This window comes from Lingula anatina, chromosome 3 (genome assembly GCF_051362555.1).
Source record: "Lingula anatina isolate TDL-2025a chromosome 3, LinAna3.0, whole genome shotgun sequence".
In the NCBI taxonomy this organism is placed as follows: domain Eukaryota; kingdom Metazoa; phylum Brachiopoda; class Lingulata; order Lingulida; family Lingulidae; genus Lingula; species Lingula anatina.
Genome location: NC_141769.1, coordinates 8,248,923 through 8,519,052, shown reverse-complemented (window position 1 = coordinate 8,519,052; position 270,130 = coordinate 8,248,923). Strand labels below are relative to the sequence as shown.

At 37.9% G+C, this 270,130-nt stretch overlaps 22 protein-coding genes and 2 non-coding genes across 32 annotated transcripts; 12 read left to right on the top strand and 12 right to left on the bottom strand.

Annotated features, from left to right (window-relative positions):
• Positions 1-757: 757 nt before the first annotated feature.
• On the top strand, positions 758-3,746 carry LOC106173432 (uncharacterized). Its single transcript, XM_013554572.2, has one exon. It carries the CDS (start codon positions 1,275-1,277, stop codon positions 2,517-2,519), a length of 1,245 nt encoding a protein of 414 aa, XP_013410026.2. The 5' UTR covers positions 758-1,274; the 3' UTR covers positions 2,520-3,746.
• A 243-nt stretch (positions 3,747-3,989) lies between these two features.
• LOC106173415 (uncharacterized) lies at positions 3,990-21,701 on the top strand. The gene is made up of 26 exons (XM_087008669.1): positions 3,990-4,223; positions 5,574-5,742; positions 6,262-6,536; positions 7,005-7,187; positions 7,756-7,884; positions 8,172-8,463; positions 8,885-9,345; positions 9,463-9,570; positions 9,956-10,236; positions 11,041-11,195; positions 11,725-11,879; positions 13,781-14,200; positions 14,411-14,542; positions 15,089-15,220; positions 15,528-15,641; positions 16,038-17,353; positions 17,737-17,824; positions 18,211-18,260; positions 18,444-18,468; positions 18,732-18,937; positions 19,344-19,498; positions 19,647-19,801; positions 20,070-20,157; positions 20,504-20,678; positions 20,919-21,117; positions 21,344-21,701. The coding sequence occupies exons 1-26, from the start codon at positions 4,139-4,141 to the stop codon at positions 21,580-21,582; spliced, it is 5,787 nt and encodes a 1,928-aa protein (XP_086864795.1). The 5' UTR covers positions 3,990-4,138; the 3' UTR covers positions 21,583-21,701.
• Positions 21,702-24,572: 2,871 nt separating this feature from the next.
• On the top strand, positions 24,573-42,494 carry LOC106166787 (uncharacterized). The gene is made up of 23 exons (XM_087008670.1): positions 24,573-24,842; positions 27,742-27,910; positions 28,452-28,726; positions 29,194-29,376; positions 29,923-30,051; positions 30,339-30,615; positions 31,013-31,485; positions 32,503-32,610; positions 33,192-33,472; positions 34,426-34,580; positions 35,034-35,188; positions 35,591-36,007; positions 36,232-36,366; positions 36,887-37,018; positions 37,325-37,438; positions 37,840-39,155; positions 39,529-39,616; positions 40,005-40,054; positions 40,238-40,262; positions 40,512-40,717; positions 41,150-41,304; positions 41,454-41,975; positions 42,322-42,494. Exons 1-22 carry the CDS (start codon positions 24,758-24,760, stop codon positions 41,617-41,619), a joined length of 5,094 nt encoding a protein of 1,697 aa, XP_086864796.1. The 5' UTR covers positions 24,573-24,757; the 3' UTR covers positions 41,620-41,975; positions 42,322-42,494.
• A 3,418-nt stretch (positions 42,495-45,912) lies between these two features.
• LOC106173433 (uncharacterized) lies at positions 45,913-63,717 on the top strand. Its single transcript, XM_087009292.1, has 26 exons — positions 45,913-46,167; positions 47,601-47,769; positions 48,522-48,796; positions 49,247-49,429; positions 49,920-50,048; positions 50,336-50,612; positions 50,990-51,462; positions 52,458-52,565; positions 53,147-53,427; positions 54,386-54,540; positions 54,994-55,148; positions 55,551-55,967; positions 56,192-56,326; positions 56,878-57,009; positions 57,320-57,433; positions 57,785-59,100; positions 59,474-59,561; positions 59,951-60,000; positions 60,182-60,206; positions 60,467-60,672; positions 61,111-61,265; positions 61,413-61,567; positions 61,853-61,940; positions 62,289-62,463; positions 62,770-62,968; positions 63,183-63,717. Exons 1-26 carry the CDS (start codon positions 46,083-46,085, stop codon positions 63,422-63,424), a joined length of 5,787 nt encoding a protein of 1,928 aa, XP_086865418.1. The 5' UTR covers positions 45,913-46,082; the 3' UTR covers positions 63,425-63,717.
• A 5,590-nt stretch (positions 63,718-69,307) lies between these two features.
• On the bottom strand, positions 69,308-85,950 carry LOC106173434 (uncharacterized). Its single transcript, XM_087009109.1, has 28 exons — positions 85,736-85,950; positions 84,549-84,714; positions 84,241-84,347; positions 83,738-83,825; positions 83,114-83,184; positions 82,727-82,924; positions 82,298-82,417; positions 81,803-82,036; positions 80,845-81,483; positions 80,418-80,630; positions 79,888-80,198; positions 79,188-79,342; positions 78,797-78,951; positions 77,997-78,410; positions 77,595-77,726; positions 77,084-77,215; positions 76,177-76,287; positions 74,443-75,779; positions 74,033-74,120; positions 73,363-73,412; positions 73,085-73,106; positions 72,666-72,868; positions 72,245-72,399; positions 71,625-71,791; positions 70,947-71,037; positions 70,645-70,819; positions 70,265-70,424; positions 69,308-69,971 (listed from the first exon to the last, which is right to left on the bottom strand). The coding sequence occupies exons 1-28, from the start codon at positions 85,833-85,835 to the stop codon at positions 69,700-69,702; spliced, it is 6,066 nt and encodes a 2,021-aa protein (XP_086865235.1). The 5' UTR covers positions 85,836-85,950; the 3' UTR covers positions 69,308-69,699.
• A 1,175-nt stretch (positions 85,951-87,125) lies between these two features.
• LOC147762867 (uncharacterized) lies at positions 87,126-88,902 on the bottom strand. Its single transcript, XM_087010127.1, has 2 exons — positions 87,592-88,902; positions 87,126-87,263 (listed from the first exon to the last, which is right to left on the bottom strand). Exon 1 carries the CDS (start codon positions 88,875-88,877, stop codon positions 87,606-87,608), a length of 1,272 nt encoding a protein of 423 aa, XP_086866253.1. The 5' UTR covers positions 88,878-88,902; the 3' UTR covers positions 87,126-87,263; positions 87,592-87,605.
• A 7,948-nt stretch (positions 88,903-96,850) lies between these two features.
• On the bottom strand, positions 96,851-102,527 carry LOC106173435 (multivesicular body subunit 12B). Its single transcript, XM_013554576.2, has 8 exons — positions 102,448-102,527; positions 101,690-101,875; positions 101,221-101,428; positions 100,731-100,860; positions 99,701-100,026; positions 99,110-99,171; positions 98,843-98,893; positions 96,851-98,687 (listed from the first exon to the last, which is right to left on the bottom strand). The coding sequence occupies exons 2-8, from the start codon at positions 101,792-101,794 to the stop codon at positions 98,631-98,633; spliced, it is 939 nt and encodes a 312-aa protein (XP_013410030.2). The 5' UTR covers positions 101,795-101,875; positions 102,448-102,527; the 3' UTR covers positions 96,851-98,630.
• A 1,601-nt stretch (positions 102,528-104,128) lies between these two features.
• LOC106173423 (flavin-containing monooxygenase 5-like) lies at positions 104,129-108,164 on the bottom strand. Its single transcript, XM_013554560.2, has 5 exons — positions 106,960-108,164; positions 106,183-106,602; positions 105,617-105,751; positions 105,116-105,281; positions 104,129-104,817 (listed from the first exon to the last, which is right to left on the bottom strand). Exons 1-5 carry the CDS (start codon positions 107,587-107,589, stop codon positions 104,570-104,572), a joined length of 1,599 nt encoding a protein of 532 aa, XP_013410014.2. The 5' UTR covers positions 107,590-108,164; the 3' UTR covers positions 104,129-104,569.
• Positions 108,165-108,732: 568 nt separating this feature from the next.
• On the bottom strand, positions 108,733-112,709 carry LOC106162936 (sulfotransferase 1B1). The gene is made up of 5 exons (XM_087009329.1): positions 112,409-112,709; positions 111,584-111,913; positions 110,991-111,088; positions 110,487-110,631; positions 108,733-109,869 (listed from the first exon to the last, which is right to left on the bottom strand). Exons 1-5 carry the CDS (start codon positions 112,572-112,574, stop codon positions 109,733-109,735), a joined length of 876 nt encoding a protein of 291 aa, XP_086865455.1. The 5' UTR covers positions 112,575-112,709; the 3' UTR covers positions 108,733-109,732.
• Positions 112,710-112,733: 24 nt separating this feature from the next.
• LOC106162940 (uncharacterized) lies at positions 112,734-115,762 on the top strand. Its single transcript, XR_015333531.1, has 2 exons — positions 112,734-112,889; positions 114,623-115,762. It is a non-coding gene; the product is annotated as an uncharacterized LOC106162940 (transcript).
• Positions 115,763-122,809: 7,047 nt separating this feature from the next.
• LOC147762866 (proton channel OtopLc-like) lies at positions 122,810-130,803 on the top strand. The gene is made up of 6 exons (XM_087009119.1): positions 122,810-123,081; positions 126,088-126,199; positions 126,414-126,726; positions 127,165-127,322; positions 127,593-127,734; positions 127,950-130,803. The coding sequence occupies exons 1-6, from the start codon at positions 123,050-123,052 to the stop codon at positions 128,891-128,893; spliced, it is 1,701 nt and encodes a 566-aa protein (XP_086865245.1). The 5' UTR covers positions 122,810-123,049; the 3' UTR covers positions 128,894-130,803.
• On the bottom strand, positions 130,312-148,398 carry LOC106173411 (proton channel OtopLc). The gene is made up of 6 exons (XM_013554547.2): positions 147,755-148,398; positions 137,552-137,678; positions 136,572-136,875; positions 135,513-135,670; positions 133,070-133,235; positions 130,312-132,824 (listed from the first exon to the last, which is right to left on the bottom strand). Exons 1-6 carry the CDS (start codon positions 147,790-147,792, stop codon positions 131,821-131,823), a joined length of 1,797 nt encoding a protein of 598 aa, XP_013410001.2. The 5' UTR covers positions 147,793-148,398; the 3' UTR covers positions 130,312-131,820.
• A 2,414-nt stretch (positions 148,399-150,812) lies between these two features.
• Positions 150,813-158,850, bottom strand: LOC106173413 (proton channel OtopLc). 2 transcript variants are annotated; one of them, XM_087009782.1, is made up of 6 exons: positions 158,615-158,850; positions 154,982-155,102; positions 154,429-154,684; positions 153,711-153,868; positions 153,011-153,167; positions 150,813-152,680 (listed from the first exon to the last, which is right to left on the bottom strand). In XM_087009782.1, the coding sequence occupies exons 1-6, from the start codon at positions 158,698-158,700 to the stop codon at positions 151,776-151,778; spliced, it is 1,683 nt and encodes a 560-aa protein (XP_086865908.1). In that variant the 5' UTR covers positions 158,701-158,850; the 3' UTR covers positions 150,813-151,775. The 2 variants fall into 2 exon arrangements, with proteins under 2 accessions (XP_086865908.1, XP_013410005.1); XM_013554551.2 differs by having other exon boundaries at positions 150,814-152,686.
• Positions 158,851-159,280: 430 nt separating this feature from the next.
• LOC106173417 (proton channel OtopLc-like) lies at positions 159,281-166,484 on the bottom strand. The gene is made up of 6 exons (XM_087010082.1): positions 166,370-166,484; positions 163,588-163,708; positions 163,172-163,412; positions 161,846-162,009; positions 161,376-161,523; positions 159,281-160,976 (listed from the first exon to the last, which is right to left on the bottom strand). Exons 1-6 carry the CDS (start codon positions 166,393-166,395, stop codon positions 160,042-160,044), a joined length of 1,635 nt encoding a protein of 544 aa, XP_086866208.1. The 5' UTR covers positions 166,396-166,484; the 3' UTR covers positions 159,281-160,041.
• A 527-nt stretch (positions 166,485-167,011) lies between these two features.
• Positions 167,012-173,645, top strand: LOC106173419 (proton channel OtopLc). Its single transcript, XM_013554557.2, has 6 exons — positions 167,012-167,076; positions 169,955-170,078; positions 170,454-170,730; positions 171,303-171,460; positions 171,956-172,103; positions 172,519-173,645. Exons 1-6 carry the CDS (start codon positions 167,015-167,017, stop codon positions 173,439-173,441), a joined length of 1,692 nt encoding a protein of 563 aa, XP_013410011.2. The 5' UTR covers positions 167,012-167,014; the 3' UTR covers positions 173,442-173,645.
• On the bottom strand, positions 170,972-171,044 carry Trnav-cac (transfer RNA valine (anticodon CAC)). The gene has a single exon. It is a non-coding gene; the product is annotated as a tRNA-Val (tRNA).
• A 163-nt stretch (positions 173,646-173,808) lies between the features above and the next one.
• On the bottom strand, positions 173,809-191,040 carry LOC106173410 (receptor-type tyrosine-protein phosphatase T-like). 2 transcript variants are annotated; one of them, XM_013554546.2, is made up of 21 exons: positions 190,097-191,040; positions 185,242-185,340; positions 184,439-184,559; positions 183,878-183,942; positions 183,434-183,555; positions 183,039-183,132; positions 181,553-181,635; positions 181,343-181,379; positions 180,932-181,032; positions 180,476-180,601; positions 179,380-179,540; positions 178,765-178,903; positions 178,312-178,461; positions 177,862-177,961; positions 177,455-177,531; positions 176,814-176,966; positions 176,359-176,478; positions 176,062-176,109; positions 175,693-175,898; positions 175,230-175,365; positions 173,809-174,931 (listed from the first exon to the last, which is right to left on the bottom strand). In XM_013554546.2, exons 1-21 carry the CDS (start codon positions 190,170-190,172, stop codon positions 174,791-174,793), a joined length of 2,355 nt encoding a protein of 784 aa, XP_013410000.2. In that variant the 5' UTR covers positions 190,173-191,040; the 3' UTR covers positions 173,809-174,790. The 2 variants fall into 2 exon arrangements, with proteins under 2 accessions (XP_013410000.2, XP_086865176.1); XM_087009050.1 differs by lacking the exon at positions 190,097-191,040 and adding an exon at positions 186,170-186,348.
• A 3,782-nt stretch (positions 191,041-194,822) lies between these two features.
• On the bottom strand, positions 194,823-227,904 carry LOC106173426 (uncharacterized). Of its 6 annotated transcripts, none has more exons than XM_087008272.1 (31): positions 227,761-227,904; positions 227,315-227,575; positions 224,955-225,104; positions 224,516-224,752; positions 223,828-224,092; positions 223,420-223,559; positions 223,045-223,112; positions 219,840-222,657; positions 219,428-219,556; positions 218,901-219,124; positions 213,742-218,401; positions 213,359-213,440; positions 212,579-213,078; positions 212,086-212,306; positions 211,459-211,646; positions 210,900-211,028; positions 209,683-209,754; positions 201,692-201,854; positions 201,286-201,444; positions 200,744-200,923; positions 200,358-200,511; positions 199,996-200,111; positions 199,521-199,640; positions 199,072-199,153; positions 198,676-198,775; positions 198,362-198,470; positions 198,045-198,151; positions 197,738-197,831; positions 197,258-197,440; positions 196,570-196,689; positions 194,823-196,395 (listed from the first exon to the last, which is right to left on the bottom strand). In XM_087008272.1, exons 2-31 carry the CDS (start codon positions 227,466-227,468, stop codon positions 195,424-195,426), a joined length of 12,696 nt encoding a protein of 4,231 aa, XP_086864398.1. In that variant the 5' UTR covers positions 227,469-227,575; positions 227,761-227,904; the 3' UTR covers positions 194,823-195,423. The 6 variants fall into 6 exon arrangements, with proteins under 6 accessions (XP_086864398.1, XP_086864401.1, XP_086864399.1 ...); XM_087008275.1 differs by having other exon boundaries at positions 197,738-197,819; XM_087008273.1 differs by having other exon boundaries at positions 199,072-199,150.
• Positions 202,930-210,770, top strand: LOC106173427 (NACHT, LRR and PYD domains-containing protein 12-like). Of its 2 annotated transcripts, none has more exons than XM_013554568.2 (5): positions 202,930-203,496; positions 204,242-205,045; positions 205,243-205,551; positions 206,508-206,649; positions 206,944-210,770. In XM_013554568.2, the coding sequence occupies exons 2-5, from the start codon at positions 204,277-204,279 to the stop codon at positions 209,306-209,308; spliced, it is 3,585 nt and encodes a 1,194-aa protein (XP_013410022.2). In that variant the 5' UTR covers positions 202,930-203,496; positions 204,242-204,276; the 3' UTR covers positions 209,309-210,770. The 2 variants fall into 2 exon arrangements, with proteins under 2 accessions (XP_013410022.2, XP_013410021.2); XM_013554567.2 differs by having other exon boundaries at positions 202,931-203,500; positions 206,944-210,769.
• A 3,036-nt stretch (positions 227,905-230,940) lies between the features above and the next one.
• Positions 230,941-235,404, top strand: LOC106173425 (von Willebrand factor A domain-containing protein 1). The gene is made up of 5 exons (XM_087009576.1): positions 230,941-231,071; positions 231,620-231,825; positions 233,308-233,470; positions 234,590-234,748; positions 235,092-235,404. The coding sequence occupies exons 1-5, from the start codon at positions 231,017-231,019 to the stop codon at positions 235,280-235,282; spliced, it is 774 nt and encodes a 257-aa protein (XP_086865702.1). The 5' UTR covers positions 230,941-231,016; the 3' UTR covers positions 235,283-235,404.
• A 1,639-nt stretch (positions 235,405-237,043) lies between these two features.
• On the top strand, positions 237,044-238,624 carry LOC147762865 (matrilin-2-like). Its single transcript, XM_087009845.1, has 3 exons — positions 237,044-237,185; positions 237,774-237,979; positions 238,409-238,624. Exons 1-3 carry the CDS (start codon positions 237,131-237,133, stop codon positions 238,607-238,609), a joined length of 462 nt encoding a protein of 153 aa, XP_086865971.1. The 5' UTR covers positions 237,044-237,130; the 3' UTR covers positions 238,610-238,624.
• An 8,889-nt stretch (positions 238,625-247,513) lies between these two features.
• On the top strand, positions 247,514-251,519 carry LOC106173421 (von Willebrand factor A domain-containing protein 1-like). The gene is made up of 5 exons (XM_013554558.3): positions 247,514-247,678; positions 248,496-248,698; positions 248,959-249,121; positions 250,388-250,546; positions 250,779-251,519. The coding sequence occupies exons 1-5, from the start codon at positions 247,624-247,626 to the stop codon at positions 250,973-250,975; spliced, it is 777 nt and encodes a 258-aa protein (XP_013410012.2). The 5' UTR covers positions 247,514-247,623; the 3' UTR covers positions 250,976-251,519.
• Positions 251,520-253,400: 1,881 nt separating this feature from the next.
• Positions 253,401-256,574, bottom strand: LOC106173422 (von Willebrand factor A domain-containing protein 2-like). The gene is made up of 5 exons (XM_013554559.2): positions 256,424-256,574; positions 255,981-256,183; positions 255,391-255,553; positions 254,699-254,857; positions 253,401-254,380 (listed from the first exon to the last, which is right to left on the bottom strand). The coding sequence occupies exons 1-5, from the start codon at positions 256,476-256,478 to the stop codon at positions 254,184-254,186; spliced, it is 777 nt and encodes a 258-aa protein (XP_013410013.2). The 5' UTR covers positions 256,479-256,574; the 3' UTR covers positions 253,401-254,183.
• Positions 256,575-261,949: 5,375 nt separating this feature from the next.
• LOC106151565 (uncharacterized) lies at positions 261,950-265,466 on the top strand. The gene is made up of 2 exons (XM_013524899.2): positions 261,950-262,095; positions 263,264-265,466. The coding sequence occupies exon 2, from the start codon at positions 263,264-263,266 to the stop codon at positions 264,347-264,349; it is 1,086 nt and encodes a 361-aa protein (XP_013380353.2). The 5' UTR covers positions 261,950-262,095; the 3' UTR covers positions 264,350-265,466.
• Positions 265,467-270,130: the final 4,664 nt, after the last annotated feature.

Here is a 270,130-nt window from a genome sequence, read left to right as displayed (position 1 = left end):
CTAGCAGCTGGACTTTGACTAGTAACAATTTCTTCACCGTGTTATTATTAGGGGATAAAAAACACGAGAATATCGATATATATTTATTTCGAAAACTTTTTCTTTCTCAGTTCCAAAACCTCAGATATCGCTACAATGCAGGAGTCTGGATTCCCATTAGCATGTAAATTAACTCTACTGAATGAGCGCTGGATTTCATAGTTCTTATTTGAATGGCCGTCAGATTTTGTAAAAGATTCTGCAAGATTAATTTAATTGTTTTTACGGTCCTCTGCTTGGTAAAATTAACTTCAGAGTAACTTGACAATGAGTGTCACGAGTGCGTCATGAATTCCCGTTCAGTCTGTCATTATCATCCATTTTTTGCCTTTTTTTATTTGAAAGAAGGTTTCATGCGGTCGCTTTTGATAGCTTTTCAATTCGCAAAATAAATAAAATAAATAAAAATTTTATGACAACGATATTCTCTGTAATATCTGATATTCACTACGAGCAAAATTATTCTCGATTTTATTATAAGGTTGAGATCAAGAGGTTTTTTTTCACTCGCCAATTAATTGACTTTGAACCATTTTAACAAAATTACACTGTTACAGTAAATGACATGATTCACCGCATTTGACCTTGAAACTCTTCTTTCTACAACTTCTGGTGATCATAATTAAACAACCTTTTCTTGAGAATGAAGTTGCCAAAAATTTTTATACGCCTACTTTGTCGAACATTTCAGATATCACCAAACTGAACTACAACTTGCATTTGATAAAGAGAGTGTACGTCCCGTCGGACTGATCCCGTTTTGCATATGCGCGTTAATTATAAGGGACGCCCCGGGTTTAAAGCAAGTCATCTGATATACAATTCAGGTCGAAAATAATTAACCGTTTGAGCTTTCTGCTGCGTATATCTTCGATTATGAAATTACACAGCTGTGACTTCATTTAGAAGGGCACACTGGAACACGGCTGACGTGCAGAAAAATTGCTCCAAAAAGTCACGTAGGCACGCTGGTCTGATTTTATGAAAAGTATGCTGCAGGCTTTTATTGGATATTTAAAATACGCACTGCAATGATAAACAGTACAGTTATACTGATTGATGAAGGAAAACCTAACTGGAGGATACTGTAGGACGAAGAGCATACACAAAGGGATTTGTAAACCGTATAAACGGGGAAAGCCTTGAAAACTTGTTATTGTGCGTGGCAGTAATCCGATACCTCCGGCACTTTCAAAATTGGGTCAAACTCGAAATAGACAACTAACTGTAGTGCGATGTGGAGAGCCGGTTACCTCGTCTTTGTGGCTGTCATATTTCTCGTCGTGCTGCACGTATGCGACATCCGTTGCCAGGAAGACAGCGACGTAACGCCACAAAGCGTTGGGGGTGACGTCGAGGGAGATTTCAGCTCCAATCCAAAGAAACACGTCTTGGTGTTCGGCGGAAATGGCTTCATGGGCTCAGCCACAGTTGGGAGGTTGTTACAACGATATGGCGATTTTTATGATATCACAATAGTAAACAGAGGGACATGGTATTGGGATTCCGCTGTAACGATACGGCCGTACGTAAGACATTTTGCGTGCAACAGAGAAGAACCCTTGGGTCTTTGTACGGGATTTGGGGGGTTTGTGAAAAGTGTAGAGCAGTTCGAGGCCGTGATCGACTTCAGTGCTTACGTCCCTTACGCCGTAGATCAAGCCCTGAAAATATTACAGGATAAAGTCAAATTATACATCTACATCAGCACAGACTCGGTCTATGACGTCTGCCCAAAGTTCCACAACAACCCGACAAAAGAAATGGAATGCTTTCGACCTGAAAACGTCGAGCACAAGGACTCGTACGGTTATCAAAAACTGCAGTGCGAGGAACAGCTGATAAGCGCGCGTGAGAACGGGGGATTCCCGTCTATTATTTTCCGCCTCCCTGACGTCATGGGCCCCCGGGATAACACGCACAGATGGTGGACGTATCAGATGTGGATAAGGCTGGCAGGACAATACATTAACAAGCTAGTAGCCGTTCCTGATTTTCTCCTTGCTATTCCAATAAGCATGGTGTACTCCGAGGATGTCGCAAGCCTCATCGTCGAGATAATAAACATGAAAGACCAGAGCGGTGTGACTGACCAAGTTTTCAATCTAGCATTTAAAGAAAAATTAACTCTACCAATTGTACTGAATGATATATCGATTGAATTGGGATTAGGCAATCTAACATATCTAGCAGGCTCGTCTCAATATTTATATCCGTCCGTGACAAAAGGTGCTATAAATATCTCCAAAGCATTAGATTTGTTGCGATGGAAACCGACGCCATGGAAACGCGCCGTCGCGGAGACGGTGAAATTCTACGAAGAAGCAATGGGGTGGGCCAGGTACGCCCCCCGCGAGGACCTGATTAACGGCATGCTCCAGGACATCGCCCTAGATGAAAAAGAAGGGTTCGCTAAGGGACTGAAGGAAATTTACAGATATGAATTGACTGTTTCTTCAAATGTTAAGGACGAACTTTGAAATGAATCTTTGTTCTTTTATTCGTTTTTATTTTCTAAGGCTTATCCATTATATGTTCGCATATAGTGTACCCAGAGTAGTGCAGTGTAGAGGAGGGGGGGGGGGGATTTTTTTCAAAATAATTGAGGCCCTCTTTCCATTTTAAAAGACTGTTAGGGGTGGTTGGTTCTTATTTTAGTTATTATTTAGTAGTTATGTATTTATTTATTTAAACAAACTTTCGCATCGTCAAATAGATGAACATATTAGAAATAAAGCGTGCTTTTCTCTGACACTGAACACACACACACACACACACACACACACACACGCACGCAAAAACACACACACACACACACACACACACACACACTGTTCCAACCACTTGCTGATGATTGATAGTAGAGCGGCTTTTAAAGCTATTTCCTCTTCACGGTTGTGTCAAGAAAAAAAAAAAAAACAGACCAGGCTTGCGCATGGCACGGCGCTTATTGCTTTATCAAAAAGCTTGTACATGTAGGGACTATTCTTTAGTTTATTACAGTATTGCAACAGCAGGTCGAAAAAATGTATTATATCATCTTCACATGATAAAATAGTTATCTCAGTGTATATTATCGACTTTAGGGCCATAATTTTGGGGCAGTAATGACTGCTTTTATCATGTATGCAATGTAGTGTCAACTGTCTGGGTCTTAGCATGTCTGCACCAGATTTTTGTTTTGATAAAACTTAACATCGGTCAGGAAAAATCGCCTTGGGGTATTTATCTGGCAACATTTAGACTACGTTACTCAACTGAAAAAAGAAACTTCTTTTTGTTGAATTATAATGACTACGTTACTCATCATTGGTAGCAAATCTTAACATTTGTCTGGAAAATATTGCCTAAGGGTATTTGTCTGTCAATATGTAGACAACGTTATTCAACTGAAAAAAAAAACGTCTTTTGTTGAAAATAATGACAACCCTATAATGAATAGAGGAGGCTATTAGCCCGGAAAAGGATCCGCAATTTCATGTGTCCTAGGCTCGGATAAGGTGGAATAAATGGTAAAACTTGGAATCCTTATACTTGTATACTTTCTTTATTCGATCATAGGATACAAGAGGTGATATGATGGGGAAAAGTTGAAAAAGAAAACCATAAAACGGGATACGATATTTTTGACACTAGCTTGCAGATAAATCATAAAAGGTGCCAAAATCAATGCAAACAAGAACAATAAAGATTAGATTTAAGATCAACAGATTGTTCGTCTTTGTTTTTAGAAACATTTTTTTTTCGGCATGAACTCTCTCTCTTTCTCTCTCTCTCTCTCTGAAAATTTAAGCAACAGTAAAACTTTTTATCTGGCGCTCATGAAATATATGTTTTGGAGGTCACAAAGACGTGGACTTGACCTTCTAAATTCCAAGAATTTCTGAAGGCTGTCAACCACGGAGATCTTATCATCTCTCCTTGGTACTGGTATTGGTCACATGGTCATTGTCGATCAGGTGTCACTTCAACACATGCCAGTCTTCACTGTGTGGTCGTCAAATGAGACCGTCGTGCCTTTTACCCTCAGTGAGACGAAACCCGTGCGCTGGGGAAGACAGTGGTGCTGACCAATACTGCGGAGACCGCCGGTAGGAGTATGAATATGAGGGGATTCAATATCATAACTGCAGTGGCGGCGTTTGGTGTCCTGTTGGCGACCACGTGCGCCACGGGGATGGGAGGTAACGTTAGGTTATGTACTTTCCTTCTATACTTGCCATGCGGTGAACATGAGCCCTTTTATTTCACAGCTGTGATTACCATGTCGGCTGTGGGTCACATTTTTTTTTACTGAATCAGAAATCCATTGCAGAATAAATAAAACTTTAATCTGGACAGTAGATGTATCACATATCTATTATAAGAAAGCTAGCCGACAGAATAAATAATTAAAATGCAAAATAAAAGAGTGTATTTTCATTACAAACTGCATTAAATGTTCCGTACTGTATTGTCCTGTTGGGAAAGGGATAACGCTCACGTCATTTCGTTGATCAAATTCAGCCATCTGTATAAAGAATGATAAATTAGCAAAAACACGACTATGGCATACTGTTGTGATGTTTCTACATAAAATACAAAAAAAAAATACGTATTTATACGTATTTACTGGATGGACTGATTTAAAGTGATTGATAAAGCCGGAAATTCGGAGAATGTTCAGAGAAAAGGTCAGATGAAACGTTCTAGGAGTTTTAACAAGTCTTTAACTTGACACAAATTGCATGATCATCCATTTAAATCAATATTTTGCCTTTCATTAAGTAGATGAAATTTAAAAAAAAAAGGAATTAAACGAGAAGTCTCATTTCTAGACACGTAAAAAATTAACCGCGGTTGACAAATAAAAACCTATTTATTTATTTGAAAATACATAGCGAACTATTCAACTGTGCACAAATGTATCGTGGACGACAGGACAGTTTATTCGTCAAACACTGTCCTTTTGATTATACCTTTTCGTCATCAAGTGATGTAATAATTTTCTAACAAGCTTCTAGGTAATAGATGGCTTTTAATTCAGGGATTATTTTAGAAAGGGTGCCTTAATTAAATAAAACGATAATGGTAGATTTTACAATTCATTTATTTAAAAAGTTCAATTGCAAACCAGCTTATGATATTGTTTCCAAATTCGAGTAAAATATGATGATGCAGATTATGCGATGATTATTTATATAGTACCCGTATATGTTTACACTGTACTACACACTGAACAAAAAATGTAAACGCCCCACGCAATACTTTTTAAAAATTATCAGCATTATGTGTTTTTTTATATATTAAATCTTAAAAAGGGAATTTTGTTGTTCAATGTGCTACAGATTATTGTCCGTACTGTCCGTAGCTATACAAATTACTGTCCGTACTGTCCGTAGCAATACAGATTACTGTCCGTACTGTCCGTAGCTATACAGATTACTGTCCGTACTGTCCGTAGCTATACAGATTACAGATTCCCTAGCCCATTATATGTAATATAAATAATTCACACGGGACATTTATACTTTTGCTCAGTGTCTATATTTCAGGTATCTGTCCCAACTTTGAGGTGTTGCCAGGTTACGGTGAGGTGTGTGTGTCCCGGTCTATGGCCGAAAGCTGGGACCAGGCGGTGTACCGGTGTGCCAAGATGTGCGGACGGCTGTTCATGCCTAAAAATCCAACGGATGACCACGTGTTGGGAACGATACTGAACAGGTAATGGTGATATGGATTAGTTTTCACTTTTAGAACAAGCTTGTCCGTATCGGTTGTAGTGGCGTGTTCTATTTTCAAATAAGGTCGACATCCTTTCACTGCAATCTTTCAGAGGACAGGTCATTGATGTGCGTTTACTAACGTGACTACAATGGATACAATTAAAGTCAATAAGATCTATAAGTCGTTCTTACTATGTGTGAAGTTTCAATGAAAAGTCAGTGTATGTGTTACTGGCCTTTTGGCATCTTCACGCTTCACTACTGGTACAAATTAAGTGTACTCTAATATCTATCCACGACATAGAATTTAGTAAAAAAAATATAAAGATCCTTGGGGGAAAGAGCTTTTCCTGACTCGTAAACCTATTGCATATATGAAAAACAAAAAAGTTACACACGTTTTCACGTATAGAACACAGACAATTAGTTTGTCTTGGACAGCTAAGTTAAACTATTATATATGTATTTTTTCTTAGTATATACTACCCCTGTATTTGATAACAATTGTTGATTTTAGAGAAGCTTCGACCATAGGACTTTCATCCAACAAGCGGGTATGGTTAGGCGCCTACAGTAAAAACGGCAGTGCCCCCGTCTGGTCGGATTCAACCCTGATGGAGAGACCTACCCTCGCGTTCACGTCGTCCAGGTTAGGCTGTTCGGCATTGACGGCATACGTAGAGCCCTACAGAAGAACGGAGGACTTTGTGGCCGGCAACTATTCTTGCATCGGGCCGGTAACGGGCCATAATTTTGTGTGTATGAGAAGTAGCAGCTACCCTGTACCAAAAGGTGGGAGAAACTGGGTCTCGCTCCATCAAAGTGTGATTGGAAAATAGGGCGCTGGTGGTGTTAGGTGTGTGTGCGCATACCTGCGTGCGTCCTTAATATTGTGGGCGTGCGTGTCGGGGTGGGCGTGTAAGTTTTAAGTCTGCTGTGGATACAAGGTGTTTGGTTTATTGTTATATACTGGTACCTGTGACATAAAGTTGATCATAAGGCTAGGTGTTAAAATGTTTTGTGTTATGAAAACAAGTTTATATAGTAAATAATTGGCATTATCTGTTACGATGAAAAGTAAAAATTATCTTGATAATAAAACTTTACATACTGAGCGATTTATACTATACCTGAGCAGTCGAAGGCAATCATTGCTCTAAGTTTTTGTCTATCATGTACCTCTATTATAAAATTCATTTTTTTAGATATGTAAAAATGAATTAAATTAAAGGTCGCATTTCCTTTGCATATTTCATGTAGGGTGCCTAGTCGATAGTTGCCCAATAGATGGCGTTCAAACACAAGCCTACGCGTACTACGATCCGTTCTCCAACAACGCCACAGTGGAATGCAAAAGGGGCCACATATTTCCAGATGGAACGAAAAAGAAAGTACTAATCTGTGATAAGGGCAACTTTTTGGAAACACTTCCTCCTTGCATACGTAAGTGAGAAGCATTCCCTTTCTTTGACTCTTTCACGACAAGTGGACCTTAGAGAAAATGCCATCCTGTAACCCCTAAAGAGTACCCGTATCGTATCGGGATTCTCAGCAGGGCCTCCTTAAAGATGTTTTAGAAACAAAACACATTGATCACATTACCTTACCCATAAAATTGTGATTTTATTAACTTTGTTCACACACCTTTATGTATATTTGAAAAGAAAGTCGACCTTTGTTACAAAAAATCAGTGCGTAAAGGTGGAGTAAATTTTTTCTTTCTATATATATATATATATATATATATATATATATATATATACTTTAGATTTGTGGCTGTTCTAAGACAGGCATCTTCGACTCATTTGTTTATTTTTTTGGTCAAGTTAAGTCGGCGAGTAAAGCAAATTATTTCTCTGCCAGTTCAAAACTTTAGCGCTTTCAAGTTATCAGCGATTAACTATTTTACCCACACATTGCACAGAAAGGGTCCACATTGAAATACCAACAATTTCAAATAATTTTTATTTTCTGTATTGATATATATATCTAATACACATCCACATTTCAGTAATTGATGAGTATCTGGCAAGTTTGCCACCGAACTGGTCAGAGGGGAAGCACATCACTGCGGCCACACTGGTGGAACCGAGGCCACGTTTGCCAGCCTCAGGGACACCGTACCAGCGTCCAGTTATTGGTAGGACCTCTTTTCTTGCTGTCTTCAACTGGCATATAACAAGCAAATTGCAAACCGTAACTGCATACTAAGAATGTGCTAGTTGAGTACACTGTATTGCAAGCTCCGATATATAAACGAATCATCAGAGAGAAGTGATGGGCGAGGACGCCTGAATGTGCTTTTATGTATGACGCTGCGACAGATTAAATGTTACAAAAACGTTTTATCCATCCCAATATTAGATAACAACAGGTGAAAGTAGAATTTAACTTTTGATAATCGTATAATTGTATTTACTGTGACAGATACAGGCTGTCCAGACGGATGGACCCGGAGTCCAGCGCAACCACCATTCTGTTACAAGTTGTTTGAAACTCCCAAACTGGCACACGATGTCGCTGAGGCCTTCTGTGTTGTATCTGGAGGTCATTTGGTGAGCATCCTTGACGCTGAGGAACAGGCCTTCGTCCAGTCTATTGTAGGCATCGAGAATCCGATCAAACGCGTCGGTCAGTACTTTCCAGTCACTCCCGTCAGTCCAGTATTCGAGATACCTAACTATTCTGGAGACGATATCCAGAAGCCAGATTTTCCTAGGTATATAGTATTACTAGTTTACCTTGTTTACCTTGCTTCGGTCGACAAATGTAAAACTGTATACCAACAAGGGCAATATGACTGTGGGAATAAGGGTGCAAACACTTGCTTAGTTTTGTTTTGTTTTGTTGCGTGTTATTTTTTAGAGGGAAAAGTGGGAGCAGGGGTACCTCAGGCGTGGCGTTCTGTAACCCCTGGACCCGCCATATTTCTCTCTCTCTCTCTCTCTCTCTCTCTCTCTCACACACACACACACAGACACAAACACACACAGACACAAACACACACACACACACACACACACACAGTCAAACAGTTCTGTGCCACTTTGACTTTTAGAGTGTAGCGTATTTAATACTTATGCTGACCAATCCTTTAAAAAGTCATGTCCACTAATGTGTATCTTTATCTATGTCATTAGTTCGCCAACTACTGATGAATGGTTTCACATCGGCCTTGACGGACAATCTCACTGGACTGACGGCAACAGCGTTAAATATCGGAACATGGCTTCTGAAGAAGTCGCTTACAACTGTGCCGGATTATTTTACGATTCGGAAGCACACGGGGTGTGGAAACCGCTAAATTGCAACGAGGAAGGGAGGTTTATGTGCAAGCGACCGAATGACAGGCGCCTGTGCTTTCCTGATTCCCACTTAGTAGACGACAATGTTCCAGTCTGTGTGAACAATTATCGACCTTGTCCCGTGGGTTACAACTTTCGACACAGGTCTTCCTGTTACAAGTTATATATGACTGAACTTACTTGGGATATGGCTCGAGGGATCTGTGCTAATGATGGCGGCAATCTGGTAGATTTTGAAACTCAAGCAGAGCTTTCATTCATGGACCAATATATCGGCAGTCATACGCATATTGCCAGTAAGAAATGCCCCCCCCCCCATCTCTCTCTCTCTCTCTTTCTCTCGTTGCAATTGCAGTCCAAGTGGACTTTGGTAACCGAGATCAAGTCTGACATCTGACCTACTATATTTTCAGGTATATCTCCAAAGATATGGGTGAACAGCACCAGTTGCGTGACATTATATTTGGGGCAGTTAACTGACACAAAATGCACAATGCAATTCCAATTCGTTTGCGAAATTGGTAGGCAATTATCTTATGGATATTTTTTTAAAAGTCGAGTTTTGCATGCACGCTAAATTACCAACGTGTATGAAATAGTGCACATTAATCCGAATGTGTCTAGCATGTGTTAAACAAGATCAAAAGGCCTATTTTAGCGAAACGAGCATTGTTTTAATTTAAAATTGTGCTGACTTACTTATTGAATTTCACTTTTTGTTTGCGTATTTTACGTTCACGTAAAAATATAGTATCTTACGTCACTTATCCCACGGGCTGTGTACAGAGCACGGGAGCACGTGGTTGTCGTTTTGCAAATATCACGAAATTTTGTTCAGATCACCCCTGTTTATTCGATCATTCGCAGGGTTATCGTTTCAGTCCTGCATTTATTTTTTTATTTCAGATATGAATGACGTATTTGACAAAGATGCTTACAGAACGTGCCACGATGTATTCCCGACTGGAATGAAAGCTTGGATATATCCATCACCAAACGTTCCACCCATTTACGCCAGATGTGAAAAGGCGGAAACTGGAGAATACAACGACTTCACGATTTACGGTGACAGAGATTATCAGTTTTCAAACAACAGCAATGTGTCTTTAGCTTACTCGTATAAGGAAAAAAGGCTGAATCTAAACTTTCTGTCCGCCATAACGGATGCATCATTAAATTGCGAACAGGTTAGTACGTTATTTACATAATCGTGTACGTATATATCATTATACTGCAGTAAGGTGTCTTGAATTTAGCTGTTACCGGTAGTACAGTAAATATCACTTAAATGAAACACATGAAGCAGGTCGTAATATTTTTGTGACTTTCTGGGTAATTTTATCAACATGAAGTTGCATTCGCCACCAAAGGTGCACTCTTTTAGACTTTGTACAATTATGTCTATAAAGAGAAGCGCCGCCCAGGTAACCCTGGGGCACAGAATGACAGTCAGCACAATGCACCGTGTAATTGTTTTTTTCTTTTTTTTTTTTTTTTTTTTTTTGACGCATTCAAATTTACGCATCGTACTAGATGGATCGGTCCCACTCCGCGGGGATTCTCGCTTAAAAGTGCAATCAGAAGAATCAGCTTAATAAGCAAAAATATATTTAATTACCCCCTAGCTGCTCGAGGAGGCGTGTCAGACAATTTAGCTGATATGACTGATTTCACCACAACGAGAATCCCCCGCAGAGTTGAACCGACCTGGTAACCAGTAATACGATGTCTGAATCTGAATGCTGTCGTAAAATTTGTCCGTCATTTGGAATGTAAGCTTACCGGCACAAAACATTCGGTATCTCTTTGCCAGCACTGACTAAATAATTTCAAACAGTGAACACGCGTATGGCATACTGTAGAACGCTTTCGTCACGCCACACCGGCAATATTTTGATCTATCGAATGTCAGAACTATGAGTGTATGACTTTGCATATTTTCACTCTCCTATGGTCTTATGCATTATGAGCTTAATCCTATTTCTTTTCAGCATATTGGAGTCAGCTGCATCAATGCGACCGTGTTTGGGGGCAGCACGTGGTGGACCTCGCGCCAGGGTTACCCAATCACGGGCTGGGGAGCACCAATCAATAGTTCAAACTGCGCATGTAATGCAACCTTTCAGAATACGTGTGTGGATAGCAGGTAACCCGGATGTCTTACAATTGGCATGGATCCAAAATATTTTAGCAAACCAATGTGTGCATTTTGATCCATCCAGTTGTAGATTCAAACAGTTAATTTTTTTAGATAAAACATATCTGGACACTAGTTTCTTCTATTTTCCGTCAGAACTCGTACCATCTATGCACGAGTTGTTTTAGTTAAAGTTGTAAAATTATTTTAGTTAACAATTTTGCAAGAAATGCGAAGAAAATCCCCAATATGTTTCTCAAAATTTCGATGCGCTGTGGATTACAATATATCATGCCTCTTGTCAATCCAATGTTACAATTCGTAGAAGCCAGTCAATGCTGCAATGCTGTGAAATATCTTATATTTCACAGCATTGCAGCATTGACTGTGAAATATAAGATATTTCACAGCATTGCAGCATTGACTGTGAAATATCTTATATCTACGAGTGCTGGTACATAACAAAAACGTTAAATGCCACAGAAATGAAATAAAGATGGTGTGTATAGCTCATCTGATTCCCCTAAAATTGTTTCAGATTTGCCTGCAACTGTCATTCTGGACAAGCAACGGCGGATATAGCTGTGATAGACGATAAACGGTACTTGCCGATAAGAGATCTGCATATTACGGGGTTAAACACACTTAATTCATTTGTGAATGTGTCGACGCATGTAACGATCTGCGAAACGGGTAAGAGTTGGATGATACTACACAAGCACCGACGGGTGTGTTATCATATATACACTCAAGGAAAAAAGAAACGCAACATTTTAATTTTCGAAAATTCCTAAGAAATACGAGTGTATTTAGAAAAATGGCTTAGCATCATGATTTCACTCTAAGTTAGGATGAAGGCAGGTTAACTGATTTCTTGGTTCCGCTTGACTGATTGTAAGGACAATAAACCGTGCATTTCAGGATGGTTTATGCACACAAACTCATGTTTGAAACTCAGAGTTGAGTTTTATCACTGGTTAATTGTGTTCAAGCCTTCTCTATAAAAGGGCACCAGAATGAAGCCAAAAACACACTTCTTCACAATGCCACGATTGTCGCAAGCAGAGAGAGATCTAGCTATTGACATGCTCCAAGCTGGACAGGGTTGTCTTGCTGTCACCATTACTCGTCTTGCTGAGCGATACCATGCCACTGGTTCCTCTAACGACTGCCCTCGTACTGGTCGCCCCCGTGTAACGATCGCTGCACAAGACCGCGCCAACCGGTTGGCACATCTCCGTGACAGGTTCCGGCCCGCTACCATTGGGACACACCACAGGCCAGTGTCGGCCAGAACCATCTGTAATCGCTTCCGCGCTGACAGTATCCGACCATATCGGCCATATGTTGGATCAGTACTCACCCACCAACATCGCCGAGCTCGGGTCGAATGGTGCACTGCACATCATCGTTGGACTTTGCAGAGGTGGTCCTAAGTCGTGTTCAGCGACGAGAAAAGGTTCCAGTGCTTCAGAGCAGATGACCGAGATCGGGTGTATAGGAGAGGTATGCCGAACCTTGTGTGCGCCAAGTGAACCGGTGGGGCGGTCCCAGTGTCATGGTTTGGGCAGCCATATCGGCAAAGCACCAGGCAGACCTGGTTTTCATCGAAGGAAATCTCAATGGTCTCTGTTATTGTGATGAGATCCTGAGGCCTGTGGTGCTACCTTTTCCGGACCAAGTTGGGGCGGGAACTCTATTCCAGCACGACAATGTGCGACCCCATGTGGCTCGTGTGTGCACCAACCTCTTGGAGGAGAATGACGTCCATATCCTGCCTTGGCCAGCCCTCAGTCCGGACTTAACTTCCATTGAAAATGTCTGGGATCTGCTCGGTTTGCGTGTCCGCCGTCGTGAACATCCTCCCGAAACTCGGCAGCAGCTGAGGGAGGCACTGGTGGAAGAATGGGCCGCGATTCCACAGGATCAACTCAGACACTATGCCGATCCATGAGGCGACGAATGTCCAGGATGCCAACGTGGGGTCACGTGAACTATTAACAGTATGATGCAATTTCTGCCACTTTTGCTTTTTTTTTTTTGGGGGGGGGGGGGGGGGGGGGGAGGGGGTGCTCTATTGTTTGGTTGTGTTATTGGACTCAAAAATGTGTAAATGCCAAAAAAGTTGGTCTCAGGATTAGAAATTGATGTAGGGTTCATATAAACCTGGCAGATCTCAAAATAAAATTATTCTGCCCCCCAAAAACTACCAAAACTGAGTGTTGCATTTTTTTTCCTTGAGTGTATATAGCGGGTATAAATGGACTGAATGGTTCTCACATCAGCCATGTAGATGTTGTTTGGACCAAAAAAATAGTGACGTGTCAAATTAGCAGCGGCGTGGTGTTAGTCTACAGTAAAATGTCACCTTGTAATAAGGGGCCGACGTGTTCTGCTCAGGCTGAGGACCTTGATTTAAGTCGTTGTAATAATCAGTTCCTGATTTTTGGCAGAGTTCAGCACATTTATTATATTCCTTATGCCTACACATGATAGAAGATGTAAATCATTCCCACTTTGCTGCATTACACTCCCCTTTACCGTTGTAAATAATACGTTGAAGCAAAAACCATTGTTCTTCTTTTCTTTGTCAGTTCTTGTCATGGATCTTGGAGTACTGGTTTCCAACCATACATATGACGTATACACGAAGTACAATAAGTACGCCCCAAACATACACACAGGTGGACGGAGCGTCTTATCAAAAGGGGACACTGTGTACAGTTTCACTCTACAAGACACCATCGACATTAGGATTTCGTTGGGTTATGAAGGCTGTGATGCCTTCATGGAATTATATGGCGCCATTGATCCTATGACGTCACAACCTCTGCCATCAAGCATAATTGTTAGAAACGACGACGGTGATGTAAGATTAAATTCTAAGATTCGTGCTCGCTTACAGGGACAGCATACCTATTACTTGACGGTCAGTGCTTTTGAAGGCGATGCGGAGGAGCCTGATAGAATTACAATAATTATCGAAACCAGTGGTTCAGGCGGTTATTATCAGAGTAAGTATCCTATCAGCGATTACCAAAGCAATCTCTGGTTTGTTTAGAAAAACGGGCCTGAAACTCGAAGGTACTTTGATCAGCAAAACAATTCATTGTTGCTAAAGAATTCAATTTGATTGCTATTATAACTGTCACCAATTTACCTGTAGATTGTAAGGAACACTGTCGTTGTGAAATGGAAAGCGTGTATGGTCTCTTTTTTTTCAGCATTTGATGAAGAAATCGATCCATCAAAATTTTGCATATGCTCGGGTTCTGATATCAACAGTGTGTGTAGGAGAGGGAGGTGTGAGTGTAGACCTGGGTTTGCACCGGATCATATGGGTAACTGTGAGAAAGGTAGACTCTCTTTATTATTCAATATATCTGTTAACGTTTTCAACCTTGTCAAATCTTGTACAAACACGACTGAAATACAATGAACAACTGTAGCTGTTTTTTTATATTTTCTCAAAATAAATATTGCTATATAAAATTTTTATGAATAAATTAAATGTCAATATGATATCATAATATTTATATAATATTTCAATATAAATACTTGGAATCTAACGTCAATGGTTTTATATTACTCTATAGTATCTTCTACAGTGTCATTGCCGTATGTTGATGTGTTGTTCTATATGGGGAATATAATCTCCCTTCGATACTCCCTTCGATACACTACTTTCTATGGCAGTAACTAAAATGACATTTGAGATTCATCTTTGGAAATGGTATATTTGGTATTAAGTCTTTGTCGTTTAACTGTCTAAAGGTCGGCCATCATTTTGCTTAAAATAAACCATGTTGTGTACAGCTACTAGCACGGTATTAAAAATGGTTATATTGGTTATCATTTAATTTGATTTTCTTCATGTTCAATTGTTTTGTCATCTCGTCCAGTGCTGGGAATGGATTGCAATCATGACCTGGATTGCGCAAGTTACGTATATGGCAGCCATTGTGTCCATGACGAACCTTTTGGGACAGTGTGCAAATGCAAACCTGGTTGGTATGAGAGGAATTTCGAGTGCTGTAAGTAGATCCATATTTCATAATTTTTTATGAATCTGAAAAATGATACAATTTTGTTTCTCATAATGAATGCACGCAGCATTGACCTGCATTACGAGTAAGAAGATGCAACAAAATTAGATGTACCGGTACTTGCTTTTCAGATCTAGCCAATACAAAGGTTTAAAGACAATAAATTTGGGATCATTTCTATTGCCAGTTTTCAGTGCCTTCTCGGGTACTTTTATTTTTGAATGGTTTTATTGTTGTTTTATATTTTTATATCTTAGAATGTTTTTTTTTTTGTATATTTTCTTTAATATTTCAGCACCTTGCCATTGCCTTTGTGACGGTAACGGTAACTGCACCAACAGTGGAGATGACAGGGCCTATGTGTACTGCACGTGTGAGCCAGCAAGCCGAACAGCAGCGGCCAGTGAAGGTTCGTGCATTAACGTGAAGATGTTGGTTAGATCGATTACCAGTGATATAATACAATATAATGCAGCAGTGCACATCCACACGCACGCGCGCGCACGCTAGCAGTTATAATGTGTGAGGCAGTTGTGTGAGTGGCTGTGAACGCGTGGTGCGGAAGCATCATGCGCTAGCGTAGACGTGTGTGCGTGCATGCCTTCACAAGTCTGTGTTGGCGAACATGTCTAACATGAATCGCGCGTGGTGCATTGTTTTTCTTATATCAAGTACATAAGTGAAATACTACTAGTTGCAGTGGTTACTATATTAGTTACTATTAGTTATAAAAGATATCGTAAACAATTTATGCCTCTATCATTGCAAAAGCACGATTCTTGTTACCGTTCAACCACTCTTTCAGGGAAGAGAGACAACATGGGTAAAAGCTTCGTCCTGTCATTCTTTGGAAACGCACTACTGTCGTCTTTCACTTGCACGGACGATAAAAAAGATGTGCGTTTGATGTTAAAGATGACAAGTTATAGTGACACCCCTGCTGATGTCCGAGTGTCCACCCCATTGCACCCTGACTATCCACCAGTATCAGTCAGTGTCCAGAAAGGCAAAGAGACTACGGTGAGCATGCCAAGAGCGCTTTTCAAGTCGAACGCGACCGGTTTTGCAACAGACAGCATCTTAGTTGAAAGTTCCCGTGATATTGCAGTATTTGGACTCGCAGAAGGACCCGGTTTCTCCGGCGGATACCTTGCCCTTCCAGTTGATGTATTAGGCCAAGAATACGTCGCCTTGTGCTCCATTGACTCACGGCACAATGATGATTATTCCCAGCATTCGGAAATCATCATCATTGCAGTGGAAAACGACACCAGGGTTCGAATCACCATGCCAAAGGTAGAGGGTGTTTTTGTATTATACAATGGTAGCGAGTTCACAAGGCACCGTATGCTTGAAATCAGGCTGTCCAAGTATGAAACATTTCACATCCACAGTAAGGCGTTCTCTTTAACTCAAACTTTTATCAATTCTGACAGGCCCATTGCCGTGATAAGCGGTGCCAGAGAACAGTATGGCTCCACGAAAGATATCGTCCTAGAGATGATGCCGCCGATGTCAGCATGGGGAAGAATGTACACCATATCACCAAGGCATTCAGAGGCCAGCAACAATTGGACCTTGGTGATTTTGTCCAGTCGCTCTGAACAGAATTACGTCGTTGCACAAGGGAATAATCAACCAACTTTATCAGAAACGCTCGAGAGGCATGTTACGTACGAAACGTATGCGCAGTCTCTCCTGACCATTACCGCACGGGAGCATGACCCAATTCTGGTTGGTGTCCATACGTCTTGCAGGCATCACTTCCAAGATGGAACAACAACAGGGGGGTTAGATACTGCAGTGGCAACCCCATTTGAACAGACCCCCAAAAACGTCACCTTTGTCTCGGCTGGATCGCGTTTAAACGGCGTCAGCATGATATCAATTTCCTATTGCCTCAAAACCTTAACGTTGGATGGAGGGCAAGTGCACTGGAATTCAGACCTGTCTATTAGAACGCCCATGCTACAACTGAACGCAACCACCGCAAATGTTGATAGAGGAACACATTATATAAGTAATGATCAGCCACAGGAAGGAGTTCTAGTCTCTGTGTATGGTTATGGAGATAACGTCGGGCATGCTTTCCCTGCTGGGGCGTTATATACTATAACGCATGTAAGTATACCTGTTCCCATTATTTGGGTTATAAGAAAAGTTCCTTGTTACCTTATTATAATTATAACACTTGTAGATAAATTACAACTAGCGGATGTCGAAAATATGCAGCAACCTAACGTTTTGTATCTTGCATACACGCATGCCTCATACTGCTTATGAATGGGACATTGTGTAAACGTCATACAGGTATATAACACCCCTAGCTCAGAATGATGCATGTATGTGTGGAAACACTTAGCTGAATCGCGTTGCATCTATAACATAGTTTTAGGTTTGACTGCAACATGCACTCATTTGTTTTGAGGTAGCCCCACCGAAGGTTTTGCTGTGACTGCAACGATTGGTAAAACAGAAATTCAGTTTTGTTCGCGTTATTTCAGCCATGTCACCCAAGCATCACAGTGGCTGGGGATTTAATTGACAACGACTGTGACGGGTTTGTTGACGAGGAGGTCTACAACCATATCGGTAAGTGATTCATAAGATGGTTAAAATTAAAACACGAATTTGGATTTGGCAATCGTTCCATGGAATATATGAGAGTACTCGAACTGACCTATCTGTGATAGATGAGTGGAGAAAAATTACAATATGGCAGCATATAGGCAATAAGAGTCAGGCACTTTGGATAAATTTCCATGTGACTACGATTGTAAATAATAATCCTAAAGGTGTTTATTTTTAAGAGGGAGCTCCAAGTCACGATGGATACTTTAAATTATTTGGGGAATTACTGACTGTGGGCAAATATAAATTGCCATATACACATGTATATAGAAGTAATCCATCGGAAATAAAACCATTGCTGATTAGCTATTTTATCATGTATCTGAATCCTTTTCGAATATTTTTAGACGACGATAACGATGGGGAAATCGATGAGGATCTAACAGAAGACCGTTTAGTAAGTTTTACGATATAACAGTTTATGAAAATGTGAAATCCCCTAGAGGCAGTGAATTTCGTGATAATTTGTGTTTGCTGCAGTCTTAGATTAAGATTATATCAAAACAATCCTACAGGAAAATCGTCAATACTATTGACAAATCATGTTCTTATGTAAATATTATGTATCCTTATTTAACAGGTATCACATTACCACATTGACCCATGTAAGTAAAGCACAGTTACCTAACTTACTCTGCAATTCCCTTGTCATAGTTTGGAATCCAAATTTAGAAATAAGTTAATGTTCCTTGTGTACCATTGTCAGTGATATGTGTAACATAAAATGTGCACTTTAATATTGGCTAAATTTTGTAGTAGGCTTAAGTCGAACACTTGGATATATCGGTGTATTTCTTTTATAAAATATTTTTGAATAACTCTATGACTTTAAATTGATTATTTTACCCAAGATTTGTCGATACTTTAGGGGAAATTGTTTGCAGTAAAAGCAAATTTGGTAACATAATGAGTCTGACGTATGACGCTAGAATTCTGTGGGCAAATGTGTCGGCCGTGTATAACGAGGGAGAAGATGCTGGCGCATGCGCATTTCTCCACAGTTATGCCACAGAGTATCGGAGAGACGTCATGCTCGATGACGCAGCTGAAAGGAATAGGTGTGGAATTGCAATTGTAAGTTAAATCGTTATGCATGTTATGTATTATGTATTTAAACAAGGTATTGAATATTTAACCAACTCCCCTTTCATTCATCATTATCATGCCGTTACATCCATAGTCAATAATACCTTGAATTTGGGGGAATTTACTTTCTCGTTAGTGGTATAATATCTATAATATTTATTTGCAACCAAAAGTTGGTTGGTGCATTTGAAATAATAATAATGGTTATTCTAAGAAAAACGTTGAATATGAAACCTTTTCTAAAATACACTTGGCAGCAATATCGTTTAAGCAAAACATGTATTATTATTGGTTTTAGTTTAAAAAACACCTACAGGTAGAATGAGAGAGAAGTTAAGGCACATTCATTTCTACTTTCTTTAACTTTTACTCTTCCTCTCACTTCCACGCTCAGACCAAGGAGGAAGACAGCCTGGTGCATTGTATCAATGTGGTAGCACAAGTGGAGGCCGGAGCTATAAGCATAGGAGACCACCACTACAGGGTGTGCTGTGTATTCCAGACCGAAGACCACTCAAGGGTAGTCGGCAGTAGTGTTAATGTAGAGCAGTAAGTTTTTTTGTAGTTTTTTCTCCACAGTGCAATGTATGTGTGTGATATGAATGAAAATGTAAAATGTAAAAGTGTATATAAAGAAAAATGAAAAGAAAAGAAACAATACAAGTGAGATAAACAGTTGATATCAACGGTTTTATAGTGGCCCCTCGCTAGAAAGCAGGCAAGCCGGAAGCGAAATCAACAGTGGACGTGCGCATGTAACTCTTTCCGTAAAAAATATGGCGGACGAACTGGTGCCAACAGTTCGTGTGGGCGACCAGGTTCACCTCCAGGCTTCATTACGTCGACACGCAGGCAAGTTTTAAACATTCACTGCCCTTATGAATTATTTGTCGTCACTTTTGTGTGCCCCACTATAGTTTTGATTTTTTATGTTCAGTATAGTACATGTACCGAAAGATGAATACATTGTACTTTGTTTCATTTCTAACGGACGCATCTTAATTCTTTAACTTTTGTTTTGAGAAATCACAAATAAATGTAAAAATAAATTATGAGGACGAAGGAACGGGTTTTTGAATCTTTTAGTATTTGCATGATAACGAAAGTGAAACCTTTTCAGCCTTTCAGGGCATCCGTGTAATCAACTGCACAGCATATCCCTCACTCAGAAACCCAAGCCCCTCTCGAGTACTGACTAAAGAGGATGGGTAAGTATTTAGACCATATGACCATTGGCAATGGATCTCCAGAAGAAAAAACTCCTTTGTAAGAAAGAAGGCCAAAATAGTTTAGATGAAAAGTAATCGTCATATGTGAATAGGACCTAATACAGACTAGTATTAGTACCTCACTTTCAACTTAAACTATACATATCAGAAGAGTAGTATACCTTAGAAGGTAACTATCTGGAAAAAAACTCGCTGCGGATGTAATTGTCTTTTAAGTACACGTACTGAAGTATGCTGTTTGAAATGAGTACGATTTCTAAACAGCAATTTTTAATGATTTTAACAATTTATACAATCAATACCAATTTCCATTGAACATGTTCAGATGTGGTACGGGGAGAGTTCTGGCTGAAACGGAAGGATTTACCCCGCTGGAACATTCCTCAGCGAGAGCGGTGTCTGCCCCCTTCTATGCCTTTAAATTCACTGGATATTCCGATGTTTACTTCCAATGCTTGGTGGCATTATGTGCGGATTCGGAGGAAACTTATTGCACAACGGTAATTGTCTTCTGGTTATATATATTTTTTCTTTAAATCAATCAAATAAAGACAGACCAGTTCAGTTTCTTTATTGGCCTTTGTATCTATATACAGAATGCCATCTGTAACAATGTGAATAACAGCTGTAACTTAAAGATCTTGTTAAAATAAGTAAATGTCACAATCACCCATATCATCATATTACACGCATTACATCATTACAACTAAACAATATATAATGGGTTTTCAAAATATTAGAATCACTGCCATGGCCCGGGACATGACAAGCTGCCACGTAGTCGTAAACGACGCAGTAATGGGGAACACGACGCGTTGAGTTTATCCCTACCGGAAAGACAGGCTTCACCGGATGACGATCCCGCAGCGAAGAAATTCATAGAGATGGCTGTGACCACAGTCTTGCGTGTACAGGAAGATACTGAATCAAACTTAGAACGTATGTGGAATGTTAAATACTATGTTTGTCTCATGATACTTAAGTGCCAATTGATGACTTAAGCACGTTTAAAGTGTGGTGTTAATAAACTTGAGGGGGCGACATATTATGCCTGTCTTGCAGAGTTAAGATTATCTAGATTTATAATATATTTTTGTATGTTTTGCCTGTTTTAAATTTTGACCATTTTCGCTCTTCAAATTGGATTCATTTCTTTGTATTGCAGGGAAGTCGCAAATTCTGTCCCATTATGAAGGCAACAAGGCACACTTTTCACCGGACACTGCCAAAGATAGTGGAAAATGCAAAGAACACAGTTTCAATTTAATGTTCCTTGCGGCTTGTACTGGATTAGTTTTCATTCTTTTGTTGGTTGTTTCAATATTGTTGTGCAGGACATATTCTTCTAGATCGAGGCTGGTTAATTTATCTAAAAAGAATTTGGTATTGTCAGGAAATAAATGATTAAATGTTCGAATGAGCCGATGTTTGGCAACGAATATACTACGAATCACATGTTTGTTTGTTGGATCCATCAACAGTCGTAAATTATACAACAATGTGATATAAAGATATTTATATAATTTTTTTGTTCGTTATCCTCTGTTTGAAGCAGTACCCCGCACACGGTGAGCAATTGGTGCGCGCCACTTGCGCTGCGCCGTTTTCTCGTCGTTTGCGGGGGTATTTTGGTGAGATTTTTGCCTCTCGCGCAGCTGAGCAAAAATCTCACGTGTTTGATATTTTTGGCCTCTTGAGGCAAATGGCTCAGCGTGTGCGGTGTGCAAGCGCCGATTGCTCAAGTCATGCCAACAATGTGCATGTGCCAGTAGCCGGAAACAAACAAAAATGGCAGCCCCCAGCGAAGTCAGCGGGTTGCAAAGAGTTATCTTTAGCTGCTTCATTCTTTAGGAAATAATAATAATAAATGTTTTTTTGCCAATTTGTTTCATTTCATAGGTAATATTTTATTTAAATTTGCCTTCAAACATCATTAAGGTGCCAGTACAATGTATATACCCTATCAAAAACCCGATTTGAAAGCAGTTTCGTCCATTTAAACATTTACCGCCACGGCTGATTTCTCTCACCAGTACGACTGTGAATCAAAATTGAAGTCTCTTTACCATAATATGAAAGCCAGGGGAACGAAATATCACAGTTTGCCTTGGTTTGCACAAATTTTGTTGTCCGGTTCTCCCAACAATAAGATCTTTATTTTGCCTATATTTGTTCGTTTTTTAGTATTTAAAAGTAAGCCCTTAAAATGTTGTACAATAAGGAGATGTGAAACTGTTCCAAATGGGTTAAGCACTGTGGAAGATGCAACACATAAATTCTATCCAATGTTACACATATGGGATGCATTTAAATCTCGAGGGAGATTCCAGCTCCAGACCAAAGAAACACGTCTTGGTGTTCGGCGGAAATGGCTTCATGGGCTCAGCCACAGTTGGGAGGTTGCTACAACGAAATGGCGATTTTTATGATATCACAATAGTAAACAGAGTGGCATGGTATTGGGATTCCGCTGTAACGATAGGCCGTACGTAAGATATTTTGCGTGCAACAGAGAAGATCCCCTGGGCCTTTGCACGGGATGTGGGGGGGGGGGGGGGGTAGAGCAGTTCGAGGCCGTGATCGACTTACGTCCTTAAGTGCTTACGTCCCTTACGCCGCAGATCAAGCCCTGAAAATATTACAGGATAAAGTCAAATTATACATCAACATCAGCACAGACTCGGTCTATGACGTCTGCCCAAAGTTGCACAACAACCCGACAAAAGAAATGGAATGCTTTCGACCTGAAAACGTCGGGTAATACATAACAAGCTAGTAGCTTTAATAGGGACTGAAGGAAATATACAGATATGAATTGACTTTTTCTTAAAATGCTAAGGACGAACTTTAAAATGAAGTGTTGTTCTTTATTTCGTACATATTATTCTAAGGCATGTCCATTACTGCATATAGTGTATCCAGAGTAGTACATAAGAAGTGGGGGGGGGGGGGGTAATTTTTTTCAAGATAATTGAGGTCCTCCTTCCATTTGTAAAGACGAGAATATTAAAAATACAGCGTGCTTTTCTCTGACACTGAAAACACACACACACACACACACAGCGATGATACTTCCACCTGCTTGTTTATGATTGATAGCGGGCAGTATTAAGGCCATTTCCTCTTCAAGGTTGTGTCAAGATAAAAAAAAGGATCACGATTGCGCATGGCTTTTATTGCTTTACCAAAAAGGTCGTACATGTAGGGACTATTTTTTAACTTAGTATTTAATATGATGATCATTACAGTATCTGCAACAGGTAAAAAAAATCGTTTTTTTATATCATCTTCACATGATAAAATGATAAAATAGTTATCTCAGCATATGTTATTAACTTGAGGACCATAATTTTGGGACAGTAATGACAGCTTTTAGCGTGTATGCAATGTAGTGTCAACTGTCTGGGTCGTTAGCAAGTCTGTACCAAATTTTTGTTTTGATAAATCTTAACATTGGTCAGGAAAAATCGCCTTCAGGTATTTATCTGGCGACTCTAAGACTACGTCACTCAACTGAAAAAAAGAAGTGTCTTTTTGTCGAATTATAATGACTACGTTATTCAACACTGGAAGAAAATCTTAACATTTGCCTAAAAACATCGCCTTAGGGTATTACACCCCATTTCCATAGATTTTTAGATCGATCTATCCCTGTGGGGAGTCTCACTAGATTACTGTCAGCTTGGCCGGCTTAAGCGTCTGTCCCGCCTACTAAAAGCTGTAAGGGGGTAATTAACTATGGTGCCCGCTCGGCTGACTGCAATTTAGCGTGAACCCCCAGGGAGTTAGGTCGATCTAAATCTTAATCTCTAGATCGATCTAAATCTCTGGGAAAGCACCCTAGTCTGTCAATATGTAGACTACGTCAGTCAACTGAAAAAAGAAACGTCTTTTTGTTGAAAAAAATGACCCTATAAGGAGCAGAGGAGGCTATTAGCTCGGACAAGTTTCGTGTGTTCTAGGCTCGGATAAGGTGGAATAAATGGAAAACTTGGAATCCTTATAATTGTATACTTTCTTTATTCGATCATAGGATACAAGAGGTGATATAATGGGGAAAAGGTGAAAAAGAAAACCATAAAACGGGATACGATATTTTTGACACTAGCTTGCAGATAAATCATAAAAGGTGCCAAAATCAATGCAAACAAGAACAATAAAGATTAGATTTAAGTTCAACAATTTGTTCGTCTTTGTTTTTAGAAATATATTTTTTTCGTTAAATCTTTACAGTTTCTCTCTCTCTCTAAAATTTATAAATTAAGCAAAAGAAAGCTCTTTTATCTTCTTATTATGCTCATATATTTGTTTGGAGGTCACAGTGACATGGACTTGACCTTCCAATTTCCGAGAATTTCTGAAGGCTGTCAAGCAGGGAGATCTTGTCATCTCTCCTTGGACTGGCATTGGTCACATGGTCATTGTCGATCAGGTGTCACTTCAACACATGCCAGTCTTCACTGTGTGGTCGTCAAATGTGCCTTTTACCCTCAGTGCCTTTTACCCTCAGTGAGACGAATCCCGTGCGCTGGGGAAGACAGTGGTGCTGACCAATACTGCGGAGACCGCCGGTAGGAGTATGAATATGAGCAGATTCAATATCATAACTGCAGTGGCGGCTTTTGGTGTCCTGCTGGCGACCACGTGCGTCACGGGGATGGGAGGTAACGTTAGGTTTTGTACTTTACTTTCCACACTTGCCATGAAAACAACCACACACCGTTACAGCGGTGAAAATGAGGCTATTTATCTCACAGCTGTGATTACCATGTCGGTCGTGGGTCACGTTTTTTACTGAATCAGAAATCCATCGTTAATATACAAAATGTCAAAATGGATCAAACTTTAATCTTGGCAGTACCTATTATAAGAAAGTTAGACGACAAAATAAATAGTTAAAACGCTCACGTCATTCCGTTGATCAAATTCAGCCATCTATATAAAGAATGATAAATTAGCCAAACATGACTATGAGATACTGTTGTGATGTTTTTACATAAAATTAAAAAAAAAAAAAAAAAAAAAAAACTGGTACGTATTTACTGGATGGACTGATTTAAAGTGATTAATAAAGCCTGAAATTCGGAGAATGTTCAGAGAAAAGGTCAGATGAAACGTTCGAGGAGTTTTAACAAGTCTTTTACTTGAAACAAATTGCATGATCATCCATTTAAATCAATATTTTGCCTTTCATTTAAGTAGATGAAATTTAAAAAAAGGGATTAAACGAGTAGTCTCATTTCTAGGCACGGAAAAAATTAACCGCGGTTGACAAATAAAAACCTATTTGTTTATTTGAAAATACATAGCGAACTATTCAACTGTGCACAAATGTATCGTGGACGACAGGACAGTTTATTTGTCAAACACTGTACTTTTGATTATACTTTTTTGTCATCAAGTGATGTAATTATTTTCTAACTAGCTTCTGGGTAATAGATGGCTTTTAATTCAGGGATTATTTTAGAAGGGGTGCCATAATTCCCATCCCAACAACACTGCTGACCCAGATTCTACCAACTGTCATAAATCTTATCACAGAACTGGTGAACTTATGCTTTAAAGAGGGAATATTTCCAGACTCATTCAAAAGTGCAGTAATCAAACCTCTTCTGAAAAAGAATAATTTGGATCATAATGTCTTTAATCACTATAGACCTGTGAGTAATCTTTATTTCTTGTCAAAGGTGGTTGAAAGAGTCATGGCAACGAGGCTATTTGACCATCTAAAACAGAATAACTTGGTGGAACAAATGCAATCGGCTTATAAAGCAAAACATAACACTGAGCTTGCTCTTCTGAGAATAAAAAATGACCTTCTGACTGGTGTTGACAATCATTCGGCAGTCTTACTGGTGCTATTAGATCTTTCAGCAGCATTTGATACAGTTGACCATGACACTCTTCTATCATTCTTCGAGAAATCAGCTGGAATTAAGGACAAGGCGTTGTCTCTCCTACGGTCTTATCTTACTGGTAGAACACAGCAGATATCCATCAACGGTGTACTTTCAGATCTTGAGCAGATGATTTTTGGTGTTCCACAGGGCAGCGTTCTTGGACCGATTAAATTTTGCATGTACACACTACCCTTGGGTGCTATACTACGACATCATCAAGTTGGCTATCACATATATGCAGACGACACCCAGTTGTACCTTAACTGTGATATTCTTAAGCCTGGAGATGCAATAACTAGAATGACCTATGCCATTTCAGATTTGCGAGAATGGATGATCAAAAGTAAACTAAAATTAAATGATGAAAAAACCGAATTCATGGTCATCACTCAACCACACTCAAAACACTTAGCTGAAGGACTATCTCTACAAATTGGATCTGCAATAGTTGGGGTTTCTCCTCATGCAAAAAATCTGGGGGTGTATTTTGATACTACTTTAAACATGGACAAGCAGATAGCCAACGTGAAAAAATCTTGTTTGTATCACATAAGAAACATCAGTTCCCTACGAAATAATTTAACAGGTTCTGCCACTGCCACGGTCATTCATGCCCTAGTAACATCAAGGCTTGATTACTGTAACTCCTTGCTTTATGGATGCGGCATAGAAAGAACAAAGAAAGTCCAACGCATTCAAAATATATCAGCACGTCTTCTTACCCGAACTTCTATGGAGAATCACATGACACCGATATTAAAACAACTTCACTGGCTACCTGTAAACGCCCGGATCTTATTCAAACTTTTAACTCATGCTCATGCGGCTTTTTACGGACTTGCACCAGATTTTATTTGTGATCTTGTATCCCATTACACACCAAACCGTACCTTAAGATCTAAGGATCAATTATTACTAAAACCACAGAACGCAAGACTAAAATCTTTTGGCGAAAAATCATTCCAGTACGCAGCACCACATGAGTGGAATAAATTACCTCTAGACTTGAGAAGCATTAGCTCAGTGAAGGATTTTAAAAAAGCTTTAAAAACATACCTTTTTCACAAATTTTATTAAAGAACATTTTATAACTCGGAAATATTAACTGGACATCATTATCTTAACTCAGACTATTAAGTCATAATTTTATTAATTCAATTCATCTTACTGTGTTTTAAGTTTTTAGTTTGTAAAGTCTACAGAACATATTTTATGGATTTTAGACTTTAAATAAATATATTATTATTATTATTATTATTATAATTAAATAAAATGATAAAGGTAGTTTTTACAATTCATTTATTTAAAAAGTTCAATTGCAAACCAGCTTATGATATTGTTTCCAAATTCGAGAAAAATATGATGATGCCGATCATGCGATGATTATTTATATAGTACCCGTATAGCACTGTAATACACTCTGAACAAAAAATGTAAACGCCCCACGCAATACTTTTTTAAATTATCAGCATTATGAGTTATTTATATATTAAATCTTAAAAAGGGAATTTTGTTGTTCAATGTGCTACAGATTATTGTCCGTACTGTCCGTAGCTATACAGATTACTGTCCGTACTGTCCGAAGCTATACAGATAAGAGATTCCGTAGCCCATTATAATCCACACGTGACATTTATACTTTTGCTCAGTGTCTATATTTTAGGTATCTGTCCCAACTTTGAGGTGTTGCCAGGCTACGGTGAGGTGTGTGTGTCCCGGTCTATGGCCGAAAGCTGGGACCAGGCGGTGTACCGTTGTGCCAAGATGTGCGGACGGCTGTTCATGCCTAAAAATCCAACGGATGACCACGTGTTGGGAACTATATTGAACAGGTAATGGTTATATGGATTAGTTTTCACTTTTAGAACAAGCTTGTCTGTATCTGTTGTAATGACGTGTTTTATTTTCACATAAGGTCGACATCCTTTCACTGCAATCTTTCAGAGGACAGGTCATTGATGTGCGTTTACTAACGTGACTACAATGGATACAATTAAAGTGAATAAGATCTATAAGTCGTTCTTACTATGTGTGAAGTTGCAATGAAAAGTCGGTGTATGTGTTACTGGCCTTTTGGCATTTTCACGCTTCACTACTGGTACAAGTAAAGTGTACTCTAATATCTATCCACGACATAGAATTTAGAAAAAATATAAAGATCCTTGATGAAAGGAGCTTTTCCTGACTCGTAAACTTATTGCATAATAATGAAAAACAAAAAAGTTACACTCATTTTCGGTGTGTCGTTTTTCCATTTTCACGTATAGAACACAGACAATCAGTTTGCCTTGTACAGATAAGTAACACTAATGCATATATATTTTTTTCTTAGTATCTATTACCTCTCTATTCGTTAAGAATTATTGATTTCAGAGAAGCTTCGACCATAAAACTTTCATCCCACAAGCGGGTATGGTTAGGCGTTCACAGCAAAAACGGCAGTGCCCCCGTCTGGTCGGATTCAACCCTGATGGAGAGACCTACCCTCGCGTTCACGTCGTCCAGGTTAGGCTGTTCGGCACTGACGGCATACGTAGAGCCCTACAGAAGAACGGAGGACTTTGTTGCCGGCAACTATTCTTGCATCGGGCCGGAAACGGGCCATAATTTTGTGTGTATGAGAAGTAGCAGCTACTCTGTACCAAAAGGTGGGAGAAACTGGGTCTCGCTCCATCAAAGTGTGATTGGAAAATAGGGCGCTGCTGGTGTTAGGTGTGTTTGCGCATACCTGCGTGCGTCCCTCATTGTGGGTGTGCGTGTCGGGGTGGGCGTGTAAGTCTTAAGTCTGCTGTGGATACAAGATGTTTACTTTATTGTTTTATACAGGTACCTGTGACATTGGGTAGATCATAAGGCTAGGTGTTTAAATATTTTGTGTTGTGAAAACAAGTTTATATAGTAAATAATTGGCATTATCAGTAACGATGAAAAGTAAAAATTATCATGATAATAAAACTTTATATACTGAGCGATTTTTACTATACCTGAGCAGTCGAAGGCAATCATTGCTCTAAGGTTTTGTCTATCATGTACCTCTATTATAAAATTCATTTTTTTTAGATATGTAAAAATGAATTAAATTAAAGGTCACATTTCCTTTGCATATTTCATGTAGAGTGCCTAGTCAATAGTTGCCCAATAGATGGCGTTCAAACACAAGCTTACGCGTACTACGATCCGTTCTCCAACAACGCCACAGTAGAATGCAAAAGGGGCCACATATTTCCAGATGGAACGAAAAAGAAAGTACTAACCTGTGATAAGGGCAACTTTTTGGAAACACTTCCTCCTTGCGTACGTAAGTGAGAAGCATTCCCTTTCTTTGACTCTTTCACGACAAGCGGACCTTCGAGAAAATGCCATCCTGTGACCCCCAAAGAGTACCGCTATCGTATCGGGATTCTCAGCAGGGCCTCTATGAAGATGTTTTACAAACAAAACACATAAATTATATTACCTTACCCATAAAATTGTGATTTTATTAACATTGTTCACACACCTTTGTGTATATTTAAAAAGAAAGTCGACCTTTGTTAAAAAAAATCAGTGCGTAAAGGTGGAGTAAACTTTGTTATATATATATATATATATATATATATATATATATATATATATATATACTTTAGATTTGTGGCTGTTCTAAGACAGGCAAACTAACTTTTACGCTTTCAAGTTATCAGCGATTAACTATTTTACCCACACATTGCACAGAAAGGGTCCACATTGAAATACCAATAATTTCAAATAATTTATATTCTTTGTTTTGATATATATATATATATATATATATATATATATATATATATATATATATATATATATAAAATACTGATCCACATTTCAGTAATTGATGAGTATCTGGCAAGTTTGCCACCGAACTGGTCAGAGGGGAAGCACATCACGGCGGCCACACTGGTGGAACCGAGGCCACGTGTGCCAGCCTCAGGGACACCGTACCAGCGTCCAGTTATTGGTAGGTCCTCTAGTCTTACTGTCTTCAACTGGCATATAACAAGCAAATAGCAAACCCTAACTGCATACTAAGAATGTGCTAGTTGAGTATACTGTATTGCAAGCTCCGATATATAAACGATTCATCAGAAAGAAGTGATGGTCGAGGACGCCTGTATGTGCTTTTATGTATGACGCTGCAACAGATTAAATGTTACAAAAACGTTTTATCCATCCCAATATTAAAATAACAACAGTTGTAAGTATATTAAACTTTTGATAATCGTATAATTGTATTTACCGTGACAGATACAGGCTGTCCAGACGGATGGGTTCGGAGTCCGGCGCAACCACCATTCTGTTACAAGTTGGTTGAAACACCCAAACTGCCACACGATCTTGCTGAGGCCTCCTGTGTTGTATCAGGAGGTCATCTGGTGAGCATCCTTGACGCTGAGGAACAGGCCTTCGTCCAGTCTATTGTAGGCATCGAAAATGCGGTCAATTCAAGCTTCACGGGCCACGAACAGTCTGACTTTTCTGGAGATGGAGAGACGGGCGTTTCCCAGAAGCCAGTGTCGCCTAGGTATATCATATTATTTTGCCTTGCTTCGGTCGACAAATATAAAACGGTATACTAACGAGGGCAATATAACTGTAGGAATGAGGGTGCAAACTCTTGCTTATTTTTTCTCGTTACGCTTGTTATTTTGTTTTTAGAGGGAAAAGTGGGAGGAGGGATACCTCAGGACTATGGGGGGAGGCGTGGCGTTCTGTGACCCCTAGACCCGCCATCTCTCTCTCTCTCTCTCTCTCTCCCTCTCTCTCTCTCTCTCTCACACACACACACACACACACACACACACACAGTCATACAGTTCTGTGCCACTTTGACTTTTAGAGTGTAGCGTATTTAATACTTATGCTGACCAATCCTTTAAAAAGTCATGTCCACTAATGTGTATCTTTATCTATGTCATTAGTTCGCCAACTACTGATGAATGGTTTCACATCGGCCTTGACGGACTATTTCACTGGACTGACGGCAACAGCGCTAAATATGAGAACATGAATCCTGGAGATGTCGCTGACAACTGTGCCGGGTTGTTTTACGATTCACTCGATCCACCGGATAAACACGGGATGTGGAAATCGCTAAATTGCAATGAGGAAGGGAAGTTTATGTGCAAGCGACCGAATAACAGGCGCCTGTGCTTCCCCGAGTCCCACTTAGTAGACGACAATGTTCCAGTCTGTGTGAACAACTATCGACCTTGTCCCGCGGGTTACAACTTTCGACACAGGTCTTCCTGTTACAAGTTATATATGACTGAACTTACTTGGGATATGGCGCGAGGGATCTGTGCTAATGATGGCGGCAATCTGGTAGATTTTGAAACCCAAGCAGAGCTATTATTCATGGGCCAGTATCTCGGCAATCATATGCATATTACTAGTAAGAAATGGTTCCTCTCTCCCTCTCTCTCTCTCGTTGCAATTACCAAATGAGTGGTTAGAAATTAAGATGAGGGTTCTTTTCACGATTTGTACTAAGTTCCTAGATATACCGCGGGTATAATCTAGACGCTAGGGGCTCTAATCCTACGCTGGAAGATTCTAGGTACGGTACGCGAACCCCAACTTGGATTATGCCCGGAGAGAAGAGTAATGCAACACCACCGTTTAGTTACGAAAATCAAAACTCCTTTATTGTCAGGTCGTAGCCTGGTTTTATACCTACCTTGGCGTGACAGACTTATCTTTATTGTGACTTTACTATAATTAAAGAAGATAAGATAAGAAAAAGATTGACGTTAGATAAGAGATATAAACTTCTATTGACACTTGTTACGAGTCGCGCGCCCAAGCCCGCGACTCAGATCGAATAAATTTTCATTTTTATTAATGTTAAATTTTACTGGTCTGAACACACCTTCACTTCGTGAGGATTGTGAGAGGATTGCTTTTTTTTTTTTTTTTTTTTTTTTGGGGGGGGGGGGGGTAAGAATGGCTACCAATGTTTTTAAAATCATTTTCTTTTATAAAGCCCGATTTATTTTTCTTGTGTATTTAGATTTTTTATGATATCATTTTCTTTGTTTTTGAAAATCCTTTATTGTCTAGCTGTTTTGATTTTCAGTCGAGTCTCATTTTAAAGGTAATAGTGCACTTGCACTGAATTTGGTTACAGTGCATTATTGGGTTGTTTCAAAAACAAAGAAAATGATGTCATAAAAATTTAAATACACAAGAAGAAATAAATAAGGCTTTAAAAAAGAAAATTTAAAACAAGCATTGGTAGCCATAGTTACCCCCCTCCCAAAAGATGTTGTAAACAAACAAACAAACAAACAAGTAAACACTCCTCACACAATCCTCACATGAAAAAGAACCCTCAGCCCGATTTCTTACTACTCAAATGTACTTTGGTAACTGAGATTGAATCTGACCTTTGACCTCGCTATATTTTCAGATCAGTTGATTTGGGTGAACAGCACCAGTTGTATGACATTATACTGGGATAATGGGGCGCTGTCTAATACGCCGTGCGAAGATAAGTACCAGTTCGTTTGCGAAATTGGTAGGTAATTAGCTTATGGATGTTCTTATAAAATGTCAAGTTTTGCATGCACGCTTATTTACCACAATCAGAATATGTCTAACATGTGTTAAATAGATTAAGTTAAGACTATATTCCCACAGATTTTAGATCGATCTATCCCCGTGGGGAGTCTCAGTAGATTACTGTCAGCTTAGCCGGCTTAAATGTCTGTCCCGCCTACTGAAAGCTGTAAGGGTGTAATTAACTTCCGTGCGCGCTCGGCTGACAGCAATTTAGCTTGAACCCCCAGGGAGTTGGGTCGATCCAGATGGATCTATCTAAATCTGTGGGAATGCAGTCTTATTTTCACGAACAAGTGTTGTTACGTTTAATTTAAAATTGTGCTGATTTATCAATTGAATTTCTCTTTTTGTTTGTATATTTAAAGTTCACGTAAAAATATAATATCTTACGTCACTTACCCAACACTGGCTGTGTATTGGGCATGGGAGCACGTGCTTGCCGTTTTGCAAATATCACGTTTGTTCAGATCACCCCTGTTTATTCGATCATTCGCAGAGTTATCGTTTCAGTCCTGTATTTATTTGTTTTTATTTCAGATATGAACGATGTATTTGATAAAGATGCTTACAGAACGTGCCACGATGTATTCCCGACTGGTATGAAAGCATGGATATATCCATCACCAAACATTCCCCCCATTTACGCCAGATGTGAAGAGGCAGAAATTGGAGGATACAACGATTTCACGATTTACGGTGACAGAGATTATCAGTTTCAAAGCAACAGCAATGTGTCTTTAGCGTACTCGTATAAGGAAAAAAGGCTGAATTTAAACTTTCTGTCCGCCATTACGGATGTATCATTAAATTGTGAACAGGTTAGTACGTTATTTATACATTTGTGTATGTATATATCTTAATACTGCAATAAGTAAGGTGTCTTGAATTAAACTGATACCGATAGTACGGTAAATGTCACTTGAATGCCACTTGAATGAAACACAAAGTAGGTCGTGATATTTTTGTTACTTTCTGGGTAATTTTTTCAACATGAAGTCACATTCGCCACCAAAGGTGCGCTCAGACTTTGTACCATTATGCCCAGGTAACCCTAGGGCACAGACTGACAGCCAGCACAATGCACCGTGTTATTTTTTTTTTTTTTTTGTAGGATGCATTCAAATTCACGCATCGTACTAGCTGGGTCGGCCCAACTGTGCAGGGAGTTTCGCCCAAGTGCAATCAGAAGAATCGGCTTAAAAGGAGCTGCTCGAGGAGTCGTGTCAGACAATTAAGTTGATATGACTGATTTCACCACAACGAGAATCCCCCGCAGAGTTGTACCGACCTGGTAACCAGTAATACGATGTCTGAATCTGAATGCTGTCGTAAAATTTGTCCGTCATTTGGCATGTAAGCTTACCGGCACAAAACATTCGGTATCTTTTTGCCAGCACTGACTAAATAATTTCAAACAGTGAACACGCGTATGGCCTACTGTAGAACGCTTTCGTCACGCCACACCAGCAATATTTTGATCTATCGAATGGCAGAACTGTGAGTTTATGCTGTCACCGAGTTATACTAGGGCCAAGGGCGGATTTAGGCCGTTTTTCTGGGTCTTCCGGAACACGGTCAGATTTTTAAGTTTACATTGACAGGTATCTATTTTTTCTGTCGGAAGACGGTCAAAAATGGAGGATGGATCAACAAAGATAATTTGGAAGACTCTCAGAAAATATCTCTGTATCCGCCCCCAAGGGTATGACTTTGCATATTTTCACTCTGTTATTGTTTTATGCATTATGAGCTTAATCCTGTTTCTTTTCAGCATATTGGAGTCAGCTGCATCAATGCGACCGTGTTTGGAGGCAGCACGTGGTGGACCTCGCGCCAGGGTTACCCAATCACGGGCTGGGGAGCACCAATCAATAGTTCAAACTGCGCATGTAATGCAACCTTTGAGAACACGTGTGTGGATAAGAGGTAACCCGGATGTCTTACAATTGGCATGGATCCAAAATATTTTAGCAAACCAATGTGCGCATTCTGATCCATCCAGTTGTAGATTCAAACAGTTAATTTTTTTTTAGATAAAAACATGTCTGGACACTAGTTTCGTCTATTTCCGTCAGAACTTGTACCATCTATGCGTGAGTTGCTTTAATTAAAGTTATAAAATTTTTTTAGTCAACAATTTTGCAAGAAATGTGCAGAAAATTCCCAATATGTTTCTCAATATTTCAGTGCGCTGTGTATTAAAATATATCGTGTCTCTTGACAATCCTGTGTTACAATTTGTAGAAGTCAGTCAATGCTGCAGCGCTTTGAAATATCTTATATCTACGAGTGCTGGTACATAACAAAAGCGTTAACTGCCACAGAAATGAAATAAAGATGGTGTGTATAAATCATCTGATTCCACTAAAATTGTTTCAGATTTGCCTGCAACTGTCATTCTAGACAAGAAACGGCCGATATAGCTGTGATAGACGATAAACGGTACTTGCCGATAAGAGATCTGCATATTACGGGGTTAAACGCAATTAATTCAGTTGTGAATGTGTCGACGCATATAACGATCTGCGAAACAGGTAGGATTTGGATGATACTACACAAGCACAGACCGGTATGTTATAGTATATATGACGGGTATAAGTGGACTAAATGGTTCTCAAATCAGTCCTGTAGATGTTGTTTGGACCAAAAAGCTTTTAGCGCAATAACGTGTCAAATTGACAGCAACGTGGTCTCACAGTAAAATGTCAACTTGTAAAAAGGAGCCAAGGTGTTCTGCTCAGGCTGAGGACCTTGATTTTAGTCGTTGTCACAATCAGTTCCTGATTTTTGGCAGCGTTCAGCACATTTATTATATCCCTTAGGCCTACGCATGATAGAAGATGTAAATCATTTCCCACTTTGCTGCATAACACTCCCCTTTTCCGTTGTCAATAACACGTCGAAGCAAAAACCAGTGTTCTTCTTTTCTTTGTCAGTTCTTGTCATGGATCTTGGAGTACTGGTTTCCAACCAAACATATTACGTAAACACGAAGTGCAATGAAAACGCCCCAAACATACACACAGGTGGACGGAGCGTTTTATCAAAAGGGGACACTGTGTACAGTTTCACTCTAGAAGACACCAACGACATTTGGATTTCGTTGGATTATGAAGACTATGATGCTTTCATTGAATTATATGGCGCCATTGATCCCACGACGTCACAACCTCTGCCTTCAAGCATAATTGTTAGAAACGACGACGGAGATACAAGATTAAATCCTGAGATTCATGTTCGTCTACAGGGACAACATACCTATTACTTGACGGTCAGTACTTTAGAAAGCGACCCAAAAGGACCTGATATTATTGAAATGACGATCGTCACCAATGGTTCACACGGTTATCAGAGTAAGTATATATATATTATCAACAGTTACCAAAGCAATGTCGGGTAATTAGATTATTAGGCCTGAAACTGAGGCCTGAAACTGAGGCACTTTGATCATCAAAACAAATCATTGTTGCTAAAGAATTCAATTTGATTGCTATGATAACGGTCACCAATTTACTGTGGATTGTAAGGAACACTGACTTGTCGCAATGGGATGTGTGTATGGTCTCTCTTTTTTTAGCATTTGATGAAGAAATCGTTCCATCAAGAGTTAATTGCATGTGCTTGGATTCTGATATCAACAGTGTGTGTAGGAGAGGAAGGTGCGAGTGTAAACCTGGGTTTGCACCGGATCATATGGGTAACTGTGAGAAAGGTAGACTCTCTTTATTATTCAATATATCTGTTAACGTTTTCAACCTTGTCAAATCTTGTACAAACACGACTGAAATACAATGAACAACTGTAGCTGTATTCTATATTTTCTCAAAAAAAAAATATTTCTATACAAATTTTTTATTTTTATTCATGTAATATTTCAATATAAATACTTGGAATCGAACGTCAATGGTTTTATATTACTCTATAGTATCTTCTACAGTGTCATTGCCGTATGTTGATGTGTTGTTCTATATGGGGAATATAATCTACCTTCGATACACTACTTTCTATGGCAGTAACTAAAATGACATTTGAGATTCATCTTTGGGGATGGTATATTTGGTATTTTAATTAAAAGTCTTTGTCGTTTGAATAAAACTATCTGAAAGTCGGCCATCATTTTGCTAAAAATAAACCATGTTGTGTACAGCTACAAGCACGGTTTTAAAATGATTATATTGGTTATCATTTAATTTGATTTTCCTCATGTTCAATTGTTTTGTCATCTCGTCCAGTGCTGGGAATGGATTGCAATCATGACCTGGATTGCGCAAGTTACGTATATGGCAGCCATTGTGTCCTTGGCGAACCTTTTGGGACAGTGTGCAAATGCAAACCTGGTTGGTATGAGAGGAATTTCGAGTGCTGTAAGTAGATCCATATTTCATAATTTTTTATTAATCTGAAAAATGACACAATTTTGTTTCTCACAATGAATGCACGCAGCATTGACTTGAATTACGAGTAAGAGAAGATGCAGCAAAATTATATTTACCGGTACTTGCTTTTCAGATATAGCCAATACACCGGTTAAACGACAATAATTTTGGGATCATTTTTTATTGCCAGTTTTCAGCGCTTTCTCGGGTACTTTTATTTTTGAATGGTCCTATTGTTGTTTTATATTTTTATATCTTAGAATGTTTCTTTGTATATTTTCTTTAATATTTCAGCACCTTGCCATTGCCTTTGTGACGGTAACGGTAACTGCACCAACAGTGGAGATGACAGGGCCTATGTGTACTGCACGTGTGAGCCAGCAAGCCGAACAGCAGCGGCCAGTGAAGGTTCGTGCATTAACGTGAAGATGTTGGTTAGATCGATTACCAGTGATATAATACAATATAATGCAGCAGTGCACATTCACACGCACGCGCGCGCGCGCAAGCAGTTATAATGTGTGAGGCAGTTGTGTGAGTGGCTGTGAACGCGTGGCGCAGCGTAGACGTGCATGCGCAAGCGTAGACGTGTGTGCGTGCATGCCTTCACAAGTCCGTGTTGGCGAAGATGTCTAACATGAATCGCGCGTGGTGCATTAGTTTTTCTTATATCAAGTACATAAGTGAAATACTAGTAGTTGTAGTGGTTACAATATTAGTTACTATTAGTTATAAAAGATATCGTAAACAATTTATACCTCTATCATGGCAAAAGCACGATTCTCGTTACCGTTCAGCCACTCTTTCAGGGAAGAGAGACAACATGGGTAAACGCTTCGTCCTGTCATTCTTTGGAAACGCACTACTGTCGCCTTTCACTTGCACGGACGATAAAAAAGATGTGCGTTTGATGTTAAAGATGACAAGTTATAGTGACACCCCTGCTGATGTCCGAGTGTCCACCCCATTGCATCCTGACTATCCACCAGTATCAGTCAGTGTCCAGAAAGGCAAAGAGACTACGGTGAGCATGCCAAGAGCGCTTTTCAAGTCGAACGCGACCGGTTTTGCAACAGACAGCATCTTAGTTGAAAGTTCCCGTGATATTGCAGTATTTGGACTCGCAGAAGGACCCGGTTTCTCCGGCGGATACCTTGCCCTTCCAGTTGATGTATTAGGCCAAGAATACGTCGCCTTGTGCTCCATTGACTCACGGTACAGTGATGATTATTCCCAGCATTCGGAAATCATCATCATTGCTGTGGAAAGCGACACCAGGGTTCGAATCGCCATGCCAAAGGTAGAAGGTGTTTTCGTAATATACAATGGTAGCGAGTTCACAAGGCACCGTATGTTGGAAATCAGGCTGTCCAAGTATGAAACATTTCATATTCACAGTGAGGCGTTCTCTTTAACTCAAACTTTCATCAATTCTGACAGGCCCATTGCCGTGATAAGCGGTGCCAGAGAACAGTTTGGCTCCACAAAAGATATCGTCCTAGAGATGATGCCGCCGATGTCAGCATGGGGAAGAATGTACACCATATCACCAAGGCATTCAGAGGACAGCAACAATTGGACCTTGGTGATTTTGTCCAGTCGCTCTGAACAGAGTTACGTCGTTGCACAAGGGAATAATCAACCAACTTTATCAATAACGCGCGAGAGGCATGTAACATACGAAACGTATGCGCAGTCTCTCCTGACCATTACCGCACGGGAACATGACCCAATTCTGGTTGGTGTCCATACGTCTTGCAGGCATCACTTCCAAGATGGAACAACAACAGGGGGGCTAGATACTGCAGTGGCAACCCCATTTGAACAGACCCCCAAAAACGTCACCTTTGTCTCGGCTGGATCGCGTTTAAACGGCGTCAGCATGATATCAATTTCCTATTGCCTCAAAACTTTAACGTTGGATGGAGGGCAAGTGCATTGGAATTCAGACCTGTCTATTGGAACGCCCATGCTACAACTGAACGCAACCACCGCAAATGTTGATAGAGGAACACATTATATAAGTAATGATCAGCCACAGGAAGGAGTTCTAGCCTCTGTGTATGGTTATGGAGATAACGTCGGGCATGCTTTCCCTGCTGGGGCGTTGTATACTATAACGCATGTAAGTATACCTGTTTCCATTATTTGGGTTATAAGAAAGGTACCTTGTTACCTTATTACAATTATGACACTTGCAGATAAATTACAACAAAGTGGATGTCGAAAACGCAGCGCTCTAACGTTATGTATCTTGCATACAGGTATGCCTTTTACATCTTATGAATGAGACATTGTGTAAACGTCATACATAACGCCTCAGAATGACGCATGTACGTGTGGTACCCACTCGTGAATGCTACAAACACCTAGCTGAATCGTATTGCATCTATAATATAGTTTTTGGTTTGACTGCAACATGAACTCATTTGTTTTGAGGTTGCTGTGACTGCAACGATTGGTAAAACAGAAATTCAGTTTTGTTCGCGTTATTTCAGCCATGTCACCCAAGTATCACAGTGGCTGGGGATTTAGTTGACAACGACTGTGACGGGCTTGTTGACGAGGAGGTCTACAACCATATCGGTAAGTGATTCATAAGATGTATAAAAATTAAAACACGAATTTGGATTTGGCAAGCGTTCCATGGAACATATGAGAGTACTCGAACAGACCTATCTGGGATAGATGAGTGGAGAAAAATTACAATATGGCAGCATATAGGCAATAAGAGTCAGGCACTTTGAATATATTTCCATGTGACTACGATTGTAAATAATAATTCTAAAGGTATTTATTTCTAAGAGGGAGCTCCAAGTCACGATGGATACTTTAAATTATTAGGGGAATTACTGACTGTGGGTAAATATAAATTGCCATATACACATGTATATAGAAGTAATCTATCGGAAATAAAACCATTGCTAATTAGCTATTTTATCATGTATCTGAATCCTTTTCGAATATTTTTTAGACGACGATAACGATGGGGAAATCGATGAGGATCTAACAGAAGACCGTGTAGTAAGTTTTACGATATAACAGTTTATGAAAATGTGAAATCCCCTAGAGGCAGTGAATTTCGTGATAATTTGTGTCTGCTGCAGTCTTAGATTAAGATTATATCAAAACAATCCTACAGGAAGATCGTCAATACTATTGACAAATCATATTCTTATATATATATTGTGTATCCTTATTTAACAGGTATTGCATTACCACATTGACCCATGTAAGTAAAACACAGCTACCTAACTTACTCTGCAATTCCCTTGTCACAGTTTATAATCCAAATTTAAAAATAAGTTAATGTTCCTTGTGTACCATTGTCAGTGATATGTATGTGCACTTAAATATTGGCTAAATAGTGTAATAGGCTTAGTCGAACATTTGGATATGTCAGTGTATTTCTTTTATAAAGCATTTTTGAATAACTCTGACTTTAAATTGATAATTTTACCAAGATTTGTCGATACTTTAGGGGAAATTGTTTGCAGTAAAAGCAAATTTGGTAACATAATGAGTCTGACATATGACGCTAGAATTCTGTGGGCAAATGTGTCGGCCGTGTATAACGAGGGAGAAGATGCTGGCGCATGCACATTTCTCCACAGTTATGCCACAGAGTATCGGAGAGACGTCATGCTCGATGACGCAGCTGAAAGGAATAGGTGTGGAATTGCGATTGTAAGTTAAATCGTTATGCATGTTATGTATTATGTATTTAAACAAGGTATTGCATATTTAACCAACTCCCCTTTCATTCATCATTATCATGCCGTTACATTCGTAGTCAATAATACCTTGTATTTGGGGGAATTTACTTTCTCGTTAGTGGTATATTATACTATAATATCAATAATATTTATTTGCAACCAAAAGTTGGTTGGTGCATTTGAAATAATAATAATGGTTATCCAAGAAAGACATTGAATATTAAACCTTTTCTAAAATACACTTGGCAGCAATATCGTTTAAGCAAAACATGTATTATTATTGGTTTTAGTTTTAAAAAAACCTACAGGTAGAATGAGGTATTACATGTATCCTAAGAGAAGTTAAGGCACATTCATTTCTACTTTCTTTAACTTTTACTCTTTCTCTCACCTCCACGCTCAGAACAAGGAGGAAGACAGCCTGGTGCATTGTATCAATGTGGTAGCACAAGTGGAGGCCGGAGCTATAAGCATAGGAGACCACCACTACAAGGTGTGCTGTGTATTCCAGACCGAAGACCACTCAAGGGTAGTCGGCAGTAGTGTTAATGTAGAGCAGTAAGTTTTTTTTGTAGTTTTTTCTACACAGTGCAATGTATGTGTGTGATATGAATGAAAATGTAAAATGTAAAAGTGTATATAAAGAAAAATGAAAAGAAAAGAAACAATACAAGTGAGATAAACAGTTGATATCAACGGTTTTATAGTGGCCCCTCGCTAGAAAGCAGGCAAGCCGGAAGCGAAATCAACAGTGGACGTGCGCATGTAACTCTTTCCGTAAAAAATATGGCGGACGAAATGGTGCCAACAGTTCGTGTGGGCGACCAGGTTCACCTCCAGGCTTCATTACGTCGACACGCAGGCAAGTTTTAAACATTCAGTGCCCTTTTGAATTATTCGTCGTCACTTTTGTATGCCCCATTATAGTTTTGATTTTTTATGTTCAATATAGTACATGTACCGAAAGATGAATTTTACATTGTACTTTGTTACATTTCTAACGGACGCATCTTAATTCTTTAATTTTTGTTTTGAGAAATCACAAATAAATATAAAAATAAATTATGAGGACGAAGTAACGGGTTTTTGAATCTTTTAGTATTTGCGTGGATGCATGATAACGAAGGTGAAACCTTTTCAGCCTTTCAGGGAATCCGTGTAATCAACTGCACAGCATATCCCTCACTCAGAAACCCAAGCCCATCTCGTGTACTGACTAAAGAGGATGGGTAAGTATTTAGACCATATGACCATTGGCAATGGATCTCCAGAAGAAAAAACTCCTTTGTAAGAGATAAGGCCAAAATAGTTTAGATGAAAAGTAATCGTCATATGTGAATAGGACCTAATACAGACTAGTATTAGTACCTCACTTTCAACTTAAAATATACATATCAGAAGAGTAGTATACCTTAGAAGGTAACTATCTGGAAAAAAACTCGCTGCGGATGTAATTGTCTTTTAAGTACACGTACTGAAGTATGCTGTTTGAAATGAGTACAATTTCTAAACAGCAATTTTTAATGATTTTAACAATTTATACAATCAATACCAATTTCCATTAAACATGTTCAGATGTGGTACGGGGAGAGATCTGGCTGAAACGGAAGGATTTACCCCGCTGGAACATTCCTCAGCAAGAGCGGTGTCTGCCCCCTTCTATGCCTTCAAATTCACTGGATATTCCGATGTTTACTTCCAATGCTTGGTGGCATTATGTGCGGACTCGGAGGAAACTTATTGCACAACGGTAATTGTCTTCTGGTTATATTTTGTTTTTTTTTCTTTAAATCAATCAAATAAAGACAGACCAGTTCAGTTTCTTTATTGGCCTTGGTATCTATATACAGAATGCCATCTGTAACAATGTGAATAACAGCTGTAACTTAAAGATCTTGTTTAAATAAGTAAATGTCACAATCACCCATATCATCATATTACACGCATTACATCATTACAACTAAACAATATATAATGGGTTTTCAAAATATTAGAATCACTGCCATGGTCCGGGACATGACAAGCTGCCACGTAGTCGTAAACGACGCAGTAATGGGGAACACGACGCGTTGAGTTTATCCCTACCGGAAAGACAGGCTTCACCGGATGACGATCCCGCAGCGAAGAAATTCATAGAGATGGCTGTGAACACAGTCTTGCGTGTACAGGAAGATACTGAATCAAACTTAGAACGTATGTGGAATGTTAAATACTATGTTTGTCTCATGATACTTAAGTGCCAATTGATGACTTAAGCACGTTTAAAGTGTGGTGTTAATAAACTTGAGGGGGCGACATATTATGCCTGTCTTGCAGAGTTAAGATTATCTAGATTTATAATATATTTTTGTATGTTTTGCCTGTTTTAAAATTCGCCATTTTCGCTCTTCAAATTGGATTCATTTCTTTGTATTGCAGGGAAGTCGCAAATTCTGTCCCATTATGAAGGCAACAAGGCACACTTTTCACCGGACACTGCCAAAGATAGTGGAAAATGCAATGAACACAGTTTCAATTTAATGTTCCTTGCGGCTTGCACTGGATTAGTTTTCATTCTTTTGTTGGTTGTTTCAATATTGTTGTGCAGGACATATTCTTCTAGATCGAGGCTGGTTAATTTATCTAAAAAGAATTTGGTATTGTCAGGAAATAAATGATTAAATGTTCGAATGAGCCGATGTTTGGCAACGAATAGGCCTATACTACGAATCACATGTTTGTTTGTTGGATCCATCAACAGTCGTAAATTATACAACAATGTGATATAAAGATATTTATATAAATTTTTTGTTCGTTATCCTCTGTTTGAAGCAGTACCCCGCACACGGTGAGCAATTGGTGCGTGCCACTAGCGCTGCGCCGTTTTCTCATCGTTTGCGGGGGTATTTTGGTGAGATTTTTGCCTCTCGCGCAGCTGAGCAAAAATCTCACGTGTTTGATATTTTTGGCCTCTTGAGGCAAATGGCTCAGCGTGTGCGGTGTGCAAGCGCCGATTGCTCAAGTCATGCCAACAATGTGCATGTGCCAGTAGCCGGAAACAAACAAAAATGGCAGCCCCCAGCGAAGTCAACAAAAATGTACACAGTTTAAGATAGTCTGATTGATTAACGTGGTCACCATTTTCCATTACTTTCAGAAAAAAAAATCAATATGTAATGTTTCCTAAATCACATGATCCCACAGTTCACGGTGCGTCCGATAGGGGCAGGCTGGGAGGCACCTCTGCTGAGCAAAGAGCGCAGCGTTTGCGGGGAACTGAAGCCTGAGCATCTGGCGCAGCGCAAGTGGCGCGCGCCAATTGCTCACCGTGTGCGGGATGCTTAAGATCTTTTTAAAGCAGTTTCATTTCTCTTCCATCCCAGTGTACCACAAACTTTCATAGTCCATTTCGCAACAAGAAAGAAGGCAACAAAAATATCAATAATGTATTGTTCGAAATTAATAATAATATCCTTATCATTTTAACAGTTTTAACAATGTAACAAAATGTTGCCTTTATTATATATATATATATATATATATATATATATATATATATATATATATATATATATATATATATATATATATACCTGGCGTAAGGGCATGCTCCAGGACATCGCCCTAGATGAAAAAGAAGGGTTCGCTAAGGGACTGAAGGAAATATACAGATATGAATTGACTTTTTCTTAAAATGTTAAGGACGAACTTTAAAATTAAGTGTTGTTCTTTATTTCGTACATATTATTCTAAGGCATGTCCATTACTGCATATAGTGTATCCAGAGTAGTACATAAGAAGTGGGGGGGGGGGGGGGTAATTTTTTTCAAGATAATTGAGGTCCTCCTTCCATTTGTAAAGACGAGAATATTAAAAATACAGTGTGCTTTTCTCTGACACTGAAAACACACACACACACACAGCGATGATACTTCCACCTGCTTGTTTATGATTGATAGCGGGCAGTATTAAGGCCATTTCCTCTTCAAGGTTGTGTCAAGAGAAAAAAAGGATCACGATTGCGCATGGCTTTTATTGCTTTACCAAAAAGGTCGTACATGTAGGGACTATTTTTTAACTTAGTATTTAATATGATGATCATTACAGTATCTGCAACAGGTAAAAAAATCGTTTTTTTATATCATCTTCACATGATAAAATGATAAAATGGTTATCTCAGCATATGTTATTAACTTGAGGACCATAATTTTGGGACAGTAATGACAGCTTTTAGCGTGTATGCAATGTAGTGTCAACTGTCTGGGTCGTTAGCAAGTCTGTACCAGATTTTTGTTTTGATAAATCTTAACATTGGTCAGGAAAAATCGCCTTCAGGTATTTATCTGGCGACTCTAAGACTACGTCACTCAACTGAAAAAAAGAAGTGTCTTTTTGTCGAATTATAATGACTACGTTACTCAACACTGGAAGAAAATCTTAACATTTGCCTAAAAACATCGCCTTAGGGTATTACACCCCATTTCCATAGATTTTTAGATCGATCTATCAATGTGGGGAGTCTCACTAGATTACTGTCAGCTTGGCCGGCTTAAGCGTCTGTCCCGCCTACTAAAAGCTGTAAGGGGGTAATTAACTATGGTGCCCGCTCGGCTGACTGCAATTTAGCGGGAAACCCCAGGGAGTTAGGTCGATCTAAATCTTAATCTTTAGATCGATCTAAATCTCTGGGAAAGCACCCTTAGTCTGTCAATATGTAGACTACGTTAGTCAACTGAAAAAAGAAACGTCTTTTTGTTGAAAAAAAAAATGACCCTATAAGGAACAGAGGAGGCTATTAGCTCGGACAAGTTTCGTGTGTTCTAGGCTCGGATAAGGTGGAATAAATGGAAAACTTGGAATCCTTATAATTGTATAGTTTCTTTATTCGATCATAGGATACAAGAGGTGATATAATGGGGAAAAGGTGAAAAAGAAAACCATAAAACGGGATACGATATTTTTGACACTAGCTTGCAGATAAATCATAAAAGGTGCCAAAATCAATGCTCTCTCTCTCTCTCTCTCTCTCTAAAATTTATAAATTAAGCAAAAAAAAAAAGCTCTTTTATCTTCTTATTATGCTCATATATTTGTTTGGAGGTCACAGTGACATGGACTTGACCTTCCAATTTCCGAGAATTTCTGAAGGCTGTCAACCACGGAGATCTTGTCATCTCTCCTTGGACTGGCATTGGTCACATTGTCATTGTCGATCAGGTGTCACTTCAACACATGCCAGTCTTCACAGTGTGGTCGTCAAATGAGACCGTCGTGCCTTTTACCCTCAGTGAGACGAAACCCGTGCGCTGGGGAAGACAGTGGTGCTGACTAAGACTGCGGAGACCACCGGGAGGAGTATGAACATGAGCAGATTCAATATCATAACTGCAGTGGCGGCGTTTGCCGTCCTGTCTGCGACGACGTGTGCCACGGGGATGGGAGGTAACGTTAGGTTTTGTACTTTACTTTCCACACTTGCCATAAAAACAACCACACACCGTAACGGCTATTTATCTCACAGCTGTGATTACCATGTCGGTCGTGGGTCACGTTTTTTACTGAATCAGAAATCCATCGTTAATATGCAAAATGGATCAAACTTTAATCTTGGCAGTACCTATTATAAGAAAGTTAGACGACAAAATAAATAGTTAAAATGAAAAAAAAAAAAGACGAGTATATTACTAACTGAGTTGTAATGTTCCGTACTGTATTGTTCTGTTGGGAAAGGGATAACGCTCACGTCATTCCGTTGATCAAATTCAGCCATCTATATAAAGAATGATAAATTAGCCAAACATGACTATGGGATACTGTTGTGATGTTTTTACATAAAAAAAAAAAAAAAAAAAAAAAAAAAAAAAAAAAAAAAAAAAACTGGTACGTATTTACTGGATGGACTGATTTAAAGTGATTAATAAAGCCTGAAAAAATATCGCCTTAGGGTACTGATTTAAAGTGATTAATAAAGCCTGAAATTCGGAGAATGTTCAGAGAAAACGTCAAATGAAACGTTCGAGGAGTTTTAACAAGTCTTTTACTTGACAGAAATTGCATGATCATCCATTTAAATCAATATTTTGCCTTTCATTTAAGTAGATGAAATTTAAAAAAAGGGATTAAACGAGTAGTCTCATTTCTAGGCACGGAAAAAATTAACCGCGGTTGACAAATAAAAACCTATTTGTTTATTTGAAAATACATAGCGAACTATTCAACTGTGCACAAATGTATCGTGGACGACAGGACAGTTTATTTGTCAAACACTGTACTTTTGATTATACTTTTTTGTCATCAAGTGATGTAATTATTTTCTAACTAGCTTCTGGATAATAGATGGCTTTTAATTCAGGGATTATTTTAGAAAGGGTGTCATAATTAAATAAAATGATAAAGGTAGTTTTTACAATTCATTTATTTAAAAAGTTCAATTGCAAACCAGCTTATGATATTGTTTCCAAATTCGAGTAAAATATGATGATGCAGATTATGCGATGAATATTTATATAGTACCCCTATATGTTTACACTGTACTACACACTGAACAAAAAATGTAAACGCAATACTTTTTAAAAATTATCAGCATTATGAGTTATTTATATATTAAATCTTAAAAAGGGAATTTTGTTGTTCAATGTGCTACAGATTATTGTCCGTACTGTCCGTAGCTATACAGATTACTGTCCGTATTGTCCGTAGCTATACAGATTACTGTCCGTACTGTCCGTAGCTATACAGATTAGCCTACTGTCCGTACTGTCCGTAACTATACAGATTACTGTCCGTACTGTCCGTAGCTATACAGATAAGAGATTCCGTAGCCCATTATAATTCACACGTGACATTTAGACTTTTGCTCAGTGTCTATATTTCAGGTATCTGTCCCAACTTTGAGGTGTTGCCAGGCTACGGTGAGGTGTGTGTGTCCCGGTCTATGGCCGAAAGCTGGGACCAGGCGGTGTACCGGTGTGCCAAGATGTGCGGACGGCTGTTCATGCCTAAAAATCCAACGGATGACCACGTGTTGGGAACGATACTGAACAGGTAATGGTTATATGGATTAGTTTTCACTTTTAGAACAAGCTTGTCTGTATCTGTTGTAATGACGTGTTTTATTTTCAAATAAGGTTGACATCCTTTCACTGCAATCTTTCAGAGGACAGGTAATTGATGTGCGTTTACTAACGTGACTACAATGGACACATTTAAAGTCAATAAGATCTACAAGTCGTTCTTACTCTGTATGAAGTTTCAATGAAAAGTCGGTGAATGTGTTACTGGCCTTTTGGTATTTTCACGCTTCACTACTGGTACAAATTAAGTGTACTCTAATATCTATCCACGACATAGAATTTAGAAAAAAAATATAAAGATCCTTGAGGGAAAGAGCTTTTCCTGACTCTTAGGCTCTATTCCCATAGATTTTAGATCGATCTATCCCCGCGGGGAGTCTCACTAGATTACTTTCAGATAATCCGACTTAAATGTCCGTCCCGCCTACTACAAGCTGTAAGGGGGTAATTAACTTTCGTGTCCAGCTATTTAGCGTGAACCCCCAGGGAGTTATGTCGATCTAAAGTAGGTCGATCTAATCTTTGGAAATGGGGTGTTAAACTTATTGCATAATAATGAAAAACAAAAAAGTTACACTCATTTTCGGTGTGTGTGGTCTTTCCATTTTCACGTATAGAACACAGACAATCAGTTTGCCTTGTATAGATAAGTAACACTAATACATATATATTTTTTTCTTAGTATCTACTACCTCTCTATTTGTTAAGAATTATTGATTTCAGAGAAGCTTCGACCATAAAACTTTCATACCACAAGCGGGTATGGTTAGGCGCCTACAGTAAAAACGGCAGTGCCCCCGTCTGGTCGGATTCAACCCTGATGGAGAGACCTACCCTCGCGTTCACTTCGTCCAGGTTAGGCTGTTCGGCACTGACGGCATACGTAGAGCCCTACAGAAGAACGGAGGACTTTGTTGCCGGCAACTATTCTTGCATCGGGCCGGAAACGGGCCATAATTTTGTGTGTATGAGAAGTAGCAGCTACTCTGAACCAAAAGGTGGGAGAAACTGGGTCTCGCTCCATCAAAGTGTGATTGGAAAATAGGGCGCTGCTGGTGTTAGGTGTGTTTGCGCATACCTGCGTGCGTCCCTCATTGTGGGTGTGCGTGTCGGGGTGGGCGTGTAAGTCTTAAGTCTGCTGTGGATACAAGATGTTTACTTTATTGTTATATACAGGTACCTGTGACATTGGGTAGATCATAAGGCTAGGTGTTTAAATATTTTGTGTTGTGAAAACAAGTTTATATAGTAAATAATTGGCATTATCAGTAACGATGAAAAGTAAAAATTATCATGATAATAAAACTTTATATACTGAGCGATTTTTACTATACCTGAGCAGTCGAAGGCAATCATTGCTCTAAGGTTTTGTCTATCATGTACCTTTTTTTAGATATGTAAAAATGAATTAAATTAAAGGTCACATTTCCTTTGCATATTTCATGTAGAGTGCCTAGTCAATAGTTGCCCAATAGATGGCGTTCAAACACAAGCTTACGCGTACTACGATCCGTTCTCCAACAACGCCACAGTAGAATGCAAAAGGGGCCACATATTTCCAGATGGAACGAAAAAGAAAGTACTAACCTGTGATAAGGGCAACTTTTTGGAAACACTTCCTCCTTGCATACGTAAGTGAGAAGCATTCCCTTTCTTTGACTCTTTCACGACAAGCGGACCTTTGAGAAAATGCCATCCTGTGACCCCCAAGAAGTACCGCTATCGGGATTCTCAGCAGGGCCTCTTTGAAGATGTTTTACAAACAAAACACATAAATTATATTACCTTACCCATAAAATTGTGATTTTATTAACATTGTTCACACACCTTTGTGTATATTTAAAAAGAAAGTCGACCTTTGTTAAAAAAAAATCAGTGCGTAAAGGTGGAGTAAACTTTGTTATATATATATATACTTTAGATTTGTGGCTGTTCTCAGACAGGCAAACTAACTTTTACGCTTTCAAGTTATCAGCGATTAACTATTTTACCCACACATTGCACAAAATAATTTATATTCTTTGTTTTGATATATATATATATATATATATATATATATATATATATATATATATATATATATATATATATATATATATAAAATACTGATCCACATTTCAGTAATTGATGAGTATCTGGCAGGTTTGCCACCGAACTGGTCAGAGGGGAAGCACATCACGGCGGCCACACTGGTGGAACCGAGGCCACGTGTGCCAGCCTCAGGGACACCGTACCAGCGTCCAGTTATTGGTAGGTCCTCTAGTCTTACTGTCTTCAACTGGCATATAACAAGCAAATAGCAAACCCTAACTGCATACTAAGAATGTGCTAGTTGAGTATACTGTATTGCAAGCTCCGATATATAAACGAATCATCAGAAAGAAGTGATGGTCGAGGACGCCTGTATGTGCTTTTATGTATGACGCTGCAACAGATTAAATGTTACAAAAACGTTTTATCCATCCCAATATTAAAATAACAACAGTTGTAAGTATATTAAACTTTTGATAATCGTATAATTGTATTTACCGTGACAGATACAGGCTGTCCAGACGGATGGGTTCGGAGTCTGGCGCAACCACCATTCTGTTACAAGTTGGTTGAAACACCCAAACTGCCACACGATCTTGCTGAGGCCTCCTGTGTTGTATCAGGAGGTCATCTGGTGAGCATCCTTGACGCTGAGGAACAGGCCTTCGTCCAGTCTATTGTAGGCATCGAAAATGCGGTCAATTCAAGCTTCACGGGCCACGAACAGTCTGACTTTTCTGGAGATGGAGAGACGGGCGTTTCCCAGAAGCCAGTGTCGCCTAGGTATATCATATTATTTTGCCTTGCTTCGGTCGACAAATATAAAACGGTATACTAACGAGGGCAATATAACTGTAGGAATGAGGGTGCAAACTCTTGCTTATTTTTTCTCGTTACGCTTGTTATTTTGTTTTTAGAGGGAAAAGTGGGAGGAGGGATACCTCAGGACTATGGGGGGAGGCGTGGCGTTCTGTGACCCCTAGACCCGCCATCTCTCTCTCTCTCTCTCTCTCACACACACACACACACACACACACACACACACAGTCATACAGTTCTGTGCCACTTTGACTTTTAGAGTGTAGCGTATTTAATACTTATGCTGACCAATCCTTTAAAAAGTCATGTCCACTAATGTGTATCTTTATCTATGTCATTAGTTCGCCAACTACTGATGAATGGTTTCACATCGGCCTTGACGGACAATCTCACTGGACTGACGGCAACAGCGCTAAATATGAGAACATGAATCCTGGAGATGTCGCTGACAACTGTGCCGGGTTGTTTTACGATTCACTCGATCCACCGGATAAACACGGGATGTGGAAATCGCTAAATTGCAATGAGGAAGGGAAGTTTATGTGCAAGCGACCGAATGACAGGCGCCTGTGCTTCCCCGAGTCCCACTTAGTAGACGACAATGTTCCAGTCTGTGTGAACAACTATCGACCTTGTCCCGCGGGTTACAACTTTCGACACAGGTCTTCCTGTTACAAGTTATATATGACTGAACTTACTTGGGATATGGCGCGAGGGATCTGTGCTAATGATGGCGGCAATCTGGTAGATTTTGAAACCCAAGCAGAGCTATTATTCATGGGCCAGTATCTCGGCAATCATACGCATATTACTAGTAAGAAATGGTTCCTCTCTCCCTCTCTCTCTATCGTTGCAATTACCAAATGAGTGGTTAGAAATTAAGCTGAGTGTTCTTTTCACGATTTGTACTAAGTTCCTAGATATACCGCGGGTATAATCTAGACGCTAGGGGCTCTAATCCTACGCTGGAAGATTCTAGGTACGGTACGCGAACCCCGACTTGGATTATGCCCGGAGAGAAGAGTAATGCAACACCACCGTTTAGTTACGAAAATCAAAACTCCTTTATTGTCAGGTCGCAGCCTGGTTTTATACCTACCTTGGCGTGACAGACTTATATCTTTATTGTGACTTTACTATAATTAAAGCAGATAAGATAAGAAAAAGATTGACGTTAGATAAGAGATATAAACTTCTATTGACACTTGTTACGAGTCGCGCGCCCAAGCCCGCGACTCAGATCGAATAAATTTTCATTTTTATTAATGTTAAATTTTACTGGTCTGAACACACCTTCATTTCGTGAGGATTGTGAGAGGATTGCTTTTTTTTTTTTTGGGGGGGGGGGGGGGGGGAGGGGGGTAAGAATGGCAACCAATGTTTTTAAAATCATTTTCTTTTATAAAGCCCGATTTATTTTTCTTGTGTATTTAGATTTTTTATGATATCATTTTCTTTGTTTTTGAAAATCCTTTCTTGTCTAGCTGTTTTGATTTTCAGTCGAGTCTTATTTTATAGGTAATAGTACACTTGCACTGAATTTGGTTACAGTGCATTATTGGGTTGTTTCAAAAACAAAGAAAATGATGTCATAAAAATTTAAATACACAAGAAAAAATAAATAAGGCTTTAAAATTGGCCATAGTTACCCCCTCCCAAAAGATGTTGTAAACAAACAAACAAACAAACAAGCAAACACTCCTCACACAATCCTCACATGAAAAAGAACCCTCAGCCCGATTTCTTACTACTCAAATGTGCTTTGGTAACTGAGATTGAATCTGACCTTTGACCTCGCTATATTTTCAGATCAGTTGATTTGGGTGAACAGCACCAGTTGTATGACATTATACTGGGATAATGGGGCGCTGTCTAATACGCCGTGCGAAGATAAGTACCAGTTCGTTTGCGAAATTGGTAGGTAATTAGCTTATGGATGTTCTTATAAAATGTCAAGTTTTGCATGCACGCTTATTTACCACAATCAGAATATGTCTAACATGTGTTAAATAGATTAAGTTAAGACTACATTCCCACAGATTTTAGATCGATCTATCCCCGTGGGGAGTCTCAGTAGATTACTGTCAGCTTAGCCGGCTTAAATGTCTGTCCCGCCTACATAAAGCTGTAAGGGTGTAATTAACTTCCGTGCGCGCTCGGCTGACAGCAATTTAGCTTGAACCCCCAGGGAGTTGGGTCGATCCAGATGGATCTATCTAAATCTGTGGGAATGCAGTCTTATATTCACGAACAAGTGTTGTTACGTTTAATTTAAAATTGTGCTGATTTATCAATTGAATTTCTCTTTTTGTTTGTATATTTAAAGTTCACGTAAAAATATAATATCTTACGTCACTTACCCAACACTGGCTGTGTATTGGGCATGGGAGCACGTGCTTGCCGTTTTGCAAATATCACGTTCGTTCAGATCACCCCTGTTTATTCGATCATTCGCAGAGTTATCGTTTCAGTCCTGTATTTATTTGTTTTTATTTCAGATATGAACGATGTATTTGATAAAGATGCTTACAGATCGTGCCACGATGTATTCCCGACTGGTATGAAAGCATGGATATATCCATCACCAAACATTCCCCCCATTTACGCCAGATGTGAAGAGGCAGAAATTGGAGGATACAACGATTTCACGATTTACGGTGACAGAGATTATCAGTTTCAAAGCAACAGCAATGTGTCTTTAGCTTACTCGTATAAGGAAAAAAGGCTGAATTTAAACTTTCTGTCCGCCATTACGGATGTATCATTAAATTGTGAACAGGTTAGTACGTTATTTATACATTTGTGTATGTATATATCTTAATACTGCAATAAGTAAGGTGTCTTGAATTAAACTGATACCGATAGTACGGTAAATGTCACTTGAATGCCACTTGAATGAAACACAAAGTAGGTCGTGATATTTTTGTTACTTTCTGGGTAATTTTTTCAACATGAAGTCACATTCGCCACCAAAGGTGCGCTCAGACTTTGTACCATTATGCCCAGGTAACCCTAGGGCACAGAATGACAGCCAGCACAATGCACCGTGTTATTTTTTTTTTTTTTGTAGGATGCATTCAATTTCACGCATCGTACTAGCTGGGTCGGCCCAACTGTGCAGGGAGTTTCGCCCAAGTGCAATCAGAAGAATCGGCTTAAAAGGAGCTGCTCGAGGAGTCGTGTCAGACAATTAAGTTGATATGACTGATTTCACCACAACGAGAATCCCCCGCAGAGTTGTACGGACCTGGTAACCAGTAATACGATGTCTGAATCTGAATGCTGTCGTAAAATTTGTCCGTCATTTGGCATGTAAGCTTACCGGCACAAAACATTCGGTATCTTTTTGCCAGCACTGATTACATAATTTCAAACAGTGAACACGCGTATGGTATAGGCCTACTGTAGAACGCTTTCGTCACGCCACACCAGCAATATTTTGATCTATCGAATGGCAGAACTGTGAGTTTATGCTGTCACCGAGTTATACTAGGGCCAAGGGCGGATTTAGGCCGTTTTTCTGGGTCTTCCGGAACACGGTCAGATTTTTAAGTTTACATTGACAGGTATCTTTTTTTTTCTGTCGGAAGACGGTCAAAAATGGAGGATGGATCAACAAAGATAATTTGGAAGACTCTCAGAAAATATCTCTGTATCCACCCCCAAGGGTATGACTTTGCATATTTTCACTCTGTTATTGTTTTATGCATTATGAGCTTAATCCTGTTTCTTTTCAGCATATTGGAGTCAGCTGCATCAATGCGACCGTGTTTGGAGGCAGCACGTGGTGGACCTCGCGCCAGGGTTACCCAATCACGGGCTGGGGAGCACCAATCAATAGTTCAAACTGCGCATGTAATGCAACCTTTGAGAACACGTGTGTGGATAGCAGGTAACCCGGATGTCTTACAATTGGCATGGATCCAAAATATTTTAGCAAACCAATGTGCGCATTCTGATCCATCCAGTTGTAGATTCAAACAGTTAATTTTTTTTTAGATAAAAACATGTCTGGACACTAGTTTCGTCTATTTCCGTCAGAACTTGTACCATCTATGCGTGAGTTGCTTTAAATAAAGTTATAAAATTTTTTTAGTCAACAATTTTGCATGAAATGTGCAGAAAATTCCCAATATGTTTCTCAATATTTCAGTGCGCTGTGTATTAAAATATATCGTGTCTCTTGACAATCCTGTGTTACAATTTGTAGAAGCCAGTCAATGCTGCAGCGCTTTGAAATATCTTATATCTACGAGTGCTGGTACATAACAAAAGCGTTAACTGCCACAGAAATGAAATAAAGATGGTGTGTATAAATCATCTGATTCCACTAAAATTGTTTCAGATTTGCCTGCAACTGTCATTCTAGACAAGAAACGGCCGATATAGCTGTGATAGACGATAAACGGTACTTGCCGATAAGAGATCTGCATATTACGGGGTTAAACGCAATTAATTCAGTTGTGAATGTGTCGACGCATATAACGATCTGCGAAACAGGTAGGATTTGGATGATACTACACAAGCACAGACCGGTATGTTATAGTATATATGACGGGTATAAGTGGACTAAATGGTTCTCAAATCAGTCCTGTAGATGTTGTTTGGACCAAAAAGCTTTTAGCGCAAAAACGTGTCAAATTGACAGCAACGTGGTCTCACAGTAAAATGTCAACTTGTAAAAAGGAGCCAAGGTGTTCTGCTCAGGCTGAGGACCTTGATTTTAGTCGTTGTCACAATCAGTTCCTGATTTTTGGCAGCGTTCAGCACATTTATTATATTCCTTAGGCCTACGCATGATAGAAGATGTAAATCATTTCCCACTTTGCTGCATAACACTCCCCTTTTCCGTTGTCAATAACACGTCGAAGCAAAAACCAGTGTTCTTCTTTTCTTTGTCAGTTCTTGTCATGGATCTTGGAGTACTGGTTTCCAACCAAACATATTACGTAAACACGAAGTGCAATGAAAACGCCCCAAACATACACACAGGTGGACGGAGCGTCTTATCAAAAGGGGACACTGTGTACAGTTTCACTCTAGAAGACACCAACGACATTTGGATTTCGTTGGATTATGAAGACTATGATGCTTTCATTGAATTATATGGCGCCATTGATCCCATGACGTCACAACCTCTGCCTTCAAGCATAATTGTTAGAAACGACGACGGAGATACAAGATTAAATCCTGAGATTCATGTTCGTCTACAGGGACAACATACCTATTACTTGACGGTCAGTACTTTAGAAAGCGACCCAAAAGGACCTGATATTATTGAAATGACGATCGTCACCAATGGTTCACACGGTTATCAGAGTAAGTATATATATATTATCAACAGTTACCAAAGCAATGTCGGGTAATTAGATTATTAGGCCTGAAACTGAGGCCTGAAACTGAGGCACTTTGATCATCAAAACAAATCATTGTTGCTAAAGAATTCAATTTGATTGCTATGATAACGGTCACCAATTTACTGTGGATTGTAAGGAACACTGACTTGTCGCAATGGGATGTGTGTATGGTCTCTCTTTTTTTAGCATTTGATGAAGAAATCGTTCCATCAAGAGTTAATTGCATGTGCTTGGATTCTGATATCAACAGTGTGTGTACGAGAGGAAGGTGTGAGTGTAGACCTGGGTTTGCACCGGATCATAGGGGTAACTGTGAGAAAGGTAGACTCTCTTTATTATTCAATATATCTGTTAACGTTCTCAACCTTGCAAAATCTTGTACAAACACGACTGAAATACAATGAACAACTGTAGCTGTTTTTTTATATTTTCTCAAAAAAATATTTATATACAATTTTTTTATAAATAAATTAAATATTAATTTGATATTATAATATTTATATAATATTTCAATATAAATACTTGGAATCTAACGTCAATGGTTTTATATTACTCTATAGTATCTTCTACAGTGTCATTGCCGTATGTTGATGTGTTGTTCTATATGGGGAATATAAACTCCCTTCGATACTCCCTTCGATACACTACTTTCTATGGCAGTAACTAAAATGACATTTGAGATTCATCTTTGGAAATGGTATATTTGGTATTAAGTCTTTGTCGTTTGAATAAAACTATCTAAACGTCGGCCATCATTTTGCTAAAAATAAACCATGTTGTGTACAGCTACAAGCACGGTATTAAAAATGATTATATTGGTTATCATTTAATTTGATTTTCCTCATGTTCAATTGTCTTGTCATCTCGTCCAGTGCTGGGAATGGATTGCAATCATGACCTGGATTGCGCAAGTTACGTATATGGCAGCCATTGTGTCCTTGACGAACCTTTTGGGACAGTGTGCAAATGCAAACCTGGTTGGTATGAGAGGAATTTCGAGTGCTGTAAGTAGATCCATATTTCATAATTTTGTATGAATCTGAAAAATGATACAATTTTGTTTCTCACAATGAATGCACGCAACATTGACATGCATTATGAGTAAGAAGATGCAGCAAAATTAGATGTACCGGTACTTGCTTTTCAGATGCAGCCAATACAAATGTTTAACGACAATAATTTTGGGATCATTTTTTATTGTCAGTTTTCAGTGCTTTGTCGGTTACTTTTATTTTTGAATGCATGGTTCTATTGTTGTTTTTTATTTTTATATCTTAGAATGTTTTTTTTTGTATATTTTCTTTAATATTTCAGCACCTTGCCATTGCTTTTGTGACGGTAACGGTAACTGCACCAACAGTGGAGATGACAGGGCCTATGTGTACTGCACGTGTGAGCCAGCAAGCCGAACAGCAGCGGCCAGTGAAGGTTCGTGCATTAACGTGAAGATGTTGGTTAGATCGATTACCAGTGATACAATACAATATAATGCAGCAGTGCACATCCACACGCACGCGCTCGAGCGCTAGCAGTTATAATGTGTGAGGCAGTTGTGTGAGTGGCTGTGAACGCGTGGTGCGGAAGCCGTTTTGGCGAAGATGTCTAACATGAATCGCGCGTGGTGCATTGGTTTTTCTTATATCAAGTACATAAGTGAAATACTACTAGTTGTAGTGGTTACTATATTAGTTACTATTAGTTATAAAAGAGATCGTAAACAATTTATGACTCCATCATGGCAAAAGCACGATTCTCGTTACCGTTCAACCACTCTTTCAGGGAAGAGAGACAACATGGGTAAACGCTTCGTCCTGTCATTCTTTGGAAACGCACTACTGTCGTCTTTCACTTGCACGGACGATAAAAAAGATGTGCGTTTGATGTTAAAGATGACAGGTTATAGTGACACCCCTGCTGATGTCCGAGTGTCCACCCCATTGCACCCTGACTATCCACCAGTATCAGTCAGTGTCCAGAAAGGCAAAGAGACTACGGTGAGCATGCCAAGAGCGCTTTTCAAGTCGAACGCGACCGGTTTTGCAACAGACAGCATCTTAGTTGAAAGTTCCCGTGATATTGCAGTATTTGGACTCGCAGAAGGTCCCGGTTTCTCCGGCGGATACCTTGCCCTTCCAGTTGATGTATTAGGCCAAGAATACGTCGCCTTGTGCTCCATTGACTCACGGCACAGTGATGATTATTCCCAGCATTCGGAAATCATCATCATTGCAGTGGAAAGCGACACCAGGGTTCGAATCACCATGCCAAAGGTAGAGGGTGTTTTCGTAATATACAATGGTAGCGAGTTCACAAGGCACCGTATGTTGGAAATCAGGCTGTCCAAGTATGAAACATTTCATATTCACAGTGAGGCGTTCTCTTTAACTCAAACCTTCATCAATTCTGACAGGCCCATTGCCGTGATAAGCGGTGCCAGAGAACAGTTTGGCTCCACGAAAGATATCGTCCTAGAGATGATGCCGCCGATGTCGGCATGGGGAAGAATGTACACCATGTCACCAAGGCATTCAGAGGCCAGCAACAATTGGACCTTGGTGATTTTGTCCAGTCGCTCTGAACAGAGTTACGTCGTTGCACAAGGGAATAATCAACCAACTTTATCAATAACGCGCGAGAGGCATGTAACGTACGAAACGTATGCGCAGTCTCTCCTGACCATTACCGCACTGGAACATGACCCAATTCTGGTTGGTGTCCATACGTCTTGCAGGCATCACTTCCAAGATGGAACAACAGTAGGGGGGCTAGATACTGCAGTGGCAACCCCATTTGAACAGACCCCCAAAAACGTCACCTTTGTCTCGGCTGGATCGCGTTTAAACGGCGTCAGCATGATATCAATTTCCTATTGCCTCAAATCTCTAACGTTGGATGGAGGGCAAGTGCACTGGAATTCAGACCTGTCTATTGGAACGCCCATGCTACAACTGAACGCAACCACCGCAAATGTTGATAGAGGAACACATTATATAAGTAATGATCAGCCACAGGAAGGAGTTCTAGCCTCTGTGTATGGTTATGGAGATAACGTCGGGCATGCTTTCCCTGCTGGGGCGTTGTATACTATAACGCATGTAAGTATACCTGTTTCCATTATTTGGGTTATAAGAAAAGTTCCTTGTTACCCTATTATAATTATAACACTTGTAGATAAATTACAACAAAGTGGATGTCGAAAACGCAGCGCTCTAACGTTATGTATCTTGCATACAGGTATGCCTTTTACATCTTATGAATGAGACATTGTGTAAACGTCATACATAACGCCTCAGAATGACGCATGTACGTGTGATACCCACTCGTGAATGCTACAAACACCTAGCTGGATCGTATTGCATCTATAATATAGTTTTTGGTTTGACTGCAACATGAACTCATTTGTTTTGAGGTTGCTGTGACTGCAACGATTGGTAAAAAAGAAATTCAGTTTTGTTCGCGTTATTTCAGCCATGTCACCCAAGTATCACAGTGGCTGGGGATTTAGTTGACAACGACTGTGACGGGTTTGTTGACGAGGAGGTCTACAACCATATCGGTAAGTGATTCATAAGATGGATAAAAATTAAAACACGAATTTGGATTTGGCAAGCGTTCCATGGAATAAATGAGAGTACTCGAACAGACCTATCTGGGATAGATGAGTGGAGAAAAATTACAATATGGCAGCATATAGGCAATAAGAGACCGGCACTTTGGATATATTTCCATGTGACTACGATTGTAAATAATAATTCTAAAGGTGTTTATTTCTAAGAGGGAACTCCAAGTCACGATGGATACTTTAAATTATTAGGGGAATTACTGACTGTGGGAAAATATATATATTGCTATATACACATGTATGTATAAGTGTTCCATCGGCAATAAAGCCATTCCTGATTAGCCATTATATCATGTATCTGAATCCTTTTCAATAATTTTTAGACGACGATAACGATGGGGAAATCGATGAGGATCTAACAGAAGACCGTTTAGTAAGTTTTACGATATAACAGTTTATGAAAATGTGAAATCCCCTAGAGGCAGTGAATTTCGTGATAATTTGTCTGCTGCAGTCTTAGATTAAGATTATATCAAAACAATCCTACAGGAAGATCGTCAATACTATTGACAAATCATATTCTTATATAAATATTGTGTATCCTTATTTAACAGGTATTGCATTACCACATTGACCCATGTAAGTAAAGCACAGCTACCTAACTTACTCTGCAATTCCCTTGTCACAGTTTATAATCCAAATTTAAAAATAAGTTAATGTTCCTTGTGTACTATTGTCAGTGATATGTATAGCATAAAATGTGCACTTAAATATTGGCTAAATGTTGTAATAGGCTTAAGTCGAACATTTGGATATGTCAGTGTATTTCTTTTATAAAGCATTTTTGAATAACTCTGACTTTAAATTGATAATTTTACCAAGATTTGTCGATACTTTAGGGGAAATTGTTTGCAGTAAAAGCAAATTTGGTAACATAATGAGTCTGACATATGACGCTAGAATTCTGTGGGCAAATGTGTCGGCCGTGTATAACGAGGGAGAAGATGCTGGCGCATGCGCATTTCTCCACAGTTATGCCACAGAGTATCGGAGAGACGTCATGCTCGATGACGCAGCTGAAAGGAATAGGTGTGGAATTGCGATTGTAAGTTAAATCGTTATGCATGTTATGTATTATGTATTTAAACAAGGTATTGCATATTTAACCAACTCCCCTTTCATTCATCATTATCATGCCGTTATATTCGTAGTCAATAAAAAAATACCTTGTATTTGGGGGAATTTACTTTCTCGTTAGTGGTATTATATATTATCTCGTTAGTGGTATATATTATACTATAATATCAATAATATTTATTTGCAACCAAAAGTTGGTTGGTGCTTTGAAATAATAATAATGGTTATCCAAGACATTGAATATTAAACCTTTTCTAAAATACACTTGGCAGCAATATCGTTTAAGCAAAACATGTATTATTATTGGTTTTAGTTTTAAAAAAACCTACAAGTAGAATGAGAGAGAAGTTAAGGCACATTCACTTCTTTCTTTAACTTTTACTCTTCCTCTCACTTCCACGCTCAGAACAAGGAGGAAGACAGCCTGGTGCATTGTATCAATGTGGTAGCACAAGTGGAGGCCGGAGCTATAAGCATAGGAGACCACCACTACAGGGTGTGCTGTGTATTCCAGACCGATGACCACTCAAGGGTAGTCGGCAGTAGTGTTAATGTAGAGCAGTAAGTTTTTTTTAGTGTCTTCTACACAGTGCAATGTATGTGTGTGATATGAATGAAAATGTAAAATGTAAAAGTGTATATAAAGAAAAATGAAAAGAAAAGAAACAATACAAGTGAGATAAACAGTTGATATCAACGGTTTTATAGTGGCCCCTCGCTAGAAAGCAGGCAAGCCGGAAGCGAAATCAACAGTGGACGTGCGCATGTAACTCTTTCCGTAAAAAATATGGCGGACGAACTGGTGCCAACAGTTCGTGTGGGCGACCAGGTTCACCTCCAGGCTTCATTACGTCGACACGCAGGCAAGTTTTAAACATTCACTGCCCTTTTGAATTATTCGTCGTCACTTTTGTGTGCCCCACTATAGTTTTGATTTTTTATGTTCAATATAGTACATATAGGCCTACCGAAAGATGAATTTTACATTGTACTTTGTTACATTTCTAACGGACGCATCTTAATTCTTTAACTTTTGTTTTGAGAAATCACAAATAAACATAAAAATAAATTATGAGGACAAAGGAACGGGTTTTTGAATCTTTAAGTATTTGCATGGATGCATGATAACGAAAGTGAAACCTTTTCAGCCTTTCAGGGCATCCGTGTAATCAACTGCACAGCATATCCCTCACTCAGAAACCCAAGCCCATCTCGTGTGCTGACTAAAGAGGATGGGTAAGTATTTAGACCATATGACCATTGGCAATGGATCTCCAGAAGAAAAAAAACTCCTTTGTAAGAGATAAGGCCAAAATAGTTTAGATGAAAAGTAATCGTCATATATGAATAGTACCTAATACAGACTAGTATTAGTACCTCACTTTCAACTTAAAGTATACATATCAGAAGAGTAGTATACCTTAGAAGGTAACTATCTGGAAAAAATCTCGCTGCGGATGTAAATGTCTTTTAAGTACACGTACTGAAGTATGCTGTTTGAAATGAGTACAATTTCTAAACAGCAATTTTTAATGATTTTAACAATTTATACAATCAATACCAATTTCCATTAAACATGTTCAGATGTGGTACGGGGAGAGTTCTGGCTGAAACGGAAGGATTTACCCCGCTGGAACATTCCTCAGCAAGAGCGGTGTCTGCCCCCTTCTATGCCTTCAAATTCACTGGATATTCCGATGTTTACTTCCGATGCTTGGTGGCATTATGTGCGGACTCGGAGGAAACTTACTGCACAACGGTAATTGTCTTCTGGTTATATTTTGTTTTTTTTTCTTTAAATCAATCAAATAAAGACAGACCAGTTCAGTTTCTTTTTGTAAATAGTTGAGTCAATCGTAAAAAAATGAGTTCATTCAGCGGTTTTGTGGAGTTCATTGGCCTTTGTATCTATATACAGAATGCCATCTGTAACAATGTGAATAACAGCTGTAACTTAAAGATCGTTTTAAAATAATAAGTAAATGTCACCATCACCCATATCTTCATATTACACGTATTACATCATTACAACTGAGCAATGTATAATGGGTTTTCAAAATATTAGAATCACTGCCATGGTCCGGGACATGACAAGCTGCCACGCAGTCGTAAACGACGCAGTAATGGGGAACACGACGCGTGGAGTTTATCCCTTCCGGAAAGACAGGCTTCACTGGATGACGATCCCGCAGCGAAGAAATTCATAGAGATGGCTGTGACCACAGTCTTGCGTGTACAGGAAGATACTGAATCAAACTTAGAACGTATGTTAAATAATATGTTTGTCTAATGATACTAAAGTGCCAATGACTTAAGCACGTTTAAAGTGTGGTGTTAATAAACTTGAGGGGGCGAAATATTATCCCTATCTTGCAGATTTTGGATTATCTAGATTAATAATGTATTTTTGTACGTTTTGAAATTTTAAATTTGGACCATTTTCGCTCTTAAAATTGGATTCATTTCCTTATATTGCAGGAGAGTCGCAAATCCTGTCCCATTATGAAGGCAACAAGGCACATTTTTCCCCGGACACTGCCAAAGATAGTGGAAAATGCAATGAACACAGTTTCAATTTGATGTTCCTTGTAGCTTGTACTGGATTAGTTTTCGTTCTTTTGTTGGTTGTTTCAATATTGTTGTGCAGGACATATTCTTCTAAATCGAGGCTGGTTAATTTATCTAAAAAGAATTTGGTATTGTCAGGAAATAATGATTAAATGTTCGAATGAGCCGATAATTGGCAACGAATATACTACGAATCATATGTTTGTTTGTTGGATCCATCAACAGTCGTAAATTATACAACAATGTGATATAAAGATATTTATAAAACTTGTTTTTGTTCGTTATCCTCTGTTTAAAGCCGTATCAGTTAGATTTAGATCTTTCTAAAGCCGTTTCATTTCTCCTCCATCCCAATGTACCACAAACTTTCATAGTCCTTTTCACAACAATAAAGAAGGCAATAAAGAATATCAATAATAAATTATTTGTTCGAGATTTATAACAATTTTAACAATGTAACAAATTGTTGCCCTATTAAATGTCATGGCTTTAGGATATATATATATATATATATATATATATATATATATATATATATATATATATATTAAAAGAAAAAGAAGAACAGCAACTTTCTTGCCCCGACCGGTTTCTTTCTTTCTTCAGGGTTTTTTTGTTTATTTGTTACTAGGTGATGTCATAAAGGCTTAAATGTGACGTCTTTAACAATGAGTGACAATCTTGACAAACAATTCTTTCCACTTCAACGGCAAACATTACCGCCAAAAAATAGGAACTGCAATGGGTACAAAAGTAGCCCCCACTTACACTACACTTGTCTACTTAGGATACATCGAAAAAGGCCTTTACAAAAGATGCGAAGAACGGTTTGGAGTCGAATTTAGGAATCAATTAGAAAACACATGGAAACGTTTCCTTGATGACTGTTTTATAATTTGGGACAAAACAGAAAATGAATTGGAAGATTTCAACCTGATCCTCAACAACCTACATCCCTCTTTACATTTTACGATGGATTCAAGTTCAACACAACTCCCATTCCTCGATGTTATGGTAATGAGTGTAAAAGGAAAAATTGAGACAGATGTGTATTACAAAACAACAGACACAAAACAATATCTCCCTTTTAACTCGTGTCATCCCAGGCACATTAAGCACAACATACCATACAATCTAGCTCGAAGACTATGCACAATTGTCTCAAATGAAACCACATTAAAACAAAGGCTCAAAGAGCTGGAAGGATTCCTATTAAGGAGACAATACCCAAGACAACTGATACAAACTGGGATTAAAAAGGCAAAACAGATACCGAAGAACGACCTGAGGACCACCAAAGACAAAATTAAAATTAAAAAGGAAGCCATACCGTACATATCAACATATAATCCAAAAAATCCGGAAATACATAAGGTCATAACTGGAAACTTACCTTTGGTAAAACAAGATGACAAAATGAATGAGATACTAACCGAAATGCAGATTATAAAGAGTAAGAGACAAAGTCCATCACTAAAGCAAATTTTAACAAAAGCAAAATTTGAAAACAATTCCAGGACATATGTGGAAACCTCAACAATACGAGTACAGAAATGTGAGGTACCCAGGTGTGGCACCTGTCCACTAATTAAAGAGAGGAGCCATATAACATTTAAAAATGGACTTACATTCAGAATCAAACACCCATTCACCTGCACCAGCTCAAATTTAATCTATGTATTAACTTGCAGTGGATGCGGTGAGAACTATATAGGACAAACTGGAGACACTCTCCGACATAGAATGACCGTTCACAGACAACAAATAAAGGCTGGGTCACACTGCGCTTGCAACCTTTTGGCAACCTCTTTGCAACCTCAGTCGCAAGGAGGTTGCCCTAGGTTTTAAAGTGGTCGCATTAGGTTGCAAACAGGTCGCCTGCGATCGTTGACACACGAAGGCCATTTTTTTGGCACCGACAACCAGTGCGACTGATAATGAAAACGATTGGTAACTGAGAGGTTGCCTATAGGTCTCCTCTTGGTTGCCAGTAGGTCGCTGTAACCAGACTAAAACCAGTCGCATACCATCTGTAACTGCACGGTCGATTGACGGTCTTTAGTCGCTTAGTTGCAAACAGGTTACTAACCGGTTGCAAGCGGTGGGCAGCAGGTCGCAAGGAGGTTGCAGTTGAAACTTCATGGTCGATTAACGGTCTTTAGTCGCTTGGTCTCTAACAGGTTTCTTACAGCTCGCATGCACTCGAAAACATGTCGCGAGAAGGTCGCAAGCAACCGTGATAAAATAAGCGTAGGATGGTGGCCACTAAATATATAAATATATTTTTCATTTATATCATGCCATTAAGGCTTTCTAAATACCTTGACAAAAATCGTTATTTCTCAATTAAAACGTAGATTGTATTTGTTGTCATCCTTTTAAATTTATTTACAAGGTTTTCATAAGTATTTTTTTTCAATAAAATAAATAAATGTATGAGTCCCTATCAGCCACCATACTTGACTAAAAGTGTTGTAAATAGAAGCCGCTGAGCCCGTGTCTTCAGTCCCCAGTATGTCATCCAACAGCGTGGGAAGGGTGGCCAGAATGTATTTTGAGAAAGCAAATGCCCGTGAAGAAAGTTCTTCACAAAGTTCCAACACAGACTCTGCTTCCCACGAAGAGGATCAACCGAAAGATGATGAACGCGGAGGAGACAGGGAGCCTAAATTTACTATTAAAGAGGAAGAAGAATTAGTTGATTTTTTTTAAGGAAAACGAGTTTTTCTATAACCAACAATTGAAAGACTTTAAAAACAAATCAAATAAAGTGCCAAAACAATCAATAATGATTATCACAATGTAAACGATAAACTGTTATCTTTTTATCCATTCCTATATCATGGCTAATTTTTGACAACTATTGTTGTCAAATCTACTGGAAACATTTTTAATGACTAAAGCAGCCGGAAATATCTTACTTTTTAATTTGCCAAGTCATAATTTGCCAAGTCACAATGGAAGAAAAATTAAGCAAATAGGCGGGCGCAGAGAAAAAAAGTAAATAGCAAAGTTTGATTCATACTTTTTACAATAAATTTAATTGTCAGGCATTTTTATAACAGTAAAACAGTGTCACCAATATAAAGAAGGTCAAATAAATACAAATTAACTTCCTCCCAGTACTTAGAATTCGTACCACAAGGACGGAAACAAATTGATGACGCGCAGGATCCTTCACTATTTAAAGATGTTGTATTGTAAGTGTAACGCTTGGGGCTACAAAGACAAAGGGAAAACCACACAATCGGTCGCAAATCAGTTGCTAAGCAGTCGGCGACCTTTTAGCAACCGGTTGGATACCACAAATAGGCTTTTCGGTCGCCAGGAGGTTTTCGGTGCTGCACCGAAAACCGGCGCGACCGGATAGTAACCCAGCGTTCATTTGGAGACCACTTTGCGAGTTGTTGCAACTTGTCGCCCACCTTTCTGCAACCGGTGACAGTTGCAAGTCGCAAGGAGGTTTTATGTTCAGTGTGACCGTAACTGCACAGGCCTTGCGACCTCAAAGATACCAAGTATTGAAAAAAGAAACTATGCATGCCTATTATTACATTAATAAGGCTGAAAAAACATCCAAATATGTGTTTTATTACACCACTGGTTTGATATAAATGCCAATATATAGTACAAATATATTTCTTATTTATTATTGTAAGTTTGACAATATTGGTAGTACAGAAATCGACTGTGACGTTATAACAGAATCTCATAGCAGAATCATACTTTAATATTCAAAATATTAAATCATTTGAAGCTGCTACGGAACGGATCCAATCGTTGTATAATGTTTAAAATATTCCCTCTGTTGTCATCCGAGAGGGAAATTTACGAGAAGGCAGCTATCGTCACAACTTATAAAATATATATAGTCTGTGCAACCTTGCTGCTACCAGTTGGCAAGCGATCGCTACAGTCCTGCAACCGGTTTTCAGTCTCCAAGTGGTTGCTGACAGGTTGTTTATCGCTCGCCTAACGGTGTGCGACTGGTAACCTCTGACTTGAAGATTGTCTGTAAGAGGTTGCAGATACCATACTGTAACCTTGTTGCAACCGGTTAGCAACTGCTTGCCGATCAAAATATGCAAATTAGGTCGCAAAGTGATCGCAAGCGACCACCAGATTTTGTGGTTGCAAAGAGGTTGCCAAAAGGTTGCAAGCGCAGTGTGACCCAGCCTTAAGACAACCTAAATATCAGTGCACGTCTGTGAGTGGGCACATTAGGGAATGCTCTATGAACAAAAACAAGGATTTTACGGTATTCCCATTTTATAAATTCACCAGGGAAACAACCCAAACAGAAAGGGAAATAAAAGAAAATCTATTCATTAATAAGTATAAACCTACATTGAATAGATAAAAGCATTGGTAAAAGTAACAATTAAACACTCATTGTTAAAGACGTCACATTTAAGCCTTTATGACATCACCTAGTAACAAATAAACAAAAAACCCCTGAAGAAAGAAAGAAACCGGTCGGGGCAAGAAAGTTGCTGTTCTTCTTTTTCTTTTATTATATATAATATTACTCGTACAGGAAAAACGTTTTCATTTTTAATATATATATATATATATATATATATATATATATATATATATATATATATATATATATATACGAGTCCTCATCCTAAAATTTATGATGTGACGAGTCAATAAAGGTTAATATTTATTACAAACAATTTGGCACAAATTTCGTTTGTGGGGTTGCAAAGAGTTATCTTTAGCTGCTTCATTCTTTAGGAAATGATAATAATAAAGATGTTTTTTGGCCAATTTATTTCATTTCATAAGTAATATCATATTTAAATTTGCCTTCAAACATCATAAAGGTGCCAGTACAATGTATATACGCTATCAAAAACCCGATTTGAAAGCAGTTTCGTCCATTTAAACATTTACTGCCACGGGTGATTTTTCTCACCAGTACGACTGTGAATCAAAATTGAAGTCTCATAATATGAAAACCACGTGGACGAAATATAACAGTTTGCCTTGGTTTGTACATACTTTGTTGTCCGGTTCTCCCAACAATAAGATCTTTAGTTTGCTTATTTCTGTTCGTTTTTTAGTATTTAAAAATAAGCCCTTAAAATGTACAATAAGGAGAAGTGAAGCTGTTCCAAATGGGGTAAGCACTGTGGAAGATGCAACACACATAAATTCTGTCCAATGTTGCGTATATGGGATGCATTTAAATGCAATGTTTGTAAATTAAATTATTGTATTTAACGCATTAAATCAATACGTGTTATATAACCGTTCACGAAAAAATTGGCAAAAAATCTTTAGCCGTATAATCTTAAGATTCTAAATGGATTGCTGTTGTAAAGATACAAATTCTAAGTGGTGAATTGATCCCTTAATCTTTTCATTCATTTAATTATTTTATGGCTCTTTGAATCGATTATAAGTGCCGTACGTGAGACAGGCTTGCTTGAGTGGCTTGCATAAAAAGAAGAGAATAGTTTGTGGTTATAAATCACCTTAACGAAGCATACTTTTTGGCCAATCGAACACTGGTTTAACAGTTTCTCACTTTATATTGTCGCCGTATTATTAAGTTCGGCAGTGCCGGAGGAGCCATGGTTTAAAAAACGAGAAGAGTGATAAAAAAGATTAGTATATTGAACGAAGGGCTTGAAAAATTATATCGTTTCACAGATGTATCTCAGTATAGTGACAGGCATACTGTCGTTTTTGAGGAGGCGGTGGAAGGATTAACTCCAAAGTTTAATGAGCAATACGTGGACAGGTGCATGCTGTCTCCTCCCTGAATCTGCCATTGTTATTAGGTTTATCACAAAGTTGGTAAACCTTCAACTTTATTGAAAGGTAATTTTTTGTAACATGTACGTTTGGATACCAAAAGTGTGAGACCTAGATCAAGAATACATGCAGTATGTACCGGTACTATATGTGGGTCTCCACCGAGTCATTAAAACATACAGGTCTGGAAATACTCGTGGTCCATCTTGAAAATAAAATCTTCAGATATAGCCCATTGAACTGTGGCTTCTAAACAAACTAAATAATAAGTGTGAAATATTAATATTTATTTAAATTGTACGTGGCATTTGTGTATAATTCAGTTTTTCTGCCAAAAATATGTTTATAATACAAATAACTTTTTATGAAAAAAAATATATATGTATGGAATTTGGCCTTTGTGCAATTTCATAGAATCCCTGCAGTCTTGATAGATATAATATCACAAATTGCATCAAACTTTAAAATTAAGCTTCAAAATCGGCGAAGTGTGCTTTAAACAACAGGGACACAAGATATATTTGTAAATCTATATAAATATGTGGATCATTTCAAATACCTTTTTTTAATCAAAAATCAATTTTCATGGTTTGAAGGGCGAATTCAGATAACACATGTTTAACAAACGGAATGATCTCTTTTCCCAATTATGTCATGGCTACCTTACACAACGGATACGGTCTCGAGAACTGCGATCCCACCTAAAACTCTCTACATATCGTCTCCCTCTCATTTCATATTTCCGTATTCGCACAATAAGAGACGACACCGTTAGGGCAAACACCAAGACTACAAATAATATTACCACAACGGTGGAAAAGAAGTTGATACTGTATACGCTGCACTCTTTAAATAGGCGTCCAGCATTCAGGTTTGGACCCTCTGACAAAGACCCGTTGTCGCTCTTAGAAGGAAGGGCGTGCGGTTTATCTGAAAAAGAAAAAGACATGTGCATACAGGTTAAACTGAATTATGAAAAACAGGATAAATGCCAATAACAAAACAGCTATCAGAGATGAAATTTTCCTAAAGCCACTCAAAGCAATAACATCTAACCCCTGCTTTCTGTGATAAACCATCACACATGTAAACCAACAAAATGGCATCAAATATGCCATACAATGTTCAACCAGACAAAGAGAAATCTCGACCTAACCTAACGCACAAACAAACAAACAAACAAACAAACAAAAAGTAAAACTTTCTCCAGGTATACGGCTTACTTAGCTTTTCTCGAACCGTCATCCATGCAGATGCTGTAATGGAAGTGTCAAGGTCTGGCAGGACTTTTTCCGACCTCCTCTTTCGCCGATAGTCTTTATACAGCAAGTGTTGGTAGTTAGGCCATTTCTCTGGGATTTCGTTCGGGTCGTGACAATGGGGCTATATAAGAAAATGTATTCAGGTACGGACCTCATAATTTTGACCTTTGGCAAAATATATTATCATTATTAAATATGCCAAAAATATTAAAGAGAATTCGATGTTGCTAGTACTCTGCATGTGTTACATGTATGAGCTAAAAGCGCTAGATTGATAGCAAGATTGTAAAATTAACGCTTCAAATTATGAGACAGAAACTTCGGAATTCTATGGAACTTACCATTGTGCAAAAAGGGGCACCGGGGAACACACAAAGTAGGACAACACACTTGAAAAACACGACCTCGTGATCATTGAACTTGAATGCTGGGAAATACGGTGACGCTGCTCTTGTAGAACTTTGTTCTAGTGGCATGAATCCTTCGCCTTGGTCAATGACGAGGCCATCTCCACACCTACAACAATAGAAAATACACCACCATATACTGAAATTGAACACTTATCTGCCACTGAACTTCAATACAACAACGACATAACACGCCAAATAATGTGGAAATCTATATGTATAGGCCTACGCCTTACCCATTCTGATCTGTAACTGTCCGCTTCTCCGTCTCGCTGTAAGTGTCAGTCGGATAAGCAGTGCAATTCGCTACACGTATTCCTTGAAACACTGAAACGTCGAAATTAAACAAAGTTACCCTTGACGTAGCAAATGTTGCTGAAAGGGTTAAAAACCCTTCATTTTGGCAAAAAGTACGATGAAATGGATTTTTCAGGGGTATAGAACGATTATCCCATACTTTCCAATGGTTGGTGTATCCGTTCCCACATTCAAAGTCCGTCGATCGTTTTTAATGTACGCTCATTTTATAAAAATCTCTAAGATATTATTTCTGAGGGTAGCCATCTAGGGTCACATGGACCGATGGCAACAAAGATTCAGAATAATTGCGTTAACCGCCGTTTTAGTAAGAGGGAATTTATGTTTCCATGTGTTGTAACTTGTTTGCAGTGTATTTATTTATTGTGGAATTTTGAATCTCATGAATAAGAAGAGCTGGTATACTTTTAACGTTTCAACTATTTTCTGAATAAATCTTTGCCGAATGTTGGTCAACACTTTATGACAGGGATTTTTGGTCTACTGCAGTTCACAAAAATAAAGCAACTATCTGCTATGAAACAGTAAGCATTTTGGTTCGAGCACTATAGAGATTAAAAAATAGTTTTAAAAGAGAGGAATCGGTCCGAGCTCACCTCCACTACTGACCAAAGTTACTTCCAGACGAATCCTACTACCGACACCAACATCTTCATCTGGTCTTAAACTCTCGTCGTTCTTGTCTTGTTTTCGTATATTCAAAATAATTGCAGCCTGTTCACTGCCTATACGTCCACTGGCGCCTCTCACCGATAAAGGGTTTCTAGAAGATATTTTTTATGAAACTATAAGATACCATGTAGATGAACAAACAAGGATTTAAGTTTTATCTAATATGATCTAATATTTCTGTTAGGTGTTTTAGTAAAGGTGACATGGGAATATAATAATGTAAGAATGTATCATCAAGAAAAGTCAAATTGGGGAAAAAGATCAATATTGATTGTGTTTTGACAATGTGTCCAGTGCCGACATATATCGTAAAAAAGAATGTGTTTGCATCCCGAGTTTCATTAATTTAGTGATTGCAAGAGTTCTACTAGTATGATTGCGGAAAGATGATGTACTGCAGTTTATACTGGGTACCTACTACATGTAGTATGATTTTTGACAGGCATGATGGACTGCAGTTTATACCTATTAGTGAGTGGACACACTTTAAACCACCAGGCACATTAAACTGATTGACAGTATAGAAACGTGAGGGAATACTTACATACCAACCTCTGAAGCTGTGGCTATGACCCTAGAGGAGTCGTCAGGAGGGAAAATACAGCTCACTACGTAACTATGGTCTCCAATGGCAACAACATCCGGGTCCTTCTGGGCAATCACGTTTATTAAGTAGACCAACGAATCCTCTTCTTTCTCCTATGATTTAATGAAGATTAACTCCCTAGACCAGTGAATGGAACAGTCACTTTCATGTTGCAATTATCTAGTCGCACACTCTTTTTTACGTCATCAAGAAGTCAAAGGGGGATAATAAATTAACATTTATTAGGAAACATTGTAACATATTTCCCAGTGATTTCTTTTTACGGTTTTAACATTTTGCCCTCGCCCTTCTAAATACCGAAGATTTAATCAAAGCAGTTGGCAATAGTACGGTCAATACATTGTTTTAAAAATTTTACCACAGATACTCCGCAGGCATCCCTGTCAGCCTGGTCGTCCAACAAAATATCTCTCCTAAATTCAGTTCCATAAGGAAAATGGCGATTAAAAAGGCACTGCTTTAATGACATCCCGGCCGCTTTCATGATGGACCAATTTGTTCCGGAGTCGTATAGCAGGCTCATTAACATGCCTCTGCTTGTGCGGGTGCAGGTAATTTGCCCTGTTAAAACATTGGGATTAATGAGCATACAGTACATAAATCTGGTTCTCAGCTGAGCGTTATTTATTCAGTTCCATTAAAAAGTATTTAATAAATTAATCGTAAGTATCATTAAAATGTTTCACCACACCAAACAAGGTGTGCATAATAAGGAGATTTGACACAATTTAATACCAAAACTAAGCATTAAGGATAAATAAAACTACTTTCACCTACAGGGTGGTACTTCTTGTAGTGGCTACCGGAAACATGTTTGAAAGAGAAAATGTACATTTTAAGCATCTGCCAGCATCATAATCTGTAAACTAGTGACAACATTATCATATTAGTTTACTCTAGCATAATATATTACTTCTTTTTTTACATTTCCAATAAGTACAAATGTGTTATAAAACAAGGAACCGGTATACAAGTTGATATTAGATTAAAATTAACTGGAGCAAAACCAATGGGCAGTGCACTGCCACACAATTCCACACTTGGCCTATTCACACCTGCCCGTGGTTGACCACGTCTTCGTCAATTAAACCATCGTTGTCGTCATCTGCAAAATAAATGCGGGTCTATCTGTGTGGATGCTTAAGACCAAAAGGAGAAAATGGTATACAATTATAGCACCTTCATGTTTCAATATGTATTTCTAGAATGACATGTTTGGTTGCTAACAAAACAAGTAAAAGAGTCATTGATTTAAGTCAATGACTCCGGTAATTATGTAATCTTGACGATATATAATTGATTCCAAATGTAATGCAATACAAAGGATGTTTTGAACATTTTCGCAAAACATTTGTACACAAACGATGTTGGCGCACTTGCATGTTAATTAACTCCAACAGGAAAACGGGATATATATATATGGCATTACCGCAATTATTCAAAATAAAGATAGCTAAGTAGACTTGATTTGAACGCCAGAAATAAAAGTGAAGTGGTATCATTGCTTAACATCGTTAAGTATGTCACAAAAGTAAAGCTTATTTCTGACAAAGCATTGGAAAACTAGTAGGCCTACGTCACGGGGTGTTCAACGATGTGGGTTGGGCTCCTTGTAAATTTAGCCATTGGGCAACATTCTATTACCCTTCGATGCCATCAAAGCTGCCTTTCTGACAAGCATCTCAGTCCATTGAATGCAAACTTAAGAAAAGAATGAAACCGCACCTAAACCATTAACCACCTCTTCATCCACAGAGCCGTCACAGTCGTTGTCCACCAGGTCGCCAGCCGACGACAAACTGGGAAGGCATGGCTAAAAAAATACATCACCCATAAATATATTTAAGATTAGCATTGAGAGTTTCTAAGCTGCACGTACATGTATAAACCTTATGGATGGCTTTTACAAAAAACACGCTGTATGTGATGCGAAGTATATTCGAAGTAATTGTAAATTCGAATCCAAAAAGATAACGAAATACAGCGTGATCTAATTTTGTGTAGGGAAGTATATTTTGATATAATACAGTGCATCACGTAACAATCTCGCTGTTGGTCATTAATTACTGAATTCTATACATCAAAAGAGAATCTAATTTCAAATAGGATATTTATCTTACGAAAACATATCTTACATGGGTTTCTTGATAGAGTGCTCCAACAGCAAATGCATATTCAATCCGCTTTCCCGTGCCATAAAGTGTTCCCTCCACGCTTTCTTGTGGCATTTCATTAGACAGCGTGTGGACCCCCGGGTTTATCACACACTCAGCCGGGTTCACAAGATTTTCTGGAAAACCACGCCAAACGCTGGTATCCAGTGTCATGTTATCGGTCTTCACGAAGTGCTGTGCGTATGGCGTCGACTTCAATCCCAACCGACTTTCAAGCTGTCCTGCTACGAACGTTGACCGGGAAGGGGACTGCTGGAGAGACGTAAGAACATGCAGATGACGCCCCCCTTTTTGAGATTCACGTTTGTATACACCCTGACTTCCTCCTAGAACTACAAGCCCCGGGTCATTTCCACCCGAAACCTTTATCAAAACTCCCATATCGTCAGTTACGTCAAACTCAAGTGGCAGAATAAGTATTCCTCGCTGTGGATATTCGTATACTTGTATTTCGTAAGTGGCGGTTGTATCAGACACAAGTACAGATGTTTTGGACCGAGGGGACAGTAACGCCAATTCCATGCCAGTTGCATCAGGGAGCGTGCTTGGTAGAAAGAACACGTAAGTCTGTCCCCACGTTGAAATCGGTGGCATCATTTCAATCATCATATCATGAGACAAGCCAGGACTTCTCTCCGCCAATGGAATTACCCTCGAACCGCATATAAGCCCAACGGGTTTGTCCGAGACGATATATGCACTTGTCAGTGGTCGTGTCAATTGATACACGTGGAATGTTTGATATCTCGAAAGCTCGATTTCAAATGACTCGTGGCCAGCGTAGTGTCTGCCTTCAAATTGGAATAAAGGCATCTGTGGTGTATGCTGCGGTATTTGGATGCGGACTTTCGTTTTCTCATGTATGGCTAAAACAACAAATTCGTGATGACGGTTAGGATAAATTGGATACTCGCCACACGCCGCCATATACTCTTGCCCCCAAGCATCAACCGGTATGGCCAGATACCCTCCGGCCACATCTGGGCCTTGAATGATCACAGACACAGACACATCCCGTGTGCTCAAAACTAATATGCTATCGTTCACGGCCTTCTCTAAATTCGTGCAGAACAACTCGGTTGGAAGGTGAAAGGTAAATGGCTTGCCTCTCTGTAGAACTTCCTGAGCCAAGTCCGGGAGGGATCTAGATTGCAGTAGAGGTGACGTAATTGTGACGTGAGCTGGGATTGCGCTGTCCGTGGAGATCTGTACGTATACCCCGATGTCTGGGTCGCCTGCCATCGTACACCCGTCTATTGTAGATAGTAGAAACATTTTGCCTGCGTTGTCTTTTTTACCTTCAATTGAAAAAAAAACAGGAGTTTTTATTTTGTAGTCAATTGTTCAATGAAGTGTAGAAATTAAATATTAAGTGTTTTGTTACTCTTATCTGCGAGTGTTTAATTTGTTAATCTAAATATAAAGGCTTTTTTGCGGGGGTGAGTGCAGCATAAGGACTTCACGCAACGGTAATGAAATATAACTGCTGTCTAAATGGTCTTTTCTCTCGAATATTTTTGTTTACGGAGCAAAAATATTGTAGATACATGTATAATTAAAGATTGTGGAGATGCGATAAAGGCACTTCTGTTTGTACAAATCCAATCCTGCTGAATCCGCTGAAACAGTTTTTCTGCGGAATATGCCAATATTTAATCTGAAGTATAAGGATGCATTGTGAAACATCTCCCTAACCTTGTGTAGCTGCAGAGGGCTGACTCATCGTCCCACAGTGACAAAGCTGAGCGGCATCCTCGTCTTTATTTCTACAAAACCCCGTGACATCACACGCACACATGCATGGGGCTGAAATACATAAGGAGATTAATGTATGTTCAAGGATGTTAAACTCCCGAGACAAAAGTACGTTGAGTTTATTGATAATAGACCTAATGATGTTTGTCTATTTCACGCACAGCACACGTAAAATAATATGTGAATCAATGTGTGAACCGAGTAACCACATTACTTGGTCCCAAATGTGTCCATTAAATACTGGCATGACCCGATTTGGTGAGCCTTTCGATGCACACTGCAACCGGGACATAAGTAAGCTCAGCAGCTGTGTTATATTTAATATACACTTTTGGGACGAAGAAAGTTAATATATGCAGTTACGCGCTTCACATTCTGTTTTAAGTGTACCGTGTGTGAAAAAGACAAAATGCCAGAGCCATCAGTAAACGCATCGTACTTCCGTTTGGGAGCTCAGCTCCCTTGGCGTTGTAACCAAAGCAAGCAGTAAAGCAAGCAGACAGAGGTGGCACGTTGAAAATAGAGTTTCAGAAATTATTGGGAAATAATGACTACTAGGCTGGTAGTGTGTGCTAGTTACCAGTGACCTCTAATGCCAAGTGTGGTAGTGATCTAAAATGTTACATCGATTTGGGTTGCAAATGTTGAAATAAGATCCCGGTTCTGCAGAGTTTAGTAATTTGCAGAGCAAGTTAAAACTATCGCGAAAGAGAAAATATTTGAAATTAATCATTAAAATGACCCATCAACACAGAACAGTGACAATTGCAAATGCTACAAATGCGCATGCGTGTGATCTGGGATAACATTTGCATCTGAAACCCGTGCTTGGTAAAACGGCACTTACTGCACTCATTCTCTCTCTCGTACCAATTCGTTTTGCACGTGCAGATCGGTCCTAATGTAGAGTCCGCATTACATGTACTTCCGTATACCGCACTGGTACAATCAAGATCGTTGTTACAGTCCATTCCTAGAACTAAAAAAAAAAAAATCAAATGGGTGACTTTGAAATAATATAAAATCATATTCAGTGTTTAAGGACTTATTTGGATAAGTGTACATATCAGTCACTGATGATTTTGGATGTAGAGATCAATTTAGAAAAGATACAATTGTCCATAACAATCGAGGTTATAATTTTTTAATGTTGATATTCGCTTCTTTGGTTGAAATTACTATTCTTCAGCAAATTCTAAATTATTGTACATAAAGTTTTGTGTTAAAATAGGGTACTAAAACAGTGAGAATCGCGCCTTTCGGATACAGAGAAAAACAAGCCTCCATAAAATGCGATTGCAGCAATCATAGTAAAAACACGAAACTAAAAGTTAAAGGACTAAAATGAGTAAAAATACCTTTCCGACAGTGTGAGAACTGATCCGACACAAAACCTGGGCGGCACTCACATCTGTATGTTTGTTCTGGACACCAACTGGCGGCGTCATATTTTTGACACGCCGCATCTGTTAAACAATCTTCGGATAATGCTGGAATTCAAGTCGCCTTACTTTACATACCACCGTAAATAAAGAATTTTGATACCCAAAGACAAGAACTGGCTATATAAAAATGCTCTAGCTATAAAATTACAATATGTACGAACTTTATATACCATTGGCGAAAAGACAAAATGTAATCATAATTTTCGCATACCATATGTGCATGAAACCAGTGTTCTTTGTTATATGGCAGATTAGCATGCTCAAATGCAACAAGACATGACATTAAATTCCAAAAACTGAATTATAACTGAATACCTTTAAATGTGTTAAAACCACTTGTACTTAAGTGAAGTTCAAAATACCCTCGATTGGTGAAGGTCCCCACTGTCCCGCTTACGACAATATAGTACGTGTGGTTTCCCCGTAACCTTGCCATAATTCTAGGATTCAGAGAATCTCCGTCGTCGTCACTGAGAACAATTAATCTGTCGCCAAGAGGTTGAAAAGTGAGTGGGTTCACGCCGCCGTACAGCCTCATATTCACATCAAATGAATACTCTGCATGGAGGTCTATTATGATATCCACAGGGTCAGTTGATTGGACAACAAAACTATAAATTACGTCGCCTACGCCACCGGCTCCAGCTCCAATGTCAGATGCCCGGATGTTGTTCGCCTTTGTTGTGTATATAGAATTAAGGAGCAACATGCCAAGATCAAGCAATTGGACTGAAAAATATACACCTTTGGAATTATCAGTTGCACAACAGTAGATACAATAATGGCTTAATAGCGATGTTCCTTTTTGAATCGTTTAGACTAGAGTATTATGAGAGATGCATGTAAAGGATAGGCGTAGCCTACTGTTACAATCTTGCCTTCATAAGTATACTTTCAGCGGGATTATTCCAACATAAAGAATCCTCAAACTGTAAAATGTGTCACGCTAACTACTTAGATTAGGCCTACCATTGCTTTTGAATTTCTCTGTGTGCTGAACTCTGAGCTTAAAAAGTATTCAATAATGACAAGTGCGATTCAATAATGTTTCATTCTGAATAAATTGTGTTATACTTATTCGCATTCTTTAAAACAAAAACGCACTCAGACTTTACCTCTTTTGCAGGTAAACGGGCCAACATATATTGTAGTTACTGCGTCTGCGTTGTCTGTCCCCGATATAAAAACACCTCGAAGTGGGAGATAGCGTTGGTCGCTGAGAAACCCAGAGTCGGTCGCGTTCCCCTTCCCGTCGCAGTGACAGGGAGACCTGAAATATTGACATGAGCCTCTTTTAAACTAGTTCTAAAATTTGTTTTAACTATCTAGTACGTCTCGGTCAGGATGCATAAAGAATAAAGGATCACTAAAATGTACAAGTAGACAGTCACTTCTACATGTATCTCCAAGATCATTAAAATGTAGACAGTCACTTTTATCTTCAAGATATGCCTCAGTCCTTCCCGCTTTCAATAATTCCTAACGATTGAAGTACCAGGTACTCACAATGGATTGTTGCAACCGGATTCGGATCCCGCACATGCGCAAGTAGAGCTGTTGGTTGAGGCTCCGCCCCAATCTGTCATGTGATACCCCTGGATGGACTTCCACCAATAGTCGCCTCCAAAGATAACTGCGTTGCTACAATGGGCCTGAACGTACTGCAAATGATGCCAACATTATTAGGCACAGGTTCTTCTAATTTCATTCTATAGTTATGCTTTTGATTTCGAACATATTGGGATATGATTAAGAACACATCGGCTTTTCCGTACCTCAAACTGTGACAGTAATAAGGGGGTGCAAAATCGCTCGAGGTGGTCTGAATGATTGAGGTATCACGGACGAGTGACAAGCCCTTGGGGCGTTTTAGAAAACGGGAATTTTCGCCGAAATTAAAAAGGTTATCAGTAAGTGCATCAAGCAAATCAATCTTTTTTAAGTTAATGGAGAAATGTGACATTTTATTTTGAATATCGACTATAATGAAAACGTAAACATTATTTAATACAAGCACTTAACTGATCTTCAACTTTCAGCGAAATGTTTAAAATTTCATTGTCGAATTTAAATAACTCATTATTGGTTTCCCATTCAAAAGACCCATAGAACATTTGAAAGTGATAGAATGGTTATATATTTTCCAAGTCTTAAATTATTAGTAAGTGTACATGTATACTTACCCAACCCCAGTAGTTACACTTACCTGTCGGCACTGGATAGAGCGCTGTTTATACCATGGTATCAAATGTAAATTCAACCCGAGACTTTCATTGTAGGAAAACTCAACTTCTGAGGAAAGGAATGCATTTTTGATATCTATCCATTTCTGGTCTGTTTCCAGGCTCAGGTGGAACGTCCCCGTGGTGTAGTCAAAACCACAGGTTACTGTGAACGGCGGTAGGTGGTCCACAGGCTGGACAAGCACCTGTCGCCATCTACCGTTTGAATTGGACCCTACATCTTCACAAGTCCTGAAAACCTCGCCTGCTGGACCTAGGGGATGGTCTAGGTGTTCTTCAAGTAAAAATAGTTTCTTTGAAATTGTTATACTGTCAAGTTACAAAATATTTGTCTGGTACGTGAAACCTGTAAGAGATTTATTGACAGTAATGCCATACCAATAAACGTGCGACTGAGCACATACAAGTCTGTATAAACATTATCTCATAGCTACATTTAAATCTATTGCTTAATAAGTGGAAATTTAAAACAAAAATTCTCCAAAAGATATACCTATCTCACAAATGAATTCCCTCTGTTCCTGCTGGCAGTCTACGTTGTGGAATCCAAAAGGTCTCAATAACAAACATCCGCCGTCCCCGCGTTGTGCGGTGGGACTCCATGCGGCTGCCGCGTTTGTCTCCGTGTCACTCAAGAGGGAACCGCTGGTCCACCGAAATTGACCACCGACCTCGTGGGCTCCTATCCACAGTCCTCCATCAGAAGCTAAGTATACCATATCATATCATTTAAGTCACATTATATAAAGTTAAAATTCATTTATGTTTAGATTGCTACAGTTTATATGCAAGCCATTTTACTAGTAGTACTAGGTCCCTATGTGGAGTTCCTTTTACAATGTTTTCTATTTCGCTGAATTAAAAAAAGTCTCTAGACATATAGAACATGTGATGTTGGCATCCATGCTGTTTGTACATACCGCTCGACCTGCATAATTCCCAGGTATAAAGCATATCCTCCAGTCCCAGTGCTCTGTCATATATTTGAAAGCAGTGCATCCGTGTTGTTCCCCCGTAATAACGCTCATCGTCTACAGTGAATCCATTTCCAAGGACAATACGGGTCAAACCATTTGGTGGAACGTGGTCATCTTCACGAACCTCTATTGAGGTTTTCACTGCCGGATTATTCGCCTTCCAAAGGACTAAGACCTTGGTGCTGTGGTCATATGTGAGCGCCAAGCTTGTCCACTTGGCCGCGCGGACACCGGGCAGGAGAATCGGGGCGCCATCTTTGATAACAAAGTGCACACTTCCATTGAGATAATACACATCAAGGATGTCGCCGAAGAGTAATATCTGATGCCGCCTCACGCGACCATCGTCAACGGGTTTGATTTGAAACATCAGTGTTATTGCCGACTTCATGCTGAAGATATCTGGACTCATTATCTCTACGAAAGACGTTGTATTCTCAAGAAATTCGATTGCCCCTTCCGGTTCACCATTGACTCCAATTGAGTACGTGGTGTTGTTCATCCGTCCGTGGAAACCTTGGCCGCTGAGATCGCTAGCGCCATGTTCCAGACCAAGCTTCCATAAACCACGCAAGCCTGGAACTGTATGATATACCACTGAATTAGCAGAGATGTTTCTTTTTAATATTCAATATCTAAAGCACTGAAATTTCGGGACAAAATGGACATGTGTTTAAAAATAGCCCTTCCACTACCATCAACGCATTACAAAATAGGTATATAACAGTAACGGCTTTAGCCTTTTGCTAACTTGCAAAGGACGGGTGGAATGATCAAGCTTATTGTTTATAAACCATTACAGAGGATAGGTATAACTGGCACATATATCAAAATCTAATTTGTCTTTTCATTTTCATGTGTTTAAGAATTTTTCAGTCGCGTCAAGCACTGTATCACCTACTTGGGAACATAGTCGAATGTCTTCGAAATTGGTCCAAAACGTGGTTCAATTCAGACATTGATTCCAGGGAAACAAGATGGCCGCCATCTTGACTGCATACATTTTGTGCGTCCGACCACGGCCTCATTCCGACAAAAGCCTTGTAGCAGGAGTTGGCCCGTCGGTAGGTGTAGCCTGGCGGACATTTTATTTGGTCGACGTGGCATGTTCCAGAGCTGTCACATTTTGTAGGTTCTAAAAGTCAGCCAAAAAAGAACAATTGGTATAGTAAGAATCATTAAATAATAAGTTCGGGTCATTTTTGTCTTAAAATGACGTTGATTTTACGCTCAACTATTCTTGTTACATGTAGGCCTACGTGTATTCCCATGTCCAAAATGTATGGTGAGGCTCAAAGGGACAGTAGACACTTTTTAAGCCTGAAATAATAATATCGCTTATGTGTGTGTTTGTGTGTGAGAGAGAGAGAGAGAGAGATAAGAGCGAGAGACCAACCATATGGTGTCCAAGGCGTTCCATCTTGAGGGACACTAGGCTCACGTAACAATAAGGTCGCCGCGTTGATCTGCCGAGAGGCGTTACATTCACGGATTCCGTTCAGATACTGGTCTATAGCTGCAACAAAAAACAGTTTTCGCCACTACGTGTAGCACCATATGAAATTGACTTCAGTTTAAGTGTCGTGATGATATAAGTAACAGTGGAAATATGCCACCTGAAATCGTTAAACTATAACCTAATGACGTACTTTTACACATGATAAAAACAATGTTAATAAAAATAACAATAATTATTACAATGATATAATATAACATTTAAATGAACCATTGAAGACAGATAAAAAATGATATATTATAAAAAACTGTCAAATTTGATCTTATATATTAAACCCATTAAGTTCTCTAAATGACTTGCAGACCTTACCTATACAAGGCGGAAATGAACGAGACCACCCCTCGCTATTGTAAGATACCGTTTTTATTCTTGAACCATCGGGAAATATATGTCCACGTTTGCACACTGTGGTCATCGTCATATCATTCTGGTTTACGTACACGTAGGCGGGCGTGTCAATGACCTCGAGTGCACAGGCAAGCGACGGTCCTCCGGAATGGGTACAATCTGAATAAATAAATAGGTCATAACAAATAAGACAATGAATGCCGCCACTTATGATAATATCATTCTCTTTTCAGTATAATATCAAACAACGACTTGATGAAGTAGTAATCAACATTGTTAATCTATGCCCCCTTTACAAATATTATTGTTTTAATTGCACATATATTTAAGCTAGGCGTGATCTCCTACCGTGAGCGGAGTGGTTGTTTCTAGCGCATATGAATGGGTGTTTGCTTATATAGCAGTCTCTTAAACTGGCCCTGAAAATATAGATATTGGTGTATGTTAAAGAAGGCTCTAGATCAGAGACACCTTTGCCATTCTGTATTACCTATAGCATGCTTGTATATTGAGAATGCGACGTTTGTTCGCAATATTTTTAATCAAATGAACTGTGTCAAACTTAGGTTAACTGCGTCTTGGGCCCTATTCAGAATGGATGATCCGAGTACTTACTGATCCGCCGTCTAAATATGGCCGACCACAGTTCAAAATCGATGCCGCTGATTCCTGATGGTCTTCCCGCCTCCACACGCGCCGTCGCTGCAGAGGCCTAGCAATTAAACCTCGGAGCAGAGATTTAATCCGTTTAAAGGCGCGTAAGGAGTTTGGGAGACCGTCAAGAATCAGTGGCATCGCTTTTGAACTGTGGTCAGCCATTTTAGTCGGCAGATCAGTAAGTACTCGGTTCATCCATTCTAAATGGGGCCTTACATCTCGTGGTTACACGATTTCTTCATAATGTGTCTACGTTTCGTGTATTCTATGAATCCTTACATTTTATATATTATAGAAAGATGTATGCTATCAAACCTAAAGTGCTCTTGAAACTGATCGAGTTTGTGGAGCAGAAGCGCTTGGCAAACGGATTCTGTATGATTAATATTGTCAAAGGCAGCGTCTGGAAGCACGAATGAACAAATAAATAAGAACAAAAGAAAAGAAAAGATAGACGTCTGAAATAATAAAAAGCACGAATCAAAAGTAACATAACAAAAATAAAACAGAAAAGAGCGAAAATGACAAGTTTTTTAGGAAAGTTACTACTTTGACGTTCCAGGGCGTTTCCTTAACCCATACACACACAAATGTGTTACGTGTAAAAACAACTGTTTCTATCCACATTTTGAGAATCCCCAAACATCCTCACCTTCCCTTTTAGGATACTCTAACTCTCCTTACCAGCATTTTCTCTTCAAGTTATTTTCTGTTTACAACGACTATACTATGCTTCCCCTGCTGTTGAAATTTACTGTTGAATGAAAAATGAAATAACGGCTATAACGAACAACTGAAAATACTAATCGGATCCTCACCATCAACTACAGTTCCGTCCACCCACCGGAGTGGTGCCGTCTTGTTGTTCCGATACCCTCCGATCCACAAACCAACCTGCGGGCTCAAATTAAGGGGGACTTCGTCCCTGAAATTAATATTTTTCTGCGTTACCATATAGCATATTGTGAGTACACAATTTTACGCCCAGCACTTGAGAAAATCTCGCTATCAAAATCAGACGAAATAGCGCGCACGCAGGGGAAGTAATGGTCAGAGACAATAGCAAACAATAACAATAATATTGCCACATTCTCCTAATTGACCAACTTAAATATCTACAATTCACCTCCTTAACATCATGTCCAGGACTTGCTTGTCGCGGTCAGTCTTAACCATCAGAAGATGACCACACAGTTTTTCACATTCCAGTTTCGCGGTCCAGAAATCTGATGGGGACCCTGATAAGCAGACTTGGCCATAGCCGGGAAGAACTTCGAACCAGGGGCAGAATCCTGAAAGAATTAACATAATGTTTATTTCGAATTGTATTTAGAGGCTCCTTTTTAGAGCCCATTTAAGTGTGAAGATGCCATTTTATCTACGAGAAAGTGGGGGTTTCAACCCTTTGTTAGACCACAAATCTGGCAGTCATATTAACCTTAAGAACATTAATTTATTCTGTCACTCAGAAGATATAAACACAACAAACACTTTCATTTCCTTTCAAATGATGCTTAACTGATAAAAATCGCTTCCATTATTAAGTTAACAGTTAAATGTACTTATATTTTTCTGAAAAAAACATCACACTTTTTCATTCTATTCCTTTTTGCAATTATTTGCATTACAGTGAAATGACGTATAAAATTGTTGATAAACAAAAATACTTATAAAAGATAATACTTAATAACACATCACCTACATAAAATTTCAATATACTGTATAGAATGTACAACTATTCAAATCTTGATTAAGATCTAGTGGTAGCTATTCAACATTTTGATTCTGATCTTCGGGCGGTGTTGTATAATTCGCAATTATTTATAATGTATGCCCGAGGTATATTACTGAAAAGTGCACGCTTGATGGCATGACACATTTAAAAGGGTGTAACGGCATTAATTTATCTCATTTTAAAAGATCTTGGTCAAAGTAAGGCAATGAGTAATGCTGTGCGCGAAGGGGATAAAGGATTTTATAGCCAGTTCCAAGTGCAGATCTACACTTTGCATTTATACATAAAATCTAAACAGTATTATCTATCAAAGCATTTCTGTTTATCAAAGACATTGAAGATAGTAATGTTGCTGTTGCGGACATACATTACTTACAGGGTAAAAGTACATTGTACCTGTACCTACATGGTAGCATGTGAGGCCAAAAAACTGAGGCAAAGATCAATGTGCCGAAAGGACAGTTAAATTCTCAGTAAATAGGCAGGCTCTCTGTAGAAAGAAGAGGTGCTCCTTCTGGGCACATGGGTATAAAGGTCGCCTGTACACGTTCATTCACTATATTCGCCACGAGACTTACCAGGAACATGGCTTGAGGGGACCTCACCCAATAGGCCTAGAACAATCACTGCCGTGATGGGGAACCACCTGGATATGCTATCGAAGTTGCCGATCTTCATTTTCTTCCCTTCTGGGCACCCGTTCAGGTCGCCAGCGGCCGTGCAACTCCCAGCGACGGAGACCTCACGAATGGCAATCTTCGCAGGACCGAGTGGTTCTCGCGTGCTCGTGAGGGCGTGACCATAATGTCAAGGTTACAAGGTCCTGATCAGAATTCCGGTCAAATTTTCCTGGTCAGTTTGTTAGTATTTGATAGTATATGTAGATAGTATATAACACAATGCTGCAAGGACGGGAGAAATAAGCGCACTTAAAAATTCAATCGTTTCGATGAAAATTCAGTTATAGAATGAATGCATGGTTATTACATATGTGGGTTTTGTGAATTGTATATATTTTGGGTATTTATTCTCGGGTATTGGACACGTTTTTAATTTACATGCCAAAAAGATGTTTCAGAGGATATATTCGCAACTTATGTGCCTGACCAAAGATGCACAATGCTTCACATGGTACTTCAACGAGAGACGAGTAGACGAAAACATTCGTTTTTTTTTTTTAATCTCATTTAATGTTATTTTGTATATCATAGTACATCATATTTTTTACAAATAAGATTTATAAAATTTCCTTTCATGGAACATCTAGCAAACTTGAGTTTTATTGAAGGCCCTTTAACACAAAGTGGTGCGTCTTTCTATTAACGAGGGCGAGATTCCTATAGATAACACTTATTGCAATGTTTGTCTTGTTCATCGCAGGTTTTAACTTAAAAGTCGTGAAAATTACTGAGTCAAAAGTCTGACAATGATAATACAAATAAATGGATAGAATGAAAATGTGACTGATTGCCAGAGGTAATATAATTCATGTTGCATTATATCAAATTAAATCTTCTTAAATGTTAGTTGAATTTTCCCGATTTGAAGTTTGATGAGTCTTAGTTCTATTCATCCGATTTGGTATTTTCATTACTATTTGTGCATGCTCTGCCCTTATCTACACCAGTTTCTCTCTTTGACGCTGTGCAGTTTGGCATTCTAGTTCAATATTATTTGTCATAAGTCAGACGTTTTGAACACTTCTTGAATAAACTGCCTTTTTTTAATTAGCATTAAACCTAGAATCTTATTTTCCGAAATATATTTTGCATAAGATGAGCAATTACGACAAATAATCAAGAGTATTTTTTTCAACATTTATTCAATGGTGAAGGGTGTATGGTGTACAGGTATAATAAAACGTATATTTAATGCAGAAGTAGAAAGGAATTAAATAACCAACTACATCAAATAGTGTCTATAAAATTGAAATATCCTGTTCATTCTAGAAATTTGCTATGCACATCGATGCGAGGTAAAAAACGATCGTTTGACGTAAATCATAATAGTCATCATAAAAGTGTCGGAAGTGAAAGCCGCATACTTCACGTAGAAATGACGGCTGTCTCGGAGATATGACGACGGCCGCTGCAGTTTGATCAAGCCCTGAAATAAGAGAAAAAAGAAATATGAAATGTTTCGAACTTTATAAGTCATAAGGATCTCTTTGATTAATTTGGTTTCAAAATGTTAATTATTTTCTTTCATTTTTGATTGGAACTATTGACATTTCTTGTTCATAAAAGTCATTATGCACGTTTGTCTCTTAATATTCTGTTTTAAAACAGTTACCACAGAACACAATAAAATTTTTTTACAACTAGTTCAACTTTTACATCCTGTCTGTTTGTTTGAAAGCCTGCCTTCCTCTCTCTCACTCTCTCCCCCCTCTCTCTCTCTCTCTCCCTCTTTCTCCTCTCTCTCTCTCCCTTACCTTTCTCAGCACATTTAGTATGGGTAATATGAGCTGCTGGATTTAGTGCCGTAACTACTCGAAGATTTGCCGTAGCTGCTTCCTGAGCTGCTCTTGCCGTAGGAGTCACTGCCGTAACTATCGCCCTTGCCATAGCCTGAGCTGCTCTTGCCGTAGGAGTCACTGCCGTAACTATCGCCCTTGCCATAGCCTGAGCTGCTCTTGCCGTAGGAGTCACTGCCGTAACTATCGCCATAGCCTGAGCTGCTCTTGCCGTAGGAGTCACTGCCATAACTACTGCCTTGACTATAGCCTGAGCTGCTCTTGCCGTAGGAGTCACTACCGTAGCTATCGCCCTTGCCATAGCCTGAGCTGCTCTTGCCGTAGGAGTCACTGCCGTAACTATCGCCATAGCCTGAGCTGCTCTTGCCGTAGGAGTCACTGCCATAACTACTGCCTTGACTATAGCCTGAGCTGCTCTTGCCGTAGGAGTCACTACCGTAGCTATCGCCCTTGCCATAGCCTGAGCTGCTCTTGCCATAGGAGTCACTGCCGTAACTATCGCCATAGCCTGAGCTGCTCTTGCCGTAGGAGTCACTGCCATAACTACTGCCTTGACCATAGCCTGAGCTGCTCTTGCCGTAGGAGTCACTGCCATAACTACTGCCTTGACCATAGCCTGAGCTGCTCTTGCCGTAAGAGTCACTGCCGTAACTATCGCCATAGCCTGAGCTGCTCTTGCCGTAGGAGTCACTGCCATAACTACTGCTTTGACCATAGCCTGAGCTGCTCTTGCCGTAGGAGTCACTGCCGTAACTATCGCCATAGCCTGAGCTGCTCTTGCCGTAGGAGTCACTGCCATAACTACTGCCTTGACCATAGCCTGAGCTGCTCTTGCCGTAGGAGTCACTACCATAACTACCGCCTTGACCATAGCCTGAGCTGCTTTTGCCGTAGGAGTCACTACCATAACTACTGCCTTGACCATAGCCTGAGCTGCTTTTGCCGTAGGAGTCACTGCCATAACTACTGCCTTGACCATAGCCTGAGCTGCTTTTGCCGTAGGAGTCACTACCGTAACTACCGCCATGGCTATAACCTGAGCTGCTTTTGCCGTGAGTGGTGCCATAACCCCCACTGTACCCACCACTGTAGGCCTTGCCACTCTGTCCGTAGCCATAGTGGGTTCCGGAGCGTCTTCTTCCCAGTAGGGAATACCCGCGTCCGGGGAAAGGGTAGTAAGGTTTTCCTTTATAAGCAGTGGCCGCAGCCAGAACAGCAAGGAGCACCAGCACGGACAGCTTCATTGTTTACGGTGACACGACAAAATAGTTTGGGATGTGCGATACGTGTTCATAATCCGAGTATATTTATATACCAACGAGTTGCATGTTATAAAGGTATTCCTTCTTTTTCTAAAGAAGCTAAAGATATTTAAATTGATCTTATCACAGGTTGAGCGTTTTTGGTGAGAGAAATCACAACTTCTTTTCACTTATATTAATGAGATTACGTACTGGCACGAAACAAGAACAAACGACAACTGCAATAAATTGCATTTCAGTGTGAAATTTGTTACCGCATAAGCTATTTACTTAAGTATGAATCTGTCTTGATCGCCTGAAACAACATATCAAAAGCATTTGTAGGTTCTTATCTCCATTTTTCATTAACAACAAGCGCCAGGAGTCTGTAGACTGCAGTCTGCCTTATGATAAAATAAGGATAATTTCCTGAAAAAGAAACACTCTTACGGTGCACTTTTACGATGGGGTAAAAGAAGTCTGATTTTTATGATAAATAAAACATTTATTTTGTTGATTTTTATCCAATTTCTCTATTGTGTCTTCTAAAACTGTCTAACTGTTTTAACAGTTTAAAAAATCGAGCTCCAATTGTTCAGTTTTGTCAAATACACTCAGTTAATGACACGTAGTCATTTAACAGATATAACCTAATGATTTCTTTAACAAATATGCCCAATTAAAACAAAAGGCTTTTAAGACATTTAAATCATTTAAAGGGATGACAACTCTTTATTTTGGTGCCACAAAAATGGGGTAAACGACAAAATTTCCCTAATTTCCAGTGGTTAACGAATCCTTTCCGACATTCAAAGTTAGTCAATTGTTATTTAAAGTGTGATTTTTGTAATAATCTCTTTAGAGATGATTACGGAGGGAAGCGATCTATGAAGGTCCACGTGGTTCGAAGGCAAGCACAGATTTAATAATAATTGCGATAATAATAATCATAATAATCATAATAATCATAATAATAATAATAATACGGGACCACATTTTCAAAAGAATTTTCTCCAAATGTTTTTAACCTTGTACATTGAGGTTTTAATAATAATTGGTCCTTAGATCTTATCGAGCGATTTGATGTGTCACAGAGATAATCCGGTGCAAGTCTATAGCAGAATGAGCGTATATTAATTTTTTGAAAAAAATAACCGCCATTTTGGTGGTAAAATTGAAATTATTATATTTCTATGTACTGACTACAGTTGTGGAAATTTTGACTCTCATGTGAAGGGTTGTTATCCCTTTACGTTTTAGCGAAATAAAGCTTTATGGCATTTGATGTTGATAATACTTGAAATCAGTCACATTTTTTATTCGTAAAAGGCACACGAGTTCTTTGGAGAATACAGTTCAAGTCATACTGAACAAAAGATAAACAGAAAACGCCCGGGAAATCAACCGAGCATGCTAAAGCGTAAAACACGTATTGTGTATGCTACTCTTTCCTTTATAACTTTAAAATGGCAATTTTACCGTTACCTCAGAAAATTAAGCTTGACATTTGTCGTGTGAAGAGTTCTGATGAGAAGAAATGACTTTTTGTCTTTGTTTTTCCCTTTTTCAAAAAGTACTTAAATATTTAAAAAGGATTATGGAGAGGAATGTAGAGCACGTAGATCTTTTATCTTCAAGTGCCTTTTCATGCAGTACTGAGTGTCTGATGTTTCAGGTAAATCACTTGAAATCTTCAAAAGTGTTTAATGATGTATCAGTACTTCCTTAAAATGTGAAGCTTGTGGTGTAACCCGCACGAATATGAACAAAATTTAAGACAGGGCTAACCATTCAGAAAAAATGAGGGTGTACAGACTTGAAATTTAATGTGGAATATTTTTTCCAAATCATTTTTCATCGTTTTTCCCTACTTTTCTGACTGATAAATGAAATTAAAGATTAAAATCGTTTTAATAGCTTTAAATAATCTCTTCCAGGCGAATACAGAACGTTTTATAACGTTACCATAACGGGAGCATAACGTTTTTTGGGTAAAACATATAATAATATTATGTGTTTGCTGGGTTTAATGTCATTGTTTCATCAGTTTTTTAATTGAATGTACATAATAAAAGAACCAAAAATGATACTAAGTCATACAACAACCATAAAAAGCAATATTTTGAATCTCCATATTTTCCAAATTATCATCTGTAAAAGAGTTTCATGCCCCACAAAGCTCTGTGTGAACCGGAGTTTTCATCGTGCAACCTACAATTGTTCCTAAGATACCCCCTATATTATAAAATGGTAGTCAAGCGGTTTCCAGGTTATCCCCGTGTTTGATGTGGTTCAGGTTACCATTTGTGTTTTAGCACCATTGTGATATCCACATGATGCTGTCAATGACCCAAGTCATTCTAGACGAGGCACACGCTTCGTCGTAGGCCTCTTCAGAATATCTGTTACACATGTAAGTCTACTTTGACTACCTAAGCAGTGCAGGTGAAACCTGCCCCAATAAAAGAAACCACTCGGTTTCAGAGTTCTCCCCGGAAACGGTCATGGTCACCAATTCATTAGAGAAACAGTTTCACTATTTACAGGGGCTTCATCAGAGGCCGTCTGGTGTTCTAACGAGGTATAACCAGTCTGGTGTTCTAACGGGGTATAACCAGTCTGGTGTTCTAACGAGGTATAACCAGTCTGGTGTTCTAACGGGGTATAACCAGTCTGGTGTTCTAACGGGGTATAACCAGTCTGGTGTTCTAACGAGGTATAACCAGTCTGGTGTTCTAACGGGGTATAACCAGTCTGGTGTTCTAACGAGGTATAACCAGTCTGGTGTTCTAACGAGGTATAACGGGCATAAATCTATAAAACTGTACGGACAGTTCCGTGTGACACAGTTATCTGTCTGTCAAATCTGTCTTTTTCGCGCCATTTTGGCACAGGTTAATAATGCGGTGAAACTTTACTTATTTCATTTCACGCTCTGCAAAACCGACCGCTTTCATGCAAAATTTCAAATTCTATGCAGTAGTTGCCGACATATGGATACTTTTTGCCAAATCCAAGCTCTGACCAGCCCAATGGAGCATTAACCAATTTAATCACTGCATATTACATAATGCAGCAGTGCTACAGACATGGTAATCACTTACAGGTACTTAGTAGCGACACACCTGGATACACACTTCTCCATTTACATATCTTATATTATGAGATTTGAGATTTTTGAAAAAAAAAACCATTTTCACTAGGTAGGCATACCTTTGAAACTGAAATATTCCATATTAAATGTCAAGTCTGTATGTTTCCTTAGTTCAGCGCTTCCTGCGCTTATGACGTTGTTATAAAGTGCAGGGGTGGGTTGGGGGACCAAGCCCTCCTCCCCGCCCCCGATAGTCGTCCAAAAAAAAAAAAAAACCCAGTTAGTCATCATTTTCCTGATCTCACCTTAATAGATTTTAAGATATCAAAATATGCCAGATTACAAAATGAATAAATAAAAAATAAATAAAAAATAACGATCATAATATAAACAAAATGTTGAAACAAAAGATGCTTATAGGTTGAATTCGTCTGAGATGCGTGCGTGTCAGCAGTCGGTGTTTGAAAACACTTCCCTTTATAACAACTCAATTTCAACTCTGATGTTAGGGTCTTTGACCCCCCTGGCACTATAAGTGGCAAAACAATACATTAGTTCTTTTATAGCCGTTCATTATGTATTGAAATGGCATCCTAGGGCAAGCCATAACGGGGTTTATTTCACTGCAACGCTGTCACATCTGTTTAAAATTGTATTTGTCAAGTTGATAAAAAAGTTATGGACTATTATGTTGCGTGTCAAAGTGAACTTATAACTCGTGTCTCGGTAAAATAGCATGTTATATAAACCATTAACAACAGTCATAAACAACTTTATTAGATACGGCAGATGAATGCATCTTTGTTACTCTTTCCGCAACATTTTTAAAAATGATAAAAAGTGAGATCAACTGCAACCAGGTTTCAGTCTTTTAATATGTGATGTCCGTTAATTTTCTCCTGCAAACCCCCCTCTGCCCTTTGCCCCCCTCCCCCCCCCCCCCCAACAATCTTATTACAATCTTGAGAATTAGCAATATGATACTATAATTATGTATGATATAAAAATAAAGTGATTTTATCCTTCTGGCAACTTGCCATTTTAATAATGTTTCTACTCTAGGTAACATATTTATGAACTGTTATTTTTATTATTAACAAGTGATGGCTAAGTCATTCTGGTGGCCCCTTCATAAACGTTTGGTACTAACCCCCTCCCCACCTTGATGTTTATAATATTGTATGCCCAGTTGAGCAGGTAGAGGTGGAGTACACAAATAATCTCACACATTGAAATATCCTTTTTATGAACCAAATTAATTCTTTCACCATGACGCCTTTGATCACTTTGCCCAACGTTAACCACACTGATTTTTCAGGTAAGCGAGTAGAGGTGAGGTAAACAAAGTAATCGTATAGAAAATAGATCAGCGCTCGATTTTCAGGTTCAATTGCCTACTACGTGGGTTCCTTGAAATACATTATAAACTATTAAGATGCTCAGTAAGCGACCAAAGGTAGTTTATCTTAAAAATGATTTCCGGTAAGTTCTCTGCTATAGAATCATGTGCTTGTAGATGCAGTAAAATCATAAAAAATTACAAGATGAAAAAAAAAAACGCGTTGAACCTCAAGGGCGGGCAACGTCTCTCTAATTCATAAATTAAACAGAAATTGTTAAAAAGCCTAAGGAAATTAATCGACATATACAAATTGGACTTTAAATTGAATAGTCTTTTGAGGAAAGCATCCGAGGTGGTTATATAATCGCTGTACATTTGTATATAATATATATTTTGATAAAAGTTGATAGAACGCGTCATTCATTCAACAGATTGATATTGAACATGGGCTCTTTCAATTAACACGGTGGGAAACTTAGTGTCACACTTCTCTGTATTAGTCGAAATAGTATTCAGCGCGAGAAAAACGTATTTTGAGGTAAACCATGTACTAAAATACAATACAGCCAATTTTAGATTAAACTGATTTTTAAATTTGACTAATTTGTAATGCATGCTTATTAACAGCAGAAAGAAATCATTGGTTTAATAAAAAATGGCGCGTTCAAAATGAACGGGTTTTCTCGTGTCCATGTCCCCCTCTCCATCTCTCCGTCTCTCCACGCACGCGCGCACACGTGCCCATTAAGATTTAAACGGTCACAAAGAGGAGTGGAACAGCATTATCAGAAAAACAAGTCTCTTAAATTTGAGAGGTGGCAAGTCTCGTGTTGCCTCGATCTAACTACGGTTATGATAACGTAGCACGCCAATTTATAATACCGCTTATCAGCAGTCAACGTTTTAATGCCAGAAACGCCTGAAAGGAACGCCTTTTCGTAAAATGTATTTCTATATTGCAATTTCAATTGCATTTTTTTCTTTTTTTTTCTTCTCGGATCAGAACCAGCAGTATTCCACATAGGAATAAAAGAAACATCTTTGAATTTCAAAATGATTTTTTCTTCGTTAAATGTTTATGTACATCAACCGCTTTCGCATTGGAGTTCAGTAATGATGTTTTTACTTTTAAATTATTTAGTACTGCCTTACTACTTTTGTGTTCAGTCCGTGATATTTCAAACAGTTTTTCCATTGTTGTTTTTGTTAATGAAGATGTCTATGGGGTGTACACAAAATGTATAATAGTGTTGACTAGATGTAACATTTAATGATACTCAGCCTTAGACTGATACTAATGTTTCTTGATCTTATTATTTAGCTAAGCTTTCAAATTGTCTGTTGTCTGTTCATTTTCCACTCCGTATGGTTTTCCTTTTTCACTGACTGATGTGAGTAACTCTTGCAGGTCTGGATATGTGTTTAACTAAGCTGTATCATCTATATAGCCCAGATTGTTTATGCTACCTATATTCACTGTATCTTATATATGTAGTACATGTACTTGTATCTTCGGCTTCTTTGAATATTTTATCGGTGTGATTGCTTCATTCTTTCCGTTATTTTACAAAGAAAAAATGCTGTAAATAAATAACAAACAAGGCAGCAAAGCTATCAAATAAACAGATACATATAAATATACCGGTAAAGGGCAAGACTGATAGAAAAAGTCACTGGGACATTAAAACAGTCTAAAAACAACCTCTTCAAAATGAAAGTACATTAGAATACTTTTGTCGATTTTGATGCAATAACATATAATGCTTAAAATAGCACATTCGCTTTTAATTTTCATTACGTACATCTGTTTCTCTGAGCATTCTGAAAAAAATGTAGCTTGCGCAGGGCGTCAGACCCAAGGGAATGCAAAGACAACTAAAAAAATACCAATACGCAAATATTTAAAAAATCTAGAAAACACACACTGGATAACACCAACAAAGATAATCCCATCAGGCTGGTTTTCGAACTTGAACTGAATTTTGGTGCCATAAATCAGTCCAGTTAGTCTGAGATTAATAAGTCACGCCGTTATCCATCTATTTCGTTAAAATTGCACAAAACTGCTTTTGATTTTGTCAGTTTTGATGCAATATCACGAAACGCTTAAATAGCATAATAACAACCGATTTTAATTGTGTACTATTGTTACTGTGGACATTCATAAAACACAACTAGCAGAGAGCTTTAGATCCATGGGAACTCAAAGTCACACTTACAAAAAAGTCAATTTGAGAAAAAATCCAGAAATTACTTCACAAATGTATTAACTTAATAAATATAATCCCGTCAGGCTAGTTTTTAACTTGAGCGGTGTTTCAGTCCATAGAATAATTCCGTTAACTTGAATAATAGTAAGTAACGTTTTTCCTTTTAGCCCATGAGCCAAAATGGAAAAGGGTCTTATTTAAGTATTTGGCTGCACCCCCGTTAGGCAAAGGTTTTCTGATTGATTATTGTGGTTAGAACTTACTTATGGAGTTTACGAGTAAAAAGTGCACAGGAAGCTACATGTAAGTGGTGCCGACAGTTATGACAGCTGCACGTGATGGCTATTTTTAAAGATATAGAGTGTCTGCTCATAAAAAAGCAAATATTTCAGCCTAAGAAGTTGTTAAGACTTCTACCTAAAAGATTCTGATAGCATCACAGAGTGAAATAAAAAACATGCTGAGAATATAAAATTCGTAATGGTGCATTTTATGACATTATCTTCGCTTGAATCACACTGGCGCCCTCATTATTTTTTGAGCTTAATGACCAATTTGTATCAAATCATATCTCATTAGGCCATTTTTTAAGTATGATATTCACACACAGCGTGTAAATTGTTTTTAACATCTAGAAGTGAAAGGTTTAACACATGACTGGGCTTACTTTGACCAACATTTTCTCATGGGCCTTTTTGGAAGAAGAAACTCCTCTTCCATTGACATTTCATACAGAGTCACATATACAGCTAGTAGGAAGCCAGATTTATAACCCATCCACTTCAGCTTATTGATTTCTTTTGCATGTCAAAAGATAACTGGTAAAAAAATCTCCTCTCGGAGGAGAAGAAAAACTGACTCTAGTTGAAATTTCTTTTCTCAGTTGAAAATCTGTCAATTTTTTTTACCCATAATGATGTATTTGTTTACATTTAAACGGTACAGGATCTGATTCATACTAAAATAACACAGGCACTGAATTTGTGTAAGTTTGCTATATATCAGTGCCTTTTCCATACTTTTTTTTATTTTAGGGCAAGCACACCAAGGGTCCTGCAACACATAGGTAAACCTACTAGAGATTGTAAATAGTCATTAAGTTGATTGAAGAAGTCAGAACACAGGGGTTGTTGTATTGATTTTGCATTTTGTTAAGATTATAATAAAATACTGCTGTTATGAATGAGTTGCTAAATAATCATCACCAAAGCAAAATTTTTAAGACAGTTGCTTCAGATGCAGATATTCTTGGATAGCTACAATTCTGAGTCTGTTACAAAAATACTGATCAACTGTACATCCTTCCATACAATAAAATACAACACTTGGATTCAAAAATCGAAATATATTCAGATCAACTTTAGGGTACCCTGTACATGCATACTGAAACTGGAAGTACACATTGTTAACTAAAAAGTTTGATACAAAATCTGTGCAATATGTAGAATAATTTTCATAAGCACAATCACAAATATTCCCATGGGCAAATGAATAAATATATAAAAACAAAATGAATATGTTCAGAATGATTGCTCACTAAAGCAGCATTTGCTACATTTCTTTTTCACTGTACAGTTCATGGCAAGAATATTGAAAAGAAAATGGTAAAAGCCTTAATTTCAAACTAAAACATTCTGAAAATCATGCCTTGCCATATACTAGTGCAGGGGCACCCCTTTTTTCGAACAAACAAAAGCAGAAACAGCCCCACCCTCCTTAAATTGGAGAAAATACACCCCGGGACTAACAGGGGCATGTCGCATACATTTCCTATTGCTCAAAGCGTACCTCTACCAGAGGGAGACTGTCACAACCCAACCAGCAATGACAATACCTTCAGCTTTAAGCGAGATTGTGGAATTAAAGACCCCTATCAAGACTTATAGAAATTTCTTCAATATACACTTATGGGTGCTGGAAAATTGCTCCATTTTTTTTTTAAAAGGATGCCGAAACCTTTGGAAGCATAGATACTAAAGAAGTGCACATTGTTTGATCGGAGTCCCTAAAAGATAGAAGACATGCAAACACACATATACAGCTTTCTAGTGGCTGGTATTCAATTCAGGATTAGTTTTATATCAGCATTAGTTTTCAAGAAAAAGATGAATATTTTATATTTTTATAATACTTACACGACTTCCTTAAAATAAAAATTGTTTCTGAAAGTGCACTTTTTTTATCATACCAAATGTTCTCTTCTCCCACAATACCCTTAAATAACCAATGTGCACTGAACTCACTCTTACTGGAAATAGTCTTTAATTAACATTTGAAATTGTTAAAAACATATAAGTTCAAATGTCAATACTCATTGGATTGTTTCTGAAGGCTATATTTTCTTTATCTTCATTTTGATTTAGTCAATTAATGAATGAAGGTCCCTGAAAAATAATCCCCTTATTCACTAAACACCTGACACCCAATTACAACCTCAATCCTCCACATTCATTTGGGACATATTTAAAACAATAATTTACCATTGTTTTTATACCAATTTAAGCCAACACATAAATTGAATAAACCATCAAACTGTATATAAAACCTAAATGATTGCTAACTTCTCCACTTGCAGGCATACACCACCATTTCTTTATTAGTCAATAACTTGTCCGTAGGATGGGTACCCCCTACCCTTGCCCCCCTTATTACTTTTTCAACAATCCTGGAACGTTTCTTTATATCCATTTTCTACAGTTACAGATCTTGGGTATTTACAGTTTGCATTTCACCCTCATTTCAATTTTCAGCTAAATTAATCAAATAAATGAGGGAATACATTTCAAAGTACAGAATTTACAACAGTTTGGTACAAATTGGGAATTGCTCTTCAAACTTCTGTAAGCATTATGTCACAGCTGAAGTCATTTCTCACAAGTGGCTGTGTCTATCACCACCGACATAAAGCACCATCTCCATCTATTATATATATATATATGTGGCTTGTTTTTGTTATGGTTTCCATGTGCCACAAATCCCTAAGGCATTGCAGTTGCTGTGACAGCATAAAACACATTGTGTCAGGTTGGACACAATTCCATGCAATGATCACCAGACGCTCCTCTGTTGTATTGTAATTATGTCAAATGTAGCAAGAACACTGGCTTAGATCACTCAGGAGGCATTCTAGCAGCTGCTGATTTTTCTGCGTTGAAGTCATAATTGTACTGTAAAAGAAAATGCATATGCTTAGCTTTTACATTCATCATCATTCTATGAACAGGAAAAGGATGGAAATATAAAAACTGATTACATTAGTGTCAAGCATCAAAAGTGTGAATATAAACAAATATTTTAGAAAATTGAAAAGAAATTTACTTACATCGCTCATAACTTCCATCAAAGTTTTATATTTTACATCAGGGATAGTCATCTGAAAATAAAATTTATATAAACAAATATACTTTTATATGAAGTAGTTGGTCTCATAATGCATATGTTATTCAGAAATAATTATTCTTGGTTCTTAATGCAAGTAATATTAATTTTTGTTGCTTTTGCATGTTGTAAACCAAAACTGTTGTAATTATATAATAAAAATTCAATTAAGAAATTATAAAAAGCATACATTACCATAAAACATACTTACATTTTTTAAATGGGAATAATCTTCCAAATTAGGACCAAGCTCAAAGGGTATACCATAGAGAGCTAATGTTAAAAAAAGAAATTTGGACCTAAATAGTTTATTTCAAAGATGTAATTATAATAACTTATTCACTCGATAATTTTACTATAAATGTAAATGAAACTTTATTATATATCTATTACACATATTTTTTACATTGTGTGTTCCTTTGACATTATTTAAATCAGCTTTATTTTTTCTACATATTCTGATATAGAACATACAGAAATCACCCAATATCAATTAAGTACTGTAAGCAAATCAAGAAACATAAACAAATAAGAAAAGGCAAAAATATACCAGAAGAAAAAAGAATGTTAGAAATTGTTTAATTTAATTAAGTACTTTACAAGGAAATCCACTTGTTTATAGCAGCTACAGTGTATCAAATAAAATCTAAATAGAAATATCAATATAATACAGAGACACATACTGGGTGCTTAGTAAACAACCCTTACTGCATTGGTAAACTTCAGGAAGTGAAATCTGATGTCTGTAGCTTGGAGTAACAAAATTTTGAATTTGCATTGAATGAGAAATCATCATACTTACGAGAGTTCACAGTCTGTATGCTCCCCTGCCTAACCAGACCACTTGCTTCTGCACTGCTGGCGGAGTGACCTTGACCTTGACTAGACATCCAAGATGGCTGCATCACAGGGCTAGGACGCCTGTGACTTGGAGGCATATATGGAGCAAGGCTGGGGTTAGCTGTGTAAGGCAAATTTTGTCCCTGTGCCTGAGCGTCCATGGAGTAAGTTGGCGGTTTTGACATGTATGATGGCGGCATACTGTAAGGAAGTGATGTTTGTTGCCCAGTGGAGCCATCTTGTGGCACTGGGGAAATCTTTGTGCACAGTAGAAGGTTATTGATGTCTCTGAAATGATAATTATGTCACATATTGATTTTGACATGAAAAATAAACTTACATGTTAGACTGAACTTTAACTTGCAAGAAATACTGTCACATGTTAATGATCAACGACTTTTCACATGTATCCTATGTTATTGTTTAGAACTAGTGATGCTTACTAAAATCAAAGTTTCTTTTTTTCTTTTTTTTTTTTTTTTTTTTTTTTTGGAAGTGAAATGATTAAATCACAGAGCAACATAAATATATGATTTTCTCTGTTTGGCTTAATGAATCATGTTTACTCAGACATATGCTATCTAAGCTTATACATGATACAGGTTGATTATTTTTCAAACTATATACGAGGATAGCATATAGACTAGTGTATCAACCTGAGTTTCAGAACTGACTCAGGCCAGATTCTTCCTTTTCAAATTCACCAAAAATTAACCTCTTTGACATTTGATTGAATTTTTACCACATCAATCACAAAAGTTCATAAGACAGGTCTATTGGCAACATCATATTCCCTTCAATGTAACCACTATATACAGAAGAGGTAAACATCAGTAAAATAAAATGTTTAATTGAATGTCAGAGTCTGATAAATGTGCACATATGGAGCTTAAAAATGAAGAAGTTCAACTTGGTACATGTACACATGAAATCTGAAGCTCAGGTTAGCATAGCTGAGAACAACAATTGGACAAATTTGATGCCAGTCTTACCCAATAAGTGTGTAACCTGTTGGCGGCCTTTTTAGCTTACTGAGAAAAATAATTTCACTAATAGCATCATTTGCACTTGTCCTTGAGACCATCTTTACACAAAGAACCTTCTTTTTTAATGCTTTATCCCCTAAAAAACAAAAATTATGAAATTCAAACAGATAATTATTATAAATAATTTTCATGTTTACACAAAACATTAATTACCAAATATCCTTTAACTTCCTTCTCAAGATATACTTGAGCAAAAAAAAAATTTTTTTTTCAAGACTTATCATAACAATCTGGAAAAAAAAAGGATGGCATAAAAGCTATGACAGAAATTACCTTTTGGCACAATTATATTCTCTGACAACACAATGCATTTTTGAAACATAGCAACTAATATGTTCTCTTCACAGAAAAAATAAAATTAAACCTGCCACTTTCTCTTCTTAAAATAAAGGTAAAAGTATTCATATCAATGATGCCTACATCTGTACTACCTCACCTGAGTTTTGTGTATATTCAATACGAGAGAACTGAGCTGGCATATTATCATTTTCATTGATCACTGCAATATCTGCCAATATGTTATTCAGTGTTCCATTTGCCAGGGGGAAAACCCTTGTGATGCAAAGAAATCTAGTGATCTTTTTCCTCAGAAAAGAGTCCTTCCATAGGTCAGCTTCTTCATTACTGTCATGGCATCTTGCAATCTAATTAAAAGTAATTTCTCAAAGTAAACTCTTTAATATGATTTAATAATTAAGTAAAGTTCACATCTAGCACTTAGTAATCAATTCATTAGTATCTTATCCAGGTTAGGTATTTTTCAGTACTTGGAGTTGAAATGAAATCAATGTAAAAGAATACTAAGTTCTGTATTTCTGAGCATACGCGGGGCACTGAACTCTATAACCATATCTACGTGCAAATATGTTTATGTCAAGAAATTATCAAGAAGTGCACATCCTTACCACACTGTATCCTGCAGGACAGGCAGATTTATCTGAGACTATGCAGAGGCCTGTGATGGGATATGTCCCCGGTAGAGAACCAGTCAGCTCTTGCATGTTCTGCATTGTGGAGATGGTTGTGGGATAATCTGTAGCCAAGGTTGTTTCCCCTCTCAGGCTACATTGAGACCCCACCTTACTCTTATGCTGTGGAGGAAAAGTTATTATGCTAAACACATAAAACAGGTTGTTAAAAATTAAAAAGGTCTTAAAGATTCAGTGTTGTATGTGAAGGTAAGGTGAAACAAGCTATTCTCTCCCTTCTGATGAGATTGTCTTCGGGAATATAAAATCAGAATAACCATTAAGGTAGAATATCAGGTTCTGATGGGGGCCGGGTTATAATTATACACCTGTATACACTGATTTGGGTGGGTTGGTAATATACAAGTAAGTCACCATTTGGTATTTACGATCATATATCGAAAAAAAAAAAGAATTTGGCAGAATAAAGATTATGCTTACTATCAGTCATGATGTTGACTCACTGGTCAAGTTCAAATGTCAACCAGTGTCATTGTCATAATTTTTAACTTCTAAGTTCAAGTGACAAACATTTTGACAAGTGTTCTAATCGATAATAGGGATTTGGGGAAATTAGTTTTACACCCAGGAGCATAATGTAGTATCCTATTCAATAAAAATCGGATTGCTTTCTTTAAGAGATGTATGATGACAGCATTCACGGTGAATATTTCCAATAATTGATATAGACTTACCCCTAAACTATCGCTTCCGGTTAACGGACTAAAAAGAAACGCTAGCCACCGATGTAACACAATGCCAAGACGGACTTGGGGTTTTGAACAAAACTGGGCCAAGCAATGTTTATTGTACGTTTAAGACGTTAACAAGGATTGAGTTTCAAATAGTATGTTTATTAATTTTTGGTTTGTCAAAGATAATTTTCCTTCCTTCTGAATCAGCAGTAGGTCAGTAAGACTGGGTTCCCATGCGTAGATCGATCCATCTGGATCGATCTAACTCCATGGGGAGTTTCACTAAATTGCTGTCAACTTACCGGCTTAAATGGCTGTCACGCCTACCGAATCAGTTAAGGGGTAAAGGTAATTACCCCCTAACAGCTTTACTAGGCGTGACAGACATTTAAGCAGGACAAGTTGACAGCAATTTAGTGAGACTCCCCAGGGAGATAGATCGATCCAAATATCTGTGGGAATGGTCCCTAAGTCTAGCTGGAAACGGCATGGGAAGGGGGGGGGGGTGTGATAAAAAGGGCACCTGTCAGCCGTCCAGTATCCTTTGAAACAAGGGTGAAGTTGCCCCTCTTATGAAAAAATCTAACGTGTACAGGCATACAGAGTGGTGCGTAACGTCCGCTGACATGAACACTATTCAGTATTGAATAGGGTATATGCCCTATGGTCCATAAGTTCAGCCAGTTTTTTTTTTTTTTTTTTGACCGTAAAATCAAGGAAAGTCTTTAAAAAATTAACGATACACTGTCCGCTTTCATGCTCTTAAACCCTGATTATTATAAAGGGGCTACTCCAGGGGATTTACCCGCCATAATAGATTGTCCATGGGAAATAAGAAATTTTCTCGTACTCAAAAATCATTACTATCCGGTAGGCCTACCCCTCCCTGCACATGGATTCGACCTTAAATTAAATTGATAAAGGTTGATTTAGTTTAAAATGAATAACCAGTGATTTTAACCAGCGACCATGTTCCTAAGCTCCGATGGAAATATTAATATCAGGTACGCTCCAGAAAAATAAAATAAAATAAAATAAAATAAAATAAAATAAAATAAAATAAAATAAAATAAAATAAAATGGTTTCAAAAATGTTTTTTAAAGTGTACAGGGGTAGGCCCCTATATAAGGTTTTATAAGAAGCTGTGGATGGCAAAAATAAGCATTTGGGGGATTTTCAAACCCATGGAATGTACCTTTAAGTAGTGTGCTAGTAGAAAAGTCACGTTTTATCATACTGATGCATGCCCGCTACTTCATTTTCAAATCCCCATGCAGTCAAGGCACTTGTAAGGTTAACAGACTGAAATAACTGCACGGGTCGTAGTTATATATAATTCAAATTAAATGAAGCTGGCACTTGTCAGATTTGAAGCTCATGTTACGTCATTTTGTGGATTGCTGTCCAAGAATTATGTGACTGATATTATTTCGTTTCAGCAAAGATTATTCCGACCAGTAGGCCCTATGCACACTTCGAAAAACATCCGAAATAATGTCCATTTTTTTTAGCCTAAATTTTTACCCGTCGCCTTAGTTTAATTCCCACGGAGAAAAAAGTATAATAGTAAAGGGGCGACTAACCGTTCTTCCTTTTTTGGCTCAATCTATTTCGAAAAGAGAAAAAGTATGTAAAATACAGGCTTTTGAGTATCATGTTCGATAAAGATAATATTTGCGATGAGCTTTTGAGGAAATTTTTATTAATCATTGGGTGTCAGCTGTAGAGCTTAGGAAGCAAATTTTCTGCAATTGTTTTTACCAATTTCAGTATTATATTTATTTCTGAAATATTCTACTCGGTATGTTTCACATTAAATGAATAGAAAAGGAAAGACGAAATACAAGACGGATATGATGCATGTACATATACGTACTGGTTCATGTAGTATCCATTGGAAAACAGTTGATTAATAAGTATTACAGTGCAATACAACGAATGCAATTTCAACGTCCACTAAATACGGTCCTAACTAATACTAGTGATGGTACTAGAATCAAATGAAATGAAGTCTTGATTCGCATGTCTTTTTTTTTCTTTTTTTGTGCACAGTGTTTTACGGGTTTCACTTCAGAAGACGTACAATGTCCTGTTTCATCTAATATAAGTCACATAACGACGTCACATAAAACACCACGCGGCTAGTATCAGCGCCCCAGCCAATAACACAAGCATGTAGTTGGAGCCCTCCGTCTTAGGTTTCTCCACGACTCTGGTTTTTGTGGGAAACACCACGCGGTCAAAGGTGGTCATTATGGCCTCTCTTGCCCCTTCCCACTGACCAGGGCCTTGAAGGCGATATTGATACGGTGTACAAGGACCTAGAAACACCTCCAATGCTAAACGAGGGTCTTTTAGCAGGAGTTTTCCTGAAAGTGAATGAATGTTAAAAATGTTATTACACAATAGGTTAAGCTTCGAGATAAACACAACGTAGGCCTTCTGGTTAACTCCTGTCCATCAAATGAATTATTTTTTTGACCGAGTTCCGTCAGTAATTGGCAACAATAAACTGTTCAGATTTTTGGTTTGATACTTTATCAACGTTATTACTTTTATTATTTTCGTGATTTAAGACACTGACTTTACTTCATTCTTTTTTTCAAATATGAGAGGAATTTGCGCAGGGGCTTACATTATTTCTAGGAAATGATTGAAATTTCATACCTATTGATGGTTTACATCCAACAAGTGTAGCCAGTTCATCCATGAAAGGAACATAATCCACCTGAATGGTGTAATGTGCTCCTTCTGCGTAGCGCTTGCGCATCCGCATCTTCTTGTCAGCTATGTCGGCCACCATATTTTCCCGTGATGGTAGAGATAGTTCTCCCTGAAACAGAGTAAAGTGTAATCTGTTTTATTCTTTTCTTATTAACCATAGCACGCTGTCAAAAAAGTCAACACCAACTATATATTTATAAGATTTTTTTCATTCATACATACTCATATTTCTTAAAAATCAAAAGTCAATTAGGCCAAGGAATTATCTCTCTTGTTCCTTGATTAGGATGGATACAATAAATAGAGCATTTTTTATTTTACTAGTACATTCTGTATTTTATCCCCTCTATTATTTACCGGTATATGTATTTGTACAGATTGCAAGTTGTTATAAAACAACTAATTAGTTATGATAAATGCCATTAACTTTGGTCGATATCGTACTTTGAAGACTTTGGTAGCCCATCTAGCCTGCATCTCGGCTATTGGGTTAATGGCTCCTATGGGCTGAATGCAACCAATGACGGCCAACGTGGGGTGCACCAAATCCGGCGGGAAGACATACTTGTAAAGATTTACCTAGTAAATTGAATAAATAGATAAATAAATAGATATTTCGTCTACAATTAAAAGATGGAAAGAGAGATTGAATAACGGCCCTAGAATGTATAACTCTCATATATACTCGCAATCTCGAACAGCAATGAAATGTAGTCTAGATGGTACCTTTGTTTCCACAGTTATATGGTTTTAAAACACTCCAAATTTCTCCAAATAACACAAAAACCACTCTGTTGCTTATGGGAGACCGTTTCTTTTTGTTTATAATTTTAATCTTAAAAGTTTATTATAAAAACTATATGTGTCTATATAGGAGGAAGAAAGCCATGATTGGTTGGTTTCATACGAATAAATTAAACAGATCAATAAATATATATATATAAATAGAACCTAGGTATCCATAAAAGTTAAGGACAAGTTAAGCAGTGTTCATTCTTAGCACCTCTCACCTGATTATCACAAACACCAACCACACTTTGGTCTATGAAAGGAAACCCGATGGTATACCCAGTTGCTATGACTACCGCATCGACATTCTCCTCCACAGTGCCGTCATCAAATTCAACGCCTGTTTTTAGTATTCGGCTAACATTGGGTTTGACTACCACGCCCCCACTCGCAATACACCCTGGAAGCTCGTCGTTGGTCATTGGATGGACGCTACGAAAACGGTGCTTGCATTGGATGCCGTATGTCACATGGTCAAAGCGGTTGTTTAGACGTCTTTCCATCAAGGCGTTGATCAGTGATTCGGGCATCCAATCGACGATTTTCCAGACGATCCGGCGATAGTCTAAGAGGTCGTAAGGCACACCTTCATACGATAGACGGTTAAATACCCAGGCTCCGCTTCGGGTAGAAAGGAGGACCTAAATTCAAAATCAATCAATGAGAGTCAATTTTAATTTAATTATCCTTCTGTAATTTCAGTTACAATTCATCTCTATCTCCCATTTCTTGAAGGTATCCTAATCTGAATTTTCAAGCCAAATCGGCGAAAAAAAGGAAACAATTTTTATCTACTGGTACTCATTATTCATTGCTCCAGCCTGCACTAGGATTCTATATTTTTTAATCATTTTAATAAGATAACATAGTTCTGAATACTAACAGTAACCTTTGAAACGCTATTCGTCTTCCCGACATTTCACAAGGCACGTGCTGCGTGGAATCGGGAATGCCCTCGTTTGTACTTCATAACGAAGCGAGAAAAAGCGTAGTCTTACCTGTGACCTAACTCTGCTTAGTTCAACAGCAATGTCTCCCCCAGAATTTCCCGCTCCTATGACCACGACTTTCTTTCCCTCAAATCCAGCTGGAGTCCTGTAATCGTGCGCGTGCATCACCTGGCCTCGGAACTCCTCCTGGCCCGGGAACGACGGAGAATTCTTGAAAGCATGATGACCTGTACATACCAATACGCCGTCATAAATTTCGGTACTAACGGTTCCAGATGGAAGGTCTTTAATTTCAATGTCCCACTGTCCGGTCGAGACGAAATCGCGAGCGGGTTTGATGTTAAGGATTTCCTTCCTAAAACGAATATGTTTTCTGAGATCAAAATGTTCACAGTACATATCGAAGTATTTTTGAACCAGCGAGTTGTGCATGAAGTTCGGAAATTCCTTCGGCACAGGGAAATCGCTGAAGCACATCATTTCCTTGCTGGTATTCACGATGGTCGACTTCATGACGCAACCTTGGCCGTCTACGGCGTTCTCCGTGTACCGCCATAGCCCGCCAATGTCGTCAGTCCTCTCTAGGCAGACGGGGTCCAGATCCTCGTCCAGGCAGGTTTTGATTGAAACCAAACCGCTGGCGCCGGCTCCAATGATCGCAATTCTTCTGCGGGTCATGGCGCTAAGACTGGAGCATGTAAATGTAATAGTATGTATAAATGTCAGCCTTTACAATAGTTTAATATTCTGAAAATTTACTGTAGGTTCATCAATAAATTTGGTTCCTGTTCCTAAAAGTGGAACAAAAATTCGTGGCGAGCTAAACTCGCTATAAGTTATAATTTGGAAACCCCGATGTGTTGACCACATTATTGTCGTTGTCTAACATCGACACGAATTTTACAACTTCAGGATATTAACAAAACTTGTAGGTTTTCAGTGCCAAACACAAACTTCAATAACCCAAATGAAATAACTGAAATTACTTGTTCTACGTGCAAAATGATGACGGATACTGTTTTTGCAGACAGACATTAGTGTCAGGTGGATCCCGCACTGGTAAGCAAACCACCAGCAGCATCCGTATTCCGCACTTACCCTGCACAGTTCATGTATATAATGACATGTCAAACATAGCAATCTCATCATTGCTGTGCAAATTATAGATTAAAGTCGAACTGCACGTAAACCTGATATAACGGCTGTCATAGTGAAAACTGATATATCTTCTGATTGTTTTTGCTGAATCATGGAACTCATTTCATAACTCACGTACATGTACAGTTGGTCAAGGTGGGCACGTCAGAGGAAAAAGAGGCCTAAAATATGAACACTTCATCTATGTAAAAGCTCTCTTTTGTAAATTGGTTAGTTTAAAGTAGGCATTTACACACACTCAGAAAGAGAATTTAATTTAACGATGAGTTATTAGGAATACACACATTATGGGGACTAATACGTAACACGTCATTCAACAAAATACACAAATTAAAGTTTCTAAAAATAATCCTGTCATTCCAAAGGCAATTTCGTTCTCTTCATTCAAATGAAATTCAAAATGATAGGATGGTACTAGTAGTTATCGATCACCCCATTCAATGTAATCACGGCTACTGATAGTTAAAGAGATTAGCGCTCTACATGGCTGTACTGAGGCCGATCATTAGTGGCACAGCGGTGACCTGTTAAAGAAAAAAAAATCCACCTCGATTTTTTTTTCAGTTTGCCTGCATTAAAAGTATTCCCCAAGCATTAAAATTGTACCGCGTGTCTCACATTTACACAATCTGGATGGCAGTGAAAACATAATATAACGCACCATTTATGTAAAAGAATAGAATTTTATTTCATAATAATGTGTAAGTCTATCACCCGTCCTCAGTGGGACCTTTAATACCGTATTTGAAATAAATAATCAAATAAATCGGCTATAAAAGATACAAATTTTGTTGCATACATTTTTTTGCATTATACTACCAGACGTTTTACTTGTAATGCAATGCACCCATTTTATAGTTTAAAGGGGCACTCCATGCCATATTTCCGCCAACATGAATGTTTCTGTGTTAAAAAGCAATATTCTAGAATATGTATTCAAAGAATATGTATTCTGAACACACAGACAGTAGAGCATGATAACCATATATAATCTGATGGATGCGGTGCGCTGTTTTACACAAAAAGCCCAGAATAGATGGGATTTGCGTCTCCAGCAAACCGCCGGGGCCCTGAGAGGGTCAGCCAATAGGATCACTGGATACACTCGCAATAAGTTAATGTTCAATAAACCTGCAGATCTGATGTTCCCACGGAGGAATGTCAGCTTTGAAGACCAAGACAGCTGTCAGCTGACCTGAACGAAGGGGACGAGACTACTCGTAGTAATAAGCTTCAAGGGGCCGCCAAGCAGAAGTGAGAGACTACGACTTGAGGATATTAGAGCTGCCTCATTCATAGTCTGATGCAGTATACTTGCTGGAGACAGCCGGCACCAAGGGTGGGTCACAAAAGGCACTCCGATGAGGGCGGGAGGTCGTTGTCACAGACGGCAGACCAGTCACCCTAGTGCCTAGCTGGATGCGGGCAGGAAACTCTTTAGCTAGGTGCTACAGTGATTTTCAAACGAGGGGAGAGAACCTGCAACAATACATCTTGGCAGGGAAATCTCATGGAGTGGTCCTCATATAGAAAAACAAGTTGTCTGCTCAGTTTGCTGTGAAAATAACATAACAATCCCAAAACGTCACTTTATTGGACTTTACTTTTCTGCAACCTACACTTTGGTTAGGTCTTTAAAACTTGGTTCTATGGTGGAACAAGGTCAATGGGCCTGTGGTTGAAGATCAAAAATTATCCTTGCTATTAAGTCTGGTGCTTCTTTCATTTGTTCCTGGAAGAGCTTATCAAACTCTTCATTTTGCGCCACAGTAAACCAGTTTTTCCAGTCACCCACTTGACCTACCATTAAAGAAAAAAATAATAAATAAAAAACAAGTCTATGAAATTAATGCAGCAGAGTCTGCCTATCTCTTCACCTTATAACTTGAATTACCATTTACCTTAATCAAATCTTTTACACTTAAATTTTCTCATAAGCTAGAACTGATAACATTACCTAAAGTCTTTGAGAAACAATTTTCCAGTCCCAAAATATCCGAGTCATGAAGTCTACTGTATATACAGAGGTACTTCTGTGGTTCCAAAATAATTTATTTTATACCACATAGGCTACTGCTGCATTACTGTTCAGTAGTATACTGACTGCTTTATTCAAATTAAGTCCACTTTATAATATTCCTCATTAGTTTCCATTTTTAAATATTTATGGTAAGATGAATGTGGAATGATATTCATGTTTCAGTCACTTTTCAATAAACTCAGTAAAGAAAGTCAACGTAAGATTGAGACATGTCCCCCACAAACATGTTAAGCAATATAAACTTTGCAAATATATCAAATGTGTCATAAAAAGAGGTAAAGCTTATTTTGAAATTATAGTGTTTTGCAATATAAAATTGAAGGGGCTATAACTGTTGACATAGGGAAAAGAATGACATTCTTTATCAAATAAGTACCTTTCCTAAAAAAGATTTTCATGGCATCCTCTCTTGACTTTTTCATCGAGTGGAAACTGCATTTTCTTGCCACCTCCTCATAAAATTCATCAGTGTTGGTACAGTTCAAGAACTCTGCCATTTTCTTCACAACTTTTTGGTCATTCTGCAATAAAGATGTGAACAAGGTTGTCTATTAAAATTATACATGTTAATAATATATTTGGGACATGTACAGGGGTACTTATGCAACCAATAAAAATGGTCCAACTGAGCACAAAAGTAGCAGTATTTATAGGAAAAACTGAACAACTTGGTTACTATAACAACTAACAGTGAATAATATTAATAACTGCTGCATTTATTTGTAATAAATCTCATGCTCCTGGTAGCAACCTGTCTTAAGGACAACCCCTACGCACTTAACAGACAAACAAGACTGATGATGTATATGAAGATTAAATCATATTTATATTTTGTAGGACTAAAATGATGAAGTAAGAAGTTTTGCTATGTGGAACCTACTGCACTGAGTTCTTCATATGTTATAAATAAAACATTTGGGTTTTCTTTCTGGCTGTTCCACCAGTCCAACATGTATCTGAACCAAGATCCCGATGGGACTGAAATTAAAGACGGTCATTATTTATTTTTTTTTACATAATCATTTATACATGTGTGAGTGTGAAAGGTGAAAGATCATCAGATCTCCGAACGAAATTCATAAACAAGTGCCACTTTTTCTAGTTTTCATTAGTTTACAGTAAAAATGACATTTTATGCACACATCCCTACGTGTAGCTTGTTATGTAATATGCTTTTTAAATTTGAAAAGATAGACTTAAAAGTTTTATCTACTTCCCTTCAGATTTGTTCAATCAAAATGAATTCAAGAAAAAACCAAACTTGAAAATGCGCATCTCAAAGACAAAAAAAAAAAAAAAAAAAAAAACAACAACAACAACAAAAAAACAACAAACAATTTACACATTTTTCCTCATTATTTGAAACAAAATACTTATTAATTAACACTTCTCTTTTGATAGAAATAATCATCCAAAATTAAAATCACAAAATACACATTACAGCCAACCTAAGTATAGAACTTTATAAATTACCATGTCCACTATTCTGCAGTGTCAGAAAGCCATCCCAGTTACCCTCATATTCAAACACAGAGAATGCCTGGGCAAAGTTAAAAAAGGAAACTGCAACATCTTTTGGGTTCCTGATCAAATGGATGATCTTAATCTTCTGTTCCCACACACCCTTTGGTAGGTGTTTTGTGGGAAGATGTGTGAACAGGACTCTGGGCGATTTCATGCTGTTCACCAATTCTTGATCTGACATATCAATGTATTCAGGGGCCTTTCCCAAACCTTCTATATGGTGGTTCTCTGCCTTGTTGCTGACAAGCATCCTTGCAATTTCACATGCCCAATGTGTTCCTGAAACATAAACAGCAATAATTATTGAACAGATTTATCTGTAGAAGCATTACACATTCTACTGGTATATACATGAAAAAATGCATGGTAAAAGGCTTATGTGGCTTTTGTACAATTTGACATCTCAGTTAAAAATAATGGTTAACATGTTGTTACTAAATATGAATATTTTCATCAATGAAGTACTGTATTTGGCATTATTTATATGATATATGCTGATAATATGCATGTATAAACTTGGTGGACCCTATACTGCATGGTGCCTGTAAATGTAATTATGAGGGCTCATGTACCCCCTCCACTTAACTCAGTTTTCGCCCTTAAATGCCTCTGGGTACCTACTTTACTTAGATGGCATCCCGATAGCATGTACAAAGCACTGGCACATGTACATACATGTATGGGGGGTACATGTACTGTATACTCGTATCCAATGCATTGTTATTTAAGACCGAAAACTGAAGCAACGAGAGTTTACAGATATCTTTAATTTACCTGACTTGGGGTATGAACAAATCAAGACGTCGTTATCTCTCATTGGCAAATCTTTCATCTTGTCCATACGAGACCCAGTACCTGGAAAGGGTGGGAAATATTCTCCCTCCCACTTAAGCATGGTCATAGTGTGACCATTGGCATCCGGCATTTTAACCGTAGTCATCTTAAATAATTAAAATCAACGTTACTCTAGAAGATCACAAAATTCAATTTGTGTAGCACCACATGCGCACAGTATCAACTGTTCATTTGTGTGTCTAACTAGACAACCGTCTAGGAATGCAAAGGGCCATCCTTGTCTGAACACTACATACGTAATTAGGTCACACAAAGCAGGTGCTCTGCTGCACACTTAGTGTGACCTAGTTCTGTAACGAGGCACAGACATTTTTGCATTGATCAGTGACAGGAGGTGGGTTGGGCGATCACAATAATCCGATTCCTATGGCGGTTAAACAGCAGTGTTATTAAGGAAACCGTAAGTTCATGTAGTGGTCTCCTTTCATTTAATGAAATCGGTGGGCGGAAAGGCAGAATCTGTTTGGATTTTTTGAATTTTTTGTCACGATGTTATTTGACGATTTGCTGTTTCCGTGATCAGGGGTGTAAAAGCGTTACTTATATGATTACGCTTGCCTAACCGTCAGAATCGGATATTGATTTGTAACCTTTAGGTGAAGTCATAGGGCTTGGCCTTTAGCGGCACGCATGAACGGGGGCGTCTCGATAGTCCGAAGGTTCATTGGTCCGAAGGTTCATTGGTCCGAAAAGTGGTAACATTTTCATCGATTTTTTCATCAAGGGTTCATTGGTCCGAAGGTTCTATAGTGAACATTCGGACCAATGAACCTTCGGACTATTGAACCTTCGGACTATCGCTACGGCCCCGCATGAACAGTAGTCGATCTACCATACCTGGGGCTTATGTTTTTGACAAGTGTTCATTCGTCATCGAATATCTTGTTCAAGACTACATGTACAGTACATGTACGTACTGATGTCTACTAGTAGCCTACTCCAGTGGCTTCATTAGTAACGTTCCCACAATTCGTAATTTTCTGCCAGTGCGTACATACCCTAAAATAGTTAACCTATCTGACGAGAACAATGGCCGTTTCTCACCTTTCTCTAGGATCCCTGATCATTGAATTCTGTCTACGCAGCCTGTAGGCCTACGTGCGTTTGGCTGTCACTTCGAGCGATAGGTCATGATAAGTGAAGCTATCAACCATGCACGTAATACGACTCAAGAATACCGCACTGTTCTAGACACAGAAAAGTAATTTCCCCATATAAGCACTGGTAAAATAATAGTGCGATATTACATGATTACATGTACATTGTATTGGGGGGGGGGGGGGGGGCGCAATACATGTACGGGCAATACATGTAAGCCGCAATACAGCGCAACACACACACACACACACACACAAAAAAAAAAAAGCCAGTCACAAGTAAACACAGGAAACGGACAATCCCAACAGAATACGATGTTGAAACAACTTAACGAACGGCTTGTTTATCGCCGGGACTCTTCTTGACCGTATCATATTGCTTTTATATCACCCTATTTTGTTGGAAATGACCGTTTCCTGTGTTAACTTGCGACCGGATTGTTTTTTTCTAGTATATTGCGCTGTATTGCGCGTTTTATTATGACCCGGTGGAAACGCGCCAGTGACATGGTTATTGATAGTAGCTGGCCGTCACCGGACTGTCAGTAACGCCCACCGGATATCGGTTTGTTACCTTTCTGTGCAATTAGGGCTTGTCACGCATGAACAGTAGTCGATCCACCAGGTATTGATTTTAACTACCGTTCACTCGTCATCAGGGTTCTTGGTCAAGGTTTGATATATACGGACCGACATCTGCTCCTGTGACTTCATTAGTAATGTTCCGATAATTCACGTTTTTCTTTCTGTGTGACTATACCCTTATAATGGTTAGGCCTTTTGACGAGACAATGGCAGGTTGTCACCCTCTCTTTGATTACCCCAGGAATTATAATTACATGTACTTACATCAGTTACATGTATAAGCCTATATTGTCACTACCGTGTATAATATATCAGTAGACTGCAACTATGAATTTGTGCATACACAGTTATAAATAAACACTTATGTTTAATCTAAATGATAATCATATAATAATATTCAGGTATCTACACGTATAAATTATCATTTGATTTTCTCTTCGTTGTCTTGCAGAATTTTCCCTCAGATGTGATGGAGGAACAACTCACTTGCTTAATCTGCTATGAGATAGCCGACAATGCAGTGGAAACTAGCTGCTGTCACCATATTTTTTGTGAAAATTGTTTGTCTTCAGTTGGTAGTAATAACTGTCCAAATTGTAGGAAACATTTTCAGTCCGTAGTGGCCCATTTTGCACGGCGAGTCATAGGAAACATGCAGTCACAGTGCCCAATGGGATGCGGGCTCACGGTGTCCCGATCTGAAATGAATGAACACATTGCCCGCTGTCCGAGAAGAATGCTGGAATGTCCCAGTACATCATGTAAGTTCAGCGGCCCGAGAGACGCCTTTATTCACCACATTGGTGACGTTCATCGAGATATATTACTGGCCAAAGCAGAGCGTTTGTTTGAACCGGAACCAAAAGGAGCAACTAACATTCAGCAGGGCCAAGTTTGTCGGGTGGAAAGAACAAGAAATCGCAGAAATCACGAGGCGCGTCTTGGGTCTACTGGTAAATACTACTGCAGCCAACTGCTGAATGGTTATTGTCGGTGTTGTAATGGTCACTGTGGTCCGACCAATGGGTGTAACTGTGAAGCCTGTATGAAATTGGATGTGGAGGGGCGTTGTCTTCCCCGTGGATGGCTCGTGAACTCTGATGGTGCAGCAGCTAGGGTCGGCCCAGAGACGGGACACTTTTATTGTGGCCGAAGAGTGCTGGTAGGGGTGCGAGGGTGTGATGGTTACTGTGGACCCACTAACGGGCCGAATTGTGAAGCCTGCAAAAAACTAGATACCCAAGCTCGAGATAGGTATTCTTCAGTCTGGATGTAAAAATAACACACAAGATGATGTGTTTTTGTTTTGTGACGATTGTGAATTGACTTAAACCCTGCTAGGCATCAGTGATTGTGCTGTTAAGTAAGATTTGCAGAATAAGATATTTAAGAAGATTAGCGTCTTGTTTTTGACGACTTATATGACTTGTGTTGACGTATGCTAATCGTCTGTGATTGAACTATAGTATAAAATTCTAAAAAAGCTGTATGTTGTGGAGATTCCTGTTGTTTTTTTTTGCATGAAATCAGCATTACATGTATCTATTTAGGCACAGTTAAATCAGAATAAAATACACATAATCAGGATGAAGTCGGAATCAATAGTTTTATTAAACCCAGAGTGAGCGATTTGTGTATCTGTTAAAGGGATAATAAGAATAAGAGTAAACAATAATTTTCCCATACTTACCAATGGTTAATAAATCCATTTTTACATTCAAAGTTAGTCCCTGTTTTTTTTCTAAAAAGTTTTTTTTTTTTTTTTGTTATAATCTCTTAAGAGATTATAACAGAGTATAGCCATATATGGAGGTCATGTGGTCTAAAGACAAGCTCAGATATCAGAATAATGGCTGTAAATGCCTTTTTAGTGGTAAAACAGAATATATTATATTTCTGTGAGTTGCTCACAATGTTTTTATTGTGAAATATATATCTCATACAAAGAGTTATTATCCCTTTAATGTGAATAATCTGCCATCTGCCAATGATTTTGCAGGTGCATGAGTTAGTTGTTTTTATCTTCACACCATGATTAGGAACTTGTAATTCAAAGAAAAAAATATATTATATTATTAAGTAATAGTAAAAGCATTTAATTCTTGGAACTTGTTATTCAAAGAAAAAATATATAAATTATATTATTTAGTAATAGTAAAAGTATTTAATTCTTGGAACTAAAACAGATTGTCATGAACAAAATCTGAAAATGATATCGATCCTCTTTCTTGGAAAATGGAGAAACAATATCATTAATATATATTTTTATCAGGTCTTCTTCTGCGATTGTTGATTTTATATGAACTACGGGAAAGTATCAAAATGTTGGTGGGATAAGATGTGAATAGGATGGCGTCAGAAATGGTAGGCCCTATGTCTTATTAAACATCTATCATCAGATGATGTTTAAATTTTTCGCGCCAAAAATATAATTTTCCCGGTTTTTTAAATACACAATTCATTCTCTGCGCATGTACGTACTGGTGCTGTGTCATTGAGGCCGCCACATCTTCCTATCACATTAAAACTTTCACTTCAGACTTTGTTTGCAAGTCGGGTTTTGTGATTTTTGAAAAATGTCTTTATGCTTCACTTCGTTCTTCAACATTAATTACGGTATAAAGATTACACACCCTTTTTATTTATTTATTTATCTATTTTACTCAAAATTTGTTTTATCCCAAAATAAATAACACATCATAGTCTTTTCTTCTGCCACTAGCTGCTCAATTCGTTGAATTATTGAGAAATAAAAAAAGCAGTGTTTAAGTTGTAGATTATCGTCTTTGTCTTAGGAGAAATGTGAGATTCTACAATAAACGCTGTCCTGAAAGCCGCTATTTTATATGAATGGATTTTATCGATAAAAATTGTTCACGTGTGAGATACATGTACAACCAAATCGAGTCGACGAAATAATTTTAATCATTTAAAAATACAATTAATAGGCCTACACAATACGCAAATTTAATAACTACAGCTTTACATTTTCTTCTTGACAAGGGGTGGTTATTAAAATTTATATGTCATAGATGCACACCAAAGTAATACTAACCACGGACAAGAGGTAGTGATACAGTTATTTCTTCGAAAGATACATTGTATTGATACAGCGAGTCCACAAAGAAGCATGTTGCTCAGCTGCGCGAGAGGCAAAAATCTCACCAAAATACCCCCGCAAACGGTGAGAAAACGGTGCAGTGGCGCGCGCCAATTGCTTACCATGTGCGGGGGGCTTAACATGCTTCTAAAAAGTGGATGCATTCATATTACCCTTCTCTTTAAAACAAAAAGGAACCAAACTATTAGTATCACAGTTTAGGAGGTAGCAACATGTACATGTTTTGGGATTTTTATTTCCCATATTACAGTTTAGAAATTATTCAACTCATACAAATAGCTCAGACCAATTGTCATAAACTGTCGTGTGCTTTATTTAGGTCGCTGCAATGACGAAGCCTTATTAAGATCTAAGGAAGTTATCGGCTCGAACTGAGGTTATGAGGTTTATATATATATAAAGATTTACACCTTAACATTACATGTATATGATTATGTTCTCTGTTCAAACTTTTAAATTGACTGAGGATTACTACTACTACTACTACTACTACTACTACTACTACTGCTACTATAATAATACTGGATTGGCAGTAATACAAATGCCCTGTTTTCTAGTTTATGGAAATATGCCTTAATAGTGACAGTAACAATTTTTTTTATTGAAAAGCGGTCCCGAGATTTTTGGACAAAGTGAATGTCATGGCCTCGATTAGTTTAGTATAATTTCCATTGATAAAGTTGTTTCTTTACAAGACAAGATTGGATTTTTCAATGTCTATACCATACAAGTTCAAGGTGACTTTAAAAGTTCAACTAACTCTCCAAGTCAAACCGTTGAGATACCTGTAGAAAAAAACATTGCTTAAGAGTTGGTTTAGAACTTTTTAGGACACGTTGATTGTTGCACAGTTATGGCGAGTGTTAGGAAACGGGCAGAGAAAACGATACAGGTTACCCCAGGCAAATCCGCGGAAAATCCTACCTTAAGTAACGTAACATGATGATAAAAACATCTAAATGTATATGTGATCGTAAGTGCAGTAATCTTACTTAAATCTACTTCTTATCCAATTAAATTATTAATTTTCATAATACCTTTTCTTCTTTCCTAAACTATGCAAACAGTAGGCCTAGAATTAGGATTAGCATAGGCAGCCAGCAACGTTAACATGTTGTAACATGAAGCATTACAAACTGAAATAAAATTATCATTATTTTTTGTTGTTGCGTAAATCAACAATATTATTGCGGAAGAAGGTGCTGATCCCTCAAACGTGAACACATTTCGCTATTATGCGAACGTATACCTGTTTGATAAACTACACATTACTAATCCGTAGTGTGTCAAATAACGATGTCAGTTTAAAACCTCCAATTCAAGGTGTGTGATGGGCACCAATAATCCTTACACTGAAGAAATAAAACGCTACATTTGTCACGAGTTACGAATAGTGTGTAACATTTACGTTCTCTAAATACAACGCATAAAGCGTTATTAAAATTACCCATTCTATAACAGGCCTAATGGTGACAAACTCTGGGCGATAGGTCTACCAGTACATGCACATGACAAGACAACAACATCAAAATCCATATCATATGAGAAAACAGTTTTATACAAATTGTGACAATTTAATAAAATCCACAAAGGCACGCAATTGGTGTATTAGTATACCTATGTTCTTATTTAACCAAAAGCCAACTTTTTCCAAACCGAAAGAGGTCCATTGTCTTGTCGCATGAATGTGGTGCAACTAAGCCCGTCTGACATTTAACAGAAAAAAAAGCTCCAAAATGTTCAACCCTGCTTAATGCAAACCATTGAAACCTCGTGTGACCGCGTGTAGTCTTATCAACATAAACCTATAAAAATGAAACCGGAGTTGCCTAACAGTTGAGCTAGATTGACTTAGAAGACTTCGTTATCTTATTTTGTCCAGCAACAAGACGGCAATAATTTCCTCTTCTGCTGTGATTCCAAGAAAATAAATTCCTCGCCAGAATGCCTCAGAATCGATTGAGCACTGGTGCCATGTAAAAAAAATATATAAAAAATTATTTTGGTCATGTATTATATTTTAGATACCTCCCCTCTGCTGCCTTATTCCCTTCAGAAATTTGCAAAAAAATTCAGCTATTATTTGGATGTACGTTTACATGCCATAGGCCTGACATTACTAGCCACTCTTGTAGTGCTGGCAAAATATGGTTTTCAAAATTTAGTGGGTGCATCATAAATTGTGCTTTATATCGTACATAAGGATAACAATCGGAAAATATAAATCATGATTTAAAATTAGTAGTTGAATAATTACCACAAGAAGTTGATAAATACGTATTTGTATCGTTGGTGTCCCACTTGCATGCCTACCTCAAGTAGCGGGGTGAACCGTTCTTGAACATCTTCCTGCGATCTCTTTAAATGCCTCTCTGAAGTTTTTACTCATCAAAGCGTAAACTAAAGGATTTTCAACTGAAGATGCACATACTTTAATAGTCAGTATGTTTCCCAGTATAATTAATCCGTAGCTTTCAGAACGTACCGTATATGTAAAAAGCCAAGTTGCGACGGCAGTTGCGAGGTATAGAACGTAACAAACGCATATCATTCTTGCAACCTTTTTCTCTATGTTCAGTTTCATATTTTGTTGTCTTCTAGTCTGGTTGATATGGAGTAGTGACTTCTTATACAGAATCAAGGAAATCACCATATGGACGTAACAGAACATCATCACAGCATTTGGGATACAGACGATTATTCCGAAAAACACAACTTTGGTCGTAATACTGACGTTTGCTGATGCAACACATGCCCTTGAATACGGGTCGAACACGATGCTGTCACCCATTTGAAAAATAACGGGAAGCAATCCTAAAACGGGCAGGACGAAGCATACGCCAATGGCCACTAGGCGGATGATGGTGCCTTGCTCACCGGAGAAGAGTTCGCTTCGAGAATACATCGGCCAGACGATTGCAACGTACTTCTCCACCTTAAGGCACATTAACAAAAGGAATACTGCCCCGAGCACCACCCAAGACATCAGTGCCGAAAATACACACATGCCCTGGCCAAAGTCCCATTTGCCCCGGATGAGACCAGAAACTCTGAAAAATATTGGTATGAAAAACATCGGTCCATTTGTCACGCTCAAGCCGCCAATAAATAAAGATGATTTCATGGCTCGCAACTTTGGACTTCTGTGCAGAGCCACGAGAACAGTCATGTTGGCTATTAAACCAAGAATCAAAACGATTGCAGTCATATAACCGAAAATAGGGTAAAAAGGGCCTAAAGGAAACAATCCATAATCTGATGTAATGTTTTCAGTGACATTCCCCTCCATTACGTTGCTTATGGAATTTTTCGATCGTGTTTAATCTGAAGAATGTATGCTCTGTAGTTCTCACCGTTTCTAATGTAACTGTCACTCCTGTCGTCTTATTCATTCATATAAGGGAGACTTATATTCCTGGGATAATTTGCCTTCATCAGGTGCCATACTGTACATTAATTGGCAAATAATCGACTACCGGGAATTTCTGCCGCATGTCTCATAACTATATTATAAGATTCCTTTGTGTGTTATAGACTGATGGGGATGTACAGACACGTACAGTGTATACAAGTACACTGTATAGCCATTACCTACGTCTGTCTATCGAGGCCGTTGCCGTCGCTATTTGTGAGTTGACCTGCCCTTCAGGGGCGGATCCAAGACTTTTTTTTGGTGACAGCTCACTGACCTGCCTTCATAATGGAGTTCGAATACGACAAATGGAGATGCATGAACCTCCATACTGTACATGCTATTGGGTTTAATAGTCTGACAATATTGTCATCTTTTCGCTCAAGTTTATGATTTTGTACAAAGTTTGAACACTATGTAATGTCATGGCACAAGAAAATACGACATATGTCAATCACTCAGTCCACAGGTTATACCGGTACACAGTGAGGATTATGTACACAGTGAGGAGTCACAAGTCTGCGATACATTTTCTTCTCAGATATCTTGATATCAGGCTGTGACACTAATGACTTCAAGGTTTATCGCCTTTGGTCTCGCTGCGCAGCTTTTTGTTGGTCAACTCCCTGCAGTTCTCATGCAAAGGCCATGCAGTAGGTGGGTTTTAAACAGTCTGATAATTACAGGCTTATCCAGGAGCCTCCCGGAAACCTGTAACTACCTGTAAGATCACGTCAATTCTGCTGCGCGGACACAGGAGATGATTAAAATGATGATTTGCCATGTGAATTCTTCGAAAAGAAAAGAAAAATCGTGTATATATCCTATTTGTAGAGCGTATTGCGGATGTCAGAAGAAAATGAGTTTTTTAAGTATTCGACCTTTACCTAGGTAAATCATAGTTGATTTAAAAAAAAAATATATATATATATAATTCACTTGAAAAAAACATCATGAAATCATCAGATTTGTCTTTGTGTCAGAGGTGACGTTTTTTAACTGGCAATTAAAGGTTTTTGAAAGGAGGTTAACGAAGTATCTACATGTGTATCTACTGGTAATTGGTTTCATCTGTCTGGATGTGTACGTGATAGCCTTCTTGAAACCTACTAAATCGACGACTAACTGTCCTGTCAACAAGCTGACTGATAGAAAAATTGCATAATGTGGGCCATCAGCTTTGAAATAATTAGTATTTTATATGTACATAGATATGTCAAAATATCTGAGAAAAATTGCCGAAATATTGCAAACGTATGACTTACATGTATTGAGTATGTAAATCACTTGAGCCGCGGGTCAAGATTGTCGTGATAGTCGCGCACGCTCAAAAATATTTCCCTTTGTATTATTTAAGTAATATTATCAATCAAAAATATCTGGGATATAGTGGTAATATGTCCGTTAATTTTCAGGTATGTTACGGTCCATTGCTTTTAGAGCAAAACCACACTGTAATTCACCCATATAAACACAGCGGCAAAAATTAAGCATATCGATATTCTCATGTTCATAGAAAAAAAAAATGGGTAAAGTACGGTTTATTTCCTACCTATCAGCCCTGTGTACGTTTTTTTATGGTATCCTATGTTAGAAAACATTGTTAACTGCATGTGATGTAGACATTTTCCACTCTGTCTGATTCACTGTAATTTTATGCAAATGCGAGACTGATACGTAACTTTTGAATGGCGGATTAATTAATAGTCTACAAGGAAAAAAGAACAATGTTGACGTTTCTTTCTTTCTTTTCTTTTCTTTTTTTTTTTTTTTTTTTTTTTTTTTTTGGGGGGGGGGGGCAACGGTGCCTGCCTGTGGCATTGCGGTAGTGGAGACACTCAAGCAAGCTGCGTGTCTCATTGCAGTGATCACAACCGATGTTCTCAGTGTGTTACTGAGGGTGAAAAGTGCCCTGAGCTTTTAGATACACTGAGTGCCAGCTTCTTCATTTCCACATATGTGACGACCGCTGTTGATATGAACACGAATCGGCCTCTGATTATGTGCTCTGTAGTCCTATTTTTTGTGCCATAGATTTGAATGATTCATAATTCTTTGACAGCCGTATATACCTGTATTACTGTATGCGTCTCTCTCTCTCTTTCTCTCTCCTTCGCTTTGTTGTCATCTTTTCACCAACAGATGGCGTAAATCGACCTTTCGAAGTGACTTTTGACCTTTTGACCCAGTTTTCACCTTTGGCCATCTGCTAACAGCATGCAAACCTCCACCAGTGCGTTATTTTCTCTGGGTGCAGGGAAGTAGCGAGTGAGCCTTAGAAAACTGAAGTAAATCATAAGATCTACAATTTCTGCAGGTTTAATACAAATCAAAATTTCAACACCATGGGCAGAGGTACTAGTACGAATACTTTTCGGTAAGTATAATTATGATAATGCCAGAAACTTGTCTTTTTTGAAACACTTTACTAAAAAAAATCAGACCTAGTGATTTCTATGTATTCCTATTTGTTGCAAAGCAGGTATAGAAATATAGAGTTTTAGCCGAACTTTACTTTTTAAATGATAGAATGGATAAGACGAAATTGTGCATTTGATCACTTTTTTTCTACTGATTTGCTATTTAATTTGAGTTGATAATGACGGTGGTATTTTACTCTCTGTTTACCCATCTGATATACATTCTTCGATATTATGTATATTGTATATGTAATATATATATATATATATATATATATATATATATTTTTTTTTTTTTTTTGTGGTGAATTTACCCAAATTTAGTCAATATTATACTTCTTTTACCCATACACAGTTCAATAAGATTCATTTGTTGTTATACTATAATCTTCCTTTATGTAGCCCTACCAGTAAACTTTATACATAGTTGGCCATTTGTCCCACACCTCTGTCGATTTACCCGTAAGAAGTGTTTTTCTGCTCCCCACGCCGTCACTTTTAATAAGCAACCTGATACTACTTACACATTGGTACAGATACGTAAGCCATGAATACAGGGGGTGGGCGGGCAATCGGCTTATCGTGAGAAGTTGCTTATGCTGTGTTGGTATCTTCGATGAAGAATTAAAACGGATTTTAGTTCTTTTATTTTCTTTTGAGATCGTTAAATCATCCAACAGTAGCAAGCGCTTTATATATTTTTATACTGTACAATTTTTGGTATATTCGAAGCGTATGAAATAGTCAGTTTTTTGTAGCAATTACCAAAACGATTTCTTTGCGATTTTAACCTTATTTCGTATATTCAGAATGCAGTTTACAAAGCCATCAGTCATATTCTTGGTATGTTAGAAAGCATACGTACTAGTGCTACGCAGATTTTCAAAAAAAGGTTGTCTTCTTTCGGCCTACACAGTTTTAATTCATAACATGTGACTGATGTCGTGAAGATTTTTTTGAATGAGTGATCATGAAATAAAATAGTGTGTGTGTGTGTGTGGAAATAAAATAGTGTGTGTGTGTGTGTGTGTGTGTGTGTGAGCGTGCCCACCACTTTGGATTTTTTTCCACGCTTTACACGTTTGGAAATTTGTACTTATTTTAGGTGTTACCTTTTTCTGTTTAATTTGCTGTTAAATCATATCACAGCCACCACAAATACAAACTACCAGTAAAATGGAGTAATTACCAGGATAGTAAATTTTTTCAAACACCAAAATGTTGTGTTTGTTATCTTGGGGAGAAAGTTTTAACTTAACTTGCGCCTCTCAGTCCGCTTGCGGCTATTGTTTTTACATGATGTTAATGTGCCTAATTATACACTATAATTTCTTTCCCCCTCCCCCCCCCCCCCAAAAAAAAAAAAAAAAAAAAAAAATCATGGATCTTTTCCCATTGTATCCAAGGAAGTTGTTTATAAGTTTTGATATTCATTTTTACTGTGCATTTTTTACTAGCTTGTTACATGTAGTCGTTACACATGTACTGAGCTAACGCCCGCTTAATCTGTACATTTGTCCCCTTGATCCCTTGCTTTGGTTGAAAATGAAGATAACGTGACTAATTGGTCTTTTCACGGATAATATGTTGTAAGAAACTGAAAAAAATGACTGTGATGATAAAAGGGACCCAGGTTGGGTGGGTCTTATGAAAAAAAAAACTGTTGAAAAATTGGTTTTTGATCCAGTGGAATTAATCTTATTGAAGTTGATGAAAGGAAACTTAACAAATCTGTCTTCGTTGTTGCGGTGGTATGGTAGTTCCATTGTTCGCTTTATATTTTCTTGTCAAATATAGGCCCGTAATACCGTTGACTCCTTTAAAACAGAATGCTTTTGTAACCCCCCCCCCCCCCCCTAAACCAGTGTTCTATCATTAAACCCCTGATAAATTTGAATATAGCGACCATAAGACATAACTCTCTCTGGGTATTGAACAAAGACTTGGAAATGAATGAGTCCACAGAGTATTTATTAAAAGTGAATTATCATCAGGATAATCTAATGTGATTGAACGGTTCAAAATTAAGTTTGACGTGTGTTCTCTGGATGACGTGACTTCTATAATCGAGATTATAATCGTAGTCTGTCACAATGGATCAAGGATGCGTTTAACTTTGTAATGGAGGCTTTTTTTACTGTCAGAGACTTTGGTCATTAATTATGTTGAAAGAGAAGTCAAAAGTAACTGCATGATGCTACTAAACGATTATTCAGAATGCTGATAGATTAGAAAATAACGGATTCTTTGTCTTGAAATATGAATATTTCAACGCAAAAGAAAAAGCTCACTTTTTTATGGCAGAAAGTCCTAAATGTCACAGACGTAAGATCAACATCATAGGAGATAAATATCTACAGTCGTTATTAGCAAAATAAATATCAAATATTATAAGAATGAAAAAATTCGGCTAAAATTTTCTTTCAAAACATGAACTTAAATTGGAAGTAAAGGAATCTATGTAGTCCATGTTATAATGCATCTTGCACGTACATGTATAAACCTACATGTAGGATTTGTGTTTCATTATTAAAAATCATCATCTGAAACGCTGGTTGGGGGTGGGGGGGGGGGGGCATCAAAAATTCTTATTCGGCGCTTTGGTCCTCCTTATGTCAATAAATCTTCAAAGTTTTTTTAACAAAACCATGGTTATCCATGGCGTTATTACAAACATTTTTATCAATTATTATTATCTTTTACAAGTCGTAGTGCCCGTTTTTTTTTTCTTGTCAAGTTGGATAAAAATACATTATGCAAAAGTAAGTTCATAATTTTAAAAGACCACCCGTTTTCTGCCACCTTAAGATAAAGTCTGGGGAAACCGAAACGCTGCATATTCATTTAAGTTCCTTTTGGTGAAATTGAATTTATCATTAACTACACAAAAAAATTCGTAAGCTAATATCTACATAAATATTTTTTCCTTTTGTTTTTCTCAAAAACCTAATTACTCCTTACAGTGTCCGACAGTTAAGTGGACTGTATGCGGTCTTCCTGGGTTGCGTGGGTCTCGTCTTCCCTCTGGCCACCGCTTTTAGCAGAGACAGCATCACGGATTATATTTTCACCGAGGTAATATGATAACGAGGGATGGTTAGATTCACTCATATGTAAGTTATAAAATAGAGTAAATATACGAAAGTATCAGAGTTCAGTGTGCAGTATTGACAGAAATGCCTACAGTCATTTGCATATTATAACAACTTTTTTAGTCATATTGCTAACTAATTTTAATTATTTGGCCTTAAAGCATGACCATAGCACAACTGACACTTTTTTCTGCCAGGTGTTCCATATGTATCTCTATGCAGTGTCAACCGTCTTCTTGGTGTCTCTCCACATTTATCTACTGCGTGGGTGTTGTAAGACGAACTGCCGTCGTTCAGCGTCTGACAGCGTCAACCTTACAGCTGTGAGCACTGAAAACCATGAAGTCGACAGTCACAACACTAGTGACTGCGATAATCATTCTGGGATACGCCCGGACACACCTCCCAAAACGGATGCTATCGATCCGGATTCTGAGGCGGAAACCCGACAGATGGTGGCCCACCTGAAGGGCAATGGGATTAGCTTGTACATGAAGGCTGGTGCAATCAGTGAGTAATTGACTCCGCATTTGATAATTTGCTTAACAAAAATTAAACCTGATGAGTGATGACCAGTTGGTTTTTAGGCCAAATTATCATTCGCCGGACATTTTGATATTCGAAAGTTGTCTATTTATCTGTTTTGAAAAGTGGGAACGCAAAACATGTATAATTTTTTTTATTTACAATGTGTGTGTGTGTGTGTGTGTGTGTGTGTGTGTGTGTGTGTGTGTGTGTGTGTGATTGTGATAAACTTATTGAGGTACTATTTCGGTAGGTGTTCCCAAACTGGAAACTGTAAATATAAACCCTACATCTTCAGCTTTGTGTACTTTTATAACATTACGATTTACCTCGAAACCCTAGCAGTGCACGTGTAATAAATAACCCAACTCGACAGGCAATTCTCTTGTTAGCTTTGTGAAATTTTTATACTCTTGTTTACAGTATTTGCCACGGCCAGCATGATATATGATGGGTTCAAGATATCAGAGTTTGCTCAAGACCAACCAAGCAGATGCATGTCTGTCGTCAGCGTTATTGTGACGGCATTCCATCTGATGTTTACGTTCGTGCAGACATTTTTCATCTTCAAGTATCATAAAGTAAGTTGAATGTATAAGCAAATGTTGTTTTTTTTTTCGTATCAAAGAATATGCCGTGTCTTTTGGTGCGAGATAATGTTACAAGACAGCGCCACTTTTATCAGCTTTTTTATTCGGAATCTATATGATGTAGCTTATGATATCAACACTATTGCTAAATTAATGGTTTTTCTTATAATTTTTTAAAACTTATTTTGAACTAAATACCGTAAACTGTTACTGTTTGAGGCGAATTGTGTTAGAGAGGAAAAAATCGCAATCTCCTTTCAGATCGTCATCAACCAACACAATACAGTTGCTAGGTTTGGTTTCGTTCACCTGCTTGCCACCAACGTGAGTGTGTACATGGCCTATCTTATACTGGAGACAGAAGAGCAGTACAGAGAGTTCGTCGCCGGGGTGAACGAAACCGGTAAGGGGTTAATTTCTTTTCTACTTCCTTTTTGATTTATTCGTTCATTTGACCCCTCACTCTCGCACACATTTACTCATTTATTGATAATTGATTCAGTGGGAGATTACCCAGTGTTGTGTTATTACTTAAAATGGCATAGTCCTATTCATATTGTTTTACACAAAGATAAAGAAGTTGAGAGTCGATACGCTGTAATATTTATTTTCCACAAGGTGTTTCACTCATTCTGCAACTTGACGGGTCACTACAGCACATCACCTCCATGGACTGTTATACGGCAACCACCATAACAGACCAGGCAAAGCCGTACTTGTACCCATGTGTACTCCAATACAGCATTATCGCCGCGGCCATTATTTACAGCATGCACGCGCATATTGGGAAACACCAACCGCCTGTGTCACCATCGTCTGCTGAAGAAGACACACTCCCGGCGGAAGAGTTCCGTTTTGCTGAGTGCCACAAATCCCACACGGGTTTGTTCTTGGGCATTTTTGTCGCCATTGTCACCCTTGTTGGTTTGAGTATTTATTTTGTCTTATTTGACAAGTCCCCCGAAAAAGCTTTATTGGTATTCATATCCCTGGAACTGCTGCTTCTCTCTGCTGCATGTTTGGCGACAATTTTTGGCTTCTTGAAGATGAGAAATCTGGAATTTGTTGGAACGAAGTTGGGCACGTCTGATGACAGTTTATTGATTTTGGGGACTGTTGGAGTCTACATCTTGCAGCTTCTCACAAGCGTTGCACTTTTCCACGAGCTAAACATAATGAAGTTAGATTTGAAGGGAACGATGTCACTGGCAGTCTCTCTTTTGTGTCTTATTCAGGCAACATTACAAACGCTTTTTATCATCGACGGTAGCAGACGGCAGCCTCGAAAGGTGGACCACGTGATCCACAAGCCAGGAAGAGCCCTCGTCATTTTCCTGATTCTCTGTAACGTCTCCTTGTGGGTTGTGAATGTGTTAGCGGTGAGAAGGGCTGAGCACAATGCACAGATGTTGAGCCTTTATGGACAACTGCCTTGGAAAATAATGACTCACATTTCTGTGCCGTTGATAATATTTTACCGTTTTCAATCGGCATCGACACTTTCTGTTATCTGGGGCAGTGCTTACAAGGAGAAAGGCGTAAGGCTCAGTTCAGAGGGCTGAATTCTAATCTGTTGAATGATAAGGAGCTCTAGTCAAACCTTCATCCAAAAATTAATTTTACATATCTTGTACTTTTATTATAATTTTTGACTTTTTAAAGACATTTAAGTGGGGATTTAATCGGCTTTATTTAATTTGCTTTATTACAAAAGAAACGCAAATATTTAATTCGGTGGCTAGCTGCTGAAAGGTTTTTAATTTATGTTATTTGTCTGCCTAGTGTAAGGGCTAGTACAATGTAGGCCCTATATCCGTCTATAATGCGGAATCTGAATCTCAATTTTAATTGTGGGCATTTAAAGGGAAAGGTTTATGCCCTCAGTGGTAAATATAATGAGCGATAGCCTTCTGTATACCGGTACATGTTGCTGCTTCAATCTGATTCTGTAGCTTACGCGTTTGAATGGAAATCGAGTTTTCTGTTTAACACGTATAACGGACCCTCTTTTGAAATATATATATATATATATATATATAAAACTTCACACATTGAATGTCTGTTTGTATGAATGATACAGCATTACAAAGGTTGGGTGAAGCGCACCATACCTAATTGCTCTGTAGAGTTGGTGCACGTCCCTTAATTGTGACATCCCAGTGAAAAGCTACACACTACAGCACAGATAAATTGCAATGGTGAACAAGAAAATCAGGCTTTACAGAGGTATATGTATCTTATATTAAAGCAATAATTATTCTGTGTGCTCTCTGATTGGATGTATATGTATTAATGAGGAAGTACGACTGTAGGATTTATGTGTAGTGTTTACATATACTGTATATAAGTAATCTTGAAACATTTGACGAAAGTTTTGTATATAAATTGATATATATTAGATACTGTTTGTTGTTGGCCAAATTTTCTGAGGTCGATCTTTTTATTTATTGATCCTACTCACAAACGCTCACATTCTTGCGCGTTCATCCTGGCGTGGATTAATGCTGAGCACAGGTGTAGACTGGCATTAAGAACTGCGAGAAGAACACCTGTTAACACAGCCCAGATGAATTCAGACCTCGACTTATATATTCCCTGATAATATTCAAATCTATGTTGTAGACATTTCCTCTGTCTTTATTCTGGGTTTCAGAGAATTGTTTTGAGACAATGATCTCTGTGTTTACAGCGATTGCCTGACAAAAACAGTTTCTCAATACCACAATAGGACTTCCTATTGACTTTGTGTAATATAAATGTGCTCACCAAAGAGAAGTTTTCACTACAAGTACTATCTTCGACTTTGAGAGCTCAACCGCCTCAAACTGCAACTTGATAGCTTGTACCTGTAGATAAGCAGGTAAATACCAGTACACAGAGGATTCCACTCGTTTCTTTCTTCTCAGGTGGAAAATTATCCCGATAATGTCCGGGATGGCACATGCTTTTAACTTTAAAATAGTACCAGAAAATACACTAATTGGGGAACGTAATTATTTATTAAAAACTACATGCTTGATATTACAGTAATCAAGTACCTATAGATATTTTCTAAGTATTCATAGCACATAGAGATAATTTGAGCAATGGGTGTTTTGTTTGTTTAAGTACGCGTATAGTAAATAATACACAGTTGGACATGATTTTAGGGTTTACCACAATATATCAATTCATTACTGCATCCACAATTATAAAGCAATAAATGTTAGTTTAGTCATAATTTTGGAAGGCATGGTTTGGATGTGTAGCGGCTCTATATATAGCAAAGTAAACATTGTCTTCGACTTAGGACGGCTCATTGTATAGAAATATCAGCGTTATGTTGTAGAACAGTTCTCGTGCTTACCAGCAAAGAAGCAAATGAATATGCACTTATGAAGAACATGAAGAGTATTGACTTTTACTTACATGCTAAACAATTTGAGTATGTATCAAGTATAATATTTATAAATAAATGAACGTACGTGGTTTATTGTGTGCGTGTTTTCATTATTTGTGTTTGTTAATATGCTGAGAGAAACATAAATACATGTACTTAATAAATAACATAAATGTATAAGATGTACACGCGTTTTCTTTGGACAGCTAAAAGAAATAAACATATTTTCTTAATGATTTTAAGAATGCGCATTATACATTTACCGTGTTATAGGCCTACATAATGATCATTATTTGAAATGACTACTCAAAATCAAAAGGGTGTCTTGGTATGTAAGTATCAATCTAAAATATGATAATTCTACTCAAAATTTCTTCTTTTGTTATGGAGTAGCTCTGTTCTCTTGTATGTATATTACAAAGTCTAACATATACAACTGACTAGCACATACAGGGGTATGAGCTTGAAGCAGACGCTTGGAATCGCCTTGCCCCTGTGTTTATGTGGTCGAAGTAGCACGAGTCTTCTTTCTGTAAAAAAATGAAATGAATTCCGATAGTTTAACCTTTTTACGTCCACATAAAAAAGCACAGTGAAAAAGTGTCACAAGGCGCGAGGACCGGATGCTATGGCACAGCATATACAGAGAAAACTCAAATATTACAACGCAGTCTTCATATGGTTCTTGTCAGTGCAAAGCTCCTTTACTCCGGGGCTGTGGGACACGAAGGTTGAATCCAATGTCAATGGCGGATCCAGGGTAGTGACACAGGATCATTTGAGCCTCATTTAACATCTCAGGTACCCTTTTTTCCTCTGCTCCCAGTATAGCGAGCGAAAAAAAAAACAAAGTGATTTTGCCATCCTTGTGCACAGCATATTAAAGTAACAAAGTTCTCTTCTAAAGTTTTATATATGCCAGGTGAAGAGAAGAAATTTTATTTTTTATCCCTGCTCCCTCTTCTCCATTTTTTCTATCCCTATGCAAATGTTTCGTAATACTCTCATATGAAGCCAGGAAACACTTGCATTTCCAAGCTTAAAATGGGCCGTCACTGACGTATTTGGGTCTGGCTTGAGATAAAGTACAGTAGCTTAAGAATAATAGCGTCAATGAGGAGTCAAATGGTCTGTGTCTGCCTCACTTTCCACTACTTCGTTCTCTTCAGCAGGCGGAGAATCTTCATTACGATTGAACTTCGGAATGTGGTCTTTATGCGGGAGAAATATATTTTTCCACACCACTGCTAATACCGTAAAGGAGTAAAAACGGTAGAAATTCATCCAAGGAACAAATGCGTTCGTTATCGTCGTCCACGCCGGGAAGCCAAATATACCAACGTAGGCGGGAATCATGGTTCGTTTTTCAAATGCAAAAGAATCCGTCAACCACATGCCGAGATTTGTGATGAGAAGAAACGTGATGACCTCTCTTCCGGGCTTTCTGATCACGTGATTCAGTTTCCACGCCCTCTTCGTCAATAACATTTGTATGAAGAAAGTCTGAATTGATGTCTCTATCATTTCCGCGAAAGATGACACAAGAGAAAAGCACGTTATCAGATCCGAGTCGTGGTGTGAAACCCAGTGAATGCACGAAATGACGGCAAATATGTTAAAAGTGTACATACTAGCAGTTCCAGCGATAAGGAAGTAGTCCACTCTCTCTTTCCCAATAACAAAGTCTCTAGTTTGAAAGAACCCGATCCCAATAGCGATCGAAGAACTCAGATACAATACCAGTTGTATGGTAAAGAATAATGCCGCTGCGATTTGGTCGTTTTCTGTCTTATCATCGTTTATAGCGACTGAGAATACACTCAATCCAGTCACGGCAATGATAATCAATATAAAGCCTACGTACAACCCGTTCAGTGCATGGTGACAGAGTTTGTAAGCACCGATCTCCGTTAGCTCTGCTGGCATTTTGTCCTCCCGTGGTTCTGGGTATATGCCGACGTTGCGATAGAGATTATACATGACCTGGGCCCCAATGATGCTGAACTGGATGATAAATGGATAGAGAATTGGTCGTGCTTTGTCCGTTATTGTCTTTAATTGAAGGCAATCACTGCTGCGGGCCCAGGTGACTGTGGTTGGGTCAGATAGGTTTTCTGAAATTAAAAGAAGAAAGATACTGATTCTATTTAAAGAGTGAAATGAGGAATGAAAAAGGCAAGGATTAACCGTTAGATAATGATACCTTTTCAGCATTTGTCAAGGCTTCGATAACTTAAATAGATGAAATTGTGGTCCCTGCCACATGTTTCTGCAGGCTAGCTATATTAATAATGCTTACGAAAAATGTCCTGCAAATCGATATACATGTAGACCAAGGAAAATGTGCAAGGAAACTAACCTGGTTTTGGAGTGCTGATGCTATCAACATCAGCCGCCGAAGTGTATTGTTTCCGTATTTTTTCTTCAGTTTCCAGAACAAAGAAGGCAATAAGGACACATATGTGCGTGACCATTGTATGCAACAGACATAGCCTGGCAACTGCCTTATGTTTATTGATAACCAACTGGAAAACGAAAGTAAACAACAGGTTTACAGTAATTTCAGCAATTTTACATTGATTCCGCTGAAATATAAAACTGTAAAGAACAACGATTGTTCAAAGGAAATATAACTTCCCTACTTTGGTACAATTACCCCTCTTTCTGACTCTGATTTCACCAGAATGAATGGCATCATGCACTCGTAATGTAATTATAAGAAACCCCGAAGACAAAAAGATTTGTTTGAATTACATCAGAGTTTAGTCTAATGCAATTCTGCAATAATCTTTGCTCCTGTACCCTTTGACAAGAGCCCGGGTTTGAAATCAAAATCGATAATATCTTAGAAACCCATTTATCTTCAACTTTGAACATGATAGGAACCTTGGAAGATGAAAATACTCAGAAACGAAAAGCTCTCAAAATGGTTCATTTCTCGTGTATATACGGCTCGTTACGTATTGATGCCAAAAATTGAAGGTAATCATTGTATAAAAATTAACTAGTTTCAAATCATGACTTAACAAAAAATACATTGCAATAATGCCATTTCCTAATCTACAGACTTGACATTTAATATGGAATATTTTTTCCAAGTAATTTTTTATCAGTTTTTTTCCTATTTTGCTGACTGATAAATGAAAATAAGGATTAAAATCTTGTTTTAATAACTTTAAATTATCTCTTTGATGTCATTGTGATATCAATTCATTAATGGAATTTGCCAGAGAGGCAAACAAAAACACATTGCCTATACTATGCCATACGACTTCCATTAAAAGAGATATTTTGGATCTCCATATTTTCCAAATTATCGTCTGTAAAAGAGTTATACGCTCCACAAAAGACCCTCATGTCAGTTGCTATAGTCACAGTAATGGTCGCTGTTACGCCTGGCCTCTTCTGGCTGTTGCCAGCGCTCTCAAGCGGCAAGGCATTGCTTGGGGTAGGTTTTTAGAGTTCAATCTGGAATAATATTCCAGGCATCGGTCTAAAAGTGTCCAATCTGGTCCAGTTTTGTTGTAGGACATGTAGGCAGTTGATTCGTCGAGTAATGGCCTACCGAAATATTGTCTATGTGGTTCAAATGTGGCGATTTTGATGACCAGGGTAACTGCTCATTCCCTTGGTTCTGTAAGTTATCTGCTATTAAAAGTGCTCTGTGTGAACCTGCAACCTCACCGTGCAACCTAAAATTGTTCCTAAGGTGCCCCCTATCAAATGATAGTCAAGTGGTTCCGAGATTATTCCTTAATTTGATCTGGTTCAGGTTTTCGTCGATGACTACCATTGGTGTTTTGGCACCAATGTGGTATCCACTCCAAATACTGACGCTGCCAATCACCCTTTTCACTTAAGACCCGGCATATGCTTCGTCGTAGGCCTCTTCTGGATATTTGTAAACTCTGTTTTGACTAATTGGGCGGTACAGGTGAAATCTGACCTCAATAAAGAAAGCCATGCAGTTTCAGTGTTCTATCCAGAAACGGTCATGACCCCCAATTCATTAGAGAAACAGACGACGATGTTTTGCTGTTTGCAGTAGGTGCCTCGGAGGTCGTTTGGTGTTTTTACCTGCTTAACCCAGTTTGGTGTTCGCTAAGGGCTTTGAAAAACGCATTTTGGTGGCAATTTACCCCTCGTTCTGAACGGACTAAGTGTTTTTTGTTTGGTTGCAGCAGCGTATCCCGAAAGACAGTGGGTCCTGTACCCTGTAGGTATGATTTTGATACACTGGGGGTGACCTCTGTGTAGGTACATCAGTCTGGTCATTACTCTATAAAACTGTGGGGACCGTTCTGTTTGGCGCTATGATCTGTCTGGTAATGTCTGTCTTTTTTGCGCCATTCTGCCATAGATTAAAACATTTGTAATGCACTACTTGACTCATCTTCCGCACTGCAAAACTGACCGCTTGCATGCAAAATTTCAAATTCTTCTATGCAGTAGTTGTCGACATATGGATACTTTTTTGACAGAACCAAGCTTTGCCTAAGCCAAGTTTGACCAGCCCAAAGGAACACTACCCAATTAAATCACTGCATATTACATAATGTAGCAGCGCAACAGACATGAAAGTCAGTTAATTGGTAGCGACACACCTGACTACACAGTTCTCCATTCACAAATCTTATATGAGATCGGAGTTTTTTGAAAAAAGAACGCATTTTTACCTAGGTATACCTTCGAAACTGAAATATTCCATATTAAATGTCAAGTCTGTATAATGAAGATAAGAACACCTACACATACATTACCAAACTACCAAAACTATTTGTTTTGAGCTACAGTGTACCTACCGCTGAGTAGTTGCTGATGATAATAATCTGCGTGAAGGTAAAGCCTAGCTGTACACTGTGGAGAAGCACGTTGACTGGGGTTTGACATCCGGACGCATAGTGCCCGATAAACTCTATTATCCCCAGTGCGTTGTGTCCCATAGCGCCAGTGGCGAATACTGAAATGAAAAAAAAATAGTTTTCGGAAAACTTGGAAATTTTTGGTTATAAATTTTTTGCAGTAATATTGTTATTGGTCAAATTGATTGAACATAATGTTACATGCTATATCTTAAGTTGAGTGTCCAGGAGTTCTTTAAATGTTGTTTTTATTATTCTATCTGAAAATAAGTATTCCCAAATTCAAACCTCCTAATTCTCTTCCAATATAACTTTGACGTACCGAATGTTAAAAAAACTTTAAAACAAGTTACTTGCCCACATTAGGGCAACTACAGTCCTTGTTTGAATAACTGTCAGCACTTTAATTATGCAGTCTAAATCAAATCAACCGTAATGGTATCAACCGCTTAATCCAATAACTTAGATGTTATAGAAAGGGACGGAAGCTACAAATGGGAATATAACAATTCTTGGAATTGTTGAGAGATTTCGGAATCAATGATATTTTTTTACATTTCTGTACTAACAAGTACCTTTTTCGTTTCTGATAGAAACGGGGATAAATAATTATGAAAAATAACTGACAGGACCAGAATTTAACAATGAGGGCGTCAGGCGTGCGTTATTTCCGACTCAAATTGGCCGCACTCAGTAGTGCCCAGTTAATGCACCGCAGAGGAGACGAGTAGGATATATTTTTTCAACCAGTAAAGTCACCCTTTTGAATTTCATAAAATGAAGCAATCATAAATGAAATTTGTGTGGTACAAGAATCCCGAATCACTTGCTTTTTCTGGACACCTTCTTTGTGCTCTTTTTGCCGGTCAGTCGGACCGAGTTTGTTCTTATGACGTAACGTGCAACGACCTTTCACTTCTTTCGGCTTGCATGAAGGGGGGAGTACCTCTTCTACCCCTTCCCCGATCCCCACATAACTCTTTTTAAAAAAGCACTTACGGGCAGCTCCGAACCTCATGTATCGATTTAAACCGGTGCCAGTGAAGAACACAGGGGGGAAATGCCATTCCGCCAAAAGAGGCTTGGACCTGGGAGAGTCTCGTCCATTTGTGTTGCTATGGTTCCCTTTCTCGCTATTGCACTGTGGAAGCATCGGTGTGTCTGGCCTATACTCCGACACGTCTTGTCTGTTAGAGATGATCTCTTGGGTGATAGTGTACGGCTTCCCTCGCAGCCGTAGCAAGTAAAATCTCAGATAAATAAAGAAGCAAAGGCTGAGGGAAAACAGGTACAGCAAAAACACCTGAAAGAAACAAATGTTGTAAAATCAAGGTTCCACAGACACGTTTTTTGAGGCGTAGCTCAAAACACTCTTAGGTTGGCATTTTGAAATCGGGTTTATACATTAAACATACATGTTTTCTCTGCCAAGAAAAGATTCCGTAACTAGATAGGGCTACGATACCCAGAATGTAAAAGAAAAGAACATTTTTTGGCAATTAACCTTTACAGTGATAAAGCCGATGCTTGCTCGAAAAGTAGAAAAGTCATAAATTCTGTTTTGTTTCATTTTAATCAACTGCTTCATGCTGTGGTTTTATGTTTTCGCTTCTCCATCAAGCTTTGGCTGGCAATTTAAAATGACCTCCTGACTGGTTTTGTTATCATTTAATGAATGTATAAAAGGCATCATTAGACTTATGATGCCATAATTCTAAAACATCCATCTGGCACTTAATAACAAAGTGCAATGCTGAATGATAAATGAACTCAAAATCAATGCTTTCAATTAAAAACTGTCAATGCCTATGGGACTTCAACAGCAATTGAAAGCTTTTAAATGTGATTTCCCATTTAACCATTAGTACAGATATGGGACTAAATAGGCATAAGGTTTACAAAAAATATCATCAATGAAATTCAATAGCTGTTTGCACACAAAATGGTTTGCCATACAAGCCTTCACTGAGATTCCTTACCCAAGTGTAATAGTATGACGTTTTGTCGTCTGGAGCCAGAGCAGACGACAGTGGAAAGACAACACCCAGGCAGACGACAAACAGCCCGTAGAAGTGATACATCCTAGAGCCCAGTGCCTGTCGACATCTGAAATAAAATTAATTTGTTGAATTATTATTTCTACTATTATTATTTAATCAATCGTTCAGTGTGTCAAGTAGTCAATACATCTACCAGGGGCATTCGTTTATTGATTATTTTAATAACATTTTCACCTATTCATTCATTAGCCTATTCATTATGTTCATTTACCCTATAATTATTAGGAATATTTAGCATTTATGACCCTGTTCGGAAAATTGAAAACCCACTAATAAATGAACACAGCGAAGAGATGACAGTGCTTTACTTAGGATTTAGCCTGGGGCAATTTAGTATATCCATGTATGCGGTAACTGGGGAGATAGATACTTATTATACATGTATGAGAACTAAATAATGGTGACATTTAATGCGACAATAACTGATGATATCGAAACTTTATTTTAGAAATACATCCCTGTCTCTCTGAATAAATTTGAGGGCCACGTCACATTTTAGTCATTTTAGGCCTATTGTTCAAAACTCGAAACGTGTCACATGGAAGGAAACGGCCAAGATGTTTTCAAATATCCGTTTTGACCAGGGGGCGCATTGTTATTCTACTGTTCCCAAACTCTATAAAAGTCGAATAAGAAGACCCCTTGAATTTTCCAGTGAACATAGTTTCCTACATTTCTTTTAATGCGACTGACATTTGTAATATCTCTACCACTGGGCAATCGGTTCTTTATTGTTGGTACCGGTACATATTTATTGTTACAATGTAGATTATTGGTCATTAGCTATTTTGGCAACTGGACGCATCTTGCATAAATTTCGTACCTGATTCGATACCGAATGATAAACAAAAAGGAAAGCACAAACAGCTGGGCATTGCTCGAATTTAGATCAGCAATGTTTGATAAATAAATAGGGATATGTCTTCTTTAATTCCCATCCAAATCAACCTATCAACCCGTCCGGATCATTAATCATGGTCCCCGTGTAATTGTAACCTTACCAAACAACACTTGTACCAGTAGGAGCGCAGGGTGCTGGTTTAAAGAGATACAGCAAAGCTACAGGCCTTTAGGGTGAATTGGACGTAGCGATTTACCTGGTCAGATGTTCGGTTATCAATCATATAATTTATCCCAGCTTGTATCTCAATCGTGGAATCTGTGGGGCAGTTTGTTATAGGAAATGACTGGATCAAAGCACTTGTTCTACACAAACGCTTTAAGTTTAGGGTCGTTCACCACACTAACAAGCGATTTGCCATGGAAAAACGCGTACCAAACCACAAACGAGCTGTCTCGGTAATTCAACAGTAACGGTGAGGACTGTTAATGAAATTAAATGCATCCACTAAATGCATTTTTCTAAAGATAATTTCTCCATGTTTTTTCAGTTATAGCTGGTTATCAATACTGTTCTTTCCTGTTTAAAATAAGCACGTGATACTTGTTAAACATCTCTATTCCTTATGAAATTAATCAAAAACGAGAATTTAATAGAAATTGGGGGAAACAAAAGAATTTTGAAAGGTGAATAAAAAATTGAAGTAGTTTATAAATAGACAGCAAAGCGCTCATTTCTCCTTATATCACTACTTTAAACTTGGACAGTATGAAGCACGTGCGCAGTGACATCTGCATAAGCAACGGAGCGTTGTTTCAATATCCACAAATGAGCTTCAGTGTTTTAATAGCCATAAATTAGGTTCAAGAATAATGACTATCAAGACGTGCTAAGTACACAAGAAAGGCTCAAAGTTGTATGTTTTGTTCACACTTATTTCTACAAAAGGATTCTATTTAACTTTGAAATGGAAAAGAACAAAAATAAACACTTAACGGAGAGCAGTTGTGGTGCCTCAAACGAGTTTCCGACCAAAATAAAAACCTGCACTATGTACTGGTGTCAGCCAAGGCATTATACTGACATACAATTGCAATTTACAGCGGCCTCTTTGGAATCTTGAACGTTTTTCTGTGACTTTTAGCGGGAGAACATGGCATAATGGTGCTAGCCTACGCTTACCGACCGTAAGCGTCGTGAAAGCTTCGTCACGTAAAGTACAGCATTAATTCAGGCAAATTTAGTTTAGATGTAAGTAAAACATGACTATATCGCATGATACAAATCCAGCAAAGCAGGAAATAAAAAGAGAAATTTTGTGAAAAAAAGGAGATCGATAAAATAATCACAACATCAGAAGATTTTTTGTCCTGTTGAATTGAATGTTGTCAGTCGTAATTTGCAAATGAGGCTAAAGCGGATTGGGAACTTGGGATATTTTTGGAATAGCGTGACTTAACTTCCACGGCGTCATTCGTTAAAGCAACCGTGATGGGCTTTTCGATTATCAGACCTAGACCAAGACACGTAAATACTTCCGATATACGTGGCATTTATTGATCTCAGCAAAAGTGAATATTGGACGTGGAGAGAGAGAGAGAGAGAGAGAGAGAGAGAGAGAGAGAGAGAGAGAGATACAATTTTGAACGTGGAAGTAAACTGAAAAAAATTGCATTTCATTTCAAAGCGTTAACGCTAATAAAACAACTCATACAGTTTTGTTACTGATGGTAAAAGTAGCACACAATTCAATACGGAATGGTATATTAACAATATAACAGTCTTAGAAGTCATTACCCTATATCTGCCGGAGGAAAAGGGATTAATCAAACCAGTCATATCAATTTTTGGATAAGCAGCATACATGTCAATGATATTTATTAGACTCTTGAGAGTTACTTAATCTCCATAAGAGCCTTTTCCAGTTACAGAGTAACTCGGGAAACGCTCCACGTAGCATTTTGCTGAGGGTATTTGCAATGAATATGTCCCCGAAATTGGAATTTTTGTATAAATGACCGTCTGTAGAGTCAGGCATTCAGTATAACTAAGCACAAGTACCTTTTTCCACAGGAGTAAAAGTAATCCAGTGTTCGATGGTGACTGTTTATGGTAAGAGTGTTCATTTTCAAGTCATCCATTTTCAAATTGTGTTTGTACATTACCCTGATGTTTAATCTAACTTTTTATTCCTTTCGTAACAAGGTTCAAATATATGAACAAGAATAAAGAATAATTAAGGTGTTATAAGGCTACTATACCGGAGTTTCTTTTTTTTCACAAGATGATAGGGGAAAACCACCTGGATGGTCTTTCCTATTGAACCAGAACTGTAAACTATAAACCAGAACTCTGCGTTTGTCAATAAACAGTCTTTTTCAAAAAAAAAAAAAAAGGGGGGGGGGGATACTATCAGCATAATATAACTTAAATTATGCTTTGGTTATCCTCCGTTACATATTTTGGCATGTCAGACCACTTATATAATGAAAGGCATCATATTCTATACAACGCACTGATTTCGAAAGCACTATATATAATGAAAAGGTTTAGAACTGAGTCAGATGTCTGTTATGAGAATATCTGGAAAAGCAGAGGTCGAAATACCATACCCACAGTAACCAATTGTATTTGACACTTCGGCAGTGACCCCTTCGAAAAAACTAAGCCGACTGACATCCCTCCCCTGCCAGTCAGAAATCAGTTTAGTTCACGTAATTCGGCGATCTACCTGTCGGATAATGTGTTCCACTTGTTTCAATACAATCATTACCACGTTCTCTATTCAACATCACATGATTTGAACAGGTAAAATAGCCCGAAGTGGTTTAAGATAGTTAAAAGAGGGCTGAAATGGAATTGCACAAAAAACAGCAACCGGGTGTTTTTCAAGACCAGGGGGCCATTCAAACTGAAGTACCCCCGCCAAGTAAAGACGCATGTATTTATGTAGTATACCTTTTGTCGCGTGACCGCTTCTGTACAAGAATTTTTAATAATCAAATCGGTGGGTAGAAGGATAGAAATGCCCCCATCATATTGATCGGGGGCAAGGGTTGTGGCTAGGTGTTAAATATGATAAACCCCGTGCTTCTAAACTGCAGAATAATCAATTAATACCATTAAAGTATTGTGTTCGTGTTTTAAGTGCCTAGAAAACATATTCTAAGGGTGGGATTAACTAAAAGCTATCAAATATTGATACAAAGGCGATTATTTAGAATATAATTCCCAATGCGCAATGTTTACAGCTGAATGTTTACCTCAAATTAAATCTGTTTTCGGTAACATACAAGACATAAAGGCAAGAATACATTAAAGGACGCATTCCAAACACGTTGATACGCAGACTAACGGATCAAATATGGCAGACCCACTTGAAAGCTTGCCGCATAATCCCTTAATAGACACTGAATAGATTCCCTGCGGGGATCACGATGTAAGCTTTCAAGTGGGTAGGCCATATTTGATCCGAGGATCTGTTAGTCCGCGGAACAGCCACTGTTGTGAATGCAGCCATGGAGAATGTGTTTTAAAAAGAGGAACATGCGCTGAAGGCTCCAGATGTCAGATGGGGCAATTTGTTTCCGTTTCCTTCCAACGCCCCCACCCGACAACGTATGTACTACAACTAAAACAGTATGAGGTCTATATACATGGATAGTAACATTTGGGTTGCCCTTAATGTGTTGAGGAACATCCTTTCCAATGAGTTCAAGGATAATTCTATTTTCCTTCAAACTTGCACTCTTCACCTAAATGGTACAAGGGAAAACAGCCATATCGACGGTAGACGTAAACTATGCCTTAGAGAATTTCGACCAAGCATAATTCAAATTGTTCACATTACTGCCAATACACTGGTGTTAGTGTAGGTATCCTCTATACAGGTGGGCACTATACATAATTATTCGTGGCATTCACTTTGTTGATCAGAGACTTATTTTGATAATAAATTAAATATTGATATCCACATACAAGAATACCGTCCAAACATCATCTGGCAGCGTGTCTAGAGAAAATGAGTAAAATGGGAAAATGGGCAAAAGAAGCCAAAACCAGTAGCAGGAACAAGCAAAAATTAATAAATGAATAAAACAAATAAAGAAAAAAGGGAGTAATTAAATGAATGAAGAAAAGTAAAGAAAAAAGCAGGCTAGAAAGTCAAAGAAGAGACAAATACCAACGACATTCTACGGTTTGCCATGTATCAAATGCCAATTGGGCTACATTTGGTTTATCTGAGGGTGGTGGTGGGTGGAAGCCAATTATGCAATACCAGGCCCGTAGCCAGGGGGGGTTCGGGGGGTTCGAAAGAACCTCCCTTTTTGCTTGGAAAAGGTCCACTCTGGGTAAAATTTGATTTATGTACTTGAGGATTTTATGGTAAAAGGTCCACTTTTTCAGAAAACGAACCCCCTTCTGAAATTGCTGGCTACGGGCCTGAATACCTATATATTAATACCAAGTGATGACATGCTCGGTTTATATGTAGTACACTGAACAGCATAGGTAATTTTTGGTGACGTCGATTGGAAATTCCGCATATAATGATACAGGCAGGATACCGTTTGCGAATGAGGAAGGCTTATATTAAACAGGTAATGTTCTCACAGAACTGCTTGAATGTATTAAGTTCCAATATGCATGAGATACTTAGAAGACTTATTAAAACAAAAAAATCTTAGGATCTACATTGTTATCTTCTATCAGCATTCGTTGCTGCCAATAGCATTCTTGTAATGCTTGATGCCAACAAATATCAAAGGCGTTGGGGTATATCTAGTAGTAGCTGTCCCTGTATGAAGAAGGGGTTGTCATTTGAAAATGTTAAAATGTGCTGCCTGAGTCGAATTTGACCGTATGTGACTAACATACACTGTAAATGACTTAGATAGTAATTGGGGTACACTATACCGCACATCTTATGTCACAATGAGGTTTAGGCATTTTACTGTTGTGCTGCCGAACCTTTTTCTTTTGAGCCTATTTCCCGTGCCATAGCCAACAAACGCGCACAGCGTAGTAGTCATTAAAAACACTTTCCCCCCTAGTATCTATGAACGATATATCGACTTGGATCTAATGCGAAACGCACGATGGATGATAGTTTGTAACCCTATGATTATTTTTTTCGTTTGTCTTCGTTGGCTGTGAGGCAGGCATATTAAGAAGATATTCCCATCGTTCTTTTTCATTCCCGCGTTCTCGGTAGAGCCTCAACCGTAATGCCAATACGCACATGTGCATGTAGCACATTACAGGTGAGTTTTGTGATAAGCACCTAATTTAGTTTCTTTGTCAGTTAAAACAGACAATTGATCGTATTGATATTAGTGCAGCACAGAAATTAATCGTGGGTATTTTCTCTGGATTAAGAATGCTACATTAATACACTCAACAGAATTGTCATGAAGCACCAGTTCCACAGATATTGTGTTTAGTATTTGGATAAGTGAATTTAAGTAGACGATTATCCTCACGTCGCCTCTCCCTCAGCTGTGAAAATAGCCAATTAACCAAAGGCCTGTAAGTTAAGTTGGATCGAATAGATTTTTAATTATCCATTTAGATAATGAGGATATAAACATTGTCTCGTCGTGAAATATTGCTGTGCCATCAAAGATACATCGGGAAGAATGTAGCTGTAGCTGGTATACGTTACAGCAGTTTTTAGTGTGAAAACTGTAATACTGATTTTAAACAGATCTCTCTAGCCAGAACAAAAGTTTAAAACCGATTTGATAACAACTACACATGTAAGTACTGCATTCGATCAACAAAGAAGAGAAACATCGCCTTTTTATGGAACATCGAAATCTGGGGCCCTTATCCCCCCCCCCCAAAAAAAAATTATAATAAATAATAAATAATAACACCAAATGTTTGCACTGAATTGTAGTCCACACCCTTGGAGTCAACCATGCCAATTTTTGTGATGACATCTTACTTAGTTACAGAGTTATGTCGGGAACCGATCACTATCTCACAACTATTTACAAAGTGGCGAAACTGACAATTAACGCCTGCCTACCCTATGTACAATAGTTAGTGGGGTGGTGAATGAAGCAACAAAAAGGCGTTTCTGAGCTAAAAAAAATGTTTATTTGTATTGCAAAAATATTATGATAAGTATTTCACATAAACGAAAGGGAAAAGGGCTATTTTGCCAAACTTGGCCTTTCTAACGTATCGATTCCCCTTAAGAAGAAGTACAAATACGTACGAAACGGTGCCTATTAAAACGTATTTTTACATTTCCTAACTTCTTGAGCAAAAGCTATTCCAGGGACGATATAGGCGCTTAACGGCATCCTCCAGTAATTGAGGAAAAGTGGAAGGAAACACGAGCCAAAATTATCCTACGAGCAGCCTTAGATTACCCTGCCATGCTCTTTCGTCTTAGTTTTCGTAAGGGCTTATATTTTTACCATAACTACCAGCGTTGTATACAGTTGTATATAGAAAGGTAGTACAAACGGCGGCGCAGGTAGAGTAGGCGCACGCGATGAACGTGATGTAATGCCAATGAGATCCCCGTGCTTCTAGTTACTATAAAGACGTCACAGAAAAGAAGTGGTAAATAATTTATTCATATTTAGCTTGAGGTGGTTTAATACCCATGGTAAACAACCCCTAATGCTCCGGGGGAGCATTAACATAATTTCTTGAAAGGGGTGGTTCTAAAAGCTCTCCAAGGCTTTGTGGGTCCTGTTAATGTCAATACGATTTGTGTAAGAAAGCAAGAGGTGGGCCTACCCTCCTTAGTATAAGTGGTGTGATTTGAGGAACATATTGTCCAAATGAGATGTTTTCTATCATTTGATTTAAAATAGACCGTTTGATCTGATGGGATCAACAGATTGTAATAGTTATAATGATCTATATTGGTAAGTTTCTTTGCAGTTGACTTTTCTCTGTTCACTTATTGGTGAAATTCATGTTGCACCGAACAAGTGTTTATACTTAGTCTCTAGTTTAACTTTATATGATTAATATTTAAAAAATCTCCTGCCTTCCTATACTTTTCCACTTATTCATCTTATGTAAATCCCCCTTTACACTGGACGGCGTCCTTTCTGCGTCCAGCAGTACGGTCCCATTTGAGAGTTAAAAAATTATAATACTTTACGTGCCGACAACTGGCCGATCATTGAGCATTCATTCTGATACAAAATCAATGCTCGTGCCTCCTTATTAAGACCTCAGCGATGCCAAATTTCATGGTCGCAGAAAGGACGCAGAAAGAACGCCGTCCAGTGTAAAGGGGGTATTAGCAGTCGTTATAAATTACCAAGCGTGACGATTTGGTTTACGGCGTTTTAGGATGTGAACGCGATAAGTCGATGGGCGGCGCTTTGTTCAGTAACTAAAAGATGGCTTTTAAGCCATTTTAAAAGATGTTAAAACATCTTTTTGTCCGCCTCATCTCCAATCAACGGGCTCTTCAATGTTGGTTATTTGCAAGGGGGAATGCACCTGCCTTCTTGTACAGAGACCTTTGTTCAACTATCACGGCAATGTGAGACAAAGACCATCAGATCCTAACTGTAATAAGAATGGTTCAAAATCACTATTCATTTCCCCCGGCATTTGTAGACACAGGATCATATGTTGCTGCTAAATATTGATTTATCGGAATGGGGAAAAAAGATGTCCTCTGAGAATAGACAGGCATGATTGGATTTCGCCGTGCAACAAAGAAGGCTACAGTGGACAATACTATACAGGAGAAGAAAGAACCCCCCCCCCCCCACTTGAGTTAGAAACGCTCGAGAGAGCTCTGTGTATTGCCGCACCAAACTTAACGAACAGCAGATGTAATTGTTATCGATTTTTTAATAATTTTTCTGAGAAAATAAGAGAAAGATAGGTATACTTAGCGAACTGTAATTATAATGACAACAAAAACATCGCAATTATTTTATGGATTCCAAGCACCGCATTACTGGGGTTTATTTAATGTTGAACAGGCATGTAATAGTACCATCTGGCCAATACACTCCTTGCACTTAGAAAATTGCACTGGCTCTTACTCAATCGACTGTAATCAACGTGCCTGAAATAGCATCAATCCCAATAGGCCTAACATACGAAATCCCTTGTGTTTTTTATTTGGTTAATAAAAGGTTAACCATTAATAAACACGCAATGTAGCGTTAGCCAAAATCAGAACTATCGACAGGTCTGGGAAAATACCCATCTGTCCCATTTCATTTTATCCCTCATTTTTGTATCACGTATACATTTTTTGCCCCTTTGTTGGGTATTTCGTTACCTTTCACTCCCACGGGTAATCTTAAACGTGTTGTATTTGCTCAGTTTTGTCCGGTACTAAGTAATTACAAGCACTGGAGAGTGCTACACACAATGGAGAAAGGTCTCTATTCGCCGAGAACCCGTTACTTTACCCTCTTCACTTAACGATTAGTCTAACACTCTCGGTATAAGAGCACGCATTGTGTTTGTTTTACCTAATTCTACTTTTACAAGATAATGCGTGCTCATGTCCTTTTTTCTTTCACTTTGTAAGAAGATTAACATATCGGGTTACCAATAGTTGAAACAAGCAATAATGAAATACAAAAAAAGAAAAAAAATAACCAGTCAGTCGATGTAGCGTTGGGTGCGTGTCTAGATTTTTGTAAAAGCTGCCTGTATAAAAATGATCAATCGATCAGCGGAAATTAAGGTTAACTGTTGAGAATTGCTTGCATGGCCCATGAGAGCCGACGCAAGTTCAAAAAATAGCCGTAATAATGCCGGTAGCATTATCATTAAATAGGGCTGGACGTGTAAATACTAAACCACTTATCAAACCATCTCAAGTGAAACGTCTAATGGACCATAACATATTTTCACATATATTATTTCATTTATTTTCGTAGTCTCAAGACCAGTCCTATAAACTTATTGTCCGCGTCTAACAAACCATACTCCAAATGTGCTGTTGTCAAAAGTCAGTTAACTTGGTATTATAAGTATTACACATCCAGAGGATAAAGTTTGTTTGATCATGTTTGGTTGGCTGTTTGCTGGTGGAAGATGCATGAGGTCCCAGTGAGACGATGCTCGAAATACACCTCGGGCTTTCACGCGATAATATAACAAATTCTTGGTATTTCCGTAGATCACGCATCACTAAATGTGAATCGGTCACGACGGAAATGACTTTCCGACAATAGAAACCCCTCTATCAATACATTAGCAAGGCCATAAAGCATTTGAAAACACGGAAACATATGCTACGTACGTTATACGGTTCTGTGAAATTGACGTACCTGTTTCTACTTCGCCTCTGCTCAGTTTTTCCCATCATCCTATTGTATTCTCAGTCTGTTCTTGCCTGCATTTGCACGTTTGTATAAACTCAAGGTAGAAGTGACACCTTAGTGACTAGCCTCTCTCTCTCGCGCTGAAGGTCGTAGTAGCACCGGGCCAAATAACATCTCAGTTTTTCCCATCATCCTATTGTATTCTCAGTCTGTTCTTGCCTGCATTTGCACGTTTGTATAAACTCAAGGTAGAAGTGACACCTTAGTGACTAGCCTCTCTCTCTCGCGCTGAAGGTCGTAGTAGCACCGGGCCAAATAACATCTGCTTTTCTTCCGCTGAACAAACAAGGTCTTACAGGTAGAATTAATATGCAGGTAAAGCTCTCTGCTACATGTGGGCCTATTTTGCCACTTTTAAAAACCTGCTTTGCCTATCGACGATAGGATTAAAAAATCGAAGATCGTGACTATCGATGCGAAGATCGAGCAGCCTGATTATCGCTGCGCTGTAAAATCAATAGTTTATACGTACAAAATGACAGTAAAAGAAAGTGAATGACGTAACAGCACGTCTTCCACGCCTTCCTGGCCGTCTTTAAGAGACAGCACGCATCTGCTTCTTGGCGGACTGTTAAGTGGCAATCTTAGGCTGTGTGCAGGGTGCTGTAATACATCGGGCAAAAGTAATGGGATATTTGCTCTGCTCTGCTGAGAGATTATCCCGAAAGGTGAAGAGGCACCTGTGGCGTGTTTTCGCAGTTAATCAAACGGAGAACACTGACTATACGCTTTAGAAAATATCTGTATGTCTGGGTTGCAGTTTTGTGCTGGTGTGTTACGCTTCAGCATAATTTTATGTCCATTTCATTCTATCATCGGCTAGACCTTCCTTCTTGGTGATCAGCTACACGACTTTTAAGGGCATTTAGTTGATCGTAAACTTGCAAATACATACATGTATATACTGTAATGCCTGCTGAAGAAAACGCTCTGAATATTCGATCCATATTTCTCCAAGTAGCAAAGGTTGATAATAAGAGTAGAAAAAACTACAAAGGCAAAAAAAAATCAATTTAAAAGATAAAAATAATGATAATGAACTGCAACATTATCTAACTAAAAGGAGCGTTTTTCCCTCCTACTACTGTACTCCTTTTTTGTAGCATTGTCTGAATCCTAGTCATAAAGTCAGTCTAAGTGTATCAATTTTGGCAGTAGAAATGTCTGAAAAGACATTGAGAACAGAAATTTGAGGCCACCAGTCATATCGAAAAAGCAGCAGACAGTATGAGATTATTAGGAAATCACTGCAGTTGTATTGGTTTAAGGAAAGAAAGCCATTATTTGCTATGGAGGAAACCCCTTCTGCTTTTCGTCTCCGGCTCTTTCCGGATACTGATCAATTAAACCACTTGGCACCTCTCTCTTTCAAGTATGCTAGGACTCGGAATTCATAATATTGGATTTTAAGATTAATATGGAGGGTCCAGCAAGGAGTATTTGCCAACAGCTCTCGATGAATGATATTTGCTTTCTTGGACAAGGAGGCTTTCGCAAAATGTTAACAGAGTATCACTGAACAAATACACAGTCGCTGTAATATCCACAGACCTGCATTTGATTCTATCTCTCCCGTCTATTTGCTGCCTTTCTCTTTGGCAAATATTAACGTAATTCAAAAGGAAATTGACAAGGAAAGGGAATTGTGGTGAGCATGAAAATTGAACGTTCGATACGCAATTAGGAACCTCATCCTTGCCAAAATGCGTCAATAAATCTTTCCTGTACTGGCAGAAAAAGACAAAGGGTAGGCACGTAGCGTTAACGGGTTTGGTCTTTTAATGGTTCAAACAGCACCCCGGGGCAACGAATGTGCGTTTTCTATAAAATTAATAATAATAATAATAAATGCATAATTTCCAAGACGATATCCTTTGTGGAAGATACATTGGCTATAATGTTGTGTTTGTGCAACCTCTGCGACATCTGGTGGCAAAGGTGATACGTCACATGTCACATGTCATGTTATTCTTCATAAACCTGAATGGTAATATTTCTTATTTATTTAACCTTTATACTAGGGCTCTACTGTAATATCAATAACCAAAAGTGTTTATCCAGAAATTATGTTTTGGCATAGATATCACCCAGACAGAGTGGATTAGTTTTGCCGTGTCAATCAGAGCGGCATTCAGTGAACTTAGCGACTTTGCCTAGCAAAAACTGTAAGCAATGAACTAAAAACAATACCCAGAAATATCTTCAAACAGGGAACTCCTGCTTGTCGGTACATTCCGTGAGCCGCCATGCATGTATATCTACGAACATATACCAATCATAATTTTGCTTTTCTTAGTCATCCAGATATTATAATCATAAAACAAACATAAAATAATATAAGAAATCCATTTTGAAAAAGATACTGTATGCATATGGTTAAGCGTTTGGGGGGGGGGGGGAAGGGGGCGGGGGGGGGGGGGTACGTGAAGACATTTTAAGGGGAGAAAACTCTGGTTGAACCAGTCTATTTAAAAGTGTATCAAATGCACCGAGTTCACACTATAATACAACCTGCCTACACTTCAGGATACTGCATCCTGTTTTTTATGCACAGTAGGCTGCCGCGCTATAGAAGGGACGTAATTGTTACTCGTTTTCTAATTTAAAGTAAATGTTGATTGATGAAGCTGAATTATTTAGCCTTTCAACAAGGCATGACCCAAGGGCTCTCTATTAGAGAGAGGCCCGTGCTTATATGCTGCACCTCTTTTTATACAGTAATAACCCATTATAATTACCCCGTCGGTGCATATTAATGCGCGAGTTCTTTTTTCTATTTTGGGGGTGTGGGATCAAATCAGGCTGGGTCAGTGTTTGTTTACGCGCAGTCATGACATGGTAACAAACCGGGGGCTGTGAAGAATGTTGTTAGCGTTAAAAACTCGCAGTCACAATTGTGAATTCTAGGCAGGTTTGCGGGGCAAATATTGTCGTATATACCAGACGGACTAATGTATGTAACTAATAATTTATAAAAGAAGCGTTTATTTCTTATGTCTGTGAAGTACAATATTTAGTATAGAAAAATCTTTCAGAAAACCACATTGAATTTACGTCTAAATGTTAAAAATGGCCAACAAAAGCTAAAGCTAGATATCAAACCATTGCAAAATACATGTAAATATCAAACCATTGTAAAATACATGTAAAATTAGATTAATATTCTCATGTTTCAACATCATTGGAAACAAACTAGAATCCAAATCAAAAACTCAGACAACTTTAAAAATTACAAAATTAGATATATGCTTTCAAATATATATAAATAAAATACAGTTTGTGTTAACAGCGAGTAAACGCTTTGTCAGCCTTATTAAACTTATCGGCGAATAACTGCGTAATATGCTAGTAGTATGGTGGCATTCGTAAAAATGCGGTAGCTGCGTCATCATACACATTGCACGGGCGATGCTGCAGAAGTTCACCTACCGCATTGCTATTTTTGTTACCCAAGAAGAACCTTACGCCCCTCGCCGAAAGACATTTAGGCAACCATCCTGAATAGTTTAGAGAAGAGGTAAAGTTGTAAGTATCTGTGGTCCTAGAGACTGTGAGCCCAAATATTTTTCCTGGTGTCAACGAGAGAAAAGTCTGTTTGTGTCAATAACGGTATTCATAAACACTAATATTTTCTCTGATGAAAGGGGCAGGGTCGTATTTGGATACATTGCGTCCAAGGTGCTTCATTGGTCATAAACAGTGCAATGAAATCCATTTGATTCATTGATCCGTTAAATGCAGAAATGTTTCGTGAAAACACTCTCAAACGAGATCCCTTACTGGTTTAGATATATTATCAAATGTCCAACTACTGCATCAGGTTCTTGAACAACAAAGGTGAACGTATGGCGGCAATATGGAACTTCAGGTTGGGCTGTTGGTTTCTGGATACATGTATATGCCATCAAAATTTGAATAAGAGCTCGCCGTCTAATTCTGGAGTCTGACATTGAAAGAAGGAAGCAGATTACATTTCGTATGCTCTACTCCAAATCATCCACAAGGTGGCAGCAGAGTGAAAGCGGTAGTAGATTATCAAAGGCACTGCCAGATGCGTCACAATTTTCCAACACAGGTTGCCATAGAGATCAGCATACAGGGCATTGTGCTCTTCTGCCTTCTTCACCGCTAACGTATCAACGATCCACATACATAGGTTACAGATGAGAAGAAACACCACGGATCTACGTCCCGGCTTCTCATTGGCTTGTTCCTTGTCCTTGGCGTATCGTCTGCATCCATCGCTGATGAACAGGGTTTGAAAGGATGCTTGAAAGATGGCAAACAGGGACGCTACAAGGCTGAGTATGACCGTAACGTCAAGGTCCAAAAACACTTGGAAGAGAGCGATGCATATGAGGACGTTGCATATATAGACACCGGCGGTTCCAATTAACATCACCCCGTCGTTCAGTGTCCCCCATTTCCAACCACGATGATCCAACGACCTAAGTCTGAAAAATCCGACAATGGCGGCGACCAAAGACAGCAGCAAGAGCAGCAATTCTAATGAAGAGAATAGAATCAGAGACAGACCGTCAGCTGTTTCAATCTCAATGGCGTCGTTATTATGAAAAGCAAAATACAGACTGAGGACAACCAGTGTCAGGATCATAACAAGAATACCGAGAAAAAGTCCGATATTCGATTTTTGGCAACCCATGCGAACCGTGTTTTGTATGGCTTTGGTAATCCGTGGCATCTTTACTCTCACTGGTGCAGCGGTGCCAATGCTAAGGTATATGCCGTAGGTAACCGCCGCAGCTAGGATGCTGTATTCTAGCACACATGGATACAAATAGGGGGATGCTTGATCCGTGATTGTGACGTCCGCAAAACAGGCTAAAGGTCCATTGTCGTCACTGTTGTTACCTTTTACTACAAAAATAAATAAATAAATAAATAAATAAAAATAATAAAAGGGTTTACCTACATTTGAATTTAAACGACACCAGATTCTCGTTTGGGCTACTTGCAATTCACATTGGTTTAACCAGTCGATTCTAAAGTTTAACTTAAAAGTTGCATCAAATATTCCCTCAGCTTCTCTGTTACTTTACTTTAAAAGTATATTTTTAAAACTGAGAATTCTCCTATTGAAATAATGGCCCGAGGTCTGAAATAATATTGAAGTACAAACGGTTAAAGCATTGGTAAAAAAAGTTTGTGAACGACTTTGGAAAGATGGTCCGAAAAACTCACCAGTGTCATTAACATCTAGTTCAGATTGTGTCAAAGTGTCCTTCCTGTAGTCTTCTTCTGTCTCCAGCACCGCGTACAACAGCCACACGCAGAGGTTGGTGACCAAAAGATGCATCACACCGAATCTCGCAAACGCCTTGTGCTTGTTTATCACGATCTTTAAATAAAAGTGCTCGTGTTTTGATTGACCAATTGATTAATAAGTTCATGACAAGTTCAGTAGAGTGCCTGCGTTATATATGTGGTATGTAATTATTGCAATATAGCAAATGCAACCTGTGCGTGAACTTTGTGAATGTTGCTTTTGCTAATTGGTGAACTGATCGACCTCATTATTCAACGAAATTGTGTTCTTTTTATATCCATAAGACATATATGTATTTTATACTACTGAGAGAATATTAGATAAGGATATCATGTTGAGATATTATTAACACAAATAATTACTTGACAAAGGGGATGTATTTATAATTATACTTAAGTTTCACGTTTGTGAAGATATTCATCACGCTCAAATACAACCTTTGATACTTGTTTACTTTCAAATTATTTGCTAAGTTTACATGTAAGTTCTAATTAATGCCAAAGAGTACACTTCGAATTCTAAACTTAAAATACCATTTCTTTTTACATATAAGTTTCCCAATAATTTTGCCTTGATACAAGCTTTAGTTCTTAATTTAAGCTTTGTCCATCTCACCGTGCAGTGCTTGAACAGGAAAAACGTCTGAATGAAGGTGAAGATGAGATGTAATGACGTGATGACCAGGTCTGCTATGGTGCGGCAACCCTGTCCGTTCTCCAGCACAAATTCGGCAATTCTGAACCCATCGTAGATCAGCGCACCGACGCCGAATACTGAAAGTATAATAATAATTTATAGTGTGCAATTCAAGGCAGATGTTCCACACTCAGTTTATGGCAACTATATTCGTCCTAGATGGTCTCAAATGAGGTTATCGGCACTGCGTGACGTCACAGGGAACTTGCAAAAAGTGGTGAATATGCACTGTTGTGGAAAAACCTGTAATTCTATCAAATTAAATAGAAAACATCAAAAATATTCCTGGATAAATTTTGTTATATTTCATTCGAAGCGGCATCGTACTTGTTAGTCTGTCATTATTTTTTAGTTGACTTGAAATTCTGGCCTAAAAATTAATATCAAACTCAAGTGTTGCGTTCATTTTAATTATAGTACCGAATTATTTCTTGTGGTCATTTGTTAAAAAGCAATATCGGAGATATGCCTCCATTTATGAAGTGTTCTACATGTGTATCACAGAATGATTTCCCTTTTTCAGCTCTCTTTAGAAAACATACCAGCTGTTTAAACTGATATATTTTGCAAAATGTAGATACAATATGATCATATTGCATGCATAAATGAACCCAAACTATATCGAAATAAGACATACGTATTGCTCCCAGCCTCAGATAATGGCTGATACCCTGTTCCCCATGATGCACCTCTGGACGTTCTTTATCGGTGAATTCTATCCCTTCCTCTTCAGGGTCCAAATGCTTGCTGTACGACGGGTCTCCCTTTTCCACGTGAATGATCACATGACGTTTTGGTATAGGTCGTCTGTTGGGATTGTAGACCCGCAGTAAATAAAGTTCCAGGTAGAGAAGGTAGGCTATTGCCACCAAGTACAGGTAAACTTGAAGCGCCTAAAAGGGAGCATTTAATTCAATTAACATCTCAGTGTTAAGGTTGTTTTCCATTGTTGAACTTTCGATTTACCACCATATTTGACAAATGAAAGTAGTGTAACCTTATCGTAAAAGTGACGCTAATCTTGCTATCACATAAAAGTACATGGGTTTTTGTAAAAAAAAACACTGAAAAAATGCTTGTAAACATGTAATCTTGTACTTGAAAAGTAAGCCGCGACAGGAAAATGCATGTTGAAATATGTAATTCTCTCCAAAGATCACTAATCAGTCTGAACACACAAGACAACCTACCTCTGCCAAGTAGAGATTAACTCCGCGTTCCCTCTCTAGAACCGCCGCCAGGGGGAAGATGAGACCCAGGGTAAGAATAAACACGGCGTACAGACTACTGAGCTGGCGCGTCAGGGCAGACCTTAAAGAATGATGAAAAGCTTGAAAGTTGTAAATCAATTTAAAATAAAACTCCCCTTAAGCTTTCCTCTCCTAAATTATTAAACAAGTGTTTATTTGATATTTTCATTATCCAGAAATTCGTAGAGCGGTCTCACACAGTTGACCTGTCGCCGTGATTCCATTTTCGATGTACTACGATAATTATTGTATGATAACAGACATCTTGTAATTTATTTTATCCCATAACACCCAAAACTTGAGGCGTGACAACATAAAATTCAAGACACATTTGAAACGACATGATATAGATATATGGTTGTGTAAGTCGCAGATAGTGTCTTTTTCCCATGCTGTGTTAAAAAACGGGAACCAGGCCATGTGGAATATGTTAGCGCATATTCTCACGGAAACGCGTCCCTGACTATATCCCTGGATCAACAGTATTTGGCACATGACTACACTGAGCTTTTGAACTTAAAATTTAGGTTAGCTCACCTGCAAGTTCATTTACGAAAGGTTACCATTAAGTGAATTTCCCTTATGGCAATGTTAATTACGAGAACATGTGTCCGCATATCCCACTGAACCATACTGAAAAGCTTTCTAAAACATAAATGTCGTACACGATGTACACGAAGGAAGGACAGGGAGGGCGCATACATGGCCTCCTGCTGGTGCTTTCAGCATGCTCTGTCTGTTTCACATACTTTCACACGCACACGCCGAGCCAGGCGTGGAAAAATTTTAATCTTTGTATCCCCCTTCATGTTCATGTATATATAAAGATATCCTGGACCCCTGTATCCCCCATCAACACATATTTAATATTGAAATATTCTGGATGCCTAAGAACTGGAAATTTTACGGATTTAAGGCATGCTCTGTATTCACAGGAAACAATCCAGATGGTATTAATAGGAAACTGATGTGTTCTCCCAGTGCTTTGTAAAAAAGTAGTATTCTTTTTATAGATATTTATTTTATTTTTTCAAGTTATTAATGGAATCGAATGGATGTTTTAAAATAAAAGAGGAAGAAGGGAAGAGGGGTGTATGTTCGGTAATGTGGATAAATGAATGCACTAAATGATGGTTGAGTGGGTCAGTAGATGGTTGAGTGGGTCAGTAGATGGTTGAGTGGGTCGGCAGAATGGGTGGTGGTGGATGAATTGGTGTGTAGGTGGATAAGCGGAAGATTGGTTGTATGAAAAGAGGGGATGGCCTACGCTACGATGGCGGGATATTTAATCATCACTGTTGAGTACCATAAACCTTGAAAGTAGATATGATTTACGGTAGATTCTAACTGAGGTAACACCAAACTAAATTATTTTTCGGTCACTTAATTCGCTTTACATTTGAACAACTTAGACCCGTTTATCAAATTAACGCAATAGCTGAAATGTGCCAGGGCAGTTAAATGCTGTGATCTATTTCGGTTTCCTGTTCGATGGCAATTTCATTAACAACTGACAACACCGATGTAAAATCAAACTGGGGGCTTAAGGTCGAGAAAAAGATCCTAATGTCACCATCCTGGATATCATTTTTTACTAAATTATTTGTTTTTGCTGCACTTTTTTAACAGTGCACATATACCTTGGGATATGAGATACATTTTGAGGTTATTAATGTGAATATCCCACACTTTAGTTGTTAAACCATATGTTCTAATGCGTGTTTTAGTGGTACCTTAATCGCGAGCCTGGCATTTTCTTTTACCTGCAATGAACTAAAACACTTCATACATATATACAAGGATAATTCGCGTTCCCGCAGAAGTGCTGGTCGTAACGGGTCTACGACTTCTAATCTTAAAGCAGAATGTGACTATAGATAAAGCTTTTTTACTATAATTTTGGAACATGTACTGATAAAGAACTTGAAAGCAAGTGATTATATCTCATTATATATTGCGTACAGCTGCATGTTCTTCTCTTGCGAACAACGGGCCCTGAAATAGATATGCGGTACCATATGTTTTGTTTAATGGCCATTTTAGAACCCATAACCATAGTGCTTGCAGTCCTTAGCGTCAGTGCGAGGTTTCTTTGTGTGTGCTAGCACTGCACTCACGGACTGTCTCAGCATGAAAGTTTCTCTACAGATAAACTTCCATGGTCTCAGAGAGAAGTTAGCATGGGTTCAGTATATATATATATATATATATATATATATATATATATATATATATATATATATATATATATTGCAACGTTAACGGAGCTGACAATTACAAGTATTATTTGGTTGGGTGGGGGTAGCTTCGTTAGTTTTTGTATCAATTGCCCACAGATGTAATTATTTCTTTATTTACTTTTCATTTTGATTGTCAGCCTCTCTTTTGTATGTATATCGTTTTAGTGGGCAAGGGTCTGTTGATTTTTATTTTAACGCAAAAGTACAATCAATGTAATTTCGTTGCCTGAACAAATTTATTTGCAGTCTCTGCATGGTTCCTATGCCCTTGGAGCCAACACCAAGAGTGATTACATGTGCTTGCCATAGGTCGAAACAGCAACAGAAATTAACGTATGACAAATATGCCCGGTGCTCTAAAATGAGTCATAATAAATGATATAGAATACCACTCTTCAAAAGACTCAATCTGGTAAGATTATTGCCTTGGTTATTAATATTTTGTCTATCTGTGTGCTTTCTCAGCAAAAATATTCCTTCCTCTTACGTTTACCAGACTAACCCTATGTAACAACGCGACGGGACCAAATGAATGCGCTATTCTACTCAGCTCATCGACCGCTGGGTTTGCTATGGGAAACAACGGTTACGTACTGAGCAAGCCTTGATCTGCTGCCAAAAACGCAAAAGAGAAGAGTTGGAAAAGGTTTTAAGTGTGTATTTCCAAGAGAACGGTCTACCTGACACTCCGCGGTGTTAGCGGCTTTTTTCGTTTTTATTTTTCTATCTTTTTTCTTGATTTCATTTTCACCTGCGTCTTGAAAAAATTAGTTAGGTAACCGGTATGGAGGTGTTTTGAACGTGGCTCGCTACTGTGTCTTATTTGTCTAAAACGTTACAGTGATGTAGATATGTTGTTCACAAAGCTTGGATGAAACTCAAAGTACCCAGATTTATTGCCTCACTTAATAGATTGACTCCAAAGATAGGATGGGCGTCGACTATCACTTAATGAAGATATAACAGTTGCTGGCATTTAAAGCAAAGAATGCAACTGTTAATACTTTTACTCTCAGAGCCTCACACAACACGTACACACGCACACACTTGCATGCGTGCGGGCGAACGCCTCTTAATTATGTTATGAACGAGGTACAGCAAATCTGTAGCATTACCAGATTTAATCTGCAGTCGGAGATTGATAAAAGCTACAAACTACCCGATTCACAGTGCATAAATTTCCGGTACTTTTCACCACGTTGCTTTTGAGCTATTCATTTATAAAAACTATTACCTAATGTTAAACAGGAGCTCACAAACATTTCATAACAGCTAAATCAACTTCATACATGTATGTGTAATAACAAGATCAGGGAGTATCCATTTATAATACCTTTGCCTGTGGCCTGTCTGGGCCGGGTTTTTGTCCATGTTCTTCACCACCTGTGCATGTAAAACCACGTTGATATCATAAGGCATCAAGGCATGGAATAATGCTTGAAAGGTCGTTGTAGGTACCTCAAAACACCCAAAACCAGGATCGATAATTGCAGAAGATTCTTACTGACGTTTCCACTAGCTCACCGCAACCTCGTCCTAGAACTTCTGTTACCAACGCCTACCAACACAGCTTACCTTGACTCTCCGCGGAATAGCCTCTTTTCAGCATAACACTAGTAAGGCTTGAAGCTAAGTAATTAAGCTATAGTTTTCACCAACACGAGGCAACAGCGCGGAGAAATACAGGTTACTCAGAATCGCGGCGGGAGATGATGTATTACTATGGATATTTAAAGATCATGTAACAGAGGAATGCGTCCATCATTACAAGGCACCCTCCAACTGTGTGTTTGGGCTGTGTAGGCTAAACTTCTAATGTAATTATGTCAGCGGATTATCGCATAGGTGATTTACAGCACTTGACTTTACGTAAATGCTACATCTTCCCAGTAAGCGAAACCTCATCAAATGAATTTTATGTACGTACGTGAATGCATATATAGATGTGTATTAAAAAGGAAGATATTAAACACCAATACAAAGACTAGAATCCCTTTGCTAAAATAAAGAAAATTTATTCAATCCATCCTCATGGAACATTTTATTAAGAAATGGGTCTAGGAAATATATATTCTGCTGATAAAATTGATATGCAAGATAAGGTAAGTAAGTTTGCAATTGGCACCGGTAATAGAAGGTAAAACCGGTATATCCCCAACACGTTACGGGATTTTAGTTGCTTTTAGACTAAAGCAGTGGATAGGAACTGGTTTTAAAGTCTTGAAATGATAAGACATTCCTTCTTGAACATCGTTTTCAATTCTGCAAATCGGTATATTTTTCCGTGCATAAGGCGTCTTGTACATAAGAATGTTGTTTAAAAATTAACAATCTTTGTTGTTCATATAACCTATTTTTATATAAAAATAAAAGACCCGTTTCACTCGTCCGCTAAGAAAGGCTACTTCTTTCTTAGCTTCAAATAAATCACTTTTTGGTATGAAATTAAAATAAAAGCAATACGGATTTCCTAGTACCAAAGGCAATACAGTTACTTACTGTACAGTGAAATATCGTCGAATCTTAGGGGATAGTGTTCGAGAAGTTACATTTCAAGTTTGGGACGTATTTTATACACCCTACAGATTTTATATGCGCCCTGGTGTTTTAGGGATTTTTAAAATGGGTCAATAAGGTATTGATAGACCCAAGTAGGTACTGGAGAATTGCTGTGGATATCTCAGACCTTTTTGTTTACATACAGTACAATAGATTTCGCTCTTGGTAAAATATATATCTTTAGATAATTTTAGACGGAATTCAAAGTTTTGTGACTTCGACTTGTTCGATGACTTTTGGAACATATGCCCTACTCCATATACCTGATAGTTCTGCTGCAGAGTGGAAACGATAAAATATTATTAGAGGAATCGTCGCATGAGTAATGATTTTCCAAGGCAAGTTACCATATAAGTCCTCAAAGACAGTCGTATGTTCAAAAGCCTTCTTAACGGCCAGCGTTTCAATGACCCACAAACATAGGTTGCAGATAAGCAATAGTGCCAATGCCGAGCGCCCAGGTTTCTGGATCACGTGATTTGTGTCTGCTACCTGTCGTCTGCCTCCGTCAAAAATACAGAAAGTTTGAATAGTTATCTGTATGACACTTAGGAAGGTTGAAATAAGAGTGAGAATGAGCGTCGTATCCATTGTATACACAACATGCAACAAAGCAATCCCAACAAATATGTTGCCGATGTAACCACCAAGTGTGCCCGTAAGCATAAGAAATACACTGACTCCCCCATCTTGCTCCTGTCGATAGTCCAAAATCCTCATCTTCCACACAGCAACTATGACAGCTATTAGCGACGCCATGAGCACAAAAATCATCATCGACTCAAAAGGAATTAAGTAAAGCCATTGGTAACCATCCCTCCCAGCTTCTGCAAATAAGACAAAATAAATGCTCAGGGAAATCAGGGTGATGATGGCAACCAGCATGCCCAAAAACAGCCCTACGTTTGACTTGTCGCAACCCTTCGATACTCCATCCATTGTCTCATGAATACTGGGCTTGTGCGGCTTCTTTTCCGAGATATTTGGAAGTGTCCCAACGGTGTTGTATATGGTGTACATAACTGCTGCAGCAATAATGTTGTACTCCAAAACGCATGGATAGAGATATGGTGAAGCACGCTCTGTTATAGATATTATAGCTGTACATCCTAGCGTGTCGTCATTGTGGTTGGTGGCTTTGATTATATAAGAAATAAAACGAAAAAAATATAAGATATTGGCCAATAAAAAAATGCAAAATGTTCATTTTTAATCAATTTTACGAAATTTAAAAAGTTTTCTTCTGTGTAATATGCAAAAAAAAAAAAATCAGTATGTACGTAAAATGAGGCATGCCTGATTAATTTATTCCCGCAAAATGTAACTTATTTAGAAAAATTTTCGTTTTTTGTATTCTTATCTTATTTGAGGCAAAGGTGTGAGCAAAATTGCTCTTAGCAATCATTAACTGTGCATCTACCTCTACTATCGCAATGAGTAGCGTAGTTATTTCATTTGGGCTTTCCCGTCTCGCGTGAAACTTACTCCCTGAATGTGGTTCGCTGTATAAAGGATTCACATCAGCTGAAACCTACCTGTGCCGGAACTGTTCGTGGTTTTGCTGTCGTCAAAGAAGTCGTCGCTAGACTCAACAATCACGTACAACAACCAAATACATAGGTTGGTAATCATAAGGTGTATAAACCCGAACCTTGCGAACACTAGGTGTTTGTTCACGACGATCTGAAATTATTTATATTATAGGCATATTTTAATAAACACAGCAAAAGCCAGGAAACACCCATTATAAATAAAATAAGTGTGCGATATAGAGTAAGAAATAATAATAAAAGAGGGTATTGGAATACCTTATTTTTGCCTTATAAGGCACATGAAATCAAAGTCCTGCAACTAAGTCATAATGTCCTTCATTTAAAATACAATTAAAAAAGAAATTAACTAATAATGGTCCAAATTGATTGTTCTCTTTGTTCTTTCAAATTGCGCGTGTTTTCCAAATGTACTTATAATTACCAAATCCCATTAAATCACTCCTATTACTTACTGTATGATACTTAAAGACGAAGAATGTCTGAATAAATGTGAAAAGTAGATGAACAACGCCGACAGTTACTGTGAGAGCCGAGACGTCTTTACACCGTCCTACTATTTCCAAGGCGAACTCTGTCAGGTGGAATCCAATATAGATAATTGTCCCAATGGAAAAAACTGAAGAAGTTGTGGAAATAATGGATTTTTATACACATCACTAAAATGCAAAGCTGATGCAGTGAAACAATAAGTAAACAATATAGATAAAATAAAAGATATCTAGTGCATATCGTCAATAAAGTGTGATTTATTTGGCAGAACATTAAGCTGATTATATGCAATGAACAAATTTAGCCTGTATCCTCATTGCAAATCTTGAATCACACGCAAGCTCGTTATGTTTTATTATTGCAAATAATCTTCACAATAATAAGATAAAAAATATCAACGAAAAAAGGCTTAATGTAAAAAAAAAATCATCCATCCCCCAGGGGCAGCCCAATCCCCATGCGCACATAAATTATGACTAGCCCATCCACATCCCTGATGATTGGTATATCCATTCCAAAAGTTAACTTCCTCCCTTATGGTCTAGGAGCAAAAAGCAAATTTTACAATGTAAAAAGAATTTGGGATCATCCACCTCCAGGGAAACCCCAAACCCCAGTCACACTAAAATTCCTAAGTGCCCATGCACATTTCTTATAATATGTCTATCAATCCCCAAAGTTCGAACTTCCTCACTTGAATGGAATAGGAAGATTTAGGAGAAATTATAATTGAAAAAGAACTTAGAATCATCCACCCCCACCCTCAGGGGCAACCCAACCTTAATTCAGGCAGGCAAAAATTCTAAAGTACCCATGCACATCCCTGATGACAGGTCTATCCATCCCTAAAGTTTGCACTTCCTTACTCCAATAGTCTAGGGGGGATCTATTTTAGATCGACCTAACTCCCTGGGGGTTCACGCTAAATAGCTGTCAGCCGAGCGGACACGAAAGTTAATTACCCCCTTACAGCTTGTAGTAGGCGTGACGGACATTTAAGCCGGATTATCTGACAGTAATCTAGTGAGACTCCCCGCGGGAGTAGATCGATCTAAAAGCTCTGGGAATACAGCCTAAATCTAAATCTCTGGATCGATCTAAATCTCTGGGAATGCACCCTATCAATCCCCAAAATTTATTTCAATTTCCTTACTCTAATGGTCTAGGGGGAGATAGCAGAAATTACTAGCCCACAGGCGCACAGAGGGGATGGATAACAAGATCCCCGACATTTCTCACAAAAGTGCGGGGATCATAATAATGATTATAGCCGCAAACCAGCCCCTTACGTATTACTCCATATCGCAGGTATACACTGATGCCTCTACCACCAAGGTGTACAGGTAGGGTAGTATCCTCCTGGTTGTCTGTTTCTGCACTGTCTGTTGGGCCGTTCTCCCCGCCTAGCCTGGGCTTTGGAATTGCAACTGCGCCATGCTGTTTCCGTTTTGGGTCATGAACGCGTATCAAGTACCAATGTAGGAACAGAAGGTATAAAATCGCTGTGGTGTATAGATATAATTCGAACACCTGGAATTAAGAATTTAATTTTTGCTCATATCAAAGGTAACTTTAACACGGAAGTGATACGATTACTCGAAGATTTTATCTAAGCTTTGGTTCACAGGGATGAAAGGATAATGTAATAAAGAAATAAAAACAGTCAACTAAAAGAGTACATGTATATACTTAGAAATATAGTTACCTTAGTGTATATGACTGACTGCGATGCGGGCCCATTTTGAAAAGCCGCAACCAGAGGAAGCGCTAGACCCAAGGAGAGTACGAGCAGCGAGTAGAGACTACATAGCTGATGAGACCAAGAGCTGAAAAATATACCAATGGTATAATATTTTAACATATGGTATTTATTAAAATCGCACTGCACGGGAAACACAATGGCTCTGTTCTCACAACTTTTAGATCGATCTATCACTGCGGGGAGTCTCACTAGATTACTGTCAGATAATCCCCCTTAAGTGTCCGTCCCCGCCTACTACAAGCTTTAAGGGGTAATTAACTTTCGTGCCCGCCCGGCTGACAGCTATTTAGCGTGAACCCCCAGGGAGTTAGGTCGATCCAATGTAGGTCGATCTAATCTATGAGAATGGGGTGAATGTGTCCTAACATCTCATCGGCTCATATCTGAGAGAGAGAGAGAGAGAGAGAGAGAGAGAGAGAGAGAGAGAGAGAATGTGTCCTCTTGATATATGTCACATTTATTTGCGTGAATGAATATTAGAAGATAAAGCAAAACTTAACTTCATTGCCTTGTGTTTGCAAGAAATAGTACATTCGACGAGCTCAGCAATCATGTTCAGTCACTCAGAATCGATCTAGGTTCGCTCGCACTTTCTCTATATACACTACTATGTGAACGCCCTGTTTCGAATAAGCTACGTAGACCAACTATAACAACAACAGATTAGTACAGTGACTTATACTGGTAATGTACATAAAGGATTATTGTCACATGCGAACAATATTGATTGAATAGGATATATATATATATATATATATATATATATATATATATATATATATATATATATATATATATATATATATATACTAGTATGTACAAAGTTTCCAATACGTCTGGATAGCAAAGATCAACTTATTTACTCACTCGTTTATCGCTTCTGTTGTTACAGTTGCCATAACTATCAGTATAAATATAGATAAACTGGGAAAGCGCACTGGATTTGACGCCACTTTCACCCCGCCATAAACCCCCTTAATCTCCTACATATTTGCATATTCAAGCAACCTGAGACCAGAACTGCATAGCCGTGACCATGGCATTTCCCCTTTTGCACCCAATATATATATAGCTGCTAAATCATCTTAGACATTAAAACTACACTCTGAAAAAAATTGATTGCTTTAAAACTGTTTAATAACATCTCGTGATCTGGATTATGAAAAATATTCTGTTCTGTCAGCAAGTGATGCATTTGACTGTTCATACAATGCTCTGCCTGAACTACTCAAAATAGAAAGAATATAATGGGAAAATCGGCTGAACTAATTTCAATGATGTTGTTGTGGGTTACGACCAACGTCTTTAGCGCTGTCTGTATTCGCACATGGCAATCCGTGCCCGAGTCATTAATAACGACACTTTATCTCAAAGTGCATTCATCTACAGTATACAAAACACATGCAATTGATTGATCACCAAGTTATTGATAAATCAAAGGAATAAGTAACACTTGAAACACATACTGACTGCACTTGGGATGACCATCTGGCAGGAGTCCAATATTTTTAGTGTTATTTGCATGTGATTTTACACAACTAAGACACAAGTCCAATTAGTTGACAGGCCTGACAGAAAGACAGACATACAGACAGAGAGAGACCACGGCTCACCTAATATATGCGCCATTGTCTTTTTTCTGACACGTACTGCACAAAATCTAGTTCATTTTTACTGCATATGCATAGTTCTAATTTTCCCCCTTAAACTAACATTTTTAATATAAGTTAACGCCAGCAATAACATACAACACTGATTTCATAGTTATGAAAGCGCAATCTTGTTTGATCTCCCGTTTATTTATTACTGCCCATTCAACTCTATACACAAAACTTGATAGTACATTAACATCAGGTGCTTATACAAATGTCATTCCATACACTGCCATGAATCATCTTATGTCAAATTAAAATACACCATCAATGTATTTTTAACATGGGAGGATGGGTGGGGCTGAATTTCTGTCTAACGAGAGTCTTCGAATGTACTTTTTTACCTATTGGTTTGACACCTGTTCCCGCACTTTTGATACGTACCACACTCAAACAAATCCTTCTCTTACTGAACAGTATGACTGTTAAACATGACCAATTAAACTATCTGGTCATAATAATGCATAGCCTGTCTTACGGTGTTTTCGTAACTGCAATAAATATATTCCCATGACCTGAATGACGTATAGCCAGATAGAACAAACATATACGAATATCAAGAATCCAAAACGTATTGCACCGTCATTTGACTTGTCGTTCTAGTCATCATTTTAGATCTGTCTTTGGTGATGCAAACTGTTTGTGACATATTTGACAAGACACTGAATAGCACCATAAATATGTAAAAACAAAAGATCAATTTCTGTAATTGCTCTAAGGTTATTACCGTATCTCTATAGACCTTACAATATACACGACCGTCTTGAAATCACGCCATTGCTCCATCATCATGCACTAGGGTTTAGAGAGGCCTCGGGATACAGAGAACATATGTATTTTATCGCCATTTTCAATTGTTACCTGTCCCCCGTGTTACTGACACAGTAATAAACTCCACAACGGAGTCAGTACGTGTGCGTGCTGTACCAAAATTTGCATGTCTTATCCATCCGATTTAAACGTGGCAATTATCCATTGGGAGTTGGAACAATTTCAGAAAAACAGATTGTCTTGCACTGCCACAATAATTACATATAACCAGTGCTGCACTTTGACCATATAGTAGTACTTACTTTCCCTTGGATTTGCGATTGGCCATCGCTGTTATATAAGGCGCATCCCAGCTTTAGTAGTGCACAGCTTTCTCAAAGACCTTTTTACCTTGTGTGTGTATCAAGGTCAAGTACAGATCAGAATTCAGTGAGGGGGGGAAATGGTCAGCAGATCAATAAAGATTAATTGCATCAGCCACTGCGTATACTTATTCAATAATTACGTCCAATAATTACGTAAGGTCACATCTACAATTCCCAAATATGGCAACATTGAACATTTACGAGAGTGCCTCAGGGTGTAGTTTGTGCTTTTGAATATCAAAGACCCTTCCCAGAGGATTAAGTCACAGAACAAACATATGGGTTTAAAGAGAATAGCGTGGTTCAATGAGAAGAACTTTTTTAATATAAGTTAACGCCCGCAACATTATTTTAAAATATTTATTTCTTATATTTAATTTATTTTTTTATTCCGTAGGGGAAAAATCTTTTTTAGCACAAATTAGGAATTGGGGAAAATAGACTAATCAAAAATAGAATACGTGTGTGCATCTGCAAGTGAAAGTATCCACCTGTGTTTCCGTTAAGTCACACAGTCCCACGTGTGGCTTTTCTCATTTGGAGCCCCAAATGTAAATAACGCAACAGCTAAGCCTTATATTAATGAACGAAAGCTTTTACATAGCGCCGAAGATGGCGGATACCGAGCTAGTGGTAACGGACCGGTAAGTGGAAAGATGTGCTGGTTGATAGTGTTATTGATGCTTTGTGAAACAAACGATGAAACTAATTCAGGAAGATGTTTTGTTAAGGGATGTGTTTTCAAAGTACAGCGGATAGAAAAAAAAAATGATTAGGAATGGCATATTCAGTGTTTTGTTTGTACAGACTGAGTTCTATAGAACTATGCTTTGGGCTGAAGTGAGAAGCTTGACACTCTGTAATTTGTTCACCCGTTAGCGCGAAGCAGTATTTTTATGACATACACACTTGAAGATAAACTTTTGTTGTTATATATATTATAAGGTTCCATTTATTTGAAGCCAATCCCCTTTTTCAACTCCTATTTGGTTCATTGATGGGCATATAGTATTAGAAGAGGACAATCATACTAGTTTTCCGATATTTTTCTTTTCATTTGACTTATAAACTTATAAAACTCTATCTGTTCTCGTATTTGTTAGATGTTATCGAAATATGTGATATTTGGTACCGCTCCAAATTTTATTAGAACGTCATATAATATACAAAAAAGCTCTGTTGCCCTACACTGTCTTTATTATGATGAAATTCTGCTTCCAGCGTCAACTTGACAAATGTTGGGCTTTCTTTCACTTAATACTATGTACCTGCATATAAAAGGGTCAGTCCATTTGTTTATTATTTCGTCTCAAAGCACGTTGCATGTTTGCACATGCTTGCGCTATTGCTACGGAACTGAAGTAAAGCGAATGCACACTGCCTCAACAAGGCGCTTTATGTTAAGCAAATACTTTTCATTAAAAGTCAAATTCCCAGGGACGCAAACCGATCTACAGTAGCACGGAGGATATGTTAGAATATTTCAGATAGAATACAAAACAACTATTCCCTTGCGTTAATTCTAATTTTTGGACCAATATGCTGCAGGGAGTCTATCAATCAAGGAATATTACGTCGATATTTAGCACTTATTCCTGAGAAGTAGTCAGTACATTTGGTAAACGTTGTTAATGTTACATAAGTATTCGGCATTTCATATCAAGCATAATCTAACCAAAACTACCCTCTACCTTGTAGCTGTTGCAAAATTGAACAAATGTCCTTGTAATCGTCAAATTCTGTGGGTAGAGAGTGCAGTAGAAGATAATCATTCTGCGAATGCAGTTCCCACTGTCGTATCATTTAGATACATGTAGATTATATCGTATCTGTTATTTATCGGGTACATTTGTGCCGTCAGCTGAGACTCTGTTCCAACAGTAAAGATAATAAGGATAAAGATAATAAGAGAATAGGAGGATGACGGTCAGAATCGGGCGCGTTTACATAGGGGTCAAATTCTTAGTGGGAGGAGGGAGAAACAATTTCAAAAGAAATAATGGGTGGGGTTAGTCTCTTTAGAAGGTATTCAGAAAAAGTTGATCTGCAGACTTGCAGATCAGCAGATTAAATATGGCCGACCCACAGGAAAGCAATAGCCGACTAATCCGCTGATTGTCTCCCCGCCTCCGCACGCGCCATTAAACGGATTAAATTAAGGCTCCGAGGTTTAATTGCTAGACTCCTGCAGTGTAGGCGCGTGTGGAGGCCTGGAGAATATCAGCGGATAAGTCGACTCTGCTTAAATGTACGTTAGCCATAATTGATTCGCAGGTCTGTTACACCCCATTTCCATAGATTAGATCGACCTACTTTAGATCGACCTAACTCCCTGGGGGTTCACGCTAAATAGCTGTCAGCCGGGCGGACACGAAAGTTAATTACCCCCTTACAGCTTGTAGTAGGCGGGACGGACATTTAAGTCGGATTATCTGAAAGTAATCTAGTGAGACTCCCCGCGGGGATAGATTGATCTAAAATCTATGGGAATAGAGCCTTAGTCCGCATCTCAAGTTGTTCTGAATGTCCTAAAAGCCCCTGTCTCTTGTAGTAATGACTGACGTGAAAAAAATAGATCTAACAACCTTTATCCTGTGGATCTTGCGCAGGTTGATGCACTTTTCACTCGACTTTCTCGCAAGACATACAAAAGCATTGGGTCTTTAATTCCTTTCAATTTTGCTCAACAACACTGAGATGCATGCTATTTTCTGTCCTCCATAAATAGCCATGTTATCATGCAGCAGTCTGATAAGGAGGTATATTATGTAACAGCAGAATGAATATGGGTTGAAATCTACGAGTGCAATAACCCTAATGAGGCAGGGCTAAAGAGATTTTCTAACTGCCTATGTGATTTAAAGGCGTTTTGCCCAAAATTCGACGAATCAATTAAAAAAGAAATTCAGTATGAATAGCAATTGATTGTGAAATGGCTGTCGAAAGCAAAGTGGAAATCGGACCCTAACAGTATCGATCTTTCCATCGATATAAACATCGAAGTGGGCAATTCAAACTCTACGCCTAATTCACCACATACAGCTTAATTGCACCATTGTTAAATCACATTTCTCATTACGCACTTGAAACCGTGCGTAGCTAATGATGCTTCATTTAATTCCCTCTTTGTTATTTGATGTTATTGGTGTCGGGCAGAAAGCTAATGCGTTTCTTAGCAAAGGTCGCAGGAGACAAACAATCAGCACATACACTGTACACAAGCAAAAAATTGAGGTGATGCCATTAAAACCATGTTTCCTTTACATACGAAGTTTGCGTGGATGCTGGCTGACACATCTGTCAAAAAATGTCTCAATTTGATAACCGTTTTTGCTTGTTCAAATTATATTGTATTTTTTAATTTTACTCAAATGCATTCCAGCACTTACATTTACAACTATAAGCCCTATTGTGTACACCAGGCGGATCTCTCCGACGCCTAAAGCATGCAACACAATCATCGGATGTAAAATTTGGCATCCAGTTTTTCGTAGGTATAAAATCCATAGTTTTTATTTTCAGTTACTCCATCCACCGTAATCTGGCGACTGTGTATGGCACGTTTATCGTCAGCTTGGGGATCGCCTTTCCTTTAACTGCCGCTTTCGTACGTGGTAGTGGTTTCAACGATGCGCTCTACGTGGAGGTAATTTAGTGGAAATAGTTATCAGCAAATTGTATTTATGAATACAGAAATAATAAATCAACTGTTTCACAGTATTTTTCCAATGCAATAGTGCTGGTATTCAGACCAATTCATTCGCCATGATTAATTACATATTCATCAAATACACGTATGAATTTAAATGAACCATGGGGCGGATCCAGGATTATTTGAAGGAGGGTCCACGGATGGTACGGCTATGATGCAGCTAGTCAAAATTCTTATTTCAAGAGGGGGACCATTGGTGTGATTTTTTTCTTTAGAAATCGAAGGGGGGGGGGGACACCCCCCCCCCCCCCCCAAATCCGCCACTGCTGCAGTCTAGTATATAAAGTTATTATCATTTCAAAATTCTAGGTTTTTAATGGATATCTGTACCTGGCCTCTGTAGCAGCTCTACTTTACGTTTTCCTTTATTTGTTGCGCGGATCAAAAGACAACATCCAAAAATCAAGCGACCATCAGAAACCAGCTGACATACCATTGGAACCAACCAACGGAAGTGAAAATGGACATCAATGTTCACCGCTAGATGGAGCCGTAACTTCACTCTCTGCAAAGGTCTTCTATGACAAGCCTAGGGTGCATTACGGCGGAGAGGGCATTACTCTTTACCTTAGGATTGCTGCAGTCGGTAGGTATCATATATGGAAAAATTAAGGTTACTGTAGGTCCACGTTTCACAAAGAAAATGTTCGACTGCCTAAAGTAAAAAAAACGTTACAGCGCGGTCATTCACGAGAACAGTCGTCGATAAGAAGGATGTTAGGAGTAAAGTGTGGTCATAAACAGTTGTGTGATAGGGTTTTATTGGTGCTTCCGTTCAACTGGCGCCTACATCAGCTGGAATTAGCCTACTTGAGACCAAAAAATGCTGGTTCAACTGGGGTTCGAATCCAGGACCTCTCGCGTGTGAGGCGAGTGTGATAGCCACAACACTATTGAACCGCTTGTTGAACATTCGAGTAATTATTCAGCCCGGTATCTGCCATGATTTTTTTATACGTACCAGTATGTAATCGTCAACATCGTACTTGTGTGTTTTTTTTATTCAACTTTTATTAAGTAAAACAGCCTACGTTTGACACAAACACACACACATATACACTGCCCCCCCCCCCCCCCCCCGACACATACACACAACAGTTCCACTACTCCTACCTGTATGATTATGTTTAATAACAAGGTTTGTTTTTATCATTCCAGTCTTCGCCCTCGGGGCATTGCTGTATGACGGGTTCAGTATAGCCGAATACGTCCAGGAGAAAGTCTACGGTTGCGTCTCCAATGTTCCCATTCTGTCATCAGCCGTACACTGCCTGTTTCTCGCTGTGCAAACTGTGTTCATTGTCCGCTATCATAAGGTAATTATACATTTTAAACAGCGGTCGGTTTCTCAATGGATATTAATAAAATAAGCAAATATATAAATGAATAATTTAAAAAAATAAAAAATAAATGGTCCAAAATCTGAGCCCCAAGATAAACAAGTAGAAGTCCCATCGCAGGTCCTATTTTAGGAAATGTTGCAACTGCGTTATATCAGGGAGTACTCGGGCAATATTTCAAGCCAGTATATTTACTTTATTTATATGGACTTCAAAAGATGTATCCAATTTGTTCTTGAAATGAATGAATCAAGTTGTTGGTCTAAATGTTTTTTAGCTTAAAAGCTCCATTTTAGGGTTGCACCCCTTTCATGAAATACTCATATATCTTTTCATTGTGCTTTTTTGTAAACGTATCCGAGAGCTCAAAACTTCCCATTTTTTATGGGACGGATTTTTAATGAAAATGGAGAAAACGTCCATCAGAATGTCTTATCCAGTATTACAGTTATTTTTTCAAATATGTTTCAGATTGTTGTAACAGCAAAGACACGATTGGCAAACAAAGTCTTCATGCACCTGATGGTCACCAATATTTGCGTCTTCTTTGCCTACTCCGCAATGGACACTGCAGAAGATTTCGGCGAATCATCGAAAGACAGCGAGGAAAACTCAACCGGTTAGTGGGGGCATAATTATAAACTTTTAATGCCAATCTTTGTTATCCTAGCTTAAACCCATTTCGCACCTTACTCTCTCTCTCTGTCTCTTTCTCTCTTTCTCTTTCTCTCTCTCTCTCTCTACTGGTACGTATATAAATCACTGACCATTGACTTGTAGCCATTTGGAAATTTTCTTAGAATAAACAGTTTTCCAGCGTGATGGTATGAGACAGTGAAAATTCGTTTTGGTCTTATTTGGGACATCTTTCCTGGAACCTTAAATGTTTTTAAACTAGTAGGTCTGTAATGTCCAATTTAGTACAGGTATTACCTTCGTCATCACGTCATTCTGTGTTCCCATTGCCCTTTAAACCCATGGCCAAGGAACAAGATTTTTTTTTAAATACCGAGTTTTCTTTTTTGACTTTTCAGAAACATCAGAAACCACCGAGGCCAAATGTCGTTCCATAAAGACTATCTTCGATCAAGCCTCGCCTTATTTATATCCATTTGTGTTAGAGTACAGCGTTATTGGAGCCACTCTAATGTACATCATATTCACAAGCATCGGTGCCCCAGCGGAAAACTCATCCGAAGACCATGAAGGCCGCAGAGCAATGAAAACATCGTTCAAGCATTCTTGGCAGAGGCCCTCCTCAATTGGCGCTCTCTTAGGAGTCTCTGTTGCTATGGTTACATTTGCGGTTCTCGTTTACTTTCTAATCTCTCTTGACAATGGCGAGAACTCTGAGTCGGAAAACAGCGAGCTTGCTTATACTCTGTATCTTTGTCTGGAGATATTTCTGCTCTTGGTGAATTCAATCACAGTGTTGGTGGCGTTGCGTTATATGAGAAATGCAGTTTATCTAGGAATGGAAACCGACACAGTGGATGACAATCTTTTATTTATGGCAACATTTGGAGCTTATCTGCAGTATACTTTTATCGCCATGCCAAACATTTGGTACATTAGTCAAGGACACCCCGATCACTTGAATGCCATTTTGGCTCTACTTCTCGTTGTTTTGGGGTTAATCCAGGCAACTTTACAAACGGCATTCCTAGCCGACAATGACCGTCGTGACCCGGAAGTAATTCCCTCCGGAAGAAGTGTTGTGCACGCGAAGGGGCGGGGTCTGCTGGTTTTTCTTATAATATGTAATCTGAGCCTGTGGCTCTGCAGCACATTTGGTCTTAAAAAGGCAGAAGAACATATATTGTTCCATTCGTTTTACGGAGAACTTCCATGGAAGATAGTTCACAATCTAACGGCGCCCATTATTATTTTCTTCAGAATTCATTCCGCAGCAGTGATGTCTGTATGTTGGACAAAGGCGCACGAAAAACAAGACTAATTGCGGGATTAAGTCACAGTTAAAAGAAAAACACGTCCATTTCATAGAATGCAGGATATATTGTGGGATATTAAATACATAAATCCAGTACACAAATAACATTGTTGAAAGTCAAACGGTTCGGTTGGTGTTTCAGCTCGGGATACAAATCATTGTGAACAATTTTCAAAATAGTTCCCTGTTAGTTAGATCCATAGTCTGGAGATTAATTGGAATTTCAGCTGTAAATTCTTTGGAGTGTAGTTGTCTTATAAATTGACAAGTAAATAAATAAGTTGTAAAAAAATAAATAAAGTGAGGTACATGCACACAATATATCACTTATTTCAGTCCAGTGCCTCTTATACATAAATATCGAAAGAGTAACTATCGTCTTCTGATTCGCCAGCGAATCTATTTATTCAGCCGTAACTTTTCTATGCCCCCTGTCATTCGAACGATAAACAACTTATCAAACGTCTACAAAGTGGCATGAGTGTAATAATAAAAACGGGCCTTAATCTCAAATGAATGAGTGACGGTAAACTGGGATAATTATTAACTTATATTTAAAATATGAGAGAAATAAAATGGAATGATGGCTCTATGGCAATCTTACTAAAACAAATACCGGTAAGGTACCACATTGCTCCTATTACAGATATATAATACCGTATAAAATAGACCAAATACCAAATAGCAACCAATAATGTCGTCTTAAATCCTGGGAGGTTGTGAGAGCCAATTTAAAAACTTTAAGTCTATATGTCTCACGAGAATTTTGCATACAAAATATTCAGTACCATAAAGTTATTGTAATTTATAATATTTTTTTCGAAAAAGATGTAAAGGTTCCCCCACCGGGTCTCACTGAATGAGGTTAAAGGCTATAGACACCAAAATTCACTTCCGTTCTGTCTGAAAAATGGGCATGGATATTTCAAACTATTGCCCACTGAATTAAAAAGCATAAAAATTTCGTATAAATGCCACTTTCATAGACGGCCATGTGCTGCCCCCAGTGAAGTTTGATACTGAGAACCATTTTGAAGTGTTTTTCCTTTGTGTGTTGTCAGTCAGTCTGCCACCAAGGCAAAAACTTCCCCTTTCCATTTTCTGATAAAGATGGTGTCACACAGGAGGAGGATAGTCACAATACTTTTTAAAAACAGATGCCTCTACAGGTAAGGCACTGATTCAGTGCATGCGATAAACATCGAATCATTTTTGTTGGTCTCGCTGCATTTTTCCGGTTTTTCCCGCCACCTTCCAGATGGTCAAATGCATTTTGTGAGTCCATCCTTGATATTTCCGGTGGCATTTCTTTGCACAACTTCCTTTCTTTTCGCTATCTTTGTCTTAATCATTTGCTAAACGTGGGACTCTTTCTCCGTCTCTGTCTCCGTCTCGTTACAATACGCCACATTAATTATACCACCACCGTTCACTATTCCGGTAGTTTCGGCGTTGATGTAATCCATAACAGTATCGTGGCAAAGTCTGTATTCTTTCTGTAATGACAATAAATTCATTTTTATTACTGTCAAAATTTCATTTTGTTTTCTGGCACATGCACGCACGTATATACGCGAGTGTGCGTACACGTGCACAAAAACATACAGATATTGAAGGATCGTACTATCGAATTTCTTTCATTTTAAATTACGCATTTAATAATTCATAAATCTCACAGTAAATCTTACTTTTTAAAACGTTTGAATTATATCAGCGCAATATATCGATGTGATTGAATAGAATGATCTAGTAGTTGGAGAGAGAAGAAGAGAGAGAATGGAGAGGCAGACATACCACGTTTTTGACTAGCACGGATCTGTTTGTTTTGACGGCGTTCACTGTGGTGAAGATGTCAACTTTTCTCTCGGCTTTGATCCTGCTCAGCGCGTTACTCACAGTGCAGAACACTCCACATCTACCTACTCCATCCCTTCAGAACAAATAGAAATATATCAATATTATAATCATGTAACTTGAAGAAGTTAAAACTCACTTTGTCAGTCCGTCAATTTCCCCAAGTGCAAGACATTTAACAAAGACAGGCTCCTGTATATATATATATATACATTAAAAACAGTACATGATCGCAAGAATCTTATTATTCAAAATCAAATAATACGATTGAAAATTCAGCAAGAAGTAATTAATAAGTGGGGCAATTTAATTATGTTTTGGTTTATATCGATAGAATTTGAGTTTTCTTAACACTTTGGAATGTATAATACTATATTCAAAATGTTTTGCCAAGCAGACATACTTTGATACAACACAAATCGGGCGTTCTTTCCCCGTTTTGGACGCGTTCTTAGTCTGCAATTCCTCCGCCAGGAGCGCTGCCTGTATGAGTCCTTGCTGTTCCTTTAGTCTTCCAGTTTTGCGGTTGTATTTTGGCCACTTGAGAAGCTGAATCATGGTGACGTATTTACACACCGAGTTGAAGGCACGTTCTTTCTTTGCAAGTTTCTGTGAATAAACAAAAAAAAAATGCTTTCATTAAAGCTGTCTCTTTGGACATGCCATTTAAAGCAGCAGAGTAAGAGACGAACGGTATTCCTTCCTTTCTTCCTATCTATTTATTTGTGTATTTATATAACTATCTAACTGTCCGTCCTTCCTGCGCACTTACCACGCCAAGTTCTCCCAGCATGCGGTACATCTTGTCGTCTATCGTTTTCTGAAACATAAACCAATACCAAACATGACAAATAAATGGATAACTAAATAAATAATATATATCAGTAAAATAATTTAAGTTTGCAATCTGCTTCACAAGTGCGATGCCTTTTTGATATGAACATCGCTAAAACTTATTTAAAATATTGAAATAAGCATGAAGTATCAGGAAAATCTCTTAGTCATAGAAACAGTGTATAATTTCCAGAAAGCCTTAAGGTTCTATAAAAGTCATAATATTGTCACTCACCATGACAGAAAAGTTCCTGACCATGTATTCGGGTTGTCGTTTCCCTGAGAGCAGAGAGACTCTGAAGTTATTGTAGTCTTCACCCCATTGTATCGAAGTGGGCCAGAACGGTTCGCGAAACTGATTAAATGGAAATATATTTCATTTATCATACACGACGCCTGTCAACTTTTAAAGAAACAATTTTCTAAGTTCGTGCATCCCATTTTCAAAGAATATTTAATCATAATATATAAACATATTGATGGACTACACGGTTTATTTTACGTTAAAAAATTTCTTTTCTTCATTACAATTTCTGCTTAAATAAAATTATTCTGAAATAAAAGTACTTTATGTTGAATATCATTAGAAGGAATTTGAGAGAGCTCTTCATTCTCGATTTTCAACATAATAAAAAAATTCAGCAGATGTATATATTATGATTGTAGAAAGGCTACGTCCCTCAGACATACCGTTTTATGTTTAAAGTTATGCAGCACCACTATTTCACTTATGTCATGGTCAAACACCATCGTCCAGAAGTCCCCGACGGTAGATAGGTAATTGACCGTTCCTTTGGTAGACGGCCATTCCGTCACTATGAAGGCATTAGATTCGCTGTATCCCTAAAAAGTTCCAGAAATGAACAAATTAAGAATAAAGACGAAAAACACTGGTTGTCATCAGCTTGTTATTACCGCAAAACCTTTAAATTTTGGTTATTCGTCAAGGCTGAGAAAAATGCTCTGACTGACTATGAATGTTCCGACTGTTGAAGACTAACAATACAGGTAAGCAAGTTATTTGTACAGCCTGAGGTGCTTATCTAGATGCTGACTGAGGGAAAATTAAGTCTTCTGGTGGATTGGGCAAAAGGAAAGGGTTATACCTGATATAGGTCCAAAAATAAATCTTTTACACAAATATCTGGATGCCCGTCTCCCCAAACCACAGCCTACGTCCCTGTTCCTACTATAGCATGCTTGTGTCATACAAACAAGGTTTCTACAAGTATTAAAACAAATGCTAAAAACATCAAGAGTACAGCCCACATTCCCTGTCATAGCCCACACTATGTCCATTTGAATGGGTAAAATTCCGTAATAAAACTTACATCGACAAAAAGAGCGTTGATGTAGTCAGTCCCGGACGATCTTTGAATGCTCTTCAGGTACGGCCGAGCTTTATCCGCTGGATGAAAAAAAATTATAAGTACAAATTATGATTTACACTAAGTATTCATTGTAACGTAAAAGAAATAGAAACCCACTTGAGAGGAAATATGTATGCTTATACTTTAAAAGAGGAGAGTTTGTAAAGACACTAAGCACACAGATTAACATGAGAAATATGAAATAAACATTTTGTTTATCCGTTGGCCTTTACACCAAAGAGAAATTGAGCATGAATTGAGAAAAGTTGTAGTTAAGCATATAAACATTGCTATTGTGCTAATAGTCGTGGATAAGAGCTTTTTAGTTAATTGCTATACATTACACAAATTACAGTATAAATACGCACGTGGCAGTAAAATAGCATCTCTGTTCTTCCGCCTGTTTTCTAACATGTAACCTGCCGCACAGTCGCTAGGGGTCAGCACAGGCGCCATATTGTTCAGCAGCTTTAAAATTAAAGTAAAAAATGTTTGCAAAGAAAAAACCATTACTTTAAAAATTTTTCCGGGGTTTAATGTGTATTTAACTTCGAATATATTCCCATTGCGGTAGGGGATATTCAATACAGAGCGAGTAAATCATTGGTACAACAACCGCAATTCGGCACTCATCAAAAAATTCTGCGCGGAGCACTGATGAAATGTTCCAACGCGCATGCACCATAATAACTAAGAGAATCAGTACAGCAAAACTGAAATTTATTCATTATAGGAAACAAATTTTCAAGTTATCTAAATGTTTTAAAACACTTTCATGTTATTTTGATGTAATAGTTTGCGAGCAATGGTTTACATACCTCAAACTCCTTTTGATACCCGTCCCTGTGAAACCAACCCCTTTTACTGCTAAGGTTTTTGCATAGGCCCTCGAATTTTTCCACCGTTACTCCGGCAAACTGGCAATTGAGAAACGTGGCAACGACGTCGTAAATGAACTCGTAAGATTCCTGAAAGAACGAGCTGTTTCTATACTTTTAATTGCCTTCGCCGATCACTACGGTATCATTTTGCATCCATAAAATCGACATAACAAGATTGTGTGAGAATGTTTTGACTTTCTAATATGTGAAATAGAAGAACAAATGAGCAAAGTTTAATGTATTTCAGTAAGTACGCAGAAAAGTAAGGCAAAATAAAATGTTTAATTTATTTTGTTATATAGATAATTAAGTTGCCGTCAATGTACCCCGCATAAAATGCATGCATTATGAAATCAACCTTCCAAAATTTCAATTCAAAGTTCATCTTACCTTATCACTAGTCAACCCTGGGTAAACCTTATGCATATATGAACTATAGTTGAAAATGTTAACATCATTTTTGGCACGCAGTCGTGTGATGGCTTCATGGAACGCGATATACACACCGGTTTTGGCGAAGCTTTGTTTTCTAAAAACAATAACAAGGAAGCATGTTTATCCATGCAATAAATGAAACAACATAAGTGCCAAAGATTCAACTTCCCTAAATCTACGGACGTTCGGAGTGGGTTACCAAAATTTTTTCAAAAGATCCCTACAATACGTTCGTTTTACTTTGCTGAACATGCAGTGTCGATGTTTGAATTTACAGATTGTTTAAAAACTCAATAACGACCGCCATGCACATTTCACGACCACTAGAAAACACAGGCGTGAGATAAAAGAAGCAAAGCCACAACGTAAGGATTACCACTTAACTAGTTTTCTGTCAGCAGTTGTCATGTTATTTCTGTGGTCTAGTGACAAAAGGCAAACAGATACTGGGGAGGGGGGTATGACATAAAATCAACAAAGTAAAAATGATAAACAATGCCGCGGTTTTGTTCATCGATGTACATTTAACCAATTAATAAAGAGTGGTTGATGTGAAAAAATAAAACTTACGATTCGTGCAGAATAATTGGTCCACAAAGTCTTCCTCTGTGCTCCATCTCCTCGTTAACTCTCCGCCACAGGTCTACCAACATGGCGGGGGTGGGTTGGCGGCCTCCATTCCAACTGCGTATTTGGAAATGTTTTATCGTTCGCTTCTCGACGCCGTGTTTCTAAAAGTACAAGATGATAAATTATATACATATAAAACAGAAAATGCAATGGATTCGCACGGTTGAATTATAAGGAAGAGTACGTCTGCTCGGCCAATTATGAATACGACAACATTTAATCACCCGTACATGTGGAAAAACGAAAAATAAATATCTTCATTGTCGTTCTCATCTGTACAAGTGCTTTTAAATTATACTTTAGTCGATAAGGTCATTCCAAAAGTCATATTAAAACACACTTTTCTTGATTTAACGCTGAAGTAAAATGTGTGTAAAACAGCACTATGGGAGCGTGCATGCGTACGCGCGTACGTGTGTGTGCACCCACTCACGCGTTGTTTTGCAGTACAAGTTTAACAAATATTTAAGTAACATGCAGCATCTTCAAAGGGGTTGAACCCCCAAGAAGGAGGTATGTTGAGTTCGTTGACAATTCTGCTATTTAGTCACTTTCACGCACAGTACACTTAAAATGATACGAGAACCGAGTAACAACATATCTTGGCTTTCTTCGTCCCATATGTGCCCATAAAATATAGCACAGGTGCTGAGTTCACTTATTCACAGTTGGTGAGCCTTTCGTTGCACACTACAATCGGCCAAATCGAGGCACAAGTACTTCCCGTCTTGGGATTCCAACCCCTTGAACTTTGGAAATGTCAGTATCATTTAATGAGTGTCATTTGAAGTGAAGCTCTTACAATATGGGGTCGTTCCGTTTATCTCGATCTGCGGCTGTCTCTTTACCTTAACTCTTTAGTCATCTTCAACATTCAGTTTTTAATGACCACTCATTTTCTAGGAAGGTTAACGTGTAATTGATATGGAGGCATGGGCAAATGGTGGTTATGATGATGACCATTATTTTCTGCTCTGGTGCTATTTTTTTATTTACGGTTATGACTTCACCTGGGAGGTAAAATGTTGATAAATACCTTCTGCAGCACCATGGTCCTGACAAAGCAGTCTGCAGTCTTTAATGTGTCTTGGAGCGTCACCCTTATGTTTCCGTAGTGCCATCTGTCGGAAAGTTTATCCGGCCAGTATTTGAAACTTAAAACCTGTATTTAAAAAAGGAAGCGACAGTCTAAGTTGCATTGTGGATGTATATGCATGATTTTAATAAAAGAAATATGTACCCATAAAAAACGTGACCTTTATTACCACTGAAAATAAATAAAATTAATGCTATAAATCAGGCACGAAGACTGATCAATAAACCCTTACATAATACCAGTACCATTTGGACGTATCCCGGAAAGTAGTTTTTTTTTTGTGTGTGTATTGGTATTAACTTATACGGATACTAGACCACGAATAATACATGTAGAGGTAAATACTGACATAAACCCTTGGCAAACCCACTGACAAAGAGGAAAATGGCACCTCACCCTACTGTATTCGAACCTCTCTGTTAGCATGACAACAGAGGCGGCGTTTTCTCTCCAGACCATTTCCCAGAACATGTTGCAGTCGGCCTGAGACATAGGCGCTGTGGAGAAAACATATTTGTCAGGCTAGCATTTAACTACATGTCCACAATCAACGTACATGTAAGTACTATGTACATAGATAAATAAAACATACAGGTAAGAATTACAGTCGGTCTGAGGCAGGGGCGCTGTGGAGAGAACATTATTGCCACACTAGCATCAACTACACGTACACATGTAAGTTTTCAGTATGTAGTTAAATAAAAATCACTGGTTATGATTCAAATAAATATATAAATAAATAAATAACTTGATTAGGTGTTAAAATATACAATTATCATCTTTTTTGACAAAAATATAGCGACCCACCTGTGACTGCTTCAAACGCATTCTTCTTTTCAAAACTCTACAAAGAAGAGTTAAATGTAGAATAAAATGAAATTTCTGATATCGAACAAAAATTCTTGTATTCAAATATCTGTATCTAGATCTGAAAGTCCTCTTTTATCATGAGCTATATAAATTAAAGTAAAATGAGAATTAATGCCTTTACATAAGCCCGAAGTACAGTACACTTACGTCTATTTTAAGTGGGGCTGTGTATATGTTGTTTAAAAATTTCTTCTTTGAGGCGACATCATACAGTGAGTTCGCTACAGCAACTAGTAAGAAAAGAAAGATTGCGGTTTGATGCACAAAACATATAACAGCAATAATGTTTGTTAGGACACAGGGGCCACGTGACTTCTCTGTTTGGCTTAAATATGTTTAACTGTAGAATTTGTTTCTACACCGCTGCGTCCTTTAAAATATACATAGCAATCTAGTACTGTATATTATTTCATTCATACAGTCCAATATTAACTAAAATGATACTGAATGATTTAAACACAAAAACCATTACAATCCCATCTTAAAATAATTCGATCACACGGTGTCTAAACATTTCTGTAGTTTCGTTTTAATGAATGAGTGGTCTTAAACTCAAACGCATACATTCTTATGAATCAACTCGTAGCTTTTCAGATTTTTCCACATGTCAAAAATCAACCGTGTTGGTATACGCGCAGATAGACCTCAATTCATACCCACATCACGTATGGGTAATAAACGTTTATGTCCGAAGGGCATCTTTTCTATTTCACTGATTGTCCTCACGAGGGGAGAGACCTTTAAACTTTTCTTAAGGCAAGTGCATGAAACTATTAGAAAAACACCAAAAACTGTAGCAGTTCCATTTCTGTTTAAACTGGCGATTATCCAACGCTCTATCCATACTCAATGATGATAAACAATCATTTCTGCAAATGGTACTCTGTTTTGATGGTTTGTTGGACAAAACCTTTCGATTTCTTTCACTTGGTACGTAAACTTTCTTTCTAAACGTATATGGTATCACTAGGCGAAGTTCGAACCAGCGCCGCGAAAGACTTGCACCTCTTGGTATTGTGTAAACAAACCTAATAGGGCCCTATCTTGTCCTCATGGAGACAAGCATCTCTGAAGATATCCCTAAGATCTTATCACTTTACTGCATAATGTTATTACCATGCTACCCCCTTGTTCCGCTATGTTTGGCTGTAATGATATATCTTTTACAATAACATGACTTTTATGCATGTGCTTGTTTCGCCTTTGACTTCGCAAAAGAAACAGAATATGTAGGTTCAGTGGTTTTATGTCCCTATGTCAGCCGAACACCATAATTACTAGCATATTTGGCTGCAGTATATAATTTAAAGCGTACTTTTAACTGACGCCACGACAAAAAAATAGCTTACATGCAGTCGTTATACTCGGTCTAACGCCTTTCATTCGAGAAAGATAAAATTCGCGACACGATAAGACATATAATATGAACAATAATAAAAAGGATTTCAACCATTTTATCACATAGCATCCGACTGTGTTTGTTGACATAATAAGTTCTTGTTATATCTTACACATACTGCGACTATTTTATTAACCATCAAAAGAAAATAAGCGCAAGAATACCAATAACTGTGCTATAAAACAAATATTCAACATAAACAAACACTTAAAGGACAGCAGAAAGATTCCTTACATGAAGTCTGGAAAACTTTCACCAAGCGGTCCATTCCATTTAGCCCATTTGAATCGATGTTAGTCTTCTTCGTTTTTTCCATACGAATCAATGCCTGTAAAGACGTTCACGTATAAACACGAGGAAGAAAGGAAGAATTTTTTAAAAAAATGAGTGGTGTGACACCATTCAAATTTCACCTTCATTAATACTTTATGGTGCTACTCTATATTTTATTTATTTATTCATTTATTTTACAAATTTAGTTGCTGCAACATTTTATACTAATTTTGGTTTCGTCTATGAAGAGTTCTAGGTGTTGCTTTTTGTGCTGCGACAGTGCAATCATCATTTCGAGACAAATTTCAGTAACGTTAACTTCAAATCATTGCTTGATGCAGCCAGGGACATCTTACCCAGAATTCCTGTTCCAGAATCTTCTTCCGTTTGCGTCTGTTATATTCATCTATGAAATCGTCCTTTTTTATCGGGCGTTCATTTAATCTGATAACCTCTCTGTCGGATATTTGAATTCGTGCTGGAAATAATGAATTCGTAATGGTCTGTAAATTCAGCATGAATCGTATGGATAATAAATACAGAAGCAAAGGTCACCGTAGGTCAACACGTATTTTATCAAAAAGATAAATTTTACAAGAGTGATATTCGCTGATATATAAATAATTGCTTTTAATCTGACAATTTGTTCGGTCTGGGCTGTTGGTTTCACAATTTCAATAACATATTCCTTTTCAATAAATCACGTTTCTTCTTATATTTAGTTGGGGACATGCCGCTTATTACGAAAAGTACAGGAAAAATTCGTAACGTTTATATCAAAAGTTAGGTCATTTCTTTACCCTGCTGCTTGGCAAATCTTTCTGTCTCTCGTCGCCTTTTTCTGTCTGGTTCGAGGTACATTTTTCTACGATAAAAATATTAAAATGGGATGTAAGTCAAACAAATTATATATAAGTCACTGCGCCTTTCGTCAGATTATTTTCACACGCAATTAACGTATTATGGCACCATTTCAATATCAAATTATATAAGATTAGCAAATATAGATAAACATTGTTCATTTAAACATCTCAATGGCTAGAGAATGAAGACAGGAACATTGACAATTTAAAGCGATTAGTTTAGTATATTTTTCACTAATAAAAAACATCAAGGATATGGACTGTCATCAGGAAAGGTTGACTTAATTCAGGAAAAATAATTTGATCAGATTGAAGGCATAAAGAACGTATCGTTTCCTTTCAAACCAAGATTGTCAGCAAACACGCACAGTGAAAGCAATTCAATGCAAGAAATTACAGTTTTTGTGCCCACTGTAGACACTACATATATACTCTATTTATTCTATCATAGACAACAATACTTAAAGTAGGCCTATATTGACAATCATTGGCGCTTACCGGAAATGCAGCAAGGTCACGAGAACGAGGCCAAGTAAAACAAAAATGGAGCATCCTATGCCCCAGTGGAACTTTAAGTCGGACCATTGCGTGCTTGTGTGAATTAAATCCTCGAGATTTGCTGATCATGGAAATAAATATGTACCATTAACACACGTTGATACATGTAAATAAATGTTTTCTTGAATTATTATTAAAGTATAACTCGAAAGTAAAGCGCAAAATCTTTATAAAAATTGCTAAATAAGCTACAAGTATTAAAAGAATGATAAAAAGCAGATGATGATCGAATTGTTAAAAAGAAAAAATATCACAGGAAGACTTCAACAAGAGAATTTACTTTTAATTTAAAGCAATAATAACTCTTCGTTTCGGCCAAAAAATGAATTTTCCTGGAGTAAACAACAATTTTCCCATGCTTACCAATGGTTAATGAATCCATTTTTACATTCAAAGTTAGTCCCTGATTTTTTTCTAAAAAGTTTGGTTTTTTGTCAAAATCTCTTAAGAGATTTTAACAGAGTATAGACATCAATGGAGGTCACGTGGTCTAAAGACAAGTTCAAATATCAGAATAAAAGCTATAACTGCTGTTTTTGTGGTAAAACAGAATAAATTATATTTCTATGAGTTATTCACAAGGTTTTTATTGTGAAATATAGGACTCATACAAAGAGTTATTATGCCTTTAAGTTATTAAGTGCAAAACTGTATATCCACAGTGCCAGCATTAACAACACTGCAGAAAAAAGATATTATAACATTTAGTAATTCACAGAAATTAAAAAAGTAGGCCTACTTACTTTCTCCCTTATGGTGTAGCCCAGTTGTGGTGATGGGAAACTGAGTCGTAATATTCGTCATGTTAGCTACGTTGTTTTCATTGGCAAGGTTTATGTCGTCTGCAAAATCAAAACTAGGCTATATGACCTACGTCATCCATGCACATGTGTTTCGCAAATATGACATACATGTACATGTAGATATAATAAGGAATTAAAAAGCTTCCGGTACATGATCTTTTAAAAGTATCAAGGACCATACACTACTGAAAGCTACTGGTATGCCATAATTTTATATTCAAGAAAGACTGGTTGATACACACGGTATTTTACTCTTAACATATATTTACTGGAATAAAGTTTTTTTATTGTTTTTGGTTAAAGTTGCTAAAATTAACGCCTTATTCGGAGTGTAAAAACCTATACTAGTACATAAGTGATGACCTACCGAGTATACTTGAACACAGACAGCCTAATTTAACAACGTTAAGTGACGGGAATATGTGAATTTCTTGTCAGTAGTATTTACCCTCTTTATACTTATATAAAAAGCATAAGTGCAATGCAAGTTTGCCTTATAACCGTCTGTTAACAGTGGCACCTCGTATATAATACCCATTACCTATATGTACAAATGCTACATGCCCAATAGTGCTCCCTGGGCCTCGGTGTATGATATAGTGGAAACATCACGGAAAGGACAAAATCAAAAATATATAGGCTTGGACTGCGTCAGTCATCCACTTACATGATGAGAAATACAAGAAAAGATCCGCCCTGTCCCCGTATATCAAGTTTTGTTAATTTGACATATAAACAGATGACTGCAAGTAAACATTTAAATAAAGCCAATACGATACGATTAAGACCAACCTCTCCTTGAAATACTGAAATAGTTTTTTAAAAGATGAAAATAATCGCTAGTCTCTACTTTTTACGAAGCACCTACCTAAAAGAAAGACAAAGACGGCTATAACTCTACGTCCACCTTGACTTAACTTTCACATACTCGCGATAAAATCAGTGCATCACGTTCACTCAAGGCGCTGAGATCGCATCGCAGCTCAAAATGGGGCGTAGGTTATGAAGCCTTCATAAAACAGGTCACAGTAAATAATGTACATAATCAACCTTCAATAAATCGATGTCTGCATCACACCATGCAGTGACTATCTTGTATCCACCTCCTGAATTGCGCTTCAATCTCTCTCAGTATGTCGGTCCTGGTCCGTCCTAGTCTGACCACACCTTCCTGAGCTGAGGGCCCCCATTGCAATGTGGATGTCCAGATGATCTCATCGATAAGAGGGACATTTATGACGCCTCACAGGTCTTAAAGATTTATTCCCTGGCCTGTCCACTGTCATGTCCACCTGTTTGTTGGGTGTCAGGAGAGGCGACATACTGTTTCCTGTGTTGACGAAGATAACCATGTGCCAATGGGTTGGATGTGCATGTTTATTTTATCCTAAATAGGTCCACTGCCAATGCACGCGTGAAGCTAAGACCCCAGAAGGCATTCAAAGTCACTATTGATTTAACGTTGTCAAGTCGACATTTGAAATGTTATGTTGATTTAAAGTAGCGACATTCATTTCATTGTTTAACTTAAAACCTTTCTCACCCACTTCACTGGAGAGGTTCTTTAGAGGGTTTCTTTCTTTCTTTCGGGATAACTCACGTCATCAAGTTTATTATCTCAGCTCACCAGGTATTTCAAAACAAATCGCGAGAAAGGGTGTCTCTTAATTTGCAATTTGATTGAACAAATTAGTATTTGACAGGATTTACCAAGTCTTTGGGGTATTTGTAACTGAAGGTCTGCTCAGCCATGGGATCTTTAGACCGAAATTCGGGCAAACGTGCGTCTCATCAGTGATGCGGATTTACGATGACCCCACTGCTCCTTGGGCTTCCAAATCCCATGGTCAATAGCATTCTGATGACGTAATTTATTCCGCTCCTCGGTCTAATGCTGTCCTTGTGTGAACTAAAGGCCATATTTCTATAGATGACAGAGACGAATGAGAGGCCAGTCGAGGAGGTTGTCACACCTCCCTGTCATCATTTATTCTCTTTTCTATTAGATAAGTCATCACGAGCAAAACGTTGGACGTACGCCATCCACTATCGTTGATCTCCCCCCCCCCCCCCCCCCCCCCACCTCGTCCACCCCATCCCTTCTTCAAAAAGGAGTTCTTAACAGATGGCGTGTTCAGCTTGGATGTTTCTTTCAAAAAGACCCATGATAAGATCATATAAAGTTTACAGTGGTATGCATATATGGATGTAACTTGACTGAAAGATACTTACGCATGGGCAGACAACTTACAAAAAGCAAAACACTGGGGGCACGTCAGGGTCGTGAGCGGTTTTCGTTAACGTGAGAGAGGGGGTTGTAATGGTAATACATCCTCGCTGATAAGATCAACGTTGTGCAAAAGGGCATTTCAACTAAACGAAATCATTTAAACGTTCCACAAATTTGCATTTTTGTTTGAAGCATATAATGTAAGAGGAGTTGCCGATTATCGTTCTCGGCGAAAGGCGTTATGTTATCACGTTACATGTAATTTTCCATCCGCCACTAAAATACATTTGTACATACCATTGAATCACATAATTCAGTGATTGAATCAGACTTGGTGAGTTCACTGTAGATCATATGCTACATCTTATATAACTCAGTAGCACAGTTATAACCTTTAAGAAGGTAAACAATAGGTTAAAAAAACTGGTGCATAATTTAAAAAAAATTTTGTCTTATAAACTCACTGATAAACGCGTAACATTCCTGTAAGCCTGTCACCGTAATTAAAGTAATGTATATGTACGGCAACATACATGTACATGTGCAGACGTATGCCAGTATATGAGACACCTAAGGACCAATTGCCTTAGCATAATTTCCATTGTGGGCCCCTACGACACGTGCCTTTTGTAAAAAAAAAAGTTCGTAACAATAATCCTCAAACTTTTCAGACTACAACAACTGACTGGCCAAGGGTGGAAAATCCAGTCTCGAAAAGAAGTCCACTTAGCGTCCATCATTGGAGTGACAGCAAGGGTGGCCCTATTCAAATAAGCGTTAATCAGAGCACTCGTGTCTTTCGTGGTTCCTACTACAGTATTACGTGCCAAGTTGAAGTTTAAGAGAGTATGTCAGCGTAGGATTCATGTTGAAGCGGTCGTGCTATCATCCCATCGTGTAAAAATTAATGGTATAAAGACAGAGATAAGTTGCTAATGTGCGCCATTTAATGTCGATCTACATAAAAGTCGTATAAAATAATAGCCTGTTTTACTCTATATACTGTCCGGTGATATTCATATTGTTAAACAAAACCGGAGAACATCATTATTATAGTAATGACATGTCCCGCTTAGTGAAATATTTTATATAGACATTTTTGTATAATGATTTCTTAAATATAAAACTGTGTGAGCCTTATATTAGATTACCCAAATGAATTGAACTAACTGACGGTGGCATGCTTACGTCGGCTATCTTTTGAGAAAGGGGAATTGTTGATCATCTTTCTCTGAATCTGAGATGAAGGTTTTAAACTATCTAGTAACATAAGTCAGTTTCACATAGCTTGAAAAATAACTAAATTGTGAAAGGAACTGACAAAAAAATTCATCACAAGCCGATGCTGACTTCAGAGTAAGAACGTCAATGTTAACCTGTGTCAGAAACGTCGTTTCACTCCTGTGTCCTCGTACACCCAGATACATAAGTGTATAACGGCGATTCATCATTGTTTTTGCTACAGCAAGTTTGAGGTAAGAATCTAATAGAAGTCGTGGCGAGCATGGGCTTGGTTTTCCGTATGCCACAAGAAAAAGAAGATGAAGAAAAAGAAGATAAAATCTCCGATCCATAGACCTCACCATGGACCTGCTCGGCAGCGCCTAATGTAACAACACTTTTAAAAGTGCGAACTTGTCATTCAAACTTCCTTTCATTTGATATTTCACCTTTTACACACATTTTATATCGTTTACTGAGACTGCGTATAAATAAAACGACCATTCGGGCATTATTTTTTATACCTATCGTACTGATAGTTCTGCGTTACTAATACAGATATGTTAAAATACATATTTATGTTTTTGTTCGCACTTTATCTGCTCCCTATGTGGTAAATGAGATACGATATGATGTATTTCTTCATTGAACAACGGGTGTATATGCATTAATGTATCTTTATAATATATAATTGTAATGTGTAAAAAATAAGTGATGTTGCCAGCTGTAATGAAAAAAGTATTGAGATGGGTGTTTCCAGTGAAGGTGAATACCGTACAATGAAGATCTCGCTATTTTTTCCTTTTAAGCGCCAGAAGAATTTGTGTGAAAGATTGAAGACTACGACAAAAAAAATAATAATAATAAAATAAAAGAAATAAAAAACGAGAGAGATATCCATAAATTGGAACACAAAAAGATGTTTTTTTGTCACAGTCTGACGGATAAACTGACATTTTTGCGATGAGTTTTTCCGATAAATGAAGGCGTGACACAAGAAGCGATAAAAAAAACTTACAACGCAATGCATGAACAACCTCTACAGACTCCATGTTCCAGTCTTTTCAATAACGTTCTTTCACTGTTTAAAAAAATTACTTCAATAATAAAAGTCCCACTTTCTTCAGATGTTACATGTACATGTATGATGTTATTTTTAAAAAGAAATACAGGACAGAAAAAGATGTACATACTTCTATTACCACAATGGATGATGCATGGCAACGTGGTACGGTATTTATCGTAAACATACTAATAGTATCCCACATTTTCTCCTGACCGCAGCAGTCTTGAATTCAACTGCTGACACCTAATTAAAAAGAACTTTGTTTTGATTCAACTTACCTGTGTTTACACCATTCCGCCTTACAAGGCGTCCGAAGATCCATACTTCTTCTTCTTGCTCGCTGTTCATCATCATTTATGTATCTTCTCTTTAACCAAATTCTCACCCCTGTACTAACGCGGTCAAATCCTGTCAGCCGCTATTGTCCTAGTGTCCATTAAAATCCAACATTTGATATCACGCCTGTGTCATGACTTCAGAGCAAATATATTCCGTATCGTAAAGAAAGTACAGACGATAGAGGAGTATAATTTTTACAACTGTTGGCGATGGCTGATTGTGTAGGTGGTCCAGCTTGTCGTGCCTATCAGTCACCTGTGATGTCGTCTGTTGATTACAGGTGTGTTCCTGCGTTCGTTAATTCATTTCACTTTACCTGTGGGTTGGTTTCTGGAGGTTTCCGTGTCTCTTGACAACTTGCTCTTTATCAGTATTAATTTCAATCCCTGTTCTTAACCGTCCTTATCGTGAGGACATTAAGAGTCACGTTGACCTAGAATGGAAAACAGAATTCTATGGGGGTGTTTTTCTGCTACCATTATTTCAGCCAGCCACTCTCGTTTGCCGTCTTATCGGGACTCGCATCTGAGCAGGTAAAGAGGGCCATCTGTAATGTGCATTGGAGATGACATGAGACAATGTGGGCCTAGAACGCCAGGACTGAGATAATATCAACTATCACGGAGACATGATGGATCGCAAGCATTCACAAACGTTGCGCCCTTGTTTCTCGTATGTTGCAGGTTGCTTTACATAATGTTATAACTTAGACGTATATGTGTTCACACAAGCAGGGGCCTGTCCCGAATGTTACCCGCTCAAGACGCCATGTCTGGACATTCAAAGGCATTTGATGCGACTCAAATTTACTTTTCCACAAACATGTCACTTACAAACGTGCTACATTAAGCTCAGCTGTCAACTTGGCTATGGCCTCCGTTATTCAATTTGTACGTTTCTATCTGCTTGATGAAGTGCAATCAACTTAACGTTTGTCTTAGTCACACATTTGGTAGGCTTCTCGTCCGTTCTAAAAGTCCACGTGTGAAGACAGGCAATATGAATTCAGTTTAAATCGCGTGTCGCGGCGCATCGGACAACACAGCGCTACATTTTGCAACCAAACGTATTCTGCAAAGTGCGGTCGGTTGCATGACACGGCGATACTACTGTTAGCAGAGACGTTTATTTGTAACTGCGCCGCATTTTAAAACCAGAGAAAAACGCGAACATGCATTTTGCAGCCAAAACGCTTTTTGCAATATTTTTTAATCACTGAAACGATATGAAGAACTATAGGGTGTGTTGGGACTGCATGTGGAGGGGGAGGGGGAGGGGGAGGTGGGAATACGGGACTCGTTTACCGGACTTGGTTGCTCTCTCTGACATAGACATCCTTGAGAGAAAATACAGATGATTTCTTTGTTTTTTCTGTACTTTTTTATTTTTATGGATGACATCCTCTGGGGACCCCAAAGTCGGTGCGAGCGGGCGAAAAAAAAAAAAAACAGTCCAAAAAAAAAAAAATGCTTAAGAAAAGTTATGTTTTCAGTACACAGCTGGAAACACTTATTTACCACAGAAACACGTATCAAACTAACAACATGTCTTTATCCATGCTCTCAAAATATTAAAGCATTGTGAATAGGGCCTACTTCGTAGAAAGGTAGGCCTAAAAAGTCATGAATATATATGCTGCATATTACCAAATCTATTTAAGGTTATTTCATGCATTCTGTTGGTATAGAAACCAATAAAACAAATATCAAATAAATAGCGTGTCTTTATTTGTACTCTCAGAAAATTAAAGCATTGTAAACACTTCACAGAATTGTTAAAAAAATTAAGCAAAGATAGGCCTATGCTTCCTACTACTAAGGTAATTTCGGTCGATGCCATTTTGTCTACTTCGACTCACACGCTAGCAGCCAACTATCGGGTGGCCTGTCCGACCTTCAGTCCACCAAATACCGCGACGCTCTTGTCGACCCTTTTTTCGCTCCAAAAAGAAACTGGTATGTGCTGCTTTGGACAGAATGTCACTGAAATTTTCCGGGCGATAATTGCTGGCCGTGGCCAGCCTTTCGTAAAATTGTAAAAGGGTGATATCTCCCCATGTCCAATATCAATGGCAAACCAATCCAAAACGACGGCCCCCGTTCTCTTTATGACTTTAATTGTCGTGTATTTTGAAATTAATGCTAGAGATGAAGTTGACGGCAAAACGGCCATATTTCCATGTGGTGATAATACGCATGCGCAGAAAGCTCATTTTCCACACGCGGAACTACTCGGATGTCTCCGCAGTCGACAATGACAGTATGGAGCTTGCGGAATTAGCAGAGAATTGCCGATTGCATTTTCCGGCAAATTCAATAACGATGTTTGCGACAACCGACTTCCTTTGGGGGGGGGGGGGGGGGGGGGGGGCGGTTTGGGGGGGGGGGGATTTTTTTTTTTTTTTTTTGGAGAACGGACGAAAATCGGTGCGCGCGCAGGATGTCATCCATAAAATTAAAAAAGTGTGGCCTATTCTGAAAAAAAAGCTTGTATTTCGTACAACAGGTTATCAAACATTTTGAAATGTATTTAATCATGACTCAACATATGTAAACGTTTTTGTTTTGCAAATTGCTCACTGACATCTGCATCTTTTGCGCAATAGCATAATGTCCCGAATAACCTTTATAACTGACAGTCACGTCTAAATTAATGATGGTCTTAAATAGAACTATACAAGTAGGAGTGGTCACTTAACAAGTAGATATAAACTTTCCGACCAAAATAACTGGTTTCTTTCGATATAGGCCTATTACTCCTGGCTCTCGTTAAAATGTATAAATTTCTAGTTGGTGAAATTCTAATATGAGTTTTAGACACTAGGGATCAGCTTATGAAAGTTTAAACTATTATATTGGGGTAGGTCTTTGCCTGATAAATTGTCATTTTTAACAGTCTGAGGCTGGGTTCACATAAACCTGTCGTACTAGCAGGATCGCTCTAACTCCGAGGGGATTCTCGTTAAACTGCATTCAGTTTAAGCGGCTTAAATGTCTGTCACGCCCTCTGAAGTTGCTAGGGGGTAATTAACTTTTGTGCAGCATTCGGAGCCGAGACTACGTTTGTATAACATATTATTTCAGACCATAAAGAAGTATCAGTTTTCTTATATCATTCAAATTGTGTTACGCTTACGTTAATCGCTTAGACTATCACGATAGAATGTTTGTTAAACATTACGTTATATCATGTATATGCCAAATCCAGTCTTCTCCCGTGATAATCATCTAGTAGATCTTCGTGCACTAGTGCCTACCTCTGCATTATACACCCCATTACATGTCGATGTCGGTAGTTTTCTCCCGGTGGGACCAGGGCCAATCTAATGACCGGGGAATGTTTAAATTAACTCTAATGTAACCCCATGAACATATCTATTATTATGTTAAGTGGCCTCCCATGTTTAATGACCATATTGTAGTGGGTGCCATTTCCACTCATAACGAAGGTCCCGGTAAATTGATATCCGCGAGTCAATAATCGGGGAGCATATTATGAGAACCTTAAGCCCGACACACACTGCACTCATTGGCTGAGCTAACGGATTGGAGAGGTTTGATCCACCAGAGCGGTGTGCAAGACCTGAAACGCAAGATAGATGTAGCTTCCCCGCGCATCCGCTGAGGGGAAAAAAGTAAAAAGAAAATAATACACAAATAAAAAATGATCAGATGACAGGTGAGGAGGTGTGAGTTGTCATCTCTCAACGTGATCACTAGTTTGCACCGTTGCTCAGCCACAGTGTGCGTCGCGCTTTAACACGCTCTCGCACCCTGCGTCTTCGGTAATACCCTAACTGCAGCAACAAGTGGGTTTTGTATGACACCGCTGAGGGTTGAAATCTTTAGACATCATGCAATAACAATACATCCATATGGAAGGCGCCCTGTGTCAAATAAAGTTCCAATAAAGTCACAAAATGGGACGAGAATGTCCGCTCTTCCCATCAACCATTTCATCGACTACAATAGCACCGTGGGTCACTTAACACCACACTGGACGCGCTGGACACAGAAAGACAGACTTAAAGCGAAAATACCCTATTATGGTGTAATATAGGTCTTTAATTCTTCTGGCTATAGAATGACCGGCGTGTAATTTAATTTGATGCTCACCGGGGTGTCGGATACAATATTTATGTACCGAAGAAGATACTCCATGTAGTATTCTACACTCGACTGTACAGAATGCTCGCGGCGCCAGTCGTATTTCAGTCATAATTTCTCATAGACCATTTTAAAAGGAATCAAGATGAAGACAGGAAATCCTGAAATTAGGCATCATTCTGAAAACTTTCACCCGAATTGCCGCATCAAGTCTTATCTTTAACCCTCCCCAAAACCTCACCTCCAGTAATAGTTAAGTGTTGTCTATTTAGTACACAGTCTGGACATCCCCCAGGTCTGGAACAGCCGATGGCAATAATGGAAATTGATTGCAATCAAATTTAATTTGATTTCCCGATACAGGCAAATGTAGACTATTTAGAGAGTTTACGCCTTCAAGAACCGATTTTTCATCGAATCATCATTTGGCGCCACGAACCTTCTTTAAAAATTACCCCCATCCCTCGAACACATTTTACAATAGTTTAGATGCTTACTGTTTTGGAATTTCGATCCGTACAAGCACACCTACACGGTCAAAAAATACAGAGAAGAGGTATTAAATTTGGACGTAAAACGCTTTATTACACAGAGTGTAAAAATGCACATTGTAGAGTACAACTCTAATGACAACTGCTAAAGAGAAATTTAAAACGTAACTTTATGAGTGTTCAATTAACAGTCGGGGACCATCAGAACATGTTAAAAATTGAATTTTATCTAGAAGCCAACTTAAGGACACGAGAATTATTTAAGGAACAATTTAAATAATTAAAAAAAAATTATATGCTGACAAGTTGCATAATTATCTCCAAGCTTGATAATAATTACAAGCAAATACAACACAAGTGCGTTGATATCCTTTTTACCAATTTAAGTTTGTCATTGCACAGTATATTGAATAATTTCCCGTCAAATCAACATCGTTACAATTACGCACCTGACAATATAAGATGGAACCACTTTATAACTCCAGGACTGTTTATAATGACATACCTTTCCATTTTGATCTAAATTTTAAGTCTATACATTTTTCATCCATTCTTCTTTTTCAAACAATGCGTTTTTCGTTTTGAAAGCACCTTATAATAATTTTCCAAGCTGGCACTATATTAATATATAACAAATAGATATACCCTGTATCTTAAAACAATCGATCCTTATAATCTTGTAGATCTACGTCGCTTTTTGCACCTCTCCGCTATCCCTTCCCCCTCGTGAACAGAAATCAGTTGGTCAAAGTCTATCGTCTCCAGGGTGGCTGTCCGTCTTCTCTTAGACGTCTTAGCTTTCCCTGAAGCAGTCTTAGGTGACTGTTGACTTAGCTGGGAACTTTGGTTAGTTATCTGAGAATCCTGAGATGAAGAATTGCTCTGTGGTTTATCTGAAATTTGTTGAGATTTTAAGTCAATGTTAGGGACTGCGGAGTGTCCTTCACACAATTTTTTGTCTTCTTTCTCAAATTCATTTTGTTTACAGTCTTGACCATCTTTGTCACATATGTCAGTATTGCAGCGACCAGTCTGAAGGTTCTTCTCATTTCCATCCTTTGGACCATTCTTTGGGGATCCTTGTGAAATTTGAATGTGGTCCATATGTGACACTTCTGCTCTAACACCTTTATGGTTTGGAGTATTTTTCACCAAGCTTTCAAGGACCTCTTCATCTTCTTGGCAATTCTCATTCCTTTGGCTTTCCACATTGTCAAATTCCTTTCTTTTCATGTTGGTAATTTCAGGGGCTGTATTTTCTTTCACTTTATTGTCATCAATGTTTATTTGCTCATTACTTGAGGTTCTTGAAATGAAAGGTAGATTTCTTGGACTACTGCTTCTAAGACCAGGGGCCCTAAACCCTCGCTTCAGAGCTGAGGGAACAGAAACAGGCAGTGGACACACTGGAGGGGGTTCTCCATACTGTTCCAACTTTCTTGCCTTCATGCGCTGAAGAGCTGTGCGGGGATCGTCTGCTTGCTCTTCAGAGCTTTCTTGCATGAGGGTATTTTTCATGTCAAGACTGAACCTTGAATTTGGTGTGGAAGAATCAGTTTTAGAATATGGTAACGTTTTTGGTACTGGAGATGGTCTCACTGGTGTAAATGTGGTTACAGGGGTCCTTGGTCTGGATGGGATCTGAAAAAAAAAAAGAGCATTGTACCGTATACAAAATTCATGCTTTATGACATCTGTAACTGCTATAACTTTGCTATCATTCATGTCAATCAGTTAAGACAAATTCACATGTCATACAAATTCTACAGTAAAATATGGACAAAATCTTTTATGCCCAGGCTGCCCTCCACATACCTTGACCACAGAGTTTGAGCTTTTACTGGACACTGATATATCATCATTCTGCTGGACAGGCTGTCCAAATACAATGGTCCTCAACTTCTTCTCCATCTCGTTAATGAACTGCTTTGGTGACTAAAATTGAAACATTATTTCAATAAGTTAAAAATATTTATGCCATGTCCACAGCATGTAATCAAGAAATCAACTTTATGTGGACTGCAGTCAATTTCAGTGCCAAAGTAAAGATTACAGAGGTGGTTTTGTATAGCATCCATTACAATGACTCAGCACTGTGATTACAATAAACACATGGGGATAAAATATATTAGTACTAAACTCTTGTGAACAATAACGTGTATAGGAGAATACCCACTTAATGTCATCAACTTAAATTTAAGTTAGTGGGACTTTTGCAGATGGTGAAATTGCTGTTTGAAACCATATGCATTTAATCTATAGACTCAAAATACATATCAATGACAATGGGATAGCACCATAAACGTTAGCTTATGTTTTTGATATCTAACTCAAGGTCAAAAAGGTGCTGTTCAAAAACTCTCTTTTACATGGGATTTGTTCTAAAACCTTGACACTCACAGATATACTAGTCAGGCTTTTCATGATGTCATTTTTAATCCTGTTAATCTTTTGGGCTAAACCTATTTTCCCAAATGGGCAGGCTTCTAAAATTAACACTCACAGATATAACTGACTGCAGCTTCTCTACAGCACTCTTCAAGTGTTCATCCTTAGGTCTGGTGGTGAAGTGGCACATCTCACTGGCAAAATAACAAGGGACACTGGACCTGCTCTCCCCCCTCCACTGCAGGTTAGTGACCGCTACCAGAGTGCCTGTGGTCAACAGGTCATCCACGCCAAGAGCCTAGAAACATTTATATATTTAAAATCATCAATTTGGACATCACACTGTTACTACGAAGCAACCTGTACTGGTTTTTATTCCTTCTTTTATAGTGTTTAAGGTTTACTGACAAATATATAATTCACAATGCTTGTCCAAATATAATAATCATTATTACATTGGCATAAGTTGTAAAAACTGAAAATCATTGCACTTAGATCATTATATTTAAAAAAAAACATCAAATTAAAGACTGAAAATCCTGCAATTGGGCATAATCCAAAAAACGTTCACCCATGTTATCATATCAAGTCTTACCTTCAATCCTCCCCAAAACTTTACCTCCAGGAATTCTTCAGTGTTGTCCACAAAGTAAACGGTCTGCATACAACCACCAGATCTGGAACAAGCGCTGGCAATTATAATGGAAATTTATTGCAATCAATTGATAGAAAAGTTGATTTCATGATCACGTGTTGGGAACAAAATTTCAACTTTGTTTACACTGTAATTTATGATCTTTAAAAAATTTGGAAAATGGTTTCATTTATTTTTTGTCACTGTATATAATACAATCTGAATTAACATGTTTGTCGTTGACTGCAGATGTATCTTTCTAACTCACCTATAGGTGTCACCACTGTCTGCGACATGTACTACAAAGCCCACCACATCTACTTCACTGTAGGCTGGCCTTACTGAATGACTACACAGCTCACTGAATTCATATACCTAGAGAGAATACACAAAATATCAATGTATTACATTTTTAAAAAAATACTCATTTTGACTCTAAACATCCCCATCACAAGTAACTAATTTTTAATAAAAGTTAATTAAATTTCTTTTTTTAACCAAAAATTGCCATTGAATTGTTTTAAATCAAGTAAGACATCCCCAAACAACTGAGCCCATAAATATGACTACAAATGTAAATCTTACTTCTCTGGGTTCAAAAATGAGGTCTTTGAAGTTCTCCTCAATCTGACTTTCCATGTATTTTGTACCTCTGCATGCAGACAACTGTACTTCACATGGACAGTTCTTAACCCTTAATGAGGAAAGAAGAAAAACCACTGAATGCAAAGAATTTTTTTTGACATCGAAGGGGGAAAATGAATTTGTGATTGACAAGCACAAATAGTGTGTGTGTTAACATGCAATATAAAGTATGTCAATATAACATGAAAACACAGCTACTAATTTACAGTACAAAGACAGCAAAAGAAGACACCAATGGTGTGTTATATCATTACCTGGCACCAGACGCAGAGAGATTATATATTTTGAGCCTTTTTCCTTCCTGCAGCATCTGAATGACTTCATCACTTGGTCTCCATACTGTTAGGAATGTATCTGTGGACATTTCAGATATTTAAAAAATCAGAAATTAACCAGCCAGGAGATCTAGGTTGAAGAATGTTTTTCACAACATGTATTTTACACAGTTAACTTCGATTCCAACTTTGCTTCTTTCTCTGAATTTAATTTGTTCAGAATCACACATTTACTTAAACAGAAACAGGTATTAGTTATTTTTTCTAATCATCACAACAGATTTTTAGAATTCCAAGTCCCTGCACAAAAGTCAAATTACAAAATATTATTTTACTTCAAAAAAGAACTCCAAGTATTCTCTACAACAAACTTACTCATCCCAGCATCTACATCAGAGTTACTGCAGCCAGCAACTCTCACCTTCAACAGTGGTGTCACATTTCTCATGCTGGACTGCTGTTCAAATGCAAATTAATATCAATTAATGATAATATCAAAAATATAGCAGAAAAAAGTCAACAAAATGTCTATTTTTTACAATGAGCTTGAAAACAAGTAAAAAAATTGAAAACTATAAGGTGGTACATTAAAGTGTAGTCAAATGAAACACCTTGAAATGATTCTAAAATGAAACAGTACAAGTCAAATACAAAATCATCATGAAGGCCTTAAACATGAATATTTTACCTATTCAAAATAAAACAGCTACAGTATGTATGAATTTAGCATTTTTCAGTGCAGACCCCTTCCTATAAATATACAAGCGTGTGAGCACACACACACACTCAGGCAAGTATGCACACACACCATCTCTCCCGTGTACCTCGTTCTCCGTGTCCTGTAAAGCCTTCCTGACCTGTGCCTGTACCTCAGCTTGCTGCTCCATCTGTAGTCTACATCTATGCTCATTCAGGGCACAGATCTGAGCCTCACTTAACTCCATCTAAAGGGAACAATAAAGTAAACATCTTTGGAAGGGATAAAATGATAAATTAATTCAAGCAAAATTTTCATTTTTGTTCACAATTCTTGTTTTTGTCCAACAAGCACTTAAAACTGTAAGATTGTGGTGAACTTAAGTTCTTATCACTAGAGCAGCCAAAATGGCATTGCAATGTTTTGAAATTATTGATAGTCAGCTAAGAAATATTTCATCAAAACTGCAAAAATGGTGCCATAGTTATTTCAGATTTCATTTTAAGTTTTGTTTGTACTTGTCTTTTTGGATAGAAAACTAATTTCAGGACATTATGATAGGGCCATGTTTTACACTGATAGAAACCCTGTCTACAAGCTACCTCAATTGAAGTGGGGTCAGGTGCGTTCTGAATGGCATCATAGATCTCTTTGCCAGTGGTCAGATTGCTGATCTGGACACTGGTCAACTTCACTGACCTTCTCTTCATCTTTGTGCCTAGAGCAAAGATGTTGAGATTGAGCACAATCAGGAGTGTGAATGCTATCACACCTAACACATTCCAATATCACTGTAATTTCCTTGATACTCAATGAATCTTTGACCTTTTAAAAAGTAAAAATGCAGGGCAAGAAATATTTGTTATTTTGAAAGCTGGATAAATGAATTTTGAAAAAATATGTTTTTGAGTTTAAATATTCCTTTAAAGAAATCTTTAGTACCATAAAATGGAGAATAACTCACTCTTATCAGAACTCTTTAGTTCAACGTCTGCTTGAATTCTAGCCAACAGTTTCTCCATTCTCTCTTGTCTTGTTTGTTCAAACTTTTTTGACTCTCGTTCTTCCATCCGACCACAGCGGAACACATTGGAGCCATTTGGTAACTTCTCCATATACTAAATCAGAAAGAAAGTTCTATATCATAATGAGGATAATAAGATTTTGAGGATCCCTGAAATTTTGTACTTGCTTACATAAATGAAAACTATTAAACAAAAGTTCATTACTTCAATCCACCAACTCCCTCTTACACACACATGCATGCACGCGTGCGTGCACGCGCGCGCACACACACACACACACACACACACACACACACACACACAGAGAGAGAGAGCTCAAACCCACCTGCATAGGGTACACCCTGGTTGCCATGACATCCACACACCCCACTATCCCCCCATCTGGGAACAGAGACCCCAGGGGCACAGGGAAAGGGTGTGGGGACCTGTGGAAGCCAAGTTTGGCATCCCATCTAGCAGGCCTGGTGGAATTCCCACTGATTTTAAGTAGAAGATCTGGTGGTGCCTGGTAACAGAATGAAGAACATATAAAACACTGACATCATAGATCTCTAAATGTATTAACCCATGTGCAAGACATTGATCTAGAAAACTAATTGCCTTTTTGGTGTCATGTTGAGAGGATCATATTACAATGTACGTTTACTTACTTTTTTCACTTTTGCTTTTCCTAATAAAATTGCAGTAAATAAATAGACAAAATCACAGTGTCACACAAAAAAAGTTAGCTGCATTTCTTCATGATAATAGCAATATGTAAATAAAAAGATGTGAGTACAAAGAAAACACATTATCTAAGTAATAGCACAAAAATATTTTTGCATAAAATGCTTGTTTTCAAATAAATAAATAAAGTATCTAACCCACCTCTAGTGGTAAGCAGGCATCCTGGGAACCCACAAGTTCAGCCCCACATACACAGAGTTTCTGGCCCACTCTCAGCCTGCCAGACCTGAGGAGTTTGGTCAGGGCGGGGTCCAACTGTGTTCTAATGGGGTACCAGCCATCTGTCAGCTCTACTGTGGCCTTAGAGGGGGATAAATATAGAGGTGAATGACAATGATTATCAATACATAAATATTTGCTTGTATTTCTTCGACCTCAAAGCAATTGGATTGTGCAATAACATTAAATTTGCGGTGGAATCTGATAAGTATTAGATTAGATTTGAAAGATTTTAAATAAGACTTCAAAAACAAACTTAATATAAACCTTAACATGTTAAATTACACATATGAAAAAGTAAAACACTGAGGGCAATGCAATGTCATACATTTTCCACTGCCATTTTTGGTGCCTCTTTCTCTCCCTCCTTGCCTCTACTATGAGTTTGTCCCCCTGTCTCTATACTTTTGTTTGTAAGAACTCTGCTCACACACAGTATCATAGTTTTGGCAGGAGTGTCATCTCTTTCAGTTATTTTCTTCACTGCAGATCTGAAAAAAATTATGTCACTATGAAATCCGTTTTGACCAATAGGTCTCATGTTAAATGAGACAAAAGAGCAATGATTCAATATCTGGTAGTTATTGAACCTATCAATAATACCAAACATTTTATTGAAATGTATTTATTTTATAAATATCATTTTTAGGAAATAATTTCAAAGATTCTGCTCATTGTAGGGCTGGCTCTAGCTTGAAAACATACTTTTATTTTATTTGTGTTCCTGTATGCCTGGCAGCCAAAATTTAAAGAATTAAGTAATCAAAACAAACCACAGCTTAAGTTTGCTTCACTGTAAAGCAGATTATACATTATGCATCAGATGAAGTGGATACAGAATTTCTCCATGGAAGAAAGCTTCCAAAGCTGAAGAGTAAATTTCTCCCCTAACAAAGTAAACAAGTGTGTTTAGCATCAAAGGCAGAGGCTACAGGGACCTGCCAGTAGTAGGGCACTCACTACATCAACACTGAGCTCACCAGTCTGGTTAGCCTTGAATTTTATATCAAAATGTCAGAACTGTCAACATGTTCTCACAGTGAATAATCTACATCAAATGCATGAGCCTTGATTTAATTAGATTAGTTTAATATAAAATGCCATTCTCAAGATAACAAAAAAAAAAAAAAAAAAAAAAATAGACAGGGTACACAATTACATCACAATATCTATTTAGTTAATAAGATTCAAACTTTCAACAAATACCTTCTTTTAAAACAAATAATTGTTGTAAAAACTATCAACTAAAATAATCCATGACACTGCAAGACTGAATGAACTATAACATCCAGATTTGTTGTTTTGTCATTCTGAAGCATAAGCCACATGTACTGGGTTATACACCATGTAACTGTACAGTAAACAGACTTATCAAGGTATGTTTGAATGCAGGACATAAGTGGAAAAGGACAAACCAACTAGACAGTTTACACTATGGAGATGATATGAGATTTCAAGATTTTTCACACAGAAAAAATTTCATCTTTTTTTGCCCCAGAGAAAATATTAAAATTGATCTCTTTAAAAGGTAAAATTAATGGTCATAAAATAGTCAACAATGGAGGGCATCCACTATTATATAATATTTTATCTAAAAAAATAATAAATCACTCTTGGCAAATATCACAATCTCCTTTTGCAAAGATAATTATGAAATTCCATTCCCAAATTCATTAAAATGTCCCATAATTTACAACAAACATCCACAAAACACAAAATTGGCGCTAAAACACCACCAACATCCACTGCATACTGTAACCAATCACTCTTTGCTTGGTGATTATCAGCGTAATACTCAAGAGTCTAAACACCTTTAAGACCGCCTGCTTATCTAATCAATAATGAATCCGTCACTTTGAAGATTAAGACCCCTGTCAGCGATGCCTGTCAAACAGCAAGGGTCAACCATCGGGTGAACTGAGAGATTAACAGCGCCAGGCTGAATACAAATGAAGACTGACAGGCAGCGGGTAGCAATCGGTAACCAAGAAACAACTGTAGCAGGTTGGGGGAAAACAGGGTGACTGGATGCTAGTTGTTAAATGTAACTGGTGCTACGTATGGGCCATTCATTCCATGTGGAAAGACTGTGAACTGATTACCACTGAGATGATCTGTTAAACCAGTTGAGTAGTAGGTAAGTTTGTTATTAAAGTTTGTGTCTTGATTTTCTTCTGTTAGAAATATTTTCATCATGTTTTTCAACTTTTGAATGGGATGTGTTAACAAATTCTGTGACCAAGATTGACATTGGAGTTTTTAAGCCTTTAATTTCCACAGACACTTTTAATTGTTTTTATTTTATTTATTTTTAAAAATCTATTTTCCTCTTTTTATCACATTATTTTAATTTTTCAATAAAAGTAAAGCCTCAAAGTTTTGTCTCAGTTTTGAAATAACTAGAAAAACCTTTTAGTCAAGTTTCATCTGTAGGCCACACTTAACACTGAACTCAGTGACATCTCTAGTTTTTTAAACCAGTTTTTATTCTGCAGCAATGTTTGCTGCTATAATGTCAACAGTAAAGGGCAGAACGCAAGCTGCTCTCAGCTTTCTCTACAACATCATCATAAAGCTTACACGTTAAGTACATTAAATGTTTAGTGAGCTAGGTTTGTTTGTGAGAGAAAAGGGAAGTGAAAAATTTAAAAACCACCTTTTGGTTTCAAATTGGCTGTGATTGTAACACAACAGCAAATTAAATTTCTCAAAGCTTTAATAAATATTTTTCCAAACTGAATCAGAAAAGGCTTCCAGCATACCTGGTAATATGAATGTCATTGTTCAAAATAAAACAATTTATCAATCTAATTATTTTGGATTCCATGGACAATAATTGTCATTTCAAAATCTTCTATTTTTAAATTTTCATTTTCAGTCTGACATTCTTATTTAAAACCATCTCCACCAACCATGGCAACCGAAAATGATGTCACTCAAACACAAATATCCTCAGAAGAGGAAATGTCAAAGGTTAACCTGTCAAATCTCAGTCGACTTCTTGTAGAAGGTGGAACCCTTTCAATGAAGGAACTTTTTGACAGTATCCACCCTCCAATTACTTTACACGAGCACCTTGCAAAAGGAGAGGTTCACAAGACCCTGCGTGGACTGAAATCCAGGGGACTAATTAGCGAGGCACAGTGGGGAAAGTTATACCCACGGAGGAAGAAAAATGCCAATTCTGAGAACTACGGCCCTACTCTCCTGTACGTTCTCCTCCGTCACATCTGTCACTTGGCGCCACCTTACCCAAACGGTTGGGACAGCTGTCCCCTGCAGAGCGATAAAGGGATCTCTGCAGACGTTGCGAGAGTTCAGTGGTACAGACGGCAGCTGGTCTCGCTGGATTCCCTTCCTGAGAAAGACTTCAATGGCTACTGGTCACATATCTCTGAGGTATTGTTACGCATGGGGGGACCAATATGTAATGTTCGCATCAAGAGAATGCAGCGCGAAGCCATGGACAGTGAGATGCAACAGCATTATAGAAATGTTTTGAAATCTTGGCACCAAGCCAGCAGTAATGTTGAGGCTATAGAGAGAGAGATTCAACAATCAAGGAACAAGCCGCTCTCACTGGCTTCACCACATCAGAGATTACCTGCTGTGAACAGTAAAGAGAAAGGCGGGAAGAGAGGAAAGAAAAAAGCAACTTTGTTCAATGATCCAGATTCATCAGGTAGGTTGAAAGAGGTTTTATCACATGGAAATTTCCTATTTATTCAAAACTGTAATAAGCATAATTGATACCTTTTTTGTCTAATATTTTTCTGTTTTTGGGGGGCGGGGGTGGAAGTTAATTTAAACATAATTTATTTCAGTCCATCAAATTCATATTAAATATAAACTTATACTTTCATATCATTCAACTTGCAGGCATGTCACAAGAAGAAAGAAACATCCTCCTCAAATTCTACAAAACATTGGTTGACAACATTCAAGCAGACGACGTTCTGGCGCGACTGGTAGAAGACAGGGTCCTCACCACTGTGGACAAGGAGAACATAAACACCCAGAAAAGAAACACGGAGAAAATGCGGGAACTGCTGGATGTCCTTCCTCGCAGGGCCTCCCATGCATATATGGCTTTTTGTGACGCAATTCGCTTCAAGTATCCCGAGATTCATGAGCAGATGTCTCAGGCTAGGGCCGCCATGTATAGAGAGGCCATTACAAAAAACTTTGGTAAGTGACATTGGTATGTTATGATATGGTATGGTATGGCTAACATTTTCTAATATCTCATCTTATTTTCTCAAGATTAATCATTTTCATACAGTAACAGCGGTTTACTTACTGACACTTTTGGAGAAAGATAACCAATATCTATTGCTAATTATTTTTATTAATTACCTTCATGACTTGTTTCAAAATTATCATTTAAATGCTCATCTACAAATAAATAATTCTATACGAAAAATACTAGAAAGTATACATAGAAAGAAAGAATAGCCAGTAGTAAACACACCCCCATCTCATAAAAACCTAAAATACTCATTTCAATAGACAGATTTGAAAATCTCAAAGACCTGAAACTATCAGTTACACTATTGACAAACAACAGAAAGTAAAGCCTTATTAATTGCCATGTCCCTCAAATAAGAGAAATCCCTTCCACCATCATAAGACCACATAGTTCTCAAACAAGTGGAGTATAATGTTATCAAACCAAATCTTATTCCTATGCTAACATATTACAAGTAATCTGTTGGCTTGTCCTTTAAAAGAACTGGATGTTATATGCACCCATGGGATTAGGAATTGCTTGTACTAGGGATTTTGGATTAATTCAGGCACGTAGGATGAGGAAATTGACTGCTTTTTTGTTAAACAAATTTCTACGGCACTAGTTCTAGGTCATAGATATTGGGCCAAACATTAGGCAAGGGCAAAGAGTTGGATTGGTTTAATTTCTTATTCAAATGTCAAAACTGACAAATCAATACTTTAGATGCATGTGGAATACATAAAGTCAATGTAGTTCCGCTTCATACATAAAATATTTAATTGACTGGTTTTATGACACTGATTCATCAAAATAATAAAAAATGATTTTTTCATAATGTAACATGTCAACAAAAATCCAGTTTGTCAATTATAATAACAATTATAGTAATTATTATCATTTATCCTAACTTCAGATGTCCTAGAGTACTGTAGAGGAGTTCTCAGCAATGTCTACAAATCCCAGTACAGCCGCTGGAGACCAGCAACATGGCACGAATCAGTGCAAGTGGATCTGCATGAATTCACAGTACCCCTAGAGCTGACAGACTCACAAGGGTAGGGATATACTTCACTTATTGACAAATATATTACCTATCTTATCACTGATGAAACAATTTTTCTATTCATTCATTTGTGCCTTCATTCATCTGATTACAAATTTTTATGCAAATTTCTTAGTTCTAAATTTCATAAAGAAAAAAAAAACCTTCAAACATGGATTGGATAATCGCACACAAGTAGTAATATATGTCCCTTCTGCATGTAATCTCATCTCAATTGTCGGCTTAAAATTATACACAAGATCTACACTTGTATTATATATATATATTTCTATAACTTTCTATTCAGGAGGGTGCTGCCCAACAATGAGATCTTTGACCCTCACCCAAAATGTGAGGCTCCAGGAAGGGTTCTTCTATCAGGTCTTAGTGGGTATGGAAAGTCCACTGCTCTGAAACATATGGCTTACTCCTGGGCAAAGAACCATGGATACTTCCCCAAAAACTTTCAGCTTCTCTTTCTGGTTGATCTTAGAATGATGTCAGAGAACCAAAGTCTACAAGACGCTATCTTTGATCAGCTGATTCCATTCAATTTCAAACTGACTAAGGATGAACTTTGGTCTTTGATAGTAGCCAATCAGAAAGATACTCTCTTTCTGTTGGATAGCTATGATCATGTGACCTCCTCAAACAGAGTCTTCTCTGATCTGATTGGACAAAAACTTTTAGACAAGGCGCATATTGTCATGACAACTGAACCAAGCTATGTCCAATCACTGATGAAGTATTGTGACACTGCTCTTCACATTATGGGGATCACAAAGGTGGAAGCCAAGGAGGACCTCGTTAGGCAATATGCCCAATCAACCAAAGTATCTGTTGAAAGCTATGCTGGTTTAATGTCAAAGCTTGCATCAGAAAATGAAATCGCACTTTGTGCCCTGACACAAAGTCCCTTCAACCTTCTCAGCCTGTGTGGCACTGTTGAAGCCAAAGTGAGTCTCCAGTTTGGAACCCAGACTTTCATCATGGACCAACTGATGCTGAGCTTACAGAGGCTGTTCTGTACCAGACAGGGGGTGGATGTTCCGGGCGGGATACTCCCCGAAGAAATCAAGAGGACAATCAGCCAGCTTGAAGAAATAGCCTTCCAGAGCATGTTAAGTAAGAAGACAGTCTTCAAGTGCGATGAGCTCAATAAAACCTACATCAATGCCCTCATCTATAAACTGGGTCCTATGGTGAAGTTCCAATCCAAGCGCCCTAGAAGTACAGAATACTGCATGTTTGCTAACAAGGCTTTCCAAGAGTACCTGGCAGCCAGATATCTAGCAGACATGACACAGGAAAGGTTCTTTGTCTACTCTCAACAGCTGGTCAAGGATAAGTCCCTCCACAATGTGTGTGTATTCTACTGCGGACTCAAACGCCACAGCTACGAGGTCTCCACAGTCAAAATCCTCCACGATCTGTTCTCACTTATGGCAAAACACAATCTAACAAAATGGAGGGCTATCACATTCTCTGTTAATGGAAAAAGTCTAGGGAAGAGGCAGAACTCTCTCCTTAACAAAAGCACAAGACGTGCCTTCACTCACGTGGACCTGAAAACTCAAGCTGCAAGTGACTACAGGAAAACTGATGTGAAAAATGGTGCTGATGATTCTTTAAAGGATAAGAAACTTGAGGGCAGGGTACTGGACTTCATCCTCAGCTTGGAGTGTGTCAATGAGTGTCAGGGGAGAAAGGACAGCACAGACCTCATTGCTAAATCAATTCCAGCAAGACTCCTGCTGCGCCAACGCGAGCCAATATCAGCGGCAGCCATTAACGGCCTGGCCAGTGTGGTCAGGTCGCCAGACTGTCAAGTGACCGAGATGGACATTAAGGTGAACCATTTCTGTACATACAACAGAGAAACTCTGCTGACTTTAGCCGAGGCTGTTAGGGACAGCGCCAATATCAGCATTCTCAAGTTGATATCCTTAGATACTGGCACCTCCACTTACTTCCTGGCAACTGCACTCAGGGGAAACACCAGCATTAAGACAGTCAAATGCATAGAGGAGTCTCAAAGTGAGAATGACAAGATCTCAGCCTCAGTTTGGGCCAACTTACAAACAGCATGTCAAAACATGACCCACGTCACTTCGCTGACATTTGTCAACATGACCAATGCGCCTCTCCTCTCAAACATCATCCGCCATACTCCCTTATCCATCCAGGAGCTCCACTTCCCCTGCTGCTCCCTCAACCTCGTCTCTGCTGAGGAAATGAGCGTCAAACTCGAGCACACCAAGCAACTCCAGGTCCTGAACCTCTGTGGAACCAAACTTGAAAGCATGAACATGCTGTCCATGGCGCAGGGTCTGAAAGTCAACCAGTCTCTAAAAGAGCTACTTCTGACTGACACCCAGCTAGACAACAATGGCATCCAGGCCCTCAGCGAGGCACTGAAATTCAACCACACTGTCCAGCGCCTGGACCTCAGCAGGATTAACATATCAAACCAGGGCTGCCGGACCCTCGCTGCCGCTTTAGCTGTCAATGTCAGTGTCCAGGAAGTACTTTTAATGGGGACCAAGATCAGCCGAGAGGGGATGAGAATTGTGAAGGAGATTAAAAAAGAAAACCTCAACATCGTGGGGTTAGACTCCATCTATAGGCCGGCTCCAGTACATATGACAGCCAATACAGAGGTTCTGCTGTAGACCACTCCAGATTAGACTTTGTTAAAAACTTTCAAGGTGCCTTTTAAAAGTTGACTCAATTTCCAAAGTTATCTTTTCTTACTATTAATAGTGTTATTCATAAACAAAATGTCAGCAATGGCCTTAGCCAGAAGCAAAAGCCCACACTCATAACTTTCTATGTTTAAATATGAACTTCAGGGTATTAAAATTAATGCATTTTGAAGGACGATAAATCTGCAGCTGTAAATGTTCATATTTCCACAAGGTGGCAATAACAATAACATAAGGGGCCTCAAGTTTTCAAGTATTTAACGAGCGATAACTAGGCCATTTTATATTAGGTATATACGTGCTAGATAAGCTATTGAGAGCCAAGTTTATCACCCTGGTACCTTTGACTGGCATCCACCTCTCTGTCGTATCTGTACTTGAGCTGTAGCATCACTCTGTGAGGGGTCAGGCACCTGGAACAAATAGCAACCTTTACATAGGATATACAGATTGATCTCTACTTACTATCAAGTTACATTCCAACAGGTTGTTTATAAGTCAGTTGCTTTATAAATAGTGCAAAACAAGTGCCCTAAAGTATACAGCATGTACTGTACTTATATTATAAGCATGTTATGTAAGTTTTTTTTTAATCAGTTCTACATTAAATGCAGGGATACATATGAAACAGTGTCAAGTTTAAAGTAACTGTCTCTTGTGAACCCATTTCTGAATCAGCTTTAAATGACTTCACACATCATGACAGATCATAACTTGATTGCCTGCAACTCTGTATATCAATAACTTTGATTCTATTACTGGACTAACAAAAAACTCATCTTTTAGTATGATATTACTACACTATTTCATCCCCTTTACAATCTGAAGTGAAGTAATAATCAAGGCATGTGTAAGAATTAACATTTTATAGTCTCAATTCGTTCTAATGTCCAGTAGGAGCTTTTTTCTAACTAATATATGAACATGTAAGCTAGTAATTTAAGGCCTTTGGTCCAGTATATTCTTAGTGTTGCTTTAAGTACGGTAAAGCGATAAGACTTAGTATTTGAAAAAGATTGAATATTTAGTGTACAATATACACAATTTTTGTAACGTTTTACTTTTATATAACAGTCTATTTTGATATTTTACTGAATTATATTTTCAAGTGTATAATATTTAACTTGTGCTTGAATTTCATCAAGTCACAAGAACAGAGCAATCTATGACAAAAATGTACATCATTGATTTTATGACCCACTAGACAGTCAAAATATTGTACATACTTAGCATATGTCTGTAGGTTTGTTTTGAAGATTCTTATAAAGACTGTCAAGAAGACAAACAGCTCTATACAGAAAAAAAAAATACTTAACACTTATCATATGAAAAAGTAATGGATTTTCTTTGCTATCACTGTATTATTTCCCCAACTTGAATAAAAAATATAATATCAAGGATTACCACAAATTATTTCTATTTCTAGGACAAAATTGCTGATCTGAAAAGATATCTGAAGCAATTCTATTTCTTTGTAAGCATGAAAAAAAAACAAAAAAAACTGAACAATGAAACTTGCGAAATCTGACAAAGCAATCAGAGTTCATTACTGCCATACCTTCCACCAAACTGTTGCGGAAAAGCCACTTCCATGGCAGCCATCTTCCACACAATCCAGCGGTAGTGGTTATAGACCCAGTCCTGGCTGACCAGACGCGGGTCAACCCCAGGCATGTCCAGGAATGCTCTGCAATGAAAACAGTCACTGTGGTCAATAGAAAACCCATAGATATCCCATTTTGTCTCAGGAAACCAGTTTGTGATGTTTGAACTGCATGGCCCCTACCTGACCCCAGTAAAATTGAATACTGGTCATTATCACAATCTGTTCAGTTTCTTTAGTCGGTATTTCTGCTTTGGGCCAGTAGATTCTCAGTCACCAGGAACTTGAAGGACAAGTAGGATAAGGAGATTTGATGATCGAAAACTCCCATAATAAAATCATATTCAGGGTAGCATGAGACATAATAAAATACTGGGAAAGGGGGAATTCTCTTGACAATATAGCTTCCCTGGCCAATATTTACTGAAAACAACTGACACATATGAAAAAAAATTCAGACATTTGTCAACTATTGACAGGAATCTTGAGCCACAGACTGCTCCTGTCTTTATACCTGTAAAATTCATCTTTGCCAGCACAGCCCTGGTCATCCAGTATCAGTGTGGCTCCATCTCCCACTTTGTACCCCTCCCCACTCCTCAGTATGCTGGGTAAAAAGTGCTCCTTGGGCAGGAAGTGGAACTCTTCTGCATTGGAGGCGGAGACTTCCAAAGTGGAGGGCAGTACACCAAGACCATACAACTAGATGATAAGGAGAAGCAAACAATTGATTCAATAACAATTATGAAGACTATTTTAATTTTGAAATTACAAAAATAAATACTCTAATTGAAATGTATCATGAGACAGGATCTACCTAAACACAGAATTTCAATCACAGAATTTCTGTTACCTAATCATTATCTAACATCATCATTAAGTATTAAGTTGTCAATCTCTCAAAATGTACTGGTACAGTCTGTTTTTCTAGTGTATACCACTACAGATGTAAAGAACTTTAGTATCCAACTAGTAAAAATAAATTAGAGTTCTTCAGAAAAAGTCTGTATGTCTTAGCGGTTGTTTAAGATGTTTTCAAATTATCTTTTAATTTCATCACCAATTTAGTGAATGATAAATGCCCACTAATTCAAGTGACCAGTGTTTTAAAAGTTAAGGGTGCAGACGGATTCAGCATTACCTTCTGCTTGGGATACCACTGAGGTAATTCCTCCCTCACTGCCTGGCGCAGGGACACCCTATCCCCAGTGCTTTTTACACTGAGCAAGTGCCCTTTCATTGGTCTGATAGTCTCCTTGGCCTTGTCCTTGATTTTCTTTAGCTGCTCTTGCTTCAGCCTCCCTCTGTTGATGGCTGCTGCACTCAGAGCTGGATTCTCCTCTTTGGCTATAATTTTAGTTCCTACCAATTATGTAAGATAAAATGCAGTTAAATATTAAATTGTCCACCTTTATAAAAAACAAGGTTAACTTGATTAAACTCCAAGCACAATATGTGTGAGTGTACATTATAATGCTTTCATGCTAACTGGTAGATATAATTTCCACATATAAATAACACATTATGCTCTGACAGTGTACATCTGTATTATTAATTTTTTTCACAATGTCAGAAAAATTCTACCTATCTCTTTAACAATAAAAGAAAAAAAACTTTTCCTTTATTTTCATTACCTTTTCCTTCATTCCCATTGCTATAAGCCATTCTTTGCCTCTTCTCTCCACTCTCAGGCAATGTTGGAGACATAGGTCTTTTCAATCCAGTCACAGTGCTGTGAGAAGACACAGCCTTATCCATATCATTTTCCTCTCCACTGGTTATCCCATGCTGCTGTTGGGGTGTTTTGGTAATTGGAGAAGCCAAAGTGATCCGAGTTTGTCCTGGTCTGAATGGAGGCACAAAACTAGAGGATGTATTAGCAGTGGTTGGTGTGTGTGAACTGGCTTCAGATCCTGTTGGAAGAGAAGCAGAGGTGCCACTGGCATTGAGCAAGGCTGGGGTGGAGGTCTTCTGGTGTCCCCCTGGACCCCCTTGCTTGTATGGAGTAACAAAGGAGCCTGATGATGCTACTGGTGTTGTTGCTGTATGTGACGGAGGCTTGTTGTAAAAGCTCAGATGTTTGCTGGTCATTTTCCTGATACAGTGGGTGAGATGGCCAGCTGGGGTTACTGACCTGCAATGTGAAATTGTTTTGCTGCATGACTCACTCATAAGTCACTGGGTTTTTTTCACTCAAAAGCATGTACTCTTTATAATTCAGTCTTATTAAATGGTATGATAAACTATCATATCTAAGAAAGTTTTTTGTATTTTTATAGTTTAAAAAATAACCTGTGAGAGCATATATATATTTTTTTTTGTAAACAATTATCTATTACTTGAGTTACTGAAAAAAATGACACAAAATCATATAAAAACTCATTAAAATTGTTACTGCTCAATTTATATCCTACCTGAGGGAGTCCCTTGGAGGGGCTGTCACCAATGGGGAGAGCCTGCCAACTGAGGAGGGCTGAGGTCTGTCACTGAAGAAACCTATAAGCCACAGAACGATATATACAAAATGGATCGCTTAAAAGCCATGAGAAAATGGTAATTCCTATAAAATAGTGAGGTCTGACTCTACTCCCATTTATTTCTCAAAATTTCTGTAAAGTGAGATTTTTTTCTAACAGTATGTAACATTAACATGGGCCCTACTCAAAATGCCAATAAAATTCTGCAAAATTCAGTAACTAGTTTCTGCTTCTCCTTTAGAAAACCCTGATAGCCTGACAGGGCTTAAGTATTAATTTTTTTTCTCATATTGTACAAATATCTAATGGTTAAGTTATACCTTCTGGGGAAGTGGAATGAGGCTGCCACTCTCCACCTGCCACTTTGGTCTTGCGGTCAAATTTTCCAGATGGTGAATCAATGTCCTCAAACGCACCATCTGCCAGTAGAGCCTTTATGCTCTCCATGTCTTCAAGTGAAAGACCATGGTCATTTATTAACTGGGCCTCTTTAGGCGTACTGACCACTGGTGACTGGTCAGTGTCCTTGGTCTGTGGGGCCAATAGATGACCACTATGAATTTCTTTGTGGATATTGTCCTTGACATCCGGCTTTTGTTTTAGCTGAACTGATGAAGAATCACACTGGGGTAAAGATGTTTTGGAAAAATCATTTTCTTCATCACAAGGAACCACAAAATCATCCCATAAAGTCTTAGCTTTGGCAAGAGCCTCCTCAGAAATTGAGACAGCATTACCTGAGGCAGTTTGGAAGATTGGAGCATCAACAAGTTGTTTTTGCCTTTCTTTCCTCTCAAAGGATGTTATATCATCGTCACCATTATCATCCCACAGTCTTCTTGTTTCAGCTAAAGCTTTTTCAGAAACAGAAACTGCCCTACCAGAGGCTGTTTGAAACAAAGGTCTTGTAATATTGTCTTTTTTCCTCTCCGATTTATCAATTGACTCAGGGAAGCCCTCTTCACCTGTTTCACAGTCATTCCATAATTTCTTCGCCTTGATGAGGGCATCATCAGACACTGTAACAGCATTACCAGAGGCAGTTTGAAACATTGGCATGCCACCATTTTTGTTCTTCCATTTTTCAGAAGAGACATTACCAACACTATTACAATCCTCCAATAAATCCTTTGCTTTGTTCATGGTCCTGTCAGAAACTGACACACCATTATCGGAGACAGTATAAAACATGGACAATGCAGAGTTATTCTCTTTCTTTTCAGCTAGTTGAGAATCTACTGCACTGTCAGCATCACAATCATCCATTAATTTCTTAGCTTTTATGAGAGCCTCAGCTGAGACTGTGATTGCACTCCCAGAAGCTGTTTGAAACAACGGCAGGCATGAATCTTGCATTTTCTTTTCAGCAAAGGCCCTTTCCTCAGGGAAAACATTTTTGGTTTGTGCAATAACTTGTTTGTTTCCTAAAGCTGTGTAGGAAATATTTACATCCCCTTTTGAAAGACGTTCAGTGTCACAGGAATGTTTGGAATATGTTTCATTCACATCAGCATCAGCCTCATGCCACAATTCTCTTGCTTTTTTCAATGATGACTCTGAAATCTCCACTCTGTTTCCACTTGCTGTATGAAACCCATGTAAGGTCTGAGATTTGTTTTCTACACTATCCACTTCAGAGCCCACGCTTGCACTGTTTTCTTGTGTTTCAAAATGCATCCATAATTCCTTGGCCTTTTTCAAAGCTGACTCTGAAACACACACTTTGTGTCCACTTGCTGTCTGAAAACCTTGGAAAGACCGAGAAAGTTCACCTGGCTTTTTAAGTGCTTTGGTAGTTATGTTTTCACTGCTTTCTGTATCAAATTCATTGTGTTCCCATAGTTTCTTAGCTTGTTTCAAGGCTTGGTCCGAGACTTCAACCTTCTTGCCACTTGCTGTCTGAAAGCCTACAAATGAAATTGAAGGTCCGTTCTCCATTTCAGGTTTTGCATCGGAATCCCTAGACTTTTGCTGGACTGTGAGATCTTTTTGTAGAGAACTGTCTGGCATGTGGACTGTCTTTTTAACAGATATCTGATCTGCTGTTTGTAAAGGCTCAGAAGTTGCATCTACTTGAATGTCTTGCTTTGCCTTGTCTACTACTTTGTCTAAGGTAGATTTTACATCTTTCTCATACTTCTCTGGTGCTGCATCTTTCCTAATTACCATATTTTCGTTGTCTGTATCCATATGACATTCTTTCCACAGATCTTTAGCTTTTAGCAGTGCTTTCCTGGACACCTCCACTTTGTTACCACTTGCAGTATGAAACCCCATAAATTGCTGCTCAATGCTGGCTTTGGTCAATTCCTGTCTGTTACCAGAATTTTTATCTTCACTGCTGACTGATGATACTTTTGTGCTACTTTCAGCAGGTTTTGTAGAATCTACTCCATCTTTCGTATGATTATTCTCCGACACATTTACTGGGCAACTGCCAATTCCATCATCTGCATAGCAATCCTTCCACATTTCTCTTGCTCTTTTAAGTGCATCCTGTGAAACTGTCACTTTGGTCCCACTAGCAGTTTGGAACCCTACAGTTTTTGGTAATGATTGCCAGTCTTCACTCACTGATGTACAAACTGTGTCATGATCAGTCTTGAAGTGGAGTGTATCTTCGATTTCAACTTCCTGCTTATGAAAGTCCTTGACTGTGACATTCGACATGAATGAAAATTCTGCCTTTTCTGCATTTTTAAACTGCGTGCCAGACAAACAGGACAGTTGAGTAGCAGAAATGTCATCAAAGCTGTCATCAAACTCCTCACATATGCTGCCCCCTTTTGGCAGTTCTGGAGAAATAATCTCCTTAGACATGGCCAGTTTAATATCTCGAGTATTTGGAATGTTTGGAACAACACTGCATTCCAATTCTTGTGAGGTAGTCTTAGTTTTCAACTGACTAGTTAAGTTTTCGTTATTTTTTGAGCCTGATGTTTCTTCACCTTTGGAACCTACTTGTTTTGCTTCTTTTGTCCCAGTTGAATACTTTGCTTGCTCACTTTTAGGAAAGTTTATACTCAGTTGTTTGGGATCCTGAGTATCCTTTGACTTGGCAGGTGAAACTCCACATGCATCTTTTTTTACTTCACTTCTTGACTCTACCTTCTTTGTCATTATCCTTGGTGGCTTAAATGGTCTGAATCCTTTGGGAACATTTGAGTAGTCTTTTTTCTCACAATTCATTTTTTCAGGCACCAAAGGCCTTTTGGAATTAGCTGAACTAATCTGAGCTTCAACTTTTGAATCCTGAGCACAAGATTTCTCACTTAAATCAATGTTGCCAGTTTTGCTTCTTTGAGAAATTTTATCATTTTCACATGACTGCAGCAGCTCTGACTCAATGTCAGACATTAGAACTTTGGCCCTTGCTAGTCCTTTGCTGGATATTGCCAGAGTCTTGCCACTAGCAGAGGTGAAACCTCCAGTACTAGCCATGTCATTAAACTGAGCCACATTGTGTTGATGTTGCACTGATATCTCAGTGTCTATACTTGTCATTATTGCCTTTGCTTTTTCAAGTCCGCTGCTTGATACCGGGATCTTTTTGCCACTGGCAGAGGTGAAACCACACATGGCGGAAGATTCAAACTTTTGTTGTTGTAAAAATGGGATTTCATTTTCTTTATCTAACTCTGATAGGATTGTTCTCGCTTTTTCTAATCCTGTATGAGAAATCTTAATCTCTTTGCCATTTGCAGAAGTAAACCCTCTACAGCTGGGCACACCATCACAACTTTTCCGTTTTGTGGATTGGTTCTCATCGTCTACCTTGGCCATAACTGCCTTTGAATGAATGACTCCATCATCTGAAACTGGAATAATAGCTTTGCCATCAGCTACAGTAAAATCAGTAATTAAAGCAGCATCTACATCACTTACATGCTGCCTTTGTAATGCCACCTCTGTCTTAGCATCTCCTCTGACCAGCTTTGACTCTGCAAGTTCCTTGTCCAACACTGTGCCAGGTATTCTTTCAGTAAAATTAGAATAATTACCATTGTCTGCTGCAGTCACTTTTCTGTCAACTTCTGCCTTGTCTTCAGTTACACCCTTGTTTGAAACTGCACTTTGTGGTCCATTCAATGATGTAAATCCAGTTACATTAACAGGTACATTATTACCATTATCACCGTCTTCAAGCAAATTCTGCAGTGTAAATTCTTTGTCAATCTCTGCAACAAGTGCTTCTGCCTTTGCAAGGCCTTTATTGGATACAGAAATGGTCTTTCCGCTAGCTAAACTAAACCCTGCTAAGCTCTTCCCATGGGTAAATATACTGAATAACTCTTTCTTCTTTTCATTAAATGGCAATGAAACTTCACTGTCTTTCTCAAGACCAGTAGTTGGAATGTTTTTCTTACCAGCTAACTGGTTCACTGAATTTTTCTGAAAAGATTTGGAAGTAGCTGCATCCTCACAGATGGCACCACTGTACAAAGAGAACAAGACAGTCTGTGCCCTCTCACATGGGTTCCCATTTGACTGAACAGTCTCCTTATTTATGCCACTGTCACAGGCTAATGAGACTTGTTCTTCCTCGGTTCTTTTGACTAAGGTCTCTGTATCTTTTTCAGTGAAAGTGGTCTTGGTCTTTGTAAGTCCCTGGTTTAATATACTGATATTTTCATCAATGTCTGTAGTAAAACTACCTTTAAAATTGCTAGATTTTGCTTCAATGAAATCACTTTGCACATACTTTTCTTCAGCACCTTTGAATATATTGCCAGTTTTTAAAGAATCCAGTGGACTTTGACTAGTGACAACTTCTTTATTTTTTGTACTTTCTCCTTGTATGGCAACTGCAGGGATTGTGTCCTCAGAATTAGAGATTTTTGCTGATAAAGAAGAATTGTCTCCCATGGTGCATTCTTCTTGTTTAATTCTTTCATCCACCTCTTTCATTATAGTGGCAGCCATCTCGAGACTTTTTGCATTGACAGTAATGTTTTTCCCACTAGCACCCTTTTCAGGTTTCTGAAATAATAAGAATAAGGATAATCAAGTGAAAAGAGCTAAGATATGCATTCTGCATTATTCACATATCAACACTGATTTCAACTGAAACCAAAAATAGAATTTACAGAAAATGAATAAAATAATAAGTGGATTAAAAAACTTTTAGGTAAGTCTTGAAATTACAAAAATAAATAAATAAATAAATAAATAAATAAATAAATAAATTTAAAAAAAACACAAGTATTAAAAAATTGTAATTCCAAATCTAACACTGCCAATCAAGATGTAATAGATTCTTGAACTTACAGTGATTGTAAACACCAGTTGTCACATCTAAGCATGCTTTATTGTCATTTTTTACTTAAATTGTCATTGTTCACTTAAAAAATAATTTACTTTTCAATTTAATGATATCAAGGTTTTCAAATTATTTCATAATGGCTGCTTAAAGAATGGACACGCTCCCTGACATAATAAAATTATGATAAAACATCCTTAAAAGAAATTAAAAACTCACTCTAGCTATTTCAGAGAGCCCCCCATTTTTTGTCTTTTCCAATTCTTCCTCAGCAGGTCTTTGGGGAGTCTGCTCCAACATTTCTGCGTCTTCTACTGAAAAATCATTTGTCTCCACATTCTCTGCAGGCAATGTGTCTGGAGTGGAGGAGTTTTGTGTAGAGTCAGTAATTTTCACAGGAGATGGATTTTCACTATCTTTGAGTGGATTCTGCTCATGTTTAACTGAAGTAAAATTTAAAATATAGCTGTAATAATAATAATAATAATTATGATTATTATAATACTACCGTAAGCAAAATTATAGTAAAAGGGAAATTTTGTGTAGTCTCAATTTACATCAGATGGATTTACACAAACCTGAGTAGACACTGCCTATGTTTATAACTTAAAAATAAACAAACAAACAGTTAAAAAAAAACAATTCTTTAAAAAATTTTTATAAGAACAGAATTCATTTCGCATGATTGAAGCCTAGGTGCTCAATGTGGTAAAAGGCAAAAGCAGATGGGCCATGTTTTAACTTACCAGTGTCATCTCCTAATTGTTCAGTATTCACATTCACACAGATGGTGGTTTTGATGGCACCTGCTTCTTCTGGTTTACCCAAACAGGTAAACTTGGAATTCTTGCTTATGCTTGAAAAGCTCTGAAAGCCTACGTGTGGAAAAGGTATTGGTAACAAATAGTTATTCTCATCAATCTTTGGGTTCAATTATATTATGTATTGCATATAATAACCCTAAAGCAAAATGACCCATAGCTTCAGGTACAAGGTTTCAATGAACAAAAATGAATTTCCACGTATAGTTTTATAGCACCTTTTTCAGGTTTATCCTGAAGCAACATTTTAATCATTTTCTACCACATAATGAGAAAAATCCATTTTTTGAGACAGAACACTTGTCAAGTCTTGGGCAGAAGAAAATCGAAATCATACCTGTTCTGGACCTCATAGCCATCAGTGCACCTTTCCTTTTAGCTTCCTTTTCCTCCTCCATTCTGGAGACCATATCTACCGTCTTTTCACCACTTCTCCCTTCTGATGATATGACCTTTGGAAATGTTTCACAATCAGATGTTGCACCAGGTTTACAGGTGCCTGAGGTCAATGCCATGGAGACTGTTGACTCGGTAGTTGTTGTCATGGACTCGGAGACTGTTGATTCAAGTGCCACTGTCGCGGGAATTTTTGATCCAGAGACTGACTGCGAGGTTGGAGGATCTAGAAGTGGTTTACAGCTAAGAAAGTCATAAACTTTGTTGGCTTTGGTTTTGGATATCTGGCTTGATGTTGGGTAAAAGAATTTCTTACTACGGCTTTTGCCCAAGCTTCCTCTTGTTGATACGACTGGTGTTAACTCTCTGCCAATAGATGGCATGTTTGCATCATTCTTACTAGCATTGTATGAAGCTTCAGCATTACTTCTTGTTGCTTTGTTTGGCGTTAACTCTTCGCCAATAGATGGTGTGTTTACAATGTCCTTACTATTGTACGAAGTTTTAGCATCACTGCTAGAGGCAGCATTTCCTGTGGAGTCAGGGACAAACATCTCATCTTCTAAAACCTCAGATTTGTTTGGAGTTTTTACATGTGTGCTAGTTTTAGCTTTGGATGAAACAAATAATTCTCTCTCGCCTTGCACACAGGAAGGCACCTCCTGACTTGAGCCTAATTCCTTACAAGCCTCTGGTGACAAATCCTGAGGATTTGGAAATGTCTCAGTGGCCCTGAGAAGGGCATTTGTTGTGGTGGGAGATATCTGAGAAAACAGGTCATCATTGCTTTCAGTTGTAATCTTTCCACAGTTAGAACTGCCCATAAGTTTTTCATGTTCCTGTAAGCCTGAGGGGAGGCAAGAGGCAATGGCACCATGATTAGAGATAGGAGCTTGCTTGTTAATGTTACTAAAATTTTTTCTCATTTGGGAATCTGAATTATCACTAGAACAGTCATTTTTTTCGTTAATGCCAACTAAATTAGGTGTCTGACTTGTCTCTGCGGAATGGCACATTGCTGTTAGTAATGTAGGAGACATCTGAGTGTACATTTCCTCATCCCAAATCTTCTCAGAAGGCTTTCCGTTTTTGTTATGCTGGTTGTTTGAAGACTGTGAATGTTCCTGAAAAGTCCTGTCACTGTCTTTTTCAACTGTTATTTCCGAGCAAGGTTTGACAAATGTAACCATATCACTGCTTGTACACGGAGCTTCAAACGAAGACCCAAAGGAATAATTTTCCAGGTCATTTTCACCAGTATTTTCTGCAGGGGGATTATCACTACAGGTTTCTTCTGATAACTTGGGTTTCTCTGTTGTCTCAGTGACCCCAGTGAATTCAACTTTCCCAGGGGTTTTAAATGTCACCTCAGAGCTATCACTGTCCTTAGAAGAGTGACGACTTCTGTGGATGCCATGAAGGTTATTGAGATCAACTGGCAAAGTGTCATCCAGTAAAGGTGGGGACACATTACACTTCTGACTGAAAGAACTTTTTTTACTGCTGCCAAAGGCATGTACATTGTCACTTCTTTCTAGTTCATTTTTCTGGTCTGTCTTTTGTTTTTGTACCGAGCTGGTTGCAGAGAGGAAGGCTCTGTCATCACTAGCATCCTGGGACTCTGTTTTACTAGCTTTAATAACTGGGTCTGAAATAGCTACTTTAATTGCTATACTGGGCGACATATTTTCATCCACATCTTCACCAGAGTCTTTTCTCATATTCCCATCTGCAGCACCATTTTGATCCTTGTTATTTTGATTCATGTCACTTTCTACCATACATACATCAGCTTTGCCCTTATTAACACCATTGTGCTGGACACATCTATAATTTGGCCATTTTCTCCTCCTGCCCTTGGAACCTAGCTTTCCCATGAGAGTATTTCTTGAAGGAGGCGTCATAAAGAAATCAGAGAGGGCAGACTCCACGTTACTGGAAATATTTGGAGAATCCACTTTGGCACACGAAGTTGAGGACAATGTAGGGGAAGGGACGCATTCTTCATTGTGTTTAATACTCTTTAAATCTCTGGTTGCTGATGAATTACACATAACACTGTTACACAATACACTTTTGCTAGAAGCAATTGGGACTACAGTCTCTGCAATTTTACCCTGACACTCCAGAGTCTCCGTACCTTCACTTTGTCTACTTGTAGTCATTTCCTTCATGCCATTATTTAGATGACTAGAAGTGGTGAATACCTTTTCTTTTTGATTTGCATTTTCTGAAACAGCTGTCTTTTCTTTTGTACCTGGCATCACCAGTGTTGAGGAATGTGAAACCACTTTCTCCACAGCAATGTCTCCAGGGGTGCTCATGGATTTCAAATTTTTACAGGAATGTTGTGAAATATTTTCTGAAGTCACAATTTCTGGAATGTTTGTATTCTGAGTCAAAATTCTGTCTAGTTTTATAATTGGCAGAGCAGCACCAGCTTTTGCAATGGAATTTTTTTCACGTACAGCACCATCAGTCTTGAGTTCTCTTGCTTTTTTCTGTACATCACCCTCCTCATGAGAGCTGCTAGAAGCAAAAGTCACAGTACACTGCCTTTCCTCTGTGCCTTCTCCGTTATTTTCTTGACCAGTCGATTTCCCTGAAGCTGCTAGTTTTGCCCCCCTCTTGTCATGTAGGTCATCTAGAGAGGCATCAAGTGGTTCATGTTCTATGGTGAGATTAAGGTCAACCTGGTTGACCTTGGACATCCGAGATGAGGAACCTTCACCAGGAGAGAAAAGCACTCTTGCTAGGGCCTAGAACAGGGGAGAGTGTATGCACTTTCAAATATGTGAATGTTATTTATCATGCACAGATATAAGGTTATCTGTATACAAAAATTAAACAGCAATTACAGTTTCCCATATTCTTATATCCAGTACAAATCGCTTATCTAAATGTATGTGATACAATATAATTTCTGAGGCTAAAAAGACACTTGGAAGTGTATTATATTATATATTCCAAATATAACTATTTGTGATTTACTATGCACAACAATACGAAAGCGTAGTCTTAAATTCGGAATATAACAGTGAGTTTCTTTTTAGAAATTCAGATTTATTTCTATTTATATTTATTCCTGCTTAAACATTTATTTGACCAGTCACAAAAGCAACAAAATACAGCACCAGCATCCTTACCCCTGGCTTCCTTTGACCTTCCTCTAGAGATGTATTCTGCTTTGTTGCACTGTTCACACTTACAGTTCCTGTAAGGTAAAAGAAAACTTCATGACTGACATTCTGAATTTTGATACTTACGATCCTCTTTTCTAACAAATATATTTTTGCATTCTCCCATAAAATGCTACCATCAATATCTTCACACAAACTTCTCAATTACAACTCAAAACTGTCAAATATTGTTTATACAAAAATTGTTAAATCAGCAATAAAGAACAAAGGTACTTATTCATTTTACTTTCCTTTTAACAATGCAATTATAATCCTTTTTATTTTTCTAACTTCAAATTTAAACAATATATTTTTATGTAAAAAACAGTATAAAACAATCACCAGGTGGGGGTGTTGCCAAAGAACTGGTCCAAGACAAGCCGGTGTCGTTAGGATCAGCTCCAAGACTGACAGCTATGTTAGGAGTGCTGTGTAACATCTGCTCATAACCAGGTGTCCTCAACAGGTGCTTCAATGCAGGACTGTAGACAAAATCAAATCAAGAACCAAATCAATTAATTGTTATGAAAAGACCACAAGATTATAAAATAGATTTCCACAAAAATAATTTATGAAAAATATGTTCTTCATGTAACAACACTTGCTACAATCTTGAATAAAAATGTTATTGTTAATCAAAACACAGTTTGATACCAATTTTCATGCATGATAAAATTATAAGCATTAAATTTCATTAAAAACTATGTGGTTTAAAAACTATGTGGTAAATAAAGTAAACCTTCACCACACCTGTCCCACGACATCTGCAGGGGGCTCACATGAGACTTCATTTTTCGAAAATTCCCCTTGGTTGCTGAACCTTTGACATTATCCCCAGAGATGTTCCCTTCAGTTCCTGGAGTTTTCATCCCTGTGGGCACCTCCATCCCCAGGCTATCAACACAGTTGGGGGGTGTCCTGCCCACTGACCCTGGGGTGCTGGTTGTCCTCCCCCTGACTACAGCCTGAACTGGTGTTATACCACTAGGACCTGGGGTATCAGGACTAGAACACACTACAGAAAGGACATATAGAATAAGTATACAAAAAGACAAATACTTACAATATCACTTTTATATTCATAATATTGTTTTAATATTTACTATATATATATATATATATATATATATATATATATATATATATATATATATAAGCACCTGCTGGTAAATAATTGCTCTATCATTAAAACTAGAGCACACCAGTCACTAGCGAAAAATTGTTTAGTATAAAGAAAAATATATTTATTCATCATATAGAGTGTGTCAGTTTTAAAAGATTGAATCTTAACTGCTTTTGAAATTTCCATTAAAAAAGGGCAAGTTGGAAAAAAAGTGATAAAATAAAACAAAAAAAAGAAACAAATAGATATATAGAGCACCCATGAGTGAAAAAAAAAAAAAAAACATGACAATGTTAAACACCATGGAAAACTCACATTTCTCTGCCTTCAATTCCCCACTGTGTAAACTGGGACAGGTTTTCCCATGGTCACTAGAGGGAGCTATAGCAGTTAGGGTAGGGACTGTCTTGGGTGTCACTATCTCACTGACATGCTGGTGCTCATGCAGAGAATGATGTGTCTGTAAATGCAAGCTACTTAGCCTCAATGGTGCCTCTATGTCTGCTAGGGCATCATCTTGTCTAACTGTGTCTACACCAATAACACCTGCAACTGAGCATACACTGTTGGTTATATAACAGAAGAATCTGCATCTTTAAAGTCTTTGCTAATGTAACACTCAGTTAAGTGTACAACATTTTCAATTCTACCCTCTATCCCTAAGCAGTCAACTTTCTGTTCCCCTCCCAGACCTTATCTTACTGTCAAGAAGTAGGACCACCCCACATGCTAGAAGTTGTATCTTGCCACATACTTGTTTTTGGTGACAGGGCACCTTCAAGACTCATGGATGGCAGAGCAGGCTGGATCTCCCCTGTATTTCCAGTAGAAGCCTCATCATGTCTGTTCTTTAGGCACTCCTCTGTTAGTTCATGAAACCAGTTTGGATTGGTATCCCCCAGTTCTGAAATACAAATAGAAAGAAAAAACATAAATAAATACCCCCTGTAATGGAGATAAACTTTATATCATACCTCACATAGAATACAAATGAAAAACAAAAAGATATGGGCCTCACTAGCATCTTTATGAAAAAACAAGGCAGCAAAGCTGTCAAATGTACAGACAAAGAACAGAAAATAAAGATGCAAATAAGTGAAAAATTAAATTTTCACAAAAAACTGTTAAATTGCCAGAAAAATTTACCAAACAGACTGCGTTGCCTATTGAAGCTGTATGTTAGACCCATGTTTCTTTCCTGTAAGTTTGAGAACAGTAAGTGACATGATTTCCCTTAAATGGTCATCATAGGAGCAGTGCCCAAAATAGGGGTTTCTTCAAATTTTGATGCAACATTACATAATGTTTAACAGCATAATGACAATCAAATGTTATTAATAAAATATTAGTAACATGGACATTCAGAAAATGTGACAAGCAAAAGTCTTCAAGATCATGGAACTTTAAAGTCACACCTTGAAAATGCCAATATGTGAAAAATTTAATTTTCACAAAAAACTGTTTAACTGCCAAAAAAAAAAAAAAAACCAAACAGACTGCATTGCCTACTGAAGCTGTATTTTAGTCCCATGTTTCTATCCTGTAAGTTTGAAAACAGTAAGTGACATGATTTTCCTTAAATGGTCATCATGGAAGCAGTGCCCAAAATGGGGGTTTCTTCAAATTTTGATGTAATATTACATAATGTTTAACAGCTTAATGACCATCAATTTTTAATTATAAAATATTTGTATCACAGATATTCAGAAAATGTGACTAGCAAAGGTCTTCAGGCCCATGGAACTTCAAAGTCACGCCTTGATAATGCCAAAATGTAAACAAGACAGCACTGTTCTGAAATGGGTTTATTTCCATTTTTAACACTTTTTTAACATAAAACAAAATAAACATTTTACTGCCATTTTTATATGTCCAACTAAGAATATTGATGAGATGGGAAAAGTATCAATAGAACAGTGTTAAATGTCCAATTTCCTCCATTCTGAGATTCTGAACATAGTGGATGATTGAATCTGACAAACTGCAATGATATGAGTTTATTTCCATTTTTGACACTTTATTACACAATACATGATAACAAGTTTACCATGTTTTTTACATAATCAACTAACAATGTTGTAAAGATGCAGGAAATATCAAACAAACACTTTTAGGCATCTTATTAGTTAAATAATGAGACTGTTAACATGCCTAATAATTGAATCTGAGGAAATGTGAAAAAACAGTATAACTTCTTAAGTAATGGCCCGATTATGCTTATTTTCGAACTCAACCTGCGTTTTAGTAAGATTGACCACTCCTGTGAGTATAATTACAATTGGCCAATCCGTTTTTCTTATATTGTGTTATCAGTGTTGCATTTATATTGAAAATAGTGAAAAAACAGCATAAATTACCTAAAAGTGACCCGATCATGCTGATTTTCGAACTTGACCTGCGTATTATGAATATTCATCAGTTCTGTAAGTTTCAAGTCAAAAGGTAAAATGGTTTTCCACTTATCGTGTTATCGGTGCTGCATATATGTTGAAAAAAGTGAAAAAACAGCATAAATTCCCTTAAAGTGACCCGATCATGCTGATTTTCGAACTTGACCTGCGTATTATGAATATTCATCAGTTCTGCAAGTTTCAAGTCAAAAGGTAAAATGGTTTTCCACTTATCGTGTTATCGGTAAAAGTGCACGGCGACGGCGACGACAGACGCAGATGATGGCTATATGTACAGACACATCTGTGTCTGTACATAAAAAATTAGCTCACTCACTCACTCACTCACTCACACACACACACACACACACACACACACACACACACACACACACACACACACACACACACACACAAATACACACACACAAGAATCATGAATGGTGTTATAATAACTATCATTTTATCACATAATAATTATTATCATTATCATATTAATCACAAGCATTTATGATGCTGTAAGTTGCTATCATTTTAAAATCATACAAAGTCTACGGAGGCATCTTGATAGTCTGAAGGTTCATTGGTCCGAAAAATGGTAACATTTTCATCGTATTTTTTCTTAATCAAGGGTTCATTGGTCCGAAGGTTCAATAGCAAACATTCAGACCAATGAACCTTCGGACTATTGCCACGGCCCTAAGTCAACTACTGCCCCACTTACCTAGCATCAAATTAGGGTTAGTCTGCAGTATGTGAGAATAAGACCCATTTCTGGGTTCTCTGTCTGACTTCCACTTGAAAGCCCTGGCAGTCTGACATGTTTTGCCTCCATCTTGTGGTTGATGTGGCGCTGTATGCCGCCCTTCACTAGCCATTACCAAGTGTTATTTCACCTCTTAGCATATTCCTCTAAACTACTCCTGCCATGTTCCCTTTCCTTCATTTTCACAGTATTTGTCCTTCAGATAAATTTTGCGTGAACCTAGGATACAAAAGGACCCTTGGTCTATAAAACTTAGGACAATGAACAAACTGTGCTGTTCATTCATAATAATCTTGAGTAACTAAAATATTGAAAGACACATTTCAAGTCAGTCAATTCCTTAACGTTATTTTAAATTCTATAGTAACGGATCTGTTTCCATACTATCATGATATACGCCTTACCTCTTATGCAATATGTGTGAAAGAGGCAGAAACATAACTGAAATTGACTGAAAAATCCCACTAAATCTGGCATTCGTAGTTCGCAGCTCGCCTTCGCCTGTAGGTCGCCATGTTTGTCATTCCCGCCATCATACAATGTCGTAAAATTGAGGTCGTCTTAACTTCATGAACTTCAACAAAATAGCCAGTAAAACAACAGAATTAAGTCAATAGATTCATTAAGTTTGATTAATTAAGTTTGCCCCTAATTTGTTTCAAAGGATGTACGAGTGATCATTGTCGTAATCCTGGTCTCGTTCCCACAACTATCCCCCAAGATAAGCTCTTCTCTTATTTTGAAGAAACGTAGCTGTTCTCTTTATAAGTTTTACGTAACCGAAGCGGAGCCAAGATTATTTGTACGGGGCGGGGTCAGCGGATGCGAGACCGACCCCCCCCCCCTCTCCCACTTGAAATTTTGGAATTTTAGAGGGAGAACGATTTAGAACTATTATTCAGCTAGTCAATATTAAATATTCAAGAAGAAACCATTGGTAGGCCCCTATGATTTTTTCAGAAATCGAAGGTGGAGTAAGGACCCCTCCTGACCCCCCTACATCCGTCATTGCGTAACAGATAGTTAATGGTACACTATTGTAATAGCTACCTTAAAAAGTACTTGACTAAACACAGATTCGATCGTTGATGTAGGCCTACGTAGGCCTTAATGGAGCATATTTATAGTTACAAATGCCTAAAACTGAATGGGCAGGTCCCTATTAACGTTAAGACCAGTTAATGTAAAATAAGAAAGAGTAACACAAAGTTCAAGATATACACACACAAAATTATAATAAACTACGATTACAATTGATGATTATAATAGTAATAATAATAATAATGAAGAAGATGATGATGATTAATTAATAAATAGATTAATTAAATAGGCCTATTTGATTTGATAATCAAAAATTATGACAATTATAGAATAAAAGGGACGAGTTCAAATAAATATTAAAAATAGTAACGGCAAAATAACGTAAGTAATTGTGATGTTAATTGTAGGCCTACACAAGAAAAGACGTTTGATTATTTTTCCAAAATATGTACATAGGCCTAACGGTAGGGCCTGTCTCAGATTTATAAGTGAACTCTACTGATAACTGCCAAATAGAAGAAAACATCAAAACAGTTATCAGAGGTTTCAGATACAAATTTGATAGATACATGATAACTTATTATTTGTATAATTTTGATGATTTTTGAAGTGTGTAACCTATTTGCAGAAAGCAGACTTGACGAGCGTAAAATTAAATCATTTCCATGTCAATCTTTCGTTTTTTATTACCCAGTTATTTCTAGATTAATTTATGTTATCTAAATGTGTTTTGAAATCGAAATAATACTCTGCTGGTCAAAATAAAAACCCAAAAAATGCTGATTTTCATTAATAATAATCACCACAAGATGTATACAATGTACGCCTACCTACTGTATATTTGGCATGACATACTGAGTATGTAGGCCTACTGTGCTTTAAAATATGGTACGTCGTCACCTGCAATATACAAATAACTTTTATTTCCTCAAGTAGTTGATTACTGTACGTGAGGCAACCCAGGTCTCTTATATTTTGCATTTCAAATTACCAGATTAACAAAACAGATTCAGTGGGTTAAACAGAGCAAGCGGTTTGCATTATTCAGACTTTCAGTAGAAAAAGACGATTAATGCAACAAGAAAAAAATGTGACCAAACTGCCGAAGAGGCACCCTCTACCTGGGTCACAGATTGATTTTTCACTAGATGTTCATAGATAGGCCTATATCTCTGATTAAATTGACGGTAATTCGCTGCCCTACACTCGCGTCAAAGAAAAAAAAAGTCAACAATATAATATGCGGCCCTGGTAGAGGGTACTGAGAAGGCACCCAGCTGACGTGTCATATATAGTTAGTATAGATAGACTAGACGGTTTCGTATACATGTACATACACGTAGCTTGCCATTTCAATGAAGCAATGCATATTTACGTTGCGCTGTAATCATGTTTAACCCAACAGAAAGTTAACAGACAATTAAGACTGAATTGCTGTCTTTGAATTAACAGCATTAAGTACCAAATTAAACTGAATCACTTTTAAGGAACTGTTAGAGGTTGTGCGCTTTAACATGTAATCCGACCATATTCAAGGTCTTCTCTGTAATTTTTACATAAAATAATAGTCTAAAACCTTGTTAGAAGTCGGACCAGAATATGAATACAGATATCTTGTTCCCGGTATCAATGCTATACTTGTACGCTCACCCAAGTATCTATCCTCTTACAAGTTCTTATACACCTTACATATAATTATAATTAAACCCGGAAAAATTCCACCACGAGTACGACATACTTCACGTCAAATAAATCTCCTCTTTATTACGACCCGGTGAATTAAATATAGCATGAACTTTTTACATGTAAGTATATATGTTCATTTTACAGTAATGAACATATAGTTGTTTACCTTATTAGGTTTTCAAATTGTTTCCTTATTCTTTGGCAGGTGTTCAGTTAAAAAATGTATGGTTTGGGCAGCGACGTGACCCTACAGTTTTTCCATAAGTGTCACTTTCGAATGATAACGTTATTAATGCATGTCTGAATTCTAAAATTTTGGAGCCTTTTCTTTTGGTACATAATATTTGTAAGAGAAGGTCAAAATTAGTTCTCCAAACGGTGGCAGGAAGGTGTAAGGGGGGTGTAACTATGTATTTAGCGCGTCGGATTTTCTAAGATGAAATCATTAACTCAAAAATTTCATCTAAACAAAAAGACTCACAATCTATATGATTATGACCAATGAATGAGTGCCACCTTGTACCCTAAATATATTTTATATAGAAAAAGACCTATATGGTGAAATAAAAAATATAAAGCTCAAAAATCGTCTCAACCACCTCCTTACAAATAAGAAACGTTATTCATTTCATACTCTTATTTCGTCCCAAAGAAACACTTCAATGAAATACATCTAGAATTTCATTGACTTTAACAACAATTAAAAAGCCATTTATGAAATGGAAATCGAAGTCCGTATGGTAAACATTGCCCTTCACCTAGCTATTCGCTCTCGATTAATAGTGGTCATTCTTTCTTGTGAAAATATGAAAAATTCATGTATCCGCCAAGTGTTGCACGTATGCCGGCCAGAAAAATACTATAAAAAGATCAAGAAAACACTTGTTTTCACACCAGCCGGTTTCACTGACTGAGACAGGAGAGTGACTCAAGATGCAGCTTGTCAAAGTGCTCGTGTTTTGTCTTGCTTTAGTAAGCATTGACAGAGGTAAGATATTTAGTTGCGAGTTTTTCGTTGGGTAGGCCTACTGTTTTAACACTCCTTGTCTTTTTTTTTGTTTTTTCTTTCTTTCTTTCTTTCTTCTTCTTATTATTATGAACCTAGCAATTGCTTAAATGTAAAGCAAGAAGTACATGTACCTATCGCGCTCTTGAATTTGGAATTCAAATATACCTAACTTATCTAAAAAAGGAAAATGTCTACTTTTGTCTAAAAACCAGTGAACGGCTTATGCCTTCCTCCTATTTTAAATTCACTTAAATGCAGTATTTGAGCTGTGACATGGCATCTTTTATAAAACAGTGTATCATTTTTAAAACATAGTTGGTTATATCCTATACAATTTATTTATAATATCAATTTTTGGAGATTTTAGGAACGCTACTGTAGAGAATAGATGAATAGATGTACCAGTTGTCAATCGTGCCAAAGATTTCCGACATCCTAAGAAATACAAAGAAACTCTTCCATCTACGTTAGACCTACTCCAGTCATACCATCGATATCATATCAGTTCATGTTTTCTTTTCTCACAGGTTCCCAGGCGGTGAATGTGGACTACCAGGCGTCGCTGATCAACAACAAGCTTTCCAGCCTTATGGCTCCCAAGTTGGTGTGCTCGGGTTATCTATGGTTTAGAAGTTGTGTTAAAGTCCCTCCAAAGTTAGACACTCTGCTGGTATTGGACAGTAGTGGAAGCATAACATCGTATCAATTTGGAAAAGAAAAAGACGCAGCAAAGGTAAATTCTAGCTTATACTCATAGTGTTTGATGGGTCCAAAACTCTGCCATTACAAAATAAAGAGGCACCCAAATGAATTGAAGAATATGGGTAGAAAATTACATACATCTAAGTATATGACGTAACAAGCGTGCAAGATACATAAGTACATTCTTTTAAGACTATAAATTAGAACGTCTAATGGGATGGGAAAGGGACAATATTAGGCCTTGTTAATGTCCTCAACGCAACTCCAGAAAACCTCGCCAACACCCTTAAAAACTTCGCCGTGCTACAAAACCAAGTCGCATCAAAGTTAGGCAAGTTATATATATATATATATATATATGCTTTATTCATACTTTCTGCACCAGACTGAGCTGGTGAAAATGTACATAGATAAGGTAATAGCAGCAATAATAATGATAATAGTAATAGTAAAATACATAGATAAATAGCACCAAAATTACATATATAGAAATGTACCAATGTTTTCTACTATGTGTACTAAATCTTCATATTTATAGTAATTATTGATAGACATCATGAAGTGGAAGATGTAGCACAGTTTCTTTTGGTTAAAGCAAGGTTAAGGAATTTGGCCAAGGAAATTATCACTGTTTCGTTTGGATTGTTCATTATAAAGTGGAATTTATCTTTGTTGTTTAAATGTGCAAAGCATGTGTGTCTGCTTTGTATTATTTTAAAAAGTTCTTTTCTGTGTTCTGTATACAGAGGGCAGGTAATTATAATATATATCACGTTATATGTCGTCTTCACATCATCGCCCCTTGGGGATAATAAGCACTTTTAAAATGGCAACTGCTAAGCGCTTCAAGCAGATAAAATGACTCAAAAGTGTGGCCATCGGCTCTTTTCATTACTTTGAGTGATCCGACGAATGAAGAGCACTTGCATGTTTATTTTAAAATATGAAGATCTACGTCATTCATGTAAGCCATGATAGATCTGTTGACCGACAAGAAGTGACAAGTGTCCCTCTGACATTATGCCGGGGATGTCGACAAGGATAATAAATCATTACGTATTGTAGGCTTAAACAGCACTACCCCCGTTAAAAAAATTCGCTTCATTTCAGTACATTACCCACAGCATAACTGTATATTTTAAGTATTGCCATAGGCCAAAACTGGCAGTTCTAGAATTGTCGTGAAGGGACTAATTTGCTGAAACCGTCTGGCATTAGAGCTAAGCCGAAAATGGCTGCATAAAACTCTTTTCAGGTAATTTTAGTTGCACGGCATTACAAAACGCTTGTTTTAACCAAAGGGTTAAGTGGCAAGTAATTTTTTGGAATTTTTTTAGGTCTTTGTCTGTTGTCGAAGTTTTCTGCGCATGCGTCAGTGTTGTTTATTGGGCCTAAATCCACCCCCCCCCCCAATCTGATATCCTGAATCAAAACGTAAATCTCATGTTAACTGAATAACAACAAAGCATTGTTTACTTTTGTGAAGACATTATAACTCCATTCATTGTTTCAGGTGATTGTTGACTACATCCACAACAAAGCACCCATCGGATATTATAAATCACGTGTAGGTCTGATAGAATACTCCGTGTACGCTCACTTTGAATTCAAGTTTAACGAGTACAACACGCCTGCAGCGATCAAGAACAGGATTCAACTTGTGAGATATGACAACGGTATGACTTGTAGTTCCTGAGCTATGTATTTGGTTAATTTGTATCTTTACTCATTCATCAAATATTTATTTATATTTTCATTTATTCTTACAGGACGTTTTCATGAAACCCGTTATTTGTTATTTCTAGATCCGTCCGTTGCAATTCAGTGTAATTTCTTTTGATACAACTCTTTAGTAATGTCCACGTCATGTAGAGAGACATGTAACCGGACTAAAACAACTTTATACTCTATAACCCTGTCTGCTGTTCTAAATGGTTGTTATTTTATTGTTATGTAGTGTTCATGAACTTATTTGTCTCCACATAAAGTGTGGTCATTTTGCTGATGGCGACACGTCAGCAGTTTTATATTTGAAGGTTATTTTTGTTTCTTTTCTTTTTTTTCTATTTTCCGATATGATAATATAATCATTATAGTAGTTATATTCATTTCTTTCAATAAAACAGATATTATAAATGGCATATAATAATTTTTAAAAATTAATGAAAATTGGAGTCAAAAAATACATTTACGTATGTCGCATGTTCATTTGAGAATTATCTTGCATTAAGAAACATATTTAGTCATCAAATGTTATAGGGCCCAAAGGATTTTGAACAACGGCCTGTTCTTAATTTTGTCACATCTGGAATAAGGTTTTACGTTGATGTAAGGCAGTAGAAGACGTAAACGGTCTTCAACTGATAACATGATGTTGAACTGTTCGTTTGAGAGTTCATCTCGCCCACACTACAAAGAATTACGTGTTGGAAGCAAGTATGGCCGTATCACAAGTCAGCTCTGGATACATTGCTTTGAATGTCCCTTTTTGTGCATCGATCTAATATCTGATCTGTAAATACACAAGTGCTAATCAATATATACATATTTGTCATAGACAAATGTATTATTATTATAATTATAATTATTATTATTATTATTATTATTATTATTATTATTATTATTATATAATTTTTCGGTGAGTGAACTTTTATATCCTTCAATTGAAAAAGATTTAGAGAGTTAAAACTTCTGCCGAGGCAGAGAGAGAGAGTCATTAGTGCCTGTATTCAAAAAAAGATAAGAATTGTGGGGTCGTCCACATATCTATCATATTTGTTATTTGTTTTAATAAGGTTGGCGCACGGCAACCGCAATTGCACTGGGGAAAGCCAAGACGGAGATGCAAGCTAACAGTCGTCCTGGCAACGTCAAAGTTGTTTGGGTGTTTACTGATGGTAGATCTAATTATGGTGTGAACCCTAAAATACCGGCTGATCAACTGAGAGCAATCGGTAGGAGCAAACGTTTTTGTTTCCTTTTTCAAACATGCTTTGAAAATGCTCGAATATGTTTCATATTGACGATAGTTCTCAGTAAAAACACGGCAACTGCTTAATAGTACTATACTGTTACGTATAAAACCAGTCACTTTTTATAATTAGATCAAACGGCCGTAAAACGAGATATACTTTTGAATTTTTTATTCATGACAACTGTCAGAATAAAGGCCGTTTAAGTTAAGTTTCCCATATGAGCAATGCTTGGTATTTCTTCCTAAGTTATTAAGATATATTTTTTCTCTGTTTATATCTATTAAATTCTAAAAACTTTTCAATTCTGTTTATTTTACTGTAGGCACAACTGTGTGTATCATGGCAATTGGACCGTCTATTAACTGGCCCGAGATACACGATATTGGAAATAAAGACTGCATCTTCCAAGCGACATCATTTCATCAGGCTTTCCAGATCCTTTCGAGGGCGTACTCTTTGAGCAAGAGCTCACCGACGTTGAGCGATAATTTCTTCAGTGGCCTTAAGTTGTAACGCAGTTTTGTTTTGTTTATGTAAAATAGATCCTTGAAATAAAAACCTTTCCATGTCAGAGTTTAAATAATGGCGAATCAATTGATTTTGTCTACTTTAAGTAGTCAATTATCTGTCTTTTACCACGACTGTCACATATATTATTAGTACATATGAATAGAAAGGTGCGATAGTTATATAGCTGTTATTGCAAAGGAGTTCAATTAATAAAACGACTTCGTTCAGATTCCACTGCAACTTGGCGCTTAGGTGTTTTTTCTTCACATAGTAATAATGAACATACTTTAATACTAAAATACCCATTAACCAGGGTCTTTTTCTGCATTTACATAGCCTGTTTTATAATTTGAAAACAGGTTAAATGATGTTTTAGTTATAAAGTAAACAGCCTTTCCCCTGTTGAAGTGTGGAGATAGTTGCTGCATTCCAACGTGAGTCCAGTGCTGGCTTTATCCTTTCCTCTTCTTTGAAATATTTAGTTTACCTTAATAGATTTCAACCCCCTTGTATTCCTTAAAGTGGGGGTGGGGGTGGGGGGGGAGGCACCGTTAAGGGATGTGGATGATAAAGGCTGCGCTGTACATGTAGTGTCACTCTCAAAAAATAATGAACTACGTTTGGCAAAGTGTGATCCGTAACGTTCAAGGCCTTTGTATTTATTAATTGAATTTCAAAATATGCACTGAAGGAGAAAAACAATTTTAATACAAACAGTTCGACTCAATGAGGCCCATAAACAAAATAAGGTTATTCGTATGATAAACGAAAGGAGTAAAGAGGAGCTAGGATAGTTTGCAATTCCTATTTGGGAATATATAAATAGGTTACACCGTTTTCTTTGATAAACACATTGTTTAAAGGTATAGGGAGCGAATGATTTAATCAACATAAAGCCATTTTAATATAATTATAATTTAACATTAAAATATTGCGATTGACAACCACAATATAGCTTGAATGTACAATATGTATGAAAACTCCCGATTTCGTTGGTTGTACAAAGAAAAAAGAAGAAAACGCCATAATCCGAGCTCTTACAGGGTAGCATAGATTTAAAATTTAAAAAGATATAGAAAGCGGATTAGAATACAGTGTTTTAAATAAATGAAATGACGAAGTAAATTTGAAATTGGGCATGAGGGAGAAGTATCATAATCCGTTGTATTTAAAATAATAATTAGCGGCAATTATTCGTTCCACATGCCTTTTAATGATGGAAACTCGCCCGTGAATCCTTATAAGCTCAAGTTTAAGACTGGGTTCCCATGCCTAGATCGATCCATCTGGATCGGTCTAACTCTCTGGGGAGTATCACTAGAGTGTCTTAAATGTCTGTCACACCTACCGAATCAGCTAAGGGGTAAAGATAATTACCCCCTAACAGCTTTAAAAGGCGTGACAGACATTTAAGCCGGTTAGTTGACAGCAATTTAGTGACACTCCCAAGGTAGTTAGATCGATCCAAATATCAGTGGGAATGGTCCCTCAATTAAAGTCGAACGTATCGTTAATATCTTGGCGTTAACTATATAGTGCACACGGTTTTCAAATCACATTAAATCGCGGATTCTGTGTGATTCCTTTAAGCAAGTAAAAACTTCACAAATTAAAATCATGACGAATACCTCCTCGCACCCCTTTCATGAATATCTGACAGCCTTAGATATTGTCCTTCAAGTAGTTGTTTTTTATTAACTGTCTGTCATTATTTTTTATTGAGGAAATATGAAAATTCATGTGTGAGCCACGTTCTACACGTACACCTGGCAGCGAAATGCTATAAAAACAACAGTGCAAAAAAACACAGCAACAACACTTTCAGAAACCGAGGTAGGAGACTGACTCAAGATGCAGCTTCTCAGTGTGCTGGTAGTTTGTGTTGCTTTAATCAGTATTGAAAAAGGTGAGTTTTTTTAGTTCAGTATTTTTTGGTTTGTTTGTTTTCGTTCTTCGTTGATAACATTAGGCATGTTTTTAATTTCTTTATTTTAAATTTCGCCCCTTTTTTCTATTCTTCAACTTTTGTCTGGCGACTGCAGCTTTTCTAGCTTTTTATATATATCTCTCCTTTTCTCCCCATCAATTATTTTTCGTTAGGAGATTGCTTAAATGTAAACAACGTTTTTCCTGGGGTCCTTTAGATTTTTCTGAATCAACCGACAGCCAATCTAAAGAATTCTTAACGTGAAAATCTCTTACAAATTTCCGCTATTTTGGATTTTCTGGCTTCGGTAAAGCGAATATTCATGTCTCTATTTTCATTCGTTGTCATGTTTCGTATAAGGTACTTTTTGAGAACAGATAGATATTACATTTCTCAAACAAGATGCTGTTGTCTCCCGACCGTATACAGTACAGTGTATGCTGTCTTGAAACAGAATACGTGATTTTACACTTTGGTATGACATGGTACCCAGTAGGAACGCTTGAGAGAAATTTCCGTCATTACCTTAGGAAAAAACCAAAAATTCTACAATAACCTTTTTTACAGTTTCGGAGGCGGTTGATGTCGATTACCAGGCTTCACTGATGAACCAGAAGCTATCCAGTGTCATGGCTCCCATAATGGAATGCAGTGGTGGCCTTTTTGATAGGCGGTGTGTTCTAGTTCCCCCAAAGATAGATTTTCTGTTGGTGTTGGACAGTAGTGGAAGTATTACGCTGAAGTACTTTGAAGTTGAAAAAAAGGCAGCAAAGGTAAATTCTTAAAAAATAAGAGACATCCAAATAATTTGGTGAACGTAACCTATTTCATAATTGATATTTCATTACGTTTTATTAATCTATATGCATGTTCTGTCTGTTTAGCTATATAATTAGGATGTCTAGTACACCAAAGAAAAAATAACTTAAAGTAAAGGAAAATCTTCTTAGAGTCTAATGTTTCAAAACAGATGTGCAGCTTCAGCCTTGTCTCTTCTACAGAGGCCCACAAAGGCGTGTTTCATGTGCACAGTCAGAATTCTCTTACTAAAAATAAAATAAAATGAAATAAGTCATGCGTCAGTGTGTGCAGGGGGGGAGGAAAATGTCAACATCTTGATATCATGAATGGAAACGTCTAAAAATCATTATATTTTATTTGATATTGCCCAACATGAACAATTATATTAACCCTTTTTTCAGATAATTGTGGATTACATCCACAACAAAGCACCCATCGGATATTATAAATCACGTGTAGGTCTGATAGAATACTCCGTGTACGCTCACTTTGAATTCAAATTTAACCAGTACAACACGCCTGCAGCGATCAAAGACAGGATTCAACAGGTGAAGTACGACAACGGTAAGAATGCTTACTGTCATAGTTCTATATGGCTATGAAAACGGTTAAACTGTATTTCCTGTGTTCATTAAATTTAATTATGTTTTTCTCACCCTATACCGGAATCAAATATAAAAGTAATTGCTAATTATCTCTTGTATTGGTTTCAAATCGGTTATGTTTAGCGTGATGTAAGTGGGACGAGACTTACTGTTTCATAGGAGACTCTGTTGTTCATGACACTGGTTTCAGTATGACTGGGCAAAATGGGGAGCACAGCACAGCAATAGATATAGGTAGCTATATTAGCAAGCAATGCCTTTCCCAGCCAGAAGCAATATCATAGATTGATATTTCATTTACATCAAAAGAATTCCAACAGACAGTTTTGCGAACTTTTCATTTACTACATTTATATAGTTTGCTCTTGATTACCATTTGTTACATTTTTATAGGTTGGCGCACAGCAACTGCACTCGCCCTGTCACTAGCTAAATCAGAGTTGCAACTAAACAGTCGTCCTGGTTACATCAAAGTTGTATGGCTGATCACTGACGGTCAATCCAATTACGGTGGGAATCCTAAGATACCAGCTGATCAACTGAAAGCAATGAGTAGGTTCAATATTTAGATATGTTCATCATGACACTGTAGTTTGGATATGCTTATAGTAATATCATTTGTATCATATTTGATTTCATTTAATTTCCTTCTAATATGCATATATTATTAAGTTCTATTAAACTTTCAATTTCTTTTCATTTTACTGTAGGAGTAACTGTGTGTGTCGTAGCGGTGGGACCGTATATTAACTGGCAGGAGATACGCGACATCGCGAGTCCAGGCTGTACTTTCGCTGCGGATTCGTTCGCTGAAGCTTTTGATATCATTAGAAAGGCGTACTACTTGAGTTTGAATACTCCAACTTTAAGCCCAACTTTAAGCCCAACTTTGGACCCTGGTTTCTTCGGTGGCCTTGGGAATTTGTTTGGTTGATACAAACATACCTATTCTGAACACATTCAATGTATAATAAATGTATAGAATTTAAGCCTCTCTGAGACAGAATTGATATCATTCAATAACAGTGAACTGAATTAAAATATGGAAATATTTTTATACTTTAAGTATTGTAGTAACGAGAGATTCCCCAAGACAAGTTAGGTGCAAAGTGAAGGTGCTATAATTATGCATGTATAACTGTGTTTGTATCACATTTCAATAAAATGGCTTCGACCGGGCTGTGTTTTAATCTTGCCGTTTGAGTGTCTTTATTTAATGATGTACACCTGTTAACTAATAATATCTAAACGGATTGTCATTACGTTTTGTTTATTTGATGCTTTCAAATTTTCTTGAACAATTTGGGTATTGTTTTGATAATTAAGTGAATAAATAAACTGTAATTCTAAGTGAGATTAAATGTTTTCAACTTTAAATTTTACAAGAATCAAAACCGATTCGAAGAGCTTATTCGAAGCCCAAACAGGGCCTCACAAAATACTGGTTCGTTCGTTTCATTAATTTATTTAGGTATATAAAAAGTTGAATGCTGTTGTTCTAATAAGATGAAATAATGCTTTTACGCACTTCGGTGCGTGATTTTTGAAACGTTTGCCTTTTGAATTACGCGTTAGATATATTCAGCGAGGCAAATAGAGCAAACAGGTTACTATAAACCAATTAAAGAAAAATGTCAACCAACGAGCAGAAATACTTGTTTATCAGGACGGTCAAGGACAAATGTGGTTCGTCCCGGTGAGTTTTCTATGAAGTAATGAATATTCATGGTTCCACTTCATCGCTGAACAAACTATTAGAAAAATTTTCACTATGATTTATGACCAAGCATAGCAATAATGAATAGCATTTTTGTGTCTGAACTAGCTGGTGCGCACAAACTAATCGGTCAATCTGTATCTAGGTAAAATCATGGCTCACCTTTAGTCCACTGTTAACGCTACTGTAAAGGGGAACATTCAGTCAACCAAAACCGGCTAGAATGGTCGTAATTATAATAATACATGTATCCTTGACTTCTGAAAATGGCAAACGCGGTGGCGCTCGTTATCCGGGTGCCTAGCTTTAAAAACCTAGGGCGGACTGGTGGGGTTATGTAAATCAAAAATATGATAAGTAACTAAAGATGGATTACTTTAAAAAGAAAAATGATAAACGGGAACATGCAACATGCCCTCTTATGGGAAGGAGATTCACGTAAATTACAACGTTATTTTATGCAGAGTACATTGGTTCAATTCTGTATTTTAGGTGATTACACAGAAATGTGCTGACGTTTTAGTTTCTTCGAAGCCCTTGAATAAAACAAACCAAGCATAACCTCTCCACACTTACTAACAACAAAACACGCAGCGATCATTTCTTATGTGAGAAGGAAATAATGCATATTTCAAAGTTGCTTTTAGCAAAATTGAAATTATTCGACAATGAGACGTGTAGAGGTATACATTTGAACTTTATTCATTGTAACGTATGCATCTACATGAATAGATGAAAATGTACAAAGGAATGCAAATATATATAAATATGAATTATGATCAATAGTGATATTGTATGACTCCTTGTATGAAAAATACAAAACATATTTGGCAGAGCCCAAATGGCTCTACCTACTCAACTGGTTATGGGTGCAGCACAGTCCCTTTTTTGGAAGGCTAACCATAAATACTTGGCAAGAGCAATAATGTGTTCGTTCTTCTTACCAGTCATTAGTGTTTTAAATTTATCCATTCTGGTAAGGTGCTCAAAGTGACTATGTTGTTTTTTGTATATTGAATAAAGATCATATCGAAGGTCTGTATAAAGGGGGCATGACACTAGGAAATGGATTTCATCTTCTATTTCACCAGAATGGCACTTTTTGCAAATTCTGTCAGCTTGGGGAATTTTTTCATGTCTACCTGTTTCAATACCTAGGTTGTGTGCACTTATGCGGAATCTGGTTAAAGTGGTGCATTTATCTCTATCTTTAATTGTATCTAAGTATCTTTCCTTCACACATTTGTTCTTGTATTGACAATAGACTTGTAATTTGGACTTGGTGTTAGTTATGTCTCTCTGCCATTCTTGTGTTATTCTGTCCCTGATTCTTTCCCTAAACCGCTGGATAAAGTTTTTATCATATCTTTGGCCTAGCCACACATCACCAAAGCCATTCTCAAAAAGTATTTGTCTCACACCTTCGCACCATGACATGTTTTCCTGCTTTATCTCTGTAAGGTTGGATGTGTTTAAAAGTTTGTAATTTTCTATTTCATCTAGGTAGGCCTGTTTCAACAAACTATTATCTTCCGAGTTTAATATTTTTTGCCAAAATTTTATAAGTTGTGTTTGGATTTTAAAGGACACTGGTAGCCTACCGAGTTCTCCTCTGACAGCTTGGTTTGTACTTTTAGAATGTACACCTAGGAGTTCTTTACAAAAGCGTAAATGGATTTTTTCTACCGGAGATTTGTCGGTGATTCTAGAGGAGCCCCAGACTTCAACAGCATATGTAGCCACCGGTATGATCATAGTGTCAAATAATTTTTCTTTAAGTGAGGACGATATACTACTACTGAGTGGCATATAACTTTTCAGACTAAAGAGCGCTTTCTGTGCCCTTTCGTATAAGTTCAGTTGAGCAGCTGTGAAATTACCTGATCTTGTAAAGAGAATACCAAGGTACATGTAACTGGGAACTATTGTTAACTGACTGTTATAGAGAAAAAATTTTTCTTTGCACTGCACCTGGTTGTTCTGTACCTTTCCCTTGCTATTGAAGATAATAATTTTTGTTTTTGAAAGATTTATAGAGAGTCTCCATGTAAAACAGTAAGCTTCAATACGGTTAAGACTGTACTGTAAACCAGAGGCACTAGTTGACAGCAGTACAAGATCGTCCGCATAGAAGAGACCTGTGACGGGTTTGTTGTTTATTATGGGAGAATCGCTTTTGACATCATCAATGAGCTTTAACATATCATCCACAAATATATTAAATAAAAAGGGGGCTGAGAGTGTCTCCCTGCTTGACACCTTTCATCGTTGGAAAACAATCAGTTAAGCCACTGGAAGTTTTTACACAAGCTGTAGCCTGATCATACATTGATCGAATGTTGGCATAGAACACTCCCCCTACATTGAGTTTCAGTAATTTATAGAGGAGACCTTTCCTCCATACACTATCAAAAGCTTTACTCATATCTACAAAGCAGGCATATAAACGTTTCCTAGATCTTGTTAACTTTGTGACTATAGATTTCAGGACAAATAGGTTATTGGAGGTGCTATGTCCTTCCATGAAACCAGTTTGGTTGGGTTGAGGGACACTCTGTTGTGAGCATATCTTTTTCAGTCTTGAAAGCAGAATGGAATTATATAGTTTTCCTACACAACTTGATATAGAGATACCGCGGTAATTGTCTACATTACTGGGATCACCAGATTTATGGAGGGGAACAATGAAACTTTTATTCCATATTTTTGGGTATTGTTTACTCAAAAATACTGCATTGAATAGTTTATGCAGTACCTGTACTGTGATTGCCGTACTCGCTTTCAGCATTTCATTGGTGATTCTATCTTCACCCGGAGATTTGCCTGTCCCTAGAGTTTTGATTTGCTTAAGTATTTCAGCCTGTGTTATTTCATGATCTAAACTGTCAAAATTTGCATTTTCAGCCTCTTTAACTGGCAACTGAGACTCAAGCATTTGTTTAAAGGTGTCGTCATATTTGCCTAAGTCAGCGCTGCTGCTGAGTTTTTTAAAATGTTCAAAAAATGTTAGCGGATCAACATGTTCTGTAGAATTTGATTTGTTTTTACTAGTGTTTAGATCTTGTACAGTTTGCCAAAAAGCCTTTGGATCTTTCCCTTCCATATTTTGAAGTTTTTCGAGGAGGCTCGCCTTATATTCATAAGAGGCTTTTTTACAGGTTCTTTTGTATTTATTTAGGGATTTATAAAAAGTCCCCACCACAACTGGGTCATTTGGGTATTTACTTCTAGATTTTGCTAAAGTTTTTAGTTCTTGTTTCATTTCTAGCAGAGATTTTGTGTACCACACTTTTTTTCTTACTGACCGTTTCCTTTTCAATTGCCTAGTGCAACAGAGTGATTTGTCTGCTGCAGATTTCATTATGGCGTTAAATCTAGTTACTAATGTTTCAGGGTTACTGGTTTCATAAAATTTTGAGATCAGTTGTTGGCTTTCTACGCTGGAGAGCGCACTTAAAAATTTTTCACCTGAGTCTTTTGACCACCTATATTTTGATGGTATAGGATGTACGTTGCTTGTATGTGAATTTTTCTGGGTAATATGACAGGGTAAGATGTATTGAAGTAGGCAATGATCTGAGTAGGGGGTCAGGTCCTCTACTTTAAAGAACAAAATACTTCTAGCAAGTTCGGAGCTACACACCACATAATCTACTGTGCTGCACCCATTAGGCTGGTAACTAGTGTACCTTCCTACCAGATCTCCTATTTTTGTTCCGTTTAAAATTCTCACATTACAAGTTTTGCATAAGTCCAGAAGTTTCTTTCCAAAAACGTTCACCTTGTGAGAGTCCATATTGTTTCTAAAACCTGGTAAATCACAGGAGTAAAACCCATTAGCTATGGGTATATGATTAACAGAGTCCTCCTGCACAAAGTCTGGGTGAACATTTGTATAGGCATTAAAATCGCCTTGAACAATCACATGAGAACTGTTGGCAACTTGAGTTATTTCCTCATGGAGAGAGTCAAACATGTCTACATTGGTGCGTACACTATAGCTAGAGTTTGCTGGACTGATATATACAGTAAGTAGAGTGATATCCTTGCACGTATGAAAAAAAGACTTTTTAAGTTTAATACTAAGGATGTTTTCACTTCTACATTTAAGTTTTTCTATACCAGCACTAATGCACTTTTTAACAAAAACTAAAATTCCACCCGAGTTTCGGCGCGCAGAGTTTGGCTTTGACTTTCTATAGCTATGGAACATAATAAATCCAGGAAGAGATGGGAAATGTGTTTGATCAGTCCAAGTTTCAGTAAGAGCTACTAAATCGTAGCGTGAAATATAATTGACGAAATCGGGGTCCTGGAGTTTCTGTCCCAGTCCCTGTACATTCCAACACCCTATTTGTAGACTTTCCAACGAAGCTGTCTTTTTCATTTTGTCTTTTTTCTGAATAGATAACATACCCGGCATCTCATTGACTAGTTTCTATCCTTGTAGTATCCAACTGAATATAAATGTGATCCCGTATGACACAACTTTTTTGTATGTGACCTATACTCGTTGACACGCTGAGACATCCTTGGCATTTTGTGAGCTGTATGTCCAGAATGCCATCTCCTTGAATCTGGTTTAATGGGCCTGTATAGTTGTTGGTTTGGTGTGAAGAAGCGATTGCTATCATTCAAACATTCAATATCATCCTTTCTGAGACCTAACATATGCTTTGTGTGTAGAATTAGTCTAGGAAGGCCACAGCGATCATTTAGATGAACGGCATCGTGGAGGACATCACAGCTTATCTCCCCCATATCATTGAATACAACTATATCATTGCATTGAAATTTTACTCCTTTTGTGGCACATAGCTTTTCTAAGCTTCTGTTGATCTTGTTTACTGTGTAGTAGGCCATGTCACTCCTGGGAATAATGCCTGAGAATGTGATACTGCTATTTGTGAATTTTCCTTTTACTGAATTAATGAGGGTTTCATATCCAGTGAAGAGCTTGTCTTGATTCCCTTTCAAATCATTTGTCCCAGTGTGGATTACGAGATGATCAAAGTCTGGAGTACCGTTCATATTTTCTATGTAGTGATGCATTTCACTGACACCTCCTCTGACATATATGTGCTCTATAGACACGTTGTTGCTGGATGCCCTGTTGCAGTCGAGGCGATTGAAAATAGAATCTGACATGATAAGGATTTTTTTCAGTTGCTTTGGTTTATTTGTATCATTTCTGCGTGCTTCCCCCGTCCTCGCTTTCAAATTTATTTCATTCTGGGGGTTCTTTATTCTCTTAGAGCTCTCTTTGACTGTCTCTGCATATGACATTTTCGGAGTAGGGATTTCAGCATCTTCTTTTCTCTCTTCTTTTTTCATGCCTTTTACTGGCTTATTTGTGTTATCTGTACTCTTTTTCACAGTGTTACTTTTGTTGGATGCTGCTTTTGATTGTCCATCTTTGTCTGTACATTCACCTGTTGTTTTTGTGCGGGCATCTGCAATGTTCTGTTTGTTGTGCTCTAGCTCCTGAGGGGCTGATTTGGATCCGACTTGACTGTCTTGTATCACAGAATTTAGGTGTAACTCTTTCATTTCTTGAAGTTTATTTTCCATTCCAAGACAGGTTTTAGTGAGATTGTTGGATGTGGTTTTGATGTCTCGCATTTCTTTCTCCATATTTGAATATTTTTGGGTGATTGAAGTTACTTCTTCAGACTGGGTTTTAATCTGCTTCAGTTGATTTTCTATTTCAGAGCACTTTTTGTTCAGGGAGTTAATTTTTTCAGATTGGGCTTTCATAAGTCCCATTAAAGTATTTGTATTGTTTGCTTGGATTTGTAGAAAGTTATCCATTCGCATTATTAATGCAGCATGACTTGCTTCAATGTTAGACAGGTTGTTGTTAACAATTAAGAAACTTGTCTCCCATGCATGCTTAGTGGCATTTGCTCTGTTAAGTAGCACTTTCTTTTGTTGTGGTGTAATTTTGGGAGTCATTGGAGTGCTTGGACTTGGGAAAACATCCTCTGTGATAGCACCCTTTGTTTTCATATCCTCCCACTCACTGCTATTGAATAGCTTCTTAATTGTGTCATCCTGTGGTCTAGGACTCTCTATTGTCTCTGCACCTGTGTGGATAGATGGAAGAGATGGGCTGGCTAGTAACTTGTCTGATGTGTGTCCTGCTTTCACATGATTAATTTTGTTGTACTGTTCCTCAGCTAAACTTTCAACTCCTGCACTGTCTCTGTCTTTCTCAACACTTTCATTTTGATCTCTTTTATCATCTGTTGTTTCAGTAGATTTTGTTTTGGGACCAGGTCCCTCCTTTTGAGTAATCATTTCCTCATATTCTGCACTTGAATGATATGTGTCTCCATCATAAACCAAGAAGTTCACAATACCGTAACTATGCATAAATTTCTTAGCACCCGAAAAGTGGACATATCCCCGATGTGTTGCACTTTTAAATTGATTCACCTGCTTGAATGCTTCACTCCATTGTTTATAAACGCCAGGCGCTCGACCATTTGCCACTGCGTAGTACTGTTTATCTCTCCTTTTCGGTTTATTCTCCATTTTTTTGGTACAGTTATGATATGGTGTAGCGATTGTAGATTGTAGATCTTGAAGAGTGTAGTAGTTTCAAACATAAAGAGCTGTAGTGATTACTTACAGGTTTTGAGTCTGGTCACTGTCACTACTACTGCTGGTCACTGTTACTATAGACTTTTTAGACCACTGTCAGTCCATTGTCCTCAGTCCATTGTCCTCCATCAGAATCTTCTGTACTTTCAATCCAATACCATTCAATAGCAAAGTTTCAAATAGTCTTCAAAATTTGTCTGAGAAGTACCAGTATACTTATGTATCTTTTTTCATACTTTTGGATAAGTAAACTGTCTTTGAGACGCCAGATTTTAAGTCTTTAAATCAGAGCACCCATTAGTACTCCTTGCATGTCGGCCATCTTGAATATCTTCTGTCAAACTGTTCAAATTGAACCAATGTACTCTGCATAAAGTATACAGAAGTGACATCTACATGTAAATCACCACAGCTTGCTTACTCATTCATTTCCTCAAAAGCTTTTGAATAAAACATCTAAAAAACCTCATCGCCTTTAGAACTATTTACAGTGAAGACATTTCAATTAGCATAACAATACGCTTTCCCGCTACGTCACTATTATTTATTTAATCCAATTGGAAGAAAAATGAGGAAATATATGTGACTCTCGGTCACCGAAATGCTATATAAAGTGGGCACTGAAACTAAAACAGCAGCAAAACGATTTGTTAAGGAACAGAGTGCGGCCTACAACTAAATAATTGAGATGCAGCTGGTGGCACTGTTGGCATTTTTACTCTCTTTAACAGGAATTGCAAAAGGTTAGTTTAAAGTTAATGTTGATCACATTTTACAGGGGATATAGGCGGTACATTTTAGATTATATATTTTTTGTGTGAATTTTCACGTTTTTCTACGAACACAATTACTTGTACATGTATAAATTAAAAAGGGCTTTAGGTTAGCGTGGTAAAAATAAAGGTTTTAAAGTATAAAAAGTTTGCACGTGGTGTCATGCTGAAAGACTTGGCTTTCTGCAGAAAGGAGTCGGGTGTCGAAAAATAACATATTACTATGGGAAACTGTATGTCGGAATTTTGCGGATATTTTATGGCACAGCGATTAACAACTCACTAAAATACCACGGAAAAGATATGTCGGTTATAGAACCTCACCTATGTTGTCACATGCAGTCTAAAGCCTAGGTCCCAACCGAACGTACGGGCTGTTACGTGTGGTCTACGGCCCAAAAAATGGGGAAAACGTGGGAGTTCGTGCGTGAGGAGCACGTCCATCGTGCGACTTTTGGAGGACGCAAACAGCACGCAGAAACTTTTCACCAATTACTTGATTCCTTCCCTGCGATCTAGCTACGTCCTAGCCGGACGCAAGGAACCTAAAAAACCTTGCGTCCAAAACGTAGTTGGGACCTAGGCTTAACTTACTAAGTAGGGTGAAATTACCAATTAAAAAACTCCATCTCTGGCATATTGCGGAGTCTGATTAATCTGAACCGAAAGTTACGTGTGTATGCGATGCATAGGGGAAATATGTGTTCTGTTACCTGCTCCTGCAAAATAAGATAAAGAATAAATCACGGGAGCAATTTAACGCCCGTACGATATAATTCTTTTACAGTAACTGATGCAGTTAATGTCAACTCCGTAGCTTCTGCAATTAACGCCAAATTATCCAGTCTTCTGGCTCCCAAAGCAGTGCCAAGACGATTTAAGGGGTTGAAATCTGCACCGGCACAGCCAAAGATAGATTTCCTACTGTTATTGGACAGTAGTGGAAGCGTGAAGGCGAAGTATTTTGAATATGAGAAACAAGGGGCACAGGTAATTAATACATTGACAAAAATGAGTAAAACCCCAAATAATTGCTTTCATTATTTTCTATTTCATAACGGTATCTTCTGAATAATTAAAAGTAAAAGACAAAGGTAAAAAAACTAGATTTTTTTCTGAAAATGTTAAACAAAGATGTTTTTATGTATTAGAAAAATGTACAGGTCTTCAAAGACAAGTATATAACAAAGAATTTAAACCTAAATAGAGCGTAATAAACAAGTTTTGACTCTTAATTGTATTTATTTCAGACACTTGTTGACTACATCCACAACAAAGCACCTATTGGATATTATAAATCACGTGTAGGACTGATAGAATACTCCGTGAACGCTCACTTTGAATTCAAATTTAACCAGTACAACACACCTACGGCGATCAAGAACAGGATTCGACTGGTCAAATTTGACAACGGTATGAGTGTTAACCGGTTTAACATGATACTTAGGTCACTTACAATACTTAAGCTGCCTTACACATTTTGATAATCTTATCCATTTAATTGTTTATTTATTTATTTGATTAATTATTATCTGTTTGTGGATTCAGCTGTTTATCCATTTCCTCTTTTTTTTTCAACGAATTGTATACGAGTATCTAAGTATGAACGATATACCATGAAAATCTGACTCCCCCCATGAAATTTTGACTCCCCCTCACAAAACTTTATAAATCTTATTTTAATTGGGTATATAACTTTTATCTTGTATTTTGCATAATGGAGGGGGGCCATAGCAATAGTCCGAAGGTTCAATTGTCCGAAGGTTCATTGGTCCGAATGTTCACTATAGAACCTTCTGACCAATGAACCCTTGATTAAAAAATCGGCGAAAATGTTACCACTTTTCGGACCAATGAACCTTCGGACTATCGAGACGCCCCCAATGGAGGATACATTGGCACTTCTTGTTAGTTTGTAGGTGGAAATTTTCATGAGAAATGAGAAATTAAAAATATTTTCCCACCCAATTACTCCTATGAAAAGGCTATGGGAGTCCAAATCCTACAGGTAGCAAGATGAATACTTGTTTCAAAATCTTCACCACCAAACATTCAAATACTAACAAAATATACATCACAATGCAAACCATGTGGAAAACAATGGTATGATGACTAAACATAAAATAGGGTCTTTTTTCATGGGAGTCCAAATTACATGGGTATGAATATGAAGATTATTTCAGGATTTTTTTTCTTCATTTTTTGCACCCAATATTTTACTACCAAACTTTCAGATATTTCCAATATATTCTTCATATAGCATACTTAAAGGAAAGATCTTGAAATGCTCACCAAATATCAAATAAATACCTTTTCCATAGGGGAGTCACTGGGTGGTAAAATACACATTTTTAATTTTCTTATTTTCTCATGAGAATTTTCACCTGTAAACTAAGAAAAATGCCAATGTATCCTCCATTATGCATACTACAATATAAAAGTCACATACCCAATAAAATGAGATTTAGTAAGTTTTGTGGGGGAGTCAAAATTTCATTGGGGGAGTCACATTTTCATTATGAAAATTTGACTGGGGATTCACATTTTCATAATGAAAATCTGACGGGGGAGTCATATTTTGGGGAGAGTCAGATTTTCATGGTACATCTGGTTTTCTGTGACAACTTTAAATACACGTGTGTTAAAAATTCTACATGCAATATTTAAATGTATTTTAAGGTTGGCGCACAGCAACTGGGCCTGCTCTATATAAAGCTAAAAAGGAACTACAAGCAAATAGCCGCCCTGACAATGTAAAATTGGTATGGCTGTTTACTGATGGCTATTCCAATTATGGTGGGAACCCCAAAATACCGGCTGATCAACTGAGAGCCATGGGTAAGACCAAACAAAACTTTTTTAACCCAATATTTTCAGTGAAATGCAATATCATTCTCACTTTGCACAAAGTGCTTTTTCAAGCAAGCATCTTACTTATATTCAACGTTATCCCTTAAATTGCAATTCTGCTGTAAAATGTATAAATCCAACATATTGAACAATATATATTTATTTGTTATGTAGAAATAGAAGTAAATAACAGTCTAATGTTCCATTTGTTTCATTGCAGGTACTACAGTGTGTGTGCTGGGCGTAGGATCGTCTATCAACTGGGCAGAAATAAACCAAATTGCTAATCACGACTGCAAGTTTAGAGCCGATTCATTTTTGCAAGCTCGCACCATTTTGAGAAAAGCATACTCGATGAGTTTGGGGGCTCAGCCACCGCGTTTGAGCAAAAACTTTTTCAGTGGCCTTAAATTTTAATTTTGCTTTGTTATGGATATTCTTATTCTTGACATATGATACAGTTAGATCTATGTCTATTACTTATCTTGAAATGGATAGGTGACTTAAAAGTCACCCTTGGCGATACGACTTTAAGGTTTGGCGTTCATCACAGAAGGGAGCGCGTAACGGCTCACGAAGCCACTGTTAATTTAAATTGTCATGAAAGTTTCCTTAAAATTATAGCGGGTGTATTACTAAAGGGAATTAAGAGAACATGCCGACGAGAAGAAGTTAGTCAACGATTACCACAGCTCTCTGGTACGTCCATTCCAGAAAATGTGAGGTTGTCAGTTTTATGATGGCCATATACATGTAATCGGTTCAGTGACGTCATTCGATGTTTAAGATGAAAAAAAATTGCTGGTCTACTTTTTTGTACATGAAACACTCCCTTTCAGATGAGCGACTCTCATTACAAAAATAGATTTAAAGTAGCATGTATTTTTTATTTATGTAAATCAAATATTGATAACGAATAACAATAAATACAGCTGATCACGTCAGTTTGATATTTTCAGTAAATGTTTTTGGTTTGTTGTTGTGTGAGTGCTGCTAGAACGTATCCAAAACCCAGGATTATTTCTTTAAAGCTGTTTTATAAATCCACAATCTACCGCTCCATCTTCTATAATACACGGCTGTCTCCCATAGTCTCGTATCTTCAAATCCCTCTAATTTTCATCCCCCCTTCTCCATATCCTTCCTCATTTTTTCAGTTTCTGTTCTTTGTGCTTTACTTTAAGAAATTGACAAATTGAACCCTTTTACAAGACTCTGACAAAAGAACCTTATGATTTTTTACTCTCTCATCACGAACTTAAGTCCATTAAAATTTTACCGGGATATTAGCTGGGGATCGCATCCGTGTTTTCTTTTTAAACCCATTTCAGACTATGGAATAATAGTGCTGACATATAACTTTGTTAAGACCTTACATTGTCAGGTACTTTTTTATGTTTGCATGCATTACTGATAAGTGTCTCAATTTTTTTTAAATCATCAGTGAATTGCCATAATGCTATACACTTTTTTATCAGTCTAAAATACTGTTACCACATACTTCTTTATCATGGTTTGTAATTTTTCATGCAAAAATTGAAAATAAAAAAATTAAATGGAATTATTTAAAGCAGTCGAATAACAGCACAGCTAGCACAATTGCCTAGAACAAAATTCTGATTGTAGTAACTTTTTGTATTATCAGACATAGATATAGGATAATCCAACCTAAATTATGAGGCACACGTGTAATGTGAATTTTGAAAACTTTGAGCTAAGGCAAGGATACAATATGTTTCTTCGCATCGGTGACTTCTTCTAAGTGGTCACTGATTTTCCTGAACATCTGAAAACCATGTCCGAATATGCATTTACATGTATGTGGTAAAGGTCTTTTACATCTTATCTTTAGGCCAACTGTTACGTTATAATTTTAAGCACATGGTTTGCATCGCAATTATTTATTATTGAATTCTGCTTTTCTGTAATTGAAATTTGAAATGCTTGAATTTGATCACTTTGTTTATACTCATAATCATTGAATTTCTCAAGAAAAGATGTCACGTAGATAAACGTATGCTCAAGTTTAAGTTAATCACATACTCTTAGTGTCAAGGTCAAGGCCTTTCTTACATTTTCAAACGAAAGTATAATTCACCGTCTTATTCTATGCATATTTTTTAATAAATTGCCAGTGAAACCATCCATGAAAGGAAGGAAGATTTTAATTAATTTTATTTCTTAGATCTCCATTTAATTGAGGTTTTTTTTGCTATTATTGTTGGTGATATAAAACAGTGCTTAGCATGCAGCCGCGGTAAATACTAGTAGATGCTGCGATCGCGAAGACCAAAGCCAATACTACAATCAATGCCGAACTAGATAAATTATGAGTATTCTCTTTTCCGAAAAAAAATTGCAGCTTCTTCATTTCCCTTCTTAATCGATAAAAGAACGGAATCCAGACCACAAAACATTTTTCATATCTTCATTACTGGAAAATGCTAATTTTGAAATTTTAAAGACATATTTTCCAAAGAAGAAGGCATGGCGCGGGGGGGGGGGGAGGTAAAGATATTGGGATCTGTCTTTTATCGCAGATCACAAGCAGAGAAAATTGCATTGTTTCTTGCGTATATGGCGGCTGAAGAATTTATTTATAAAAATAGGCAACTTTCTTCGTCCTTACATGGTCTCAGACATTCCCATCTGATTTACAAAGATTCTGATTAAGGACAAAATCTTCAACGGGAGAGGTTTACATTTTCTAAGAAACATAGATTATATCTACTGCGATTATCATGTCATGAAGTCAAGGGTGTTAAAATCATCAATTGTTGATCACATAACAATGTGGTTTAAATCCACTGTAAATGAATCAGATTAAACAAAACATCTGAAAGACAATTTTCATTCACATGATTTAATTTCGTACGATTTGAACAATACAAAGACACTGTCAGATTTGGAAAGCGTTATTCATAAATATAGCAAGGCCATTGGGGAGATCCTATGGCAGCAATTACTATGCAACAAAAAGTGATGAATTGATAAAAGGGCACATGATAACCAACAATCTTTCGGCTTACAGCAAGATGGCAATGTGGTCATCCGAGAGCTGAGAATTTTTTAATTTCTGCATCGGAACTAGGAAAGATCATCTAAGTTTAATTTAATGGGCCTTAGCTTGAAAGCAACTAGTTATATGTGGCGGTGTGACAGGAATGGTAGTCCAAGGAATGGAAGTGCGGGGGCCTATATGTTTAGGGTTAGGGTTACTCAGAGTATTTGTGTTAGTAAATGGGACGAATGTCACCCGTGCAATGTAAGGGGGAACGGGCTACGGTTCCTAGAGGGCTACCATTTTTATCACAAGAAACATTTGTTGGCAAACGGATTCAGGTTACGGGTCCCGTTCGTTTAGTCTCCGTTTAAAATAGGCAAGAATAGTTTGCAAGTGACAGTGCCATGGACATCATGTGGAACAGGTAACTATTTCTGCGTAAAATCGAATGTTGCCCGGGAGTCAGTGTCAGTCTAATTAGTTGATCATGGAACTGAAAGTCCTTTAAGCTATGTCATAACCAATTACTGCTTCTACATTAAAACAGGTAAGCGGCTTATATTTATAGGATACATGTGTCAAAGAAAAGATATATCAGTATCATTCAAATCGTGATCAGACCTAAATAACAAGTCCGCTGAAGAAATTGCCGGGCAGTCTCGGTGTTCTGGTACCCAGACTCAAGCTGTACGCCTTTCTCATAATGGTGCGAGTCTCGGCAAACGAATCCGCTCTAAATATGCAGTCGCGATTTGCAATTTGGTTCACCTCGGACCATTTTACGGACGAACCTACGCCCATCACACACACAGTGGCACCTGCATCAAAATAAAGAGAAATAGAAAAATATAAAATCATTAGATATACACAGAATAAAATGCAAAAAGTAAAATCAAATGACTATAGCCATTTTTCCCTAAAGGCCCTTTTCATCCATCTAAATTACAATTCAATAATACCTTTTCCAGATTATGCATATATTTTTTCGTACTTCTCAGAATTGATATTCCTTTTTAAAGCTTTTAGTTGCGGCAAGAGAATATGTGTATTAAGAAGTTTGAGCAGTTTATTTGTACAACGTAGCGCATTTTACAGTATAATGAATTAATGAAATGAAAGTCAAGGCTTACACCTACCCATCGCTCGAAGTTGATCAGCCGGTATCTTGGGGTTCCCGCCAGAATTGGAATAACCGTCGGTAAACAGCCATACCAATTTCACGTTGCCAGAACAGCCGTTAACTTGTAATTCTGTCTTTGCTTTAGACAGGGCAGGTCCAGTTGCCGTTCGTCTACCTTAAAAACATGTAAAATATCATTAAAAATTATTGTAAGTTTAAGAAGTATTATAAGAATGGATTTAATTCAGATCTGGAACAGAAGACAAAAATAATAATGATATATACAGTGTTTTTATAGTCTAAAACAAGTATTTCATATATGTATCTAGATACATGTATATATACACCAGAAAATACCATTCTTTCATAATGGATAGATGTCAGGTTTTAAACAAATGAACAAACAAAAACGAACCAAAAAAAAAAAACACAAATGGGTAGAACTCCACAGATATCGAAATATCTAACTAAATGCATAAATAAACAAATGAGCAAATGAAATAATACAACAAATTTGCATGTTACGTCGTATCTTAACTAAATTACAGTCATACCATTTTAAAAGTAAAAAAGGATCAAAACAACCTGTAAGTTAAATCTCAAATTAATCTAAGTTGTCAAAGAAGGCACTTTTTCTCTTTGGAATACCTTTAAGCCATTAAAAATAGAAATAAAGCCAAAATATATTATAAATCTTAACAGTTGTACCATTGTCGAATTTCACTTGTCGAATCCTCCTCTTTATCGCTGAGGGCGAGCTGTAAGTATGTAATCTAAATTCAAAGTGAGCTGACACGGAGTACTCTATCAGGGCCACTCGTGATTTACGATGTCCAATAGGTGCTTTGTTGTGGACGAAATCCACAAGTGTCTGAAAAAATGAAAAGCGGGTTCAAAACCCAAGCTTATGAACTCTTCTACATATAAGACTAAATTGTATTACACTATATAAGCAATATCTATATAGAAATAAAAATGAATAGCATTTGAAATGTTTGTCTTTGACACTGCCTTATATGCCTTATATGTATACACTGCCATAATTATGTGTATACATATCAATGTGATATTTCGCCATATATCTACACGGCAAAGCATCATTAATTTACTTTCTATTAATGTGAACATTGAAGCACAGGTTGTGAATTTACTATTTGAAATGAAATTAAGAGAAGTGATTTCACTTTAGATTAAAATACCGGTTATTTATTTATTTATCTATTTTTCATCATCATCATTATTATTATTATTTTTTTTTTATTTATTTATTTTTTTTTTTTTTTTGCTGAATTCATTACCTGCGCTGCTTGTTTCTCGTCTTCAAAGTAACTCTTCTTCACACTTCCACTGCTGTCTAACAACATCACAAAGTCAATCTTGGGCTTAACCTTCGAAGCGGATTTACTGAACGGAGACAATGACTTGAACCTGGGAGCCAGGAGACTGGATAGTTTGTTATTAATTGCAAAAGCCACTGAATTTACATTCACAGCCGCTGAAACTGTTTAAGAAATATATTTTAACCAAACGAGAATCCTAATGTAAATTTGCTCCAACCACATTGTTGCATTAATGCAGACAGGAAATTTGGTAGCTTGAAAGTTTGAAGTTTTATGTTGGTAATTTTTTTGTCTGAGAACGCAAAAAGATGTTAGCACTTAAACATTTTTCACAGATAAAAATTATTTTTAATGGGTTCTTCGACTATTTACTGTTAAAAGAAGTAAACCGATAAACTAACCTTCTTCATATCCAATTAAGAACAAACCAAATGCAAACAGTCCCACCAGCTGCATCTTGAATTCAGTAAATAGCTGCAGGTCCTATACACTCTACGTAGCTAAACCGAGCAGTTACATATATTTTCACAGCTCTCTTTATAGTGCTTCGGCAAGCAGCGGTGAATGATCCAAGAGGGGTGCGCTCAGTTAAAACACACCCCCCTCATTTGAAGTAGTAAATGGGAGTTTGCTTCTTAAATAAACCGGTCGGGGTAGAAATGTTACTGGAAATTATTTTCATGATTTTTTCTATACGTATCAAGTAAACAAATATTGGAGCATAGGTATGAAAAGATCGGAAAATACGCATGTGCATGTATATACACTGAAATGATTTTATTGTAAAATGATTTAATTCAATATTTTGTTAAGTTTTGGCTTCTTTGTATACCGGCGCACCAAAAACAACAACTGAAACGTCCGCGTTAAGTGAAAGTGACCAAATGTCAATCTTTTCAGTATACCTTGGACAATGGTGGCCGACTGTTGCAGTCATATCAGTGGGGCCGAAGATTTAACTTGGTCCACAGCCCCACCGGGTACACGTGGATAAATTATTTTCAAAATAAACAGAGACAGAGAGGTGGGTGAATCACAGTCTTCCTGGAAAGTAAATAGACGACTTGCCCTTGATCAAGATTACGCAAACGAATACGATCCCATCTCCCTTATCACTGAAAACCTTAACCTGTCCCATGAAATTCATTTAATATGAGAATAATAAACAGAGTTATCAAATTATCCACGTCCCAATACAAAGCATTACTTTAATAGAAAGAAAGTCAGGGAATGTTTTTTTCCCGCCCAGGCTTAAGTTAGAGAAAGAAAAAACATTACCAAAAAGGAATGTCCTTAGGATTGAGTGCTGATACGTGGGCAAGTTGTAAGGGACCTCTTTAAACATAGTAATGGGCATAATGGCAGGCAGACCAGTGACCACTTAGATTATAGAGCAATTAGACCAGATTGTAAAGGTGGAGAGTGATTTCAATTGACTATAGATCAATATTTTATTCATAGTCCCTTCACTGGATCAAAACTTTCATGGAATCATGTCCATTGTTTAAAATGTTGTAAATCGCCCATTTTTATCGTTTTCAACAATCTCAAGGATTGTAAAACGTCTTCCCGGGTTAAAAACGGATGTACATATACTTGTAAACCCCCCTATCACCGATTTGCTTTCACACCAAACGCACACACAAGTCTGCATGAAGAAGTCTTTCATGAACGCTCACTCACACACGTTCTGTAACGAGAGAGAGAGAGGACAAAAACATAAACTTAAGTTGTCATATTCATTTGTTTCATTTTCAGGAAAAAATACATTTTTTCTCTTTCACTTATACACGTCAAGGTCTGTGGATAGCTCTGGGGATTGAGGATAAGTAGGGACATTAACTGGCCTTTTTATCATAAAACGTAATGTCAAAGAACTAATCCAGGTGAAGTAGAATCACAATTCGTTCATCCCACGTCGACACACTTGTCAGTGTAATCCGAGTGTCCCTGTCTCAGATGAAGATCGTTTAATACGTACAATTGGCGTGTTTCAGATTGTAAGAAGAATAACTGTTGTTTGTTTTTCTTTTGCCCACGAATCAAACGTGTAGTTACTTGTGATGAAATTTCTTTCAGCCAAGTCTTTGTTCGCCACACACGCTCACGCGCGAGTGCGCCCACACATACACTTCAGGCATTTATGATGCAACTCTATGATATCAACTTAATGAAAACAGCTTTCATTTAACTTATTATATATTATGTAAACCCGATGTAACAGACTTTAAAGAGGGACCAATTGTGTTTGTGTGTGTTTGGGGGGGGGGGGTAGTGGTCACAGTTCATTGGAAATAAAATCATCTATTCTTAATCCACAGTATATAAAACTATCTCGTTGAAAATACAAGAAATAGGTGAAAGTTGACAATCGCGGATTAACGAGTATAATGTATTCATTTTATGAAGGACGAAGAATAAAAAATCCGCATTCGTTAATGAGTCACGGGAATGGGGCTATTCACGGATCAGGCCAAAATATGAGCATGTCATGCATCTTTCACGGGAACGAAAATACCCAAGGTGACCCTCTTTTAGTTCCAATTGCTCGTAAAGCTGTTTAAAACAGGTCAATGGAATTTTACTCATTACTAAAATACGACGCATGGCCAAAAGTTATACAGCCTGTGGTTTCAATACGAAATGACGCAGTCTGTCGCTTTGTAGTACCGGGTATCTCCGATGAAGTCCTTCTTCTAGACTGCCGCGACCTCTATCAAATGTCGCCCCCATTGTATTTTAAATCCAAATGGAGCGTCAATGTGTCATCAGGGTCGTGTACTCGGGAAAATGCTGCGCCAAAGAAAAGTTATCATTATTTTTCCTGCATTTAAAAATTAGCCGTGATGTGAATTCTTATAAATAGACGATGGCCAATGTCAGGAGAATAGTATTAAGTATTCCTTGGACAAAGTAGTGACTAAATCTTTAATGTGCTTTCAACTCAAAAAGAAAACAGCATCGTTAACTATCGTTAATTTATTCGTTTGTTGAGTAATCAGTACAATTGTGTAAATAAATCCTTTAGGAAGTTAAATAAAATACATTGGTTTAAGACAAGATTTTCTGTATCACTTTACCCACTGCATGAGGGGTGACACTAGGGGAGTAGAGAGAAAGAGAGGGGTGCGGAGAGGTTTAGGGAGAAAGAGCTTGATTTTCTATAGATATCCACTTCAGATGTCTGCTAGTTGTTTAAGAGTTACAGATACCAGTACATTATCTCAAGAATTGTCATGGCATGCCAAAATAATAAGATGACCAGGTTAAATCGTGCACTTGTGGTTTTGAGGTTTTATGAATCATTCCAAAACAGGACATAGGAGTTTCTATAAGGAGAAAATGTATTCCTCCCCCTTCCACATTTTCCCATTAAATACCGACAGATCAATTTTCTTCAATCTAACCATTTCAAGAGGGTGACAAAACAGAATCGGCGTCTTTCATAGTTTCCATTCGGCTCAAAATCTTTTGAAACCTTTACCAAGCAATTCTAGGGTTTTAGTTTTAAAGGGTAGTAAATAATTTATATAGCATTTAGCCTTCAGCTCTAGTCTTTACTTTTGATACAAAGTCCTGAACTTATTTAAAATCAATACTACTCTCTAAAGATTTGTTAACACAATGGCCTTTTCTAGAATTGTTTATTGAGGCTTTTCTTTATTTCCCTTTCTACTTGGCGCATTTTATGATGCTATAAGCAATGGCGGAGCCCATCAATTCACGGGTGGTAATGTTTGAACCAACATTTGTGCTATGTTAAGATGATTTAGAACAATTTTAAGTTGATTTTCTCACTGGATTACGATAAGTTTACAGTAAAATTTAGATTTTTGTGTAAAGATCAAGCCTACATCTGAAATAATACAACAAAAGGTTCTAAAATCATTAAGGAAAATTAAGAAAACCTAATACCAGTTAAGTGGTTTATTTAAACATGTGCACTGCTAAACAAAAAGAAATACAACAATCCAGAAAAAGTACAGCAATTCTTAAAACATTAAGAGTCAAATTTATCAAGTTGTTGTTGACTTACAGACAATTTCCGAATGAATTAACTTTATTTATTTACTTATTTTTTGGTCAATTATCCAAATGCAAAGGCAAGCCTATCTAAATTTAGTTTCCTGTACACTCACGGTCATTTTAGAATGTGGACTCTTGGTCAAAGTTGGACACAAAATATATACACTTTATATTTATAGACTTGATGGACTTGTTCATTTGAGAAACCTGTTTTAATATTTCCGTGACTGTTATTTTAGAAAAGTCATATTTTCGAGTACACACACACGCATGCGCACAACCGTTTACCCGTATGTAACGATACTATAAACGACGTTGCTTTTAAAACTAAAAAAACTCACATGCTTGTAAGCACAGGCAAACATAGACACTCACAAACACACGCCCTTGCAAAACTCCGCAGTAATTCAGTGTTGCGCTGTATGGGAAGTAGGCCTGTCCTCCCACCCACCTCAGTGTTCTGATTTTATAGTGGTTATTATGTGTGCCTGGGAGGAATGTCAAAGTATGCCAGTGTGGTTTTGTGGTGTTAATAAGCCCTATTAGAATAGTAACCCATTTCAATAAATCCATCATCACTTTGTCTACCCTCTATCTAGGTGGCAGATATTATAGGCAAATTTCAAAAAGCCAGAGAATTGAATGACTGTCTATTTATCTAAAGACATACCTGTGAATATCTTGTGAAAAATCAATCTATCGCCCTGGTAGAGGGTACAGTTTGTTTGGGGAGAAAGGCTTCCAGATATAGTTTGGTTTAAAATAAATTAGCATAGATCATAATTTAAGTATTTCGTTAAGGGGCACAAAGCTTTTGGATGTTGTTATTTCGTTCGTTTATCCCGCTCAATATAACAATAAATTAAACCGCCAAACATGACTGATTAATTTCTTTGTTTTCTTTAGCTACAAAAATTAATAACAAACAATCAATTAATTACAAAGGATTAATTATCACGATTTCACTCTGCAAGTTAGAATATACGGGAGAAATTATATTTCTAGTACTCTCTACCAGAGGTCTTCTAGCAGTTAAAACTGTCGAATGACCTGTGTGGGATTTGAGCTGTAGCTGATTCTGTAAAAAACAAAAGAGCCTGTGGTCCAGAATGTATTCCTCCCCTACCATAAAATATAACAGTGTGCCTATCACATTGACATATGATAATGTTGAGGTCGCCCACGAGGACGGGAAATAAATATTCATCTGTCCGTGTCTGACCAGCGATGACTCCAGGTCTGTTAACTAAGGGTGCATTCCCAGAGATTTAGATCGATCCAGAGATTTAGATTTAGATCAACTTAACTCCCTGGGGGTTCACGCTAAATTGCAGTCAGCCGAGCGGGCACCATAGTTAGTTACCCCCTTACAGCTTTTAGTAGGCGGGACAGACGCTAAGGTATGATCCTCTTTTTCTGAGATACTTAATGGATCATGACCGATCAAGCTGGTACGGATAGCAATGTGAAACTAACACTGCTGTTATTCCACTCTCCAATGGAATTATTCAAATCCTTCAATTGCAATGCTCAATTCTTTTTAAATTGTCCGTCACAAGGTTCATGCAGTTACTATCCTGTTCCAATGCATCACAGTGTTTGAAATGAAAACTGACTTTAAGAAAAAACATTCATTTGACTTAAGTCAACTTTTTAAGAGATATCATAACGTTCGTATTAAAGGCTTGGATAATAACAGGTTAAGTCATGAAGGATAAACATAAAAGACACCGGAATATTATCATTTTTTATCAAATTTACATTGTTTCTGATCCCTCAAACTGTTATTAAAATGCACGCCTTACATCGTGACGCCTATTGTAAGAGGTTTGGGATGACCGCACCCCACACACATGCTAATTGGTAGGAGTCTTCGCTATAAAAAGCACTGCTGTCATCCTCGCACCTACTTCACGAGCCACGGGAGGCGAGGGCCGACATTCGCAGGCTAAAAATATATTATTGCTGCGACAGCGTCCGATTTTCACGGACATCGACAAGCAATCATTTTGAGGCCAATCGTCTACCAAAGTTGCACAACAGAAACGTAAGTCCAATTGTTATTTTCTGCGTTTTAGGAGTGTCGACATTGTAAGAAGTAGTTTCCTCAAGGACACCATTCCCAATATATCTGTGACAATACATATGTATAATTTTTGCAGATAGTCTTCATAATAACAGCTTTAAAAGCATTGATGAAAAAATGCCTAATTTAAAAAAAATACCAACCCAGCGGCTCACTAAAATTCCTTAGTGCCTCTGCACTCCCTTGATTATAAGACTACCAATACCCACCGCTTCAACTTCCTTTCTCTTCAGTGTTGGGAAAAATACCAAAATTACAATGTGATCATAAGAACCAATCACCTCTCAGGGAAGCCCGACCAACAGTTACATTACGTTTTCAACAGACCAATGTACATTCCCTGATAATGTGTTCATCAAAGCTAAGAGTTTCAGCTTCCTCACTCTAATGGTATAGGAATAAATGGCAGAAATTACAATGTAAAAAGAATTAAGAGTCATCCACTTCCAGGACAGCCAACCCCCAAGAACACTGAAAATCCCAAGTGCCCTTGCTCATCCCTGGTGATAGGTCTATCAATCCCCAAATTTTCAACTTGTGCGGGTATAATTATAGATGTTTCACACCGCCATTTAAACCAATCCAATTTAAAACCCACGTTCATTCAGAGAAGTTAATGTTTATATTTTATGCATGTATGCAGGGAGACAATGAATAAAATGACGCCGTAATTCTTGGGGCAGTTTACATGCGTTGATTAACAATAGCTGCTGATGGATTGTTATTATACGTGAATTTAATTTATTAGTGTCGATGGATGAAACGAAAAGCAACTTGAAGAAGCATTTTTGTAAATTAAATTGATATTCATCAATTTGCAATGCGGGACGTCCGGCTTGTCGTACAGTGTGCACCAAGCTAGAAAATTATCATTCGCCCCATTGATTTGCAACTCATGTAAATAACTGTAGATACATTGGCAATAGTGACATATTTTCGTCACGAGTGACATTGAACATCAAATTATGGCATTCATACGTTCATCGGGGACAGCCTAAATGCTGTCCTTCAAATGTTGTCCTTCAAATAAATATCAACTGCCTATGTTTATATATATTGCAGATCATAACATAAATAATAATAATATGCAGAAAAATAGATAAATTTTGCTTCAACTTTTTATTTCAAGATGGTCGCTGCAGGGCGTTGGTGTCTTCTGTTGGTGATTGTCATGCTTCATTCGTCGCCAAGCAACGGGTGGCTCGGCAACTTCGGATTTAATTTCAAAAAATTGATTGATTTGAACATAGGTAAACTGTTAAATCAGTGTAAGAATAAGCAGGCCACTGGCCTCAATGGAAGGAGTCATGCTGATATCGTCGCCGCCGCGAAACTGTGGGCGCCGGTGGTCCGGTTGGCCGTGGGAGAGGAATGGAAACCATCCAGCGTCGACTATTTCCTCCAACACGTTAACTTACGCGGCGGCAGTCCGACTTCCGTCACTCCGAGCACACTGCCCACCTGTAACAGCAACTGTTACCTGGAAACTAAGACGCATTTATCTTGTCCCTCGTGCAGAGAACCTGTCGTCTTTAAGGGACAGGATCCTGCAAGTGCCCCAGCATACGCTATATACGAGGACAAGGGTAACGTTGTTGAAATCACCTATTGGTTCTTCTTCCCATACAACAGAGGAAAACGGGCGTGTGTGGGGTTATATTTTGATAACGTATGCCCGTGCGTCAAGGCGTGGGGCCATTGCCTATGTCCTCGACTTAACGGATGCGCAGGGGGGTACTCCACTTTTGGTAATCACGTTGGAGACTGGGAACACGTGAAGATAAAGTTCAATAATAACAAAATCTACTCCATATATTTGTCAATCCACGATTCTGAGATCACTAACCAATATGGTGGAGAGTTTCTGTGGAATGGTAATGAATTCAGAAGAGGGAATCGGGCCGTTTATACGACTGACTGCACACACGCCCAAGTCTACGCAGCCAAGGGATCCCATGGTATCTGGCCAAATACAGGGGAACACGTCTACAAGAAACTCTTTAACGGAGACAAGTTGAAAGATCACTGTAGTGCTGGAACAGCATGGCACATTGCAAATAATCTTAAAGTTGTCAAGATGGCCGCCAAAGGACAGTTTACTGGGGAATTCAGCTTTCTTAACTTCAAGGGCCGTTGGGGAAATCGGGAACGTAACTGCCCAAAAATCATTGGTCAGTGTGTACTTGAAAATGGACCAGGTGGTCCACCCAAGTGAGAACTCCCCAAATGACTCTCGAAATCTGTTTCTTTATGTTGGTTCAAAATTATAGACAGCCAAATTGTGATGGAAACCAATTGAAATGTTCCACACCTTTCAATATGCCATTAACCCTATATACTGCATCATATGCTAAGAATCCTTTTTGGCAGAAACACATTAAAAAAATTAGTGATTAAGACGCGCTAATACTTTCGACGATTTTATGTTTTTGAAGTTGCCAATGTTTTACAACACCTTCACACTAAAATGTCTTTTCAGATGTTTTGATCGATTGATTAATGGATATGAAAAGTAATCTTATAATTTACTGCAAACGTACATTCTTTTCCTTTTAATTCAGACAAGAGCCCACTAAACAGTTTATTGGGTCTTAGATACAGATTAAAAGACTGAGTTCTACACGTACATATAATGATGTAAACAACAATGTTCGCAGTGCGCTCTTTTTAAAGTTTGTTCCTTTCTCAACATTTTATATATGTCAAGCACTGGTACATGAAGATCATAGTATGTTTGAAAATATATACCGTGTCCTCCCTATGAATAAGAGTTATTTTTTCAAATGTATGTGTGATTGCTTCGCCAATACATTTTGAACATCATTCACAAACACGTCCGGCACATGCACCACACAAATTTAATCGGTGACGAGTATATACAAGACTAAAGACACATTAAGGCTGAACAACGCCTAGTAATGGATGACGTTGTGCCAGTGGTGCCACCTGGAGTCGTCTGCTGCTTGGGAATTCTCTCAGCGGTGCTATACCCTGTGCTATACCGGTGCATGTACGTGTAAGTGCAAACAGACCCGTTCATTTCCCAAAAGAAATTCGATCTTGCTCCCGTGTAGAGTGGAAATTGGAGTTCAGACAGAGCGAAGTGATCAATGTCTCGACCGGACAGGCAATTATCTTCTGTTCGAAGACCGGTGCATTGCCGTTGAAAGAAGGTGAAACTCAAAATAGTGCCTCTCAAATACTGAAGTATCAAGAAATAGCATTTATCAGTCTTATTTCGAGCATTTCTTATTCGCACAATTTAAAATGTAAAACATAAAGAGGATAATGCTTCAAAAACAGTGTCTGGAGTTCTATGTCAGTATATTACAGACCTCAAAAACAAAACTGCCGTTTGTGACCTGGGGCCGCAGATATGTGATTGGTGCGGTCCTAAAAATACTTGTTGCGAGCACCGCATTTTAAAATTTCGTATGGTAGGTAAGTCCCTACACCTTTCCTTTCGGCACATGAATTATGTGTCGGAGATAATCGAGAGAGCATTGCTCCCGTATTTAAATACATATTAAAATATGCAGTAGGTACAGTAGATTATAGAAATGCATTTGTGTGATGCGTTTTGAAACAGTTATTTTTTTCTGATATCAGTGTTCATTTACAAAAGGTCCCGTGAGCTGCAGAACGGTAAATACGTTTTCAGGACTATAGGTGCAAAACTGCCTTTTTTATGGATCGCGTCAAAATGTGAATTTGAAAAAAGACAGGGGTGATGTGTGACCTGTAGACACCACAAACTGAGTATAAAAGGCACGAACCGATTGCGAGTATTCTAATTTTTTTAAAAACAAAAAGTTTCATTTGTCAATAGCTATATAAAAGATTGACTGTGATTTATCTGTCAATATTTCTTCTGCTGAACGTCAGACTTCTTCAGGGAAATTACACAGAGACATTCCCTATACATGTAAACCGCCGTGCGGCAAAAGAACACTTAAAGGGATAATAACTCTTCGTATGAGATCTATATTTCACAATAAAAACATTGTGAATAACTCATAGAAATATAATATATTCTGTTTTACCACAAAAACGGCAGTTATAGCTATTATTCTGATAACTGAGCTTGTCTTTAGACCACGTGGCCTCCATTGATGGCTATACTCTGTTAAAATCTCTTAAGAGATTTTAACAAAAAACCAAACTTTTTAGAAAAAAACAGGGACTAACTTTGAATGTAAAAATGGATTCATTAACCATTGGTAAGTATGGGGAAATTGTTGTTTACTCCAGGAAAATTCATTTTTTGGCCGAAACGAAGAGTTATTATTCCTTTAACCAATTATTAAGTAACAGCGAATAACAGAATCATTTCAATATAAAACGTAATTAATTCCCGTGTCTTAGCAATAATTTGTATTTAAAAAAAAAAAACTAATTCAATGGTGCGAAAACTTTCCAGAAACAACATTTCCTTAACAAACTTTTTGTTACAAATTAACTGTTCTCGATTATAATTTATTAACCCGCTGTGTTATAGAGGGCTATACTAATATTCGTCTGAATAGTATTTATTTAGTTTCAGAGTATGAATTACTTTGCAAACATAAATCTGCGGCTATTTTGTTTATGAGGACTGTATTACCTACTGGCATAAAAAAGTTCTAAAAATGTAGAATGTAAGAAAGTAACTCGTGATAAAGTGATAGTCCTTGAAGTCCTTGAAGTGTAATGACAGTGTATAAACACATGTATATGATAAGCAATTACTTTAGTGACGCCAACATTACGAACAGCAGGGCGATCAGGATACAGTACATGCTGAATTGAATGAACACACTCCCGCACGTATGCACACATGCGCACGCGCATACAACATGCAGTAGACACACACACAAACACAGGCGCGAATGCAGAAAACGATCTCAAGCACTTGATGATAATGATGTTTTTTGTATATATTCTCGACTTTATATACGTACTGCAGTAATATTCACCGCTGTCTGCGCCGTAAAGCAGGATCCCCTACAGTCTGTGGTAAAAACATGTACGTCTCCCTCATCACAACGGGAATTATAGGATAAATACTGATGTAATACAGCGTCTGCGGTCCGGGTCAGATCAAGATCCCCGAATACGTGATTCATATGTAAGCAGATGGGACATTTGATGACAGGAACTGAAAAGAACACAAAAAGAAGATTGGTATAGACTTAGATACAAAACTCAGTATAGGCCCCCTACAGTGTACATGAAGTTTGGAATATGCAAGTACTACAGGTACATACATGAAACAAGCCAGCTAAATTTCGTTCATTATGTCCAAGTACTAGCATATAGAAAGACGATCTTTAACAGTGAAAATGTGCAATAATAACCAAATTATATAGCAATATACACATTTTGAACACCCAGCCTCGATCAACAAAAATGAGAGAGAGAGAGAGATAGATTATTCCCAATTAGATGAAGAGTAAGGAAGTGTTATCGACGAGGCAGACACTATGATAACGAACAGCAAAAGTTGTTGCCAAATCGATCACTTATGCGAAAGTATACCGGCTTTTTATGCAAAAGGTAATTTGCCGAGACCGACGAGTGCCTGCATTCGTATTCGCGCCTTCCCGATCACGTGACCAGCTCGTATCCGAGGGACAGGTGACATGCCTCATCCGGGATTCGAACTCGTGACTACTCGTGACTCGTTACCATGGTGGATGATTGGTTTGGATTTTTAAACAGACTTGCACGCTACCGATTGCGCCGTGATTGACCTCCGTGGTTACGAGTTTCCTCTTATAGTAACCAAAGAAAATTTTTAGAAATGATTTCCAGCAACAAAAAATTGTGCTGTTCGTTGTAGAATTCGAACCCGGGAAGTTGTCTTGCTAGTTGCGTTTCAGTCAGCGAAGTTACCACGGAACCGCGGCAGCTTCGTTAGAAAATCCTAAATCAAATGCAAACTTTCTGCCTTGTCATGAAGAGGGCCAGTTGGGATGCACATGTAAATGTCCGAAATTACAATCGATAGCCCGTGAGCCGTAAAAAATGAATTTCATCCCGAACAACGCCTTTCCCCGAACATCGTATTATCATTGAACGTTGAAGTAGATGATGTACACGAGACCTTGGTTGAGAAGCCGACACGGAGCGTTCCGAGATAGATTCATTTTTTTTTTTTTACTATGACTTTGTTTTGAGCTGAGATTTAGTTTGGTATCACCTATGACGTTAAAAAGCACATGGGGGCGATTTTAGTTTTAGCAAGCCCTTGAAAAGAGGGAATCATTAAAAACGTTCAAATGTGTTGAAGCTGGTGCGTTTTCCTTTCAAGCAATTGCAACCATGTGAATTTTGACAAAGACAACATATTTGGCGACAATTCCGCCGAGAGGATACTTTCTTTTTCTGCTGAACGCGGTTTACAGGCGGTATGACGTGGTGCCAAAGCGGGAAAGCTACCGAAACAATATCAAGTTTGGTCGCTTTTATTGATAAGACTGCTCGGAACGTAACAAGCCAGATGATTTCTGATGCTTTTATTTTCATTTTGGTTTACAGTGAGATTACGTCTGACTTCACCTGTGAAGTTATCGAGCACGACGAGAGCTAAAGCCGTTCACAGTTTGGCAGTTTTGGATTTGAGTAGTCTTTGCCATTTCTAATGGCCATTGTGGAGTTGCCCCGTGTAGCATTGGGTAAAGCAATAGCGGTGACGTGATTTTCGAAAAAAATAAGTAAATAAAATAAATTATTTTGTTGATAATGCCACCGAGAAGACAGCTCTCTGAGATGAAAGGGCAGTATGACGTGCATGGCACCATGGCGGGTTTGCTATACTGACTCAATTCAAGTTTGATCTGTTGCGTAGCTGGTAAAGGATAGAGATCAATGACCATCCCCGCCTAATCATCATTTTAAGAACCTTTAAATGAAGAGTAAGGAAGTGTTATCGACGAGGCAGACACTATGATAACGAACAGCAAAAGTTGTTGCCAAATCGATCACTTATGCGAAAGTATACCGGCTTTTTATGCAAAAGGTAATTTGCCGGGACCGACGAGTGCCTGCATTCGTATTCGCGCCTTCCCGATCACGTGACCAGCTCGTATCCGAGGGACAGGTGACATGCCTCATCCGGGATTTGAACTCGTGACTACTCGTGACTCGTTACCATGGTGGATGATTGGTTTGGATATTGTAACAGCCTTGCACGCTACCGATTGCGCCGTGAATGACCCGCCCACCCTCCGTGGTTACGAGTTTCCTCTTATAGTAACCAAAGAAAATTTTTAGAAATGATTTCCAGCAACAAAAAATTGTGCTGTTCGTTGTAGAATTCGAACCCGGGAAGTTGTCTTGCTAGCTGCGTTTCAGTCAGCGAAGTTACCACGGAACCGCGGCAGCTTCGTTAGAAAATCCTAAATCAAATGCAAACTTTCTGCCTTGTCATGAAGAGGGCCAGTTGGGATGCACATGTAAATGTCCGAAATTACAATCGATGGCCCGTGAGCCGTAAAAAATGAATTTCATCCCGAACAACGCCTTTCCCCGAACATCGTATTATCATTGAACGTTGAAGTAGATGATGTACACGAGACCTTGGTTGAGAAGCCGACACGGAGCGTTCCGAGATAGATTCATTTTTTTTTTACTATGACTTTGTTTTGAGCTGAGATTTAGTTTGGTATCACCTATGACGTTAAAAAGCACAGGGGGGCGATTTTAGTTTTAGCAAGCCCTTGAAAAGAGGGAATCATTAAAAACGTTCAAATGTGTTGAAGCTGGTGCGTTTTCCTTTCAAGCAATTGCAACCATGTGAATTTTGACAAAGACAACATATTTGGCGACAATTCCGCCGAGAGGATACTTTCTTTTTCTGCTGAACGCGGTTTACAGGCGGTATGACGTGGTGCCAAAGCGGGAAAGCTACCGAAACAATATCAAGTTTGGTCGCTTTTATTGATAAGACTGCTCGGAACGTAACTAGCCAGATGATTTCTGATGCTTTTATTTTCATTTTGGTTTACAGTGAGAT

Coding starts and splice junctions, on each gene's coding strand:
- LOC106173432 (XM_013554572.2), top strand. CDS start 1,275: ATGTGGAGAGCCGGTTACCTCGTCTTTGTGGCTGTCATATTTCTCGTC.
- LOC106173415 (XM_087008669.1), top strand. CDS start 4,139: ATGAATATGAGGGGATTCAATATCATAACTGCAGTGGCGGCGTTTGGT. Junction 4,224..5,573: donor GTGCGCCACGGGGATGGGAG/GTAACGTTAGGT, acceptor TCTATATTTCAG/GTATCTGTCCCAACTTTGAG. Junction 18,261..18,443: donor ATCTAACAGAAGACCGTTTA/GTAAGTTTTACG, acceptor CTTATTTAACAG/GTATCACATTACCACATTGA.
- LOC106166787 (XM_087008670.1), top strand. CDS start 24,758: ATGAATATGAGCAGATTCAATATCATAACTGCAGTGGCGGCTTTTGGT. Junction 29,377..29,922: donor AACACTTCCTCCTTGCGTAC/GTAAGTGAGAAG, acceptor TCCACATTTCAG/TAATTGATGAGTATCTGGCA. Junction 41,305..41,453: donor AGTAGTGTTAATGTAGAGCA/GTAAGTTTTTTT, acceptor ACGGTTTTATAG/TGGCCCCTCGCTAGAAAGCA.
- LOC106173433 (XM_087009292.1), top strand. CDS start 46,083: ATGAACATGAGCAGATTCAATATCATAACTGCAGTGGCGGCGTTTGCC. Junction 49,430..49,919: donor AACACTTCCTCCTTGCATAC/GTAAGTGAGAAG, acceptor TCCACATTTCAG/TAATTGATGAGTATCTGGCA. Junction 60,673..61,110: donor ATAGGTGTGGAATTGCGATT/GTAAGTTAAATC, acceptor TTCCACGCTCAG/AACAAGGAGGAAGACAGCCT.
- LOC106173434 (XM_087009109.1), bottom strand. CDS start 85,835: ATGAAGATCGGCAACTTCGATAGCATATCCAGGTGGTTCCCCATCACG. Junction 78,411..78,796: donor CCCGTTTACCTGCAAAAGAG/GTAAAGTCTGAG, acceptor TATATTTTTCAG/TCCAATTGCTTGATCTTGGC. Junction 70,820..70,946: donor ACAGTTACAGATCAGAATGG/GTAAGGCGTAGG, acceptor CTATTGTTGTAG/GTGTGGAGATGGCCTCGTCA.
- LOC147762867 (XM_087010127.1), bottom strand. CDS start 88,877: ATGAAGCTGTCCGTGCTGGTGCTCCTTGCTGTTCTGGCTGCGGCCACT.
- LOC106173435 (XM_013554576.2), bottom strand. CDS start 101,794: ATGCAGAACATGCAAGAGCTGACTGGTTCTCTACCGGGGACATATCCC. Junction 101,429..101,689: donor GTCCTGCAGGATACAGTGTG/GTAAGGATGTGC, acceptor ACTTTTAATTAG/ATTGCAAGATGCCATGACAG. Junction 98,894..99,109: donor ATTATTCCCATTTAAAAAAT/GTAAGTATGTTT, acceptor TTTTATTTTCAG/ATGACTATCCCTGATGTAAA.
- LOC106173423 (XM_013554560.2), bottom strand. CDS start 107,589: ATGACCCGCAGAAGAATTGCGATCATTGGAGCCGGCGCCAGCGGTTTG. Junction 105,752..106,182: donor TTGGTGTTTGTGATAATCAG/GTGAGAGGTGCT, acceptor TCAATTTACTAG/GTAAATCTTTACAAGTATGT. Junction 105,282..105,616: donor GGGCTACCAAAGTCTTCAAA/GTACGATATCGA, acceptor ACTCTGTTTCAG/GGAGAACTATCTCTACCATC.
- LOC106162936 (XM_087009329.1), bottom strand. CDS start 112,574: ATGACTACGGTTAAAATGCCGGATGCCAATGGTCACACTATGACCATG. Junction 111,914..112,408: donor TTGTTCATACCCCAAGTCAG/GTAAATTAAAGA, acceptor TTTATGTTTCAG/GAACACATTGGGCATGTGAA. Junction 110,632..110,990: donor CATATGAAGAACTCAGTGCA/GTAGGTTCCACA, acceptor TCTTTATTGCAG/AATGACCAAAAAGTTGTGAA.
- LOC147762866 (XM_087009119.1), top strand. CDS start 123,050: ATGGGCAGAGGTACTAGTACGAATACTTTTCG. Junction 123,082..126,087: donor ACTAGTACGAATACTTTTCG/GTAAGTATAATT, acceptor TACTCCTTACAG/TGTCCGACAGTTAAGTGGAC. Junction 126,727..127,164: donor CATGAAGGCTGGTGCAATCA/GTGAGTAATTGA, acceptor TCTTGTTTACAG/TATTTGCCACGGCCAGCATG.
- LOC106173411 (XM_013554547.2), bottom strand. CDS start 147,792: ATGATGGGAAAAACTGAGCAGAGGCGAAGTAGAAACAG. Junction 137,679..147,754: donor CAGAGGCGAAGTAGAAACAG/GTACGTCAATTT, acceptor ATTTTATTTCAG/ATGTCGACAGGCACTGGGCT. Junction 132,825..133,069: donor CATCAGCACTCCAAAACCAG/GTTAGTTTCCTT, acceptor TTTTAATTTCAG/AAAACCTATCTGACCCAACC.
- LOC106173413 (XM_013554551.2), bottom strand. CDS start 158,700: ATGCCTTATGATATCAACGTGGTTTTACATGCACAGGTGGTGAAGAAC. Junction 155,103..158,614: donor CAGACAGGCCACAGGCAAAG/GTATTATAAATG, acceptor TCATTCTTTAAG/GTCTGCCCTGACGCGCCAGC. Junction 153,168..153,710: donor TCCTGTTCAAGCACTGCACG/GTGAGATGGACA, acceptor TTTTATTTAAAG/ATCGTGATAAACAAGCACAA.
- LOC106173417 (XM_087010082.1), bottom strand. CDS start 166,395: ATGGCCAATCGCAAATCCAAGGGAAA. Junction 163,709..166,369: donor AATCGCAAATCCAAGGGAAA/GTAAGTACTACT, acceptor TATATTTTTCAG/CTCTTGGTCTCATCAGCTAT. Junction 160,977..161,375: donor CACGAACAGTTCCGGCACAG/GTAGGTTTCAGC, acceptor ATATAATCAAAG/CCACCAACCACAATGACGAC.
- LOC106173419 (XM_013554557.2), top strand. CDS start 167,015: ATGAACGAAAGCTTTTACATAGCGCCGAAGATGGCGGATACCGAGCTA. Junction 167,077..169,954: donor GAGCTAGTGGTAACGGACCG/GTAAGTGGAAAG, acceptor TTTTATTTTCAG/TTACTCCATCCACCGTAATC. Junction 170,079..170,453: donor ACGATGCGCTCTACGTGGAG/GTAATTTAGTGG, acceptor TCAAAATTCTAG/GTTTTTAATGGATATCTGTA.
- LOC106173410 (XM_013554546.2), bottom strand. CDS start 190,172: ATGATGATGAACAGCGAGCAAGAAGAAGAAGTATGGATCTTCGGACGC. Junction 183,556..183,877: donor AAGATTTGCCAAGCAGCAGG/GTAAAGAAATGA, acceptor CATTATTTCCAG/CACGAATTCAAATATCCGAC. Junction 181,380..181,552: donor CAGCCCCACTTAAAATAGAC/GTAAGTGTACTG, acceptor TCTTCTTTGTAG/AGTTTTGAAAAGAAGAATGC.
- LOC106173427 (XM_013554568.2), top strand. CDS start 204,277: ATGGCAACCGAAAATGATGTCACTCAAACACAAATATCCTCAGAAGAG. Junction 205,046..205,242: donor CAATGATCCAGATTCATCAG/GTAGGTTGAAAG, acceptor TTCAACTTGCAG/GCATGTCACAAGAAGAAAGA. Junction 205,552..206,507: donor GGCCATTACAAAAAACTTTG/GTAAGTGACATT, acceptor TCCTAACTTCAG/ATGTCCTAGAGTACTGTAGA.
- LOC106173426 (XM_087008272.1), bottom strand. CDS start 227,468: ATGGCTAGTGAAGGGCGGCATACAGCGCCACATCAACCACAAGATGGA. Junction 200,112..200,357: donor ACTAAAGAGTTCTGATAAGA/GTGAGTTATTCT, acceptor TCTTTGCTCTAG/GCACAAAGATGAAGAGAAGG. Junction 199,154..199,520: donor TACAGGACACGGAGAACGAG/GTACACGGGAGA, acceptor GCATTTGAACAG/CAGTCCAGCATGAGAAATGT.
- LOC106173425 (XM_087009576.1), top strand. CDS start 231,017: ATGCAGCTTGTCAAAGTGCTCGTGTTTTGTCTTGCTTTAGTAAGCATT. Junction 231,826..233,307: donor AAGAAAAAGACGCAGCAAAG/GTAAATTCTAGC, acceptor TCATTGTTTCAG/GTGATTGTTGACTACATCCA. Junction 234,749..235,091: donor TGATCAACTGAGAGCAATCG/GTAGGAGCAAAC, acceptor ATTTTACTGTAG/GCACAACTGTGTGTATCATG.
- LOC147762865 (XM_087009845.1), top strand. CDS start 237,131: ATGCAGCTTCTCAGTGTGCTGGTAGTTTGTGTTGCTTTAATCAGTATT. Junction 237,186..237,773: donor TTTAATCAGTATTGAAAAAG/GTGAGTTTTTTT, acceptor CCTTTTTTACAG/TTTCGGAGGCGGTTGATGTC. Junction 237,980..238,408: donor TTGAAAAAAAGGCAGCAAAG/GTAAATTCTTAA, acceptor CCCTTTTTTCAG/ATAATTGTGGATTACATCCA.
- LOC106173421 (XM_013554558.3), top strand. CDS start 247,624: ATGCAGCTGGTGGCACTGTTGGCATTTTTACTCTCTTTAACAGGAATT. Junction 249,122..250,387: donor ACTGGTCAAATTTGACAACG/GTATGAGTGTTA, acceptor ATGTATTTTAAG/GTTGGCGCACAGCAACTGGG. Junction 250,547..250,778: donor TGATCAACTGAGAGCCATGG/GTAAGACCAAAC, acceptor GTTTCATTGCAG/GTACTACAGTGTGTGTGCTG.
- LOC106173422 (XM_013554559.2), bottom strand. CDS start 256,478: ATGCAGCTGGTGGGACTGTTTGCATTTGGTTTGTTCTTAATTGGATAT. Junction 256,184..256,423: donor CTTAATTGGATATGAAGAAG/GTTAGTTTATCG, acceptor TTTCTTAAACAG/TTTCAGCGGCTGTGAATGTA. Junction 255,554..255,980: donor ACGAGAAACAAGCAGCGCAG/GTAATGAATTCA, acceptor TCATTTTTTCAG/ACACTTGTGGATTTCGTCCA.
- LOC106151565 (XM_013524899.2), top strand. CDS start 263,264: ATGGTCGCTGCAGGGCGTTGGTGTCTTCTGTTGGTGATTGTCATGCTT.